The sequence below is a fragment of the Pinus tabuliformis genome, chromosome X, assembly GCF_031772625.1.
Source record: "Pinus tabuliformis cultivar Carrire ecotype Pingquan chromosome X, CPIR1, whole genome shotgun sequence".
Taxonomy (NCBI): domain Eukaryota; kingdom Viridiplantae; phylum Streptophyta; class Pinopsida; order Pinales; family Pinaceae; genus Pinus; species Pinus tabuliformis.
In genome coordinates this window covers 360875368-361163725 of record NC_142308.1, presented here as the reverse complement: position 1 = coordinate 361163725, position 288358 = coordinate 360875368, and the positions used below count along the sequence as shown (strand labels likewise).

The 288358-nt window shown below is 38.7% G+C and overlaps 1 protein-coding gene across 1 annotated transcript; it reads left to right on the top strand.

Annotated features, from left to right (window-relative positions):
* Window positions 1–48919: 48919 nt before the first annotated feature.
* Window positions 48920–286611, top strand: LOC149139996 (folylpolyglutamate synthase-like). The gene is made up of 14 exons (XM_089447929.1): window positions 48920–49120; window positions 49366–49388; window positions 51785–51924; window positions 80406–80471; window positions 81812–81921; window positions 136122–136182; window positions 161348–161422; window positions 161789–161845; window positions 161998–162058; window positions 210066–210112; window positions 210282–210359; window positions 285677–285841; window positions 285960–286316; window positions 286459–286611. The coding sequence occupies exons 1-14, from the start codon at window positions 49086–49088 to the stop codon at window positions 286579–286581; spliced, it is 1398 nt and encodes a 465-aa protein (XP_089304055.1). The 5' UTR covers window positions 48920–49085; the 3' UTR covers window positions 286582–286611.
* The last annotated feature ends 1747 nt before the right edge of the window (window positions 286612–288358 follow it).

The window sequence follows — 288358 nt, the reverse complement described above, 5'->3', positions numbered from 1 at the left end:
TATGGGATACCAAAGCTCCTAATCATGTTAGGCATTGATGATTTGGATGGAAGTCTCATTTGGATCTTGGTTTAGAAGGTAGACTCATGGTAGAGAGGAAACACTTTGTTGGTAAACTTTGCTACAATTCCATTAATTTAATCAAATAATAGGATGATACCATGTGTTGATCTAAAATCCTCACTCTGGAGAATCCATTGCAAAAGTTGGTTATAAAGTGAAGCTCGACATTGTCTTTCATAGTGAGAAACCTTGTTGGTGGTATTGTGTGTGGAAATTGCATGCAATGCTAAAAACAAATATTTTGATGATGTTGCCATCTATGGAATTTGATATTCCTTTAGGTTTCTTTCATGGCATAAGCTAAGTGCATCTTCCTCTATACAATATAGGTGTGGTTCTCTATTTAAATGCCTCCCACTATTTTCATATGATGTGCTATTGGTCATGAATCCAACTTCAAAGATGAGCTTTCCACCTTGTGGACTTTGTTGCACTTTGCCAATTCTCATAAGGTTATTAAATTGCAGGTTTGGGGTGTCTCCAAGGTGGTTACAGATTATGATCATAACAAATTCAAAGTGTAGCGTGTTTGTCTTCAGTCTCTATTGAAGTAGATCTACGACTCTATTCTTGAATTTCAATGCACATTATTTTCCCATATCTACAGGGATATAAACTCCAAGGTTGATGAACTTTCCAAAGAAGCCTTGAATTCCCTTAATGGACCATTCATATGTCATGAATACTTCAATGGCCATGTTCTCGAGGACATGTCTCTCCATTTCTAGTTTATATTTTGTCCTTCAGTTTTTAATGCCTCTTATGAATTTGTATTTGTGATGGTATGAATTTATATTTTTGCAAGTATGTAGATGAAGAATCTATTTTTTGTAGTAAATCTACCTCTAAGTCAAAAGATTTTATATATTACTTTGTTTGTATGTTTCTTAAAACAAGCTTCCTATCTTTCTTAACTCTAGACTAAGCTCTTTTGTCTAGTTCTCTTTGGCATAAATATGTATATTATACAATTGGAGTATACCTAGGGGGGATAATATGGGGTACAAAGGGAGGTACCCAAGGGAATAATGTAATAATGGGATGGGCCATAGTAATAAATAAGGTGGTTAACCCATATCATGTAAGGGACCACAAGTAGTTAGCAATAATGTAATAAGCTTGTGGTATTAGATAGATGGTATTGAGGGAACCAGGGTAATGACCCATGGTATTGTATGTATGAGGCATATATAGAGGCTAGAGACTCCCCATTGAGAGATGTCAAGGATTATTGTATGAACAGGCATATGGCTTGTGGATTGTTCTCCTTCCTTCCTGTAAAAAAAAAATCTTTGCTAGGTTTTGTGCTTGTCTGTCTATTCACGGTCAAAGAGATCACAAATGGATTTTGCAACATTTTCCAAGTAATTGTCCTTGGATAACATTTAGAATGTCCCTGCCACCATTTCCATCTTTCTTGGTCCAAGTAAAGGTCTCCCACACGTAGTTTAGTTTCATCATCTATGATGTGATTCAGAGTGAAATATGTTCAATTTGTGCTACCCATATGCCGGATTAGAGCCATCAAATTTTTACATCTTCATCAAATTCTGATCTAGGCACTGGAATTTCATATTCGCACTGCAGTTGTCCCGCCGTCACAAAAATTTATGAAAAAAGAGTTGATTTTAAATCAACGATATCTGCCTCATTCGTACTCTGATTCGATCAATTTTTTGTTTTGAAATTGGGTATTTTTTCACAAAGAACTCAGATCTACAATTAGATTCTGCAAATATTGCCCCAAAACATACATATCAGATCAGATCTATAACAAGTGGTATCAGAGCACTTTCTTGGGCAAAGTGGAGAATTTTTATTTTTATTTTTCAGGAACTTTTTGGGGCGGCGAGTTTGCAGATCAAATTTGTACATTCTAGTGCAAAATTTGCAGAATCTCATTACAGATCTGGGTTCTTTGCAAAAAAATACCCAATTTGAAGAAAAAAAATCGGCCGAATCGGAGTCCGGATGAGGGAGATATCGCTGATTTAAAAATCAGTTGTGTTGCAGACATTTTTCGGGGCGGCGAGTTTGCATATCAGATCTGTACATTCTGGTGCAAAATTTTCATAATCTAATTACAAATCTGGGTTCTTTGCAAAAAAATACCCAATTTCAAAGAAAAAAATCAATTGAATCAGAGTTCGCATGAGGGAGATATTGTTGATTTAAAATTAGATATTTTTCATAAATTTTTGTGATGGCGGGACAGTTGCAACACGAATTTGAAATTCCAGTACCTAGATCAGGATTTCTATCACATGGGAAGATGCAAAATGGTTGTTCCATTTCCGAAAATAGGTCATAATAGGGATTCTGAGCAATATTGACTAAATTGTGACAATTTCAAATTTTCACCAAGTAAGTGAATTTTTTTTCTTAAACCCTCTTCATGGCGGTTCTATATTTTAGAGGAAAAGATAATGGTCATACTATTGAAGAATACATAAAAGAAAAAAAAGTCGTTATGGGAAAAACATTGGAGATTTTTGGTAGTGGCTAATTTTACAGATGAGGTGGCCACATGGTGGGAATTACTTAACAAAAAGAAGTGTTCCAAACTGCCTGATGAAGAATTTGAAAAATTCCTTTTAGACAGATGGTCTCATGCTAAGAAACAAGATAATGAGAAACATGTGGGGTTATTTTCTAGTGGTATCTGTTTATTACAGGTTCATGGATATATTCACAAGAAGAAGATCATTGTGTCTATAAATCCTAGTTGCAAGCAAAATCTTATAAATGTCAATTTGGCAAAAAAATTGCAAGTTCCACCAAAACAAATGAAGCACACACATGTTAATAATGAGGAGGTGCAAGTTTATAAAGATTTGAAGATTTCTATGGACAAGTATGTATTGCATTCTGATTTTTATGCTTCAGATATGGCTAATGTGGATGTTGTTTTGGGATACCCTTGGATGGAATCGGTGGGTACTATCAATATTAATGTGCAGAAGAAATTCCTGAAGCTCTGGTATAAAAAGAAGAAAATTACATTACAGGATATTTCAATCAATAAACAGGTAGAGTCCAAGGAGGCTGAAGCAGAAGATGTTCCAGGGACTAACACATCAAATGATGAGCCCTTAATGGTCAACAACTAAACACAAACATCAAACTAGGTACCAGAAAGACAGGGAGAATCCAAGTAGGCTGAAACAGAAAATATTACAGGTACTGATACATCAAATGAGGACTCAGTGGTTGAAGTAATATTGGAATATAAGAAACAACAGCAAGCACCACAACATGTACCAGCTACCAATCAGGCTCCATTAGGTGGTGAATTAAAGAAAAAGACATCGTTGGTTAAAACTTCAGCATATCACCACCCACATCACCCCGCAAGAAAACAACCAACAAGATGGAAACAAATTAGCCACAAGGACAACAACCCCTGCATGACAGATAGAGAGGGGCGACGATCCACCTACTACACATCAACACAGAAGAGCCGCCAGAGTCAACTTCCATCTCAAGCGAGCAAGGCACCAGCTAGATCGAGGGTTCACCTTTCTCTGGGATGGCTAGATGCACATGCATGGTACCAGTGGACTACTCTTTTGAGTAGATCTTATTATTTATGTTCTTCTTATGTTTCGGGGACGAAACATGTTTAAGGGGGGTGGAATGTAGTATACCTAAGGGGGATAATATGGGGTACAAAGGGAGGTACCCAAGGGAATAATGTAATAATGGGATGGGCCATAGTAATAAATAAGGTGGTTAACCCGTATCATGTAAGGGACCACAAGTAGTTAACAATAATGTAATAAGCCCATGGTATTAGATAGATGGTATTGAGGGAACCATGGTAATGACCCATGGTATTGTATGTATGCGGCCTATATAGAGGCTAGAGACTCCCCATTGAGAGATGTCAATGATTATTATATGAACAGACATATGGCTTGTGGAGTGTTCTTCTTCCTTAAGGAGTGAATGTATGGTGTTGCCTTACCTTAAGGGTTTGATTAATAAAGTGAAGCATTTCTATCTATATTCATATCTTGTTATTTTTTGGGTTTATTTCTATTATCATATATTTTCAGATCAGATCCATAACAACTTCAATGGCCATGTACTCGAGGACATGTCTCTCCATTTATAGTTTATATTTTGTCCTTCAGTTTTTAATGCCTCTTATGAATTTTTGTGATTTTATGAATTTATATTTTTGCTAGTATGTAGATGAAGAATCTATTTTATTTATTAAATCTACCTCTATGTCAAAAGATTGTATATATTACTTTGTTTGTATGTTTCTTAAAGCAAGCTTCCTATCTTTCTTAACTCTAGACTGAGCTCTTTCGTCTAGTCGTCTTTGGCATAAATATGTATATTATACAATTGGAGTATAAAGTTTTTTTCTTCTTAAATAAATACTTTTTTTTACTAAAACTCAAAGAACTTTCCTTGTTCTCTTATTTGGCATGAGCTACCATTGCTCCTTGAACTTCTATCGACCATCTTCTATAAAAAAATAAAAAACAAAAGAATCATCACTTATAGAAATTATGAGATACTTTTTAAAAATAAGATTTCAAGGCATATAATATAACAATATGCACTAGGTCCAGACGTGAAGTTCTTTGATATTATTTGTAGTTGTTGTTGGTCATGAGTTTGAATCTCTTCGATTCCCTTGGGTGAGACCCCATAATCAGGGCAATAGGTTACCTAGTTTACCATCCATGAAATGTGCGAAAGTACGTTGGGGTTTCCCATGCTTTCCTTCCAAGTAATATATATGTGTGTGTGTGTGTGTGTGTATTTATTTATTTATTTATCTATTTATTTATTCCTCTTTTCCTGGGAATATTTATAGTGGGGAACTGTCCCTTGATTCTTGGCTTGTTATGATTTAAAGATATTTTTGCTACTAGACAACACTTGCAACTAGTTTGTTGAGACAAACTCTATAAGATATAGTGATGACTTTGTCTCCAAAACCATATCATAATCATCTCTGTGTTAGTAATTAAAAAGGTAGTCATCTCACTTGATGCGGGAAGGAAAAGAGGCACCTTCCAACTGCACCCTTGAGCCTGCTAGCCTGCGGTTATAGCCAAAAATTTCCTTTGACGAGCCTGCGGTCGAAAACCAAAACTTTAGAACACATGCGATCTTTAGACCCTGTATTTTCATACCTAAGAGAACCTCTTTCCTCAAACTAGCTTAAGACCTGTGCAAACCAACTTCAATGAAGAAGAGAAGAATGATGATGCTTAGCGATTTCCAAATGAGCTTGAGGTCACTTGTATTTATAGGATTCTAAGGGTAACCAATTTCCTATTAGGGCCAACCTGTCCAAATGTGCATATGGGAGCTTTTCTTCATAAGTACACTTTCCCTTGTCCAAATTGAGCGCCTCAATAGTTAAAATTGGTCCTCTCAAAAAGAGGAATCTAGTCCCATGGTTAAAATTTGTCACTCAACTGCCAAATTAACAAGATTTGTGTGTGGTGATCGAGCAAAAAGTTATATGTGGGTCTAGTTTGAAAATTGGATGAAATGTGGCCTACATGATTTGAATTTGTTACAGGTGAATCCAGTGTGAAAGATTATGAAATGAGGTCCACAAAGGGTCTGAGGGTTGAAGCCTTCAGTGAGGGAGTGGTAGATTCCTTTCGGTGTTAGTCGTAGAACTTGCTCAAGGAGTAGTAGATTCCTTCCAATAGTAGTTGGAGAAACAATAGGAGGTGGTAGCTTCCAACGGGTAGGAACCTGCGCACTGGTAGAATTTTGCACTAGTGCAAGCTGTAAAAGAAAATTTTATTTATAATAATAATAATAAGACAGAGACAACATCAACAGTGGTTTTCTCAGTTGGGTTTTCCACCTAATATCTGATGTTCCTATGTGATGATGTGTATGTTGAACTTGTTGTTGTTTTTCACTACTATGGTTATCATGCCTTTATGATTATATGTTTCTTATGGTTTACTGCTTATGCTCTAATCTAATGTCATAATGTACTACTAGTTAAATGATGATCCAATTAACATTGCAAAGAAAAGTATAAACTGGGTAAAACTTGAATCAACATGAAATATTGATTTATCCCCCTCTCAGTATTTCTAACATATTCTCCAAAAGGGCCATTGGGTGAAAGGCTCCTTCTCTTTAAAAGAAGCTTACAAAATTAGAAGGACGACCAACCATCCACAAGTGGAAGAAGTTATGAAATCTTAAACTCTGGCCTAAAGTGATAATCTTTATTTGGTTTCTCATGCAATTTTTTTTTTTAACTTGAGACAATCTTCAAAAAAGAGGATTTCAAGGCCCAACTAAATGTTATTTATGTGGTGACAAGGAAAAAAATGTAGAGCTTCTCCTAACTAATTGTAACTTTATTGAGACATCGGATAAAATAACTATAATTTTTAGATAATCGGATCTTAATAATCGCAATATAATTACTACTCTAGATTGATGGAGGTTGGGACCTTTTCAAAGTTCCATAGTCAATAGGGTTTGGTAGTTTTTCCCTGGGTTTATAGTATGGGAGGTATGGGAGGATATAGATAGAATAATTTTTAAAGACCAAGCAAAGAAGATGGACAAAATTTGTAACTCCATTTTGGTCAAGCCAAGACTAGGAGTGCAACTCCAAAGAATCACAAATTTTGGCAATGATGAGAAGCAATAAATCTATTTCCTCCCTAATATCCCACCCCTGACCAAAGTATTCTAGTTTTGATTAATGGAAACCACTGCTAGAGGGCTGTGTGAAGCTAAATTTTGATGGAGCCTCTAAAGGCAATTGTTATGAATATAATACATAAAAATAATATAAATAATTAATAATCATAACAATAATTAAATAAATAATAATTAGTTACTGAAAAGACATGTCTTAAGGATATGTTTGTTCATGAAATGGAACTTGCCTAGGTATATAAGGAGGCTCTCTTTTGTAATCAATATCTCATATCTCTTGTGCATTCCAACATTTCTATATAAATATTGCTCGTTCTATAATGGATACTTACATATTCCAAGTGTTATAGAGTATTTAACTTATGAGTATGAACTTTGTTCATACAATGGCATCAAAGATTTGTTGGTTACATTTGTGTCAGAGCCATATTCTTTAACCCCAGTCATTGGCCAAACTTTTACTGCATACTCGAAAATTTTAGAGTTTCTCCAGTGCCAATATTCTAACGAAGCAACAAAAAAAATATTTGGCCTTTGGCCAATTAAAAATAAATAAATAATAAAAATTGGTATTTCTCCAATTCAAAGTTTACGGGAAAAAAAAGAGAGAATATATAAAATATAAAAGAAAAAAAATATATATATATAAATTATTAAAAAAATCAAAATATATATAAAAAAATAAAAAATAAAAAATAAAAATAAAATATATATATATATATACACTGTGGTGGTCAGCGACTGTATGCAACCGCAGCCACCCAACCCTTGAAAAACCCCCATTGTCACTATTTGCTCTTATCACGTCGCGGCTGGGTTTCTTCCCCAGTAGATTATAGTTAAGTTTGTATGTGTTATTGCAATTGAATATACACAACAAAACAAAATTCTTCTTCCCCAGTAGATTATAGTTAAGTCTGTATGTGTTATTGCAATTGAATATACACAACAAAACAAAATTCTCTACATTTTTCAAACAATGAAACTACATTCGCTTGAGTTGGGAAAATTTTGAAATTTTTTCTCTAACTATTGCACTACAAATTTTAAAATTGAACATTTAATTTTCACTATGGCTATAGCCGATTTCTCCCCTACTTCTATACCTTCGGCCATTTCTAAAAGTCAACTCGGAATCTTTGTAGTTACAATTCAATCAAAATCCATACTATCACATCGGTAAGGTTATTAATCAAAACGTCGTGATTATTCATTAAGTCATAGGTTGAACTAATTAATTGGGCCAATGTAATGATCCATACCTTACTAATCAAAATGTTACAATTATTCATTAAGCCATAAGATGAATTAATTAAGTGGGGTAGTGTAATAATTGCTGAAGGATTCCATACTTGGGGTTCATAACCCTATTCGTTAGCTATACATACTCTAATCCATATCTCAACGTTTAATTTTGATGTTCACATCATATAGTAAATTAAAAAGCCGCACATTCTCAAAAAAAATCTCCAACTTGGATACAGTTAGGTCTATTCATCACACATTTTAATTTTTGAAGAAGTTGAGGCAAGGATACCAAGGGTTGAAGTCTGACACATAAGTGGATAACAAAAATTATTTATATAGTAATCAAGTTTGGTATTAAGTAGAGACACCAATTAGTTTCCTAGGTTTGTTCTTATAAAATATCAACATTCTTTTATAAAGTTTACAAAAAAATAAATTATAAAAGAAGTTTGAAGTTTTATTTTTTTTTAAAGTTACTTTTAAACCCTAAGCTCATCTCAACAAACACAAAATAGAGTCAATCATTGAAAATAAAATAATGGAGTTTATAACAGTAGAGAAAGAAAGATTCTCTTGTAAAGGTGACATGATCTCATGTTATGGATTATGTACATTAAAGGGGAATATTCAAGAAAAATATATTAATATCATTATCAATGAGAACCGTGAGGAAAATTACATTAATGTCAATTTAGCAAATCAAATATTAGTACCAGGATCAGGTATAAATGAGAATAAAGAGGTCTCTTATTTTGAAGAAGAATAGAATATTAAAAAATTGCAAATAATAATTGATTAATATGAATATGTATCTCAATTTAGTGTAGCAACTATGTTTAATGAAGGGATTGACATAGTTTTTGGGTTACCATAGTTTAAAAAATTGGGTACATTCATGTTAAACATGCAGATTTTTTTGTTGTTGTTGTTTCCTTATATGAAGAAGATGATCACATTTCAGGACATGATAATGAAGTCAGACTTGGTAATGTTGTCATCAGAAAACTTTAAGGATATTTTGGAACTAATGCTTCAAGAGAATCAAAAAACAAAGAAGCAGAAAGAGCTTGAAGAAGTCATATGCAATAAAAACGAAGAAAATTCTCATTTGAAAGATCATAGTAGAAAATTGCTTGCACAAGTCAGAAAGTGTAAAGATACAAAGCACAAATCATAACAAGAAAGGAAAGCTTCGAAAAGAAACTCAATGAGAGTCTATCATAGAAAGAAAAAAAGAAAATTTGCACTTAAAAAATCTTAATAAAAAATAATAGAACAAATCAGAAATTTAAAAGATGAAAACATTGAATGCTAAAACACTGAAAATAAGGTTGACAAATTGGAAATTGAAGAACTCTTATGTCTCAAAAATCATAATCGAAGTCTACTCACTCAAATTAAGAAATTTAAGATGATAAAAAATCATTAGAAAATAAATTAGAATAACTTATTATGAAAAAAGTATTGAAATATTCAAACGTAACAGCGCAAGTTGAAGAAAAATAAATGAGTATTGATCCAGTCAATATCACAACACAAAAAGAAATATCAGTTGAAGTGAAAACATATTTAGATGTTGCAGTTTAAAAGATGAAAATTCCAAGTGAATATTATGTAACCAACTCAAGAACATCAGTACCTGAAGTAAATTAGGAAATTTCCACACACACAATAAGGGAAAATCAAATCACAAGAACTCCTTATCGACATCTAAATCACAAGGGAAAACATTTCAATCTGTATGCTTGTTTGTATCACTTAGAATAGAAGCAACAAAATTATGTTCCGAAGAATATTGATGTCTCCAAAATCCATTCTCACAATAATAATTTATACCACCTATCAAATATTTGCAAAGTTCCATAAAAGATAGATTAAGGATGGCTACTTCTTAGTTTGACAATTTTGTTTATTACTCAAAGGATCATATCATCTTGTATCATCAAAGATGACAACTCAAAGAACTCTAAAAGATACAAATAAATTACAAGACAAAGAAATAGATGGCATGCCTTGTCAGCAATAAGCTTTGAGGACAAAGCTTTTCTAAAGAGGAAGGCAATGTTATGAATATAATATATAAAAATAATATAAATAATAATAATAATAGTAATTAATTAAGTAATAATTAGTTACTGAAGATACATGTCTTAAGGACATGACCGTTCATGAAGGGGAACCTACTTAAGTATATAAGTGAGCCCTCATTTGTAACCAATATCATATCATATCTCTTGTACATTCAAACATTTCTATATAAATATTACTTGTCCCACAATGGATACTTACATATTCCAAGTCTTCTAGAGTATTTAACTAGTGAGTATAAACTTTGTCCATTACAATAATCTTGGCTCATCTACCTTTGGAGGGGTTTTCAAAGATGAGAAAGGACATATAGTTCATTTTTTTGCGGGGAACCCAAGGAAGGACACTAATAATGTAGTGGAACTCTCAGCTCTTGAATATGGTTTGATAATAGCCAATCGTTGAAATTTTCAAAAATCAGTAATTGAAGGAGACTCTAAAATTATTATATCGGTGTTAAATAAACTTCAAAATGGATCTTGTCTAGCAAAAATTTCAAACAACTAAAGATTAACAACATGAATAAATAGAATCAGAAATATCTTAGCTTTAATCTCATTCATATTCATATCACATATATTAAGGAAAGGAAATATGCTCACTGATAGACTAGCCAATGAAGAACTAAATTATAAAAATGAGGTGTTGGATCAGGAATGGTCAGAACTTGAAGCAAGAACTGTCAAAAATGTAAGTGAAGAAATTGCAAGAAAACATGAGACTCCCAACAAAGGGTGCTTAAACGATGGGGTAGATTCCACTAATTCAAATGAGGGTGGAACATATAATGACAAGGGGCAGGGCTTCCACCAAATGGCATACTTCATGGATGGTAGTACAATTGCAATTAGGACATCATATGCTCTTAGCATGGGAGAGGATAGAGGTAAGGTTACCAAATGTGTGGGAATCTGGGGAAGGACAACCCACTCTGTACTCAGGCTCAAGGTGTCGATGAACAATAATCATGTATGAATTAGGGTGGAGTATGATGATACTTGTTAGAAATCAGAGGGGGTGAATCAATAATTTACAATTTTTATTTCTTAATTATGCATTCAGTTGTAAACCATTTAGCAACACATGAGAATACAACATTCACATAACATTTAAACGCAATCCTTTTAACGTGGAAACACTTATGGGAGAAAGACCACAAAATCTTGATTTGTATTATGATGTGAATCAAAAGCACCAACTCTTATTACATCAAGTATTTGTGAATACCTACTCACAGGAGGCCGCAACACCCTCAAAGCAGCAAGCACCAACTTTCCTAAAGGCATCAACATCTAATAAGTGTAGGCACCCACCTGCTACATCCAAGAGTTATATCTTTCATGGGATTTCAAACTCAAAACTTTGGCCAACCACTGCAACTTGGAAATGTATGATATGACACTTTGTCTCTATGTTGCTCCATTTGCTTTACCCAACTCTCTTAGTCTCAGCGAGCATCAAGTTTATTGATCTCACGCTATTGTGCTTTCCCTTTAACTCACACTCTTCAACAACATCACATTGCACTACAAAATCTCAACACACTCTATTCCACTAATACATAAACTCGACCTCCACAACACTTCTCCACAGTCGCACTTGTTGTTATTTTCCAAACACACACACACAACATGCACCCCCACATAATCTCAACATTCACAATTCATTATACAACCACACAAAGAGGAAACTCAATAGGTCTTTATGCAGCATGAGGAGGAGAAGCATTGAATTTCCCATGGCTCGAGGTGAAAATTGCAACAAGCTAACAAAGCACCAAAATTTCTCATACACAACTCATTTTGTTGAGGACTAAGTTGTTGTCCATTCATAGGACTTTAAAAAGTATTCATTATCAGCCTTCACCTCTCAAGGAATGTCTCCATTAACTCCTTTATGGCACAAATGGTACTTAGGTATGGATCACTCTGTTTCGGACCAGAATTCCATCTTCACTTGCATACCTCAAAGATTTCTACATTAATTTCTTCATTATTAAACGCAATCTTCCATTTACTCCCTACAACCTTTTTAATGATGGGAACACTGCCTACCATGAAGCGTCCATAAATGAGGCCACAAGAAACACTGCTTCATTTAAAGCCTTATACTAGTATGCATTACACCTTTTATTTATTCTACTCATTGACTGCAATTCAAAAAGCATACACAAACTTGTAACTGATTCAAGTCCTTAAGCCCTTTAGCCCTCCTGTGTATGTGAACAGGTGCACAAATTGGAGGAAAGTAGATGGAGGCACTTAGCTTTACCCTTGGACAAAGCTCAGGCTCTTAAGGCTTAGTGTCATATGTCTCAGAGGCTACACATGTCAAACTGTCACGTCATGTGCTAACATCATCAAACCATGTCATCTTCCACTAATGCACCATGTCATCTCTATTAGCCAACAGGGTCATGCCACATGTCTCTATGCCATGTCATTAATACAGAAGAAAGGGGGTACCAAGGCTTGTTTGGGGATCCGGGGAATTTACCTTATATGCCTTTAGTATCTTCCCGAACTAGCATTGGCCCGAATGGGCCAACTGAATGGTTCCCATGCCTGTTTGGGCGTTTGGGACTCAAATGGCCTGAACTAGACTGAATGGCCCGAAATGGCTCTCTACCTTAACTAACTGCTAGAATTTAAAAGTCATTTTCTCATGAATCCTTAGGAGATTTTCTAAGTGCCATATACCATTGGAAAGGTTTGTGTATGACCTATCCATCTGAGCAATTTACAGGAGTATTTGAATTGATCCATTGCACCAAAAATCCCTTCAAATATAGGTCATTAGCCACTACAATTCTGCAAACATCAAACACACATCAATGATTGTTTGACATAAATGACTCCTCATGTGCCTCTCCAACAAGCTCCCCCTGAGCTTAATACTTATTTATGTCAATGACTCCTTTGAAATTAATAACAACACTCTTTGACATTGATGACAACACTTTTTCCAACAATATCCCCCTTTGGAATTGATGGTAACATTTCCAAACATTTTTGAGACAACGATGTCCACAACATATAGCAACGCTCCTCCTGAAACCTATCAAGCTATTCACCCCTTGATAACACTCCACTTACAATGTTTGGGGTATTTTCCTTTCAACATTTTCTACTCCCCCTTCGACATTAAAGGTAAATGGGTACGCATGATGCCATCTCCCCCTTAAGACGATCAAGACTATATTAATCTATTCGGAACACGTGGTGTAATTAGGATCCTAATTGGGGTTCCACTATTGTGGGCCAATTTTTACATAATCTGAAACAAATCAAACAAGCATCCATCACTTGTTCGGTTAAAACAAGGATAGAGGAACAGAGGGAACTCATGTTGATTGAATAACAGCTACATAATATTTCAAGCACCTACTCTGAAGGTCATGAATCTTCGACCTCTAAGGAAAACTTGCTTCACCTTGAGACACTAAAAGCATCCATTCTGGTTGAACAAGAAGCTACTTGGAGACTGAAGAGCAGAGCCATTTGGCTAGAAGCGAGTGATGATAACACAAAGTTTTTCCACATTACTACAAAGGTCGTAAGAACAACAACACCATTTGGGGCCTACAAGATCAGGATGGACAACTACATACCTCTTTTGTAACTCTTGCGAGTAGGGGTAGGGATCATTTCCAACACCTCTTCAAGGAGCCTTCAGGAATCCCTATTGCTGAGGTGGTACGCACTACTCTACTTTTCCCCCATTTACCCTCTATGATGACAATGAGAAGATGATGGCACCAATCATGAAGGATGAACTTCTATCGGTCCTCAAGAAGCCTCAAAAAGACAAAATTCATGGATCGAATGCTTGGTCGATGGAGTTTTTTCTTAGACTTTTTGAAATACTTTGTTGTGACCTCTTGAGAGTTGTGGAGGACTCTCGAACACATGGAAACATACATCAGGCTTTCAACTCCACATTTATATCCCTGATACCTAAGAATGACAACTCTTCCACTTTCAAGGAGTTCCGACCTATTTCACTTTGTAACTGCATTTACAAGGTCATTTCTAAGATTACCGCCAACAGATTAAAGCCTATTCTCTCCAGGAACATCTCTCCAAAACAATTTGCCTTTTTGTGGGGTTGCTCAGGAAGGACTCCATAACATTAAATTGAAGAAACTAAAAGGGGCATTATTAAATATTGATATATCCAAGGCATTTGACCGTGTCAGTTGGACATACATCAAACTTCTTCTTACACAGTTGGGTTTCTCTTTGGACGTCACTCGATGGATTATGAGTTGTATATCTATAGTTTCCTTTGTTGTACTAATCAATGGATCTGTCTCCCCTTTCTTCGAAGTGGAAAGCGATCTTCGAGAGTGTTTCCCACTTTATCCTTTACTTTTCCTTCTCATGGCCAAAGGTTTGAGTAGATCACTTGTTGATTTGAAACATAGAGGGATTCTTTTTGGCATTGAGGTGTCTAGAGGTTGCACCATTACTCACCTCTTTTTCGTGGACGATATCCTTATATTTTGCAATGGGTCACAAAGGGATGGTTCTTTTGTTATGGAGGCCCTCAAACTCTTTGGTGATGCCACATGTATGATTATAAACCATCTTAAATCCACACTAACCACATACTTTTTAAGTCCTTATGATCTTAGTTTCTATTAGAATATTTTTGTTTTCACATTCTCTCCCATGGACTAGGGTCTCAAGTATCTGGGCTTCCTGCTGAAACCAAATGACTACCTCATTTCTGATTGGGAATGGATACTTTTGAGAGTGGAAAAAAAATAAAACATTGGAGTTTTAGGTGGCTCTCTTGTGTTGGTCGACTTGTCCTTGTAAAATTTATCCTTGAATCTATTATGTTTTAGTAGCTTTCTCTCTTGTGGGTTCCTAAGGGAACCCTTGGTTGTCTTAAAAAACTATGCTACAACCTCCTATGGGTTGGTTGATCTAGAGCACAGGATTTTCCTTGGGTTGCATGGGACCGTATTTCCCTACCAAAGGCTTGGGGAGGCTGGGGCATAAAAAACTTTACTCTTTTTGTTGAAGCTCTGTCAACTAAAGTGGGCTAGAGAACCATCACAACTAACCAAATCTGGTCCATGGTTATCTACAATAAATACACTTACCCTTTGTCCCTTCAATGCTGGATTTGATCACCTGACGATCCCCCCAATTGTTCTACTGTTTGGAAGGCAATTATCAACTCTTTTACCCTTATATCTGATGGACTGGCTTAGGAGGTCGATAGGGGTAATTGAATTTGTTTCAGACTAGACCCATGGGTGGGAAGTAAAGATCACCATAGACTACCAAAGGTCATCATTGTTTTCCTGAGGTGTTAGGGGTTTTATTTCCTCGGCCAGATCAGGGCCCCCGATCAGGACACACTTCTACCATACGCTTGGATTTCTGGAGCTCAGTTATAGTTAGTTGGGGATCATTTATAGACTTGGTAGAACTACATCATCTCTTTAACAAGTTCTCACATTCGTCTTACTGAAGCCCCAGATGAATTGATCTGACAATACTCCTCAGATGGTATATACACACCTCGTCAGGGTTATCTTCAACTGATCGCAAACAAGGTCCTAGAACATAGTGAATCACGGTGGACCAGTATCTGGAAAATTCGTTGTCCAACAAAGAAAAAACTCTTTATATGGTGTGTTCTTATGAACAAATCTCTTACTTGGGACATCCTACAACGTAGATCTAGGATCGGGCCTGTTTTTTGTATATTATGCAGAGAACAGGGTGAGAATATCCTTCATCCTTTTAAACATTGCAACTACAACAAAGTTGTTTGGTTGATTTTTACCAGTTATCTTGGGTCCCAATACGATTGTCTGATTGGTGATACCATCAAGGAGACCTAGCTACTTTAGTCACAGAACTCGAACACTTGAGATAAATTATGTCTCCCCCTACTTGGATGTTGGGGTATATGACTGGTTCGGAATCAGGCTACTTTTCAGGACAAATAACTTCCACCAAAGATCATTGCTACGAGATCACACGCTCTCTTGGCATCTCTTCACAAATAGTTTATCACCCATAGGCACAAGATTATAAGAGAGCTAAATATGGATAAAATTTTACATAGGGCTTTATTCGACAGTGCATCACAAGGTGAAGCACGAAACTGTGGTGGAGGGGCGTCTCTATATCTAAATGATCTCCACTACTACAAGATTATGAATCGCATTCAAGGATCGAATAATTTTTCAGAATTGTTGGCCCTTAAAATACTTACCATTATCATTATCGACCTTGGACTGGGCTCCATCAACAATTTTGGGGATTCACTTATTACCATACATTGGATGAATGGGACACAACAATGCCACATCCCCCAGTTACGACCCCTTATCAATGAGATACACAGGTTGACATCTACTATTGCTCATATATCTATTACACATGTTCATAGGAACACAATCTTATGGCAGACTTACTCTCCAAGGAGGGGCTCCGACTAGATAGGGGAAAATTATTGATTCAGGAGTATCAAAACGGGACCTTTTTTGGCTTTCATCACCAACCTTTTATGGAGGCACAGATATAGTATGGGGAGAGGCTGACCTCTACTCTATTTACTATTTTTTGCATACTTTATTTTTGATACATATATTTTGCCATCATAGACTGTTATATTTGTTTTTCGTAAACAACAACAAATATTGAATATGTTATGCACGAATTATCTTAGAATGTATTTTATATGCTTATGACAGAATATCAAATCAACAATGAATATGCATATGATGATGTAAGGCTATATTTCCAATCTTAGCTAGATCAATATGATCTATACGCCAAATACACATATACATCTATAGAATGTGATTTTGTTATATTAATAAAATTACGCTTTTTTTCCCTTGGAAAAAAAACAAAGAAAAATAAAAATATCCCCCTTAAGCCATGCCTAATAAAAAATAAATGGGAACATACTCCCTACATGTGACATATATAAGGCTTCGGCGTACATAATTCATATAGGAAACCTTCAATTTCATTGTTGTTCTCCTGCATCTTACTCTTTAAATTAAGCAACAACAAAGTAACTACTAGTCCTTACTCTTGTTGAGTCGTTTGTGTTGAAAATTTGGTAGCTGCAATCAGTATTTTCATTAGCAAATCAAAAGGAGAAATTATGATTTCCTATGTTGATTAAGTCGCACTCAATTGCACAAGTCAACCCCACTTGTGAATCAGTTTGACCCCAAGGTCAAAACCCTCCTCCAAGCACACATATAAATAGAATTTTGTTGACCTAATTTGGAACCATCATCACACTCATCAATTTGATGTGAAACAAGGAGACTTGTCCACACGTGTAGAAAATAAAAGATGAAGAACATTTCTGCATTGACCAACTTTCTTATCTTTTGTTTGACAAGTGTTGACTTGGGATTGTTTGCTTTTGTTTGACTAAGAATTTGATTAAATTTGGAGGCCAAGTTTGAGTGTGATTCTTTGACTCCGTTTAACTAACATTCATCTTTGTTTCTGGGTCATTGACCAAAGGTTGACCACTGGTCAACTCTGAGATATTGATTGTGGATCGTTGACTATAATTTGACCAAATTTTGGCCTCTTCTGTTCAACTACCTCAGGCTAAAATTCAGCTCCTCTATTGCAGACTTGTCTTGGACTAGCATTGACTATTTTTCTCTCTCTTTGTACTTGTTTTGAGTTGGAATACTTGAAGTCAGAAAATTGGAATCATGTTTGGAATATTCTGATGTACATTTGATGAACTGAATTCTCACCTATAAGGAAATATTTGTTGGGTTTTTCCTTGGTCGCTGACCTAAATTTTGGTGTCTCTTATCTCTTGTCTCATTGTTTATTGTGATCTTTGTTTCTCTATTATAGAAGTGAATGCTTGAATTTTTTCATGTATAACTGCTTGATGATTGGAATGCTCTGAAGAAGTAATATTATATCATTGGAAGTAGTTGTCAATTTGAAAAAGTGTACTAGTATTGATTTCACTAGAAAGTAAACATGGTATCAGAGCTTTGGTAAAGGGAAAGAGAATTTAAATCACCTTGAAGAGCACCTTTAAGAACATTAAATATATTTGAGATTCTACATATTCTGATTTGATTGGTCATATTTATCATGAATTCCTTCATTAAGACCAAGAAAAGCTATAAGGAGCTACAAATTTCAGGGCATGGAAGACTAGAATTGACCTAGTGCTTGCAAGGCATAAGGTCTTGGGTATTGTATTGGGAAAGGTCGCTGAACTAGTTGATCAAGCAGGAAATGACAAGTTTCAAGAAGATGACATATTGTCTAGGAGCATAATTGTGGAATATGTTAGGGATCATCTAATTACCTATATTGTTGATTACAAATCTTCCAAGGAGATGTATGATACCCTCATTGGATTGTACACCATCAACAAAATCAATCAATCTGTAAGTATAAGGGGTCAACTTTGTGAGTAAAGATGAAAAAGAATGCTATTGTGGCATCATACTTCATTAGAATATCTCATATAAGAGATTAACTCAAAGCTATTGATGAAGAAGCATCCGACAAAGAATTGGTAGTTGTGGAAATGGGTGGGTTGCCTGAATCTTGGGACTATTTTGCAATGAGCATTAATGGTAGAGAAAATTGACCTTCCTTTGATAATTTATAGGCTACTTGCACTCAAGAATAATCAAGCTTCCTTTCCAGAGGAAATATTGCAAATCCCGGTGAAGACTCTCGAGCTTTTGAACCTCACTTAAAGAAAAACAAAGGTAGGATAAATTTTGGAAGATTTCAAAGAAGTACAAGTATAAGACCTAATTCAAGACCTGCTCCAAGACTTTCTCCACAAATAATACATCTCCTTCCTCTCAAGATAGAAGAGACATGACAAATGTTTAATGATTTCATTGGCAAGCATATGGTCATTATCAAAACAGGTGTCCTCAAAAGCGTGATTATCAAAGGAATGATGATCGAAAGAGGAAAGGGAAGCACCATGCTTCTGCATTTAATCTTAATGAACCCTCACATAACATGAGGTATGGAAAGAGAGATTATGATGATGAATACTCATTTGATTAGGCTTTTATAGGTTCCATTGCAGGTCATGATGAAATATGGTTGGTGGATAGTGGTGCCTCTAGGCGCATGAGTAGAAGTTGTGAACATCTCTCTGAATTGGTTAAAAATAAGATAGTTGAAAGAGTTGATATTAGAGACAATGGGAAATATGAAGTCAAATGCATTGGCTCATCATCCTTCTAACTAGAAATAGGGGGTAATGCATAGTATTTTAATGTTTCTAGTTTGAAGAAGAATTTTTTGTCCATTTCATCTCTTGAAGACAAAGGTTATAGAATTTCTTTCGTTGATGGACAAGTTCTAGTATGGAAGAAGGATTCCTCCTTTGAATCTACCAAAGTCATTAATGTATGAATTGGAGGCCTATATCGTCTCCTTAGGCAATCTATTCAAATATTGATACACAACACATTTGATCTTTATGAATTATGGCATTGAAGGTATGCTCATGTTCATTATAAAGCTTTGTCTAGAATGAAGGATTTTGTTAAAGGTGTACCTAAAATCGAAATTGACATCATGGAGTTTGCAAAGGATTTGCCCTTGGTAAAGATTTTAAAGGAAGATGTACTAGTAGTCATAGTAAATCCAAAGGAATATTGGATCTTATGGATTCTGATGTTTGTGGGCCTATGTCTAACAAATCCCTAGGTGTTCATTTGTATTATGTCACTTTCATTGATGATTACTCTCGTAAAACATGGATTTATTTATTGAAATACAAGGATGAAGTATTTGAGAATTTTTGGGAATTCAAGGCACATGTTGAAAATGCAGGAAGAAGGATCAAGACTTTAAGATCTAACAATGGAGGAGAGTATGTATCCAAGGAATTAATTTCTTTCTGTAGGGATGTTAGAATTAAGAGGGAGTTGATAGTTCCCTACTATCCCCAACAAAATGGAATTTCCGAAAGGAAGAATAGGACTATTATGGAAGCTACCAAGTGTTGAATTTTGTAAATATGGCCAGTGTTTATAATGTATATTCTCGTCATTTATATATTTATTAAAGCATGTCCTTCATGCTCAAAAATAAATTATATTACTTGTATTTGACAAAGAAAAATACAAGGTGTGTTCTTCATGACCTTGGAAAAAGAAAATTTTGAATTTTAAATATTTGTTTTCGTCTCCACAAGTTGTCCAAGTCGCCCCTCCAGCAGTCAAGTCGGCCCAGACTTCATTGGCACCCATTCAACCCATTTGTTCACTATATAAGAAAGGCATTCAACCTCTCCTCAACTAGAATTAAGATATTCTTTATATATTTATCTGAGACAATCGTATATGAGGCAAAAGAAGAAGTCAAGGAGTAAAACGAAGATCAAAGACAAGTTGAATCTCTTGGAAAAGGATGAGTTTCTTTGTGACTTATCTCAGCGTTAGAAGTTCAAACTTCTTTCATCTATATATGTGTGTGTAGGACGAGAATCTTTGGTTAATCTTTGAAGAAAGGGGTTGAGGTTTCTATGACTCATCATTGTGGAAAGGGGCCAATATTTTGTGGTTTATCTATGTAGTAGGCTAAATTTCTGTGGCATTCACTCTATGGAAAGAGGACTGAATTCTCTCTATTGTAGGCAAATAAAGGAGGGTTGACTTGGAAACTTGATGGTCGAAATTGCTGGTTAGTTTTTCCATGGACTTGACTTTCATGTCTCTCTTGTTGAATTAATTTTATAAGGAAAGGATTGTTGGGTTTCCCCCATGTGGGTTTTCCCAGGGTAAACTCTTATGTTATTGTGTGGTTGTCTCTTTATGATCCTTATGGCATTTTTTTTACAGTTGAGCTCCTCTTATTAATTACTTTATGAGGAAAATATTATTGAAAAATATTAAAGTTATAAACATCATAAGAGGAAATTATCATCTTAGAAGATGCCCAAAAATATCAACATGGTATCAAAGCTTTGGGTAATAGAGAAGCCCAGGTCTTGAAGAGAAATGGAGCCCTTATCCAAGGACTTGTTATGAAGTGCCCTAATTTTCTCTACTATGACTAAATTTATGTTATTGGTAAAGGGATCAAAGTATTTTTGCATTGAACTTGTCATGCCTTAAATAGGCCTCAGATATCTATCACAAAATTATGAAGAGGCTGAAAATTATCTCAAAAGTTGATTTTAGAGGTCCAAACATATCAGACTATTTATGAGTATATCAAGTCTGAAATTATTTGTATTTATATTAGGTCGAATGACCTTTGTATTCTTTCAATCTCCAAGATATGCCTCAGACCTCAATCTCATAAAACCGTGAGGGTCAGTATGTCAAATGCCTCAGCCCTTGAAAAAGGTATAAACCTTTTGAGGAAACCCTGATAAAGTACCTCAAAGAGATCGAATAATTAGTTCATAGTAATCATATCATCCTAATAAATTACCCTCTTATGATCAAAGTCTCGAGAGGAAGTCTTGAGCATAGGTCTTGTGGTTCTATCATCAAAGAATCTCTAGTTCATATTCACAGTAATTGACATCTATTGTCTAAATTAAAAAGGTCAAGCAACTTCATAGGAGAAGCCAAATTCTTATAGGTACTTTGTTATATAAAATAAGATTATGAGACGTACATACATTGTGAAAGCCTGATTGATCTCTCCAAAGTTTGTTGTCACCAAAGGCTAACGTTAATGGAAATTTTTTGCTTTTGGAACTATTTATAGTAAGGGACAATGCCAGATTGTGTAAAGTTAGTCACCAATGGCTTTCAGATAAACCTTGAAGAGGACAATGAAGAGAATAAATAAAACATTGTAAGTCATATCCTCTAGTTGCCTTGAATGGAACATGTCATCTTGTGGAAGCATTTTGTCAAGTAAGAAAAAGGTGATTTGCATTATAGAAATCTGATTAAGCTCTTGAAACTCTGATAAAGTTTGAGCTACTTGATCCTATGATTTGATGACTTTTTATGACTCCAGAAGTTTAATAATCCTTCATCGTCTAAAGGACTACTGAAGAGTCTATGAGTATTATGAGATTTCGATGTAAAAGAAGTTGATTCTTTCTTTAGGATTGAAGAAGAAAGTCCCTCAAAGACTTCGTATGATAGATACATTAAGAGTAAAAAAATGATCAACTCCATAGCCTTGAACATTTTCGTATTGACTTGAAAATGAATGCAAGGATGAGTTTGTAAGCTCTAAGACACTTTTAAGGGATTATGAAATTCTAGGGTATGAAAGATTAGGCACTCCAAGCTTTTAGATAACTAGGGTCAGTAAACCCTAATAAGCATAAAGGATTTGGGTTTATGGACTTTTAACAATATAGGCTTTGAAGTTACATACCCTAGCTAGACATTCATAAACCTTAAAGACTTGGAGAAGAAAGACTAGGGTTTATCGACAAAACCATAGGATAAAATGTTTTCTCTCAAATAAGAAACCCTAAAAAGGAATGCCATCATGATGATGATGTGGATGAAGCCAGTAAAAAATTGTTGATAAATGCAAGAGGACTAAAGACCAAGAGGCAATTGATATCTTTTCAAAAAAATAAGTATTTTATATCTCTCTTGTTTGATTATTATAATTTAATATTAGTTAGTCTCTTGTTCTTTTCTTGATTATAATTGTTTTCCAATGGTCTCTTGTGAGGATTACAGGTACATAGTAGAAGTTGACAAGGATTTGACAACGGTTGGAAGAAGTGGAATATCGAAGCAAAGCAAGAAGACTTTCCCTTATTCATGACTTGTGTTGAGAGATATAGTGCTAGATGATATGAACTTAGAGGGAGAATCTTGAACTATGCTTTGATCATGATGTATACAAGGTCTCCCAGTAAGAGGGAGATAATCATGACAAGACATTTGTCCCTATTGAGAGAAGGAGCAATTGTCTCAGTATGAGAGGGAGAATTCAGTTTGGGTATGTGGAAAGGATTTTTGATCTAGTGAAAAGAACATAGAAATTTATGGTTGAGCCAAAATGTGTTGCTAAACATGTGGCATCATGGTACAATTGGTCATAGATGTTTTTGAGAAGTACAATTGTTGACTTAGTTTGGGAAAATAGTGTTGAAGAAGAAAGAATTTGTTTTTTCCATTTGGGCTTCGTTATAATTTTCTTGGATAAGCATGAAGCAACCTCTTGTTTCACATTGTATGGCAGAAAACATGTGTATTGTAGCTAGATTAGAAAGTTTAGAAATTTTATGACTTCTAAGGCTAGTTGCTGGATTATTTTTCAGGCGTTGGTGGTGACCATGTTGATAGATTGTAGCGTGTATCACTTCATTCGAGTCATGGTGTTGAAGGGAGATGTGAAGTTTCAGTACATCTTCATGATAAGTCAATAACTGATATTCTTACTGGAATTTTATGTAATTCAAGGACAAAATTGGGTTTGTGGAGATTACCTCCCTCATTAAGAGGGAGAGCTTATGAGAATTTGTGGACATTCTCCTTGTGTCTTCATGACCTTGGTTGGAGAATGGTCTGATATTCTCCTTATGTCATCTTGACCTTGGTTGAATAAGTTCTCCTTATGCTATTATGACCTTGGCTGGAGAATTATTCGATAGATTAGATATCACCATGGACTGACATTCTTCTTGTGTCATGTACTGTGACTGAATTAGGGAGTTTATCCCTGTGTCAAGTACATATACCTTGGTTGAAGAATGGTTCGATGGACTAAATTTCTTCCTGTGTCACTTCGACCTTGGTTGGAGAATGAATTCTCACTATGTCATTTTGACCTTGGTTTGAAGAATGGTTGGGCAAAGGACATTCTCACTGTGTTAGTTAGACCTTGGTTGGAGAATAGTCTTAGAGGCTGCTGGGATCTCTTTCTAGAGTGAGAAGGAGCCTCCTAGCATCGTGCTTTGATATCTTTCTAGAGTGAGTTTGTTTTTAGCATCATTCCAAGTTTCAACAAATGGGGACACTGATTGAGAAATAGCCAAAGAGGAAGTAGAAAATCCCACCCCCAACATGCTCTTCTCTTTGTCAAGAGTGAGCTTGTTTCTTACCAAACAATGCATATGTGACATACATCAAGGGTATTGACTGAGTTATGGAAATGTGGTTGATGTTGGTGACTATAATATTGATGATGATTCTTATCGTAATCATGATGATCCTTCCTTATAGAATTGTCAACTTGAGAACCTCTTGATAGTGATTATGAATACCTCCCTAGTTAAGAGGGAGTGTTTAATTTTGTAACTATGGTCGATCTTCATAATGTGTATTCTCGTGATTTATATATTTATTAAAGCATATTTTTCATGCTAAAAAAGATATCATATTATTTTGTATTTGACAAAGAAAAATACAAGGCATGTTCTTCAAGACCTTGCCAAAAGAAAATTTTAAATTTTGAATATTTGTTTTTGTCTCCACAAGTTGTCCAAGTCGGCCCTCTAAATTCAAGTTAGCCTAGACCTCAGTGGCACCCATTTAACCCATTTTTTCACTACACAAAAAGGAATTCTACCTCTCCTCAAGTGGAATTTGGATATTTTGTCCATATTCATCAGCGGCAATCATATTTGAGGCAAAAGAAGAAGTCAAGGAGTAGAACGAAGATCAAAGACAAGTTGAATCTCTTAGAAAAGTTTGACTTTCTCTGTCACTTATCTTTGTGCTAGAAGGTCGAACTTTTGTGGTGTATATTTATGCATGAAGGTCGAGACTTAGTGGTTAATCTTTGTAGAAAGGACCTGAGGTTTCCATGACTCATCATTGTGGAATGGAGTCAAGCTTTTGCGGTTCATCTCTATGGTATTAGGTCGAAGTTTTGTGGCATTCATGTTGTGGAAAGAGGACCAAATTCTATCTGTTGTAGGCAGATAAAGGAGGGATGACTAGGGCACTTGATGGTCAACCTTATTGGTTAGTTTGCCCATAGTATTGATTTTGATGTCCGACTTGTTGAATTAATTCTAGAAGGAAATGATTGTTGGTTTTTTCCCCCATGTGGGTTTTCCCAGGGTAGACTCTTGTGTTATTTTGTGGTTGTCTCTTTATGATCCTTATGGCATTTGGATTTTACTATTGAGCTCCTCTGTATAATTAATTTACGATGAAAATATCATTGAAAAATATTAAACTAATAAACATCATCAGAAGAGATTATAAGCTTAGAGAACGCCCTAAAAAATCAACACCAAGGTCATGCTTCATGATCAACAATTGTCGATGTTTCTTTAGGGACAAGCTTTGAAGACAATTGTATGTGTTCAAAATAGACATCCACACCAAATCTTGGACTACAAAACTGTTAAATAAGTCTTCACATGTGAGAGACCAAATGTCGAACATTTAAGAATCTTTGGTTATCTTGTTTATGACCATGTGCCCAAGGAGAAAAGGACGCACTTGCAACCTTCCAGGAAGAAGGGAACTTTTGTTGGCTACAATGAAAATTCAAAAGGCCTTCAGGGTCTATGTACCAAGACAATGATCTATTGAAACTTGGAGGGATATTATTTTTGATGAATATGTGTCTTTTTGGAAGTCCAAGGGATCACACTTGGACTTTTATGATGAGATTCAAGTGGCTCTTAAGAATGTGGAATAGAAATACAAAGAACCTGGACCTGTAAAATGAGATCCTCATGAAGAGTCTAATGATCCACATGAATTTTTTGACTCACCAAGGGTCACTATACCAGAGACTAGAAAGAGACTTGCTTGGCTTGAAAGAAATTTGAAGGAAGCTAAAGGACATGGAGCACCTCATGGGACCTTAAGGGAAAGAAAGAGGTCAAAGAAGTATTCAAGTTATGTAGCAATGATGTGTAAGATCATTAAGTATGAGCCATCCACCTAAGAAAAAGTAGTTGAGCATCAAGTTTGGAAAGATGTTATGTTTGAAGAATAATAGTCTATATTGAAGAATGACGTTTAGAAAATCATGCCAAGGCTTAAAGGAAAATTTGTTGTGTCTTCCAAATGGATTTATAAAATGAAGCATGCAACTAATGGAAGTATTGAAAGTACAAGGCAAGATTTGTGGCCCTATGATTCTCCCAGAAAGGGGGAGAGAATTATGAAGACACATTTTCTCTCGTTTCCAAGTATGCTTCTATTAGATCTATCATTGCTCTTGCTTCTATTGCAAGTTGGAAATTGCATCAAATGGATGTTAAGACTCCCTTTCTGAATGGAGTATTAAAGAGGGAGTTTATATTGAGCAACCTCAAGGCTTTGAGGTTCATGATAGAGACAAACATGTTCGCAAATTGAAGAAAGCCTTGTATGGGCTTAAGCAGGCTCCTCGTGCATGGTACCCTCACAATGATAGCTATTTGTTGAGCCTTTGTTTCAAAAAGAGTGATGTTGATCCAAATTTGTAATTCAAAGTTGTTGAAGGTGAGCTCTTGATTTTTCTATTGTATGTAGATGATTTGTTTCTAACAGGGTATGAAGTTCTCATTGTCCAGTGTAAGGGGGAGCTAACTTATGAATTTGAGATGAAGGATATTGGTCTTATGCATTACTATTTGGGAATGGAAATTTGGCAAAAGCCTGATGAAATATTTGTTGGACAAGACAATTACACTATTAAGATCCTTAAAAAATTTAGCATGATGGAATGCAAGTCTCTAAGATAGACTTACATTCAGGGTACCATCAAATTCGGGGGAGGGATCAAGATATCCCTAGGAAAACCTTCAGGTGTCACTATGGCCATTTTGAGTTCTTGGTTATGCCCTTTGGGTTGACCAACGCACCTGCTACTTTCCAGCCCGACATGAACCATGTGTTTCGCAAGTAATTATGCAAGTTCATGTTGGTGTTCTTTGACGACATATTGATTTACAACAGGACATGGGAGGAGCACCTACAACATATAGAGGAGGTGCTTCATATTTTGGAGGGGAAACAATTTTATGCAAAGTTGTCCAAGTGTGAGTTTGGGATGACTGAGATGCTCTACTTGGGGCACATTATTGGAGAGGATGGAGTGTGGGTGCATGAGGAGAAGACTAGAGCCATCCAGGACTATCCAATTCCCCAAAATGTGACTAATTTGAGGGGTTTTATGGGAATTTTCACATATTACAAGAAGTTTGTAAAGGGCTTATCACAACTAGCGGCACCCTTCACAGATCTGACTAAGAAAGGGGAATTCACATTGATAGATAGAGCACACACAACATTTTATCACTTGAAGGGGGTGATGAGAAGTTGTTCGATGTTGGCTTTGCCTGATTTTACACAACCATTCACCTTGGAGTCTAAAGCTTTAGGTGAGGGCATTTGTGTAGTGTTGTCATAAGGAGGCCACCCGATAGCTTTTGAGAGTTGGAAGCTCCTTAGTCATGAGAGGTTGTATTCTATCTATGACAAGGAGATGTTGGCCATTGTGCATGCATTGGCCAAATTCTAACAGTACTTTGTGGGAAACAGGTTCAGAGTGAAGATTGATGATAACAGTCTTCGTCACTTTTTGGAGCAGAAGGGCCTCAATGAGAGGCAAAAAAATTGGGTTAGCAAGATTTATGCCTACTATTTTGACATCGAGTATGTCAAGGGCAAGCCTAACGTAGTGTCATATGCCCTATCTAGGAGGCCCTTGATGCTTTAACTCATGAGAATTTGCCATGATTAAAAGGCACAACTTTTGGTGGAGTACTCTGAGTATCGACAGGCATGTGAGATGTTGGATGGTACTCATGGGGATGAGCACTATCGAGTGATGGATGATTTCATTTACTACAAGGGGCGCATATATCTGGTACTTGGTTCACAATTGAGGGAGAAAATTCTCCATGCAACACATGATTCACCATTGTGAAGACATCAGGAGTTCTTGAAGACTTACCGAATAGTTAGGGAGCATTTCACTTGGACGGGCCTCAAGGGGGGTGTGTTGAGTCATGTGAAGGAGTGTGAGGTCTGCTATAGGAACATGGGGTAGTTGACTCATCTCGATAGGTTATTGCAGTCACTTCCCATTCTTGAGGGGAAGTGGGAGAGCTTCTTGATGGACTTCATCACTAGACTCCCTATGGTGTAGGGTCGTGATTGTATATATGTGGTGGTGGACTGGTTGACGAAGTATTCCCACTTCTTTGTTATCCCCACCAAGTACATTGTTTCGCATGTTGTGTAGCTATTCTTCGGGGATATTTTCAGGTTGCATGGTCTCCTTAAGACCATAGTCAGTAACAAAGACAATCACTTCATGGGGGCATTTCGACAGGAGCTCTTCAAGTTGGTGGGCACAGAGCTCATTCCTAGTACCAGTTACCACCATAAGACAAATAGGCAGACCGAGATAGTTAATAAGTGGCTGGAGCGATATTTGTGGAACTATAAGATAGGGCAACAACAAGCTTGGGCGAGATGGTTGCATCTTAAGGAGTATTGCTACAATACTACCTATCCTATTTTTATTGGTATGTCACCCTTCCAAGCCTTGTATAGATATGATGCTTTATGTTTTGCTGACCTTGTTTTTGGAGACAGTCAGGCCCCAAATGCAAAATATTGGATACAGGAGAGCCAAAACATCCTTCAAGCTCTCAAAGATAATTTGCGGACATCCCAAAATCAACAAAAAAATGTATGCAGATAGGCATAGGGTTGAGAGACATTTTGAGGTGGGAGACTTGGTTTTCTTACGTATTCAACCATATAAGCAGTTGAAACTGAAGCAGAAGGGGGTTGAGAAGTTACAACCAAATTTTTATGGGTCCTACAAAGTGATCAGGAGGATTAGTGAGGTGGCATATAAGCTAGAGCTTCCACCTAGAAGCAAGATACACAATGTCTTCTATGTCTCATGCCTCAAGAAGGTATTGGGATGACATCTGATAGTAAATACTAAGCTACCCTCGTTGGATGAGTATGGACATTTGGTTCTTGAGCCTAAGGCTATTCTGGAGACTACGGAGAGGAGATTGAGGAATAGAGTTAGCAGGAAATTTCTGATCAGGTGGAAGAACCTGCCCAATGAGGATACAACTTGGGAGGGCGAGAAAATACTTCAACACCCATCTTTATACTTGCTTGAGGGAAAGCAACATTTTGGCGGGGAGGACTGTGATATTCCCACTTAGAAAATATTGCTAAGTGAAAATACAATTTTGCTTAATTTTGACATTTTTGGTTTTCAACTTAGGGAAACTGGGTTGGAGGACCCCACTTGCAATTTTTGGCTAATGAAGGCTCCAACATAGGGGAAGAAAGGGAAATCGAACTCTTAATGGATGGTGGGGGCCACCCCAAAAGGGAAATATGCAACCCTTAGACAATTCACGCTTTTGGAGGGAGAAGGTCAAGAGGGGGTTGATGCATGGGACCCAGATGGAGAAAAGGAAGCTCAAGGATAAATACGAGAAACATGCATCATTTTGGGTATTTTGAACCTTTGAAAAACAAACTTACCTAACACACTTGATTTGTTGAGCGAATTATGAAAGTGTTGTTCAACGCACGAGATTTCCAAGGGGAAATCTCAACTCTTCCTTCGGTGGACTACGAGTGCCACGCTTGGGGAGCCATTTTTGCATTGTGTAGTTTTTCCAGAGGTATATCTACAAGGGAATTCGAGGTATTCTTGAGCAGTTTGGGTGCAGAGAGGGACTACGCATTCCTAGGGAGAGTGAGCTACATATAAAAATCATTTCCTGGAATTTAGGAACAAATTTTGTTGGAGATTAGTAACGATTTTGTAGGGGTTTGTCTGGTGGTTGGAGGGGCTACACTACAATCCAAGGTTTCTTCATCTGGGCTAGCGCAGAAGTGACTGGACTGGGCCTGCATAATCCCTTTGTGAGGGCTCATTTTGGGAGTTTGGAGTTAAATTGGCTTGGAGCCATAGGGAGAATTTTGGGAGGAGGTTACCTAGTATTTTGGAGGACTTGGTTAGTAGAATTTCTTGGGGGTTCGAATTAGCTAGTTGGTTGAGGAGCATGCTAAAATTGGGGTGAATTTTGAATATTAGAACCAGACCTAAACCTTTTTGGGTCTTTGTGGGTTTCTTCAAGAGAGGCCTAGTCTAATTTCTCATAATTTTTTTAGCACTCTAGAGGGGCCAAACAACATCTTATTTCCAGTCAATAGTTGCAAATTTCCAGCATCGATGCAAAAATAGAAGGGGAAGTACTTCCTAGTAGTTGGGAAACACAATTTCTCACCTTAGATTGTCAAGCTTGCTTTAGCAAGTGTAGGTGCACACATTCCATTTAGATTTGTACTTTACTCTTACATATGTAATAAAAAGGCTCATATCTACAGAATTTTTGGTTGAATTTGTGGGTCACTTATTGCATGTTGGATTTAATGTGTTGCATGTGAAATTTTTGCTTTGTTTATCACTATATTTCCTAGTAGGAATATTACACATAGTAGGCCTAGGAGTTTGACAATATGTGTGGTTTGTGTGTGGATGTATATGGCTCCCTTCTCATGTCCTGGAACCTCTTTCTCCTTCATATTTTCCTCCTCCACCACCTTGAGGCCTGTTACAGATCCATTTGGGTACGTCACTCCCATCATCCAGATCAGTGTTTTAGGGCTCATCAAACCCTAATTTCAGTTGCCACATGCCCTAAACAATTCACCCTTTTGAATACCTCCTTCCCAGATAGTTTCATGACTTGAAAACATCTTAAAATGACCTCTAGAGGGACCAGCGCAGGTAGGCCCATGTAAGGGTGCGCTGCAGAGCAGTTGAGTCCATGCCAGGGTGCTCTGCAAAGCACTTAGACCCTCTTTCACCTGCACTAGGCGAGATTGAGCGAAATTCACATAGGGTTTGGGGATATTCTTATCCTTTGGAGTCATCTAGAAGTTTCCCTCACTTATCAACTCCTATGAGCTTGAAAATGGACAAGGAATGAGTTAAGATGCATCCTATCCTCTCATCCCTTCCTCCATGGAACTAATTCTAAGTATGGAAAGCCATTCAATATCCCTATTTATCCTCCTATAAATTGAACACTCATCTAAGTGATCAGGGGTTGGACTATGTTGAATTGTAAGGAGATAATGTTGCTATGAGAATTGGCTTTGAGACAAGTATTGTTATGCTACAAGTTTGTCATGCTTTTGATGTGATGTGGATGGGATCCAAGCTGGAGGAGTGACTTCAAATCAGACATGATGGTTGTAATCCCTTCTTCTATTCAATAAAGTATTTGAACCTTTTTCCCATATGCTTATCTTGTTATATGATGCTTATATGTGTGAATGTATATGATTCCATTTACTTGTATTCAATAGATCTTTTGCTTTGATCAGTTCTTTTTCTTCTGTCGATGTTTGCAGGTACTTCTCAAGTGTGTTAAGTACGGGAAGGAGCGACAGGATCGATATAAAGGAGACAAGAGGAAAGTGGAACTACAAGTAGGTCTTCTCACCTTCTTTGTCTTATCTATTACTTATAGGAAAAGGCTAAAGTGCTTTAAACCGTTCTAGATATGGCTACTTATCTAGGGAATTAGTATTTATTTGTAGATACCAAATTCTCCAAAAAAAATTAGCGACCATACTGGGGACTACCATCATTCCAAGTAGATTATCCACATCCTAGGACACTCTAGCAGACCTTACTTCCTTTCATTGATTGTATTTCAGCCTTGTTGAAGTGTTATTTGGTCAAAAATTGAGGTTAGATGACTCTTGAGTGGCCTCTCAAGAATCAACGCAGGCTTGGTCAGGGGTCAGTGCTCTGCAGTGCAGTTAGGCCCTCTTTGACCTGCGTTGATCCACCTTAGGGAAAATTTTCACCTTTGGATTGGGTTTTTTCTCCAAATTTCCTTTTGTTTATGCTTGCTGAAAGATCAATGATTGTAGTATGTCTCTGAAATCAACTTGTATTTCCTCTTTCCAGCCCTACTTTGACTTAGTTGATTAATGTTTCTTAGATGATTTCTTTGTCATTATCGATTCATCGTCAAAGTTAGATTATAGTCTATTAATCTTTGTTCGAAAGAAAGTGTCGTAAAATTTCTTCTTTTCCTTCGAAACTAAACTGTCGTAAAGTCTTAGTTCTTATTAAAAGATTGATTGATTGTATGTGCATTAGTTTCCTTTTTGTTCATCACAACATTAAGGGATTCGAAAAGAAAAACTTGCATTGTTCATATTGTATTTTCAAAATTTTGTGGAAAAAACCTGTGAGCTGTTAAGAAACCAACGTTTCAGACTAACTTAGTGAGTCCATCATCAGGGCAATGTGATTTTTCTTTTGAGAAGAAAGAGCGTGAAATCATGGAGCTATTAATGGTTAAATGAGAAATTATTTGATGTCTTCTTTTATTGTCGACTTATTAAATGACTAAATAGTTGTTCATATTGTAGTTTGTGAATGCTTGAAAGGAATAACTAGGGAAATTGCATTAGATGTGCTCTTTTCTCTTTGTCAAAGATCTGATTACTCTATCCCTACTAGCTAAGGTTTTCATTGTTCAATTGAATGGAAATAATGCTTATCATATTAGTTGCATTTTAGGAATTGAAAACATTCATCACGTGGTGAACCTTGAAAGGAAAATTCTTAATAAGATCAACTTAAAATTTATCTGAATTTACCTAATGGAGTATTGTCACCTAACGAAAAACATTTAGTGGTTCTAGGCTAGAGACGTGTTCTGGCGTCGTAAAACAAAGCAGCTATCACTAACTTGTCTACAATACATCCTGAGTGTGATACCTCATTCCACGTACGTCAGTATATTGTAGCTCATCCACGTACCTTCGAGTATATAGGGCGGTTTTACATTACATAAAGTATATGGGAATGCTCTCACTGTACGATTTTTCATTAGACAACACTTATACGGATTAGGCCTCCACGTACTTTCGGGTATATATGGGAGGACAACACTAGGTTGCTATCCATCCTTAGGTAACCGAGTCGGCCGCCTTGTACACTGTGATACATCGAACACAACATTCGGGAAGATTTCTTGCCCGTACTTCTTGGTTTTCTGAGAGGTATTCTGCAGTTCACAATTGCTTGGTAAACCTTTTGCCTAGATTATCCTTCTTTTGTTTTGTTATGTTACTTTGATTAAAATAAAGTTAATTGACCGTGGATAACATCCTCCACGCTCACTCCTTAGTTGATCTTAAGTTGAAACATATGGCGACAAATCCGGAGTCCACCGATCAAGGAATTCCTTTTGATGGGAATCCTAGTCCTTTTCCTCTTTTCGAAAATATTGGTGCTCCTTATATGGCTACATTATCCCTACCGGGATTTACCATTGGCTTACCAGTATGGTTGTTTTCAACCTCCTCGGTTCAAAATGTCGTGATTTCTCCGCAATTGAGTGCACCTTCATCTGGACAAAATCAACCTCCAGATGATCCTAAAGTTGACCCTTTGCCTTCTTCCTCAGTTTTTTATTCCTCCCCTTCTTCCTCTTCGCCTGGTGAAAGTATTGGTACTAGTAACCAGGTGGCTAAGAAGAAGAAGAAAGGGAAGAAGAAGAAGAAGAAGCAATTTCAGCAGAGGGGCAACCAAGAAACCATTGCTTTGAATGCAACATTTGATGAGAAACCGTCTGTCAAGCCTCACAAAGTTCGATATCCATGCAAACTTTGTGCGGGAAACCATATTCTTCGAAATTATCCTGATATTCCTCAGATCTTATAAGAATGGTCTTCTCGTTCACGTCATCCTATGTCATCAACTTCTGGAGATCATGCTGGTGACACACCATCAACTAGTGGTAGTAAAGTTAATGGAAAGAAGGGCAAAGTAAGTTTTCCTGTAGGTTATGTGAAGGGAATCACCCCATTCACCTTTGTCCCTATCTGGATGAAGCCCAAAAAGTGTTGGATAACCATCCTGCTTCACCGCAACGACTTCCACCTGGTTACAGGAGACTCTCCCTTAATCCTTCATTAGTTGATGAAGTGACTGACCCAAATCAATTGTCGGTCAAATCCACTCTCTCTGAATGTGAATCCCACGAGTCTATACCTAACCGATCACAGGTCGAGGAAACAATTGGCCCGATTTCACCTTCAGTTAATCGTACCTTTCCTGTAGAGAGTAAGTATGATACCACTCAAGTTCTTTTTATTTCTTCAGATTCCAATGAGCTTTGGGGAAATCCTCCTGTTCCATCAAGACAGGAGGAAAATCCTCCTGTTCTCGTAACTCAAGGGGATAATCCTCCCGTTCTTACGGTACCCCTCCAAGTAGTCTAGTAACTTCCTTTGATTGGAATCGACCGGTAGGATGTCATCTTCCTTCTTATGTGCCTTTCCATATCATAGTATAGGTTTGTAATATGATTGTATCTGGCACTATTATAGATGAAGGTGCATCTGTGAGTATCCTTTCCTCAACTGCTTGGAAAGTGCTCAATTTGTCGCCACTTGTGCCTGTTACCCAGAATTTGTTGGCTTTTAACAGAGGAACCAGTCAACCATTAGGGGTCCTTCCTCAATTTCCTATTACTTTGGAAGGAAAAATCGTTTATCTGAATGTGATGATAGTCCCAGGCCCTTTAGATTACAACTTACTTCTTGGGTGCAACTATGTTTATGACATGGGAGCTATTGTTTCAACACTCTTTCGAGTGATTTTTTTTCCGCATGAAGGCAGAATTGTCACTGTTGACCAACTTTCATTTCTCGGTCCAAATATGGCTTCCAGTCAATCATCTTCCCTTAACGGTTCTTTTGTATCAATGGTATCATCCCCACCACGGGTTAATTATGTGGCAACTCGTTCCATGCCTACATCAATGGACGATCAATTCTGTGATGTTGTACATTATGTATTGGGGGCATTGGAACCAGATTTCTCCTTCCAGAGCATTGTTCTCCCATCTGATGAGAACCTCTTAGAAGTCATGACCTCTTATGGGCCGTGATCAAAGAGTATGAGCAAGTAATATGAGGATAGTTCCTTGTCTTGTGTCAACCTTGTTAAAAAATGAAACCAAGGAATTTGAGCATAGTTCCTTGTCTTGTGTCAAGCTCGTTAAAAAATGAAACAAGGAATATGAGGATAGTTCTATTAGTGTGTCAACCTCATTAAAAGATGAAACAAGTCCCAGAGCATAGTTCCTTGTCTTGTGTCAAGCTTGTTAAAAAATGAAATAGGGAATATGAGGATAGTTACTGGTCTTGTGTCAACCTCGTTAAAAAATGAAACAAAGGGTACGAGCATAGTTCCTTGTCTTGTGTCAAGCTCGTTTAAAAATGAAACAAGGAATATGAGGATAGTTCCTAGTATTGTGTCAACCTCGTTAAAAAATGAAACAAGGAATATAAGGATAGTTCCTTGTCTTGTGTCAACCTCGTTAAAAAATGAAACAAAAGGATACGAGGATAGTTCCTGGTCTAATGTCAACCTCGTTAAAAAATGAAACAAAGGGCATGAGGATAGTTCCTAGTCTTGTGTCAAGCTCATTAAAAAATGAAACAAGGAATCTGAGCAGAGTTCCTTGTCTTGTGTCAAGCTCATTAAAAAATGAAACAAGGTCCCCTGGAGCAAAGTTCCAAGTCGAGTCTTTGAGTAGATCTCGTAAAATCCCAGTCGAGTCTTTCACTTGATCTCGTAAATGAACCTTCATTCCATCCACCTGATAGCCACGAGTAGTCTACTTAGGTGAATGTAATGAAGCTTGGGGGGCATGCACCTAGAATCGAGTCATCATGCTAGGGGCATGTAAACCAATCTCAAGCATAGTTTTTCATGATTCAAGCTTGTGTAAAAATGAAACTGAATTCAAGCATAGTTCTTCGTTTCAAGCTTGTGTAAAAATGAAACTGAATTCAAGCATAGTTCTTCGTTTCAAGCTTGTCTAAAAATGAAACTGAATCCAAGCATAGTTTTCGTTTCAAGCTTGTGTAAAAATGAACCCATTTCCATTTTAACCCTCGCGATTTCCATTCTATCAGCCTTTTCCGTCAAATGAGCCTTGTGTTTTCTCCTTCCATCGTTAGTATCTGCTTGTTCAATCATACACTTTCACTTGGTTGTTTTACCATTTTTTAGGAATAGTTGCAATGAGTGGTCTTATTAGCCAGCCTCTTCACATAAACCAACATGTTTTGAGAAGTTCCAACATCACCAGAACCAGTTGCTACCCTAGACACCACTCGTTCCTCAAAGTGGAGTCCTCTTTAAGCTCTTTTTAGACTCTCGAAATATGAAAAGATTGCCAAGCGCTTGTCCTTTTCAACTCATTAACGGATTGGAAATGACATCTACTCAGTAAGTTTAACCCTCTTTCGGGTTGAGATAGATTATTTATGAAAAAGGAATACATTGATCGAACATGATCAATAGGTTCTCTCTCGTATTGTTTTACGCTTTTTCGGACTTGAGAGACAAATCCACGAAAAAGAACTTTTGGAGTTTTCTTTTTGTCCCTTTTCAAACTCTCCAAACATTAAAAGAACCGAGTTATCTTTGTCGTTAAACTCGTTAAAACATCAAATAGTGACAAACTTGTCCATCTAGACAAGACCGAGTTTCACCTTTGCTAGACTCATTAAAACATCACATAACGACGGATTCACTCGAAGGTTGGAATTATACAACAAGCATATGTTATCCTCCTCAAGCTTGATAAAAATAAAGAGGTATTGGTCTGCAATGACTGGGGAAAATGGGAAAAAGGGGAAAACCACTTTATGGTAGGAGGCCACTCTTGAACATAAAACTTTCACTTCATCACCGTGACTGCTTGGGTTGGGTTATCAGCTTGATGGTTATCATATCGTTGGTCTATCATACCATCCATCACTTTGTTTTGGGTCAATGCTACTAATTCATTTTAGTGTCGCCGACATGTTCAACAGAAGTCATCCAGTGAAAATTCATCCTTTGCAGTACCATAAACCTTCATTTTCATGACCTCCATTCCTGAACCTTGTGTCATTAGTCAAATTCCGTCTCCAAAATCATTACACTCGTTTCGTTTCGTTGATGTGGGATACATCAAGGCCCTCCTACGATGAGTCGCTTCTTGTCAACATCAACACATTATCCAAGAAGTTGACTTAGAAACACCCTTCCAGTACCTTGAGGCTTGCATACATCAATGGCAGGTTTCTCACTTCTGGCGATAGGTTGACATCAATGACATTCGGCCGAAAGACTTTGTATGGTGTTTGACATCAAATCATCCATTCACACCATGCAGAATGCACTGCAGTACCTTGAGGATCATTATTATTATCGGTGATTTCTCTCGTGTCTATTAACGACTTACATCACTGGCTGGGAATTAGACGATGTCTTCCCATGTTCGACTTCAGATCACATATTCACATGGTTAGACTCGTACTTGAGCGAACTATTGAATGAGATAGAAGACCCTGGATCTAGTTTCATCCATCCGGGCTGCGATTTCAGGAGTACTAAATCATATGTACAATGGCTTTACATTGATAGTCATTCCGATCATGGGTCTATATCTGTAGACGACTATCTATGTACATGTAATGAAAGTTTATATGCTAAGCATGGGTATGCCTTCCCTGAGAAATTCATGTAAAAATCAAAATATCATGATATATGTATTGTAATTGATGTAGGTCGCCTTCCACTTCGAAACCTCCTCATCACATTGTAAAGCATTTCATTTGACATTTGCATTTTTCAACTTCATGCTTTAGGGGGCAGCTGTTACAGATCCATTTGGGCACATCACTCCCATCATCCAGATCAGTGTTTTAGGGCTCACCAAACCCTAATTTTAGTTGCTACATGCCCTAAACAAGTCACCCTTTTGAATGCCTCCTTCCCAGATAGTTTCATGACTCGAAGACATCCTAAAATGACCTATAGAGGGACCAACACAGGTAGGCCCATGTAAGGGTGCGCTACAAAGCAGTTGAGTCGATGCTAGGGTGCTCTGCAAATCACTTAGGCCCTCTTTCACCTGGGAGAGATTGAGCGAAATTCACATAGGGTTTGGGGAATATTATTATCCCTTGGAGTCATCTAGAAATTTCCCTCACTTATCAACTCTTATGAGCTCGAAAATGGATGAGGAATGAGTTAAGATGCATCCTATCCTCTCATCCCTTCCTCCATGGAACTAATTCTAAGTATGGAAGGCCATTCAATACCCCCATTTATGACATAACATCCTTCATCCTCCTATAAATTGAACACTCATCTAAGTGATGAGGGGTTGGACTATGTTGAATTGTAAGGAGATAACGTTGCTATGAGAATTGGCTTTGAGACAAGTATTGTTACGCTACAAGTTTGTCATGCTTTTGATATGATGTGGATGGGATCCAAGCTGGAGGAGTGACTTCGAATCAAACATGATGGTTGTAATTCCTTCTTCTATTCAATAAAGTATTTGAACCTTTTTCCCATATGTTTATCTTGTTATATGATGCTTATATGTGTGGATGTATCTGATTCCATTTACTTGTATGCAATAGATCTTTTGCTTTGATCGGTTCTTTGTCTTCTGTCAATGTTTACAGGTACTTCTCAAGTGTGTTACGTACAGGAAGGAGCGACAGGATCGATACAAAGGAGACAAGAGGAAAGTGGAACTACAAGTAGGTCGTCTCATCTTCTTTGTCTTATCTCTTGCTTATAGGAAAAGGCTAAAGTGCTTTAAATTGTTGTTCTAGATATGGCTACTTATCTATGGAATTAGTATTTATCCGTAGATACCAAATTCTCTGAAACAAGGTCCTCCCAACATATTTTGTAATTTTAGAGCCATAATTTGCCTCATCATCTCCATCATTTGTTGGTTCGATCTTGCCAAATCCTCTAGTAGTGGGTCACGCCCACCTTGCCTATGTTGCTCTTCACCATTGTCCCCCATGTAGTCTCAACCATTCTCAAACTATGTATCAAAAAAATGCTTAGACTTGTCCTCTTTACGATGACCCCTTCCTCTACCTCTACATCTGCCTCTAGGACGATAAACAACTCCACCAAATGACTCTGTCATGACATGCTCTCGAGCCCATATCTGGCCAACAACATGCTCTAATACCACTGTAATATTCTAACTAAAGAAATACAATGAAATATCAAAATATGAACTAGCTACAACAAAACAAATAAGCATGCAATCTGGGATTTCTAAGTAAGCATGCAAAACCCAGGTGAGAATGAAGGAAACTCCACACTAAAATAGGCCCAATGGTTGTAGGCTCTAGCCAAAATTTTTGTTGTTGTTGTTGTTGGGGATGAACTAATGTTTGGGGCCTCAAATCTACTCCAAAAATTCTAAAAAATTAGGATAATGCTTCCCAACCTCAGACCAACAAAAGCCATAAATATTTTGGGTTAATTCCAACTTCTCATCCACTTCCCAGCTCTGCATCCCACTGAAAAATCTACAGTTGGACCACCCAAAATCCTCCACCAAAATAATTGAGAAACCTTTGAGAAAATAGCACTGAAACAACTGCTTTAGCAAAATGACCCCATAAAACCCATGCGTAGTCCCTAGAGAGAAGATTTTGACCCTCACAAATGCAATCACTTCCAGCTCTAAAACTCCTCAAATAAATTTGTCCTCCTCCAAACAAAATTCCGACAAATTCTTGAGGCAAATCTCCCTGACAATTTCCACCTCCAAGCAACTTTATTTTTTCTACTGCGTCCTCCTGTAAAAATATCTACCACCTGTTGAAGAGATGAAATGGCTCACAGAATTTAGGAAAATAAATCCCCAACTAGTTCCAAATTTCTCTCCTAGGGTGACACTCTTGGTTCACCAAAAGAGAGTTGGGATTTTTCGCTTGGAAATCCCTGTGCTAAGCAGCACTGGTTGACTTGGCTCAGCAACTCAAGCAAACCCTCCAAGATCAGAAATAAAATGCCAAAATAGAATGATCAAAATGAATCTCTAGCCTTCCTTTTATAATTGTTGCTCAACCTTTCTTGTGGGCTCCACTAATTCGACCCCCTTGTTTTCCCTTCTTCATGCGGTTCTATTTTCTCGAAGGGAGTTTGATTTCCCTTTTTGGTGACCACCACAACCTATCTTCACTTTAATTTTTTTCTTCTTTTCCCAAGTCCAACCTTTTCCTTTTCTCCAAAATTTATTTAATACCTCCCCAACTTATTTCTCATAAGTTTTATTTATCTGATATTATATTAGCCGCCAAAATTGCAAAATTATGAATTTCGTTGACAAAATTTTTAATTGGGGACATGACATAGCGAAACATATATTGAAATATTTGCATTGCACCATTGACTATGGTATGAGCCTATATGTTTCTAATGGAAAATGGCAACTGCGTGGTTTTACTGATGTTAAAAGAACCTATGGATTTTGTTTTAGCTTGGGCTCTGATATGATTTCATGGTCTAGTAAGAAGCAAACTTTTGTTGCTCTTAGTACAACTGAAGTTGAGTATATTGTTGTCTGTTTATCCTGTTGTGAAGATGTGTGGCTTCAAAATTTGTTTGCTTGTTTGTTTGATCTGGTGCTGGAATTGACCATTGTATATTGTGATAATCAATGTTGTGTAAAGCACTTTGAGAACCTGGTTTTTCATGGCAGATTGAAGCACATTGAGATCAAGTACCATTACATCTGGAATATTGTCTAGAGAGGAGTTGTGAGGCTCGAGTATGTGCCTACTAATCAACATGTTGTTGATGTTTTGACGAAACCATTGTCTCAGATGAAGTTTGCTTATTTCATAGAACAACTTGGAGTTGTTGAGAATACCTCTTTGGGTGAGAGGGTGCATTGATTGGATAGAATCATGCGATTAACAATATTCCTTGGGCTTAGCTAAGAGACCATATTGTTGGGAAGATTGTCTTGGATACTCCCTTGGGTCGTTGATTGAGAAACCAATATGGTTGGGGAGTTTGGTTTTTGGTTTTGAGGCTTAAAGCGATCCATTAAGTCACCGTGTTTGACTGAGAGACCAATGGATTGGTCCTGGAAACTTATTTTTGAGTCCCCTCCCTCAAGTCATTGTATTTTACTGAGAGACTATATAGCTGGGGATTGAGATAGGGATCCCTCCCTTGGGTCATGGACAGAGAGACGTTGTTTATGGTCAGGGAGATGGACCCTGTGTACTCTCTTGTTTAATCACGATTCTCCAATAATGTAACATCATACTATCTATTTGTTTTGGTTTGGTTTCATCGTGGTTAGTGATATGAAAGAAAAGAAAACGTATTAGTCCTAATAGAGTTGGTATGTGTAGAAGTAAGGTTTCCTCAATGTGTGATGGAGACATACAATACTCAACATTGATGGAGACATACAATACTCAACCTTCCAAAACAACAATTCTAATTAAAATGTGTTTGTATTCATTTTGACAAGATCCATGTTGATTCCAGATTGTTTGTTATTTAAGCTTTGTATAAAGCCTTAAAAGAAATAAGGATTGGGCATGGTTGTACATGAAGCCTCTTACTAGATATAATCCAGTTAATAACTAGAGTTGGTTGAGGCTACAACAATCAATCCTCAACTTAATATAATTATTAGACAACAATTTGACATTTCCTCAATCCATACATTTTACCTGATGTCTAATACTTCGATGTCTATTGGTAAGCAATTCCAATTTAGATTATAAGCTATTCTACTAAGTCTTGGGAATTATTATATGAGAGTAAACCAATTGTTCAATTCTTCACCAAATATATTGAAGAGGTTGATCAGTATTTTAATCTCCACATGCTCCATTGCCAAAATAAGGCAAAGAAGAATTTCCTTTCTATACATATTTATAAAGCATTGTTACGTTCCTTCAAGATATTCCCTAAGATCTCAGAAGGGGTGAAAAGGGAAGTTTGTTCTAGATGCAGAGATAATAATAACTATTTGGTGCTCTCAAGGAGTTTTATTAAGTTTCTTTATGAACTGAACCCCTTGCCATTAATGTCAAAGGGGGAGGTAAGGAGAAATGATGGAGAAATAAGGAGGATCAAACTAGTGTTGCCACCAATGCCAAAGGGGGAGATTGTTGGAAAAGTCATCATTGATGGCAAAAGGTGTTGAAGGTTTATGTGAAAGTTATTTAGTATTAGAACAATGGCTAGATACCATAGTCACTGTCATATGAATATGAGTTTGATATGAGTATGTTGATGTTATGTGTTGTTGCTAGTGTGTCTTGAGATACATGGCTAAGTTTGTATTGTTGCTATTGCTCCTATGTATTGGCTGAGTGAGGTTCCTTGTCTGATAATGTAAAGTTGTGAGAAAATATGTTGCTTTTCAAATTATTGGAGTGTTTGGTTGCTGCTAAGGTTGTTGATTTATTGGCAGTATTAGAGATGGATAGAGTATGTTGATGATGCATTGCTTAATTATCAGAAGTTATTTGTATAATGCTGTTGAGTTGATTATGCTTATATTATGAGTATGATGATGTTGATAGAGTGTGTTGCTGAGCACCACGATATGTTGTGGAGGTCAACTTTGTAGAAGTGCTCGAAGATGTTGTGATGTAAATGGTTGCAAATATTAATGATTTATTTTTATTTTTTTTCCCCTCATTTAGAGAATGGATGCAGATTAAAGCTCAACAATATGCATTTGCAGTTTTTTGTAGCCCAGATTTATAGACAATAGTTGGTGTCCACAACCAAGATTATTAGTTGGGAACCCACATTCGTGTCTTGTAGCATGAAAAAGGAAAACTTTGGGCCATGGTTTATGTAATCATTGGATTTGGTTGATGTTAATCTTCTAATATTATTTGGAGGATCATTAACTTTGTTTCGATATTCAAAATCTGGAAGAATGTGAAACGAATATGTGAAATACAAAGAGAATGCATTAGAATACAAACAAGCAACTAGTTATATAAACATAGATTTTGGAATGCATAGTAGTGAGTTGATTGAGTTGTTGTGAGATCTAGTTCTTGGATTGTTTGGTAAAGAGAGGAAGAGGAAGAGGAAGAGGAGAAAATGTGAAGCAGAATTGAGGAAGAGGAAGAGGAAGAGGAGCAAATGTGAAGCAGAATTGAGGAAGAGGAAACATAGTACAAAACAAAGACAGAGATGGAGGTATTTGTAATTAAAGACCAAGTAAGCTAACATATTAAAACTTTCATGTATCAGGGATTGGTGTCTCCTTTCGAGTACTAGCCTGAAAAAGAACACGTTGGAGCTCATAGTGGAAGTGGGTGCTTACAACAAGTTGTACTTGCAGAAGAAAAGCAAGGTTGAAGCCTCTTATGGGTAGGATCCTACAAAAATTAATGTACAAAATGGGAGTGGGTACTTCCAACGAGTTGTATCTTTCAAAATAGATGAGAGGTTGAATCCTCCTATAGGTGGGTGCCTACAAAAGCTAATGGGAAAAGGGAGTGGGTGCTTGCATTTACATCACAACAACAAAATTCACGGTTTTTCCCTTTATGGATTTCCACTTATATCTGGTGTCTACATGCGCTGCGCTTATGTGTTGTTTCTCATGTTGTGGTTTAATGTTTTTTATATGTTAGATTTGTTATTCATATGATGTACTACTACTTCTCTAATAGTTCATATAACTACTGAAAATAAACATAAAAATTAATAATTGATGACCATGAATGCACTATACTGATTTACCCCCCCATCAGTAAATTCAAGTTTCCAACAAGGAGATAAGATGAGTGGAGATGAATGAGCACAAATAGAACTGATGCTCAGTTTGCTAACCACCCATTGCACATTGTAAATAAGCTGAGACGAGACTATTTAGTTGGAGTGTAAAATGGAGTAGGGAAAGCACGAAATGGAACATGTCATTCATGTAGACTTCCAACTATGATTGGGAGCTCAAGAAAGTCTATGGAAAGATAAACCACACAAGTTGGTTTGGAGTCATTTCGTTGGAACAAAATTTTGCGTTTTTCCATAATAAAATTTGGTGATTTTGGGTCATGGTTTCAAATTGGTGATTCTCTCAACCAAAGTGAATTTTGGTGATTTTTGTGAATTGAACCAAAATTTGGTGATTTTTCATTGTATGTAGAGTGGTTCATGCCAGAGGGTTGTTACAACCTATAATTTGGTAATTTCACTGTTGCAATAAATTTATAAAGCTAGAGGGCAATTTCATATAAAAATTGTCCATCTTGTATATTACGTGTTGTGTAATGGACATTGTGGTTTCATGGTTGATGACTGTAGGTTTAAGTGTTATTAATGGAGATGTTAAAGTGACATACATTATATTGGTTCTACAGTGATCTTATGATAATTCCATTAAATAACATTAAGTTAGAGCAACTTCAAAACCTTCTGTATTGTGAGGCATAGTTCGGGTGAAGTATCACCATGCTAGTATTAGTTGGTTACAAAACACGCTAGTGCCGCACACCTAAGGGACACAATGTACCCAAAGTGCCACATTACTGTGTGTTTACCCTAGGGTAACGACAGAAGTGTTTCAGACTTGATCCTATTGACCACAACAAATATGTGTGGGAAAACTTTCCACCCAACGATAAACCTTGAAACTTTAGTTCTTAAGGTAATTATCACGTGACATCATATTATGAAACATATCTTTTATAAGAATAAAGCATTGCATCTACATAAATAAAAGAATTTGTTAACATTACATCATATGGAAATGTCTTCCGTGCCCTTAAGACACCATTATTATATGTATAAAAATCACATCAACATATAATATTTATCTTAATTAACAACTAGCCATGATTTAAAGGAAATAATCATCAAATCTCCCATCTAGATATGCATTGGTGTATGCTGAATTACTTGGTCCAGGCTAACTCATAACATAGCCTAATCAAACAGATAGGGAAAGTCCCAATGCATAGTTTTACATCCTCCTAGGTAGCTAACCCTAGGCTATACTAGTACCATTAAACCTTGACTTGTTTAATTTATCATTTCTTGAGCCAACAAAACCTGTGGTTTAGTATAGAGAATGGTTCAAATTGAAGGGACCCCTCCTCAAATACTTGCAATCCATAAAATTTTAGCACATGGGATGGATTAGGTACATAATTCTTAAGTACAAAAACATGAAATACAATGTGCGTCTTTCTTATATGGGATGGAAACTCAATCTTATAAGAACTTGGTCCAATCCTCTTGAGGATCTTGAATGATTCAACAAACCTAGGAGATAAGTTTGTTTCTTTACCAAATATAAAGGAACTCTTAGAGGGTTTGACACTAACAAAATCTTTGTCTTGTGTCTTGTAACTTCTATAAATTCTCTTAGCATCTGCATAACTTTTTGGTTGGTCTCTAACTTCCTTAAACCTCTTGAAGGTAACCATTTTTTCTTACATTTGTTGAAGCATGTCAAGTCCAAAAATGACCCAATCCTCTAAATAGTCCCAACTTAAAGGTGTACAATAAGGCATTCCATATAGGACTTCATACGTGGTTCCCTGCATGGAACTATGGTAGCTATTGTTGTATGAAAATTCTACTAAGTGAAGATATTTATCCCACTAGTTTGGTTGGTACATAACATTTATTCTCAACATATCCTCCAATATTTGGTTAACTCTCTTTGTTTGTCCATCAATTTTTGGATCATAAGAAATACAAAAGTTAAGTTGAGTACCAATGGAATTTAGGAGGTTTTGCTGAAAACCTATAAGTGAGCCATGAATCTCTTTATGATATGGTTTTTCAAGGAAATCCATGTAATTAGGAAAATTTGAGCAATGCCTGGTGCATCAAAGGTGCTCTTAATTGGAAAGAAGTGGGCACTTTTCGTTATCTTGTCAATGATTACCATGATGCAATCATGTCTCTAGGAGGTCATATGTAAGCCCACAAAAATATCCTCCGAAATAACTTCCCATTTAGTTTTTGATATGCCATGGGGCTATAGTAGACCTACACGGTGGTGGTGCTCTACCTTAACCTATTGACATTCTAAATAGAAAGATACAAAATATTTTATATCTTTTTTCACCCTTGCCACAAAAAATAACCTTTTGAGGTCAACATGCTTTTTCTTTACTCTTTGTTGTGTAGAATAAGGTGCTCTATAGGATTCCTTCATTATAATTCTCTTAAGATCTTCATTCTCTCCAACATATATCCTACCCATAACCCATAACAACCCATAATTCTCTATTGTATACCCATTCCATTCATATTTCACTAGTATTCCCTCTAGCAAGGTCAATTTTAAATGTTGATATTGCCATTCTTTTGTAAGGTAGCTTAATATTTTTTCTATTAAGTTAGTTGTCACTAATAGTACTAGATAAATTATGGATCTTAATGCATTTGAAACCTTATTTTCCTTTCTTTTAATGAAGGACACCCTAAAATCATATACACTAAATGACTCACTCCATTGTCATTGTTAGGCATTAAGGCCCTTTTGGGTGAAAATGTGCTCAAGGCCTTTGTGATTAGATTTTAATTCAAACTGACATCCCATTAGATAATGCCTCCACAACTTCAGAGCCATCACAAATACAACTAGTTCAAGATCATGAGTGGCATAATTAATTTAATGGTCTCTAAGTTTATGTGAAGCACAAGCAATAACTCTTCCATCTTGCGTAAAAAAAACACCTAGACATTGCCCTAATGTGTCCACACATAGATAAAAATCCTTATCCATGTTAAGCACTCTTAATAATGGGGCAGTTGTCAATCATCATTTTTGTTCAAGAAATGCTTCTGCAAATTCATTTGTTGATTCAAATTAGACACCTTTCTTTTGTAGGATTGTGATGGGATAAACAATTCGACATAATCCTTCCATAAGTTTTTTTTTTTTTTTTTTTATAGCAAATTGCTAGTCCCATAAAGTTGAGTACTTCTTTAGCATTTTGAGGAGTGGGCCACTCAATTAGAGTGTTGATTGTACTATGATTAACTGCAATACCTTCACCATTAATGTGATGCCTTAAATATTGGATTTATTTATGGAATAAGAACCATTTAGAAAATTTTCCATACAACTTGTGTTCTCTATGACATTGAAACACTAGCCTTAGATGCTATTGATGTTTTTGCTCAATTCACTAGTAACCCAGGATGTCATCTAAGAATAATTGAACAAAACAATTCAAATATTTACAAACATACTATTCCTTAAGTTCATAAATGTTGTTGGGGAATAGGTCAACCCAAATGGTACTACAATAACTTCATAAAGATTAGGCCTTGTTCTAAACGTCGTCTTTGGTATATTCTCCTCCTTAATTCTTAGTTAGTGGATACCTATTTCTAATGATGGCTTTGTTCATATCACAATAATCAATAGCAAGCAGCAGGATAGTGACAAAGAACAAGGATTGGGAAGCTTTGAAGGTTGAGCATAGTAGAAGAAGTTAGCCTTTAGTTTTAGGTGGGGAGGACTAGTCAACAAATCCTTCCAAGTATATCAAGAAGGTCTCACAATATGAAACAAATTCATAGGATGTTCAAGAGCAAGAGGCTTCTATGAGCAAGTGCAAAAGGAGTGGGATTTCGAGGAAGATTCTAAACCAAGCGATAGGGAAGGCTTCCAGTTAAGAGGGAGTAACCATGGTAGTGGATGTGGTGTGGGACATTGTTTTAGGATCAAAGATAGTTCTAGGTGGTATAAGTATCTCCCTTGCTAAGAGGGAGTGTTGATATTTTTAACTCATGTAGGTACTTTTACACAAGCCTAAGTGTCTCGGTATGCAAGAAGTTGCCTAATAGCCCTTAAACCTTAGGTAATTACTTTAGTGGTTAAAGCATTTTTGTTTATAAAAGAAAAGTAAATTAATCTAATGCTTGATCATGCTCAATCATGGTCAACCATATTTTATAAAATCAATTGTGGTCAACCATGGTTAATGATGGTCAAGCATTTTGCAACGTTGCATTGTGACAAAGATTGTTTGAATATGAAAATCAATCATTGTCTCAACCATGGTCCAATGTCGCATTATGACAAAGATTGTCATAATATGATAATCATGGTTACCATGGTCAACCATGGTCAACCATGTTTTATAAAATCAAACATGGTCAACCATGGTCGAATGTCGCATTGTGACAAAGATTGTCTTGATATGAAAATCAACCATGGTTAAGCACGGTCAACCATGGTTCAAACATCATATTGTGACAAGGATTGCCTCAATATAAAAATCAACCATGGTCAACCATGTTTATTTTAGTGTTTATAATATTCATATTAGGATTTATAATATTAGTCTTTTGGATTTAATATTATTCCCTTGGGTTCATAATATTAGTCTCTTGGATTTAATATTATTCCCTTGGGTTCATAATCCCTTGAGATTTTAGTATTAATCCCTTGGGTTTATAATATCAATCCATTAAGCTTATTATTCCCTTGGGTTTATAATATCAATAATGGTCAACCATGGTTAATAACCATGGTCGAATGTCGCATTGTGACAATAATTGTCAAAATGAAAATCAACCATAGTCCAACATCGTATAATGACAAAGATTGTTTTGATATGAAAATCAATCATGATAAAGCATGGTCAACCACATTAAAAAATAATTATTGTTATTAAAATTATTATTATTTATCAATATTACTACTATTATCAAATAAATATTTTTAAAATTATTATTATTCATTAATATTACTACTATTATCAAATAAATATTTTTATTAAATAATTAATGATAAATATTTTTATTAAATAATTAATTTATATTACATAATTTAAATTAGGTTATAATAATTTACATTTAATATTAAATAATAATTAATAATATATATATATATATATATTTATAATTATATATTCGACGAAATATATAATATTAATTATATATTTTTAATTATATATATATATATATTTTTAATTAAATATTCGACGAAATATTCCAAAATCGCTTTCAAGGCCTGTTCGAGAGATTCGATGCATTTCGAACATATTGTCCTTTCTCATTTAAAATAAAAAGCCTCCACGAGAGATTTTGATTGTGTCTCCTGATCGAGACATTCCTCACATATTGGCTGCTCCTGCTTCTTTGTGGCTTACATCAGACGAAGGTTATACTATATTGACTATATTTGCCAAGGTAGCTGCTGTTCTTCGGATTCTCTCTTCTTGCCATTCACCTCTGCGTCGAATCGGGACCATGGACAAGTCAGGGAGTCCCTCGCATTCTGTCCAGTAAGTTGCGTTTTCTTGAAATTTATTTTACATGTGAACCATATATGTGCTTGGCTATATTTGATTTAGATTCAATACTTAATATCTGTCGTGTTAGTGACTGAATCATAGTGCAGGAAATTGGGGTTCGTAGCAAGAATTAAATCAATGTTTAAGGCTTTATCTCAGAATTTATTTTTATTTTTTTGTGTTTTTCTACATTATTTAAACTAATGGAAAGTCGTGGTTGATGATTTGGTTCCCAGGTACACAGACGAGGAGCCGAACAGTAAGTTTTCGAATTTCTTGCCTTTGCTTTTATTATGGATTCTTTCAAAATTTTTGACATTTAGTTGTTTCTTCACATTTAATTGGACATTTAAATAGATCACATAATGGACACGGTTCTCACTTTCCCTTTCTCTACCTTCCATCTGTTGCAATGAGTTTACATTCTTGTCATGACACTGGAAGACTTCTGTGTCCTTCCAACTAAAGAAGAGATAACGGAAATGAGTGAATAAACAAAAAAAATAAGGCCAGCTTTGTATCAAACAAATAAATAAGGCCAATTTTGTGTTAGGATGCTAACATGGATAGGGTGAGGAGGGCAGAGATCGGGTCGCGGAGAGGAAGATGAACGGAGTCTAACCTGTGGTAGTATCCAACTAGGGGGTGCTATGTCTAGGGAGACGTCGCGTCATATTCAGATTCCTCCGGCACAACTCTGCACAACACGTTCCTATGTATAATGGTCATCCACAGGGCAGGAGCAGATCTACTGTACTGCTGCCATTATCCCGCGTGGGGCTAGGTCCGATATGGCATTTGCATGGCACAGCATTTGTCCTTTTCCATATGCATTTGAGGGGAGGAGGGCGGCCGGATGGGGGGGGGGGTTAGTGTGAAGTCAATTGAGTATCTTCAGGGTGAAAGAAGTCAGTTGAGTATCTTTAGAAGATGGCTTGTTAAGTTATAAAGTCAATACGTTAAATTACTTTATGGCAACATGCATTTTTTAACATTTTTTAGCTTTTTTTTCTTCATCATTTTCTTAACTTTAATACTTTCCGAAGGCATTATTAGTCACCGTCCTTGATATACTTCCCTATTTATGAATACTTTATATAGAAGCCCTTTCTCAATGTTTCTAACGTGTCTTTCATTCTATAGTTTGTTTGATGATGACTGAAGAGTTGAAACACAGGCACAAAACTCTTTTATGCAGTAAAACAAAAAAAGGCCTTAATGAATCATGCCTCTGAAGAGGTTTAAGGTCATAGTTATTTTTTTTTTTTAAACAGAATGGGTAGCTTTTTCATTAGATAAATTGGAAACCGGTCAAGTCCCATACAATCTTGGAGAGCAAGCTCTCAGAAATGTTCATCATTTTAACTTGAAGAAATGTTCATCATATTAACCTGAAGAAGAAGGATCCTATTACTAGGATTCAGGTAGCTCCCTCTCCTTGTTCTTTCATTATCCATACTAAAGATGCCTAGCTCTTTTCATTAGGGTATTCTTGAACATAGATCATGGTTCCTATTTGGACTTTCTGAGCCAGGGCCCATTAGGAGGATAAGGTCTTTCTCACTGTTTCCTTGTTGGGGCAGTAAATGATAGGGAAAGACCCATGCCACCACAAAATATGAGATGAGTGAGACCTCGGGTTTCCTATTGATTCTGGAGTTGTTTGGCTTACTCGAGACCTCTAAGAAGCTTCCATGACAAACCCTAAGATGGAGACCACCATATTGATGGACAAAGCATTTCTAGGAGATCCCATATCTGAACTCTCTTTGCACAGAGTACTACTCTAGGTTTGGTAGAGCACCTCATGTTGCATTCAGAGATTCTTACGCCCGGCCTCCAATGTTAGATGTGATGGTCATCCTCAATTTAGTGTTCCTCCTAGGACTACACATTCAGTCCCCCTTAGGCTGAGGCATTCTCCAAATGTCATTATCAAAAAGTGAGTCAACCTCTTTCTAGTGATTTATGGTTTGCTTGAGAAGCCGCCTTCTCTCTCCCATCATTCAGCCTCAAATTCTAGTTCTAGTTTTCCTTGACATCCTTTATAGTTGTCATGGTTTTGTTTCTGAATATTCTATAATTATTTTAGCTAGCTATTGTTATTTTCTTGCTTTTGATCTAGTAGCAATTGGAGCTGCTTTTGCATTCACACTATGTTCTTACATTGAACGTGCACTTGAGTCCCATTGAGCTACTTATTTTGGTCATTCATTTGGCATTAATAAAATTACGTTGTTACGTTATCTTATATTATGTAATGAAAGTGCACTAATGGAAAAGACCACGACTAAGGCCACCACTAAAAGTTAAATTTTGTCAATGGATGAATAAATAGAAAAATCCAGCCCTGCAAAATTGACTACTTAATCAAAGTTCTCCATTTTGCATTTGAGGGCAAAAATTTATCTCTTTTCTTTCTCTTCAATCTTTATATTTTGATTAATTCTTTAAAACATCATTGTGGGTTGTTCTAGAGTTAATCTGATTGTTCTGAGAAGAAGTTAGTACGCAATCAGATGTCATATAGATGCTAGTGTTTTCTCATATTTTAAAAAATTGAAGTGTATTGAGTTCTATTGTTGTTTTAGCCGTGAAGACCATGAATGAAATTTCACAAGTGATTGCTGATGTATTATAATCAATGCGCTGCAGCTGTAATTGAAACATCAAATACAAGTTCTTCATCCTCATCATATGGAGCAGCTTTGGATGCACTTTCTTCTCTCATCACTCCACGTATACGAGCAAATGAGACTGAAATCAATTTCCCTATTATGTTTGATTATTTGAAGGTAAAATTTGAAATTTAATAACTGTAGGTTTATTTGTTCTTTCGTTGGTTTTGATTTATTTAATGCCAATTTAATTTACAATCTTTCTCAATCTCAATCTTACGACTACTCCTGATTGTTTTGTAACCCACATAAGATTAAAATATACCAGATAAAAGCAGATAATTATATTAATGTCCAATAAATGACCATAAAAGTAGGTCAATGGGACTCTTGAGTACAATGATATTAATAAAGAACAAGAGAATTCAGCTTTGTAGCATTAGCTTGTTGAATAGAAGGCAATATAGGTTTAATGACAATATCATCCGGATGGACATACATGGTCTTGGGTATGACACAGTGTTGATAATATCGCCGAGATATCGGCGATATTCGGAAATATCGCGATATTTTCGGCGAGCCGATATATCGCCGACCAAATATCGCGATATTTTATGGTTTTGAAAATATCGCGCGATTTCCGATATATCGCCGATATTTCGGAAAATATCGCGCGACGACGTAAAATATCGCCCGGTGACAGCGAAATCTTTCCGCGCGGCCTATAAAATTCGATTTTTGGTTTTTTTCATGTCATTTTGTTTTTCTGAGCGCTGGAGAAGGAATGTGGTTGCTGCCAAGGAGGGTTTGAACGAATCCATAGCCATTATTGCCAATTTGCCACCAAGAACGAAGATTTCTCTAAGCTGCAAGTGCCAAGAACAGTGAGACATCTCATTCTTCCCTACAATCATTTTGCTTGGTTTTTGTTTTCCATTTCAAAATGCAAGGGTTTTAAATTTATCACCATAGTGTGCACTGTGTAGGAGAGAGATGCATTGAAACTCTTTGCAAAACATAGTGATTCTCACTGCTCAGAACAAACATATATTCCAAACATTAATTGCTACATCTGTTTCAAAAGATTGCACAAGTCATCAAGGTTTGTCACTATGTTTTCATTGCTGCCATCATAGATCACTGTTAGTGTCAAAATTTCAAATTATTACCACTGTTAAGATTCTTCAATTGGTGATGGAAGGGAAGGCTATCCTATTCCTAGAGAAAAAGAAACAGCTTCACAGTAGATTAGAATGGAATGAAAATACTGGACAGTGGATAATTAAGTAACGAACTAGTTTACCTGTTCTAATTTTTTGATCCATATATGACCAAAATCAGTAAAATCATGACCAAAATAGGTCCAAAAAATAGAACAGTTAGACAATTCCTTCACATGACAATTTTTTTACCTTCTTGTTGAAGTGCATTTTGAATAATAATTGAAGTAAATGGCTGATCTTCATCTCACTAAAACAGATTGAAAATCCATTTCTATTTCACATCAGATTGGAACTATTAACTTAAGAAACTCTCCATGCCACTATTATGGCCATACATCATCATCGAGTTACTTAGAGGATCATTGTTGTCAGGAGAGTCAAGCTCACTGTGATGTGTCACATCTATATCAGGCCTGTATCATTGTCAAGTGACAAGTCATCATCAGGTTCATATCACTGTCAAGGTAATACAAATACAAAAGAGGTCACTGCTAGGAGGTTGAAACCGTTGAATACCGAGGTCTAATAATGCACCTACAGCAGTGGTATAATAATTAATTATTAATTAAGTAACAGTCACCTCATTTCCTCATTTCCTTGGCATATCATTTGCAATTTTGCATTCACCTCATTTCCTTGGCATATCATTTGCAATTTTGCATTGTTAGGCTCTTTCATTGCTTGGCATCTTTGGTTAAAGTGGCAATTATTGCATGATACAAGCTCACTGCCCTCTTAACTTTTAAGTCTGCTCTTTTTTAAATTTTTCATGCCCATTGCAAAATTGCAAATTTGCAAATAATGTAGCAAAAAAAGTTAAAACTGTTTTGTAAAATGATGTGGTTATTAACTTATTTGTAATTTTGTATTACTTATTAAGTTACTAATTCCAATTTTTTTTTGGTGCTCTAGGTTTCCTTTTGAGTTAGCCCACTACAAAATACAAATATGCCAAAAGCCTTGGACCCATTTTGGGAGTATGGGAGCCCTGATGGTGGGACAAATCGTGCATATCTTACATGCAAATTGTGTGGGACCAAGATGACAGGTGGGATTACACGACTGAAATACCATCTTGCTAGACTCAGTGGACATGATGTTGGGGTTTGTACAGTTTCTAGTCCGGAGCTTATACAAAAAGCTCTTGAGGCAATTGAAGAAAAGGACAAAAAGAAGGAAGAGGCGGAAAGAAACAAAGCTGAATGTGCAGGTAGATCTTTCGAGATATCTTCTCCTGATTTTGGTGTTGAGGGTAGTGGGCCTAGTGGCCCTAGTGGGAGGGGCTCCACAACTGGCACACCATCACATGCTACTGCTAGTGTGAGTGCGAGGTCATCATTTTTTGTTCCACGAACAAGAGCTGGAGCACAACCTGGCATAAAATCGCTTGTTAAAAATAAGGAGAAGCAAGAAGCAGATAGAGTCATGGGGAGGTGTATTTTTTGGAGCGACTTACCTCTCAGCATCACAAAAACCGATCCATTTTGGCAGCCAATGTGTGATGCTATTGCTGTTGTGGGCCCAGGGTACAAAAGTGCCACATATGAGGAGTTGCAGGGGCCAATTCTTCAAGCAGAAAAACAAGACATCAACTCTAGATTGGCGGAGTTGAAAAAGACATGGGAAGTCACTGGATGCACAGTGATGTCTGATGGTTGGACAGATAGGAAGGGTAGGACCCTTCTAAATTTCTTGGTACATTGTCCTAAAGGTACCATGTTTATTAAATCGTTGGATGCATCAGAACATATCAAAGATGTAGCAACGATATGTGAGTTGTTAGATGGGTTCATTCCGGAGATTGGTGTGTAGAATGTGGTGCAAGTCATAACAGACAATGCAGCTAATTATGTGTAGAATGTGGTGCAGCGCATTGTCTTGATTTGTTGCTTGAGGATATGGGGAAACTCTCCTTTATCAAGGAGGCAGTTGATATGGCTAGGAGCATCCCCAAGTTTATTTATAACCATGCTTTTGTTCTTAGCCTTATGAGGAGGTTCACTAGAAACAAGGAGTTGCGGCGTCTTGCCATCACACATTTTGCCACAACCTTTATTACTCTTCAGTCTTTGCTTCGATGTCAGTTCGAGTTGAAGCAAATGTTTGTGTCTGATGATTGGTGTAATTGTAGATACAACAGGAGACCTGATGGGAAAGCCATTGCAAAAATCGTGTACTCTGAGACATTTTGGCATGGAGTAGAAGAAGCATGTGCAGTTAGCGAACCTATAGTAAAGGTTCTTAGATTGGTGGATGGAGAGAAGCCTGCAATGCCTTATTTGTATGAGGGCATGGATAGGGCCAAGGAGGCCATTCGTTGCTATTATGCAGACAAGGGTTCTGCTGGCCTTGATAGGTAGATGATGTTATGGGATGTGATCGATAGTCGGTGGATAGGAATGCTTCATCGACCCATTCATGCAGCAACACTCTTCCTCAACCCCGCATTTTCATACAAATGCAACTTTGATTTTGATGGCGAGGTGATGGAAGGGCTCCATTCCTGTATTCAGAGGATGGTACCTGATCCTGAGCTTCGTAGCAAAATCAATCGCGAGATACAGTCTTATCGGGATTGTGTTGGCCTATTTGGCTTTGATGATGCTATTAGGGAAAGGACCCTCTTCATGCCACGTAAGTGACAAGTCATCACTCATTAGAAATTAGAATTTTAAATTTAATTATGTTTTAACTTTTAAGTTTTTGAATTTTTTATTTCATTATTTTGTTGTAGATATTTGGTGGCGAAGCTATGGTGCAAGGGCACCAAATTTGCAAAAATTGGCTATACGAATCTTGAGTCAAACATGTAGCTCTTCAGGGTGTGAGCGCAATTGGAGTGTATTTGAGAAAATACACGCCAAAAAGCGCAACATGTATAACTTTGAACTCAAGCCTTCAGTTGAGCAATTACACTTATTGTAATTTTTAATTTTTAATTTATGACCTTCAAGTGTCAAGAGTCAAGAGTCAAGACTCATTACTTTTTTTGACACTCTTACAGGTTGGAGTTCGCACGCCTCAACGATTTGGTGTATGTGCATTAGAACATCCGACTTCGAGTGAGGCAAATAGAATCACCAATGGATCCAGATGCCATTTCCTTAGACAATATTGATGTATTGTCTCCGTGGAGGGTGGAGTCAGAGGAGCCTATATTGGAGGAGTCACCTTCATGGTTAGAGCCAGTGGCAGATGATCCATTAGAGTAGGGGCAGCAAGAGGCGGACTCGGAGTCAGAGGAGCAGCAGCACTTAGAGGAGGAGGAGGAGGAGGACACTGCGGGAGCATCAGCATCAACACCATCTGCTATAGATATAGGAGAGCATAGCTCCATACCTAGCACTCATTATTTGACATTAGGTGCACAGGTAGGGTCAGGGCCTTCTACTACTAGGGGTAGGCTTGGCAAACAACCCATCATGTTTTCCTGTAAAAGAGGGAGAGGGCAGTAGATAGATAGCTGCTAGTTTTATTTGTTATGCTACAAGTAACTCATGATGATGAGATACTTTTATATATGTGATGTTATTTTGTATTGGTTCTCCACATTTGAGTCCTTGAATGGACAATTATCAAGGATCAATAGGATTTGGTATCGCCTTTGATATATCATTTCTATTTGACATCATATATATAAGTGTTTTCTTCATATTTATGTGCCAATGTGTTTATTTCATGTTGTTATTGATTTATATGTTTAAAAATCTGAAAAAAATGAATATATTATGCATTTTTTATGCTTGCCAATATTTGTCGATATTTTGCCGATATTTTCGCCAATATTGCCGATAAGATATTTTCTGGACCCTTGCCGATATTTTCCCGATACCGATATTATCAACACTGGTATGACATGGATTTGAGTTCAAAGGTTTTTACTTCATGCTTGTGAAAAGTGATGAGTTATAGTGGGTTCTATTTCGTCACACATTGAGTGGTAAGATGCAGCTTGAAGGAGTGGAGATCAACTCTTCTCTTTTAAAGATGTAAAAGGGAAATTAATGTTTTATGAAGTAAAGAAAATGGACCAAATTTATTTGAATAAAATTAACTAAATAATAAGTTGAAAAATTGTTAGCAGTCGTGTTTCTCCAAAATGCAATGTTAATGTGATGAAGCTCTCTAGACTAAGGCCAGTTGGCTCCTAAGATAATTGTTGATCATTTTATGAATATTATTCACATGGAGCATAATATGTTGTAAAAATATATTAGTAGCCAATGATATGAAATAATTGTTAATTTTTCTTAGGGCTATATTGTTCTTTGCTTTAATAATTGCATTTCTTCATTAACACATTACATTCACCCCATATCAGCATAACATTATTCAGTAGCATATGCAATTATGTAGAAAGAACAATACCATCATCATCAATGCAGCGGAACATAAATGAACAATAGAAGAAATACATTCACACATAGAGACACTAGGATTGGTCCAAGATTAATATTCTGGTGCTCAAATACAGTTTCCTTGCCGGAGATAGTCTCGCAAACTGTTCAGAGCTCTCAATTATCGCCTCAGGCTTTATATTCTAATGTAGCAAATAGTATTATATTATTATTATTATTATCCAATTTTAAGGTCACAACCAAGCCAGACACCAAATTGGTGTATGAGACCCCCTTGTTTGTGGGACAAGGGACCCACCTCCATGCAATTTCACTGCTAAGTCTACGGAAGCATACATACTCTACCCCCTCTAGTTTTTGAACCTGTGACCTCTTAGGAGGAAACACATGCTCTTAACCATTAGGCCCACTCACGCTGTATGCGACTCTCCAGCAACAACACTCAGGATTTACCCCCCGATTAGCAATGAGTATTGCGATGCCAAGGGCAAAATTATCTAGGTGGGCGTCTACGTATGCCACAAAAGCCCTTCTCTCAGGGGGTGTTCAAGTTAGCCGTGTATCTGCGAGGTTTCTTTTTTCTACTGAGTCGTGGGTCCAAGCGAGCTGTATCTCCTCAAAAGTTAGTTGTGGCACATTTCGAGCAGGGTCGAGTTTACAGCTAGAGACTTGGCTCCCCCCCACCAAGCTGTTGAGCCAATGAGTTTTGACCGTTTTCTTTACGTGATTAAGTGGAGGATTGGGACTGGTTGCAAAGTCACGTTGGGTTCATACGAGTACCTATATGCTTGTGTGGGGGTCCATTACTTTTTAGTGTACGTGTGGCAAAGTAACTTTTTATTATTATTTAAAGTTTATGTAATATATTTTTGTTTTAGAAATTAGACTAGGTTGAAAATTATTATTTTATTGTGATGGATGTTCCTTGTCTCCTCTATTTAAAGGAAGGACTCCCTCATTTGTAATTATAGTTGGATAGTAGGAGAATTCCTCTCTCGTGGATTTCATGAAAATTTTCTTGGTGCCATTGGGGTTTTGGGTTTATTATTTGATGCATATTCCAAAATAGTAGGCTTTTCTTTCTTGGTTCTGTCTACAACATTTTAAAGGGGTTTAAATTGTAAATGATTTAGGGACACCACAAGGTGCAGTGAGATCAATCGATTGAGGAACAACGGTCACGTGGAAGAGGGTGCCAAAGACACAGGTCTTTATGTACCCTTTGTTGGTGTGAAGTAGTCATTTAGCCTCTTCGTAGGCAAACCCTCAAGGGGGTTCCTTGAGTAAATGCCTGACTTATTTTATGCCATAGTCAATTATCGGGTTGAGGGCAATCCATTGAGGAATCCTCTCTAGTGGGTTCTCTACCTTGCAGTTTATCTTGATTGGTCGAAAACTACTCATTCTTAGATACTAATTTCTCCTCCCAAATCTATTATTTCGACTAATTGCTTTAAGGAGGGTCATTCTTTTTGAAATCCTCTCATCCTTAACATTTCTTTGACTCCATCACTCTTGAATTTGTCTTCACATCCCTCCATTACCACTATTTCTTTTTTATTTCAAAAAACCCAATTCATTCATTGGGGTTACTTGTGATATCATCTTGCTCCCTTATTGTTTATGCCCTAGTGAGCTTGAAGGGAGATACCCTCGAAGTCAAAGGAGAGCCAACCTAAAGAGGCAAGGTAGCTCATTGAGGTGATAGTGGATGACCTATCGAGGTTTAACCCAAATTGTATGGTGTGGGTTTACTTGTGATATCATCTTGCTTCTTATTGTTTATGCCTTAGTGAGCTTGAAGGGAGATACCCTCGAAGTTAGAGGAGAGCTAGCCTAAAGAGGCAAGGTAGCTCGTTGAGGTTTAACTCAAATTGTATGGTGTGGGTTGGAACTTTCATCATTTTAATGTACCATTTGAGTGGTAATAGTTTGAATTGATATCTAATACATTAATTATTTTATCTTGTAGCTTTTAAGGCGCCGAAACATTGTTGATCTCGAGTATAACTATTACATATTACGAATATATTATAAAATTTATAATTTTTATATAAATTTATTTTAAAAATTATAAAAAAATATATTTATATTGTTTGTACTTGTCGTTTCCTTGCTGCATTTGGATGTTGAATTTTTAAAAGATTGGCATATCCAAATCTTGGTAACTTACTTCCAATGCTTTTTAGTTTCCTTCTCTTTTTTTCTTGTCTCTTGGTTTTTTCTCTAAGTTTGCTTCTCATGGACGTTTTTTCTAGTCTTGTTTTTTCCCCTTGTTTTGCATCTTACATAGTTATTTGTGCACTTCATCCTCCATTTTGTTACCATGTTTAAATTCAAAACTTCAAGCTTGTTCCCTTTTGTGCCACACTTGCATCCTCTTATCAATGTCACGTTGTAGCTCTGTAATCAATAACTGTTCTCTGTTCCTTGCATTTTGTTTCCAAGGGAAACCTTACAAGAAACCAAAGGGATGCTTCCCCTCATTTGTGGATGGTATCCTCAGTGAACCCGTTGGGGTAGACTAGTGTGCATAACCTAGGGGAGTTCAAACTGGGCACTTGTTGGCACAAAACTAGCCAAATACCAACAACATTAGTGACAACAAGTTGCGTAACTAGTTGGGCTTCTCTATCCCTTGCATGCATGGTAGGGACTAAACTTTAAAGTTTCCCCTTATGAAGAAAAAATGAAAAAGAACCAAAATATTTTCGTTTTTGTTTTTAACCTCATTCCAATAGGTACCCAATCATAGCATGGGGACATGAAGAAAAATGATAAAATATGAAAGGTGTGGGCATGCCCATTGAGATACAACATAGTTGAAATATAAAGGAGAGTGCGTATGAGATGACCCAACTTAGATACAAGTGAATCGGTTTATGAATACCCAACCATCATCATAGACTTGCTCAACTCTTGAGGAAATGCCACCACTAAACTACTCATCATCTACAAAACACATTGTATAGATCTAGCCATTTGATAAGTACTTAGAAGAGGCATAAGTACAATAGAGAAAAATGAGTGGGCATATGTATCTCAACATAGGGTTAACCATAGCTGGAGGAAGAGAGAGTGGGTTTGTGATGAGCTGACCATCATAGAATTGCTCAACTCCTAAATAAATGCCTCTAGTGAATTGCTGATCATCTAGGGTAATATGATCCCAATATGTACATTTGATAAGGGAGTGTTGTAAAGAGACATGAATAATAGAGGTTAGGGATAAAAGTGAGTAGGCATACACAATTAATTGTATTGTTATTCATAGCTAGAAGAAAAGAGATTGGGATTGTGATGATTCGACTCATTATGAAAGCAGACCCAATAATCTAGTGAAAGAATGCTGCCATCACATTGCTCATCAACTACCCATTTGATAGAAATGTTGTAAGGAACATTTTGAATAGAAGTGACAGGACTCAACCTTGAGATGCTCATCCCCTTGAGGGAAGTGATCACTAAATTGCTTGCTTGCTAGAACTAACTATTTTTGACGTGCTCATTCCATGTAGGGAAGTGATCCCTGCATTGCTTGTCTACTGGAAATAACTATTATTGACTTGCTTATCTTGTAGAAGGAAATGATCGCTTAAGTTCTTGTTTGTTGGTGATAATTGTTAAATATTGTAGCTCGAATAGGTGTTCTAACCTTGAGAGGAGTCACTAAGTCTAGGAACACAAAAAATTAATTATCTTTCAGCCCATGTAAAGTTCCACCTAGGGAAAATGTCTTAATTAAGTCAATTGGTGATTTTTAAATATTTCGTAAGTTAAAACTTAAGAAAAGTGGATAATTAATTGACATTATTTGAGATAAGATCAATTTATCTCTAGAAGCCTCAAGAAAGTTTCTAAGTTGATATTGGTCATTGATTGGATCAATTTAACTTTTAATCTTGGCTATTCATTTGTGATTGAGAGATTATAGAGGGAATTGATGGGCAACATTGGAGATCATTTGAGTTGGGTAAGTTTTCAATGAGACACCAAGAGGGTTTCAATAGCTGTGATTGGGAAGAATTTTTCCGGAGTTTATTCTTCATCCGAGAGACTTCCAACTTTTGAGTTTCATAGGGAGGTTCTCCCCACATTGGGGTTTTTTATGGGGACATTTGTCCAAACGTATTTGTGTGATTGGTTTCTCGTGTATTTTGCTGCAATTTTATTTGGTTAATGGTGCTATTTATGTTTTTATTCATTACTTTTAGCCGATAAATTAATTTTTTGTGTATAAGTAATCATAATAATTCATTGGGTTAATAGCACCTTTTGGGTAGTAGAAGTTTCACATGATATCGAGCACTGAAGCGTTGAGGTTATTGTTTATCTGAGTGTGAGGGTTTTGAAAGAGAGATCAAAGGTTTTCACACATGTCAATTTTCAGATCTCTTTAGACCTGTGGGGGTTTATTGCTTGAGGGTTTCAGAGATGGCTTTAGTTGGTTTGAGGGATCAAGATAGACTTGGTGGTGCATCAAACTTTGGTATCTGGAAAGCCATGATCCTTGTGTTTCTAGAGGAGCATGGATTGAAGGAATATTCAATGTCTGTTGTTGCTGCATCGACAAAACCAATGAAGTTAGTGACCCACTGCAAGGAGGATGCCAAAGCTAGGTGTATTATCTAAGATGGGGTCAAAGATCATATTGTTCCCCATATTGCAGAATTGGATATGTGTAAGAAGATGTGGGATGCCATCTTGAATATGTTCCAGAGTGCAACTGTGAAAAAGAAATTGATCCTTAGAGAGAAGCTACGAAACACTAGACAGAACAAGGGAGAAGGCGTTGTCAGTTATCTCACTAGGGTCAAACAAGTCAAAGATGAGTTAGCAGTTGTTGGAGAGAAAATAGATGATGACGAGCTTGTGAGAACTGCATTGAATGGGTTCTCAAAGTAGTGGGATGTCTTTGTCCAAGTGATTAATGGACGACAAGACCTGCTTGGCTGGGATCGTCTTTGGAGCGATTTCACTTAGGAAGAGCTTAGGTTGAGCCTTGTCAGTGGAGGCAACAGTAAAGGCCAGAAGGGTGAGGATGACGAGAATGTTGCTCTTGCAGGAAAGGGCAAACCCAAGAAAGGCTCAAGCAAAGGGTCTAACTCCAAGGGAGAGAAGAAAAAGAAGGATACGAGTAAAATTAAGTGTTATGGCTATCATCAACAGGGACACTATGTCAGCCAATGTCTAAACAAAAAGAAGGGTGAAAAGAAGAATAAGCGACAGACAACAACTTTAGCGGACATTGATGAACTGTCTTCAAGAATCAAGGATGAGTTCGCTCTCATAACTTGCCTATCTAGCTTGACTACCACAAAAGTCTAGTACATTGATAGTGGTACATCATGTCACATGATAGGGGTTAGAGAGTATTTCTCTAGCTACAAAGCAAAGGAGATAGGCTTCCAGATACAAATGGGAAACAAGTCCAAGTGTACTCCAGTTGGGAGAGGGACAGTCACATTTTAGAGGGAGTCAGGCAAGAATATCCAGATTACAGATGTGTTGCACGTGCCAGGTATGGGAATGAATTTGATTTCAGTTTTTGCTCTTTAGGATAAGGGGTATGATATATACTTTTGAGGATGGAAGGTGAATCTGAAACACCAGGATGGGAAGTTGGCACAAGAAATTGGAGTGAGAAGCAACAAGTTGCATTTAGAAGCTCCAAAGGCATTGGGTAGCAACAATAGTAGCAAAGATATGGGAGAGCTGTGGCATAGGAGGATGGGTCATATCCATCATGGAACACCACGTGAGCTTTCGCAGTTTGAGAGATATGACAGTTTGAAGTTGAAGACCCAATTTGTGGCTCAAAGTCCCAAAGGGAGATGACGTGGTAACACATTATTGGAAGTAGGATGTTTTGTTGAAGGAGTTAGCATTTAACGATTGTTGCCAAAAGAAAACTCATTAACCATGGTCCAATATCTTGAAGGGAAAATTAAATTTAAATATATTGTGGTCCAAAATATTGGAGAGAAATTAAAAGATTATCATGGTCCAAAAATGACGGAAAAATTTTGAATTTTAAGATTTTAATTCCCTCCTTTTGTCTAAGTTGTTGATTTCTGGTAGCATTAGATGTGCTCTAAGTCTCAAATTTTGCAGGGAGGCTTAAACACATGCATTCTCCAATACCCAGAAATCGTTTTGGGAAATTCCACACAGAGACAATTTTATTAAAATAATTAATTATTTTTAATGGGTCCTTAAGTCTAAACTTAGGAAATTAAAATAATTAATGGGTATTAATCTAAACTGTGGGTGAAACTTCTAGAAGAAGGCGGAGATCAAGTCGATATGATCCTAGCCATTGATTAGAATCTAATTTGGGCTGTTGATTGATCAATGAGAGGATTATAAGAGAAGGCTTGATGGGCACTTGGAGAACACATTGAGTGAAGATCAAAAGATCGATTTTTTGAAGCAGAGCAGCTACCGGAAAGAATTTCGAAGTGATCGTTTGTAGTAAGGGGAAGATATAATATCCAGAAGAGGGAAGTTTTCCTGGGCCGAAGAGTATAAGGCAGAGAGGGCAGAACGACGTCCAGAGAGAAGCTGACGCTAGCCCATGCAAAGCCTAGAGGGTGATCGAATTCCTGCTAAGGAAATCAAGTTTTAGAAGCCGGGAGTTGGTGTGTGAGACCAGAAGGCTGAAAATCAAAGTTTTTGGGCAGTAGAGGATCCAGAGAAAGAGCAATGCAGTCCTCAGCAGAGGTGACACAAAGACTGTGTAGGATTGACGCAAATCTATGCAGAAGCTGACACAGAAGGGACGCAGAACCTCCTTGCAGCGAGATCATGGTCAGATTCTTCCAATGACAGGGTGAGATCATCTCACTAATTGTTTTGTCTAGTTTCTCTCTATATCAAATAACCGGTTGGGCTTCAAACGAACTGTACTTAGATTTACTACTGCATAATAATAAAAACCCTTAGAGTTGCTGCATTGATTTTCCCGCATTGGGTTTTTCCAGGGACTTTTGTCCAAAAATAATGGTGTCATTGTGTTGTATCTATTTCCTGTTCAGTTTCTTGTTTCCATATAATTTAATTAAGTGAAGGTTGCAATTGTATTTACTTTGATATTTACAATAGAACACCGAAAATAACTTGCATGGATTAAACAAGTAGGAGAAGTAACATCAGTTTACTGTAGTAGGGATTCCGGGTTTAGGAATTTTCATATGGTATCAGAGGGGCAGGTGAAGCAAGAAGAATCGAGCCAAAAGACCCAACGTTGAAGGAAGAAGGGAATTCGAAATTCCTGCAGAGGCAGCAATTCGAATCCCCAGAGGGTTTGTGCAATTCAGGCCAGGAGGGCTAGATTTTCGTGGTAAATCTCTCTGAGTGAGTTGACAGAGAGTAAGATTTCCAGATCGAAATTTGTCAACGACAAAGCGAGCAGTGCAGTAGGAGCTTCAATGAAGAGGGGTTTTGTTTTTTTTTTGTTTTTTGTTTTTTGTTTTTTTGTTTTTTATTTTTTTATTTATTTTTCTGGTGGGATGTAGTTTTCTGCAGGGAGTTGCTGTAGAAAGACGTCAGAGGGAAGAGAGAGACATGGTTGAGGGAATTCTTCCTCAGAGGACTTCTAGTGAAGGAGTCTGAATTCTCACTAGCTGAGCAACAACAGAGGGGTAGATCTACAAGCTCCAGAAGGGAGTGTGTAGGCCAGTCTAGTGCTGCGGAGAGGAGAGAGGAGGCAATTCAACATTTTTGCTAAGATGGCCACGGATGGGCATAATCCATGGAAGAGCAACAAATTAGATCCAGTTGCTGTAGATTTCTCACATGGATCAGTATCCTTGCTATAGGAGCCCAACATAATCAAAAGCAGGAGGATCACAGTGTCAACAGATGTAGTTAGTCATTCAAATGATAGTTGCATAACTAGTTGCAGCCAATTTCCGGAAGGCAGTTGCAGTGACACAGATAATGTGAATTCCCCAGTTGCAGGATGCAGGTGTAGTTTCAGCCAGGAGATTCCTAGCGCAGAGCTTCGCAGCCCAGTTTTCAGTGCAGGAGGACTGTGTGAGTTGCCAGGAGGGAGTTGAGAGATTTCCCATAAGGAGATCAAGGCTCAGATGGAGTCTAGTTTCAAAGGGAGTAACCTTATGGAGGCTAGTACTTCTGGATCTGGGGAGATCAGACTCATTATTGCAGTAGTTGCAGCAATAGTGCAGAAGCATCAACAGAGCAATAGTAGCCGCAATATGAATATATCATATTTCGCCATGTTGGCAGCCATACCTCCAAGGGTGAGGTGGGGCGATATGGAGTTGTAGACTCAAAGAGCTACAAATTGGGCAGGATGCTTGAGGAGCCCACCTCTTGGATCAATTCCTTGCTATGAGAGCCTAGATCAAAAGTAGCAGGATGGGCCAGTGTCAGTTGGCATGGAGGAGCACCAGAGTGACAATTGTAGTGGCTAGTAGTGCCAGAGACTTAGCAGTGCAGAGCAGAGTTGGCAGCAGTGCAGATGGCACAGAGCAGAGGTCAACAACAGTGCAGAGGCTTTAGAGGATTAGTGTAGAGACTACCAACAGTCAAACTCTAGCAGTGAGATGCATCATACTGAACACTAGTTCAATAATTTGGGATTCTTTTCCGTTGTTGATGCAGTAGCAACAACAGTTGGAGAAGGTTGTAATGCAGATATAGTTGGCAGTGGCAGTGCCAACCAGTGTTGAAAATATCAGTATCGGCAAAATATCGGCGAGGGTCCAAAAAAGAGCTACATGTTTGACTCAAGATTCGTATGGCCAATTTTTGCAAATTTGGTGCCTTTGCACCATAGCTTCGCTACCAAATATCTACAACAAAATAATGAAATAAAAAATTCAAAAACTTAAAACATAATTAAACTTTCAAATATAAGTTACATAATTGAATTTAAAAAAAATAGAATTATAAGTAAGGAAATTCTAAATTGAAAATTCTAATTTCTAATGAGTGATGACTTGTCACTTACGTGGCATGAAGAGGGTCCTTTCCCTAAAAGCATCATCAAAGCCAAATAGGCCAACACAATCCCGATAATACTGTATCTCGCGATTGATTTTGCTATGAAGCTCAGGATCAGGTACCATCCTCTGAATACAGGAATGGAGCCCTTCCATCACCTCGCCATCAAAATCAAAGCCGCATTTGTATGAAAATGCGGGGTTGAGGAAGAGTGCTGCTGCATGAATGGGTCGATGAAGCATCCCTGTCCACTGACTATCAATCACATCCCATAACATCATCTGCCTATTAAGGCCAACAGAACCCTTATCTGCATAATAAGAACGAACGGCCTCCTTGGCCCTATCCATGCCCTCATACAAATAAGCCATTGCAGGCTTCTCCCCATCTACCAATCTGAGAACCTTTACTATAGGTTCACTAACTGAGCATGCTTCTTCTACTCCATGCCAAAACATCTCAGAGTACACCATTTTTGCAATGGCTTTCCCATCCTGTCTCCTGCTGTATCTACAATTACGTCAGTCATCAGACACAAACATTTGCTTCAACTCGAATTGACATTGAAGCAAAGACTGAAGAGTAATAAAGTTTGTGGCAAAATGTGTGATCGCAGGACACTGCAACTCCTTGTTTCTAGTGAAGCTCCTCATGAGGCTAAGAACAAAAGCATGGTTATAAATAAGCTTGGGCATGCTCCTAGACATATCAACCACCTCCTTGATGAAGGAGAGTTTCCCCATATCCTCAAGCAACAAATCGAGACAATGTGCTGCACATGGAGTCCAGAACAATGTGCGATGCCTCTCCATAAGCATCTTGCCGGCAAACACATAATTAGCTGCATTGTCTGTTATGACTTGCACCACATTCTGCACACCAATCTCCTGAATGAACCCATCTAACAACTCACATACCGTTGCTGCATCTTTGATATGTTCTGATGCATCCAATGATTTAATAAACATGGTACCTTTAGGACAAAGTACCAAGAAATTTAGAAGGGTCCTACCCTTCCTATTTGTCCAACCATCAAACATCACTGTGCATCCAGTAACTTCCCATGTCTTTTTCAAATCCGCCAATCTAGAGTTAATGTCCTGCTTTTCTGCTTGAAGAATTGGCCCTCGCAACTCCTCATATGTAGCACTTTTGTACCCTGGGCCCACAACAACAATATCATCACACATTGGCTGCCAAAAGGGATTGGTTTTGGTGATGCTGAGAGGTAAGTTGCTCCAGAAAATACACCTCCCCATGACTATCTGCTTCTTGCTTCTCCTTTTTTTAACAAGCGATTTTATGCCAGGTTGTGCTCCATATCCTGTTCGTGGAACAAAAAATGATGACTTCGCACTAGCAGTAGCAGGTGATGATGTGCCAGCTGTGGAGCCCCTCCCACTACCCTCAACATCAAAATCAGGAGAAGATATCCCGAAAGATCTACCTGCACATTCAACCTTGTTTCTTTCTATCTCTTCCTTCTTTCTGTCTTTTTCATCAATTGCCTCAAGAGCTTTTTGTATAAGCTCCGGACTAGAAACTGTACAAATCCTAACATCATGTCCACTGAGTCTAGCCAGATGGTATTTCAGTCGTGTAAACCCTCCTGTCATCCTGGTCCCACACAATTTGCATGTAAGATATGCACGATTTGTCCCACCATCAGGGTTCCCATACTCCCAAAATGGGTCCAAGGCTTTTGGCATATTTGTATTTTGTAGTGGGCTAACTCAAACCTAGGGCACCAAAAAAAAATTGGAATTAATAACTTAATAAGTAATAACCACATCATTTTACAAAACAGTTTTTTTGCTATATTATTTGCAATTTTGCAATGTGAATTCAATGGAAAACCATAAATGACAATAAGAGGGTGTATTTGAAAGTTTAAAAAAAAATGGAGTTTGCTCTCCAAATATGGAGAAAAGTTAAAAAGCTAAAACCCTTGCATTTGCTCATGCGCATGAAAATCTTTTCAAATGGAAAAAAAAACAAGCAAAATGATTGTAGGCAAATAGGCAAGCAAGAACAATCCTAAAACTAACAAAAAATTCATTAACATAGGGGTTTATTTGAACATACCTGTTAATGGAAGAAATGAAATTGTCTCACTGTTCTTCAAGCTTCGATCAACGAAATCTTCATTGTTGGTGGCGATAATAGCTATGCAACGCTCAAACCCTCATTGGCAGCAAGCACATAGCTCTCCCCTTCCTTCTCCAGCAATCAGAAATGAAAATGATTGAAAAAAAACCAAAATCGGACTTTTATAAGCGACGCAATTTTTTTTTACTGTCTCTAGGCGATTTTTTCAATCGTCGCTCGATATTTTGCCGAAATATCGGCGATATTTCGGAAATATCGCTATATTTTTGGCAATATTATCAACAACAACACGGATGTAGAATTGAGAGGTAGTTGCAATATGGATGCAGTGTTGACAGTGGCAGGGTCAACATCAATACAAATGCAACATTTGCGCAGAAGTTTGTGGACAGGATGTCAAACATCAGCAGCGCAAAAGGAGACGTTACAGAACATGGTGATGCTTCAACAAGTTGCATTGCTGGAGCACATTCTTCGCTAAGAGGGAGTGTTGATTTTTGATAGCATCAGATGTGCTTTAAGTCTCAAAATTTGCAAGGAGGCTTAGACACATGCATTATCCAATACCTAGAAATCGTTTTGGGAAATTCCACTGGGAGACAATTTTATTAAAATAACTACTTATTTTTAATGGGTCCCTAAGTCTAAACTTAGGAAATTAAAATAATTAATGGGTATTAATCTAAATTGTGGGTGAAACTTCTAGAAGAAGGCAGAGATCAAGTCAATATGATCCTAGCCATTGATAAGAATCTAATCTAGACTGTTGATTGATCAACGAGAGGGTTATAAGAGAAGGCTTGATGGGCACTTGGAGAACACATCGAGCGAAGATCAGAAGATCGATTGTCTAAAGCAGAGCAACTGCCATAGAGAATTTCAAATTGATATTTTGCAGTGAGGGGTAGAGATCGTATTTCGAAGAGGGAAGTTTTCGTGGGCTGGAGAGTACAAGGTAGAGAGGGAAGAACAACATCTAGAGAGAGGCTGACACAGAGCTGACGCTGTGGTAGTGCAGAGCTTAGAGGGAGGTTGAATTCTTGCCGAGGAATTGAGTTTCAGAAGCCGGGAGCTGGGGTGTGAGACCGAGAGGCTGAAAATCGAAGTTTCTAGGCAGTAGAGTATCCAGAGGAAGAGCACTGCAGTCCCTAGCAAAGGTGATGCAGAGATTGAGTAGGGTTGACGCAGATCTGCACAGACGTTGACATAGAAGGGACGCAGACCCTCCTTCCAGCGAGATCAGGGTCAGATTCTTCTAGTGATAGGGTGAGATCATCTCACTAATTGTTTTGTCCAGTTTCTTTCTGTATCGGATAGCCAATTGGACTTCCAATGAATTGTACTTAGATTTATCACTGCATAATAATAAAAACCATCAGAGTTGCTGCATCGGTTTTCCCGCATTGGGTTTTTCCGGTGACTTTTGTCCAAAAATAATGGTGTCATTGTGTTATATCTATTTCTTGTTCAGTTTCTTGTTTCCACATATAATTTAATTAAGTGAAGGCTGTAGTTGTATTTACTTCGATATTTACAATAGAACATCGTAAATAACTTGCATGGATTAAACAAGGAGGAGAAGTAACATCAGTTTACTGTAGTAGGGATTTCGGTTTAGGAATTTTCACATAAGTCGCCCCCCCTAAAGGCCTAATCTTCACTATAAATACAGGGGATCGATCTCATTGAAGCCATGAAGTAATTCACATCTCATTCTCTGTAATTTTCAGATTTGAGGAGCATTCTTGAATATTTGAGGGTTTTGTGGGTTTCTCTATTGCGATTCATTGGAGTCTAATCTTTTCTATAAATACAGGGGATTGATCTCATTGAAGCCATGAAGTAATTCACATCTCATTCTCGGTAATTTTCGGATTTGAGGAGCAGTCATGAGTGTTTGAGGGTTTCGTGGGTTTCTTTATTGGGATTCTTTGGGCTGTAAGCCTTTACTGATTGTATGAGGGATTCATTGTTTTTGTGTGTGCTTTTCGTGCAAGTGATTTGAAGTATTTGCTCCATATGTAACCTGTTACCGCTCAATCTAGTAGGGGTCTTAGGAGGGGTTCTTATAGAGCAACTCCTAGGTCAAGTGACAACAATGGAGCAATAACACACTGTCACCTATGCTAAATCTCCATGCTCTTTACGGACTTTCACTGATGGGAGGAGTCCTAGTATGAGGGAAATCACTAAGAATGATATGTCAATGATATGAAGGTAGTGATTTCAAGAGCCTATTCAAAGGAGAGACTTGGATGATAAGGGTTGCTTACTTTAGAAGCAAGATGTGTGGCTCTCCAAGAGGGGCTAAAGGAAAACCTAGACCTAGGGTTGAGGGTATTTCTTGATATAAAGTGCCTTAGACCTAAGAATCCTAAGAGAATAAGGTTTTCTAAGCAATCCTTGTGAAATTGGAGTGACAAGGTTGTGGGACCACAAAGAAACCCTAGCAGACCCAAACGAGGTCAAGGATTTAGGGTGAAACTTCAAACAAAAGGTCTTGACCAAGTGAGGGAGAAGAAAAGGATCAAAGAGATTAGATTTGACTTGATATTTAAATGCAATGATCCTTAATGAAGCTATTAACCAAAGGAAAACTAGGGAGAATGGTAGTTGAGCTAGGGCTTGGCAAAACTTGAGATTCAACTGTTGGAATGATTTGTAAACTGCAGTGGATATTCCACTGAACAGTTCATCACAACAAATCTGATATTAATATATTAAAAATACTGAAATTTTACACTATCATAGTTTATTAAACTTTAAAATCTGTGGATTTAACTGTAATTAGTGCATGCATGTGAATATAAATTATGCAGAAAAGTAGAGAATGAAAAAATAAACTCACACATACATAAGACACAAGATATGCTCTATGGGAAACCCTTTAGGGAGAAAAACCTAGCTGGAAGGTGAGACCGCTTCGCTCTCTTTCTTTGTCTGGAAATATGGCTGCAGGTACAAAGAAGTAATGCCTATGGCCCATGGGATGCTATAGAGTACAAATTCTCTCTGTGTGCTCTACCTCCTATCTCTCTTGGCTATCTTTGCTCAGCTATGGAACAAAATGCTCTCGAAAGAATCAAATGCCTCTTCCTCCTAGTGGCATGGTTATAAAAAACCCGATAGCCTACTAATGGTTAAGTTTGACTACATCAACTCTTAACTAAAGTTACAAAATGGACTCTTCTAGAGTCTTTTACATAACAAACACGTGGGTAGCCCCTTTTCCATGAATAGTGGGGGCTGATGTGACATCCTCCTGAACTATAGGTGTGAAAACAGGAAGGTCAACTTCTAAGTGCCATAACTTTTGCATACAGACTTTAATTGACGCGCTTCTTGCGCCGTTGGAAAGGTCTCTGTGTAGAATAACATGAAAAGGTTTTGCGCTGAACCGGTAATGTTTTACCCCCAAAAATTGTCGTTTGATGCCTCAAAACACTCCCAAAAGGTTTTAGACCCCGTTTTGCCAAACTGGGTCCTGTGAGCTGATTCCTCCACTTTTTCCACTCCAAATGCATCGAGATAGATGAAAAGCAATATAATGATCCAGTGTATATAATATCGCCGAAATATCGCCGAGAAAATATCGTGATATTTTTGGCTCCTGAAAATATCGTGATATTTATGAGATATCGGCAATATATCGGCAAAATATCACGTGACGATGCAAAAAATCGCCTAGCGACAGTCAAAAAATTCTGCGCGGCTATAAAAGTCCGATTTTGTTTTTTTTCAATCATTTTCATTTTTGATTGCTGGAGAAGGAAGGGGAGAGCTATGTGCTTGCTGCCAAGGAGGGTTTGAGCGTTGAATAGCTATTATTGCCACCAACAATGAAGATTTTGTTGATCTAAGCTTGAAGAACAGTGAGACAATTTCATTTCTTCCATTAAAAAGTATGTTCAAATAAACCCCTATGTTAATGAATTTTTTGTTAGTTTTAGGATTGTTCTTGCTTGCCTATTTGCCTACAATCATTTTGCTTGTTTTTTTTCCATTTGAAAAGATTTTCATGCCCATGAGCAAATGCAAGGGTTTTAAGTTTTAACTTTTCTCCATATTTGGAGAGCAAACTCCATTTTTTTTTAAACTTTCAAATACACCACCCTCTTATTTACATTTATGGTTTTCCATTGAATTCACATTGCAAAATTGCAAATAATGTAGAAAAAAACTATTTTGTAAAATGATGTAGTTATTACTTATTAAGTTATTAATTCCAATTTTTTTTTGGTGCCCTAGGTTTGAGTTAGCCCACTACAAAATTCAAATATGCCAAAAGCCTTGGACCCATTTTGGGAGTATGGGAACCCTGATGGTGGGACAAATCGGGCATATCTTACATGCAAATTGTGTGGGACCAGGATGACAGGAGGGGTTACACGACTAAAATACCATCTAGCTAGACTCAGTGGACATGATGTTGGGATATGTACAGTTTCTAGTCTGGAGCTTATACAAAAAAGAAGGAAGAGACAGAAAGAAACAAGGCTGAACGTGCAGGTAGATCTTTCGGGATATCTTCTCCTAATTTTGATGTTCAGGGTGGTGGGGGGAGGGCTCCATAGCTGGCACATCATGACCTGCTACTGCTAGTGCGAGGTCATCATTTTTTGTTCCACAAATAGGACATGGATCACAACCTGGCATAAAATCGCTTGTTAAAAAAAAGGAGAAGCAAGAAGCAGATAGAGTCATGGGGAGGTGTATTTTCTGGAGCGACTTAACTCTGAGCATCACCAAAACCAATCCATTTTGGCAGCCAATGTGTGATGCTATTGCTGTTGTGGGCCCAGGGTACAAAAGTGCTACATATGAGGAGTTGTGAGGGCCAATTTTTCAAGCAGAAAAGCAGGACATCAACTCTAGATTGGTGGAGTTGAAAAGAACATGGGAAGTTACTGGATGCACAGTGATGTCTGATGGTTGGACAGATAGGAAGGGTAGGACCCTTCTAAATTTCTTGGTACATTGTCCTAAAGGTACCATGTTTATTAAATTGTTGGATGCATCAGAACATATCAAAGATGCAGCAATGATATGTGAGTTGTTAGATGGGTTCATTCGGGAGATTGGTGTGCAGAATGTGGTGCAAGTCATAACAGACAATGCAGCTAATTATGTGTCTGCCGGCAAGATGCTTATGGAGAGGCATCACACATTGTTCTGGACTCCGTGTGCAGCACATTGTCTCGATTTGTTGCTTGAGGATATGGGGAAACTCTCCTTCATCAAGGAGGCGGTTGATATGGCTAGGAGCGTCCCCAAGTTTATTTATAACCATGCTTTTGTTCTTAGCCTCATGAGGAGGTTCACTAGAAACAAGGAGTTGCGGCGTCCTGCGATCACACGTTTTGCCACAAACTTTATTACTCTTCAGTCTTTGCTTCGATGTCAGTTCGAGTTGAAGCAAATGTTTGTGTCTGATGACTGGCGTAATTGTAGATACAACAGGAGACAGGACGGGAAAGCCATTGCAAAAATGGTGTACTCTGAGACGTTTTGGCGTGGAGTAGAAGAAGCATGCTCAGTTAGTGAACCTATAGTAAAGATTCTCAGATTGGTAGATGGAGAGAAGCCTGCAATGGCTTATTTGTATGAGGGCATGGATAGGGCCAAGGAGGCCATTCGTTCTTATTATGTAGACAAGGGTTCTGTTGGCCTTGATAGGTAGATGATGTTATGGGATGTGATTGATAGTTGGTGGACAGTTGCTTCATCGACCTATTCATGCAGCAACACTCTTCCTCAACCCCACATTTTCATACAAATGCGGCTGTGATTTTGATGGCGAGGTGATGGAAGGGCTCCATTCCTGTATTCATAGGATGGTACCTGATCCTGAGCTTCGTAGCAAAATCAATCGCAAAATACAGTATTATCAGGATTGTGTTGGCCTATTTGGCTTTGATGATGCTATTAGGGAAAGGACCCTCTTCATTCCATGTAAGTGACAAGTCATCACTCATTAGGAATTAGAATTTTCAATTTAGAATTTCCTTACTTATAATTCTATTTTTTTTAAATTCAATTATGTAACTTTTATTTGAAAGTTTAATTATGTTTTAAGTTTTTGAATTTTTTATTTCATTATTTTGTTGTAGATATTTGGTGGCAAAGCTATGGTGCAAGGGCACCAAATTTTCAAATTCTCTACATTCACAACTGAGTAAATGCGCATATATGGTGGTAAATTGAGTCGATAGGCATTATCACCCACGTTTCCAGTATCTCAAAGGGACCATACCTTAGAGCCTTGATTTTCTTACCAGGCCCCTGCAACCTCTCCTTGTTCAACTGTAGCCATACTCTGTCTCCCACCTTGAATGATTTCTCTGTTCTGTGTTGATCATGCTTGGCCTTATACTTCTCCTGCGACTTCTGCAGTGTTTCCTGTACCTGTATATGGATCTACCTAATCTTCTCTATAAATTTTTCAGCCCTCAAAGCATCTCCTGTAAGATCTTCCCTCACTTCTCCTTGCTGCCCATATGCAATATCCAAAGGTGAAGGTGGCAAATATCCAAAACAAGTCTCAAATGGGGACTTTCTTGTAGAAGTGTGGATTGCTCTATTATAAGAATGTTGTATATATACCAAATTTTCATCCTAGGTCTTCAGATGCTTCTGGTTGTATCCCCTCAGAAGCTGCACCAAAGTCCTGTTGACTACTTCTGTCTGCCCATCTGTCTGTGGATGGAATGCTGTAGATCTCTTCAACTTTGTGTCCATCTTCTCCCACAATGTAGTCCAAAATGCACTAAGAAATCTTGTCCCTGTCTGAAATGATGCTCCTTGGTATCCCAAAGTGCACCCAGACCTGTCCAAAGAACAAGTTTGCTACTTCTTGTCCGCTGATGGTCTTTTTACAGGGCATCAGAACACACATCTTGTTGAACCTGTCAACTACCATGAATAGGTAGTCATGTCCCTTCCTAGTTGTTGGTAAACCTCCCACAAAGTCCATGGAAATGCTTTCCCAAGGACAAGTAGGTACATTTAAGGGATGATATAAACCTTATTTCTTGTTGCTAGGCTTGTTGGTACAACAAAGCATGCATCCTTTTATGAACCTAGCTACTTGCTCTTACATCTTGGGCCAATACACATACCTCTAAAGTTAGCCACGGTCTTCCCTACACCAAAGTGCCCTATAACCTTGGTGGTGTGATCCTCTCTAATCAGCTGCAAACACTCACCTTTAGGAACACATAGCTTATCCAACCTATAGAGTAAGCCATCATGGAGATGGTAGTCAATGGTGTTGTCGCCATCGTGCACATGACTCTGACTCTACAATTGCTGATACACCTCCATGAAGTCCTCATCTTCTGAATATGCCTCTTTGTATGCATAATGGGTGAATGGATCCATGATTCCATGTGCATAAGAGTCCCCAAAGCTGTAATCTTTGATGTGGGTGGCCTTGAAAGCATATCGGCCAACTTGTTTGTGCTGCCCTTCTTATACTTGATCACCAAATGAAACTGTTGTAGAAACCCCATCCACTTGTAATGCCTGGTTTGCTGTAGCTTACTTTGGGCCTGCAAGTATTGTAACGACTAGTGATCTATGTGGATTACTATCTCCTTTCCCATCAGATAGTGCTTCCACTTCTTCACAACTTGCACCATGGCATAGAGCTCCTTATTGTAGGTAGGGTAGTTAAGAACTGCCCCATGAAATACTTCAAAATGGTAGCAAACAAGCCTTCCTCCTTGCATCAAGACAACTCCCATAGCATACCCACTCGCATCTGTCTACACTTAAAAGGGCTGCTGCAAGTTTGGTAATGCCAGAATTGGTGCTTGACTGATCTTCTTCTTTAACTCCTCGAAAGCCTTTTGCTGACCTTTTCCCCACTGGAAAATCTTGCCACTTGTTGTTATGGCGTGGAGCGGTGCTGCTACCACTGAAAATGAGGCTATGAATTTCCTCAGGTACTGTGCTGCCCCAATGAAACTCTTGACCTCAGAAACATTAGTAGGCACCGACCATTTCATGATGGCCTCCATCTTGGAAGGATCTATCTTCAACTCTCCTCCACTGATCACATACCCCAAATACACCAAAGACTGCTGCGCAAACTCACACTTCTTGAGATTTGCTAGCAACTGGTGCTTCTTCAATGTTTCCAACACTTGTGTCAAATGTGAAATATGCTCCTCCCAGGTAACACTATATACTAGTATATCATCCAGATAGAAAATAACAAATGAATCTATAAAAGGGTGCAATATATCATTCATTAATTTCATAAATGTAGTTGGTGCATTACATAGGCCAAATGGCATAACTAACCACTTATACAAACCTTGCCTATTTTTGAAGGAGGTCTTCCATGTATCTTCTTCTTTGACTCAAACCTGGTGATATGCAGACTTCAAGTCCAGCTTGGTGAAATACTTTGCTTGCTGCCACTGATCTAGCAGATTGTTTATCCTGGGCAACGGGTATCTATTCTTGAGCGTGATTTTAGTCAACGCCCTGTAATCTATACACATCTGCCAAGTCCCATCTTTCTTTAGCACAATGATGATGGGTGACCCACATGGTGATATACTCGGTCAAATGACACCCTGTTGCAACAGTTGCTACAAATGTTTCTTCACCTCACTTGCTTCTATAATAGAATGCCTGTACAACCCAATATTTGGCAATGGGGAGTCTGGCAATAGCTGGATCTCATGCTCACTTCTCTCTTAGGTGGTAACCCTTTATGCTGTTGGAACACATCCTTATATGCTTGTAACAACTCCTCCAATTTTTGTTTTTGTTTCTTAGTACACCCCTCCAGGGATGCCTTGCCTCTTATTGACTCCTCTTCAGATTGACTTTCTCTTGAAAACAACAAAACATACTTTTTGTTGGAACTGATCAATTTCTTGGCTTGGTTGGCACTTACCAGTGAAATTTTCGACTTGCCTTTGTGCGCATTGATGATGAATGATTTTCCATCCTTAATGAGCCGGTACTAGTTAGCTCTCCTCATGAATATTGCATCACGCACGTACATGTATGGACTCCCAAACACGACTCCACATATATCAAGGGAACCACATCCAGATCTACTTCATCAATAAAATCAATACTGATAACAATTCTAATTTTGCACTATTTTGTTACCTTCAGCGCTGCATCCTTATTTACCCATCCCAGTGGATATGGGTTTGCATCCTTATTTACCCATCCTATTGACTATGTTTGTTTTCCCATCTGTCTCTGGATGAAATGTTGTAGACCTCTTCAACTTTGTGTCCATCTTCTCCCTCAAGGTAGTCCAAAATGCATTGAAACGTTTAATGTCCCTATCTGAAACAATGCTTCTTGGTATCCCAATGTGCACTCATATATGTCCAAGGAACATGTGTGTTGTTTCTTGCTTGTTGATGATCTTTTTATAGGGCATGAGAAAGCACATCTTGCTAAAGTTGTCAGCTACCATGGATATGTAATCATGTCCCTTCCTAATTGTTGGTAAATCTCTGATAAATTTCATGAAAATTCTTTCCCAAGGATGAGTGGGTACAGGGAAGGGATGGTATAGACTTTGTTTCTTGTTACTAGGCTTGCTAGTACATCAAAGCATACATTTTCTTATGAACCTAGCTACATCTTCTTACATTCTAGACCAGTACACATACCTTTGCAAATTGGCAACTATATTCCCTACACCAAAATGCCCTACAATCTTGGAGGTGTGAGCCTCTGTGATTAGTTGCAGTCACTCACCTTTAGGAATGCATAGCCTATCCAATCTGTAGAGCAACTCATTTTGGAGATGATAGTCAACTGTGCTATCTCCATTGTCTACATGAATTTGGCTCTACAACTATTGAAACACCTCCTTGAAGTCCCCATCCTCTATATACGCCTCTCTGTATGCATCATGGGTGAAAGGCTTTATGTGCATGAGAGTTTCCAAAATTATAATATTTGATGTGGGTGGCTTTGAAAACATGTCAGCCAACTTGTTTGTGTTGCCCTTGTTGTATTTGATCACTACATGAAATTTCCGTAAAAACTCCATCCACTTGTAATATATGGTCTGTTGTAACTTACTCTGGGCCTGTAAGTATTGTAGTGGCTAGTGATCTATGTCGATGACTGTCTCTTTTTCCATCAAATAGTGTTCCCATTTTTAGATAGCTTGTACCAGGGCATAGAGGTCCTTGTCATAGGTAGGGTAGTTGAGAATCGCCCCATGAAACACTTCAGAATGGTAGCATACAAGCCTTCCTCCTTGCATCAAGACCACTCCTGTAGCAGACCCTCGCTTCTATCTCCAATTCAAAGGGCTGCTGCAAGTTTGGTAATGCAATGGGCACAGCTAGATCCTCCATATTTGTAAAGTCTTCATTGAATGTTTAACCAAAGAGTCCATTGAGATTCAGTGATCAGTCCTCATGGCTACAGCTTTTCCACTGGCATCCCTTGTTCATCTTCTTGACAAAGCTGCCGAATTTGCTTCCCAAAAAGGGATATCTAGAACTTACAGGAAACACAGTTATTTGGTTCATTTTACCTACTTACAGAACATTGTAGTAATTACTTTTTAGAATTGCTTGCTTCTTGAATTGCCATTGCAACTTGGCATCAGTGCTAGTTTGTTAACCCTGAAGTCTACCTGGGCAAATCTAAAGGAATATAAGTGATCAATTTGTTCTCAAGGTTACTGTAGTTTACCATGTATAATGTCAAAGTCTTGGTAGACCAACAACCTGATTTATAAGAAGCCAACTATGAGAATAAAACTGAATGTTAGTTGCTTGAAGCTTCTGATGCCATAATTTAGAGTGACATTCGGGATGATCAAGCCAGAACCAAAAATATACAGGATTTGAAAATGAATGGAATCATCTTAAGACTAGCATAATCAACTTTCATGGAAATATTATCATTCAACTTGCTCAATACTTCAATTCCTTAGAATGCCAAAGAGGTCCATGTGTGCATTCCAATATTGAGAATTTTTTCTGCAGTTGGATTCTTTACAGATTATAGCTTGTACGTGTCGAAGAGGAAAAGATGGAGCTTCCAAATGCATAAATGTGCTAGAAATATTCAGCCTATTTTCAGGATCCAATACAGAGAAAACTTGTGGAGGGCTGTCTTCTTCTTTGACACAAAATAAATACAGATTGACAAGAAGCAGTTCATTATTTGGTTATATGACTTTCTAATTTCAGTCTAATTCATTACATATTCATATGTTGCATTATTCCCAGTTGTAACTTGTCACCATTCATGGAACTCCTTAATGCCCCTTAAACACAGCTGAAAATATAGAATTTCACTCATAACGAAAAAACACAGTAAATAAGAGATTTGGACCAAGTTTATCACAGTGTTCTCAACCAAGGTTGATATTAAATTCTTTAATAACTGCATAACATACATTTCCTAATTGAGTGCCCAAACAATGCAAAAGGGGACCCAACTGCTCTCATCAGTTACTGCATTTCCCCCAGTGACTTTTGCTTATGTGTCCTTCCAATGGTTGATTTATCCAACAGAGGGAATTTGGCCTTGATTAACTTGGAAATGTCTCAGGTTTCTGCAGATATGTGTTTCATGATTCTTCAATTGGATCTAGCTTGAACTTGAGTGGTAGAGAGGGGAAGTTGTTGTCCTGCCCACTTGCACTTAAATCCTACTTGTGACGTGTTTGCTCTTGATAAGCCAATTGTTGATATGGGCTGTTCATGAGCTAATTGTTGATTGGGGCTGGCAAGGTACTAGAGATCTCATTCTCACCTGTACATTGGAGGGTGGGAGCATGGCAACATCCAAAAAAAAATATGTTCCAGGATTCACATTATGTGTCCTAGAGTCATTGATTTCCAATATCACTCTCTTCTTATCATATGCATTTTGCAGTCAGGAAACAGACCTTTTCATTTTATCTAATAATGCCATGGATGTAAGTCAGCATCATCCATACTGTAGATCACAGTGGACTAATGTTAATTCATTATTTTCGTTTTTGTAGATACTAGACTTGGAGGAATCTCTGTCCCAACTGAAAGTTATCCATGTTGCTGGAACGAAAGGGAAGGTAATTCTGTTTATCTTTAGTTGTTTCTATTCTATTGAATGGTGCTTCAGAAGTTCAGATGCAAAGAGCAAAGAAGACATTCAAAGTTTAAGTTTGTTTTTGTTTACAATAGGTTTATGTGGTTGTCAGTTTAGCGCTTTCAACTATTCCAATTCTGATTGTAGAAGCATCTAGATAAGTTTCAATGTTGCAAATTTTGTATTTGGGAATATATCACTGAGGGTCTGTATAGAAACTTATTGCAAAATTTATCTCTAGTAAAAAATACGGAAATTGTATGCTTAATTACATAAAACAGATTTGGTAATATAAGACAAGCCTAGTTAAACCACAAACTTGTCCTTGCTTTAGTACTAATTGGATTGCTCGAGTCTTAACATCACACTATCTAAGGTCAATTTTGTTCTAGGACCAAGATTAAATCTCTTGTGCTTATCTTTAACTTGAGGTTATTCTTTGAAAGACAATTTGGATCTATTGGAAGTTACATTCACTAAATTGTTTTTATGCTACATCTTTAAGGTCTTATCATCGACTTGTGATTGTAATCAATAATTTATAAATTTGAAATACTCTTGCGTACATAATAAATGAGATTTGAGATTTAATCCATCCAAGCATAAGTGAATTGTGGTGATTTATGCTTGTTCTCTCGAAGATCTATCTTAAAACATTATGTCACTAAGTTGTTGGAATATTTTGCATTTTTTTTTTTTATGTTATACCTTTTGTGGTATTCAGTTGGTTTGATATTGAAATACATCTTTGCTTTTCTTGTCCAAATCGTACTTCCGATTTACATAGGCTCTCCTATTATTGTATCAAAGGAATAGCCCCCTTGGCCTCTTGAGAGCTGGCCAAAAGTGAAGGGGAAGTTGTCACCCATGAATTGGGATTTTCCAGTTAGATTAGGTGGTAATAGTAATTAAGATATTTTAGCAGTTGAAATTGCTTAGGTTGATTTCAACCAAGATAGAAGCAAATAGATTCTGTCATAAATATGAGAAGCATAAACATATGCAAGAGTCTCTCAATTTGTGATCACAATGATATGACATTTCTAGGTTTTGTTCTAGCTTTTGTGCAATAAGCACATTAGGGGTTCAATTCTATGCAACACTATGATCCAAGATAGAAATGCACAAGCATCATGGACATATAAATGAAGGTTCATAGTAAGCTTTTGTGTTAGTATTATGGCCACGATTATATGTTTTTGTGTGATTCGTTTAGCTATAGTTGATCACTCCCATCATTTATGCTTGTTTCAAGTGATAGGTTTTCAACAATAAGGGCATACAATTTTGGAATTATTACTAATGTGCATATTTTGATTTTAGGGTTCTACATGCACGTTTGTAGAAAGCATATTGCGGAAATGTGGCTTTCGAACTGGCCTTTACACATCCCCCCATATGATTAATATTTTTGAGAGATATCGCCTTGATGGGTTAGTTTTCATATATCATTTATCTATCTTATATTGTTCTCTTATTCAATTTCATAATTAGAAAAACACTTAGTTTGAATGGATTATGGTTTGTCTCCTCTTTAATTATTACGTGTACCATTTGGTGATTACAGTTTGTTGGATACCATCTTGTAATGCACATTTCATAGTTTTAACACTTGCGTTATCATAAAGTTAAAAGTTATGATTCATTTAGTTGATGCTAATGATATCAAAAGCATATTGTTATTATTAAAATTTAAATGTAATGACCATTCAAATAGTTTGTTATAAGATTATAAAAGGCTATAACCTACCTTAAGAAAGGCATGGGCATAGTGATAAGAGGAGATTATTTAGCATTCCACTAATGCAAAATTCAAAAGACTTCTAATTTTCTCACCAAGACAAATTTTGAGGTTATTTGAAGTGAGACATAATAATATATGGTCAAATTACTACCCTTAATGAAATTTTTGTTTGTTCAGTTTTCCAATTATGATTGAAGGTTTTCTAGAGGGCTATACAGGAAATGTGAATTTAATTGGCAAAAAGTAATCTATAATAGTTGTAGCATAGCCTGTGGATGACTATTCATCCTATGCTTTCCCATTGGGTTCTATGTAAATAAACATACACATAAATGGTCGATATTGTTACCCCTCAATTTGACTTTAGATTACCTCATTTTTTCATTAGATATGTTCCAACATATGAGCAATTCTCATGGCTATTTTGAGATGATGTTAGATCCCAGAGTTTCGTGGTTAGTTGTGTGTTAATTTTAGTGTCATTTTGATGATTTGTATTATGTATAAGGATCAACCAAAAGTGTGACCATTTTATCTTATGTATTGTTGTAGACGATACCTAGCTATTTATGTATAAGTATTTTCTTCATCTAGGTGGTTTTTATAGGTCCTTGTGGTTTGTCATGGCCCATCTTTTTGTCCCAATTCAAGATGGTCCTTGCCCTTATCGCTTGTACTAACCATCTCGTAGAGGTAATTTATGGTTGAGGTGGGTGTGCAGGTGTCTTGGAGTGGGTCTATCAAGACACATGACTTAGGGAACCCCTAGGTTTTTTGGCTTTACCTCATATAAAAGTATTGCTAATGTATTGTAAAGGTTATCACACCTCAAAAACATACTTATTTTATTCCTAAGCATGGATCTCCTTGTGTATTTGTCACACCTTGGCCTGGGTGATCTATTTCACTAGTACCGTGGGACTTATGACATGTATTTAGCACTTGAGAGGATTCTACATATTTTTATGCTAATGTATTTCATTAATGCATTGTAAAGTTTATCATACCTCAAAGGAACACTTTTGTATGCCTACACATGGATCTCCTATGTATTTGTCACACTTTGGCCTAGGTGATCTATTTCGCTAGCGTTGTAGGGCTTAGGACATATATTTAGCACTTGAGACAATTCTACATAGTTTTGTGTAGAGACACCATGGAGCGCCCTTCCTCACAATGCCCTAGGCACATCTTCACAATGTCCTAGGTATTATTTTAGAGTGCTTGAGGCATTTGAACACTACTCTTTTGGTATATGTGTTGATTTGTGGTGGCATTGGATGTGCTCTAGCCACAAAACTTGGTGGAGAGGTTGGGGCACATGAGATCTCCAATACCTAGAAAGGGTTTGGGCAGATTCAAAATCGTTCAGGAGATATTAAAATAATTAATATTTTTAATGGAGTCCCTAAGTCTAAACTTAGGGAAATTAAAATATTAATGTGGATTAATATAAAACCGTGTTGGAATGGTCCAAAAGACATGGATCAAGCCAGATCTAATCTTAGCCATTGATTAGGGACTTAATCTTGGCCGTTGAATCGTCAACAAGAAAAGTATAAGAGGAGGCTTGAGGGTCACTTGGAGAGCACACCAGATGATCAGTCATTTTATTCTCTAGAGTAGGGTTTGCTAAGAGAGATAGAATCAGTGATCGGGAGAGCAGCTAAGGGGCATTGAGTGCAGAGGAACAGAGAAGGCAGAGATTGTGCTGGTAGAGCAGCGCAACAGCCAAGGAGGGCGACGCAGAGCCAACAAGGGCTCACGCAGGGCCATGCAGAGGCAGCCAAGTGCTGTGCAGAGCACTAGAGGGGCCAGCGTAGCTGACGTAGGGCCTCCTGGGGCTGACGCAGGTTCAACGTGAGACAGAGAGGGGTTGATGCAGTCCAGATTGGGCAGACGCTGGGGTTGCAGGAGCAGTTTTGTGCTGAGGGGCTGCCGGAAGGGTTTTCCGGGGTTTCAATCAGGAGATTTCTCTCAAATTGTGAGGTATAGCTCCTAAGGAAATTCTCTGCTGGGTAAGCCAGTTACGGTAACCAAATGATACTTTGATATTGCTTAATAAGAAAACCCTCAGAGAGTTGCACCGGTTTTCCCGCATTGGGTTTTTCTGGGGACATTGGTCCAAAAATCATGGTGTCATGTGGTGTGTTTGTTCTTGTTTCTTTTAGTTGTTGTTCTGTAATATGTTGAGCATGCATTGGTGTTTATTTTCAGTATTTACTTTGTAAATAACTTGTTAAAGAAAAATTAACAAGTAGGTACGAATAAATCAGGCAAAGTGCATGAAGGGTTTCTAAATTAAGTAAACTTAGAAACTTCAACATGGTATTAGAGCGCGATTGCAGATTATAGGAGGACTAAGAGACATCAGCCGAGCGGAGCAATCACAATAGAAAACAGCTGTCCCGAGGTGACAAAAGCTGTTTCTAGTAGCACAGAAGCCAAGGAAGTGTGACGCAGAGCCAGCTAGAGCCATGCAGAAGAAGCTGGGAACTGCGCAGAGCCTCAGAGAGGCCAATGTTGCTGACACAGAGGGCCAAAGGGTTGACGTAGGGCATCCCAGGGGTGACGCAGACCCATCCAGGGTGACGCAGAGCCAGCGTGAGGCAAAGAAGGGCTGACAGAGTTCACATAGAGGCAGTTGCTGGGGACTAGAAGGTTGCAGGAATATTGCAGAGTGGAGCTGGTGAGGTACTGTAGTCAGAACAGTACCTGACAGAGCAGGGCTAGAGGAGTTGTTATCGAGGGTTTCTAGTCGAGGAACCTGGATCAATAGTGCAGTTTCACAAGACGATCAGAGTAGGGGGCATCTCGACAAGCGACAAAAGGATTTCCAGGAGGGAAATCAGGACTCAGAGGTAGTCCAGAAGAGAACTTCCAGACGGGAAGTAGAGACTCAGAGGAGTCGAACAGAGAACTTCCAGGAGGGAAGTAGAGGAGCGTCATGGCACTACATGGCGTAAGAGACCAGGATAGATAGGATGGAGCATCGAACTTTGCAGTCTAGAAGGCCAGAATCTTATTAGTGCTTGACAAGAATCGTGTCAAGAACTTCGCCTTGAAGGTTATAGCTATCCCAATCGATCGCAATGATAATGACAAGTATGAGGAGGCGATGGCGAGGGCCAAGTGCATTATCCTTGACGGGGTCAAGGATCATGTGGTACCATATATAGCTGAGAAGGAAACAGCAGTTGAGATGTGTACAGGCTCTCAAGAACTTGTACCAGCATACTTCTGTGCAAAGAAGAATGCTGCTCGAGAACCAGATGAGGTCGAATCAGATGAAGAAGGGTCAAATGATTGACTCCTTCCTCGGAGGACTAAATGAGATCCAAGATCAATTGACTGCTATAGGAGCGACATCGTTTCAGGAGCTTATGGGGAGGACAACCCTGAATGCTGTCTCAGAAGAGTGAGAAGTGTTTGTCCAGAGCATCCTGGGCAGAGGGACTCTCCTACCTTGGGACGAGATGTGGGCAGCTCTTCGCCAGGAAGAGATGAGACGACAGTCAAAGACAAGTAGCAACAACGAAGTGATAAAGGTCAAGCAGGAGGAGTATTATGTGGCCCTAGCATCTGAGGGAAAGTAGGAGAACCGGAAGAAGAAAGATCTCTCCAATATCAATTGCTTCCACTGTGGGGAGATGGGTCACTATGCGACCCAGTGCCCAAGGAAGAAGAGTAAGGGAGAGTCTTCCACGACTAAGGCAACGCCAGCACGGGCAGAGAAGGAAGCTTTGATAGACGATGATTGTGCCATGAGTGCACACACGCCACTTGAGCGGAAGTGGGGAGACATCGAGCTGTAGTCGGGTGGACTACAAACGATGGGGGGCAGGATCCTTGAGGTACCTAGCCTCTTGGATTAGACCATGTTACGGGAGCCTTGACGAGGAGTAGCAGGACTAGCTGAGTGGGTAGAGACGGATGCGGATGGAGCGACAGAGAAAGCTACAGTGCAGGAGTCCGAAGACAACGCAGAGCTAGCAAGCTGCAGCAGTGCGAGAGGCACAGGAGTGTTGCACCAGTGTAGGAAGGCACAAAGAGGTGTGAAACGGTGCGAGATGCAGAGAGGTGTTGCAGTAGCGCAAAGGTCAGAGAGAGGGAGCACTTGTCAGCGGCAGAGGGAGCTTCATCATCAGTGGGTGTTTCTAGCCCAATAGGGAGGTCAATTGGGAGATCAGTTACTTACTTCTCAGTAACTAAGTTGCAGTGCAGCAGTGGGCAGCACGATGCAACACGATGAGAGGAATTGTAGTGCGGATGCAGTGTTGGGATAAAGGACCAGCAGCAGCACGAATGTAGAGGGAGCTGTCCGACAGATGCAACAGTGGCAGTGGCAGAACCATGGGCAGCAATACAAGATACAACAGTGCAGAGGATGGTGGGCAGCAGTGCTAGCATCAACATAGGGACCGATGTCGGATGATCAGAGTAATACTCAGTGACGAGTATTGCTAAAGCACAATCCTCGCTAAAAGGAGTGTTGATTTGTGGTAGTATCGGATGTGCTCTAGCCACAAAACTTGGTGGAGAGGTTGGGGCACATGAGATCTCCAATACCCAGAAAGGGTTTGGGCAGATTCTAAACAGTTGAGGAGATATTAAAATAATTAATATTTTTAATGGAGTCCCTAAGTCTAAACTTAGGGAAATTAAAATATTAATGTGGATTAATATAAAACTCTGTTAGAATGGTCCAAAAGATATGGATCAAGCCAGATCTAATCTTAGACGTTGATTAGGGACTTAGACTTAGAGAAATTAAAATATTAATGTGGATTAATATAAAGCTCTATTAGAATGGTCCAAAAGATATGGATCAAGCCAAATCTAATCTTAGACATTGATTAGGGACTTAATCTTGGCCGTTGAATCGTCAACAGGAAAAGTATAATAGGAGGCTCGAGGGTCACTTGGAGAGCACACCAGATGATCAGTCATTCTATTCCCTAGAGCGCAGGGTTTGCTAAGATAGATAGAATCAGTGATTGGGAGAGCAACTGAGGGGCATTGAGTACAGAGGAACAGAGAAGGCAGAGCAGCGCAGCAGCTAAGGAGGGTGATGCAGAGCTAGCAAGGGCTCACGCAGGGCCATGCAGAGGTAGCCAAGTGCTGCGTAGAGCACCAGAGGGGCCAGCATGGCTAACGCAGAGGCTCCCAGAGCTAACGCAGGGCCTCCTGGGGCTGACACAGGGCCAACGTGAGACAGAGAGGGGCTGACTTAGTCCAAATTGGGCAGACACTGGGGTTGCAGGAGCAGTTTTGTGCTGAGGAGCTGCCAGAAGGGTTTTCCAGGGTTTCAAAATAGGAGATTTCTCTCAAACTGTGAGGTATAGCTGCTAAGGAAATTCTCTGTTGGGTAGGCCAGTTACGGTACCCATATTGTACTCTAATATTTCTTAATAAGAAAACCCTCAGATAGCTGCACTGGTTTTCTCGCATTGGGTTTTTCCGGGGACATTGGTCCAAAAATAATGGTGTCATGTGGTGTGTTTGTTCTTGTTTCTTTTAGTTGCTGATCTGTAATATGTTGAGCATGAACTGGTGTTTATTTTTAGTATTTACTTTGTAAATAACTTGTTAAAGAAAAATTAACAAGTAAGTAGGAATAAATCAGGCAAAGTGTATGAAGGGTTTCTAAATTAAGTAAACGTAGAAACTTCAACAATATGTTCTCGTCATATCATACTACATCATCTTGCATGGGGTGCTCCACGTCATCTCACGTACTTGGAGGCATGTGTCACAGTTCTTGATGAGCTGTCCACTTTGAAGAGCACATTATTGGACCATTGGAGAATCTTTGTGGGATGTATGAGTGGTTTTGGACCATCCTTGACCTGATTTGGTTGTTAACATGGATTTGAGAGTTTGTTGCACCTTGGAGGACTCACATATGATTGTTGGAGGTGATTTTAGGTGAGCCATCCACTTTGGGGGTCCCCAAGTGCCACATGTGTGGCCTAGAGCACCTTATCTTTGAGTCATTTGCTCATTTTTTGGATCTATTTTGCTTCAAGGAGGTGGTTGAGGTGGTTACTATGCATCGTGGAGGGACGTTGGTCTACCCTGATCCTACTTTGCTATTTTTGGGTGGGACGCTTCCCTCTATTGGGGGAAAATGGGATATTGTACATGTGGTACAACTACTAAGATATTTTATGCATCTTTTGAATTTTCCCTCATCGTTACTTAGAGGACAAGCCTCTTTGAGATCTCTTAGGCTAGATGTAAAGGAGAGAAAACCACTGTTGTAATGAGAGAGTTGTTGAAGCCTCCCACCTAAAAGAAGCTCCCTATCACACTATTATTTGTTGTCAATTGGATATCGAGGATACAACATGTTGAATATCTCGCTATTAAAACGATTTCGTGTTAACTCAAGCTATTCTCACTTAGTTGCCATTTGGTGCTTCAAGATTGGTTGTGAATTTTCAAGTCTCATACAACGCTTGCAAATCAATCCATTAAAGGGTAAAGTCTACCACTTGGAAGGAAATTGCTGTAAGGCAACTCGTCCCCTATCTTCCTTTTTTATTTTGGTAAGTGTTATTAATTCCTTGCTTTGTATTTCCTCTAGGAACCCTAACAAGGGTATTGATTTCAAATACTAAGCTATGCTTGATATTTGAAATATTAAACTATTGTTGATATTTCAAATATTAAACTATAGTTGAATCATTGGCTCTAGTCTCCTAATTTTAATCCATAAGGAAAATACACCATTTAGAAGAGTTGTTTCTTGTTGACCCCATATGGCTTTTTTGTACAAGGCACTTCTCTTCTCCCATCAACCTATGAAATGTAAAAAGCCTAATATTTATATATATATATATATATATATATATTATTTATTTATTTACGAAATCTAAAGGAAAATATTAAAACTCTCAACTTTAGATTTGTCTCTAGTCTAGTGCATAATTTATTGAACATCTCATTTCCTAGATTAGCATCAATTGAGGTTAGATAATAAATTGATTATCTTAGATGTTAAGATTTGAGAAAGCACAAGACAAGACAAAAATATGGTGGAAAAGGATTAAGCCATTCTCAACACATTGTATTAATCTCATGATTGGAATTTATAATACATGAATTTGACCATTGCAGATCTAGCTCTCATTCACAACTCATTAGTGGATCCTGACAACACCTCGTCAAAGATAAGGGTTTACAACTCGTGACAATTGTGGTGTTGGACTTTGTGTTTGTCTAGGGACTCACAGTCTAACATTCCCCCCTCAATCACAAGTCTGAATAATTGTACTAATAACTTGTATCATCTTCATTCTGAAGCTATTGAACTAAGCTTCGATGAAGATATGCCTGAAAAGCAACAAATATCTAGAAGTGAATAATTGACATGGCTAAACATTCCCAATGAATAAGTGAAATGATTGTTGATTTTTTGTTGAGAGACATATTTCTATGCTAGAGTTCCCAAATGTTGATTGACTGATAAGATAAGATAATGTTATTAATGTCCAACGAATGACCATAAATAGGTCAATGAGACTGAAGGATACTACTAGTACAAGTACAATGCGGAAGTGCAAACCCAACTCCTAGAAAATGCCAAAGCTAAATCTGGGATAAAATGAAGTAAAGAAGGATACAATAATATGCAATATTCCCATTTAGCAAGGTTGCTAAGTGAAATATCAATTTTGACCATTTTTATTAATTTTTGGGATAACAACTTAGCTAAAGTGGGTTGAGGGGCCCCACTTTCAATTTTGAGGTGAAAGAAGGCTCCAACATGGGAAAAAGCGGAAAGTCGATTTGATAGTGGATGGTGGGGGCCACCGCAAAGAGGAATATGCTCTACTTGGCTAGTAAGCTTTCGTGGAGGGAAGAGAGAGATGGAAATCGATGGATGGAGCCCACATGGGGGAATTGGAGGCCCAACGACTTAAATAGGAGCACTCATCATTTGCTCATCCTTGATCATTTGACATTCACGCTTGAGTAGCATGCTTGAAATGAGAGCCAAGTTTGCATGAGCTGTTGAGCACGTGTTTTTTAAGCGAGAATCTCACCCTACCTTTGGTGGACTTCAAGTGCCAGCCCAAGGAGGTGACCTACATCACATTTGATTTGATTTGGGAGCTTGCCAAGCGTATTTGTGGAGTTGGTTCAGCAGGTGGGATGCTGGAAGGGGAATACGTAGCCTTTGGAGGAGCTGATTGTGGAGTCGGGGATTTTAGGGACAACCTAGGGCCATCATTTGCTGAAGATTTGGAGTGTTTAAGGGGCTTCATTTGGTGTGAGTCTGCTACGCCAAACAATCATCACTAGGGACTACGTGGGCTTGCGCAGTGGTACCTTCGTACCACACGTGGGTGCTTGGGAAAAGGAGGAACCGAGGGCTGAGGCTATGGGGTAATTCATGGAGGGAATTTGCAGAGTATTGTTGCCATTTTGGGGACCATCAACAATGATATTTTCAAGTAGGTTGATATACCCAGTAGCTAGAGGAGTGGGAGGAAATTGGGCCGAATTTCGGAGGTCAACATTCGGCCAAACCCTTTTTGGGTTGTTGGTGGGTTGTTAGCGTAGAGACCGGGGTTAATTTCCCATAATTTTCAGAGCACTGGAAGAGGATCTAGCAACCATTTCTTGCAGCCAGTAGTGCAGTTTTCTGGGGCTAGCGCAGAGCTTTTGTGGGGGACAATTTCCTTGTGGTTGAGCAGCTGATTTCATCACCTGGATCTTGTTAGCTTGCCTTGGGCGAGTCCAGGTGCATACATTCCGATTTCATATTGTACCCTTACTTATCATAATAAAACAACGAAGTTCTGCGTAGATTTTGGAGTTTTTTTGGGTGTTTAATATTGTGCGTGTTTTGCTATGCATGCTTGGTTTATCACTGTTAATTTTCCTTTGGGATATTACAAGTGGTATTAGAGCTCATAGTCTTGGCTCAGCCCGTGGGAGAAACTATTAGTCTATGACACTAGAGGATAAGCAGAATGTCACTTGCAGAAGACAAAGTTATAGAAGCAGAGAAAGGAAACTACAAATTACTCCTGATCCAGTAACAATTGAACCAGAGGTTGAGAGGCTAGACATGGCGGATAATGAGGGAGATAAGATGAGTAAAGAAGAGGAGTTTGCTCAACATATTTTGAAGGCCATCAACAATTTGTCTAGGGGCATTGATGAATTGAGGCGACTTAATTGTAGCAACAACAAGGGCAAGGGGATTTAGGGAGAAATTCATTTGGGTGAAGGCTCAGGTACTTCGCACCACCATGCAGCAAATCCACCCAATGTACCTCTTGTTTCTAGCACACCACCCAGGTCAACCATCCCCACATTTCTAGCATCAGGTGCTGGAGGGCCGCAAGGGCAGGAGGAGATGCCCATGGGGGACTATTTTGTGGAGTATCAGTCCTATGGGCCTGATTTCAGAGAGGCCATCACCTTTAGGGACTTCTGTTAGCTTAAGGGCAACAATAGGAGCAGGGGACAAAGTGGAGGAGGCTACTCACATGGCACCGATTTACAATGCATGATGGGGAGGTTATTCCTCCCAACTTTTGATGGATCGCCTAAGAGCTCAGCTAGGGCATGGGTTGAGAAGTTGGATGTCTATTTCCAGCTCAACCAAATGACAGAGGGGGAGGCAATCAAAATTTCCACACTGCACTTAGAGGGGGAAGCCCATGATTGGTGGTTCCATGGGTTGACCACGATGGGACATGCAGGAGTTACAACCTATGAGGATTTCACTCAGAGGGTATTAGAGCGTTTTGTGAGGAGACACCACTCAATCAGACTGGGAGTTTGAGGCCTATATCTCGGAGTTTCTAAGATTGTTAGTGATGGTACCAGATTTATCGGAGGCCAGGAGGGTCTTCATGTTTTTGGAGGGGCTAGCAGAGCCATTGAGGGGCTTGGTGAGGTCCAACAGACCCACCACTTTGTAGGACGTAGTTGGTAGAGCCCGGGACTTGCAAGATGCTCTGCCCAGGGCTAGAGCGCAGATGCCCACTAGGCCTGTATTCCAACAGAGGGGAAGAGACACCAGACCCCCACCACAACGAGACATTCAGGGGTGTGGGCAGTTGGATGATGAGGCTAGGAGAGACCTCTGATGGAGGAAGTTGTGCTTCACCTGCCAAGAGCTGTGGGCACTGGGACATTGGTGTACCAAGGGCAAGGCCCACTTCATAGAGGTATTTTCTGATAGTGAGCCGGAGGATGATGTGGAGCAGGAGGTAGATGTTGGAGATGATGGTCCACCTATTGCTGAACGAGGAGGCAAAGGTCCACCAACCCTACTGGGGGGAACTCCTTTCATGCCGACAACGGGGGTAATCGCTTCACTTCAGGGAGTGCCAAAGTACCTCACTTTGAGGATCAGGGGCATGGTGCAGGGGCAACGTGTTTCAATACTAGTAGATAGTGGGGCTACCCACAATTTCGTAGATGCCCAGATGGTGGAGAGGAGGGGCATATGCACAAAGTCCTTTGAGGGGTTCTCGATTTTGGTACCGGGAGACCGTACCATGTAGTGCACTAGATACGTTCCTGGGATGACAGTAGTGATGGGGAACTACTCTATGACGGACCACTTCTTTGTGGTTGATGTCCTGACACCAACGTGGTGCTTGGTGTGCAGTGGTTGTACTCACTTGGGCGTGTTACTATTGACTGGCAGATGCTGGAGATGGAGTTTACAGGGCTTGACGGGAAGATAGCCTTATTGAGAGGCATGCACTCATACCCTCACAGATAGTGTCAGCGCATAGGATGGAGGCCGATTTGAGATATGGTGATATAGAGTGGCAGTAAAGTTGAGGATATCTGATGTAGGGGGTAAGCCCCAACCACCACACCCAGAGGTACAAGCTATTCTAGATAGGTACCTAGTAGTGTTTGGGGACATTCTGCCTGGACGACCACCTGACAGGGGTTTGAGCACATTATCGAGCTCAAACCAGGAGTGCAGGCATGATCACGACTCCATACTAACATTCCAAGGCCTATCAGGATGAGATCGAGAGGGCTATTCATGAGTTGTTGGCATTGGGACACATTAGGCCCAACTCTAGCCCCTTTGCTTCATCAATTGTCCTGGTGAAGAAGAAGGACAACACGTTGAGGATGTGCATCGACTATAGAGCCCTCAACAAGAAGACGTTGAAGAACCAATACCCCATTCCCCACATAGATGAGCTTATGGATGAGCTTAGAGAAGCCAAGTACTTCTCTAAGATAGATCTACGTTTGGGGTACCATCAGATTTGGGTGAGGGATCAGGATATCCCCAAGACAACGTTCCAATGTCACTATGGCCACTTTGAGTTTTTGGTTATGCCCTTTGGGCTGACCAACGTCGTAACCACCTTTCATTCTTGCATAAACCACGTGTTCCCCACGCAATTACGCTAATTTTTATTGGTGTTCTTTGATGACATATTGATCTATAGCAGGACATGGGAGGAGCACCTGCAACATCTCGAGGAGGTTTTTGAAGTCTGCAATTATTTCATTTTTAATTACCTCTTTCCCTCTCCTTTATCTTTTTGTGACCATATTTGTAGCAATCTTAACATACTCAAGGTTATTTCAGCTTATAAAAGGTACTAATCATCCATGTTTTAGAATCTATGTTTCTTTATGAATTAAAATGTAAACATCTCTACAATTCCAGAACCTTGATCATTTCGCAGCTAATGTTGAATTCTGTAGCCATATCCATGACTAGACAGGCTATAATGCATCAACAAAGGGATGAAGGGTATCTGAAGATGACAAATGTCCACCACATGGACGACCACCTATTGGCATGACTTGGCAGGCTACAGAGATCAGGAGATCTAAGAGTCAAACTCAAAGTCAAATTCTGAGTATGATGGTGCAGTGGTCAAGCGAAGATAAGTAGGAGATCACGACGACATCAGATGAGCGTGAAAAAGACCTGTTCAATCACGAGGATATGATTTGAGAAGAATTCGTCATGATTTGCTCTTCCAATAGAAAATCACGAGGAGATAAAATTCTAATTTAAATCTATTTCCTAGATGGCAGAACAGTTTCATTTCTTATTGGCATAGAACTCTTGAATTAGTTTTAATGAAAATTATATAAAAGCCATAAGGAAAAACCCAAAAGACATTTCGGAAGTTAAGTAAGCTGTGATTCATTTCCAGTATTTGTGAAACTTTGTTTTAAATTGATACAATCCTCTGTTTTCAATGCATGACCAAGCAATCGTTTGATCAATAGCAGACTTACACTCACGGGAGGGCCCCCTAGTGAGTTGTAAGGATATTTAATTTTGTTTCCATTTGTTCATAGTGTGTTAATTTTAGGTATGTTCTAAGCTTAGAGAAATTTAATTCAATTTTCATAGTTAGCTCAATATCTTTTCCAGATTAGCAATCACATCAGCATTAAAGTAAACTGTAGATAGAACATAAACATAAATCGCAGAAGACAAGCCAAGACAAGAGGACACAAGATGTGGCGCTAGCGAGGGACAAACCCCAATGTGGGGAAACCCTTGATCAATTTTTCTTATATGTTCTTCAATAGTTCAGCAGAGAGAGAGAGATAATACATTTACAACAGAAGTCAACACTTTGACTTATCTAGATAAGAGCATAGATCATCTCTAAGAAGATGATACATGAGATCAATTGAAGACATGCTACTTCAACTGATTCTCCAAGGTGACTCCTTCACCTATCATTTTGCTGCATTCTGTCATCATGCTGCACCCATCATCACAATACTGTGCCTCATGACCATGCTGTACACATCATACTGCTGCACACATCATACTGCTGCACCTATGCTGCACTGCTGTCCCATGTGCCATTCTTGCACCATGCTTTTGCTGCTGTCCCATTGTAGCCTTTGCTGCCATGTCATAGTTGCTGTTCCAATTGTGCCTTTGCTGCCATGTTTTAGTTGCTATCCCAATTGTGCCTTTGCTACCCTGTCTTAGTTTCTGTCCCAATTGTGTCTTTGCTGCCATGTCTTAGCTGCTGTCCCAATTGTGCCTTTGCTGCACCATGCTAGCTGTCCATTGCTGCTCCTCTGAGTTCTTGTTGTTCCACTGTTTGCTGCACCAAGCACCATGCCTAGCTGTCCCATTTATCTCAACATATCTTGCTGTCCCATTTACTATGTAGCTGTCCCTTGCCACTGCTGCCTACATATATTGTTGTAGTTGCTGTCCCTAACATTCATGCTATACCTTGCTGTTGTCCCCTTACTGCTGTCCCCTTTGCCTTACCATGCCTTGCTGCTGTCCCATGTGTCTTAGCAACAACATGTAGCCCAGCTGTCCCATTTACTAGCACTGCTGGCCTGGGCATGTTTGAGCCCTCAAACTCTACTCAAACAGTCCTCCCTTTCAGCCGTATTAGGCCTGTGTCTAGGGCACCTCATGCCTACGGCTAGGGCATCATTGGTATGTTTAGGACAACGTCTATCTTCATCTTAACAGTGGCTAGGATACCTTTGAGATAGCGTACGTTAGGGCTGCCTTAGGATAACATTAGGGCTGCCTTCTTGGACTGTGTTAGGGCTGCCTTTAGGGCAGCCTTTAGGTCTGCGTTAGGGTAGCCTTTTGACAACATCTAGGGCTTCCGTTGACAACTATAGAAACCTGCGTAGAGCCTTCCTTTTGATTGCGTCTAGGGCTAGGGCATCTCCTCTAGGGTGGCTCCCTTAGTCTTCTTTCCTCCAATGTCTAGGGCTTCCACTCCTAGATTTCTCTTCCACTAAAACCCAAGACAAGTGGAGAGAAATCAAGATAGAAGTGTGTGTGAAATGACTCTCAAATCATCTCCTTTTATATTAAAACGTTGAGCACATGTGGGGTTTATTCGGTTGCTGGCCAACCTTGTCGAATTGTCTTATAATACAAATAAATTCATAACTCCATGAATACTTATCGGAATCGGATGATCTTTAGATCAATCCTACACCTCTCGATGAGAGGGATCCAAGAAAAATATTAGCTGCCATAAATAAGATGACCCACATGGAGTTTGGCCCTAGTTGTCATTTTTAACCCTCCCTCTGAACTAGGGAGAACTCCATCCGCTGATCCATATGTCCCACTGTACTATCTTTGCCATCAGTGCCCTACACTGCTTTGCTCTGCTCTGCTAAACCATGAAGAAGAAGAATTAATTGAGAATGTCTCATACCATTCTCTACTGACCCGAAGTCAGTTTTATTGATCCCATATCAATATCACAAGAGAGTGTTTCAAACCACTCATACTGATCCCAGATTAGTTTCATTGATCCCAGATCACTGGAGGTCACCCTAGCATAGGGAGTACGGTAGATACAACGATGCGTCCATCGATAGTACTACTATGGTCCCTAACCCCATTTCCCTGCTCATTGGCCAGATGAGAGGTACTTCCCATGAGTCCCAGACTGCATGGGTAGGATGCCTCGACAGGAGAACCACTCATCCTGTCCTTAAGTCGCCATGGGGTATCACAAGGGAAGGCTGAACCATTCACCCTGTACACAGCGTGCCATTAGGGGAGGGTGAGTCGACCTATGGTCGTTTGTTGCTCCAAGAAGTACCCCAAGCCTCCCAGAGCTCCCAGAGCTCAATGCATGCATCATGCAGGACCCTCATAAGAAGGTCTCTCAATGACTCCAAGTCATTTGGGAAAGTCACAAATTTGACATTTCCCCGGGGCTTAGACAGAATGTCTGCGACCTGTACATCAGTCTCAATGCGATGGAGCCTCCTCACTCATCGACGTACCATATCCCAGATAAGGTAGTATCTGATGTCTATATGCTAGAGCAATTATAGAATACGGGATTCCTCAACAATCGAATCCCCCCTGGTTGACACAGAGGATTACGGTGGTATCCATCATGTGTACAAACAGCTCGCTAAAGAGCTTCCACAACCAGGCAGCTTCACACGAGATCATACTTGTAGCTATGTATTTGGTCTCAGCGGTGCTTATAGCAACCGACTTTTGCTTCTTGCTCATCCAGGGTATCGAAGCAGAATCCAAAGAGAACCAGCACTCAGAAGTGCTCTTGCGATCCTCCACACTGCCTGCCCAGTCAGCATTCAAATAATCATGCAACTTCATATTTCCGGCAGTGTATCTCAATCCATGAGAGATTGTGCCCCGAAGATATCTCAAAAGATTCTTGGCACCAATCCAGTGTGGCTCAACCATATATGAGCTCATCATACTAACTGCAAATCATATGTCTGGACGAAAGTTCACCAAGAACATCAACGCGAATGAGTTTATGAAATTCAGAGGCATTTCCCAAATCTGGTCCGGCATCACTACCATATAACTTCTGAAAGTTAAGATCCTCGAGGTAGTCACGGGCTTGCAGTTTACCATTCCACATCCGGAATCCAACTCCCTCTTACTTCTGCAAATGAGAGGGTCTGCATCTGTCAGAAATAGGTCGTCCTCAGAAGGTGCCGGTATGAGAGGTCTATCATCCACAACCTTCAAGCAATGGTTTGGATTGGCTTTACTCCTAGTGAATCTCATCTTCATCAGACATCTATCAATCCTCTCATACTAAGCCTAGGGTGTTTTGCTTCAAGCCATAAAGGGCTATCTTCCACCTGCACACATGAGATTCCCGATCATGTATCTCAAACCCCTCGGGTTGTTCCAAACCTGTGGACCTGTTACATGAGAGGAATGGTCCCCTTGTAAGATTTTCTTTCGGTACATCTTGGACATGTACCTTCATGCCCTTCTTGAATTCAAGCATTCCTCCCTATCACCATCTGACTCACATCAGGTAGGACCACATAATAAGTAGACCTCCAGTGCTATAGATGAGATGTGACAACCGACATGGTCCCCAATGGACCATCCTGCAACTTGATACAAATTTCCAACCCTGAACCCATGAGTAAAAGCATCTTAGAAAATTCTATTTTCAAACAAGTACCTTTCCATCGATGAATGCCACCCTGAAATCTTTGATTTCCATTGCCGAAATGGACACCAGGTTCTTCTTGCGATCAGGTACGTAGAGAGATTCTCGTAAATGAATTGAGTTACCCTCATCCAATTGAGGGGTAACATTCCCAACACTCTTTCTAGGATAGGTGGCATCGACTCCAAGTATAATACCAAGATTGTTTCCATCTCTACCAAATTAGAGAGAGCACCCTTCTATCTGATGAAGTGCCTTGAAGCACTATAATCAATAAGCCAGATTCCCACAGAATTTGAAGTAGAGGGCCAATACAAGACAACGCTTCTTTATCTTATCAGAAACAACATTTGATTCTTCATACCTGGGGTTCCTTGCTTCTCTGAAGAGTCGACCATTTCCTTGATGACCTATGTTAGTGTCAGTCTTTCCAGCCTTCCTCCAGTGATCAAATATGCTCTTACAAAGTGGTCTCGGAGTGTCAAGGTCAAATTTTGTCATTTCAAAGAGTTTTCAAGCAAAATTTGGTCACTAGGCATTAGGTCTAGGGTTTGCTTTCACTCCTTCTAAAGTTGTCCAAATGTCGGTCCATGTCATCATTCAGCTGAGTTTATCATCATTCATAGGGTTGTCATTATCATGTCAGTGTCTAATGAGTCATTTTACACCTTGTTCATGCTTCAGTTGCGCCTAGGTAAGGTCATTTCCCTCTCCTAGGGTTTTGAAGGCAATTTCTCTTGGACGGTCAAATCATCGGCAAAACTTGTATCCTGATGTTCATACACCTTCCCCTATCCTTAAAGTACCTTATTAAATGCTTCCCATCCCTTAGATCCCCCAAATTCCTCATTTTTGCACAAACCCTAGTTTCTAGCTACAACCTGGCAATTTTCTAGGTTGGGCCTGTGTTTTGCCCTTTTGGACCCCTTCCCCTCACTCGATCTCCACGATTCCACTTTCCCTTGCTTCCTAACATCCCTCCCTACTTCCAAAAATTTCCCCAAGAATTTAGAAGCCCCCTATTCCCTTCATTTCGCTTCATTTCGACAAAATCTCTTGTTCCACACATCGGGATAAGTTTCACTCAAAAGTTGTTTTAGAGAAATCAAAGATGAATGTTGGGAAACTGAGAGAGGTTTTTGTCCACAACATGCCAAAGAAGAAAAACCTCCTTCACTTTTTGCACAGGTGTCATGGTTTGAGAGAAATGTCAAGAATACCGTTGTCTCAGGAGAATCAAAGACACCTCTGAAGTGACCTTGGGAAAATCAAGTTTTCTCCTAGCTTGGTTGGCCAAATGATTTGCTTGATGGGTAAAATGATAACTAGACACAAAGAGCTTTCTAATGAGCTATCATGAGCTCAATTTGGGGTTGAGGAAGGCATTCAAAAGTTGACTGCAACAGCACTCTTCCTTAAGGCAGCCTCATTTGGCACTTTTTGACCAGTCTTGGGAGATTTGATTTTTGACAGGGCAAATGAACTCCAAATTGAAAAATTTCAGTTGGGTTGGAAAGTAGACTCAAAGACCTTTCCAACGCGCTATCCTGCACCCGATTCTGACACTGGGAAGGCCTCCAAAAGCCTCCTGCAAAAGCGCGCGACCTGTTGGGTGCGCGCGACCTGTCAGGGGGGTCTTACCAGTTGAGAAAATACACTGGCGCGACCTGTTGGGCGCGCGCGACCTGTTGGGAATTCATCCACAAAAAATTGCTTATAAACTGCAAATTGACCCCAAATCTCTTCAAGGTTGCAGGTAGGCCTCTAATCATCAAGGTTTATTGCTTGCTACCAAGGCCAACAAAGATAAGGACCTGCTCCGGAACATGAAAAACCACTATTGGGCCCGAATGCATGTATGCAAGGCGAAAATGAAGGTGATCCAAGGGCGGTTGGCCAAGGCACTAAAACGGCGGAAAAGGCCCGATCCCCTCCACATCTTGGCTGAGGCTTCCTTGAAGGAGCATGATATTAAATGACCTCACTACAGCACAAATTTCAAAAAATTTTGAGCATTTTCGGTCACTTATGAATTTTTGGGCAAAAAACAGGTTTTTCTCCCTGACAAGTCGCGCGCCGCGCGCGAACTATTCGATGGGCAACTTCATTTTGGGAAAACTCAGCATTTCTGGATTTGTCATGCAAAGATACACCTGCTCAGCAATTACCAAGAGATTTCATCATGTTTTGAGCCTCCAGAAGGTCAAAAAACATGCAAAAATTGACTTTCTGCCACCTTTTTGACAAACAGGGAGCAGTCTTGGGAGATTGCAATTTTGGAGGGGCAAATGGCCACCAAATTCAGAAATTCCAGTTGGGTTGGAAAGTAGACATCTAGACCTTTCCAACAAGCCCACTTTTGCCTCATTTGGACACCTGGAAGTGCCTCAAACGGAGCTCCAAAGAAGCGCGACCTATCAGGATTAGGGCGCGACCTATCAGGCAATTTTCATAATTTTTCACCTACAGCTCAGGAATTCGCCCAGATTTGGCCAGTTTTGACTTGGGATGGGATTCTTCACCCTCTTTGATGTAATTAATGTATTTTCATATTGATATGACACTTATTTACCTATTCTAGAAGATTCATTCATGAAATAGCAAACATTTAATGAATGAATTGGTTTCCTAGCTTATAGAGGCAAGTTGTTTTGACTGCCTAGATTTTAGTGCTCAGTTTAGAATTGGTTGAAACAGCTCCTAGAAGGATGAGTTCGACCCCTAGAGGCAAGGAAAGGTGTTAGCTTGCCTATATTATGTATTTTCTTAGTCATTTTCAGGGGTTGGAGAGGTTGGACTCTTGAGGGCGAAAGCTCTATTGTATTATTCATTGTATCTCTGCGATTTTGGCAAAGGAAGAAAGACCAGGGTTTTGCAGTCCTTTTTGGGATTCCTGTGGTTACATGTATTGATGGTGTGCTTCTCTTTGTACTTGTAAGTGTGTTATGTGAAATCATCCTCTTTCTTTTTCTTCTGAAATTAGGCAAATGAAGTGTTAAAGTAGAATTCATGATTTCCATGCTCTGCTTTTAAATTTGCTTAATATCAATGTTTTCATCTGTTTAAGGAGAACTCAAGGTGATTGCTTGCTCTCCTTAGCTCCTCACCGGTCATTCCTACCCATTCACTTAATTTAAAGGCATCAATACAGTCTCCTACCTTGCCCCAAAGAACCCCCTGCAAAAACTGTGTCCAATCCCCGCACCCAAAATTGCCTTTCCCCAATTTTCCACCAAAATCCAAAAATCCCAAAACAAACTTTTTTTATTAGTTTACTAGCCTAAAATCAGTGTTTCCTTATTGGTTATCTCGCCCGTTGAAGATCTTTACCGAGATAGATCGGAGAGAGCCCTCTCCTGCCCCGTAGGGCTAGCTACGAGGCTAAGTGGTTTAATGTTGCCTTGAAGTTTGCCTTTCTCAGCCTGAGGTGAAATTTCAAGCGCTAACAACCGGCATTACCTGTCATTCCTCTGATCATTGAAGATGTCCCGGGAATGATTGTTATCATCATCAAGTGATGTGTCCCTGCCATTTGGACACTACTTCGCATAATGGCCGAACTTATTACAAACAAGGCATCTTTCTTTCCTTCCACCCTTAGATCCGTACTTCCTAATGAAGTGATCTTTAGGTAGGCCATCAGAAGCTTCTGCTGCACCATTATGATAATATTCTTTGCTTCGACTTCATCCTTGGTGAATTTGAAGAGGGATGAGGAATGCACTGATCCTATTGTCCTTTCCCAACTGTCTTCGGTGATTGCTCTTTCACTCTTGCTTGGGCTTTGTCTTCACCTCAACTTTGATACCATGTTAATTTTAGGTATGTTCTATGCTTAGAGCAATTTAATTCAGTTTTCACAGTTAGCTTAATAACCTTTCCAGATTAGCAATCACATCAGCATTAAAGTAAACTACAAATAGAACATAAACATAAATCGCAGAAGACAAGGCAAGACAAGAGGACACAAGATGTGGCGCTAGCCAGGGACAAACCCAAATGTGGGGAAACCCTTAATCAATTCTTCTTCTATGTTCTTCAATAGTTCAGCACACAGAGAGAGAGATATAGTACATTTACAACAAAAGTCAACACTTTGACTTATCCAGATAAAAGCATAGATCGTCTCTAAGAAGATGTTACATGAGATCAGTTGAAGACATGCTGCTTCAACTGATTCTCCAAGGTGACTCCTTCACCTATCATTTTGCTGCATCCTGTCATCATATTGCATCTCATGGTGCTGCACCATGCTGCACCCATCATCACAATGCTGGACCTCATGACCATGCTGTACACATCATATTGCTGCACCTATGCTGCACTACTGTCCCATGTGCCATTGTTGCACCATGTTGCCACAATTGTCCCATGTGCCATACTGCACCTTGCTACTGTCCATTGAGTTTGCAGCACCATGCTTTTGTTGCTGTCCCATTGTAGCCTTTGCTGCCATGTCATAGTTGCTGTCCCAATTGTGCCTTTGCTGCCATGTCTTAGTTGCTATCCCAATTGTGCCTTTGCTGCCATGTCTTAGTTGTTGTCCCAATTATGCCTTTGCTGCCATGTCTTAGCTGCTGTCCCAATTGTGCCTTTGCTGCTCCATGCTAGTCGTCCATTGCTGCTCCTATGAGTGCTTGCTGTCCCACTGTTTGCTGCACCAAGCACCATGCCTAGCTGTCCCATTTATCTCAGCATATCTTACTGTCCCATTTGCCATGCAGGTGTCCCTTGCCATTGATGCCTAGATATATTGTTGTAGCTGCTGTCCCTAACAGTCATGCTATACCTTGCTACTGTCCCCTTACTGTTGTCCCCTTTGCCTTGCCATACCTTGCTGCTGTCCCATGTGTCTTAGCAGCAACATGTAGCCCAACTGTCCCATTTACTAGCACTGTTGACCTGGGCATGTTTGAGCCCTCAATCTCTCCTCAAATAGTCCTCCCTTTCAACCGCATTAGCCCTGTGTCTAGGGCACCTTATGCCTACGCCTAGGGCATCATTGGTATGTTTAGGAGAACGCTTATCTTCATCTTAACAACGGCTAGGATGCCCTTGAGATAGCTTAGGTTAGGTCTGCCTTAGGATAGCATTAGCGCTGCCTTCTTGGACTACGTTAGGGTTGTCTTTAGGTCTGTGTTAGTGCAGCCTTTAGGACTGCATTAGGGCAGCCTTTAGGTCTGCGTTAAGGAAGCCTTTTGACAACCTCTAGGGCTTCCATTGACAACTATAGAAACCTGCGTAGAGCCTTCTTTTTGACTGCATCTAGGACTAGGGCATCTCCTCTAGGGCGGCTCCCTTAGTCTTCTTTCCTCCAACGTCTAGAGCTTCCACTCCTAGATTTCTCTTCCACTAAAACCCAAGACAAGTGGAGAGAAATCAAGATAGAAGTGTGTGTGAAATGACTCTCATGTCATCTCCTTTTATACTAAAATGTTGAGCACATGTGGGGTTTATTTGGTTGCTGGCCGACCTTGTCGAATTGTCTTATAACACAAATAAATTCATAACTCCATGAATACTTATCGGAATCGGATGATCTTTAGATCAATCCTACACCTCTCGATGAGAGGGATCCAAGAAAAATATCAGCGGCCATAAATAAGGTGACCCACATGGAGTTTGGCTGTAGTTGCCAATTTTAACATAGTGTGATAGTTTCTTGTAGTTACTTTTCCCCTTGAGTAGTTTCATTACAATTATGTTTTGATCATTTGTTATTTTCGTTTCAGAGTGCTCATAAAGGAAAATTACCAAAAAGATTTTGATTTTCATATGCATTTCCTTTTAAGTTTCATTACTTAGTTAATTTCGTAGATGGTGAAAGAAATGTCTTTTAGAGTTAATTGCGCACATTAGTAATCATTTGGAGTTACAAGTTCTCATTTGATTTTTGCTTCTGCAAGTAGTTTCATTAGCATTCCTTTCTGCAATTGTAGTTAATTTCTTTTCTTTCTGCAATAAGGAATTCTTTATGCAATTTCCTTTTGTGCAATTAGTATAGAGGTTCTTTTCTGCAAAGTAGTGTTTTCAATTATGCAAGTAGCATTAAAATCTTTTTCCTGCAATCTAGTGTTAGCATTTCCTTTTATGCAAATAGAAATAGGTTTTGAATTTTGCAATTAAAAATAGATTTTCAATTCTGCAAGAAATAGATTTCAATTCAGTCAAGTAATTGGGTTTTGATGTAACTTTGAATAGAAAGAACTTGTGCGTGATTACTCTCTAAATCTCATTTAAACATTTTTCCATACTTAGAATAATTTCATACTTAGAATAATTCAATCCATAGATAGAATTCCTATCATATATGGTGCACATACATCTCATAAGTACATGAACCTTGGTTGACAATTAATGAAGGAATGTCAATTAAATTACCCAACAATTTGGCGCCGTTGACTGGGAGGTGTATATAGTATTCCATTTTTGGTTTGCATATCATTTTAGGTGCATTCAATATTGTAGATGCATAATTAAAGCATGGTAAAAATCATTTATGCATAGAGAAAGAGATTCTAGGGGTAGATTTGTGAGTAGAGGTAGAAGTTCAATTCCAACATCAACACTCACCCCCGCTAGACCTCGTAGTGCCACATCATCCACTCATACTTGCATTCCATCATTTGCAGGTAGAGATAGACTTCCTGAGGTGCATAGATCTGAAATCCAACCAAAAGATTCACCAACTTCTACCGAAGTTGTAGTTGAAGAACCTACATCTTGTAATGTTCCTTTTTCTGGTGTTCCTCACGACATGGTTACGATGGACTTTTAGGGCTGGGGCAGATAGGTCACAAGTACAGGTTCACTTCATTAGCGGGCCCAGGGGCTTTTGGAGGTGATTCATGGGGTTTTGAGGAGCTTTTATGAGGTCTGATGACATTTGCTTGGTATATTCCATCATTCGCACAATTTGTTTTTCGTTTTGTTGCATTTCAACAACTTTCAAAAAATTGAGTTATTAATGGGCCTGACTCAATTAATTATGCTTAAGGTGGCATTTTGGGAGGAATACTTGGTAGAACACCTTAGTGTAATATCTCTTTGGAACCAGAAAGAGAAGATCTATAGGATGGAATGGATAGAAGTCATTTTCGGAGGCTTGAGGAGGCATGGTAGCCAATTTACCATTTTCCCACATTAAAAAGAATATTTTAATTAAGGGAAATGTGCTCAATGATTAAAATAATAATAAAATTGGGGCTTCTAGAGGGGTCCATAAGATCTATAAAAAGAGGAGGAGGAGGCCATTTAGAGGACATCTTGGATTTGATATTTCTTCTTGTATGAGAGGTTGGGGAACCTAGTTATCTACTTCCTTGGTAGCCCTAGGACGGAAACCCTCGGGTGATTTAGTGAGATTGGGTGAGCACCCGTCTTCGCTTGGTGAATTCATCCAGAATTCACAGGAGAGCTTAATAGTGGCAATTCAGTTCAGTTTTGGTGGAGGGCTCATGCAACATTGGAGCAGATCCTTGAGGCTAGTTCTATCTCAGCTATATCAACTATTTTGTTATTTCAGCATGTAAAACGCCAATTATACATTATAATAAAAGATGAGATTATTTTTGCTCACCATATGGTTGAATTGCATGCATTCTATTGTTCTATTTTACATGGCAATATTTTGTAAATTAAATTGTAATTTTCTGGAGAAACTTTGGTTGAATTAGTTTTCTGCAAAATTTGCGAAACATCCCGTTTGGGATATTACACATCCCCAACAGAAGGAGTAATTTTCCTCTCTTCGACATGAGAGCAACTTCTAGGACAAGAACTAGAGGTTCCTAGTTAAGAAGAAGAAGAAACTTATTATAATATACCATCAGTAGAGGAACCGAAAGAAGAGCTAGACAATCCTATTATAGAGCCTTATATTAACTTTGATGAATCTACAATGGCAGGGGAAGGAGAAGGAGAAGCACACAATGTAAATGATGAACTTAGGATTGAAGGTGGAAGAGGTAGAGGAGGAAATAGAGGAGGAGGTGGAGGAGGAGGTGGTAGGGGAGAACCAAATCCTTATGGATTTCCCATTTTTAATGAAGATACCACAACCACAATGAAAAACATCTCACCCTCCGTCCTTCCTAATTTCCACGGCTTGGGAAATGAGGACCCTAAAACATTTCCTTTTGAATTTGAAGTTTTATGTAGATTTTATGACTACTTGATCCTCGAAAATTGAAATTATTTCCAACTACTCTTAAAGATGAAGCACTTAAATGGTTCATGGGATTAGGAACACATACTATTAGATGATGGGAAGAAATGAAAAATGTGTTCTTAGAAAAATATAAGGATTATTTTATGCCCCATAACCTTAAAGATGAAGTCTTTAAGATGATGCAGAAAAATGATGAAAGCCTTGAAGACCTTTATGAAATATTTGCTTACAATATTAAAAAGGCTAAGATGCATAATTTAGATGATAAAACATGAAAAGCTCTTTTGCTAAAATCCATCAGAGACGAATGGATTGACCTTCTCGATTTAATGGGCAAGGGAGATGTTTCACAACTTTCATTTGGAGAAATCTGTGATTTGTGTAAGCATATTTCAAGGGGTAAGGCCAGAACTAGTAAAAATAAAAGAGATTCTTTGATTTCCAGAATTAGTAAATTTGCAACTGGAACAATAAGCTGAAATAGGCAATTTGCTTGACAATTTCAAAATTGATATCGTTGGGAGTCTTAGTGAACAACTAGATACCAGTGTTCCATGGGGACGCATCCCCCACCGTCGAGTGTGCGCACCCCTCACACCCCACGCACCCGGGACAGGGAGACGTTTGGGGAAACGTTTCCCCACGCCCCCCTTTTGGGGAGATGTGGGGAGACGTAGGGGGGACGTTTCCCCAATGTGGGGGACATGACTCCTCAAAAGGGGGACGCCTGGGTGTCCCCCCACAAAATGCGCTATGCGTCCCCCTTAAATTTCCTTGTAAACAATGATTTATGACAGGGGAAACCTAGCATTTGACGATATTTCCCTACTAATGCTATGCAATTCATGATAATGTTAAACTCTTAAAGTAAAAATGACATTCTCCTCTATCTTTTATTTTCATCCTTTTACTTAAATTTTTAAAATTACCATGAAATGGCTCAGGATGTTTGAGAGTGGTTCTGACCTCCTTGGATTTCATATGGAGTAAGTAGAATTTTAGATTTCACTTGAAATCCAGCACACTTAACAATTTTTCAGGAATTTGGGATTAGATGGATTGCAATGTTTTCATTGCATTTTGTCATGTACAAGGGTATGGAATTAGTATTTAATCGAGAGCACCAAGCCCTCTGTGTACTTTAGAGTGACTTTTAGAGTCATCACTCCAATGTTTTTGAGTTTTAATTATATCAATTTACTATTCCAGTCTTCAGATTTCATATCTATTATATTCTATTTTTCTTAGTACTAATTAGATTCTAGAATGATGAATGATGAATTTTAATTTTAAATCAATTTAGAATCTAGAATGATGAATGATGAATTTAATTTTTAAATCAATGTAGATTCTAGAATGGTGAATAATGAATGATGAATATGGATCAGAGTATTTCATTATTGAATCTCGTGGTCTATGGATGAATCATGTATGTATTAGTAAGGATTATTAGTATGGATCAATGTATTTCATTATTTAATTCAATTATGTATGTATCATTGTATTTATGCTTTCATTATTGAATATGAATTTGATATATATATATATATATATATAAAAAAGAAAAAAAATTATATACCTCGACGTCCCCCCGTCCCCCCTAAATATCCCTAAAGTTTGAGGGTACTCCCACACGTTTACCTTGTGTGTCTCATGCACCCGCGTGTCCCTGTCTCAGAGTCTTGGTGGAACATTGCTAGATACCCTTAAGATAAAAAACAAGCGAAAAGTCGAGAATGCTGCATTATCGATTTTCTGTCCCAGATGTAGGAAGAAGCATGCCTTGAGAGAATGTCCCCTTGATAGTATAGAAATTTGTGTCATATGTGCTGAAAATCATAATACAAAGGAATGCCCCTCAATACTTGGTCTTAAAGTTGTTTTTCAAGATGAGGTTGGAACAAGCCAAGTTGAATCACTCTGTTTTATCGCTAAAAGACCATGGCAAAATCAACAATCAAATATGACTCAAAAATCATATGCACAAGCACAAAACAATTGGACTGCACCCATGCCTTGGCAACCTTGGCCCCCACAATCTCAAAATCCATCTTGGGCACAAGGTTGGAAAATCCTTATGGAAAATATCCTCAATACCCTCAATTCCAACAACCTTATCCTTCTTTTCCACCACAATATTATCCTCCTCAACCAACCCAATCCCCTCAATTTCAAAATCCAAATCAACAACTTTCATTACCATTTCCTCAAAAACCCAATCAACTACTTGCTCAACCGCTTCCGAATCCAAACAATAAGAATCAACAAGCTATTTATAATGTTGAAGGACAAAATTTTCAAGCTTGTATGATTACCCCATTAGGTCTAAATGATGTTCAACTTAGATCTAGTAGGGTTTTGCAAAAGAAGTCACCAACAATCACCATCCAAAAATCTAAAGAGGATGAAGTTCATGAAAAAGATGCAAATCTTGATCAAGAAAATATTCCTCTAAAGGAAGATGTTCCTATACAATCAAAGGATGAGCAAATAAAGCAAGCTCCTACAGTTCCTCTAGTAGAACAACCTTCTATTTCTTTGCAGGATCCACCTTTTCCTGAAAGGCTCAAAATTGATAAAGGAATAGAAAGGAAAATTGTTTTACTAGACTACGATATGCTAGATGAACTTAAGAATATTTGCATCAAAATTCCTTTACTCCAAGCTATAAAGGAAATACCAATATTTGCAAAAACTATTAAGGAGCTATGCATTAGAAAACCAGGAAGAAAAATAAAAGATGTTAAAAAAATCCAATTGGTAGGAAAAATTGCTGATATCATGATGGGGAAACCTATTGTTCAAAAATATCTAGATCTTGGTAGTCCCATTGTGAAAATTCATATCAATGGTATTGAAATTCCAAACACTTTGATTGATCTAGGAACAACCATCAATATTATGAGTAAACAGACAATGGAACAACTTAAGCTTCCTAATCTTCAATATACCCCTACATTATTACAATTAGTAGATAGATCTGTTATCAAACTAGATGGAGTATTAGAAGATGTGTCTGTTTCTTTAGATTCTTGGGAATATACTATATATTTCATGATTTTAACTCCCAAGAATAATTGAGGTGGCCATCCATTGATCCTTGGTAGACCTTGGTTAGCTACATCTGATGCACTCATAAGTTGTAGATCTGGTGATGTGTATATCTTTAATTGGAATTCCACTAAGAAATTTACATTGTATCCCCCTGCAAAAACAATAACTGAAGTAGAAAGTGAAGGCTGGATAGATGATGATAATGAATACTTTGATGATATGCAACCAGTTTATACTCTTTCACAATTAGATGAAGAGGATCAATTGATAAATTTAATGAATAATAATGATTCTTCTTCATACTATGAGCAAGATCAAAGTTTTCAAGAGCAATGCAATATTGAATATCTATCATCTCACCAAATAGCTTTACATTCTATGGAAAATTTTGGCAATTCTCAAGTAGAAAATTTTCCAGATAAAACATTGAATATTAATAATAATTTGGAAGAATTTCAAAAGAGGAAATTGATACAGATGCTACAAAAACACTCTTCTGCTTATGCATGGGAGTATACTGATATGAAAGGAATTGATCCTAAAACTTGTATGCATCATATTTATATTTAGGAAAATGCCAAACCAATTAGACAACCTCAGAGAAGGATGAATCCTAATATGAGAGAAATTGTTAAGGAGGAATTACAAAAGTTAATGTGAATTTCATCTATCCAATATCAGATAGTCAATGGGTGTCACCTTTAGTCATTGTTCCAAAGAAAAATGGAAAATGGAGAGTGTGTATTGACTATAGGGAATTAAACAAAGCTACTTTGAAAGATCATTTTCCACTACACTTAATAGATCAAGTATTGGATACCTACCTTGGCAGGGAAGAAGTATTTTCATTTTTAGATGGTTTTAGTGGATATAACCAAATCCAGCTATCACCAGAAGATCAAGATAAAACTACTTTCACATGGCCATGGGGAACATATGCCTATAGGGTACTTTCCTTTGGATTATGTAATGTACCTGCCACATTTCAAAGAGCAGTTTTAGGTATCTTTTCTAATCTAATTCATGATTTTGTGGGAGTATACATGGATGAATTTACTGTGTATGTAATACTTTTGAGGAAGCTAGTGAAAATTTGGAAAAAGTTCTTATTAGATGTAAAGAGGCAAACCTTTCATTCAGCCATGAGAAATGTTTTATGATGTTCAATGAAGGGATTGTTTTAGACAACATATTTCAAGTAATGGAATTAAAGTGTATACATCTAAAGTAGAAATAATTTCCAAAATTTCAATTTATGTTTGTCAAAGAGATATTAGAAGTTTTCTTGGATTTACTAGATATTATAGAAGATTCACAGAAAATTTCACAAAAATAACCTCTCCAGTTTTCAAACTCACAAAAGATTGTGATTTTTTTTGGAATTTTGTCTGTCAACAAGCATTTGAGACATTGAAACAAAAGATTACTGAAGCACCAATTCTAAGAGGACCTAATTGGTCTCTTCCTTTCCACATTTCTATTGATGCTTCAGATACAGCTCTAGGCGTTGTATTGGGACAAAAAACTCCTTATGCTATCTATTATACAAGCAAAAATTTGACTCCAATAGAGTTAATTACACTATTACAAAAAAAAAAGGTTTTTAGATGTTGTACATGCCATTAATAAGTTTCGTCATTATATCACTGGTTATGAAACTTTCATTCATACAAATCATTCTGCCATTAGATATCTAATGAAAAAACCAATTACTAATGGTAGAATTACAAGATGGTTGTTATTGTTACAAGAATTCAACATTACTATTCTTGATAGACTAGGAAAAGAAAATACAGTTGCTGATTTTCTTTCTAGAATGCAGAATAATAATGATGATGTTCTTGTAAAAGATAATTTTCCTGATGAATATCTTTTTGCAGTATCTACTAAAACACCTTGGTTTGTAGATATTACTAATTATTTGGCTACAAGAAAGTTACCTCCACAACTATCAATCAGAGAAAAGCAAAAAGTGATCAAAACTAGTGCACCTTATTCTTGGATAGATGGAGAATTGTACAAAACTAGACCTGATTTGATCATCCGAAGATGTGTTCGAGAAGATGAAGTACTTGGAATCTTGAAAGCTTGTCATGATGAGCCATGTGAAAGACACTTTGCTGACAAAATAACTTCCTACAAGATTCTTCTTTTGGGATATTATTGGCCATCTATTTTCAAGGATGCTAAAGAATATTTCAAAAGATGTGATAGTTGTCAAAGAATGGGGAAGCCTATTCCATCAGATGAGATGCCTCTATAACCACAGGTACTTGTAGAGCCTTTTGAAAAATGGGCTCTAGATTTTGTTGGACCAATAAATCCTCCATCTAAACAGAAAAGGTACATACTTGTTTGCATAAATTATGTTACAAAATGGGTAGAAGTTAAACCTCTTTTATTTGCAACTGAAAATGTTGTAGTTACATTTCTTTTTGAGGATATTTTTACTCGTTTTGGTGTTCCAAGAGAAATTGTAACAAATCAAGGTACTCAATTCACATCCAAGTTGGTGCAAAAGATCATGGAGCAATATAAGATCAAGCATCGAAAGTCTACTCCATATCATCCACAAGCCAATGGACAAGTGGAATCCACCAACAAAGTACTAAATCGATTTTAACCAAGACTTTGCATATTCATAGGAAAGATTGGACATAAAAGCTTCCAGAAGCACTATGGGCATATCGAACCACATAGAGAAACACACCTGAACACACTCCTTATGAGCTTGTCTATGGGAAGCAAGTTTTGCTTCCAATTGAATTCCAAGTGGAGACCTTCAAAACTATTGCTAAATTGGGCCTTGATCTATTAGAAGCTCAAAAATAGAGACTAGCACAATTGAATGAGCTAGATGAGATCCGACAAGATGCTATCCAAAGAACCAACATAGTTCAACAACAAAAATCGAAATGGCATGACAAATTTTTCAAAGCTAAAAATTCAAGCAAGGCGACTGGGCTCTTCTTTTTGATTCCAAATTCAAAGATTTTCAAGGGAAATTTCAAACTCACTAGTTTGGTCCTTATGAGATTGATACTATTTTTGATAATGGAGCAGTCAAAATCAAAACTATTGATGATGAACATGTTACTTTCCTTGGTAATGGTCATAGATTAATATTGTATCATAAACCACTAACAAAGGAAGAGTTTGTCAAATATTTGCAAGAAAATTCTAAATTTAAGTTGGTCAAGAAAGGAGATTCTTCTCCAAATTCTCCAACTCACTTGTAATTCTTTTTATCATCTAAAAATAATGATAATAATAAAATAATATATATGTATATATAATAAAAATAAAAATTTTGTATAAGTATGAAAACCAACAATGTTGGCATACTTATACAAAAAATCTTAATTGAAAACCAAGACTTCTTGGCGGTTTAGATTTTCATAATTCCCTTGTCTTTTCCCTATTTCTTTTTATCCTTCTTTTTCTAATAAATTTCAGGTGGTAAGCAATACTTCTGAAGACCAATTTTCTTCACTGATTACCAAAGCAACAACAACAATAAAGAATCTTTCCTCTGATCAGAGCAACAAAATTTCAAAATAAGCAACAACAGAATTTATGTCATTTTGCAGTTGATCTTCAATTCTGCAGCTAAGTTTGAATTCTACATCTACATCAACATCAGAAAATCCACAGCAAAGGAATATCAAAGGAACTCACAAGCAAAGGTATGTAGGATGTTGAATTATTTTTCATATAAGAACATTAGGTTTTAATTCATGGGATGATTTTATTAAAGAAAAACTTGAATTATTAGAAAACCTTATAAGACTGCCCAAAAATCATAACTATTACACCCCACCATCATCATTACTCATTCGGTCACATCAATTCTACTAAAAAATCGCATACATCTCACCGATCCTATGAAATCGGATCTAAGAATCATGGGAGATCATGTGAAAAAGTGCAGTCCTATCACAAAAAAATCTTCCATAAGCACCTTACTCCACTATCATTTTACTCAACCTCATCCCATTTCACTCCATTCCGAAACCCTCACCATTCAACTATGCTCATTTTGTATCAACCTTCCATCATCCTTGTGGAAAGGAAACAATCAAAGACTGAGACTTCTCTCTACCATGGGTATCATCGTTTGATCTGAACCAAACAAAATCAAGTTTCTTCAAGCATACTCGAGAGTTAGAGATCAATTGCAGTAGGTAGGGTGGCTTAAGTTCTTTGAAAAGTTCGACGTGCATTCGATAGAGGTCACTAGAGCTTGCTCAGGCTTTTGATGGGGTCGAGGCAGAAATTGGAGACATCAAGCTTATCTTGACAGAGTCTATCATGGCAAAAGCTACAAAATTGCCTAGAAACGAAGAAAGTTGGTTCAAGAATAGGAAAATCAAGGAGAATGACTGGATAAACTTCCTCAGAGAACCAGGTATGGATATATCCATCTTTAAAAAGGGAATTCCAGTTACAACACTAAAAGGGAAATGGAGAAATTTATTGTTGGTTATCCAGAAATTTTTAACTTGTGAAGGAAGGTTCAGAACCATGTTTTTCTATCATGCTCGACTCTTGATGCATTTTATTGATGGAAATGAAATCAATCTGCCCTACTTTTTGCTCCATAGTCTTAGAAAGATGGCATCTAGTATACAGAGAGTCTAAATCTATTGATAATGCCCTCTACCATCATGAACTGATCAAAATTCTCATAGAAGCATATTTAGAAGCTAAGGGAGACAATTGGCAATATTTCCTAGTTCGAAACCATTTTGTAGAAATCCAAGAAGAAGAAACAAGTAGGAGAGTTAAAAGAAGTCGATTAAGGTTAGCATCAAACCCTAACCCTGAAGAGAAAATTGAAGAAGAAAGTCTAGAACAGAATGAAACAGAGGCACCAGAGGACTCGTTTGAAGATGATACCCCGCTCTCTCAGTACTTTGAAAAATGTAAGCAGAAAAATGAAAAAAAAAGTCTTAGAAGAAAGAAAGCCAGCCTAGATCCTAAACCACTTAAGAACATGGAGAACTAGAGAAAAAGAAGCAGGAACAATTCGACAAAAAGAGGAAAAGTCAATGCATTTCAGACTCTGAAGTAAAGCTAAGATGAAGCAGAAGAATTTCAAAACTCTTAAATACACAGTCTCCAAAAATGATCGACCTTGAAGAAGAAGGATACAGGACACCACCTCATGCAATGAGCCCAACAAGGAAAACTCCAGACATTGATCCAGTTCAACAAGAAATTTATGACTATGTGGAATCCATCGAACAAAGAGCGCATGTAATGACCCATGTTTAATATAGAGGGCACAAGAGTATTAGCATTCATACAATGCATGCATATGATAGCTACATATGCATGTATTGCATGTATTGCACTATTATATATATATATGTATTCTAAATTAACAATAAATGTTGAAAATCGACACTGCTTCAGATAGAAGTTACACCTCACCTATCACCAAGTATATTGCCTAAATGTGTCTTAATTAAGGAGAAAATACCCTAAATAATTTCAATAATATAAATTTAAAAGTATAAAGTAATTTGGTTATAAAGAAATAAATGTAAAATTTAACGTTAATTATAAATAAAGTTATTAAAATATGAAATTTAAATCAAAATAAAATAAATAAAGGTATATATTTATATATCCCATAATATTAATAAATTATATTAAAATAATTATTAAAATATGAAATTTAAATCAAAATAAAATAAATATTATAAACTATGGGCATTTGAAGAAAACTAATAAGAAAAAATCCTAAAAGTAAACTAATACACGTCAATATCCCTGTAACTTTGAGCGAATGGAGTTACATGTTACAAAGCGGGAAAGGTGTCACCAAGGAGGAAGCGGTGATCGTCAAGGAATAATATACATAGATGGAAGAAGAGCGTAAAAGGGGGGGAAGAAATATACGGAGGAAGCAGAATGATAAATCTGTTGGAGGTGAGCTAGAGGCTGGATTTTGGCACTGAAAATTGGAAAGTCTTCCACTGTTCTTGGAGTTTTGGGCACGGGGGCTAGTGGACTTCCATTTCGAAGTTCTCTGGATCTGGGAACCGCAAAGGTTGATCCCAGATAGGCAGGGAGGAATAAGTTGGTTTGGTAATGGAATCAGAAAACTTGGAGCACTGTGATCAACACCAGACGGGAGAATCAGGTACGCAGATGCATTTAATTTGGTACGCAAAGAAGAATCAGGTACGCATATGCATTTAATTTAATTTGGTATGCAAAGAAGAATCAGGTACGCTGATGCATTTAATTTGGAGCGCTGTGATCAACACCAGACGGGAGAATCAGGTACGCAAAGAATTAGGTACGCAGATGCATTTAATTTGGTACGCAAAGAAGAATCAGGTACGCAGATGCATTTAATTTGGTACGCAAAGAATCAGGTACGTAGATGCATTTAATTTGATAGAATTTTGCAGAAGAAATCTATCAATCTAATAAAATTTAATATATGAGTCTTTACATTTGATCGAATTGAAATATCAATCTTTACATTTGGTATCAGAACCCTTAATCCTGCGACCTCTGGTGTATGGTTTCTGTATGAATCCGCTGTGTCGTTTTGTATTAATATATTTATAAACTTTCAAGAAATATCTCTCTGTAGTGATCTGGGTTAATACACTATAAAATCATAAACTGCGTTTAGCGGGGAATTGTGGAAACGACAAGTGACCGCAGACCCATTTGTACACACCGATAGATAGCGTATCCTTAGAACAAGCGATGTCTATCTCTTTTGTTGTGAAATTGCGCTGACAATATGATAAAATAAACTTCGTATCGATGTACTGGAAATACTATGAATAATCAGAGACTTCAGAAATCAATGGGCATTTTCTCTGCCCTGAATGATTTCTTTTCCCATGTGATTTCTTTTTACGACAGGAGGTGGTTGGTATAAGCCGAAACTGAAGAGGGAAGAGCCGTTTCAGGGCAATTTACTCTTTACCATATTCAGAAATGAGTAACAGTTTGTCCATAGATATGACTTGGAGCATTTGTATTTGATCAGGGCATTATCGACCAGCCTTAGATTCTAGTATTGGTCGTGAGGAATAAGCTCCAGATACTTGGATCAGTCAGCCAAAAGCCCTTACCGCTGAAATAATGAATTAAAAAAAAAAATCAGTGTCCAAAAGTCGAGTCACATCATACAGGGACTATGACTTTAAGAGTGATAATCATTGCTATAAATTTAGGAAGCTCCACAGGTCAGCTCTTTTAAACTATATATATAGGAATGTGATGCTATGATACTACATAAGTCTGCAAATACATAAGTTTGCAAAGCATATTTTAAAACAAAATGACTGCTTTTGTACCTTTGATTGACTCGGTCAAGGATATACCTGAAGTAGGAATCTTGGATTCTTTTCTTGGATGCATAAGCATTAAGTCAAGCCTTTGAAATATACTAAGGCCATGAGCTTGAGGGGTCTCGGCTCCTTTTGTAACTTCACTATGAGGCACCCAACAAGGTCTTAGAAGGGCTTTAAATCAATTCGAATTCTTTATCAGAAGGGCTACTCCTGTGAGATCATAAGTTCAGTCACCCACAGACGTATACGGTGCTTGGATCCCATAGGTGGTACAGAATTCAGATTGCTTGAAAAACTCCTTAAATGATGGGACCCTTTGTTGACTTTGTCAAGAGTTTGATTACCCATTCAAGTACATCGAATTCTGAGGTAGATTAGTGGATTTGGTAATCTCAGACCTCATATTATGTGCCCAGAACTATGCTCTTCTAAATGATATTTGAAACAGGGTCTTGTATGATCTTCAAAAGGGATTTCACTCTTTATCCACGTAACTGTGGGCTGGTAACTATGATTAGACTTGCAGAAGTGCTCAGAACTGTAAGCACCTGGCTTTTCTTTGAAACGCAGCAGATTCGTAAACCCTTCCTAATTTCATACGGTCTGATCTTTTGAGGAGGAAGGAGGCCATGATCGATGTCTATAGATCTGTGAAGTGAATTATAGTATCATGGCACAATGGAAGAAAAATAAATGGGCAGAGTAGAGAGATATAGAGTTCAGAACGCATTACTGTCAACACACTGCAATGTAACTTTACAAAGAATTCAGCTATCAAATATCAGTTTAAGCCTTCAGGGTATGTATAAATCACTGAATATGAAATACTAAAAAAAAAAAAACAAAAAAAACAGGAGAATTTTAAGATGCACCAAACTGCATTGATCAAAAATCAAGAGAGCCATGATCATACAACACGCTGAATAAAATAGGAAGCAAAATATTTCAATAAGATGGTACAAAATACATTATTGACAGCCAACAACAAACTGTACCACTGTGTTCAATGAAGGAACCTTTGATATTAGAGGACTCTGTTCTATTTGAATCTTAAAATGCTCATATGAATGCAATACAGGGATCTAAAATGTGGGTATAACCATATATGTATACTGCATGCATTCAGCAGAGATAATGAGACTGATTTTAATTTAATAGACCGATTTCTTACTAGATGCGTACGGATCTTGAGGGTTTGATTCTTAGCCTACCCAAATTTCAACTCCTCTCACAATTTGATATATATATTAAAAAAAATAAAAAAATTTGGTTTCACAGTAAAGAATTCTTGTGGGTGCATAGTTACCAAACAGGATGACAAAGTCGGAAAAGCTACAATTTTTATTCTTCTACAGGAAAAGAACCAGAAATTTTGGAATCAGGGAAGCCCGCGCAAGAGGAAAGCCCAATTGGCAGAAATCGCTAGAATTGGTATTTTACACAAAACAAATCAGAAAATCTGGGATTCTCTCCGTTTAAGAAAGGGTATTTCCTCGGCAGGTTAGAAATGATCTGAGTGACAAGTGTGGAAACGATTATTTCCATGTGTCTGGGCAAGGGTGGTCCGAGTGATTATTTCCATGAGTCTGGGCAAGTGTGAGACGCGTATTCAATTTTAATTTATATATATATATTTTATATATTAAGAAAAATATATAAATTAAATATCTACGAAATATTGTTCCGCTCTTGTCAAATTAAAAAACGTGCAAATAATTTTATAACCAAATCTATTTGCGTCAAAGAATTAACCTCCGAGATAATAAATTATAGCGACTTTAACAGTTCTTTTCAAACCATGACATTATACGAAGAACTAAACTGGTTAAAGGTTAAAAAAATAAAAAAAATTCACCAAGGGGATTAAAAATCAACCGCCATAAAATTTTGATGAGAGAATGCAGAAAATGAATGGAAAATCCAAAAAAAAAACCCATCCCCAGGAGGTTTCATGGATGCAACAAGAAAATTTGAGGAGAATTCCAAGGAGCTAATGGACGCCATACATGCACAACTCATTGAATATAAAAAGATGATGATGTAGAACCCCAGGGCCCTCTAGAAAGAGTTGAACGTTCAATAAAATAACATGAAAATAACGGAACGCCCAAGCAATGGCTGTCCAACATAAAAGCCTTGCGGGATATATGCCAAAAGGAAAAGAATTGATTTATTTGCAGCCACAGCCATATCTGTTTGACTCCATTTGCGCAATCTTTGCGTCCATTCAATGGAAGAGGAATCCAGGTCATTGTAGAAATAACTTTAACAATGTTCTCGATTGCATTCCAAGATTATCCTAATTTATATCGATTTTACCAAACAGCATCGTTTTTATGTCATGGGTTTGTCTCTTTGTCAATCTGTAGACAGTTTTGATGCCCTAGAAGGTGACAAACCTATAGCTCTAGAATTGGGGAAGGGTATAGAAAAGTAAATAAATGTGTAAAATTGTGGAAAACCTTACATTTTAAACGTGGAACAAGCTTTAGTTCAATTTACTGTGACAATCTCCTTCCTTACTCCAATATCAAAATATTAGTGGGGATGGCCAATGAAGAGAGATTGAGAGCGTGGTTTGAAAGTGTAGATGTCCAGGGAACAGGCCAAATCAATGCTTTCGACCTGAAGAAAGCTCTAGCTGCTGGCAATCTCCACTTCTTAGATTCGATTGCCCAACAGATGATAAGACATAAATGGAATCATAAGCTTTACAAAATTTGTGGCTCTTAACAAGTTTCTCTCAAATGTACGTATCATTTTCAGCTTTCGTTGCCCTTTAAGAACTTCATCAGTAAATGTTTAACCACTTACAAGTTTTTGAAAATAAAATTTGTTGCAAAGGAAATGTATCATTTATGCCAGTCCTGTTTTAAAGGGGTTTTCTTACAAGAGTTCTATTCTAATAGCCTGCTGTTCACAGTTCATTGGCAATGCTTACGGTAAACCTATAGTAAATCTGTAAACGAGAGCAACTTGAGATAAATACACTTTTTCAAAAAAAAAAAAACACAATTTGTTGTCATAATCTTGGCTAACTTATATTCAAGTCTATTACAAGAAGTATAGGATCAACTAATGCAATATGTACTTAAAGAGTAGAAGGCCTCCTTTGATATAGGTGTGGGGAGAGCAATCCTAATCGATCATTTCCTAGAATAAAAGAAAGGAAATTACCAGCCATTTTGAATTAGTCCCGGAATCATTAAGTTATACAACAAGGGAATTCGTGAACTCTGCACACTCCTGTATCTTCACACTTCAGAATTTTACCCTTGTTTATTCTCTAATGTGTACTGTCTATATTGTAGAACAAGAAGAATTTTACAGGATCCTTAGGATGCTCTTTTACTCAGATTTCATAGCTAATTCTGAAGCACTGAGATCACTTTCAGACTAAGCAATTTGGCTTGTAAGCTTTATTATAGTTTCTTATAGTCACCTGGGAGACTCAGGGTTCAAGGTAAACAGAGCACTTTTCGTTCAAGTAAAAGCCTGACCTGTCACTGAAAAACTAACATCCTTATTGCCAAAGTTCTTAACATAGAGCTCTTGAAACATCAGTGTGCCCAAATACGGGTAGTTATTAAAAAAAAAAAAAATCCAGTTTGCGTTTTTGTTCCACATTAAAACTAATCTGTAAATTTTAAGACCCAGAAATTTTGAGGAATGAAAGATATTAGAACACAATCTGAACATTGTACTGTACAGTCTAAAATAAACATGTTTGTATTGGAGGAGAAAGGGATTGGCTGTCATGTACACACCCTGTGAATTGTCTTTGTTAAAGAAAAATTTCGCATTTCTTGAGTTAAAGCTATGAATATTTCCATTTGACACATCAGGACTATACCATCCATACCTCTCCATTTGAATTCTGTGTTATTAGGTCATGTACCTTCTATAGACAGACATATAATTGAATAAGCATAATACCTCCTATCAATACCATCATGGAATAGGTGACCACTATTCAATATAGAGAAATCTTCAATGACATTTCTTCAATTTTTCAATGGTAAAAACCGTTTGTGACAGAACAGTCATGCAATTTACAGGCTCCTCCTAATATTCTTCTTAACATCTAAGCGTTTTTGTCAATGTAAAATATTACTGACTGCTAGTATAGATTCTGAAACAATAAATTTTGATCTGTTTGCTTCGAAAGACAGATTCAATAAATTTTCAGTCTGCTTAGAAATCACTCTGATTCAGAATATTCTCCTTGGCAGCTTCCATCTTTGCCTAATTACCGATACCCCTACATAAATAGGCAGCATCAAAAAAAAAATCTGTCTTCTGAGGTAGAGTGACACCCCTTTTTAAAATTACGAATTCTCTTTGTTCTTATTCTCATTAATAGAGAACATGAACGTACCTTACCCAACCAGAATGCAAATGTACTCCATTTTTAATATAATATTGATGGATAGTTCCTCTTCAACTAAAAACTCTTACCACTATAGTTACCTTTGGATACCAGTCAATTCCTCACTTCTGTTAATGGAAATCTAGATATTCCACTCTTATAGTAAATTTCCATTGGAATAGGCACTTGTGCAAGATCTTTATTCTCATCATGTTAATAAACATATAACTGTACTATATTATGGATCTACTACTATTTCTAGTTTTTCTATTATTTACCACTCCAGATATGCAAATACGATCAGAAAAGTTGAGAAGAAGCGTATTAAGATGATAGCCTAGTTCTTTCTTATGTAAGCAATGACTTAACCCAGGATAATGATTATGATATAAAATTTTACTCTCGAAAAGAAGCAAAAGAAAATTATAAATTGTCGGTTGATGTCCTACTACTGCTGCCTCCTTGATGTCCTTTCCAAGGTTTTCAATGATGAAGTTTTCCTTCACATCGTGTACTCAGAGTCATCTCAATGTTATTATTCGTTCACTACATCAACATCATTGGACTTTCGCAACTAACAGCTATACTTATGTTTAGCGTTAAACATATAGGAATGAAAGCCGTAAATTTCATGCACGATCAATACACGAAAGAATGATTTCCAATTATTATGCTTAACGTTGCTGGTGCATGGATACTTATATATATCATGACTTATGTTAAGGATGTGATATTTATAATTATAATTTTATTTTTATTTTACATATCAACATGAATGATGAGATGGAAATAAAATAATGAATACACTTGACTACTAGATGTGAAAATGAACTTACAAATATATTGGCTAGATATAGCCAAGTATGTCATATGAACTCAAAAATCAATATCATAGATGAGAGTTTATTAAAATGCATAGAAAATCGTTATCTGAATACAATTGATTTTGAATATATTGATGCATATGTTATAATTTGTGGGCAAGTGTTTACATTGCAGATAGTATCATTACCAAACCGAATACGTGATGACAAAACTCCAAGAACAATTGAAGCTCAAGAGATTCCATGATAGGGTATTAACCCTAATTCTACTAGGAGGGGTGGAGGTGTTGCCCACCGTTTATCCTCCAAAACCTGGAGTCATGGGAGGCCTGTGCGAGTCACGCTCCCCTAGACGTGTGATGATGACTGCTGGATGCCTACTGGGAAATCAAGTCAATATAGTCGACGCTTCCATCCTTCGAGTTATGAATGGTTAGGTCAGTATAATTGACGCCATGGCATACTCCAGTAGAGGACGGATAGGATGGGAGCGGAAGAGATTAGGAAGGATGGGATGATTTTAGAATAGCTTGGGAACCTGATTGGGGCATGGAATGATCATTAAAATTATAAAAACACCAATTTTATAATGTCGTTACATTAAATAAGAAATTTAACCTCGATATGCAACCCTAACAAGAATGTACTAATCACTAAAATAAGTATCGATATACGGTTCAAAAAAAAAAACCTCTAACTTCGGGACGAAGTTTTCTGAAGGAGGAATGTATGTAATGACCCATGTTTAATATATAGGGCACAAGAGTAACATGATAGCTACATATGCATGTATTGCATGTATTGCACTATTATATATATATATGTATTCTAAATTAACAATAGATGTTGAAAATCGACACTGCTTCAGATAGAAGTTACACCTCACCCATCACCAAGTATATTGCCTAAATGTGTCTTAATTAAGGAGAAAATAACCTAAATAATTTCAATAATATAAATTTAAAAGTATAAAGTAATTTGGTTATAAAGAAATAAATGTAAAATTTAACGTTAATTATAAATAAAGGTATATATTTATATATCCCATAATATTAATAAATTATATTAAAATAATTATTAAAATATGAAATTTAAATCAAAATAAAATAAATAAAGGTATATATTTATATATCCCATAATATTAATAAATTATATTAAAATAATTATTAAAATATGAAATTTAAATCAAAATAAAATAAATATTATAAACTATGGGCATTTGAAGAAAACTAATAAGAAAAAAATCCTAAAAGTAAACTAATACACGTCAATATCCCTGTAACTTTGAGTGAATGGAGTTACACGTTACAAAGCGGGAAAGGTGTCACCAAGGAGGAAGCGATGACCGCCAAGGAATAATATACATAGATGGAAGAAGAGCGTAAAAGGGGGGGGAAGAAATATACGGAGGAAGTAGAATGATAAATCTGTTGGAGGTGAGCCAGAGGCTGGATTTTGGCACTGAAAATTGGAAAGTCTTCCACTGTTCTTGGAGTTTTGGGCACGAGGGCCAGTGGACTTCCATTTTGAAGTTCTCTGGATCTGGGAACTGCAGAGGTTGATCCCAGATAGGCAGGGAGGAATAAGTTGGTTTGGTAATGGAATCAGAAAACTTGGAGCACTGTGATCAACACCAGACGGGAGAATCAGGTACGCAGATGCATTTAATTTGATAGAATTTATTTGATAGAATTTTGCAGAAGAAATCTGTCAATCTAATAAAATTTAATATATGAGTCTTTGCATTTGATTGAATTGAAATATCAGTCTTTACAGCGCAATAGAAGGTAAGCTCTGTTGAAGTAAATGTAACTAGGTTCGGTCTTCATAAATGTACTTTTGATATTTGTACTTATTCAAGAAAAGAAATATTATTTTTATAATATATGTCAATGAGTTTATTGCTCATTGAAATAGGTCTAGCACATGTTAAGTGCTATATGTAAGTCAAGGAGTCAAAAGAAAATGATTGAAGACCTTAAGGGCATGTTACACCATGTATGTTTATGTATTAGAGTCAAGAGAATACCTCCAAGCAAAGTCAACAAGTCTCCTCCATGCAACGACACCTACAAAAGAAGCAATCCAAATTATAAAAGGCAAGTCGGCCTACAAACAGTAAGTTGGCCTTCAAGTCAGCCTAAAGGAGGGACAATCCTCTATATATAGAGGTTGTCCACTCCTCCAAAGACAACGCACTCATATCTCTGAAATCTGCGAAGAAAAGAGGCAAGTAAAGGGTAACGAAGGACGAAGAAGAGGTCTCCTAGTGTAGCGAAGAAAAGGGATACATAACCGAGCCTAAGAGGATTGTTCTAGGGCTAGTTACAACCACACGTGCGAGGAAAGGAAGGCTGTCTCTGCGGTTATGACAACAACAACAAACAATCTACTATCTCTCATTGTTTGGGGTTAAATCTAGGCCTACAAGGCCTCCTACTCAAGCATAGAAGAAGGGTACTCAAGTGAAGGAGAGAAGGGTATACAACAACAAGTAAACCTCCCACACGTGTGAGAATCTAGGGCTGTTGTACAGTCACTTCAGTCTACACATACATCTCAAGAAGGATCTCATTTGAAGGAAGGTGTCTACATAAGTGAAGGATATCTCTAAGTATAGAAGAGAAGCATCTCATCTAGAGCAAGTGCTACAAGGTTTACCAATAGTTGAAAGAAGAATGAAGTGTCAGAAGGAGGAGGACGAAGTGTCGGGGAATGAAGCGCTGGAAGAAGGAAGTGTCAGGGAACAAAGTACAGAAAGGAGAAAGGACTTTACTTGTGCTTGGAGGACATTCTAGTCAGGGGTCTAGGGTTTGGGATTGATCAATAAGAGAAACTCACTAAAGGGTTTTCCTCTCAAGAGAAGAGAGGTTTTGGCCTTGGCAGAGAGACGAAATCTTGTGTTCTTGTTCTTATGTTTTTGGTAGCAGTTTGATGAAGTACACACACATGCATTAATAATAATAAGAAGAAGATTAAGCTAACAAGAAAAAATAAAGGGACTCCACAAATTGTTATCAAGTTAAGAAGAATCACGCTACACCTAATTGCCCTTGATTCTTCAACATGGTTTCAAAGCTAAGGTGATACAGCAAGGAAAGGGCATCTCAAGAACACTTTTCAAGGAAGGACATCTACAAGAGCTGAAGCATCAAGCCAAGAAGTCTCAATCACATCAAAGGACAAGAAGGTGAACCATCTAGCATTCATCAAGGAAGACTACAAAGCAAGAAGAAGAGCCTTACACAAAGGCACCTACAAGAAGAGAAAATCAAAGCAGGACCTACATCAAGCTACAGGTCTTCAAGCAACTCTCATCATCAAGTCAAATCCACTTGGAGAAAGCAACTTGAAGAACATCAAGATCTAAGGAAGGCAAGCCATCAAGTATTCAAGGAGAAAGCAAGTCTACTACATTTCAAAATCTATCAAGTATATGTCCCCTTCTAAATATACATCAATGTCTTTTTGCAAGGAAAGCAATAAATTGGTAGGTACCAATAACTTTCTTGCATGGAAGAAGAGGACTGATTTACTTCTCAAGGAGAATGAACTCCTAGAACACATCAAAGGGAATGTTACTATTCCTGCTAAGGAACAAACTCAAGCCTTAGCCAAGTACAATAAGGATGAGACAAGAGCTCAAAGGATTCTAATAGAATCCATCAAAGACTCTCTCATTCCTTATGTCTCCAAACTTGAAACATCAAAAGAAATCTATGATAAACTAGTAGAGCTATTCTCAGTAAGCACAACTGGAGAAGTGATATCTCTTCAAAATGAGTTGTACAAGATGAAGATATCAAAGGAAGGAATAACTCCCTACTTCATGAAGATCTCTGAGATGAGGGATCAACTTCAAGAGCTAGGGGAAGTCATGTCTGACAGAGAAATGACAACCGTAGTACTCAATGCTCTACCTGAGGATTGGGGCAACTTCACATCAAGCATATATGCCAAGAAGGAAGCCACCCCACTAAGTGAAATGTGGTCTCTATGCAAGATAGAGGAAACAAGACTTAAAGCAAAGGAAGATGTGGGATCAAAGGAGCAAGCATTTGCTACCATGGCCAAGAGAAAGGGAAAATTTGGCAAATTTGGTCCACAAAGAACAAATAACAAAGATATGTCCAAAATCCAATGCTATGGATGCCAAGAATATGGACACTACAAAAGGAATTATCCTAAACTAAAGAAGGACAACAACAACAAAAGAAAGAGGGAAGAAGCTCACATGACTCAAGAGGTGACAGAAGAATAAATGAAGCAAAAGAAGGAAGATCCTCTAGATCTCTACTATGACTAAGTCAAACTCTTTACTTAAAGTCTTCTTTCAAAGTTTTGAGTAGGATAGGAGCATGTAGGAATAGAATAAAATTGCATGGCTAGAAACATCTTCTAGAATCTAGAAGCATGAAGTACATAGAGTTCTAGATACTCATGTAGAAAGAGCATTTATAAATGAGAACAAAATGCATGGTTAGAAATATCTTATAGAATATAGGAGCATGGTAGATATAGCTCAAGATATTCATGTAGAAGGAGCATACCTAGAATAGGACCTCATCCACTATGAAAGAAAATTGATCATGATTGAGAATCTTAGAAGACCTCCATCATCAAAATGAAAGAAACATTTGTAGGGTAAGGGTCTTCAAGATCCTTTGATGGAATCTTTAAAAGAAGATTCATTAACAAAATAAGATGTCTCATTGGGAATCCCATTCATGGGATTCAAGAAAAGGATGATATGCAGGCAAGCTAAGATGAAGCAAGAAGGGCCACACCAAGGACAACCAAATGAAGCTAAGATGATCAAAGGAAAATCAAGATGAGGTATGTATGCATCAAAATTTAGTCATGCTATCATTTGTATATTATTGAGTCATGTGAATAGTTCTATAGCATGATCAAGTAGGACATGCCTCGAAGGCTTGTACTATAATGCAATGAAGGTCAACAAAAGAAAATATTCACATAAGGAGTATAAGATTGCTAACTAAGAAGCAAGTAAAGAAGAAATGCTGACTAGTCCTAGAAGCAAGCAATGAAGAAATGCTCTCACAAGGAGCAAAAAGTGGTTGACCAATCTATCCAAGAAGAAGCAAATGAAGAAAGAGATCAAGCATGTGAAGAACACCATGATTAACAAGAATCACTATCTGACAAGATACTTTGAAGACATCTCCCGAAAGAGGGCAGGACAACTCTGACTAAGAAAGGAAAAGATTAAAGGACCCTTGACACCTATGAAGGCCTTGGATATATGAAAGGTGCAGATAACTGATTATACTCTACGAAGATGTCATGATGAAGCCATCCAATAGAAACACCATTTAATGTTTAAGCAATATCAAGATGAAGTCATGAAGGGCTATTAGATCAAAGAATGGGAACAAGCAAGTACAATGAATCATCCATGTGAAGAGTAGTCCAAAGCATGGACAAGATGACAAGAGAACCTGATATATGACAAAAAGGCCACTTTCCACAAAGGAAGCAATGACATGACAAAGAAGGAAGGAAAGTGATCGATGGATGGTGCCCTACCAAGAAGAAATTCAAACAAAGACTTCATGACATCAAAGGAAGGAAGGAGATCAAGTAGCTAGAGGACCCATGAAGAAGAAGTCGCTGATAAATGGACAAGTCCCTAGCTAAGAGGGAGTTATAACAAGTCCCTATTACAAAGGAACTTGGACAAGTACCTTGTCAGAGGATACTTGGGCATGTCTTCCTTAATTGAGAGGAAGTGATAGAAACAACATTCTTGTCTTCGCTTGGGACGAAAGAATGGGGGGATTAGGTAATTATTTGGCATCCGATACTCTTTGAGGATGTGTAGGGCATCCAAGACAAGAGTAGGCAAGAGGACTGATATTCTTTGAGGGCTGGGAACCCAAGATAAGAATAGTCCTAGAAGGTCATACTCAGTTAACACCCGGCTGGGTATGTACCTTGAGAGACAATGACTAAGGTGTCTATAAGTCATTGATCTCGCCAACATTGTGCTCTGATCTATTGAGAGATAGAGCTATTAGTCAAGGCATTGTTGTGGAAACAATGTTGGTTACTACGATGCTATAACATATGGATTGCCAATCCAATTTCTCTTATGTGAATTCTTCAAGATTGAAACATAGCCAAATTCCTTGTAATGTTGTATGAATACCTCCCTAGTTAAGAGGGAGTGTTGAAGGAAATGTAACTAGGTTCGATCTTCATAAATGTACTTTTGATATTTGTACTTATTCAAGAAAAGAAATATTATTTTTATAATATATCTCAATGAGTTTCTTGCTCATTGAAATAGGTCTAGCACATGTTAAGTGTTATAGGTGATTCAAGGAGTCAAAAAAAAATGATTGAAGACCTTAAGGGCTTGTTACACCATGTATGTTTATGTATTAGAGTCAAGAGAATACCTCCAAGCAAGGTCAACAAGTATCCTCCATGCAACGACACCTACAAAAGAAGCAATCTGAATTATAAAAGGCAAGTCGACCTACAAACAATAAGTCAGCCTTCAAGTTGGCCTAAAGGAGGGACAATCCTCTATATATAGAGGCTGTCCACTCCTCCAAAGACAACGCACTCATATCTCTGAAATCTACGAAGAAAAGAGGCAAGTAAAGGGTAACGAAGGATGAAGAAGAGGTCTCCTAGTGCAACGAAGAAAAGGGATACATAACTGAGCCTAAGAGGACTGTTCTAGGGCTAGTTACAACCACACATGTGAGGAAAGAAAGGTTGTCTTTGCGGTTAAGACATTAGCAACAAACAGTCTACTATCTCTCATTGTTTGGGGAAAAATCTAGGCCTACAAGGCCTCCTAGTCAAGCATAGAAGAAGGGTACTCAAGCGAAGGAGAGAAGGGTATACAAAAAAAGTAAACCTCCCACATATGCGAGAATCTAGGGATGTTGTACAGTCACTTCAGTCTACACATACATCTCAAGAAGGATCTCATTTGAAGGAAGGTGTCTATATAAGTGAAGGATATTTCTAAGTATAGAAGAAAAACATCTCATCTAGAGTAAGTGCTACAAGGTTTACCAAGAGTTGAAAGAAGAACGAAGTGCTAAAAGGAGGAGGACGAAGTGTCGGAAGAAGGAAGTGACAGGGAACAAAGTACAAAAAGGAGAAAGGACTTGAATTGTGCTTGGAGGACATTCTAGTCAGGGGTCTAAGGTTTGGCATTGATCAATAAGAAGCTTCAATAAGAGAAACTTACTAAAGGGTTTTCATCTCAAGAGGAGAGGTTTTGGCCGTGGCAGAGAGCTAACATCCTGTGTTCTTGTTCTTATGTTTTTGGTAGCAGTTTGATGAAGTACACACACATTCATTAATAATAAGAAGAAGAAGATTAAGCTAACAAGAAAAAATAAAAGGACTCCACAAATTGTTATCAAGTCAAGAAGAATCACACTACACCTAATTGCCCTTGATTTTTCAATAAGCTCATATCAGAATCAAGAAAATGCATTCAATGAAACTCCTTTGTCAGACCATAGACTTGAGGATACTCTGAAACGGGACATATATGAGCTAGAAGTTCTTAGTAAACATCTCACATAGGAAAGGGAAGCAACAAAGGTACAAAATGAGATATTAAGAACTCAAAATGATACCATACTTTTACATCTTTGCCATTGGTATAAGAAAAATAAGTAACTCAAAGGAAACAATAAGTTACTTAATAATAAGACCAGGGGTTTGCAGAGTAATATTCTGGTGAAGAGACCCAAGTGCTGCCTTCAGCATTAGAAAGAGAAAGGAAAGCACTAGTACTTCTTTGTGAACTTAGTCTTCTTGACTTGTGCAAGTAATTTTTCAACATGGTCTTTGAGGTGAGAAATTTCTTCGTCCTTTTCCATTACTTCCTTGTAATTCATAGCAACAAGATCTTTATATTCTTGTTGTAATGCTTTCTTGTTTTGTCGAAATTTGGCTATTTTGTCTTTCTCTTGATCTTCCGACTGTAATTCCTTGGTACACTGGATTACATCTTTTTGTAGGGATGATGATGGGATTTTAACTTGCAATTTGGCTTCCACTGTCTTCATTTCCTTATTAAGATATTCATTTCGTCGCTCAAATATTGCCATTAATTGTTCTATATCGCTTGATAACGATTGTTTTTTTTGCATCACTTAGATATTCGACTAAGGTAAAAGTTTTGTAACATATTGTGCAAACCACATTTTGATTTTTGAATGACTCTTGACAATTAGAATATCCCTCTGAACAAAAAGGACATTTTGGAATGAAATCGTTGTTCTTTGTGGAAATCATCTTTTTATTTTTTATCTTTATTTGCTTCAGTGATTGACTTTATTCTCTGTAAAATGATACTTTGGACTATGAAGGTTACGTATCCCTTTGTAACAAGTTGGTATACAAGTGTGAAAATACCCTTTTCTTCAATATGCCTTTACACTTCCTTTTCTCTTTATATGAACCCAAGTTTTAAAATTCTCAAACAACTTTCATTATACCTTGTATCTCTTTTTTTAATTAAAGTTTCACACTTTAATTAACTTAATTAAAAAAAATACCCTTTTATATATTTTTATCTTTTATTTTAATAATATTTCCTTTTTTTAACTTTTGAATACTCCTTTATCTAAAGCTATATATATTCCCTTTTAAATAATTAGTGTATATAGTTTTAATAAGTAAGGCCGGGTCTTAAAACCTTGCCTCCCATGCTTTTTTTTAATACCTTTAATATATAAAAACTCACCAAGGTTAACTACTTTTCTTATTCGAACGTTCGTTTCTAATTTGTAAACATAAAGCGTTGCTTGATTGGTTGCGACCCTTCCGAACTTGTTTTCAACAGTCTTGGCTATGAAGTTTGGATTTTATGAATACAACAATGTGTTCCAGGCAATATTTACTACTGAGGTAATCGTATGGATGGTGCTGACTTCAATTGGTGTAAACTGGCTCACATAAATTATTTCTTTCGATGATTGCCTTGATCAATCTAACAATGGTGGCTACTGTTAGGCCCCTATACTACTAGTGTAACCCCTTATTGTTATTAGTACAACCCACTTATTATGTTGATGTACCCATGTAGTGCCCATATTGTTACTATTGTGCCACATAGAAGCCCACTATTGTTATTATTGCGCCTTTACATTATTATTGTTATGTCGGCTCTGATTATGTTATGACCCCTTAGACTCCTATATATAGAAAGGAGGTCTTTTCATTTGTATCATCCAAGAATTGTTCATTTATGTAATGTAAAGGAGGTTGCCCCCTCGAAGAGGCTGAATTCTAAGGTGTTGATCTATCTTTTCTATCTTCTCTTGAGCTGGTTTCATAACATTTGGTATCAGAGCTTTGGATTCTAGGGTTTCGTTGCTCCAAACAGGTCATCGTGGCATTTTCGCTATAACTTTTATTCTGCGACGTTTCAGAAGTTGCTAAAAAAACCCATTTGAGAAGAAATCACGCTGAACCCTGGGTCCGAATTTCAGAGCTTTTCGCGCGATATTTGCGGAGATATGATCTGAGGAAATTGGTCTTTTTGCAGACTCCTGAATTACATTCAAAACAGGTGACCTGGGGAAAATAGTCATAACATTCTCTCTGAGCATTGGATTGAAATTTCGTAAGAAGGTACAAAAAGAGGACGGACTGTAGTTTCTTGTATGCATTTTTCAGATCCATAGGTCAAAAAATTGACACGTGGCACTTCATACAAGTTCACTCTTCTGGAAAGGTCTATAATCAGGTCATCTTGGGAGATTGTGCATAACTCTTTTTTGGGGAATCCAATTTGGATCAGACTGGTGGCATTGGAAAGAGGACACAGAGGGCTATTACAGGTAGCAATTTCAGAACTTAAATATCCACAAGTACAGAGTTATAGTCGTTTCAAGTTAGAGGTCCTAAAATCAAGAAAAAACAAGATGAGGAAGTTTGATGGCAAGGATCCGGTAAATTGGATACTTCAGATGGAGCAATATTTTGATCTACATGGTGTACCAGTATTACAAAAGGTATGTATTGCATCTTCATATTTAGAACCGGATCAATTTTTATGTTATAAAGAGCTTTGTTCTCGTAAAAAACTTGTTACGTGGTCAATTCTCACAGAGGAAATGATAGCACATTATGAAGATACAAAGAGCAACACCTTCTTTAGAGCAACATCACAACAATTGGAAAGAGTAAAAGGGCTTTGTGACATATTTGAAAGTAAAATTATGGCAACAAGGAAGTCCACCCCTCACAACTATAAAGATGGACGTGTTGTTCCTCCTAGTCTTCCGCAACCTACAAGGGTTACACCACAACAATTGGAAGAAAAAAGAGAAAAAGGGCTTTGTTACAATTGTGATAGCAAATGCACTAAAGGTCATAAGTGTGCTGAGAAGAAATTATTTTACATAGAGTATGAAGAGGAGGAAGAAAAGGATCAAGAAACATCAAAAGAAGAGGATATATGCCAGGACCCGACCCCAGAGAAAGAAGAAATGAATCAGAACATATCTTGTAAACTATTGGCAAGAATGACTACTCCTCAAACTCTCAAGATAGAAGGAAATATCAAGAAGAAAAAGGTGCAAGAAGTGAAAGATCACATCAAGAAAGAAGAAATGAATCCAACCATATCTTGTAATTCACTGGTCGGAATTACCACTCCTCAAACTAGCGAGACAGAAGGACATATCAAGAATAAAAATGTTCAAGAAGTGAAAGATCACATCGAGCGTAAAGAAATGAATCCGACCATATCTTGTAAAGGATTGGAAGAAATTACCATTCCTCAAAATCTAAAGATAGAAGGACATATCAAGAAGAAAAAGGTCCAAGCAGTGAAAGATCACATCGAGCATCAACAAGAAGTTCTCCAACTTTTAAAGGATAGCGCCATTTCGGTGCAAAATCAAATGAAACAACAGGTAGATCAACATCATAGTGAAAAATGTTTTGATGTAGGCGATTGGGTATTTTTACTGCTACATCTAAAGCAAGCTATTTATGAGAAGGAAATGTTGGCAATACTACATGCACTTAAAAAATGGTGACCTTACCGAATGGGAAGACTCTTCAAGGATGAGGATGTGGAAGCATTGTTTTGTGCTATTTCTATTATCCAACCAGATTGGATAAACGAAGCAAGGGATGAATGGAAGAAGGACAAAGAAGTATGGCCACTTATTCAAAACTTGCAAAAGATCCCAATTCAAACAATATTGCCAGATATTGAAAAGGAAGGAAAAATCATATTGGAACCTGGAGCAATCACAGAAACAAGAACCCGACAGCTACGAAATCAATCAATTTCAGAGTATCTCATCAAGTGGAAGAACTTACCTGCTGAAGATTCCACATGGGAGGACAAGAATTTTATATAGAAGCATCAAAAACTACTCAAGCGTTGAGGACAACGCTTTTTGAAGGAGAGGGGCATGTTAGGCCCCTATACTACTAGTGTAACCCCTTATTGTTATTAGTACAACCCACTTATTATGTTGATGTACCCATGTAGTGCCCATATTGTTACTATTGTGCCACATAGAAGCCCACTATTGTTATTATTGTGCCCTTACATTATTATTGTTATGTCGGCTCTGATTATGTTATGACCCCTTAGACTCCTATATATAGAAAGGAGGTCTTTTCATTTGTATCATCCAAGAATTGTTCATTTATGTAATGTAAAGGAGGTTTCCCCCTCGAAGAGGCTGAATTCTAAGGCGTTGATCTATCTTTTCTATCTTCTCTTGAGCTGGTTTCATAACAGCTGCAAAGGTTGTGTATGATAAGTAATTGATGGAACTCTTAATTGTTTTAATTTTAAATGGGTGAAATAGCAATTGACAACTATATGGACACTTAGCAGTTTTTTAATTTTTAAAATGAAAATTGTACCAATATACAAATTAACCAACGGTGGCGGCGATTGGTGGAGGCTCCGAAGGTATGGTTGACAAAGATTTTAAGAAGGTTGTGGAATGCAATGGCAGGAATATGAAGCGACAATGGGGGCGTTGCAATGGTAGCAACAGTGGGGCCATTGCAGTGGTGGCGTACAACTAGTGGCAAAGGCCGTTGTGACGATGGTGGTATCTTAGGCATGGACTGCAACGACGGTGGTATGTTAGGCGTGGACTGCGACGATAATGGTATGTCAAGCGTGGATTGCGATGAAAGTGGCAGTGCAATAGAAGCGCAAGTAATTTTATTTTTTGTCTTTTTTTGTCTATTTTTGTTAACTATTTTTTTCTTCTATAATATATGTTTTTTTTTCTTTCTTTTCTTAATTTATTCTCTTATATATATATATTTTAATGGCCAAAGAGAACCTCCAAAAGATTGTAGCGAAATGCTTCAATGACAACAAAGTGGACGAATTTTGATGACCAAGGACCTGGATCGAAGAATGCAATGTTGTGCAACAGTTAAGCGACCAAAGGATCAAACACCTTTGAAACCAATGTAATGAACAAAGTCCGTATACTCAGAGGAATGCTCTGATACCAATGTTACGAACAAAGTCCGTATACACAACAAACTACTTCGGAAGATCTAAAATATATAAATATCCATGATAGGATAGTAATATATTAAAGAAGAATATTTGAATACAAGTGAGATGATTACAAATGAGGGTGAGGGCCTGCTTCTATACCCTAGGCAGGCACCTCTTCACCAATGGGTCATGTTCTTAGGGACATACCTCTTCATTTAACTAATTACTAGTTAATTAATCATTATTTATTATTATTATTATTGTTTACATTATTTGTATTATTTTATATATATATTATTCATAACAGTATGTAACCATACATAACGAAGCTTTGTTGAGAGAAAATCTTCTGTGCATTGTCTATGTGGTGTGATGATGTTTTATGTTTGTTTTGATGCTCTAAATGTTTAAAAGAATCTAATCAATTGTGAAAAAGAGTGAAACATTGATTTACCCCTCTCTCAGTATTTCTAACATAATTTTCTTGTAATGGGCTTTTGGGAATCACTTTATTTGACATGTCTCTCTTTAGAGATAAGCTACTGCCATTGTAGCTAGTTTTTATTGCTTCTTTGCATATTGGAGTGTTTTCTCTGTTTCATTCATAAATGGTGTTTGGATTTCATTGTATTAATGTGCTCTATGTGATATCTCTTTGTTATTCGACGTGTATTGCTATCTTCATTTCATTCTCATCATAATTTGGATCACAACCCTAGGCACTCTTAGATGATGTCATCAAGATTTGCATTGGTTCTTTCATAGCAATAGCTGGACATAGGGATACACTTTCTCCCTTTTCCACTTCTTTATTTCTTATTATAATGAGGATGTTGAGCCAGGACCTTATGCCTCTTTAAGGACTATCTCTTTGCTTTACCTAGATCCTATTAACGTCCCTTTTGCTGTCATTTGTATCTCTTCTTTTTAACATTTTAGCATCTAGTAGTTATCTAGAAACCCCCATAGTTTATTGATTACTATTTATAATCCTTCTTCCTATTGTCATTTTCTTGGTCGTTTGTGGATGTTAATAAATTATTGTCTTATCTTGTCAATCTTTGCAATTACACGCATGCAACTGATATCATTATGACACCATGTAAGAAATTAGGGTGCATACATTGATAGAGGCAATGGTGGAGAGAAAAACAATGAGCAGTATTTGTTGTGAATGTTGTAGCCATGCATCTCTCACACCCAATATCATGCATCACATTCCATATTTATGCCACTGCTAAGTGGTTATGGAGGTTTATCCACCACTGTAAATGTTATATTGGTTACATATCACTAACATATAATGTGAACCCTTATACACATGAATGTTAATACTCCCACGTAACCAAGTTGTTTTGTTTTGTTGATTATGTAGGGATGCAAGGAGGTCTTTTTGAGAATCTTAAAATTAGTTATTGGAAAACCTTAGGATCTTATTAGAAAGGCTATCCGTAAACAAACATCCATGAATTCTCTCCTAATTGTTAATGTTCAAGGTTAATAATGGACTTACAGGCATTGATATTTGATTAGATAGAGCATCATTCAATACCCATGTTTCAGAAAATTAATGTAATAAGTAAATGATTTGTTTTCTTGATTTAACACCCGCTTCATTAAAAGCTGTAAAACTTAGTTTATGGAATTGTAAATGTTTATATAAGATGCAGAAATCTTGTAATCTGACTTGAGCCTTTTGCAATATTCATGTAGTGTGGAAATATCAGAAGAAAAGTTTCTGAAATACTTTTGGTGGTGTTGGAACCGTTTGAAGGTAATTTTTTGTGGTCTATCTATTATAAAAAAGTATTTCTTTCCTTTAAATTTTTATGGAGTGTCCCATTGATCTATAATCTATAGTATTATGGCATTAAATTTAATTGTTATCTCCGGTCATTTTTCTAGAGTTGTAATGGGAACAATTTCGCAATGGAAAATCACGTTAACTAATATTCCCATTTCCTAAAAGTAATTTCTATTTTTTCCTCTTGTTTTTTAATACTGAAAAAAATAATACTAAAGAGTTCTTAATACTTGAAACATGAGAAGTGAGAGAAAGGCTTATGGAGTTAGCATGGATGTGAACAGGGTGAAGCTCCAACAACATGTTATGATTGAGGTACGAAATTGTCTTTGTAGTGGGCAATGTTGCCTTTAGTGATGATTAGAGAAACCTCCTATGGTAATCTTTATTTTATGGTTATGGATATGATCATAGTATACTACTAAGGGAAAATGCGTAGTGTGTTAGCTCACACGTCTCCACCCTTTCACCATATAAATGGAACACAAGGCTATACCTAAATGCCTTGAAACTTTGATGGAGAAGCACCATGAACAATTTAAGTAGTAGCACAAAGGGAGTGCACCAAGGTGAAGTTACATCAATTTAGGGAGAATGTGTAGAAGAAAGTGAAGGAGAGTTAGTGCATGTGAGATAGAACCTATAAGTGCAACGATATATTCTAACAAACGATATATTCTAACAAACATAGTAAAAATAGCACTAGTTTTGAAGGAAGCACATAGGAAATGCATGTGAGACAAGTTGAGAAGACACATGGTGAAAGGAAGCACACTTGAAGATGGCTTAGAAGTTGCAAGTCTAGAGGAAAAAAAATGTGTGGAAGCAATGTGGACTAGGTTTCAAGGATAACATAGACAAACAACATGTTAGTAACCATGCCGGAAAATGCAAGGTAGACATTTTGTATCTAAACAAAACATTATTACTTATGCAAGTAAATTTACTTTTGTGGTATTTTGTATGTAAGCATATAGATTTGTATACAAGCACATAGATTTGTAATAAGGCCTCAAATAGATATTGGTGTTACAAAAATATCTAGCATTGACAAAAGTGGAAAGTCCCGAGCACTAGGTGTTCGCTTCATGTAACTTAGGAGGCTACCCATTGTCACCTCGGTAGCTCTTCCTCTCTCTTTTGGTCGGCTCTTCTCCAAATCAAAGGGGCCTTTCCTAAACGTAGGATAATCACGCCTATGGAGTGGGGGCTGAGGTGAAAATGAAAAGTAAGGTTCAATAAAACAATGTGGTTGTAGTATAGTGTGTGGAAGTGGAAATTGGAAAGAAAGGAAAGAAAGGAGGGGAAATGAGGGAATGAAATGATGAGGGTTTGTTGACACAAAAACTAGCAAGCCCAGTGCAAATCCTTACTAGGCGGGCCAAACCTTATGGCAACAACAGACAAAGTTGCCACTATCACCTCAAAAAACTTTCTCCTACTCTTTATTTGAAATTTTAATCTATTGCAACGACTAGAAATTATTCTTCTAACTGGTTATTTCTTAAGCAGTTTATTTGCTACAACAAATAATGGATAAAATTGCAACTGTAATTTTCACCATAAAAAGTTTGTGAAAAATAAAATGTTGGAAACTGAGAAATATAGAGCACATACAAAAAATATGACAATTATTTTTGGACAATTGTCCTTGGAAAAACCCAATGTGGGAAAACTGGTGTAGCATATGAAGGTCTTATTATTATTATGCAACAAAATTTTGAGTACAATTTTGGATGCTTAATCTAGCAATACAATTTGAGAGAAATATTAGCAAAATATTTTTGAGGCCAATACCTCATCAACGCAACTGATTCTGCTTCGAAATCTAGCCAAACTGGGCGACACAAGATGCCCCTGCGTGAGCAACAACGCAGTGCTTACGTAGACTCTAACTACACTGCCTCAGAAACACACTGAATCCTGTAGCTCTGCTTGTCTCAGACCTAGGAAGTGGCTCACTTGGCCTCCTGGAATTAATCCCGGACCTCAGCAGCTAGATTGAATCCCTCTTTGGCTGAATCTGACTCTCCTCTTAAGCCCACCTGCACAGTCCTTGTGTAGCTTCCTGAGGAAAACTCGTCCCTCTCGCAATTGGCTCTTTTGGATCTGGAATCCTCCGAAAATATGCTACTGATCTCCCTCTTTCTCCTGCTTCCTTTTGGCTCAAATTCTTCCAGTTGAATGCTGCTCTCTAGAAAATCGATCTACCAAGGAAACTCGTTCTTCCTGTGTGTTCTTCTCCAACCCCATCGACCACTTATAATCTCCAGTTGGATCACCAACGACCACGATTAAGTCCTTATCAATGGCTGGAATCATTCCTAAGTCAATCCATGTGAGTTTTTAGAGAATTCTCACCTTTCTCAATTAATTCCCATTAATTAATCGATTCCCAAAGTTAGACTTAGGCATTTTTAATTATCAATCAATTAATTTAATTGAGCAATCTCTAAGTGGAATTTCCAAAAACAATTTTTGGGTTTTGGAGATCTCATGTGTTTTAGCCTCTCCACAAAGTTTGATACTAGAACACCATTCGATGCTATAGAAACTAACACTCCCTCTTAGCGAGGAAGGTGTTCTCTCCCATAACATCTTCCATATTGTCATGTCTCCAATTTTGATTTTCCGCATTAGAGACAATTTTGGAAAGAGGGGGCCACAAGAAAGAGAAATTTGACCCAAAGAGGGAACTCACACTCTTGGAGGCCTAAAAGGCGTAAGGAAGGTAATGACAGAGAGAAAAGAGCCACGCTAAGGCAAAAAAAAGTCAAAAATATTACCGCGGCTAGGCTTAGAGGCAGACACTGAGCCTATAGGCCCAAAAACAAATTTACAAACCCTCGCAAAAAGGTGAATTAGCTTCAAATCTTCAAATTTGTCCAATTTCCTTTGATGTTGGCCCTGCAAAAAATTCTAGAAACTAGATCTCACCCTTAAGGGCCTAGTTCTAGCTCCAACCCAACAAATCTTCTTGAATCTCACTTGCACAAATGAAATTACAAGTACCTAGAACCCCAATATATACAAAAATTCAAAATTCCAAACCTCAGCTGCAAAACATGGGTTAGAAAAAATTCTTCTACAAAATTTATTTTATAAAAAATAATTTACAATCTATATACGAATATACAATGCTTGAAGTATTTTTTTGAATAATAATTTTTATGATAATGACAATAGATTGATGTATTTCGAGAGATAGATGTTAACCACAACCTTAGCGAAGTAAGAAAACCACGTAAATTTCCTAAAGCCCAAACAAGGTCAGCATGTGCCCATAGTCTGTGAACTTGGAGCCCAAGGGTCGGGGAACTTGCAAACTCTATATATTTCTTAAGAGAAAAATCTTAGATCATGCAATGAATTGGATCACTTAAGATAAGCCCAAAACTTGCCAATAGAATGTTACTATCATCTACAAATGAAATAATGATTCATATAAATATTGAAGCACAATATAGGAAAGCACATACCCAGCGTGGACCATAGATCAATGAGACAAACACCATGAATTGAACCCCAAAGTCTTTTATTATGAATTTCAAACATTCCCAGCAGAACAATGGCTTCACACCAGCATTACAAAATTACATTTAGACTAGAGTCACAATCATTGTGACTTGAGAAGCAAATGGCTTCTAATTTATAGATAAATCCACCAAGTGGAAAATAATGGCTAGTTGATTTTATCTTCCTCAAAATAATCTCGACCGTCGATAAATACTTGATAAAGTTTTTTTTTTTTTTGTAAGTCGAAGTTTTTTCATTACTCAAAAGGCACATATAAGATGTCAAAATGCATGTGGCCTCACCCCGACCAGGTTTGTTGAACAATGTTATTATTATGCTACAGACAAAAAGCAAAATACCCAACTGAGAGATCCACAACCTTATAGGCCTTACATACCAAAAAACAAAAAGAACTAGAAAGACACCGATTACCATAATCAGTCATCAGAGGTGATTGAAGCAGGATTCTCTGTCCCCATTCCTAGAGGAGGAAGTGGACAATATAGGCAGTTGACATGTTACTGAAAGTGAGCAAGCCAAGATTACAACTTTTCAAGCTTCTCTGTTAGCAGATTTTGGCCACGCCATACAACCACAATTCGTTCACGGACATGGCATTGAAAGTAGTACTTGATTAGGTTTTAATCTATGTGATTGAAAATATTTATTTTTGAGGAATTTCCAAATTTCTCATTAAATCCATTTTTTATTAATCCAAAAATAATTATTTTGGATTAATTCCTAAAACAATTGACGTTGACTTAACCACCAAGGTCCAAGGGCTTAATTTTTCTCAAAAAATGTATTTTTGCCTTGGTGGGGGACCTCGAAAAATTGACTTCTTCATGACCCATGAATTTTTTGGTCATTTTCCATTGGAGAAATTAATTTCTCAAGAAATAATTTTTTGACTCTAAATTAATTAATTTTCTGGCTTAGGATTTAATTTTATTTTTGCCAGAAAAATTAATTAGTTGACACTTGAGGGGATTAATTATTTTTCCACCCTCAAATACAACCATGGTGTCTCATTGCGAGGGACCATGCACTAAACTATTTTTTACATAAGATAATTACATTTAAACTCTCAAAGGCAGAATACCCGTTTGTTATAAACCCTCATAATATTTATCCAATTCTGCGACACAAATGATCTAGTAGACAAAGTGATCTATAATAAAATAATTTAGTCAAATAGCTTAAATTATTCTCAAATCACTTTTACAATAAACTCGACTAAGAACTCTAGGACTCACCTAGGACTTCGATAATAAATTCCAACCTAGCTTTTGGGTTTAAGCTGGAGGGAAAAACTTTGCCGATTATTCATGTTTAGAAACATACATAATACTGTGAGACGAAAAACCTCCTAGGATTAAATTCGTCGCCAATATCATAGGCTTACCTAGGTTGTTACATAATTAATGGTCATACTAGCATCATTTACATTACAATTTGCAGAAATTGGGTTTACAGTGACATAATAAACAAATGGCTGATGATTATGATCTTTGAAAAATTAGCACAACTGCTTCCTTGGAATTTTGAAACAATGGGTGCAAGAGGGAGGAGTCTCGGTATGAGAGGAGTCACCAGGATGAATAGATCAATGATGGGATGAGGAGTGATTCCTAAAGCCTATTCACAAGAGATGCTCAAGTAATTGGCTTGCTTGCTTTGAAAGGAAGGTGATTGGCTCTCTAAGAAGGGCTATGAGGATACCTAGACCTAGGGTTGGAGGATATGCCTTGACAAGGGGCTTCCTAGGCTCAAGGATCCTTGTGAAGAAATGGATTCTATGTAATCCTTGTGCAATTTGAGTTGTAGAGTTGTGGGACCACAAAGAACCCAAGTGGACCCAAACTAGGTCAAGGGTATGGAGTTGATCATCCAAGGAGAGGCTTGACCTAATTAGAGAAGATAATAGGATCAATAGACTAATTTTCCTTTGAGATTTGAATGCAATGATCCTAGTGAGGACACTAACCCAAATCAACCTAGGGAGAGAGATGGTCTTATAGCTAGGGCTTGCTATATCTTGGGATTCCACTGTCGGATTGTGCTCAAACTTGGAGGACCCCTTGAGAAGACCCCAACGCAATTGTGGACCAATTTTCAAGGTGTTTGGATGGAAACAAATGATTTTTCTTGATGCCCTAAGTGACCCTCTAGGGTTAGGCCTAGAATTGGGAAGAGTGAAGAAAAGAAAGATAAATTAGACCACCAAGAGGATGCGAGGATCAGTGCCTTGCTTAGGGGGTTTAATGGAGTCAAGATACACCTAGATCGAGGAATTTCGTGAGCTAAGGAGCCCTAATTAACCATCACTAGCCTATTCAAGGGCAACAACTAGGTAATTAGAGATTTATACTGAAAAATTGCCGAATAGATGAAGTTTTGAGGTATTTCAACCTAAGAGGTGCCTATAGGAACATTCACCCAACCCTCAAATAGAAACACATGTATTAAATCACTTATTCAAGGTCCCAGAAGAATTTTGCATTACATCAACTCATACAAGAATAATGATAACAATATACATGCATTTGACAAGTAAGGGAACAAGAATAGCATTAAAAGTTCACTTATATGAGAAAGAGAGTATATCCATTCATCAACTTTACATTAGAAAGAAGCTCCAAAGACAATAGCGAAGATCCAAACATCATAGTGCATCTAGAAACTCCAAAAAATTCATCCCAACAAAAAAGTGCGAAAATCTCTCAAGAGATACTAATCTAATCCAAGTGATGATGAGAGGAATGAATGAGCCTCTCATCAATTTATATAATGCCTAAGGGAGTTCGAATAGCCTAATTGGCCTAATTGAGCCCTGTTACCACTCAAACTAGCAGGGGATCCTATAGAGCAACTACTAGGTCAAGGGAAACAATGGAGCGATGACCCACTATCAACTCAGCTAAAGCTCCCTGCTCTTTACATACTTTCACTGATGGGAGGAGACCCAGTATAAAGGGGAATCACTAGATGAATGGAACAATAGGAGCGCAAGGAGTGATTCCTAATGCCTATTCACAAGAGAGACTCAATTATATGGCTTTCTTGCTCGGGAAGCAAGGTGATATGCTCTCTAGGAAGGGCTAAGAGGATTCTCGAGGCTAGGGTTTGGGAATATATCTTGTAAAGATGATTCCTAGGCCTAGAAATCCTTATGGAGAATTGGTCTTTGTGTGATCTTTGTGGAATTGGTGTTAATAGGTTTTGGGACCATACAGGACCAAGCAGACCCAAAATTAGGTCAATAGTATGGAGTTGATCACCCAATGAGGGGCTTGACCTAATTAGGGAGGAGAAGAGGATCAAAGGATAAATTTTCTTTGAGATTTGAATTCAATGATCCTAATGAGGACACTAGCCAAGGGAAAACTAGGGCAAGAAATGGTCCTTGAGCTAGGGCTTGCTATATCTCGAGATCCCACTGTCGGATTTGCTTCAAATTTGGAGGGCCTCTAGAGCAAACCTTAGCGCAGTTGTGGACCAAAAATCGAAGTGTTTGGATGGCTAGATTGTGAGATAATTGATGCCCTAGGTGACCTATGTAGGCTAGGCCTAGAAAAAGAGGGAGGTGAAAAGAATAAGCGTTGAAAATGATCACCAATGGAGGATTAGTGCCTTGTCCTTTGGGAGAGATGGAGTCAAGGAGAATTTATAGTTTGGAATAGATTCACTTGGTTAAGGAGGCCTTGAAAACAACTTTGCATGGCATTAAGGCATGAGAGAAGCAACTTCAAGGTCTTTACACGTCGATTTGCAATATTTGATGACTTATCAAGATAAATTTTGACACATTATTTCTAGGAACTTCACTCATTCATACATGGCCCATGACATGATGCAATGCTATAAGAGATAAAATTTCAATAGTTCAGCCGAGAGAGAGAGTACATAGATCAAATTCACTTGCTCAATACATAGTCAAAACAACCCTGTCAAAATCAACAATCAACAACAGTCAATTGTAGCCCTAACCAGAAAGTCAATGTTGGTCAAAACAGCACGAAAACATCCTCCAAGCAACTCGATCAACAACAATCCAATTTGGCCTTCAAGGAGAGTTAAAGTCAGCCCAAAACATTTTGGTCAAACCCAGTCAAAGAAGAGAGAAACACTGCTATAATTTTATGTGTTCAAATCTGAAGTCAATGCAGAAGTCAACGCTGGCCAAACTGGCCAAAACATCTTGATTTCTGTGCCCAACAACTTGACCTAGAAAAATCTGAATTCTTCCCTAAAAACCGAAGTCAAAGATGGTCAAATCAACCTTGGTCAACACTGAATTGTTGCTCATAAATTTTCGGCCTGTTTTATCCCTGAAAATTTTGGCCTCCTACCATGTGTGAAGAAGAGAGAGACGTTGTTGAAGCAGTAAGGACCAATCAAGGTAAGAGAGAGAGATGAAATGATGTGATGAGTGATGTCCAAATGAGGAGAGCGGTCACTCCTATTTATACTATTCGTTGAGGGTGAGGAGACACATCCATTCGGCTTCTAGCTTACATTTGGCTGAGGCCAACCTTGACAATTTGTGCATGAGAGAGAATAAATTCAAAATTCCACTTCTGCTTGTCAGAATGAGATGATCTTTATATCAAAATTGGACCTCTTGAAAAGAGGAATCCAATGCAATAATTATCTCCATCATATGAGCTTTCCTAAGGTGGAATTTGGCCCTAGTTGCCAATTTTAACACTCCCTCTCAATTAGGAAGAATTCCACCTACCAATCCATTTGTCATCATCATGCCATCTTGTCATCATGTACCATCTTTGTCATCACTGCTATGCTCTGGACTGCTTTGCTTTGTTGAACCATGAAGTAGTAATGAAGAAGTGATTGAGAGTGAGTCATAAGAGCTTACCGCTCTCCACTGACAAAAGTCAGTCCTTGATCCCAGATCAAGTTGTTGAACACTATGCATCCTAGTCATAGGGAGTACAACAGTACATGATGTGTCCATTAGTAGTGCTATGGTCCTTAACCATCTTTTCCCAACTATTGGCCAGATGAGAGGTACTTCCCATGAGTTTAGGACTCCATGGGTAGGATGTGTGCTGGGGTATTGGCAGGAGAAGGTGATTGACCCATCCTGCTCATATGCCATAGGAGAAGGTGAACCACTCATCCTATGCATATGCCAATCGTAGGGGAAGGTGAACCACTCACTTTACACACATGTCAACCATCATGGGGTATCACAGGGGAAGGTGAACCACACACCCTATATCTAAAACACCACTAGGGGAAGGTGAACCACACACTTTGTATCTAGAACACCATTAGGGGAAGGTGAACCACTCACCCTATGGTCACTCATAGCTCCAAGAAGTACCCCAAGCCCCTAGGAACTCTCAGAGCTCAGTGTCCAACTCATACGGGACCCTCATAGGAGGGTCATTCCACGACTCCAAGTCTCTCTCGGAAGGTTAAGAATTTGACCTTCCCCATGAGTTGGAAGGTCAAATTCTGTCCTCATGAGTTGGAGCCTTATTGCTCTCCGTTGTACCATATCCCTGATAAAGTGGTACCTGATATCAATGTGCTTGGAGCAGTCGTGGAACACGGGATTGTCTGATAGGCGAATCCCACTCTGGTTGTCGCATAAGATCACAATGGTATCTAACATGTGCTGAAATAGGTCACTAAAGAGCTTCCTCAACCAAACAACTCTACAACAGGCCATACTCTTAACAATGTATTTGGCCTCAATGTGCTTAAAATAACTGATTTCTGCTTCTTGCTCATCCAAGATATTGAAGTAGACCCCAAAAAGAGAAGCAGCACCTAGATGTGCTCTTACGATCCACCACATTGCCGGCCCAGTCAACATCTGAATATCCATGAAGCCTCAAGTTCCCAGCAATGTATCTTAGTGCATAGTGGATTGTGCGTTGGAGAGATCTCAAGAGATTCTTAGCAACAATCCAATGAATGTGATTTGGGTCGACCATAAATTGACTCAACGTGTTCACAACGAAGCATATGTCAGGACGAGTGTTTACCAAGAACATCAGTGTCTTACAAGTTGACGCTACTCGGAAGGGTTTGCTAATCCGGGCCTAGCAGTACTTCCTCATAGCTTCTTGGAGTTGAGTTCCATCGGAGTAGATATGGACTTGCAGTCCACCATCCCACATCTCTCAAGCAACTTCACAATGTATTTTCCTTGAGAAAGGAAAATCTCACCTGACTTTTGCCAGACCTCTAGTCCTAGGAAGTAGTGCATCAGTCCTATGTCCATCTCGAACTCAGAAGCCAACTCCCTCTTGCAATTATGAATGAGAGGGTCATCACCTGTCAGAAAGAGATCATCCACATAAAGGACCAAAATGAGAGGCTTGTCCTTTTCAACCTTGAAGTATAGGTTTGGGTTAGCATCACTTCTTGTAAATCCCAACTTCATAAGATAGCTATCAATCCTCTCATACCAAGCTCTGGGGGCTTGCTTCAACCCATAGAGGGCTTTCTTCAACCTGCATACATGTGTCTTTCGATCTTGAACTTCGAACCCCTCGGGTTATTCTATGTTGACTTCCTCCATAAGTGAGCCATGCAAGAAGGCTGTTTTGACATCCATTTGGTGTAGGCTCCATCCTTGCGAGGTAGCAAGGGCTATGATTGAACAAATGGTCGTATATCAGGAAACCAGAGCAAATATATCATCCTCATCTACTTCTTCCTTTTGAGAGGAGCCTCGAGCAATGAATCTGGCCTTGAACTTTTCAGCGCTCCCATCAACTCCATGTTTGATCTTGTAGAGCCATTTTGAAGTGACCACTGACTTGTCCTTGGGTCTAGGAACCACATACCAGACATCATTCTTCATGATCGACTCATACTCCTCATTCATCGCATCCTTCCAAATTTGGTGTTTCACAGCTTCTTCGAATGTGCAAGGCTCAAATTGTACAATGGTACTCATAGTAGTGAAGTACCCTTGGTACCTGTTCGACTTCTTGCTTTCAGGAAATGTCCCCCTTGGTGCAATATGTTTCTCAGCATCTTCAAGAGTATCTTTGAGCCACAAAGGTCTTTTTCTTGAATTAGAGGGCTCACTTGGAGGTGGATCAATGGAATCCATCGGACCTTCCACATCGGGCATCAGGTCATCAGACGGAGGTTCATCCTGCTTTTCTGCATCATCATCATTATTGTCATTCCTAATAGGAGGATCTCAGACTTTCCTAAGGGCAAAATCTTCATCAAAAGTGACATCATGACTTATTTCCAGTTCCCTTTGACCAGGCACATAGATTTTATATGCTCTTGAAGTTTTACTGTAGCCCACAAATGTTCCTTTCTTCCCAGATGTATCTAGCTTGTTTCTTTTCTCTTTCGGCACATGAAAATATACAGGACAACCAAAAATTCTAAAATGAGAAACATTAGGTTTCTTACCGATGAATACTTCTTCAGGTGTCTTTAAGTCCAATGCTTGATGTGGGCATCTGTTTTGAACATACAAAACGATGTTGGCAGCTTCTCCCCATAAGAACTTCTGTAGACCTTCGTCATGAAGCATGGCATGTGTGGCTTCTATGATAGTTTGATTCTTCCTTTCGGCAACTCCATTTTGCTCAGGAGAGTATGTTGTAGTTGTCTCCCTCTCAATCCCAACTTCTCTACAATAGTCAACGAATTCATTTGACTCATATTCGGTCCCATTATCAGTCCTCAATATTTCGATCATTTTCTCTATTTGATTCTCGACCAAGGCTATGAGAGAGCGGAACCATTTGAACACTTTGTCCTTCTTCGTTAAGAAATAGATCCATGTTTTGCAAGAGAAGTCATCCACAAAAATTGCATAGTACAAATATCCACCCAAAGATGTCACGAGAAACATACCTGATAGATCAAAATGGACTAATTGAAGAATATCAGTATTTTGACTTTGACTTGAAGGGAATGGTCCCCTTGTATGTTTTCCAGCTGCACAACCCTGACACACACCTTCATGATTTAAGTTGAATTCGGACATACCTATGACCATCTTCCTTACATCAGGTAAGGCTTTGTAACGAAGGTGCACAAATCTTCGGTGCCATAATTCAGATTGAAGAGAGGTATTGCAAGTCATTGCTCCCAACGAACTTCCTCCAACCTGATAAAGACCTTCAACCCTGAATCCATGAGTTAATGCATCTCTCGGGTTCCTTTGCCAAACACGAACCTTCCCATCAATGTATGTCACCTTGAAACCTTTATCTCCCATCGCAGAAATAGAGACCAGGTTCTTTTTTAGATTAGGTACATACAACACTTCTTGTAAATGAAGGGTTTGACCTTTATTTAAGTGAAGAGTAACAATTCCTTCCTTTCACGGGATAAGTGGCATTATCACCAAGTATAATCTTCATATTTGTCTTCTTTTCAATCAAGTTTGATAGAGCCTCTTTGTACCCAATGAAGTGCCTTGAGGCACCACTATCAATCAATATCTGGAGGAGAGGCAGTGTTGAGGGCAGAAATAAGATAAAATTCCTTTTGTTTTACAACATTAACTTCTTGAGTGCATCTAGCCAGTAACTCATCAAATCCCAGAATCCTGTCATTGTTTAGGATGGTAGTGTTAAGCACGTCCCATTCTCTTGTAAGGCCTCCAAGTGCAATAAGAGTGAGCTCCTTGTCACAAATGACTTCTCCAATAGATAGGAGATCATTCTTGATTATGGTAATCTTCATGGAGTAGGATTGAATGGATTCTCCTCTATCCATCTTGATGTCTTTCAACTTGTTCTTGAGAATGAGAACTTGATTTGCATTATTTACTTTTGACATCCCAACCAACTTGTCATACATCTCCTTAGATGTTTCCAAATCTGAAATATAGGCAACCAAAGGCTTGTGAATAGAATCAACAATAATTTTCTTAGCTTTAACCTCACCTTTCTTGTGCTTTGTTTGTGCAGTTGCGGATGCATTTGAAGGAGGCCACTACTCTTCCTTTGACATGATCCATGACATCATTTTCTTCCAAAGTTAAATCTAGAGACATCTTCCATGCATCATAGTCGGATTTGTCCTTAAGCTCGTCCTCGGATTTGAAGTAAGATGTAGTCATCATTGGGGCTAGTTCCAAGTTCTTGTTCAACAACTTCCCTTAATGATTGCTTTTCCTCACTCTTGCTTGGGCTTTGTCTTCACTTGAGCTTTGATACCATGTTAATTTTAGATAACAATGGTATGTTTAGCACAATTTACTTCAATGTTCCATAGTAGCCCAATGACAATTTCCAATTATATCCAGTAGCAATCACATTGACAGTAAATGCAGATAGAACATAAAAAGATGTACAGAAGACAAGCCAAGGCAAGAGGACACAAGATATGGTAGATGCCAAGGAAAAACCCCAATGTGGGGAAAACCCTTTGATCAAATATTCTTATTATTATTCAATAGTTCAACAGAGAACCTGTGGAGCTCCCAAGTGGGTGTGGGGGCACAAGGATGTCCTCATGGGTCTCCAAATGGATCAAATATGCCTGTAGACCATCTGTAAGGGTTGGAGTAATGACATAAGCCCTCCATCTATAGCAGGAGGCATCCTGGAACATCTGCCAAGTGTATGGTGCAATTGTGGGGCCGACACCAATGTTGCACGAAGCGGGAGCGAAGCGGAAGAGTTTTTTGGAAGCGGGGACGCCGAAGCGTCATTTTCCAAAAATCTAGGAAGCGAAGCGTCCGCGGAAGCGTCTGCTATATATATATATTTTTTATATTTTTTTGCATTTATACTCAAAACAAACATCCCAAATACCAAATTAATTGTAGAAGACATGAAAACATGCATATTTTTGCATAAATCAAGATAGATATAACATCCATTGTACATTAATGATCTAGAATCTAGATTCTTCTCCTCTTGTCTAGCCTTTGCCTCTACCTCGATTGTCTAGGGATATTAGTCAACATTGCCCAATTTTGATCAAACTACCTAATTCAAGACTTAAAATATGGTAGAAAAAGCTTAACATGCTTGATCGATGATTTTGACTTGATTGAAAGGTAATTTTTTGCTAAGGGCATGCCGCGTGACAAAGGAGTTCAACAATTAACACCACCAACACCAGGGTACATATAGGGCTTGGTGCTCTTGATTAAATGCTAATCGCATACCTTCATACTTGATATAATCTAATGAAATGCCACAATCCCATTGATCCTGAATACCTGAAAACTGTTAAGTCTGCTGAATTTTGAATAGGATATGAAATTCTATTTTCTCCATATGAAGTCCAATGAGGCTGGAACCACTCTCAAACATTCTGAGTCATTTCATGGTAATGTTAAAAATTTAAGTAAAAGGATGAAAATGAAAAATAAAGGAGAATGTCACTTTTACTTTAAGAATTTAACATTACCATGAGGGAGCATCTGCTATATTTATATTTTTTTTTGCTTGTCACCCTAACCCAAGGTGGACCCACCCCCAACAAGCAAACTCACCTAAAATTTAAAAAAAAATTGAAAAGAAAACGATTTTCTAAATGCTTTTCCGGAAGCTTTTCTGGAAGCGTACGGAAGCGTCTGGGAAGCGTCTGGGAAGCGTTTGGGAAGCGCCTGGGAAGCGTCTGGGAAGCGCCGTACGAAGCGCGCTTCGGCGCTTCGGAAGTGCTAGCGCTTCCAAATTTCCAGGAAGCGTCTAAAAATTTCGGAAGCGCGCTTCCGGCCAAGCTTCCTAGGCGCTTCCGTACGGGACGCGCTTCGGGGCTTGGAACCGGGGGGGGGGGGCGCTTCGTGCAACACTGGCCGACACAGTATGGTGAACCAAGTGCATCATCCTCATCCGAAAGGTGGAACACGAGCAATCGATGAGTCCTGTTGAGGATCCATGAAGTAATATCTACTATGGTGGAGGTCCATGGCTCTCACCACTTACCCAACAAGTGCCAATGTGACCCTTTAGAGGGCTAGGACCTTGTATAGGGAGACCAAGCCCCAAATGCCAACCCACCTGCAATCCTGCATAAGATCCAATGTGTCTCTTTTTCCCTCCAATACAACAAGTCATTAGAATAATCAAGTAATAAAGCTTACATGCCATGGGATTAATGGGGCACTTCATCTTGGCATGCCCTTCCATAGTGGGCTTTGGCATGTACAAGTGTCTCCAAGCTCAATAGGGGGTTAACTAAGGACCCTATTAGGTGGTTTCAACCTCTAAAGTGGGTGACATGTCCATGGTACATCACTCAAGTGGTAGGTGCTAGATGATATAATAATGGAACAAAGAGGGGATCAGGGGAAACATCCAGACCACATGTCATGGTGCAAGGGTAGTTATAATGAGGGAAGCCCACACCTGGGTATATGAGTGTAGGAGGGAGCAAATCATGGTACATGAGTTACTCCGACCCTTGTTTTTCCACCCTTATTCATATCCCTTTTTTCCTTTGATTGATTTTTCTTCATAACTGCTCGGGGCTCCAAGGGATGAGAGCATGATGTGTAATATATAGCAATGGATACCCCCTTAAGGTGGGGTAGTTCATCGCCCACCAGGGGTTGGGACAATCATGGGTTCCTTAATGATGGAGGGGGCCCATAGGAACCAGGGTGATGGCTATGAATAAGGGGAAAGGCTCATGTTTAGCTTTTGCCCATGTGCTAAATTTGTATGTCGCAGCCATATTTTGCATTTTGTGGTACATTTCTTGTTGAGATTGGCCAAATTATGCTTTTCATTTTCTTTTTAGCTGCCCGGGGCATCGTTCCAAGCCTAACCCAAGGTGTGGACAAGGGGAGGGAGAGGCTAACCCTATGTGGACCCAGATGGGAAAAGAGATGAATGGGGCTAAAATGAGAGGAGGGGAGTAATGTAGGAGGTATCGGGAAGCAGGACCACATAACCAAAATCAAGATTTCCCATGTAGTGCCATTACCAAAGCCAATGGTCAGTGAAGGGGACCCCACAGGACTAGGATACAAGGGTAATCACAAAATCAGGTAGTGGAGACAAGAATACAGACCTAACCCACTCTTTCCACCGAATCCCCCCACCAATCCATGCCCAAAAGTGCCCATGAAAAGTAAACAAAATTACTCAACCAAACCAATGAAAAGTCATACCTTTTGGGACGGGAGGCCTACCTTCAAACATACATTCATAACAAATGGGCAAGGGACCACATCGCTGGCTTAGGTGGTGGAGAAAATGGTGCATTGAGCTATATGGGGGCTGTAAGGGGCTGCTGGCTACCGACTGAGGAACATCTAGGAGAAATTTTTTCTCCTATATACACTACTCACTGATGGTGGGTAACATCTGGCTTGAACTAGGACATGATGTCTCGGGAAGTGCGCGAAGCTACTTGAACGAGAGGTCATGAGAACACCAACAATCTCTTGGTACTATAGACTTGTTACCTGCACATATCAAAGACCAAGCACACGAGGCAACATGTTTTTGTGGTGTCTTATGATCACCCATGCTTAGTATTAGGCTGTAAAATTCAACAATAAATTAAAGTGCAAATTTAATCTAAATGCAACTTATCTATCATGAGAATATCATATGATAGTCCTAATGAGAAAATAATTATGCAATGCATCCTACCCTAACATGCATATAGTACAATGTTAATACTAAGTGAAATCATAAAGCCAGTGCAACCAACATATCATCATATCAATATACATATGTCTACCAATATAATTACTCATGTAGCAAATCCCAAAGTGAATGTTGACACAATCACAGAGAGGATGAAGCGGGTGGGAGGTGGGAAAATATGATCTCCATTCGAGGTAACAGGAAGCCCTAGGAAAATAAGTCAATCTAGAAGTGTGAGGCTTTCCCTCTAAGTACACAATAGTGGAATGAATGATCACTCTCAAGAACTCCCTATCACAATCATTGCTCATAATATTATGCTTTGTGGATGCCACAAAGTCATGATGGGAGGGGAACAGAGGGTGAGGGAAGGAAGGAGTGAAATGAATAGGTTGCTCAAGGTAATGGTCACATTGGAGAGGGGAGGTCATGGAGTGATCATAATCCCAAGGGTGGGTCCAAGGAGATAAAGTATATTCAATGAGGGGCTCTTTCTTGACACTATACTTAGAAGGGAGAAAGGGCTCATGGTCATTTGAGATCATATGACACAGGGTAAGGGAATCACTTGTGGATGACTCAAAATGATGAACAAGAAGGAAAGTGTTAGTTTTTGGTAGCATCGAAAGTGCTCTACCTTGAAAATTGTTGGAGAGGCTAAGGCACATGAGTTTTAAAGAACCCATAAACTGTGTGGTGAAATTCTAGCCGGATTGTATTTTATTAAAATAATTAATATTTTTAATGGGGTTCCTAAGTCTAAACTTAGGAAAATTGAAATATTAATGGGTATTAATCAAAATATGGGTGAGAATGATCTAGAAGGCGGATCAAGTCAAGTTTTAATCTTAACCGTTGATTAGAGACTTAATCTCGGCCGTTGAAGTCTCAACAAGAAAAGTATAAGAAGGAGGCTTGGAGTTCAGTTAGAAAGACACAGAGAGTTGATCAGTGAGTTCGATTTTCCTAGGGTAGGGTTTACTAAGGAATTCGAACTAGTGATCAAGCAGTGACGATCAAAGGCAGTACTAGAAGGAAGAGATTTCCAGTTCCAGTGAATGTACGCTAGAGAAGACAGTGAACAGTAATAGAGCAAGTGCTGAGCTAGGGAGGGACAACGCAACAGCTGGAGGAGATTGACGCAAAGGGACAACGCGGAAACTGGAAAAGGTTGACGCATAAGTGCTGGGTGATAAGCAGAGGTCAGTACCAAGAATCACTTGGGTGATTGGCAGGAGAAATATCGATTTCTTAGCAGGAAGCAACAACAACCCAGGTTGACGCAGTCAAAGGGAGTCTCCACGTAAAAGTCACATAGAGGCTGTGTAGGCTCACGCAGAGACTGCATAGTGGGTCATCCAGGAGCTGGGGATAGGATAAAATCTCCAGAATCAGCTTGAGAAAATTCTCAATTATCTTCTCTGAGTGGATTGCCATTTTCTCTGGGGCATCCAGATTATATTCAGATATTTACTGCCAATAATAGAAACCCTCAGATCTGCTGCACTGATTTTCCCACATTGGGTTTTTCCGGGGACGATTGTCCAAAAACAAGTGTGTCAATGTGATTGTTCATATGTTGATGTTTCTCTTGCCTTTTAATTTTCAGTTCTTAATTTGTGAAGTCTGTAGCTGAATTTATTTTGATATTTACTGAAGCATTGGTGAATAACTTATTGTAAATAAGTAGGAGAAATAAATCAATTACTGCAACAAATTTTTACATGGTATCGAAGCAAGGTCCAAGCAAAATGGAAGCAAAGAAAAAGAGCATGGAGGATAGTAGGGATCATAATATATCCGAATTAGCTTCTAGGTTGGAAGAGGAATTTGCTTGCATATCGAGTTCTGCATTAGCCGAGGATTGGTACATCGATAGCGGGGCTTCAACTCATATGATTGGAGAGCGAGATTATTTCTGGAGCTATTAGGTGGAACAAATGAACTCCCAGATCACAATGGGTAGTACGATGAAATGCACCCCAATAGGAAAGGGAACTGTTACATTCCAGACAGCAGCAGGAGATGGTCTTCGGGCCCCAAACGTACTGCATGTGCCACGTATGGGAATGAATTTGATTTATGTATCTCAATTACAAGATAAGGGATATGATGTGTACTTCATCGGTAATAGAGTATATGTTAGGCATCCTAAGTGGAAAAAGAGGGCCCAGATTGGAACTCGAAGCAACAGGTTATACACGTTGCAACTCGAGTCTCCTATGGCACTGATAAGTAGTAATGTCAGTGGAGAAAAAGAATTAAATGAACTATGGCATAGAAGGATGGGACACTTACATCATGGGGCATTAAGGATGCTCAAGGAAACTGTTACGGGGTTCCAGTGCTTACTACCAAGCATGAAGATACATGCAGGGGCTACGTACTAGGCAAGTACGCCAAAGCAGGTTATTCCAGAAGCAACAATAGAGCTAAGAGTGTATTAGGCTTAATACACTCAGACATCTGCGGTCCAATGTCTACAAGAGCCATCAATGGTGCTGAGTATTTTGTCACCTTCATAGATGACCATTCCAAGAAAACTTGGATCTATTTTTTGAGAACCAAGGATGAGGTCTTTGATCAGTTTAAGAAGTGTAAGGCTCTAGTAGAAAGCTTGACAAGAAGGAAGATCAAGATATTGCGCTTAGACAATGGCAGAGAATACACAGATAAGGACTTCACAGGTTTTTGTGCAAGAGAAGGGATCCGAAGAGAATAGACATCACCTTATAATCCAAAGCAGGATGGAGTCACAGAAAGGAAGAACAAAACTATTGTTGGAGCAGCAGAGGCGATGTTATATGATCAGAATCTACCCAAATTTTTATGGGTAGAAACACGCAACACGATTGTATACATTCAAAACAGGGTTCCTCACAGGGCTTTAGGAAAGAAGACACTAGAGGGTGTTTTCACGGAAAAGAAGCCAGAAGTTAGTCATCTTTGGATATTTGGAAGCATGGCTTGTTGCCATATTCTAGAGGAGAAGCGGAGCAAGTTAGAGCAGACTGCCAAAGTTGGGTATCTCGTGGGTTACAACGAGACTTCAAAGGCGTATCGAATCTACATCCCGAGTAGTAGGAAGATTGTAATATGGCGGGATGCGAAGTTCATGGAAGATAGAGCCTTTAGGAAATCTCGAGAGATGCTATTTGAAGAGCAGGCTAAGGAGGCTCATCTGCTCTAGCAACTGGGATCATATCTGGCAGGAAGACAGGTATCTAGTTCAAGCACGGTAACCAGTAGTAACATCTCCTCAAGAGAAGAGGAGCCAGGAATGTCACAGTAGGTACAACAACAGGAAGAGGAACAGATGGAACCTCCCACCATCAGTGGAAGGACTAGCCAAGAAGTACGACATACTCTGAGGACGTAGAGGAATTTGTTGGAGCTCCTAGAGCCGAGAAAAGACAACGTAGAAAACCTAACAGGTACGAAGCATTGGTAGCTCATGTCGAAGAACCTTCTAGTTTTCAAGAAGCCGTATAGCACCAGGTATGGGTGGATGCCATGGTAGAAGAGTACAGTTCCATCATGACAAATGATATCTGGGAAATTGTACCAAGACCAGAGAACATATTAGTTGTGGGTTTGAGATGTATCTACAAGATCAAGTATGCTACAGATGGTCACGTAGACAAATACAAGGCTAGGTTCGTCGCAAAAGGATATGCTCAGAAGGAAGGAATAGACTATGAGGAAACCTTTGCCCCAGTATCTCGGTATATCTCTATCAGATCCATTATATCCCTTGCAACACAGATGGGATGGGAGATTCACCAAATGGATGTCAAGACAACGTTCTTGAATGGGGTGATAGAAGAAGAGGTATATATCGAACAACCAGAAGGTTTCGAAACACATGAAAAGAGAACTCATGTGTGTAGGTTGAAGAAAGCCTTGTATGGGCTGAAACAAGCACCCAAAGCTTGGTATGGTCGAATTGACAACTACTTACAGCAGTAGGGATTCATCAAGAGTGATGCCGATCCCAATATTTATTTTTTGTTGGTAGAACGTGAGCCGCTAATTCTAGTATTGTATGTGGATGATCTATTTTTGACAGGATCATCCAGACTCAGAGGATTGCAAGAAGAACCTGTAAACATAATTTGACATGAAGGATTTGGGGCTAATGCACTATTTTATGGGATTGGAAGCTTGGCAACAAGATGGTGAGATCTTCCTTGGCCAAGGCAGATATGCATCAAAATTTTTGAAAAGATTCAAAATGCAGGATTGTCAACCTATGGCTATGCCTATGATTGCCAATTGGAAGAAAATAGATGCTTCCGGAGACAAGGAAGTGGACCCCACCTTATACAAACAACTCATTGGGTCACTTGTGTATCTAGTCAACACCAAGCCAGACATATGTTATGTTGTCAACACCCTTAGTCAGTTCATGTTGGAACCAAAAAGGATGCATTGGGCAAAAGCAAAGCACATTCTCAAGTATGTGCGGGGAACAATCAATTTTGGATTAAGATACACCAAGGGCGATGATATCGAATTGAGTGGATTCACTAATGCAGATTGGGCAGGAAGTTCAGTAGACAGGAAAAGTACCATTGGTATTGCTTCGGTATTGGATCTGGGATGACCTCCTAGTGTAGTAAGAAGTAGAAATCTGTAGCACTGAGCTTTGCTGAAGCTGAGTATATGGTAGCTAGCAAAGCAACATGTGAAGCTATATGGCTCAAGAAACTGCTTGTAAATCTATTTAGGAAAAGGATGGAAGCGACAAAGATCTTCTGTGATAATCAAAGTTGTATCAAGCTCTCTGAAAATCCAATGTTTCATGATTGCTCCAAACACATTGATATTCGGTGTCACTTTATCAAGGACTGTGTTCAGCATGGGGCGGTATAGTTGGAGTATACTCCCACAGGAAATTAGGTAGCAGATGTACTCACCAAGGCTCTAGGAAGAACAAAATTTGTTCAATTTCGGGAACAAATGGGTATGTTGGAAAATCCCTTTCAATATCGTGATGCAACATTTGAGAGGGAGATGTAGTACAAATGCAGCAATGGCAGTGTCATGGGTAGCAGTACAGTTGCAACAACAACATAGTGTTGGTGGCAACAACAGTGCAGAGAGGAGGTGATTCAGAAGTAGAGCAACATGCAGTTGGATATTGTTGCTAGAGCACCTTCTCGCTAAGAGGGAGTTTTAGTTAATGGTAGCATCGGAAGTGCTCTAGCCTTGAAAATTGGTGGAGAGGCTAAGGCACATGAGTTCTAAAGAACCAGAAACCGTTTGGTGAAATTCCACCCGGATTGTAATTTTATTAAAATAATTAATATTTTTAATGGGGTTCCTAAGTCTAAACTTAGGAAAATTAAAATATTAATGGTTATTAATCAAAATATGGGTGAGAATGATCTAGAAGGCAGATCAAGTCAAGTTTTAATCTCAACCATTGATTAGGGACTTAATCTCAGCCGTTGAAGTCTCAACGAGAAAAGTATAAGGAGGCTTGGGGTTCAGTTATAAAGACATAGAGAGTTGATCAGTCAATTCAATTTTCCTAGGACAAGGTTTGCTAAGGAATTCGAACTAGTTATCAAACAGTGAGGATCAGAGGCAGTAATGGAAGGAAGAGATTTCCAATTCCAATGAATATACGTTAGAGAAGACAATGAAGAGTAATAGAGCCAGTGCTAAGCCAAGGAGGGACAACGCAACAACTAGAGGAGATTGACACAGAGGGACAACGCAGAAATTGGAAAAGGTTGACGCAAAAGTGTTGGGGGATAAGCAGAGATCGGTGCCAAGAATCACTGTGGGTGATTGGTAGGAGAAATCTCGATTTCTTAGCAGCAGAAGCAACAATAACCTAGGTTGACGTAGTCAGAGGGAGTCTCCATGCAGATGTCATGCAGAGGCTGCGTAGGCTCATGCAGAGACTGCGCAGTGGGTCATCCAGGAGCTGGGGACAGGATAAAATCTCCAAAATCAGTGTGAGAAAATTCTCAGTTATCTTCTCTGAGTGGATTGCCATTTTCTCTGGGGCATCTAGATTGTATTTAGATATTTACTGCCAATAATAGAAACCCTCAAATCTGCTGCACCGGTTTTCCCACATTGGGTTTTTCCGGGGATGATTGTCCAAAAACAAGTGTGTCAATGTGATTGTTCATATGCTGATGTTTCTCTTGCCTTCTAATTTTCAATTCTTAATTTGTGAAGTCTGCAACTGAATTTATTTTGATATTTACTGAAGCATTGGCGAATAACTTATTGTAAATAAGTAGGAGAAATAAATCAATTACTGCAACAAATTTTCATAGAAAGGCGACGGGGAAGATGAGGTATTGTATTCAATGGGGCTCCTTTCCTGAAAATCATATTTTAAAGGCTCAAGTGATTTGGATATACTCCCAGAATCACAAGGGAGGGAGGTAGGAGCAAGGGCCTCATCATTAGTATCAAAGATAGGGTTTTCCCAAAAAGGAGAATCAATTATTTCCAACTTCCCTCTTTCATGCAAGGGAAAATAATGATCCTCCTTCCCAAGGGTATCGATGGATATGTCATCATAAATAAAGGGAAGACTAATCCCAACCTCATCCTCCCTGTCAGTATCATAAATGGGAGCACAATCGAATTAAGGACCAACAATTTCCCATTTCTCCTTTTCAATATGAAAATAATCTCCAATATCAACTTCCAAGGGGCTAATGGGATTACCTTCCCCAAGGTTCTCAAAAGAAGAGTCATCAGGAGTAGTATCCTTGAGAAAGGTAAGGTCAACCTCAACTTGACTTTCCATAGACTCATCCTCCCCAACACATGTGTTCTCAAAATCATCGTTTTCATCATGTGGACCCAAGGAGGACTTGTCTTCCCGCTCATCACTTATATTTTCAAGGTTTTGATGATGCTTGATGAAGGCTTCCTCTTGAATGCTTAATGCGGGAAACGAGAAATCTGCTGCTAGTGTAGCTTTACGGAAGCCCGAAAATAGACTTCCCAATTTCCCAACTAGGGAGACACTCGTAGTTCTTCGAAGAAGTGGGTGGAATTTCGCTTGAAACTCCTTGTGCTCAACAACACTTGGCTCCGGTGCTAAACAACCCCAAGAGAACTCAACTCAGAAGTTAAAATGACAAAAGATCCCATAATGAAGGCCTCCCTCCCTTACTTATATTCGTTGGCCCTCTCTTCCGTTGGTGGTCCCCACTCTTCGCTAAGTCGCACTCCTTTTTCTCTCTTCTTCTCACAAGTGCGAATTTTCCTCTTGAATTTGTGGGACCCACTTTCCTACACCTCCTTGCTCGAGAATTGCCTCACATTGATAAGATTTCATTTAATGCCTGAATTGCAATATTGTGTTATGCTTGGCACCACCCCAAGAATCTTCGCTGACCCCCTCAGATGGAAAAATCAATATCGGGGATATTACATTGGACTTGTTCTCTTGTGGATGATTTGGATGTTGTTGATGCATTTTGATATTTGGACCTGATTTTGCTAATCTTTGGAGCTATTCTTTGGTCAAATGGATGGAAATCTTGCATGTTATCTTGTAAGTGCACCTAATTGTTGAAAATTATATCTCTATGTCTAATTTATGGAATAATTGATTCTAGCTAAATTGTGCCCTAATTTGTTGAAGATTAATTGAATGCTATCTAGATGAATGTTGCATGCATTAATCATACATAACATGTAATGAAGTGTCTTAGTGGTGAACTCCTAAAAGCTCTCCCATGAAAATCCATTTCTCCATTGCCTAGGTAAGTGCTTGAAATCTTGTTGCTAGGGCATCAAGTTTTTGCCTCCTTAGAAACATATTGGCTAATCTATCTCGTCCTAGACACCATTCTCCTAAGTAACAAGGGACTAGTCTACTTACTTGGTGATCACATATTTTTCTTATCCACATTTTGTCTCTTCTAAATTTCAGTTCCTTTAAGGCTAAGGTGGTGAACTAGGGCTTAGTGCGAATCCCTAGGAAAGGAAAGTTTCAGGGATTGGATGGCCTAAACATCAAGGGTATAGTATTTGCCATGAAATCTATTTATTTGGTGGGCATCCACTTCAGTCTTGTTCATAAACTTTCTTGCCCTAGTCGTTTGCCCTAAGAGGTAAACCCCAGTTTTGTTTTATTTCAACTTGGGGTTTTTTTGGAAGGTTTTATGAGCCTTGACGTTGCTAATTTACATTTTTGGAAACCTTCTCTCCTATCCTTGATCTGTGGATGCTCCAACACTCAACAAATTACTCAAACCCTAGGTCATGTGCTTGTAGCCCTAGGTCTCTACATAGAAAGCTAATTGCCTTGTATTGGAAGCCTAGAGCCTTTGTTGTGTCTTTCTTGTAGAAAGTATAGCCAAGTCACCTAACACTTCCTACCTAGAATATTGTACATAGATGACCTTAGTCTCACACTGAGAGTCCTCCCATCAGTGAAAATTCGTAAAGAGAAGGGGGTTTTGGTTGTGGTGACAGTGGACCACTACCCCATAGTTGTCCCTTGGTTATGCCTTGTAGGGTTTCCCTCTCCAAAGCCTGCTAGATTTTGTGGCAACAAAGGTTACAATGGTGGTGAAATATGCTGAAAAAATCCACATGTACCCTTGCTGACAAGAGGGATAATATGCCCCTGTCACATATGTAGGAAGAGAGGGCCAACAAGAGACCTTAGCTGATTGATATACATTTTGATCCAATATAAGACACCTTTGACAAAAATAAGTTAAGGATGCATTTTTCCATGCCGTATTCTAGATTAATTATTTTACAATGAAAAGAAATGGCAGCATTTTTTAAGCCTTTGAAATAGAGTAGCTTGAACTGGATATGAATGATTATTTTGTGATTGTTCTTAATTATAATAATATTAAGATCTTTGAGTAGAAAATGCTTCCTTATTTGGCATGTAGTTAATTTTTTAAAATTTTGGTTGTGCTTCCTTTATAACATTGGCTGGAATGGAGTTTAAATTTTAATGCTAGCTCCCATAGAGTGTCTTTATCTTCGACTATTTCTTCGGTATAGCTAACTATTTTAGTTATTTGTTCTTCATGCAGGAAAACCATTTAGAGTATGTACATTTTTTCCGATTCCTCACACTCTTGGCCTTCAAGATATTTACAGAAGAGAAGGTGGGTAATTGCACTTGTTTGCTAGACTTTCCATTTTTTTACCAATGCTTTCAGAGTTTTTTGTTATTTAGGGCTTATGCCATAATTTTGCTAGTTTGCTGCGTAAAAACAATAATTGAGGTACTCAAAATTTGGCTTCCTAAATGTGAACTTTTTTAAGATATATGGCCACTGAGTTGATATGAATCATGAAATGTGTAACAGAGGTAATAATAAGAATTTGCAGTTTGCTATGGTTTAGAAGCTGACTTGAGCATTCAGATTCTAAATGTCATGCTTCACATTTTCTGTTTGGGAAAGAATATAACCATTTAAGATTGAATATCCTGAGCATAATTTAAATGGACATATTTTCCATTCTCTCAGGTTGATGTTGCAATTTTGGAAGTAGGGTTGGGAGGGAAGTTTGATGCAACAAATGTGGTAATTTTTAACTTTTCTGTTTTCTTTCATTCTTGTCTTCCTAGGATGGTCTCTTATTCAAAATGGAGTAATATATCGTGTTATTGTTTTGAGTGAAACTGCGCAGCTTGGTTGGTTGAGTTAGCTTTAATTGGATATAAATTTCTGTTCAGGTTAAATCACCAGTTGTCTGTGGAATATCTTCATTAGGATATGATCATATGGATATTCTAGGTATTGTTCCATGCCCATCCTTTTGTGTTTAGGTTATTATAGTATGGAAAGGATATTGATGGTATTGTGCATATGGACCTTGAAGAACTAACAGTTGAGAAACATTGTCTCATTTCTGTGTTCCACATATGTATTATGGGGGCACCGGAACAGTCCACCAAACCACTATTTCTGCTTACCACTGTGGTTTCTTCAACACTACTGTCACTGACAGTCATGTGTCTGGGAGAAAAGTCGCATAAATATCACATAAAAACAAAAATCTATACAGCCATCACTGGGGCCCCAAACTTTTAGAGCCTCACCGTATTAAGGTACCAAAGCCACTATTATCTTAATTCATTGTCAGCAAGTCACTGATTTGATTCTAATGGAAAGGTCATGCCGTTCTGGGTTCCAACCTCTAGCTACATATGAAGGTCAAAATAAAATTCAATTGAGTGTCATCAACATACATGGAAGAAGGTTTTGTATTATTCTGGAGTTTAAATTCCCATCCGATATAAAGTAAAGAGAACATTTGATTCTTTGAAAATGAATATAAATTAGTATTACCTAGTAAGTTTGTATCCCTGGCACATATAAAAGAAACATATCAAGTATTATTTTAAGTTTCAATGAAGGAAATTATTATAGGCTAGTTGACCTTAGGTAATTATCTAGAAAGATATATGGATACTTGAAGTTTCTAAAAGTATTTAGTTCCATGAAAAGTGAAAAAGGGTAAAAGATGGATTTTAATAAAAATAAGGAAGGCTTCATTGTAAAGGTCATCCAAACCCTGGCTTGGTGTTATTAAAAATTGAAGGGACTACTCAAGGAAAAGGTGTTAGCATTGCTATTTGTCTGAGTAACAAGGGAAATTACATCAATGTTGATGTGGCCAATCAATTATCAATCCATGAGTTGAGTATCACCAAAAAGCTGAAATTCAAGAATGACAAACAATATGAAATAAATGATCTAGTATTGGGAGTTAATGATTATATTTTCTTATCCCAAACCAACATTACATCTATGTTTGAAAAAGACATTAACATAATTCTGATTTTATCCTAGATAAAAACATTAGGGTATGTCATCTTAAACATGAAGAATAAACTTTGACATTCTGCTATAAGAAGAAGAAGATAACATTCTACGACTTTACAATGAGGTCATATATAAAAGTTCTTTCATCAGAAGACCTAAAAGATGTATCAAATACAATCATTCTAGACAAAAGTCAATACAAAAGATACAAGATTGCTAGATAACATTTGCAAGGTTGTCATTGATAAATATGAAGAAATTTCTTCTCTCAAGAGTTATAGTTGAAGCTTGATCGCACAAATTTACAATGATAGTGCAAAAACATAAAGAAAACCAAGATTGCATAGATAATGAGAAATCAAAATATTTCTTGTAAAGAGTTACAAGCTAGTCAAGTCAGTGCTCTTTATAAATGTGGGATAGATCAAAAAGACTCACTACAATGAAGTAAAGTATAAAAGCATAAAATTACCTAAGGTCCAAATGAGTTTATTAATTCTCGTTGCTGCGAAATCTAGCGGACCTGGTGCAAAGGCTCACCGGTGGGGGGCTAGACCTTATGGCAACAACGAGGAAGGGGTGCCACTATCACCTCAACAACCTTCCTTCTACTCTCTAGTGCGATTTAAACCACAAGAGAGGCTTCCCTAAATCACCTATAATGATATTCTAATACTAGGGCTCAAGGTGATAAGTTTTTGAAGGTCTAAAGATGGATAGAGAGCTTGGCAAGGCCAAAGATAACCTAGGTTTCCAATGCTAAGGTTCAAGCACCCTAAAGTTAGATCACTAAATGGGCTGCTATAAGTTAGTGTTTGGATGATTTTCAATAATATGGTATTCAATGTCATATCGCAGCCTAAGAAAAGACCTCAAAATGATTTTCAACAAGAATGGAATAAGGACTTCAAATAGAGATTAGGGCTTAACAAGAGTAAACTGTTTTAAGGCTATTAGATATGCATAAACAACAAGGTAATAGGGTGATATTGTTAGATTTTACCTGAACCCAACACCCAATATTTGGTCACACTCCCTCTTAGCGAGGAAGGTACTTCCATAACTCGGGTCCATCTCCACACTCATCACATCCACTATAGCAGCTCCCTCTGACACAAAAGCTTGTCCTGCTACCTGATATGGAACTTGAGCTGAGAAACATTCTCCTAGAAGCTTCCCATTCCTAAGCATCCTGCATGGCAATCTTAGTCCTCTTCTACACACTGCTTGGCCCTATTGCTTGTTGCCCAAACTTGCTGCCTACTACTGGAAACTACTGTACACTTCGCAAGCCTCTGCTCGCTCCCTGTGAGTCTCATGTGCTGCCCAGAGCCTCTTGCTTCTTGCCCGAACACTTCAATGTTGAATTTTCCTTAGGCCCTAGATCTGGTCTATGACTAGATCTTAGCACACAAATGCACTAGGAACCCCAACACAAAAGAACTTTGCACAACGGAAACATAACAACTGTGAAATCAATTAAGTGTATAGATTTGATGAGCCCAACACTTGATCTTTATTATTCCATTAATAAAAGAATCATTAGGGCTTCCGTACTAGGGATCATGGCTCTTCATAAAACCTTGATACAACTGGTATACATAGTATTCAAAACTAGGGCTTGAGATTTGATCCATCAGATCTACAATCTGCCCAACAAAACACGACGACAAGTCTAGACTTACTTGTTGAAGGCAGTCCTTCGTCTTCAGTCCTTTTGGTCCTCGTCCACTTCTCTTTTGGCTGTCCTTTGCCTTCAAATTCACACAAAGATCAACTCCATTTACCTTTGTCACTTAGTTTCTCATAGTGGGGCTTGTCCTTCGGTTCACTGTATAATATCAACCTTCTACTCTTGCTGCTGGGTCCTTATTTCTCCAACAGACTTGTTTGTTATACAAATATCACTTGTTGACCATACTACGGCCGCCACACTGACCTCAGTTCATCCCTTTCTCAGTCTTTGTTACTACAACTAACTACCAAACTGCCACTGGCCTACTCGCATTCTATCCAGTGAATTTTGGCACTTTGGCCACCGTTTGTTTGAGCCTCAGACTCTCCTCTGTCCTCCTCATACCCTCGACCTCCACATCAATCCTTACAACCCTTGTTATGCTTGATATCTACCTTAACTAAGCCTCCAAATCTCAGTCTAATCTATTACAGACCTCAACTACCCACTCTAGCATGAAATCTACCCCTTGGCTAACCTAAATTGACCTTTGGCCTACTTGATTTGATCCTCGACCCCTTCTATCCTGGCAGCAGTTAGCCATACCGAGTCTTCTAACCACCCTATGACCTTCTTTAACCCATTTCAGATTGCTAACACTTGCCTCGACCTTTAGCTCTAGGCCTCAACCCTCCAAGTTTGCCTTTCACAACACTGCAGTCCTCTTAACTATGCATGTGAACTTGTTTGGCTATCCAACAAGCATTAACACAACTCCTTTACAACCAGAGAAATCCACAAACAACTTTCTCCTTAACTTGATTAGGTCTCCAACCTCCTCGACCTTCGTTCAACAGACTTCGGCCGCTCTCTTTAGCTCTCCATCTTCTTAAGGGTCTGTAGCCTCTCTATAGGCCAATCTCACTCCACTCAAGAAGTCCTTCTGAAGTGTGTGTACAATGTTCCTCCCCTTAGGCTCTCTACTATATTTTTCTCTTGGGGTTTCTTAGGAAATCTCTAGATCTTTAGGGTTTCAGTCTCTTAACTCCTTAAAACAAACAATTGATTTCTTAGGTCCCAAACGCACTACTTTTGGTCCAAAAACCCAAATTTCGGTAAATTGCCCAACCATCTACTTTTGGTGGGTTTCCTTCTCTCGGAAATACCTTCCAAGCTACCCTAAATTCCAACATTCAACATTTTAAAAGCAACAATTTCTTTTTGTTCGACGACCCTCTACTTGACCTTGTGCTGATTGGTCCTTGTTACCGCTCAAACTAGCAGGGGGTCCTAGAGGGGCACTTGCTTGGTCAAGAGCAACAATGAAGCTAAATCCCACTGTCACCACAGCTAAAGCTTCCTACTCTTTATGGACTTTCACCGATGAGAGGAGACCTGATATATAGAGAATCACTTATGAAGGATAGATCAACTAAGATGGATGTGAAGTGATCTCGGGGACCCTTTCCTAGGAGAGAATCAAGAGTGGGACTTGCTTGCTTTTTAAGCAAGGTACCAGGTTCTCTAGGATAGGGGAATAGGGATTTGAGGGCTTGGCTTAGGGAATGTGACCTGTAAAGGAGCTTCCTAAACCCTAAAATCCTTGTGGAACTTGGTTTCCCAAGTGGTTTTTGAAGAGTTGGCTTTGATAAGATATGGGCCACACGGGACCAAAATGACCCATGTTAGGTCAAGAGGAGGGAGTTTAGCAACCAACGATGATTTTGACCTAAACCAAGAAAAGAAGGGGATCGAAGAAATGATTTTCACTTAAAGGTACAAAATGATCCCTATGAGGAACTAGCCTAGGGAAACTTAGGGAAAAAACCAATCTCAAGGCTAGGGCTTTGGATATCTCACAACCCCACTGTCGGAATTCCCTCAAATTTGGAGGAGGCATAGGAGACACACTAGCGCAGTAGAGGCCAAGAGATCGAAGTTTTTCTATGGGTGGTTTGTCGGGAAAATGATGCCCTAGGAGCCCTAATGTGGCTAGACCTAGAATTAAGAAAGAGAGGTGAAGAAAAATGATTTTTCAAGTGATCACCTTATGGTAGACCAATGCCTAATCCTTTGGGGAGTTTGGAGTCAAGAAGAATGTGAGAATGGACTTCGTTTCTAGGTCAAGGAGTTTTCAAGGACAACTTCGCTTGTCATTAGGGCAAAGCAGAGAGACTTTAAAAGCTTTTACACTTCGTTTTGCAAGGTAAGATGGCTTGTCAAGATAAATTCAATCATAGAATTATCCCTAGGAGAATTCGTTCAACATACATGGCCCATACATAGAGAGATGCTACATAGAAACATAATTCCACAATTTCACAGTAAATGCATGCAACAATTAGCCCTAGTATAGCATAAATACCATCATCAATGCATGTGACAAAGTAAAAGAAGAAATAACATTAAATTTGTACTTACATGTAAGAGTATATATCCAACCATCAATAAACTTGCCAATCAAGAAGCTCCAAGATAAGAAAGGATAATCCAAACATCAAAATTCGTTCGTGCTCCAAAATTTCGTCCACCAAGAAGGAATAGCGAAAATATCTAGAGAGATACAACTCCAAACCAAGTGATGATGCTAAAATGAATCATCATCACTTCTATTTATACACTTCTAATGAGTTCGATTTAGCTACTTGAGCCTACATTAGCCCCTAAAATAAAAACAATGTGCAAATAACTAACTTTTGGTGACAAGCCCACCAAAATAGTTCATAAACAAAATAACAAGCGTATCAAGAGGTCGAATGATCAAAATGCATGTCGTTGGGCCTTCTAAGAAGCCTGATGAAGTCCATAAGTACCATAATGGTGGATAAGACTTCCAAAAGTAATGGACTAAGGGTTGGCCTCTTGTTCTTGACATAATAAACCTGTGGTGCTCCCAATGAGTGTGAGTGCATACAAGTGACCTCATGAGTCTCCAAGTAAATCAAAGATGCCTGTAGACCATCTGTGAGGGCTTAGATGATGGTGTAAGTGATGCCACATTAGCATACAAGTCCCAGGTCATCTGCCAAGTGCATGGTACCACTGTGGGGTTGGTTGGGCAGAGGTGAACCGAGTGCATCTTCCTTGTCCTATAGGTGAATCTCGAGCAATCTATGAACATCTCTAGGGATCCATGGAGTGCTGTCTACTGTTGTGGACGCCTATGCATCTCAACACACACCCTAGATGTGCCAATGTAGCCCTCTGGAGGGTTATGACCCCGTATAGTGAGACCAAACCCAAAATGGAGGCCACTTGCAATCTTGCATTAGATCCAATGCGTCCCCTAGCCTTCCAGTACAACAAGTCATCAAGGAAATCGAGTAAAAGAGCTTACAAACGATGGACAACAGGTGGGGACTTCATAATGGCATGTGCTTCCGTAGTGGGCTTTGGCATGTGCTAATGTCTCCAAACTCCAAATGGGGTTTACCAAGTATCCTATTAGGTGGTTTCTACTTCTAAAGGGAATAGTATGTCCAAGGTACATCCTTTAAAGGGTGGTGGCATTGATAGAGAGATGAATGGAATAGGGGATGAAAGGGGTAGCCTTGGCCCACATGCTAGGGTACAAGGGTAGCTAATAAAAGGGAAACCCTCACAGGAGGGAGAAATCATGGTACATGAGGTGCTCCGACCTTGATTTTTCCACCCTTCTTTATATGCCTTTTGCCTTTTATGATTTTCTTTAATTGACTGCTTGGGGCTCAAGGGATAAGAGCATGATGTGTGAGATATAGCAGTGGATACCCCCTTTAAGGTAGGGCGGTTCATTGCCCACTAGGGGTTGGGACAATCATGGGTTCCTAAATGATAAAGGAGGCTCATCTAGGGCTTGTAGGAACCAGGGTGATGGCCATGATGATGGGGTAGAGCTCATGTATTGGATTTTGCCCATGTGCTAAATGTGTTTGTCCCGACCATCTTTTGCATTTTGTGGTACATTTTCTTGTTGAATATGGCCAATTATGCTTTTACTTTTCTTTTCTGCTGCATCAACCTTCGGGGCATCATTCAGGCCTGACCCAAGGTGTGGGCAAGGGGAAGGGGAAGGCTAACTCTATGTGGACCCAGTGGAGGAATGTGGACCTAGGTGGGAGAAATGATGAATGGGGTTATAATGAGTGGAAGGGGAGTAATATATATGGATGAGGGAGCGGGACCACACAACCAAAATTAGGGTTTCCCATGTAGTACCATCCCTAAAGCCGAAGGACCAGTAAAAGAGATCCCAACAGACTAGGGTCCAAGGTTGACATCCAAAAGAGGTCTAGGGGACAAGAGTACAAACCTAGTCTACTCTTTCTGCCGAATCCCCCCATTAATCCATGCTTAGAAGTGCCCATGACAAGCAAACTATAATACTCAATTACTAAATGACAAGGCATACCTTTAGGTTTGGGAGGCCCACCTTCAAACATACGATTATAACAGATGGGTGAGGGACCACATGGCTAGCTTAGGTGGTGGAGAATGGCACAACGAGCTAGTTGGTGGATGGAAGGGGTTGCTGACTGTCGGCTAAGGACCATCTTGGAGAATTTTTTTCTCCCAAGGGTATCACTCACAAAATGGTGGGTAATAGTCCTCATCTTGTGATTGTCGGCAGCTTCAGCCCCTCGGCGCGGCTTCTGCAACCCCTTCAACAACTTCAAGATCTGACTGTTATCCTTTACATCAGATCCATTTCTAACTCAATCTACACTCGACTCTAGCAATACTTGCTTTTAGAGGCAACTTCTGCACTTAAAACTAAATGCAGGTCTAATCTCCAGGCCTCCTCCAGCATGTACGCAACTCTCTCTCAGTTGTGCAGAGTTGCCGCCTTCAATTCTAATACAGAGGATGAGTCTGCTTTGTTCTTCCTAAGTGAGGAACTGCTACTGCTGCTGCATATCTCCACACTGGACCCATGTTAAATTTCCTCAAAACCTAGCACTTGTCAATAAATCTCAAACAAACCCTTAAACAATTTATTAATTTATGCACAACCAGGTTCTTAAGGAAAATAATGCACAATGGAAACACACAAAAATCATCATCACATTGGACAGACATTATACCTCGAAAAATCCATAAGGGTGAAAAACCAACAAACTTGTTCTATTAAGAACTTGGGCTCCCGTACCAGGGATAATGGCCCATTAGAGGAAAGATACAAACAATTGAGCAACCTAAATGCGACTCCCTCACTATCCCTTGCTCCCTTCCTTAGGCCCTTGCTCAACCTGACACATTGGAGTATCACACTCCTCCTGAGGCTAGTGCCATTGTATTGTGTCTTCATCACTCCCTCAAATCTCCTTGTATAACTTATTAATGACTAAAACCCTACCCCTAAATCTCAATGGTCAAGATTAAATCTTGCCACCTCAAGATCAATGGTTGTGATTTTATCTCTCACTGAGATCACTTAAGTGACTCAACTTTATAATAAAGTCACTTTTAATCATTAAATACAAAAGGTACTTTATAAAATCACTTTAAAAAGTTTATCATTTAGAGAGGCAATCTTCCACATGCTAAGACACCAAGCCATTGTGGAAGTCCTACCAAATAACATAATCCAATAGACATCAATCCTTCTAGAGTATGTTAGGCTATTTGTTGAGAAGTGTAGTTTGGGAGGTACTCCCACAACCCCTGGGGTATTGGGTTTTTGAGGAGTTGACCCACGAAAACAATGTTTTGTGGGCAATGTAACCAAGTGATGGGCTTTGGAACCAAAGCTGTGGGCTAAAGACCCAAGAGAAATTCATTGTTTATTCTATTTGTTGCACGAGGGGCACCTTTAATGGGCTAAAGGCACCTAAAGCTACAATGGAGAGGGCTTATGTCAATGAAAATAATTTTATTCCTTATGTTAATTGTGTTTAAGCATGTAGGCTCAGGTTGGCTTGGGCTAAGGATGTGACCCTTTGTGGTAAAGTCACTCCACTAAGAACACTATAAGTAGGAATGAAGTTGAGCTCATTTGACATCCATTTCAACTCATCTTATGTGAAGACAATAGCCTAAGAAGACCATAGATCCTTAAGGAGCCAAGTAGGAGTTGAGAGAAGAAAGACAAATCTACTCTTTCTTGTGTTCTAGTGCAGGCCAAGCTTTGGAGGGTTGGTCAAGTTGGTTTTTGGTATGGTTATGGCCATATGAACTATGGAATATCTCTGTGTAAAGGTCAAGCTGATTTTTGTGCCATTAAGGAGGGATGCGACCATTGTTACTACTGAACAAAGAGGTTGTGAGGCCCGTGGTGAAGCTGGAATGAGGGTTGAGATCCCTCAAGTCATGCGCAAGAGTTTAAGGGATGAGTACGTAAGGTAACTTCAAATATTTATAGTTTGAGGTGGCCGTAGGAAAGAGTAGACCCTAAGGTGGCCGCATGAGCCTTTAATAGGCCCGAGAATCCTCAAATATACAATGTACAAGGCTGAGACTTCAGGACTAAGCATAAGTCGTGAATAGGTATGTGGCATTGTTTTCATGTAGATGATTGCAAAGTTTATTTTGTGGAAGTTTATCCTTGAATGAGGGATAGGACAATATGTTCCAAGGACTGATATGTTGGAAAATATAACTAGGTTCAATCTTCATTAAATGTATTTGAGTCATCATGTAATGTACTTGTTAAGAGAATAAAGAAAATTATTATTACTATTATGACTTATTAAAGCATCGGTTTCATGCTTGGGTCATCATATTTTAGGTCAAAGTCCCCATTGAGGACTTCTAGGATTTATTCTGAGTCAATAGTGTCATTGTACTTTTAAAGAGACCCTTCTTGGGCTTTTGAATCATGTAAAAAGTTTAAGTATTGAGTCAAATATGAATTATGTTGCCTCTACATCAAGTCAACCTTAAGATAATCAAGTCGGCCTTAAAGAGGGCTATTCGACCTCACAAAAGGACTATAAATGAAGCATTTCGAATTCCATTTGACACACACACAACAAGCTATTGATTTGGGGCAGCATCAGATGTGCTCTAGGACTCAAATTTTGTAGGGAGGCTTGGGCACATGTATTCCAAAGAACCTAGAAAGCGTTTTGAGAATTTCCACCCATAAACAATTTTATTAAAATAATTAATATTTTTTATTGGGACCCTAAGTCTAAACTTAGAAAATTAAAAATATTAATGGGTATTAATCTAATTGTGGGTGTAACTACTAGAAGAAGACAAGGATCAAGCTAAAATGATCTTAGCCATTGATTAGCTTTTAATCTAGGCTGTTGAATGTCAATGAGAAGATTATTTAAGGAAGCTTGAGGGTCATTTAAAAAACACACTGAGAGATCAAGAGATCAAATTTTTGAAGTGAGAAGTTCTCAGGAGGAAGTTCTGATTGAGGAGATTTCGTGCAGTTGAGGGGCAGGGATAAAATCCAGAGAGAGAGAGAGATTTTCTTAGCTGGAGAATCATCAACAGAGAGAGGCAGAGAGTGATCCAACAACTCTCATGCAGAGGTTGACGCAGGGCCACAAAGGGCCATGCAGAGGATGAGAGAGAGTCCGAGATTTTGCTAGGCAGAGTCAGTTTCAGAAGTCGGGAGCTGGGGTATGAGATCGGGAGGCTGAGAGCAGAGACTTCAGGCAACAAATCGATGAGTACGCTGGGTGATGTAGTGCCTAGAGGAGTTGACGCAGGGACTGCGTGAGGACTGCACAGAGGTAGCGTAGGGCCTGCTAGAAGCACCTCATCCAGTGATCAGATCAATCGAGAATTTTTTCAGCGATTGTGTGAGGTAATCTCACAAATTATTTTGCCAGTATTTCTCTCTGTAATTGAATAACCTGTGAGGTATTCAGAGATGTATTCAAAATTTGCTACTTCTTAATAAAAAGAAACCCTTAGAGTTGTTGCACTGGTTTTCCCATCTCGGGATTTTCCGAGGACATTTGTCCAAAATAGCGGTGTTTATTGTGTTGTATTTTCTTTCTTGCTCAGTGTCTTGTTTCCGCATAATATTTAATTAAGTGAACGCTGCAGTGTATGTGTTACAATATTTGCCGTAGGAAACTGCAAGAAATTTGTTTGAAGGAATTTAACAAATAGGAGTAATATCATCAGTTGTTGCGGTAAGGATTCTAGTTGTGGAATTTTCACATGGTATGAGAGCTGCAGGTGAAGCAAGAAGAGAAGAGCCGGTAGATCCAATGTTGAGCAAAAGAGGGAGTTTGAAAAGTTGCAGGAGGCAACAATTCAAAACCCTAGAGGGTTTGCGCAGTTCTTAGCCAAGGGCTGAAATTTCGAGGCAGTCTCTCTCCGAGAGAGTCAACGGAGAGAAGGGCTTCCAGCTCGAATTTTTGCCGGGGTAGAGGGAGCAACGCTGAAGTCTCAGCGTGTGGAGAAGCTGGTGGGACGTAGATTTTTCTGTAGGTAGTTTGTTGGGCAGAAAATCGTCAGAAGAGAGAGGAGAAGCACAGTTGAGGGAATTTCTTCCTCAAAGAATTCCTAGCCAAGGAATTCAAATTCTCTAGAGCTGAGCAATAGCAAGGGGCAACAATTTTACTAGCTCCAACAGGGACTGTGTAGGCTAGCCCAGCAATAGCGCAGAAGAGAGGAGATTATAGACATTTTTGGCAGAAATGGCAACCAGTGGCTTGAGGGATTAGGACAGGTTGGATGGAGCATCCAACTATGTCATATGGAAGGAAAGAATGTCATTCCTTCTAGATGAGCATGCCCTCAAGACATACGTCGACAACGTGGTGGCTACCCCTGCAGATGCAGATCCATTGAAGAAGTACCGATTAGAAAGATGATCCTTGATGGGTAAAGGATCACGTAGTGTGTCATGTCGCTAGCAGAGGGACTGTTAAGGAGATGTGGGATGCCTTGGCAACGCTATATCAAGGATCTTCTAAGCAACGAAAGATGTACTTGGAGTAGAAGCTGAGATCTGCTTAGATGCAGAATGTGGAGTGTGTGGATCCATTCCTCACAAAGATGAAGGCAACTTATGATGAGTTGTTTGCTGCGTGGCATACACCTTAGGATTCAGAGTTGGTTGAACTGGCCCTCAATTCTATCTTGGATGAGTGGAAAGTCTTTGTCTAGAGCATGCTGGGCAAAGCAGCATTGCCGAATTGGGATGAGATGTGGGCAATGCTAAAGCAAGAGGAGTTGAGGAGAGACTTAGTCAAGGTGAAGCTTGACGGAAGAAACAACAACAGTGGGTCGAAGCCCAAGGAGGAGGAAGATAGTGTAGCCCTTGCATCGAAGGGACAACAGGAGCAACAAAGGCATCTTGAAGATCAAGTGTTTCAGGTGTGGTGAGATGGGTTACTACGCTACGCAGTGTCCTCTCAAGAAGAAGGACAAGGATGAGAAACATGATCCGAAGGCTGCGCCTGCGAAGATCGAAGAGGAGTTCGCCATGACGGCCGAAATACCTCTAGGAGCGAGGTGGGATGATTTGGAGCTGTAGTTCGAAAGAATACAGATGGGCAAGATCCTTGAGGAGTCCACCTCTTCGATCAATACCTTGTTACTGGAGCCCAGTTTTATGGTAGTAGGATGGACTAGTGTCGGATGGTGCCAAGGAGTGTCGAGGAGACATTGTAGTGGCTAGGAGCACTAGAGACTGAACATTGGAGAGCAGAGTTGGAAGTAGTGCAGATGGCACGAAGCAGAGGTTAGTAGCAGCGCAGTAGATTCAGAGGGTCAGTGCAGAGACTAGCAACAGTCAGGCTCCAACACTCACGTGGTATCATATTGAACATAGTTAGTTTAGTAAATTTGGATGTTTTTCCGTTGCTGATAGAGTAGCAACAACAGTTTGCAATGCAGTAGAGTTGGCAGTGGTAGTGCTAGGAGCAACACAGATGCAACACTTGAGAGGGAGTTGTAGTTCGGATGTAGTGTTGATAGTGGCAGTGTCAACAACAGTACAGTTGCAGCAACAATGCAGTAGTTGGTGGACAACATGTTAGACATCAGCAACGCAGAGGACGATGCTTCAGAGTCAGAGCAATATGCAACAACGTATATTGCTAGAGCACATTCCTCGCTAAGAGGGATTGTTGATTTGTGGTAGCATCGAATGTGCTTTAGGCCTTAAATTTTATAGGGAGGCTTGGGCACATGTATTCCAAAGAACCTAGAAAGTGTTTTGGGAAATTCCACCTAGATACAATTTTATTAAAATAATTAATATTTTTTAATGGGACGCTAAACCTAAACTTAGGAAATTAAAAATATTAATGGGTAATAATCTAATTGTGGGTGTAATTTCTAGAAGATGACAAGGATCAAGCTAAAATGATCTTAGCCATTGTTTAGCTTTTAATCTGGGCCGTTCAACGAGAAGATTATTGAAGGAAGCTTGAGGGTCATTTGGAAAACACACCGAAAGATCAAGAGATTGAATTTCTGAAGTGAGAAGTTCTTAGGAGGAAGTTTTGATCGAGGAGATTTGTTGTAGTTGACGGGTAGGGATAGCATCTGGAGAGAGAGAGAGATTTTCTTAGTCGGAGAATCATCAGTAGAGAGAGGCAGAGAGTGATCCAACAGCTCTCACACAGAGGCTGATGCAGGGCCACGCAGAAGCAACGTGGAGGGTGAGAGAGAGTTTGAGATTTTGCTGGGCAGAGTCAGTTTCAGAAGCCGGGAGCCAGGCTGTGAGACCGCGAGGCTGAGAGCAGAGACTTCGGGCAGCAAATCGATCAGTAGGTTGGGTGATATTGTGCCTAGAGAAGTTGGCATAGGGACAGCGTGAGGATTGCATAGAGGCAGCGTAGGGCCTGCCAGAAGCACCTCATCCAGTGACCGGATTAGCTGAGATTTTTCTCAGTGATTGTGTTAGGTATTCTCACAAACCTTTTCGCCAGTATTTCTCTCTGTAACTGAATAACTTGTGAGGTATTCAGAGATGTATTCAGAATTTGCTACTGCTTAGTAATAATAAACCCTCAATGCTGCTACATCGGTTTTACCACATTGGGTTTTTCTGGGGACATTTGTCCAAAAATAGCGGTGTCTATTGTGTTGTATTTTCTTTCTTGCTCAGTCTCTTATTTTTGCATAAATTTAATTAAGTGAAGGCTGCAGTGTATGTATTACGATATTTGCCGTAGGAAACTGCAAGTAATTTGTTTAAAGGAATTTAACAAATAGGAGTAATATCATCAGTTGTTGCAGTAAGGATTCCGGTTGTGGAATTTTCACACAAGCAAGTTCGATATCTCTTGAAGTTGGGAAAAAGTGCGAAAAAGAGGAAGGAAGGCAAAAGTGATGCGAGTATGGTCTAGGTGAAGGAAAATCAAAGTTTTGGTGCATCTATCTCTCTCTCTTGTGCCCTGGTTTGGTAGATCGAAGTTCTCTAGTTGATGCCGTAGCCAATTGCTGCATGTTGTTGTTGCCATAGGTCGAAGTTGCTAGTGCTAGGTACTGCTACCTCAAGAAGCTGTGTTGGGCCAAGATCAAAATTTCTAAGTAATGATCGAAGTCTTTCAGTGAAGATCGAAGTCTCTAAGGCAAGGTCGAAGTTGTTGGGTCGAAGAAAGTGCTGCTACTGCTATTGCTACTGTCAGGTCTAGTAGGATCACCTGAAAAGGAAGAAGAAGGATGACTTGGTGTGAAGGAATGTTTGTGTCAAGGTCTAGAGTCTTGGAATATCTCAGGAAAACTATTGAAGGAAGAATTACTGACTGGGTTTTCCTCTAGAGAGGGTTTTTTCCCTTGGCTGTGAGCTTATATCTGGTGTCCATTGATTTTTGTGCTATTGCTTGATGAACTAAAAGAAAGAAGATATAAAGGAACCTGATAAGAAATCAACAATATCACAAGTAATTATCAAGTATAAGAAAATCTTTCTGCATTTTTGATTTTCTAAAATGATATACAGTGGTTAAGGGCTACCATATACTGTTAGAAGTCAAGGTTGTTAGGGATGCGTTGGAAAGTGAATTCATGGAGTGAGTAGACCTTGTTGTGAAGCCTAGTGGTTAGTGAATTTGAAGTGGAAAATCATTGTGTGAAGGAAGATATGAGGATCTGAATTGTGCAAGTAAATCTAGAGCAACAAAGGACCTTGTGAGTAGCTGTGCACGAAGCTATTGGAGGAGTAGTATCTCTGTGAGATAGGTGGCGAAGGACCTGCCAGGTGTTCAGTGACCTTGAGAACTGAAAGGGATGTTGTGTAAAGTGTTTCTTCAACAAGTAAGTGTGTTAATTTTGTCATTGTTCTTTGGCAGATTAAGAGTCAAATGTTGTTGACCTCAAGCCCTAGTTTTCCATGTATCAGGGCTTTGTAAGGGCCATGATCCCTAGCACAGGAGCCCTATGTTTGATTTGTTAAAGCTGTAATAAAATCATGTTTTGGGTTTGCAAAAACAATGTGTACTTTGTTGATTCACTGCTGTACATTTTTCGTTGTGTAAAATGCTTGTAGTTGTGGTATTTCAGTGTGTTTGGGATCATGTTTTAGACATAGGCCTAATTGTTGAGTGCCAAGGAAAAATAACCACTATCCCTTATGCTAGATATTGCTTGTATTTGATTTATAAAGACTAACTATAAATTATATGCCAACTGTTACCCATCAAAAGGTGGGTAACGCCATAGGAGAAATCTTTTCTCCTTATGTTGCATAGCCAGCCAACCAACAACACTACATTGCTTAGTATATGATGACATGCCACATTCCTCTGCCGTTTGCACTAGTCAAACACCTCTCAAAATCTGACATTCCTCTTAAAGGAAGGTGGGTCACCACTTGGCAGGTACTTTAAACATTTTGCAATCATGTGCTTTTACTTAATGGAAGGATCTTTTCAACTATATGCCTAGTCTAAATGGAACCTCTATCTTAACTGTTTTGAGACCAGTCTTTAGAGTAGGTTGTGGGATGGAAGACAAATATCTAATTCAACAATGATTACTTGAAACCGTTTAAGTATGCCAATGACCAATGTTAAGAGGTGCTCACCAATGAAACTTAAGATGCCAAATGCTTAAGATAGACAACAAAGATGTCAAAGCCTCTTAAGGTTATGATTTTTAACTAGAGCAATTATACAATGATTTCTCAACAATGTTTCAATTAGATGCCGAACACAAAGATGCCAATTAGATCTTAAGGCTCAAATAACTTAAACCATTAATGAGATTAGAGGATTTAAAGCCTAGATGTTTTAGTGATTTTAGTGTCAAGTTAACAATTTCTCAAATCTAACACAAAACAAGCAATTGTTAGAACTTAACAACACAAACCACCATTAGCCAATTTAACCATGAAAGTGCTACTTATGATGAAGTATAAGACAACAATAAGTATGTCATTTCATATCAAGGAATTAAAAAACATATAAAACTGAAAATGGCCAATGAGCTGCCTAATGACTTGCCAATTGATATAACCATTTTGCCAATATAAATTGATGAACTTTTAGCCCTCTTAATATGTTATATTCAGACAATTTCAGATCTGATTATGTCTTTTATGCAGAGATATCAGCAAGCAAAAGACTAGATCTGAGCTAGATATTCAATACCCAAGTAGGCAAAACATTAGCAAAATTTTACCATGAAATTATTGGAGTATTTAGACCACTTAGATACGATTTTAGGACTTTTAATTCACTGTTATAAAATGAATGTGACAGCTGAAGCAAAACAGTGATAAAGTGAGGGTTTAGAGAGCAAACCCTAGGCCCAAATCTTTGTAGCACACTTGCCAAAATGCCAAATTTCTCCAATGATTATGCCATCCGAAAACACAAATTTTGAGCCAATTTTCTCTGCAAAACACACCAAGTATTTAGTCCAAAAAATTCAAAGATGAGCGGGGAGCAAATTAGGGCCAAGGAGGGCTAGCACTAGGCCCAATAGGCTAGCGGTGGGCTAGAGAAGGCCTAGCGGCTAGGGATTGAGGCTAAGGAAGGGCTGAAAGGGGTCAAAAAGAGGGCCAAAAGGGAAAGTGAAGGATTGGAAGGAAGGCTGAGAGTAGGAGAGGACTTGAAAACCCACGACAAGCCCCTTAGGGTAGCTGTCTAGGGTCAAGGAGGGGGGGCGAGGCCTTCTAGGTCCATGACAAGGCCAAAAAAGGCCTTAAACCCTCAACACAAGGCCAAGGGAGGAGGCCGAGGCCCTTTAGGTCATCAGCCTGCCTCTGGGGGCTAAACATGATGACGTTGGGGCCACAAAGGCTGATGCAGGGCTAGGAGAGGATGACACTAGCCCTGGAGAGGGTAGATCTGGGCTTGAGAGCCCTAGAACTTTGAAACCCTTGCTCCAAAAATTTAGTTTGCTTTAGATCTGCAATTTGCTTCAGAACTTTTTCAGTAGCTGGCCTTGCAAAAATTTTAGACTCTAGATCTTACCTTGAAGGGCCTAGATGTAGCTCTAATCCAACTCTTCTCCCTTGATCTAACCTACACAAATGGATTTACAACTATGCAAAACCCGAATATATACAAAAAATCTCAAAACCCCAAAACCCCAGCTAGAAAAAATAATTTACAAAATATATTATACAAATTTATTTACAAATGTACAAATATACGATGCCTTTAAGAGGAATTTTGTGAAATAATTTTTTTAAGAGACCTTTTTGATAAATGGCTAAGTGTACTTTGGACGATAAATGCAAGCTACAACATTAGAGAAGTTAGATAAACCATATAAAAATTTGAAGTCCAAACAAGGTTAGTCTACGTCCATAGTTTGTGAACTTGGAGGTCAAGGATGGGGGAACCTGCAAACACTATATATTTTTTTCAAAAAAGCTTGTTAGATATATGGCGAATTAGATCACTTAAGATAGACCCAAATTCTACCAATAGAATGTTCTTATCACCATCTAATGAATAAACAAACTTGCAAAATTTTAAGCACAATATAGGAATGCCCGTACCCTACATGTACCACAAATTAGTAGACAGTAAAGTTATAAACACCATGAATTGCACTTCAAATTCTTTATTATGATTCAAAAAACGATCCCAACGGGACAATAGCGTTACATCAAATTTTCTATAGAATTTTCTTAGCTAAACATCAGATGACTTGAGACACAAATGACTCTCAATTTGTAGATAAATTCTCAAAGTGGAAAATAACGGTTAGCTGGCTTGATCCCCGCCAAAATAATCTCGACCGTTGATAAATATTTGATGATTTTTAATCTCTGTCGTTGAAATAATTATTTTTGAGGAATTTTTGAATTTCTCATTAAACCCATTTTTTATTAGCTCAAAAGTAATTATTTTGAGCTAATTTCCTCAAAACATTGGCTTTGACTTGACCACGAAGGTCCAAGGGTCCATTTTTTCTTGAAATTTCCAATATTCCTTGGTGGAGGACCTCCAAAAATTAATTTATTTTAAGACCCACGATTTTTTCCACTTTGAGAATTTAATTTCTTTAGCATTTTAATTTTTTGACTCTAATTAATTAATTTTATGGCTTAGGAATAATTCTATTTTTGCCAGAAAAATTAATCAATTGACACTTGAGGGGATTAATTAATTTTCCACCCTCTAATATTATAGTCATGGTGTCTAAGTATGAGGGACTATGCACTAAAACATTTTTTACATAAGATTTTATATAATTCAATCTTCAAAGGGAGACTACCCGTTCGTTATAGACCCTCAATTAATTATCCAATTCTGCGACACAATATGATCTATTAGACCAAGTGATTTGTAATAAAATAATTTAGGCAATTAGCTAAAATTATTCTCAAATCACTTTTACAGAAGACTCGATTAAAACACTAGGACTCACTTAAGACTTTGATGATAAATTCCACCCTAGCTTTTGGGTGAAGTTGGAGGGAAAAACTCTGCCGCTCATCCGTGTTTAGAAACACCGCTGAATCAGTGAGACAAAAAGACCTCCTAGGATGAAATTCGTCACCAAAATAATAGGCTTACCTAGGTTGTTACATAGATACGCAGTCTTACTAGCATCATTTTCATTAAAAAATTGCAGAATGGGTTTACAAAGACACAATAGCTGATGGCTGATGATCTCGACCTTTGAAAAAAAATATGGTACATCTGCTTCCTTGGAACTTTGACAAAATGTGTGCAACAAGTCCAAGGTAACAAAATAGTGGAAGAATATGAAATAAGGTTTATGGAGCTGTGAAATATGTTTCTTATCTAGATACTGACGAATGCCAAGCTGAGCGATTCGTCTATGGATTAAACCCTCGAATCAGGGCCATGGTTAGAATGTGGAAGCCATTGTCAGTAGTAGAAGCAGTTGAATGTGTCCACTATGCAGAGGAGCATTTAGGGATCAAAAGGGATATCAGGCCGACGAGACCCCCATAGCTAGGATTTCCTGGTAAGACTCCTTGGAACCTCTTCAGGAGGAGTAGCTCGATACTGCCTCCTTATGGCAATAGATTTACCCCAAGAGGAGTAGGAGCAAGAGAACCCATGACAATTAATACTATAACTGTTGAATCGTCAAACTCAAGTCAGTGGAAATCTTGAGGAACTACTAATAGAGGAAGAAACGCAAGAGGAAGTAGCACAAGAAGATGGAGCTCCTTTTCTAGAAAGTCACAATCGGACTCAAGGGATCGTCCCAGGTTAATTATTAGGGATGTGGAGGACCTCATTTTCAATGTGATTGTCCAAAGGCTTCAAATGTAATGCAACAAGAAAGAAATGGGCCATCATCAAATACCAAAGGCAAGCATATAATTCATGCAATAGTCAACAACAACCAGACAGAACATCAGTTCACTGTAGTGGAATCTTTAGGTACTATTAACGACATACAACTCAAAATATTATTTGATACTGGTGCTACTAATAGTTTCATTTCGTCATATGGATTAAATAAATGTGGGTTGGCAGCCCGCAAGCAAAAATGATTTTAGACAGGTGGAAATGGCTTAAGGAGAACTTCAATCTGTAGATTTAAGTGTTGAGGAATGTAAAGTTGATCTAGGGGTTTGTTCGACTAAGTTAAAAGTATGTGTCATAGCCTTAGGAAGTTATAACCTCATCATAGGCATGGATTGGTTAGAAGATCATCAAGCTTGGGTAGACTGTTATGGGAAAAGAATTCTCTGCATAAATGATGAAAGGGAGACAATCCAAATCCAAGGTATTAAGAGAATGTATCTTTACGTTTCATCTCAGCAATGCAAATGAAGCGTTGCTTAAGAAAAGGATGTCGTGTATATGCAGTTCAAGAAGCAAGCAAGGAAAAAGGACCGTCCTTAGAGCAATATCCGGTGTTGTCTAATTTTTTAGATGTTTTTCAAAGGAACTACCAGGATTACCTCCTGAAAGGGAGCTTGATCTCACAATAGAATTAAAGCCTGGTACAAAACCAATCTCTAAAACACCCTACAAAATGATGGCTTTGGAACCTCAAGATTTACAAATTCAACTAAAGGAACTATTAGATATAGGGCACATCCGACCTAGTATTTCACCATGGGGTGCAATTGTAATTTTTGTCAAGAAAAAATATGGTACCTTACAACTACGCCTAGACTATCAAGACTTAAATTGAGCTACAGTAAAGAATAGGTATCCAATGCCTCGAATTGATGACCTCTTCAACTAAATGAAAGGAGCTTCGGTCTTTCCAAAAATAGATCTATAGTCAGGTTATCATCAATTAAGCATTAAGGAAAGCGATATCTATAAAACTACATTCTGAACACGCTTTGGGCATTACGATTTCACTGTGGTACCATTTGGGTTGACCAATGCACCAACAATATTCATGAACCTTATGAATAGTGTTTTCCGCAAATATGTCGACCAATTTGTACAAGTCTTCTTAGATGATATTCTCATCTACCCCAAGAATAAAAAGGAGCACAAAGAACATTTATGGATAATATTATCTTGTCTTAGGGAACACCAGTTATATGGAAACTTATCTGAGTGTTCCTTCTTTCAGAAGAAGATTCATTACCTAGGTCACATTATATGTAGTGAAGGGATCTCAGTAGATCCTGAAAAGGTAAAAGAAATCATGGAGTGGCCAATATCGAAGAATGCGTGTGAAATAAGAAGTTTTATGGGTTTAGCTGGATATTATCGAAGATTTGTAGAAGGATTCTAAAAAATTGCAAAGCCTATCACAACCCTCCAGTTTAAAGGAGTTAGGTATGAATGGACTGAGGAATGTCACATAGCATTTTCTGAACTTAAAAGGTTGTTGACTGGTGCGCCAATCTTTCGAGTACCTGATATGGATAAATACTTTACCATATGTACATATGCATCCAAGCAAGGATTAGGTGCAGTATTAATGCAAGATAGGGGAGTAATAGCGTATGCCTCAAGGAAGTTAAAACCTCATGAAGAACTCTACGCCACGCATGATTTAGAATTGGCCGTTGTAGTACTAGCTTTAAAGATATGGAGACACTATCTTGTAGGGACAAGCTTCGTGCTTAAAAGCGACCACCAAAGTTTACAATATTTGTTTACCCAAAGGGACTTGAATGCCAGACAAAGATGATGGAGTGAATTCCTAAGTGAGTATGGCTTGGGCATACATCAAAGGGAAAGAGAATGTAGTGGTAGATGCTCTAAGTAGAAGACCAAGGATCTTTTCCCTCATACCTATCAAGGTAGGCTTGAGGAAGCGAGTGTTAGAACATCTATTGGAAGACAATTGGTATTTAAAAGTGAGATCCGAACTTGATAGTGAAAGCCCAAAAGGACCTAAGTTTTGAGGGATATGAACTGGTGGATGATGGACTTTTGTGATTTCATGGAAGGATGTACATCCCTGATAGTGGGGATTGTTGAATTTCCATGACCTTGGGTCTGGGTTAGAGTCTTAAAATCACTGACGCTACCAAACCAAGAATCTCAACCATAAACTACTTCGCACAGTGGAAATATAAAGCAGTAAATTACATATGCACAATATACACAGTTTTCAAAAAAATTGTACAATATTTTACAATCCCAATCTTCGCTATATTAAACGAAATTTGAATAATACAACAGTCTATGGTATACAAGAAACAATGACAAACTTTGTTGAAGCTTTTATGTCGTATCTCGTCCCGCCGGTCTTTCACTTCCGTACTGCTCAAGCTTTTATGTCGTATCTCGTCCCGCCGGTCTTTCGCTTCCGTACTGCTCACTAGTAGTTCCTTAGTCCATCAAGGCCACTACACATCGAAACTCTAAGAGGGCTCTCTCCTATCACTACTGCAAGTCATGTCTGCTACAATGAACATGGGCTCATCAAACTGCTCTCTGGGTAGGCCTAATTCCCGAGCTTCAATCTGCCAATCTAGCAGTCACTTTAGTCCATCAAAGTGCTGCACATAAGGCTGCAATACTTCACCCAATCTTGCACCAACAACGTCCTTCTTGTCTGTTGCTCTAGGGCTACTTTGGGTAGCCAACTCGCTACCCTCCAACCAGCTCTATGACACCCAATCTTGTCACTACTGAATCTTCTCCTAGCATGATGCTTTGCCACCTCGGAAGGTCATACACTTGGCTTCAACAGGCTGCTCAAAACATGAATTAAACATGGTCAATTACCTTGACCCAATACACTTGTCAAAATTGCTATTGTCTCCATGCTACACTGCTGCTCTCAGGTTAGGGCATCACTTACAAAGTTACAGTCCTATTCTTCCATACAACTCAACAACCAAGCCTCCAAAAGACAATAATTTACCAAGAGAATAACCCTCCACACCTATGCTGCTCCTTTTGCCTTGTTTAACCCCAAACAAAGCACTAAGAAGTAGCCTTGCTGCTGGCTATGGCCTGCGGCCTAGCACAACAACTGCTGTAGAATTCGACCCCCTCCAAAACTCCACCAAACAACCTCCAAACAACTCCATTTTTCCCTCCAATTCTGTGGCCTTCTCTGCCCTGCAAAAGAACCCAAGAACAACCCAATTCACGCCTCAAAACAACCCTTTCTCACCACCCTGTCACGTACAACAACCAGAGAATATCACGCTGCCTGTTGGACCTCCTCACGCTATCCCTTTGACTCTCTTCTTACTGCGACTAGACGTTCTTTTCTCCGTCGAAATTTCAGAGGATGTATTTCTTTCTTGGATGCCTAAATGACTCCATATCACTTCATACTTATACACATATGAAGGCTCAACGTCTCATTTGAAGTGACACATCCATTGACTCTCTTTTACATCAAGTTAGCCTACTTGACAAACAATAATTAATTTGTCAACTTCAAAAATGAATATCTCTCTAACGACATCTCTTATTCAGAAGATTTTCATTGCGTTTGAATCGTCTTTCCAAGCACTATCATCCTCATCCATCACATGTCGTAAATCCATCATCATTTTGTCCCAAATCTCGATGGGTACCAAAACCCCACACTTGGGTTCCAAGCCCATAAGCTACCCTTGTGGTTCTTTGCCCTCTAAACTGTGAACCCTGGGGCTTGGAGTACCTCCCAAGCTACACAAATCAACACCTCTGAAACACCATCCTTAAGGAAGCTCACATCGCATTATATTGTGCACATCCAGGTTTAAAGAAAATGTATGCTGATACAAAGAAAATCTTCTTTTGGGTAAGTATGAAGCACGATATTGTCCAATTCGTTGCAAAATGTCGTGAATGTCAGCGAGTGAAGGTTGACCATTGTCACTCAGCAGGTCTCTTGCAACCTCACGACATTCCTATGACCAAATGGGAGGTGATTTCTATGGATTTTATCGTCGGGCTACCTCGTCTCAAAGGCATAATGCCATTCTATTTGTGGTGGATAAATTAACGAAAGGCGTCCATTTTATTCCTGTAAGAGATACCTATGAAGTTGCTAATACAACTCAAGTATTTATAAATGAAATCATTAGATTTCATGGAATTCCTAAGAAAATCATATTAGATATGGATTCTCGATTCACTTTAAGGTTTTGGAATTGTATGCAGTCATCTTTAGGAACTCAACTAAATTTAAGTACAGCTTATCATGCTAAGACTGATGGACAAACAGAAAGGGAGAACCAAGTAGTAGAAGATATGCTAAGAATGTATGTTATGGATCAACAAACACACTGGGAAAAGTACTTGGCCTTCATTGAATTTTCATACAATAATAGTGACCACAGTTCAATCAAAATGCCTCCATTTGAAGCATTATATGACAGACCTTGAAGAACACCGCTAAGTTGCGACAGGTTAGAGGATCGGCTAATAGTGGGACTATTGAAAATTGTAATTAGGTTTGGTCTTCATAATGACATGTAATTGTGATTTTATGTAAGAGATGTAAAGAAGAAAAATAAATTTATTGTAATGCTTGCATCATGGGTTTTATGAGCAAGAAATTTTATTTTTAGTTAAGGCTCCCATTTGAGAGCCCTTAGGGATATTGTCATCTAGTCATAAAAGCCTAAAGAGTCATGGCCATGCAATGAAGGCATGTTACACATTGTAAAGAGTGATGTTTGTCTTTGTAAGTATCCTTCCAAGACCTTGTCACTACCCCTCACTCAAGTCGGCTTACAATGTAAAGATAATTCGAGAGAGATCATCTCGGCCTACTCTAGAGATCATGTCGACCTAATCGACATGGACAAACAAGTATGCATAGTAGTGCTTGACCTCATTTGGAAGAGATTAATCAAGGGAAGTAAGTCTTTAATACAAGTGCGAAGATCATACTAGAAGGAGCCTCAAAATCAACGAAGCAAGAAGGGTAGTGAAGTTCGTTGTGGATTGTTTTGGGCTAGTTTACCCTCACACGTACGAAGGTAGCATATCCGAAGTTGTCAAGAGGAGGCCAAAGATTGCAGTCATACATGTTGTTCTTGTTTGGGTGAAAATCTTCGTTGAAGGAAGTCGAGTAAGATAGAGAAAGAGTCTCTCTCTTGAAGAGACTATTCGAGGAACAAATCTAATCTAGGGTTTCTGTCATCAAGAAGAGGGACTGCAGACCCAGAGGAAGAGGCCGAAATTCTAAAGGGAGCCGAGAAGAAGAAGAAGAAAAGCAACGTTCAAGAGGAGGCTAGTGACTTGGTCTTGGGAGGGCTCTAGTGTCAAGGGTCTTGGTCTCGGTATTTGTCAATTGAAGGTTCTATAAGAAGAATTTCGTTTGGGTTTTCCTCAAAAAGAGTGAGAGGTTTTGGCCCTGGCTGACAAGCCTATATACTGTGTCTCTTGTCTTTATTGTTAATAACTCAAGAAAAGAAGACCATAATCAAGAAGCAAAAATATTATCACAAGCAGTTATCGTAACTAGAGAAATCACCTATCTATTGATGCCCTAGATTTCTCAACATGGTATCAGAGCTAAGGTACTAAAGTCAAGAAGGGGCATCTAATCAAGCAGCCACACAAGGATCAAGAAAGAGATCAAAGCAAGGCAAAGAATACCAAAGCGAAAGTTCAAGATCTACATCATAACGAAACCCTAGATCAAAGAAGTCCACTTCAGCAAGAGTATTGGAATGATCATCAAGGAGGAAGTAGAGAGAAAGTCGAAACCCTAGAAGCATTTCTAAACTGCACTCATTCACCACCAAAGAAGTCAAAGTATCTTGAAATCTAGAAGGATAAAGGCATTGTCATAAAAAAGGTTCCAAGGCAGTCTCCCCCTCATTGGAGCAATGACCTCCTTATCCTTTAAGAAGGTCATCCGAAAAGCATTAAGACATCTTCATCAATCATCATCAACAAAGGGATCAAGCTGAAGATTCTATCTTCACTTGACAAGTAATTATCTTTTCTTCTATAAACTAATAAAATGACTTCATATTGCAAGGAGATCTATAAGCTGGTTGGGTCATCGATCTTCCTTGCATGGAAAAGGAGGATAGACATAGTCCTCGAAGTAAATGAAGTCATTGATCATGTCCATGGAAAGGTCTCCAAATCGTCCGAAGATCAAGCACTATCTGAATACATGGAAAGGGATCTAAGAGCTCAAGAGATTCTTATGAAATCTGTCAAATATCCCCTCATTCCCTATATAACAGAGCTGGAGACATCAAAAGGGACATATGATAAGCTGGTAGAACTATTTTATGCAAATGTGATAAGAAAGATCATATCTCTTAGATTTGATCTATACAAATTGAAGGTACCAAAGGATGAAGGGATATCTACTTGTCTCTCAAAAGCATCTCAAATAAGAATTCAATTGCAAGATCTTGGAGAGATGATATCTGATAAAGAAATGATCTCCGTTGTTTTAAATGCATTAACTGATAATCCAGGTAACCTCGTATCTAATACTCATAAGGAAAAAGAAGCTATCCCATTCAAAAACTTGTGGCTTCTATGCAAGAATGAAGAAGATAGGTTGAAGGGAGAAAGTGATGAAGAACCAAGTAAAAGGGGTCAAACATTTACTAAAAGAAAAGGAAAGTTTGGTAAATTTGGTCCTCGAAAGAGAAAAGAAGAACATGGTTAAGGTTCAGTGCTATGGATGTCAAGAATATGGGCACTATGGAAGAGATTGTCCTAAACTTAAAAGCGACAATAACAAGAGAAACAAGGAAGAAGCCCATATTACCGAAGAAGTGGAAGAACCTGAGACAAAGAAGCCTAAGAAGGATGAAGTGAAAGATCTCTACTATCACTGAGATAATCTCCTTCAAGTACTATTCAGTTGTGTAAATTATATCTATCAAGATAGGAAGCATTGTGAAGAAGATAAGATGCATTATATTAGAAAATGGCATCATGATAGAAGCATTAGAAGTAAGAGCTCGTGACATAGGTAAAATGAAGGATGTCTGGAACAAAATCTATGGCTGTCAACTATGTAGGATATAGCTTTTGGAAACCTCATTAAAAGCTTGAAGTAATACTTATGGAAATGGAAGAAGTCATCTAGGACAAGACCCATCATACATTAGTCAAAAGGTAACATCTACAGGATAGGATATGCAAGATCCTCGAGATTCCCTAACAAAATCTTCATTGTAAGTTTCACTGATCATGAGGAGAAGAAAGTGTTTCATCAAGAATTCCAAACCTGTGTCTACTGCTCTTGTTTTGTAAGCCTTTGGAGGCTTGTGGTGGTATTTTGAAGTTGTCATGTTAATAAGGGTTGTCACTACTGTTATTTGTAAAAGGGGTTTTGTACTCTGATTATGTATCTCTACTGAACATTTGAAGACGATCTAATAGAAGAGCATTTTAAGATGGGTTTTCCCCCATAGTGGGGTTTTTCCCTGGTCTTGGACCAAATCTTGTGTCTTATTGTTCATTGATTCTCTTCTATGGTTTATGATATTAGAAATTAAATTTTAAATATGCTAAATTTAACATGGTATCAGGGTTGTGGTGAAGATGCTCAAGAACATTAAGCTTAAGCCAATTATGTGCTGAAAGACCTTATTTGCTTCTCAAAATACAACAATAGATCAATTCAGATGGCTACATCCTTCTTAAAGGACAATGAAAAATTGACAGGGGCTTCAAATTATGCTGCTTGGAAACTTAGACTGGACACCAACTTGGATGGAGAAGATGTTCTAGAGTATGTCCAAGGAGGTGTACCCCAACCTCCTGAAAATGCCCCAGCTGCTGCTAAAGCAAGATACAAGAAAGGTGATATCAAAGCCCGCAAAATTATCATTTGTTTGAAAGACCATCTTCTTACTTGTGTCCCCAAACTGAAGACATCTAAGGAAATGTATGACAAGATTGTTGGCATGTTTGAAGTCCAAAATCTGAATCACGTCCTTGGCCTAAAGAAACAAATCAAAGATATCAAATTGAATAAGGGAGAATCTATTTAGTCTTATTTTATAAGGATTACTAAACTCAAGGACCAAATTTTGTCTGCTGGCGAACCCCTATCTGATAGGGGATTGCTACACACATCCCTTGATGGACTACCTGTAGCTTGTGAAGTATTCATTACTACTATCAGCAATAACAGTGTCTCGCTAACTTTTGATGAATTGATTGGAAGATGCAAGGAAGAAGAATCAAGGATGATTTCAAGCGGTAGAATTTAGAGACATGAAGAAGGAGAACCATCTGCCTTCGCCGCACAAGCACAGAAGAAGAAAGGAAAGAGAAAATCTTCTAAGCCAAAGTCCAAACCCAAGTTTTTCAAGAAGAGCATGAGGAATGTTGAATGCTTTAACTGTCACAAGCATGGGCACTATGCTCGAGATTATACAAAAAGAAGATCCTCTTATAATCAAAAGTATAGCAACAACTACAATAATCAGTCTACTGATCGAAAAAGGAGGAATTATGGAGGAAGAAGATATGAAGGAAGAAGCAATGCTCGCAGTGACCGTGATCAAGAGCTTCGTCCTCAAAAGACATACAAAAATACATGAGAAGTCAGTATCAAGAAAGAGACCATTGTACCATATCATCTTGAACAGAATGGTGTGGCAAAAAGAATGAATAGAGCTATCATGGAGGTTACTTGTGCCATGCTACATGATCAGAATGTGCTAGAGTCGCTATGGGGAGAAGCTGCCAACACTGCTGCATATGTACAGAACAAGACTCCTAATCAAGCATTACATGACAAGACTCCTGGAGAAGTATTCACAGGCAAGAAACCTGATGTCAGTTATTTAAGGATCTTTAGATGTCCTATTTATTTTTGTGTACCAAAAGAAAAGAGGAACACGCTTAAGGCTTTAGGTAAGAAATGTATGTTTGTGGGCTAATGGGAAGATTCTAAAGCATTTAGAATTTATATACATGGTCAAAGAACAATAGAATTCAGCATAGATGTAACATTTGATGAAGATGCAACTCTTGAAAAAGTAAGAATCAGTCCTCCTTCTATCTCTTCTAGAGAAACAAATGACGATGTGGATCCCTCTACCCGTAAGTACCTAGATGAACTGGTTGAGCCTATGGATTCATTAGATCCTCCTCCATATAGGAAAAGGCCTCTATAGCTTTGTGATATTCTATAGGATGCTAAAAAACATACTTCTCCTAGGGACACTTTTAGAGAAAGCAAGAAGCCCATGTAATAACCTCACTGAGAAATTCTGACTAGACAATGAAAAGCCCTAATGTGAAATTTTAACTAGACAATAACTGGAATATAAAAAATTTAAATTGCAAAAGAATACCTGGAATCGATTGAAGGTGTTTTGGATTGTGGTTGTTCTCGCTGCTGCAATTACCAAACTACCCTTTACCTCCTAGCCTATCTGGGGTCTGCCTGTACGATCCCCAGATCCAAAAGACAAATCTTTTGGCCCTTGTGCCCAAAACTCCAAGAATAATAAAGCTCAATGTCTATGACTCTGTTAGAAATTCCTGTCTCTTTGTAAAACTCACCCAAAAATCCTCCCCTGTTATGGTCTTCTCCACTCCCTTATATGCTCATCTCCACCGCCTCCCTGCCTCCTTGTTGTCGGCCTCCTTCCTCCACCGTTTCCCATTTCTTCTCACTGTCACCCCTAATTTTCTTGACCCTTCTTTTCCTTTTGGATAGAGGTGTTGGAATTTCTAAGTCTAACTGTTAGAAATCCTTCATGTACTTTCTGATTTATTTCTGCCTACTTGTTCGTTTTAATTAACAAGTTATTTACCATGTAAATACTGAAAATAAATACAAGTACATGCTCAACACATTACAGATCATCAACTGAAGGAAAAACAAGCACACAAGTGACACCATTGTTTTTGGACTAATGTCCCCGGAAAAACCCAATGTGGGAAAACCAGTGCAACTATCTGAGGGTTTTATTATTAAGCAGTTTTAGAATACAATCTGGGTGCCAAACCAGCTCACCCAACAGAGAATGATCTCGATAGTAGTACCTCTCAGTCGGAGACAGATATTCTGGCTAAAACCCCGGATGAACAATCCTACAGCTCTTAGCTCCAATCTGCCCCACGAAATCTCCAGCCTCTGCCTCTAAGGACTGTGTCAACCTTTCTAGCCCAGCGTCAGTCCAACTCGCCCTGCGTCAGCGTTTGGAGGCACTGCATCAGCCTCTAGAGCCTCTGCGTCACCATGCTGGGTCTCTCTAGCACTGTGTAACTCCTGGTTGCCTTTGGGTGGACCTTGATTGGCTCTGCGTGGCCTTTAGCTGGCTCTGCGTCTCTCTCTCCCGGCTTCTATGCTGATGCTCCCAGTACCCTCTATTCACTGCCCCTCAGCTGCAACTCTGATCACTCCTTTGATTTCCTTAGCAAGCCCTGCTCCAGAAAATCGAATTCTTGATCAACTCGGTGTGTTCTCCAAGTGATCCTCAAGCCTCCTCTTATACTTTTCTCGTTGACAATTCAAAAACCGAGATGAAGTCCCTAATCAATGGCTAAGATTAACTCTGGCTTGATCCATGACTTTTGGACCCTTCTAACACAATTTTATATTAATTCACATTAATATTTTAGTTTCCCTAAGTTTAGAATTTTATATTAATTCACATTTCTATGTATTGGAGATCTCATGTGCTTTAACCTCTCTACCAATTTTCGTGGCTAGAGCACATCCGATGCTACCCAAATCAACAAGAGATGGTGGTTCCTTTATTTAGTTTAGGTTTTAATAATATTTTATTAAATTTAATTTCCAATTTAATTAAATAGATTAATTTATAGGTTTAACACAAATTGATTTATTTTAATATATTTTAAAATAATTTTATTTACTTCAATTAAATATAAATAAATAAATTAAATATATATTTCATTATATTTATCATATATATATATAGATATATTCTTAATTTAAAGGATTAATCATATATATAGGTATATAAGGGTGGTACACATATCAAGGCCCCACTTGATATATTTATTATATTTCGGTGAGATAGGAATTTATTTCGATAATCAATTCATTAACCTAAACTTAGACATTTTCCAGATTAGTTATTATGTATACTAGTGCAATACATGTGGTTTATGCATATGTAGCTATCATATGCATGTTTCACATGCTTTGCTAATATTCCTATGTTCCCTATAATTTGATGGGTCATTACATTATACCTGTCCTTCAGAAAAACTTCCTCCCGGAGTTCGGTTTTATGTAGTATATTAGTAGTTATTTAGCGATTAGTATAATTATGTAGGATTTGTGTTTTTAACATTTATAGTTTTACAATATTAATAGTCATATTCTGCCTTAGCTGAGCTCCCAAGCTATTCTATAATCATCCTATCCTTCCTAATCTCTTCCGCTCCCATCCTATCCATCCTTTACTGGAATATGCCATGGCGTCAATTATACTAACTTAACTATTCATAGACCTTAAGGATGACAATGTCGACTATATCAACTTGATTTTCCAGTAGGCATTGAAAATAATCATCACACTTCCAGGGGAGCGTGACTCACACAATCCTCCCATGACTCTAGGTTTTGGAGGATAAATGGTGGGAAATACTTCCACCCCTCCTAGTAGGACCAGGGTCAACACCCTATCATGGAATCTCATTGAGCTTTAATTGTTCTTGGAGTTTTGTCATCACGTGGTTAGTTTGGTAACGATGTTATTTGCAATGTAAACACTTGTCCACACATTATAACATATGCATCAATATATTAAAAATAAATTGTATTTAAATAACATTTTCTGTATATTTCACATATGTTGCTATCTATGATATTGATATTTGCATTCACATAACATTCTCGGCCATGTTCAGCCCATATATTTGTAAGTTAACTTTTATCATAAAATGTAGTCATTCTTTTATTTCCATTACATCCATAACATAATTCATAATTTAGATTTCATAGCAAGGTTAATCAAATACTAAACTTCATATTGGTACCCATATTTTAGCAATGTTAATTAAATAACATATTTCATATTGGTATCCACGTACCAGCAGAGTTAAGCAAATAACATATACCATGTAACAACAAAATAGAATTCATTTTTACATGTGATAGTTCAAAATAATATTCTTAAGTATCCAACTCAAATAAAGTAAACATATACAAAATAAGGTTTTAAGTTCTTCAAAATCAACATAAGTTGGGGTATCTCCAACATATGGTCTTTGTATCTTCCCAAGTAGTCAATTTAGAACTATACTTATTCCACTGGACCTTAACTTGGTCTACTAGACGGTTCCTGAGTTGTTGAAGCCTACGTTAAAGTATATATAATGGTTCCACCGAAATAGTTCCCTCGTCCGATACTTGAAGTTCCTTCCTTTGAAGGTTATGAGATTTGTCAGCTATATAATGTCTTACTACGCATACATGCAAAATATTATGAACTTTATGCAAGTAGGGTGGCAGTGTAAGACGATAGGCGATAGGCCCAACTTTTTCCAGAACTTTGAATGGCCCAATAAATCGGGGTGACAACTTTGTTCCTTTTCCAAACCGAATGGTGCTTTTGTTTGGTCTGATGTGAATGAAAACCTGATCCCCTACTTCATAATTCCTATATGTTATGTGAGCATCAACATAACTCTTTTGTCTATCCTGTGCCTCCTTTAGTCATTGCCTAATTTATTTTACCTGTTCCTTCATCTCTTGAATTAATTATGGCCCCACTATCACCCGATTTTCTAAGCTGTGCCAACTTAACGATGTTCTGCAAGGTCTGCTATACAATGATTCAAATTGATGCATCCTGATTGAATGATGGTAACTGTTATTGTATGCAAATTAAACTAAGAGCAAGTACTTTTCTCAGTGTATTTGCTAGTCCATAACATACATTCATAACATATCTTCTAGTACTTGGTTCACCCTTTTTGTTTGTCCATTGGTCTCAGGATGATAAGCTCTACTTAAATTTAATTGAGTTCCTAACGCTCACTGCATACAAGTCCATAATCTTGAAGTAATTCGTGAATCTCTATCTAATATGATCTTCTTAGGTATTCCATGAAATCTGATAATTTCATTTATAAATACTCAAGCTATGTCAACAACTTCGTAAGTCTCTCTTACGAGAATAAAAAAGAATGACATTATGCCTTTGTGGAGTAAGAGATAGACCGATGATAAAAGCCATAGAAATTACCTCCCATTTGGTCATAGGAATGTCCTGAGGTTGTAGGAGACTTGCTTAATGGCAATGGTCAACTTTCACATTCGAGACATTTTGCAACGAATTGGAAAATATTGTGTTTAATGCTTGCCCAAAAGAAGATTTTCTTTATATCAACATTTATTTTTTACACCAGGATGTGCACAATGCAATGCTCTGTGGGCTTTCTTAAGGATGGTGTTTCGAAGATCTCCACTATCAAGAATGTACATCCTTACATGAAATCGCAAAATTCCATCATCTTCTAGTTCATATCCCTCAAACTTAGGTTCTTTTGGATTTTTACTATCAAGTCCGGATGTTACTTTTAAATACCGTCTCTCAAGAGATGTTCTAGTACTCGCTTCCTCAAGTTTACCGTGATAGGTATGAGGGAAAATATCTCTGGTCTTCTACTTAAAGCATCTGCCACTACATTCTCTTTTCCTTTAATGCATGAAATTCCAAAGTCATACTCCCTTAAGAATTCACCTCATCATCTTTGCCTAACATTCAAGTCTCTATGGGTAAACAAATATTGTAAACTTTGGTGGTCGCTTTTGAGCATAAAACTTCTCCCTACCAGGTAGTGTCTCCATATCTTTAAAGCTAGCATTAAAACAACTAACTCTAAACTGGGCGTGGCATAGAGTTCTTCATGAGGTTTTAACTTTCTTGAGACATACACTATTACTCCACTGTCTTGCATTAATACTGCACCTAATCTTTGCTTGAATGCCTCAGTACATATGGTAAAGTCTTTATCCATATCAGGTAGTCACAAGATTGGTGCACTGGTCAACAACCTTTTAAGTTCAGAGAATGCTCCGTGATATTCTTTAGTCCATTCATACCTAACTCCTTTACGCTGGAGGGTTGTGGTAGGTTTTGCAATTGTTGAGAACCCTTCTACAAACCTTTGATAGTATCCAGCTAAACCCATAAAACTTCGCACTTCATGTGCATTCTTCAATACCGACCATTCCATGATTGCTTTTACTTTCTGAGGATCTACTGAGATCCCTTCACCAGATATAATATGACCTAGATAATGAATCTTCTTCTAAAAGAAGGAACACTTGGATAACTTTCCATATATCTGATGTTCTCTGAGGCGAGATAATACTATCCGAAAATGTCTTTCATGCTCCTTCTCATTTTTGGAGTAGATGAAAATATCTTCTAATAAGACTTGTACAAAGGGGTCGAGATATTTTCGGAAACCACTATTCATAAGATTCATGAATACTATTGGTGCATTGGTCAACCCAAATGGTACCACTGTGAACTCATAATGCCCAAAGCATGTTCAAAATGCAGTCTTAGAGATATCACTTTGCTTAATTCTTAATTGATGATATCCTAGTCATAGATCGATTTTTGAAAGGATAGAAGCTCCTTTTATTTGGTCGAAGAGGTCATTAATTCGACGCATTGGATATCGATTCTTTATTGTAGCTCGATTTTAGTCTTGATAGTCTATGCATAGTTGTAAGGAACCATCCTTCTTCTTGACCAAAATTACAGGTGCACCCTAAGGTGAGGTACTAGGTCGGATGTGTCCTATATCCAGTAGTTTTTTCAGCTAGATTTGTAACTCTTGAAGTTCTGGAGCCGTCATTCTGTAAGGTGTTTTAGAGATTGGTTTTGTACCAGGTTTCGATTCTATTGTAAGATCAAGCTCCCTTTCAGGTGGTAATCCCGGTAGTTCCTTTGGAAAAACATTTGGAAATTCAGATAACACCAGATATTGCTCTAAGGATGGTCCTTTCTCCTTGCTTACTTCTTGAACTGCATATACCTGACATCCTTTTCTTAAGCAACACTTCATTTGCATTGCTGAGATGAAGCATAAAGATACCTTACTCTTAATACCTTGGATTTGGATCATCTCTCCTTTGTCATTTATGCATAGAATTCTTTTCCCGTAACAATCTACCCATGTTTGATGAGCTTTTAACCAATCCATCCCTATGACGAGATCATAAGTTCATGGGGCTGTGACATACTTTTAATTTAGTCGAAAAGACCCCTAGATAACCTTTGCATTCCTCCACACTTAAGTCTATGGATTGAAGTTCTCTTGAAGCCATTTCCACCTGTCTGAAATCGTTTTGCTTGCAGGCTGCCAACCCACATTTATTTAATGCATATGATGAAATGAAACTATTAGTAGTACCAATATCAAATAATATTTTGAGTTTTATGCCGTTAATAGTACTTGAAGATTCCACTACAGTGCACTGAGGTTCTTCTTTGTTGTTGTTGACTACTGCATGGATTCTATGATTGCCTTGGGTATTTGATGATGGCTCTCTTCTTGCTTTATGCATTATACTTGATGAGGTTTCCGAACAATCACGTTGCAAATGCGTCCTCCACAACTCCAACAGTTAATTTGGGATGATCCCCTTGAGTCAGATTGTGAGTTTTTAGAAAAAGAGCTTTGTCCTCTTGTGCTACTTCCTCTCATGCTTCTTCCTCTATTAATAGTTCCTCGAGATTTCCACTGACTTGTGTTTGACGATTCAACAACTATAGTATTAATTGCCATGGGAGCTCTTGCTTCTACTCCTCTTGGGGTAAATCTATTACCATAAGGAGTTGGTCTTGAACTACTCCTCCTGAAGTTCTGGGGAGTCTTCCCTGGAAATCCTAGCTGTGGGGGTTCTGTCAGTCTAACATCCCTTTTTATCCCTTGATGCTCCTCTAATGCTTGTTTCCAAGATGGCTTCCAATGAACGCATTATAATGGTTAATTCCGGTGCTGAAGAAGTCAGTGTTGATGATGGTATCGGTGGTGGTGATGGTGATGGCGACGATGATGATGACTGTGGTGGCAATAGCGATGGTGATGCTTCCTGACGACGTCATCGTTGATATGTCTTTACCATCGTAACTTTTTTCCGGAATCATAATAAGGTTATGAAAATCTGTGGTACATTTTAGATTTAATAAATATAATTTCGTAAATTCAAGCTCACATACGGATATAGTTTTGTGCAATATTACTTGCAGGTAGGTCTTACTGATACTAAGGTCAAGGAGGGTGGTATCCCTACTTCCTTGACCTAATGCATGGTGATCTATCCTGATGTGTAATAATGTTTATCAAAATGCATGGGAATTTATAGGTCAAATATATATATACACACTTTATTTTATTTATTTTTATATGGTAGCCGTTATTATTAACAAATAATTAGAGATATAATATATAATAGCAAATTTAAAATTTTGGAGACTTGTTCCTAAATAAAGACACTTATCACTTAATACTTCTTATCTCTCTCTTTATATATACAACTAATTTGAATATATATATATATATATATATATATATATATATATATTCAAATTCAAGTTTAACAATAATTTCTTATAAAAAACAAAATACAAAATGCAAAGTGAATAATATAATATAATTAATAACATAATTAATAAAAGTGCATAACATAATATATTAAATATCATGAAATAATATAATCACACAAAATATCATAAAATCTTACCATAATCTTAGCATTGTAGCGATCGATAATTATTATAATATCATATAATGTCAACAAAGACTAAAGGAATAAATCTCTCTGTCTTTGATAGAATTCTATGGTTTCAAGAGCCTTTGTAAATATACTTGTTATTGAAGTAAAATCAAATATAGAAATAAAATTTCAATACCAAAATTAAAGTATAAATTTTATCTATCTCTATGTCTATGTCTATTTACCAATCATTATTAAAAAAAGTGATAATTATTAAAAACCATAACATAATATGTATACAAGTAACTTATTTTGTATTATATATATAACCCACCATCGCGTGAATAACATAACCTACGTTACACGTCCCATGAGAAAGTTACACTTAGTAATTTACTCAATGTTATATGATGTGTAACTAATGCTTTAACATCTATAAAATACCTCTTAAAATTTTACATCAACTCTCATGTAAAATATTCAAACAAACCATTGTATATATTGTAAATTAAATAATGGAGGCTAGATTTTTTTTTTGTTTTGAAGAAAGCGATTTCATTTGTATCGTTCAACACATCGTCCCACTCTAAAGGAGGGAAACCACGACTCTAAGTTCAAATTTAGGGTATAACATTAAACTTACCTAACATATGTTATAATGTGTATACCATAAAACGTTAAAGTCGACCTATCAAAGTGGCTGTCTATATATTTATATTATTATTTTATTGCTTTATGTGGGATCCACTCATTGCCCTATATTGGTTTCTTTATGAATCAATTGCTAGCCAAAATCCAAAGTTGTTTTTGAACTTACATCCTATGTTTGAATGAAGTTGAACGAAAGCCAAAAATTTACCACCGCCATGATCAAACGCCCCAAGTTCACTAACATGATATCAGATTTCAAAGTCCTATGGGACGTGGAGATTCTAGAGTTTGACACAAAAACTGGACACCTATCTTTACAACAAGTCGAGTACTAACTCTTTCTTTCGCCGGTGAATATATTGGCCACTGTTTATGTTTTTTTTCTTTTTCTTTCTTCTTTAAATTTAATCATCTGCTGGGAGGAGAAGAGTGTTGCTAGATGCCCGTAGGGTGGTCAAGCATCTTATTTACTGAAAAATTTATCCAATGAATTGTCGAGGAGAGACTGCCCATTTCCTAATTTCTCATACCTACTAGAAACCTATCTTGGCCTGGACATGTATCTCAAAATTTTATCCACAACTTCATGTGTATGTGTGTTCAACACAGGACAGGATAGGTACCCAACATGTGCCTTATCGCTTAATACCTGTGTCCACAAACCTACCTGTCGGCCTCACACACAAATTCAAGACTCGCAAACCCTAACCCACAAATCATGTTTCTCCTTGACATACTTTTGGAAGATGATTTTGTTAGAATCTGCTATTTACCTTGGTGCCCACATTTTTCATGAATTCTTTCTTATCAACCTTGTTTTCAAGAAGAAACCTCGAGTACTCTGTGCCTACTGTCACAACATGGACCATCAGATAGAGCAATGTCCATATTTGGGAAAGAAGTGGGAGGAGAAGAGAGTGCACATTGTGACAACAGAACTGCACATAGATGATTGATGCACATGTACATGTGGTCGTGAGGAGGCAGCAAAGGCTAAATTGGATGTGGAAGCTATTTTGATAGGGAAGATAAAGAAAGCTATGCCAGGCCTATGATTGGCACCAGTATGTAGAGATAGTTATGCGCGATGCGATGGAGACCCTTAAGACTACACCTGAGTATGAAAACGGTGTTTATCTATCTTACAAAGTACATGGGCAAACTCTTGGAAGCTGGGTGCCACAGATTGCGTACCCCCTGAGGGTAGATTGAAACCATGAAGTGGCCCATTCTCAATTTCCTATCACTGAATTTCGTACCTTAATTTAATGACTATCACTGAACATCCCAATTCTACTGTAGACATAGTGATGAGTTACTGTAACAAGGAGGAGACAATACGAGCTTGGAAGATGATAGAGAAGATTAAAGAGAGGCCCTAAGATCCGCAGAGTTTAAACTTCCGCTCTGATACCAAAATGTAATACCCTAACTGACAATTCTGACCAGACAATGTAAAGCCCTAATGTGAAATTTTAACCAGACAATAATTGGAATTTAAAAATTTAAATTGCAGAAGAATACTTGGAATCAGTTGAAGGTTTTTTGGATTGTTGTTGTTCCTGCTACTACAGTTACCAAACCGCCCTTTACCTCACAGCGTATCTGGGGTCTACATGTATGGTCCCTAGATCCAGAAGACAAATCTTCTGGCCCGCGTGCCCAAAACTCCAAGAACAATCAAGCTCAATGTCTGTGACTCTATTAGAAATTCTTGTCTCTTTGTAAAACTCACCCAAAAATCCTCCCCTGTTATGGTCTTCTCCACTCCTTTATATGCTCAACTCCATCACCTTCCTACGTCCTTGCTATCGACCTCCTTCCTCCACCGTTTCCCATTTCTTCTTGCTTCACCCCCAATTTTTTCAACCCTTCTTTTCGTTTTGGATAAAGGCGGTGGTTCATTTATTTAGTTTAGGTTTTAATAATATTTTATTAAATTTAATTTCCAATTTAATTAAATAGATTTAACACAAATTGATTTATTTTAATATTTAAATAAATAATTTTATTTACTTTAATTAAATATAAATTAAATAAATTAAATATGTATTTCATTATATATATATATATATTTTTTAATTTAAAGGATTAATCATATATATAGGTATATAAAGGTGGTAAACATATCAAGGCCCCATTCAATATATTTTTTACATTCCGGTGAGATAGGAATTTATTTCGATAATCAATGCATTAACCTAAACTTAGACATTTTCCATATTAGCCAGTATGTATACTAGTGCAATACATGCAGTGCATGCATATGTAGCTATCATATGCATGCCTTGTATGCTTGCTAATATTCCTATGTTCACTGTAATTTGATGGGGCATTACAACCTAGTCGATATCAAAACTATGTTGTTTCTATGAATTCTATCATACAGAGTGAACCTTGATCATTTGAGGAAGCATAAAGGCACCATGTATGGAAGGATTCCATGACAGAACAATATGTATCCATTATGAAAAATGATGTATGGGAAGCTGTTCCTAGAGCTCAGGGCAAATCAGTTGTGACTTCAAAGTGGCTGTTCAAAATAAAAAATGGCATGGATGGCAGTATTGCAAAATATAAAGCAAGGTTTGTGGCTCGAGGATTGTCTCAGAAAGTGGGAATTGATTATGAAGACATCTTTGCTCCTTTTTCTCGCTATACCACCATTCGCTCTATTATTGCTTTAACTGCTGGTCAAGGGTGGACCCTCCATCAGATGGATGTCAAGACAATTTTTCTCCATGGTGCTCTCCAAGAGGAACTATATGTTAAACGACCTTAAAGCTTTGAGGTACATGACAGAAGAACCCATGTATGCAAATTGAAGAAAGCACTTTATGGCTTAAAGCATGTAATGTCCCTTTCAAATTAAATTGTTACAAGTTTATTTATTCTACAATTTTGACAATTTTGGAGGCCATGGGACCCATGTGATTTTTGGAAAAGACTTAGGAAGGGAAAAGGGGCTGAAATGATTTATTGGCATAGCATGGGGGCCACCCACATGAGGAAATACGCACCACCTTAGAGGGAAGTTCGAATGACTAAGGAGGCAAAGTCGAAATTTCTAGTTGGAGGGGTTCCACATGGGAAAAGAGGCCCACGAATTATAAATAGAGGAGGCTCAGCCTCATTTGGCATCTTTTGACATATTGAACTCAACCTTAGTTGCTCGAGCTGCTTAGCCGGGTCACCCATTGTTTAGCACGAGTTCTCCAAGTGGAGAACTCACCCTCTCTTCGGTGGACCACGAGTGCCACCCTAGTGAGGTTTCTTTCTATCATTCTGGGAGATTGCAAGTGGATATTCAGAGCCCCCAACTCAGCCATCATTCAGTCAGTGCGTACTCCAGAAGGACGCAGTAGTGGAATACGCAGTAGATAATTCAGTGGCCTTCCGGGGAGCAATTGCCGGAGGAGTTTTGGAGAAGGAAGTACAGGGGAAGACTAGCCTTTAGGAGGATTTTGGGAGCTGGAGATTTTTGTTTGGGAGTAGCGTGATTTTCACCATTTAGGAACTCATCACTGGGCACACGTGGGAATTCATGGGTCAGTTGTGGAGCGAGAATTTGCCGGGAGAGATAAGGGGAAGTTCGGGGAAGATTATCTCGGCCCTTTTGGTGTGTTTTGGAGGCTTATTCTAGAGTTACAAATAGGCTATACATTTCAGCAATTGGAGGAGGGCGTGGCTCTTGGGAGGCCGAATATCTGGGGTCAAAGCCAGGCCAAACCCTTTCTGGGTTTTGGTGGGTTTTGGTTGAGGAGCTTGGTGCTAAATTTGCATATTTATTTGGGCAAATATGAGGGGTCAAACAGGGGTCCCAACTCAGCTAGCAACTAGAGGAGCTAGGGGGAATTTGGGCCAAAATTCCGAGGTCAACATTTGGCCAATTCCTTCGTGGGTTATTCTGGGTATTTGGTGGAAAGGTTAGGGTAAATTTACTGGAATTTCCTGAGCACTTGAGGTGGGGTTTTCAACAACATCTTTGCAGCAGACAACACAGTTTCACAAGGGCAGTGAAGGGCATCATTGCAACAATTATTTGTGCCATTTGGGCTTGACATATTACCACCTGGGCTTGATCACACTTGCCATTGAGGCAAGCCAGGTGTACCACTTCCACATTATTGTACTTTTCTCCCAGGTTATAATATTATGGCTCATCTGTTGGTTATTCTTGGACTTTTTATGGGTGTGCACTGAATGTTTCAATTTTATGGTGTTGTTTTCATTATTTGCTTTGCATAGCACTAATTTTCCTAGTTTGGAACATTACAAAGCAGGCCCCCAGGGCTTGGTATTCTGGCATTGGCAACTAAGTAAGGTTGGGATTCATGAGTAGTGCCGATCCAAACATCTACTTCAAAATTGTACAAGGTATGCCTTTGATTATGGTATTATATGTTGACGATCTGTTTTGACAGATAATGAATTTTTGATGATTCAGTGTAAGAGGGAGCTTGCCTCTGAATTTGAAATGAAAGACCTTGAGATGATGCACTTCTTTTTGGGCTTGGAGGTTTGGAAAATACCTGGAGAAATTCTTTTCTCCCAAGGGAAGTATGTTGTAAAGCTATTGGAAAGATTTGGAATGGTAGAGTACAAATCCATGGGCACTCCCATGGAGATGAACTTCAATAAACTCTGTGGTGATGAAGCTGGACCTGATTTATCTGATCCATTTGAGTATCGTTAGTTGATTGGAGCGTTGATGTAATCACTGGGTTGCTGCTAAGCATGTGCTTAGACATTTGCATGGGACAATTAATTTCGGTCTTTGATATACTGCTGGCAACATAAAGTTGCATGGTTACATTGATGCTGATTGGGCAGACAACATTGTGGATAGAAAAAGCACTTCAGGATGTTGTTTAAGTTTGGGATCTGCCATGATCTCTTGGATGAGCAGGAAACAAAAATCAATTGCTCTCAGTTCTGCAAAAGCTGAGTATATTGCTGCTAGCTTAGCTAGTTGTGAAGTTGTCTGGTTAAGAAAACTCTTTGGAGAGTTATTTGAGCAAGTCCTGGATACTACAATGATATTCTGTGATAATATGAGTGGGATCCGATTGTCTGAGAATCCTCTATTTCATGAAAGATCCAAGCACATTGGAATGAGATATCATTTCATTCGAGACCTGGTACAAAGAGTAGTGAGACTCCACCATATTCAGACTGATGAGCAGATTGTTGATACACTTACCAAAGCACTGCCGAAGAAGAAATTTCTAGTCTTCATAGATATGCTTGGATTATGGGATGTACCTCTTCCGGGTTCGGAACTCGGTTGATCAAGAACACTAAGATGCATGCTCTTCCCCCCTGGTTGAGCTCCCAGGGATGAGGAATTGAGCTAGTGAGCTCTTAGGGATGAGGGTCCTCCAATCAGGAGTATGCCTCAGTCATGCACCCTGTTTCCCATCCATTTGGCCAATGGGTGCTGGCTACCTGAGATTGGATGGTGATCCTTACCAGTCATGGTAAGTTGTATCTTGCTCAAGTTCAAAGATGCTTGTGTTCTTGAACAACATAGATGCTGGTGTTGTTGAAGAGACCAGATGGGAAGCTGGTGTTGTTGAGGGGCATGCATTCGTACCCATTGCAGGCAATGTCAGCACATCAGACGGAGGCTGACCTACAACATGGAGATATAGAGTGGGTAGTGGAGCTAAGGATCTCCGAGGCAGGGACTCAGGCACGACCATCGCACCAAACATTCAGGCGATATTGGATAGGCCCCTAGTAGTCTTTGGAGAGATCCCTCCAGGCTGACCACTAGACAGGGGATTTGAGCAAACGATTGAGTTAGAGGAGGGAGTACATGCGATCATCTCCACACCTTATAGACATCCCAAGGCTTATCGAGATGAGATTGACAGGGCCATACATGAGTTACTGGCTTTGGGGCACATCAAGCTCAGTTCTAGTCCCTTTGCTTCTTCAGTGGTGCTGGTGAAGAAGAAGGGTGGGACCCTTCGCATGTGCATTGATTACAGGGCCCTGAATAAGAAGACGTTGAAGAACTGGTACCTGATTCCGCACATAGATGAGTTGATGGATGAGCTTAGAGGAGCTAAATACTTCTCTAAGATAGATCTGAGCTCGGGATACCATCAGATTTGGTTGCGAGAGTAGGACATCCTGAAGACGTCTTTCCGGTGCCACTATGGGCACTTTGAGTTCTTGGTGATGTGCTTCAAGTTAACCAACACCACAACTACCTTCCAGTCTTGCATGAACCATGTGTTCCACAAGAAACTTCGCAGATTTGTGCTGGTATTCTTTGATGACATCCTGATTTACAACAAGACTTGGGAGGAGCACTTGAGGCACTTGGAGGAGGTGCTACATATTCTTGAGGAGCAACAATTGTATGCCAAGGTGTCCAAATGCGAGTTTGGACTGACAGAGATGTTGTACCTTGGCCATGTGATCGGTGAGGATGGGGTGCGTGTACACTAGGAGAAGATCAGGGCCATTCTGGATTGGCCTACGCCACAGAGTGTGACAGAGCTGCGGGGATTTTTGGGCATTTGCACCTACTACAGGAAGTTCGTGAGGGGATTTTCATAGCTGGCAGTACCCCTCACAGATTTGACCAAGAAAGGGGCTCTTGAGTGGATTGATGTGGCACAAGCGGCCTTTGAGTGCCTTAAGAGGTTTATGAGCAGTTGCCTGGTGTTAGCCTTACTTGATTTTACACAACCCTTTGTCTTGGAGTGTGATGCGTCCAGAGAGGGCATTGGGGTTGTTTTGATGTAGGGAGGCCACCCTATAGCTTTTGAGATTCAGAAGCTCCTTAGTCCTGAGAGGCTGTATTGCTGACAAGGAGATGCTGGGCATTATGCACACATTGACCAAGTTCCAACAATGCTTGGTTTGAAATAGATTCAGAGTGAAGATTGACCATATCAGTTTTCGATTCTTTTTGGAGCAGAAGGAGCTGAATGAGTGGCAACAAAAGTGGGTCGACAAGATCCAAGCCTATGACTTTGATATAGAGTATGTCAAGGGCAAGCAGAACGTGGTAGTTGATGCTCTATCCAAGAGGCCTGCAACACTCTCCGTTATGAGTATTTGCCAGGATTGGAGAGCGTAGTTGCTAGTAGAGTACTCCAAGGACAGGTAGGCTTGTGAGATCTTGGATGGTACTTTTGAGGATGACAAGAACAGAGCGATGGATGAGGTGATCTATTACAAGGGGAGGATATACTTGGTGTCAGGCATGCACTTGAGGGAGAGGATCATCTAGGCAGCACATGACTCCCCTTTAGCACGACATCAGGGATTTGGGAAGACATACCGTGCTATCCAAGAGTGCTTTACTTGGAGGGGTCTCAAGGGAGATGTTTTGAGACATGTGCAGGAGTGTGATGTCTGTCAGAGGAATAAGGGGGAGTTGACACATCCAGCAGGTCTACTTCAACCTCTCCCTATTCCTAAGGGGAAGTGGGAGAGCATATCCATGGACTTCATCACATGGTTACTAGTGGTATAAAAGTGTGATTGTATTTATGTAGTGGTGGACAGGTTGACAAAGTTCACTCACTTTTTCGCCATCCCAGCCAAATATTTAGTATCACAGGTGGCATAGCTCTTCTTCAGAGAGATCTTCAGGTTACATGGTCTTCTGAAGACCATTGTCCGAGATTAGGATAGTCTGTTTATGGGGACATTTTGGCAAGAGATTTTCTGGTTGGTGGGTAATGAGCTCACACTCAGCAAGAGCTATCATCTTTAGGCCAAGATCGTGAACAAATGGTTGGAGGGGTACTTGTAGAACTATGTGATAGGGCAACAATGTACGTGGGTGAAGTGGCTACACCTTGGGGAGTATTGCTACAACACCACCTATCATATGTCTATTGGTATGTCTCCCTTCCGTGCTTTGTATGGTTACGATGCTTTGACTTTTGCTGACATGATTTTTGGAGATAGCAAGGCCCCAAGGGCCAAAGATTGGATTCAAGAGAGCCAAGAGATGCTTACAGCTCTCAAGGATGCTCTCAAGGATAGCTTACAGACTGTCCAAAATCAACAGAAGATATACGTTGACAGGCACAGGGTTGAGAGGCACTTTGAGGTTGGGGACTTGGTTTTCCTAAGACTCCAACCATATAGACAGTCCACTTTGAAGCGGGAGGGAGCTGAGAATCTCAGGCCACGCTTTTATTGGCCCTATAGGGTGACTAGGCGGGTTGGAGAGGTAGCATATGAGCTGGAACTCCCACTAGGGAGTAAGGTGCACAATATGTTCCATGTTTTGTGCCTAAAAAGGCCTTGGGACAATATGTGACAGTTTCAATGGAGTTACCATCCTTCGATGATGAGGGGCATTTGGTTTTGGTACTACAGGTCATCTTGGAGGTGAGGGAGAGGAAGCTCAGAAATAGGACTATTCGGGAGCTTCTTCTGAAATGGAAGGAACTACCTCGGGAGTATGCCACTTGGGAAGGAGAACAGGTACTTCAACATCCATCACTGTAGTTGCTTGAGGACAAGCAACATCTGGGTGGCGAGGACTGTGATGTTCCCACTTAGCAAGTTTTGCTAAGTAATACATTTTTGCACAATTTTGATATTTTGGCATGTATTGACTTAGGAGAACCCCACTTGACATTTTGATGGAAGAAGGCCCCAAACATAGGAGGAGAAGAAAAATTAAGAAGTGGAATGTGGGGGCCACTCCAAGAGGGAATTCACACCCCTTAGCATTTGCCGGAGATTTGAGGTGTTTTGCAGGGCTGAGGTGAAGGGAGTTTAGAAGAGGATTTCTATTGCATTTTGGCAGTGTGCAGAGGGTCATTGGTTGGACCTACGCAAGGGCAGAGCTGAGGGAGTTTGGGGTGAGAGAATTGTCAGGATTTAGAGGCCTTGCCATAGGTATTTTTGGAGTGATTTTGGGCTAGAGAGCAGCACCCTTTTTCGGCAGTATGCACTAACTGGCAGAGAGAGGAGTACGCATATTTAGGGCTTATCGGACCAACCGGAAGTAGCCCAATTCCTCGCTGGCTTTCTGTGGGTTCGAGGTGTAGAGACTCTGGTTAATTTTGCTGAATTCTCTGAGCAGTTTGGAGAGCCAAATCAACAATTCATCTCCAGCAGTTGCAACAGTTCTTGGTTGGGCGCAGTTCTGGTTGCAGAGCCATCTTCAGCACTTGGGTACCTTTATCTCCACCTGGGTTTTTGCCTTGCTTGCTGTAGCAAGCCCAAGTTCATCTATTCTCATACATTTTGTACTCCATCTTACTTAGTTAATAAAATGGCTCACCTTGGCGCAGTTTCTGGTGTTACTTGTTGTTTATGCATGAGTTGAAATTTTGTGTTGCATGCTTGAATTTTCCTTTGTTATCACTGGTATTTCCTGCTAGGAATATTACAGGCAAGCTAAAAATTCATTCTGTAAGGTTCAACACTATAGAATATTTTAAATTATTTTTATAGATATTTTTACAACATTTGAAAGTCCATTGCGTTGGGCATCAAAGACAAAGACTTGAAAGTCAGTAATGGCAACCTATGTATTTTGAACAGTAGTCCTTGAAAGTTGGTGTAGATCTCTAGGTGGTAGATGACATTATTCAAATTGCAATTTTACAGCCAAACAACACAGGATGAAGGCTTTAACAAACATTTTGAGCACCTTAGATGGAGAATTGAAGAATAATACAAGAGCACTTAGATGATGTATGTGCCTAACAACAATAATGTATGACACATTTGTAACAGGACAGTTATGGCTTGGTTAGAAATCTTTTATAGGTAAATGTGAATGCTATAACCAGTGCAAGTGACCACATTGTAAGAGTTGAGGGAACTATTGAGACCTATGCTGCAGAACTTACAGGGAAAAAATTTGAACCAATTCCTCTAGATGTGTAAACTTACATGGAAAATGACAAATTGGTTCCTCCCTTACGAACCACTTTCCGTACATTCTGAAATGAATTCTAAACCAAGCTTTGGAAAAAAATTCACAGAATTTTGAAGAATCAAATCTGGATCAGCGAATCATTGGTTCCTGTATGATGGTGAATCTGGTAATTCTGACAGCCTCATATACAAGGCTGTTATTTGGACTTCAAAGAGTGAATCATTTATGGGGTTTAATAGAGCCATGGGATTCCTCCTAAATTTTCATTTGTGTATTATCATTTTTAATTTATTTGATAATTTTATTCTGATTTTGAAGACAATGTGCTCTTTTTTGAAAAATATTTCTTATATTAAATATAAATATTTACGAAGAACAGAAACATGGAAGAGCATACACAAGGGGCAGAGGAGGAAAAAAACATGAAAATTTCTTCCTAATGTCACTGTGTCACTAAACCTGAAATCGAATTAGAATAAGCTAAAGCATCTCGATTTTTGGCATCACTAATTAAGAGATAGCCCTCAAAATGGAGCTGGTTACATACCTATTCCTGCCAAATCCTACAGGTTAAAGAAGAAGATCTATACTCATTGGAAAAAATGCATTTAACACCTTAGTTTCCCAATAGAGAACAAAACAGTAACTCTGAGGCAATTCCACAATACCATAAAGACTGAAACTGAAAGAACTAACTGTTTGGAGTTATTCAAGAGGGCTTCGCTCCAAGGGAGAGCCCCTTAAAAATTTAAAAATAGAAGAAACCTGCTCAAACTTAGGTTAAGGTGATATCTTAAACATAGCAAGTAGGTATTTGTATTCTAAATATTTCAGATGTATTGAAAATACGCTATACTTGAGCCTCTGACAATATGAATGGTAAAATGGCTATAATTGGCTTGATGCAAATATAAGCTTGTATAGTGAATTGTTTGCAATTCATTGAACATTGTGTTCATTCCAATCAAGAAAACAGTGCGACAACATGAATACTTGGAGTTGACAACTATATTTAGTTTTAGAGTGCAATCAAGATGCAAATGCAACCTACTGGTTGATGAAAATTGAGTAAAAATTGGTAGTCCACCTTATGGTAATGGTGAAGAATGTGCTGATGATTATCCCTCTAATTGATTGAAGATTTCATGGGGGGTTTATATGCAGATACTATGAATAGTTGTTTGATTATGTTTTGCATCTTTTCCACTTCAGAATTTCTCTCGCATGGTCCTGACTCCTCAGAAGCAGTAGACAATATGATAAATTATAGATGCCAGATATTTAATCTTTGTCAAACAATTTGTGTACCTGTTCAAGCTGATTTCCTAGTGATAGAAATCCAGGAAATTTACGATATAGGGTCAAAACATGTTTAGTCCTTTGTATTTATCTATAAACAGGGAATTCCCTCACAGAAATTGCACGAGAGAAAGCTGGAATTATGAAGGTATGTTGTTTCATCCAAGAACTAAAGATCTTGATACTCTAAACCATCAATATTTCCCAATCTATTTCTTAGTACTGTCTCTATTCTCTTAGCTTAAAACACTGAATTCTATTCTTATTTTTCAAACACAGTCTCACATTTATTTGGATGCCTTGTGAGACTTATGAAGCCTCAAGTTCCAGCAATCACAGTAGCTCAACCTGAAGAAGCAATGGAAGTTCTGAAAGATACAGCATCCCAGTTATCGGTAAATTGCTGAAGATCTTTGAATATCCAGTTTTTTGTGTTTACAAGCAATGTAACTTCAACTTTTGCAAATTAGTAATGGTTCCTTTTGTTTATTGGCTTTTCTGATTTTGAATACATGTGATATGAGCTGAGTTAGAACAAGATGAGGAGAAATAAAAAAATACTCCTAACTGCAGAATGATGAGAGGAATACCTTAACAGTGAACACTATTAACATTAAATAACTCAGATTACTATCTCTATGAATACATGAGTGGTAAGGGCTCTTAAATAGGGATATACACATTCTGTGATGAGAGATATATTACATGTCAACTACCACCATTCAAATGGGAGTTACAAATCACTAGAAGAGAAACTGCATTAAATACAATCTACAAAGACTAAAATAAAAAATTTATTAAGTACGATATTGGTACAAACATCAACAACTTAATATTAACTCATTCTTTGCTGTTGAAGAAAGTGTAACTAGGTTCGGTCTTCAGAAATGTAATTTTGATATTTGTATTTATAAAAGAAAAGAAATATTATTTTTGTTATTTATATCAATGAGTTTCTTGCTCATTGAATAGGTCTAGCACATGTCAAAGTGCTATAGGTAAGTCAAAGAGTCAAAAGAAATGTCGAAGACCCTTAAGGGCATGTTACACCATGTATTAGAGTCAAAAGAAAACCTCCAAGCAAAGTCACAAGTCCTCTCCATGCAATGACATCACCAAAGAAGCTAATCTGAAGTGGAAAAGTCAAGTTGGCCTAAAGGAGGGACAGACCTCTATATATAGAGGCTGTCCACTCCTCTAACAATATCATCAATCATCTCTGAAATCAGCGAGAAAGGAAGCCGAGGAAAGGGTGAAGGAAGATGAGGAAAGGAGCCTCTAGGACAGCAAAGGGGGAGGAAGAAACACCGAGCCTTACAGGTCTGTTCTAGGGCTTATTACAGTCACACGTGTGAAGGAAAGAGCCTCTTCCTGTGGTCATTACAGCACTACTATCACAGTCACATAATTTTGTTGGTTGGGCAATCAAAGTAGGCCTATAAGGCCTCTCACTCAAGCAAAGAAGGAGCTCTCTCAAGCAAAGAAGGAAAGAACGAAAGTGTCAAAAGAAGGAGGACGAAGTGCAGGGAGACGAAGTGCCGGAAGAAGGAAGGACTTGACTTGTGCTTGGAGGATATTCTTGTGAAGGGTCTAGGGTTTGGCATTGATCAATAGAAGCTTCAATAAGAGAAATTTAAGAAAGGGTTTTCCTCTCTAAGAGAAAGAGGTTTTGCCCTGGTAGAGAGCCAATATCTTGTGTCCTTATTTCTTGTGTTTTGGTAGCAGTTTGATGAAGCAAACACACATACACTAATAAAAAGAAGAAGATCAAGCTAACAAGAAATATTGAAAAAGTACTTCACAAATTGTTATCAAGTCTAGAAGAATCCTATCTTATCTAATTGCCCTAGATTCTTCAACATGGTATCAGAGCTAAGGTGACACATCAAGGAAAGGGCATCTCAAGAACACTCATAAGGTGACACATCAAGGAAGGACATCTCAAGAACATCTACAAGGTTGAAGCATCAAGCCAAGAAGTCTCAAATACATCAAGGACAAGAAGGTCTACCATCTACTATCCATCAAGGAAGACTACAAAGCAAGAAGAGAAGCCTTTCATATAAAGGCACCTACAAGAAGATCCAATCAAAGAAGGACCTACATCAAGCTACACCATCTTCAAGGGAAAAAGCACTACAAGTCAAGTCCTTCTCTCCAAGCAAATCTCATCATCAAGCAAGTCTATTTGAAGGAAGCAATTTGAAGATCATCAAGATCCAAGAAGGCAAGCCATCTAGTCTTCAAGAAGAAAGCAAGACTACTACATCACAAACTCTATCAAGTAAGTATATATATGTCCCCTCTTGAACATACCTCAATGTCTTTTTTGCAAGGAAAGCAACAAATTGGTTGGGACCACTAACTTCCTTGCATGGAAGAAGAGGATTGATTTACTTCTCAAGGAGAATGAACTTCTAGACCTCATTAAAGGGAATATCACTATCCCTTCTAAGGAACAAACTCAAGCCTCAGCAAAGTATAATGAGGATGAGACAAGAGCTCAAAGGATTCTAGTAGAATCTATCAAGGACTCCCTCATTCCTTATGTCTCCAAATTTGAAACATCAAAAGAAATCTATGATAAACTAATAGAGCTATTCTCGGTAAGCACAGCTAGAGAAGTGGTATCTTCACATAATGATTTGTTCAAGATGAAGATATCAAAGGAAGGAATAGCTCCCTACTTCATGAAGATCTTTGAGAGGAGAGAACAACTTCAAGAACTAGGAGAAGTCATGTTCGACAAAGAAATGACAACTGTAGTACTCAATGCTCTACCTGAGGATTGGGGCAACTTCACATCAAGCATATATGCCAAGAAGGAAGCTACTCCACTAAGTGAACTTTGGTCTCTATGAAAAATTGAGGAGACTAGACTCAAAGCCAAGGATGATGTGGGATCAAAAGAGCAAGCATTTGCTACCATGGCCAAGAGAAAGGGAAATTTGGCAAATTTGGTCCATGAAGAACAAGCAATAGAGATATGACCAAAGTCCAATGCTTTGGTTGTCAAGAATATGGACACTACAAAAGGGATTGTCCCAAGATTAAGAGGGACAATAACAAGAGAAAAAGAGAAGAAACTCACATAACTCAAGAAGTGAAAGAAGAAGACAAGAAGTAGAATAAGGAAGATCCTCCAGATCTCTACTATGACTAAGTCAATTTTCTTACATATGTCTTCTTTCAAAGTTTTGAGTAGTATAGGAGCATATAGAAATAGGATAGAATGCATGGTTTAAACTTTAAACTTTAAAGATAACCTATAGAATATAGGAGCATGATGTAGATATAGCTCAAGCTATTCATGTAGAAGGAGTATACCTATTAAAGGACCTCATCCACGATAAAAGAAAAATGATCATGACTAAATCTTAGAAAGTCTCAATGATAAAAAAGAAGCATTTGCAGGATAAGGGTCTTTAAGATCCACTGACAAAATCTTCAAAAGAAGGCTCATAAATAAGAGCAAATGTCTCAATAGGAGTTTCGTTCATGGGATCCAAAGAAAGGATGATATGCATGCGAGAAAAGATGAAGCAAGAAAATTGAGGCAATCTCAATCAAGAAGGACCAACAAAAGAAGTTGAGATGATCAAAAGCAGAATCAAGATGAGGTATGTATGCATCAAAGTTTAGTCATGTCATCATATGTATTATTGAGTCATGGGAATAGTTCTAAAACATGATCAAGTATAAAAGGATCTCTTTCAGCAATGACATGCTCGAAAGCATGTACTACAATCCAATGAAGGTCAACATGAAGAAGTGCCCTCATAAGGAGCATGAGGTGGTTGAATAAACATAGATGAAGAAACAAATGAAGAAAGAGATCAAACATGTAAGAACACCATGGTCACAAAGAATCATTATTTGGCAAGATCCATTAAAGACATCTCCCGAAAGAAGGCATGACAACTCTGACAAAGAAATAGATCAAAGGACCCTTGACACTTGTTGACCACTCCGTGTCAACTACCCATAGCAGTACACCCCCTTTTCGCAAAAGGGATAGCGCTTGATCGATATGTCTATGCCATTCGACCATCATCATCAGCCTAATCATGTTATTTTGTAAACCCAGTCTACATGTGTAAATTGTAAATAATCTTAGCAGATCTGTGTCATGTAATTACCTAGGTAAACCCAATTTTCTAGTGATGATCTACATTCCAGAAGGTTTTTTGTCTCACCGATCCATGATCAGCAAAGTTTTCCTTGAGCCTACCCCCAAAGCTGGAATGGATTTTGTCACTAGAATCTTAGGGGAGTCCTAGTGTGTTAGGTCGAGTCTATGTAAAAGTGATTTGGAAATAATCCTAACTATTTGGTTAGGTTATTTTATTACAAATTGCTTGATCTGCTAGATTATATTTGTGTTGCAGAACTAGGTGGTCTATGTCAAATGGTTTTTCCCCCTTGAGATGTAAAAATCAGTGTCTTGAGGGTTAGAAAATGTTTTATCCCCTCATAAGTCCTAGGTCCTAGGTGATTTTTTCAAAGTCTAAGTTCGAGGGTCCAAATAAAAATAAATAAATAAATAAATAATAAATAATAAATAATAAATAATAAAATAATAATAATTCAAAGTTTTGAGGAAATAAATGCAAAATTTTAGTTTTTTAATATATTAAAATGCATTTAATTTAAATTTAAAAAAAAATATGAAATTTCCTCAACATTTAAAATTTCAACGGATGAGATTAAAAGAAATTTTGATCCTTATCGACGGTTGAGATCACTTTGACATGGCTCATTCGAACTAGCTGTTGGGAAATTTACCTTTAAATATGGTGTCAAGGGTCATTTGAGATCATTAGATCTGTGAGTCTTGTGCTAAAGAAAGCTCTCTTGTAGTTTTTTTTATGTTCAATAAAGAAAGCCTTTGGGGTTGAAATCTTGCTGGTGTTACTTTTCTGAAAATGTTGTAAGATGTTTTATTTTTCTGCATAAATTTAATTTCAGCCATTGATGATAGCTTGATGAAGAGTGATTTTAAACACAGGTATCTTGTTTAGTCACTAGGGTTTGAATGGTAGTTAAATTTCTGAATATGATGGCAGGTATCTCCATTAGATCTGGATTTTAGTATCGTTTTCTCCCTCTTTGTTAATGGTTGAAGTAGGCTGTTTAGGAAAATCTCGATTTCGAAGATCAACGGGCGTTTGGGGAAGTTCTTGGCTGAACCAGCCAACTCCTGAGAAGCACTTTCTGAAGAGCCTAGCTAGTTTTGATCCTGGGCTTATCATTTGAATTTTTCTTGTGAATGCATGAAGGGTTTTCTGAAGCACCTCATGTTAAATTTAAAATTCTGAAAATATTTCTGTGGCATATTGACAAATCTGGCTATTTAGAGCCTTTAAACTGTGAATATTGTAATTATTTAGCTGGTTTTAGGTTTTTTTTTAGTTTTGTTTCTTGCATATTTTGTTTTTGGGTGTTTGTTTTGTCATTACAGGTTACAGATCTGAAGGTGAGATTCAATATTGAAGCTAGATCTAGGCCCTAGAGGGTAAGATCCGGCCTCAACATCATTTTTGCAGGGATACTATTCAAAGGATTTTCAAATTTTCTGAAGAAATTCGAGGGTTTGTCCAAGCTATCTGTCCGCTGGGGTTTCATTTTCGCAGAAAAATTTTTGAATTTTTTTTTTAAGGTGAGAGCCGTCCAGACCCTCACCTGTGTGCTACAAGCCTTTCCTTCAACCTCATCTATCCATTCACGTAAATCTGCAAAAGAGACCACCTACCTTCCCTTTTCTCCTATGCTGCCCTAAGTTCCTCACGCAGCTGCCTATTCTTCTCTGCCCGTCTATGCATTTCTCTTCTCTCTAACGTTTTCTTCCTACGTTGTTGTGGCTTCTACCATCACTGGCATCCTCATGTAAGCCCCATCTCTCCCCGCTATTTCTCTTTCCATTTTCCACTTCCTAACTTGCTGTCCGTTGAACCTATCTATCGTCCCTCCTCATCAACGTGCTCTATCATTGCTCCAAACGTTCAACTCGCCCCACAGTCACTTTCTGCTCCATTCTAGACCTGCACGTATCCCTCACACAGCTGTGTCCACCCTTATGCCCACAGCATACCCTCCTCCCGCTGCTCTATCACTTCACTACGTCCTCCATCCGCTGCTCCATCCACGTAGCCTTCAACCTGCGAAACAACCTCCCAACGCTGCCATCGAAGCACCCTTCCGCAGCTCCATTGTTCCTCCTTCCATACGCTGGCAACCTTTCTTCCTCCGTCCAGCTCCTTCAAGCCAGAGCTCCTCATGCTGCTACCCTCGTCAATCTGTTGGTGCCATTCTGCCGTCAAACGTCCAAGCCTGCACAGTAAAAAATCAAAGTATTTCGATTTTCTTCTTTCTTCATTGTCAGATACGATTAGGATTTAGGCTTAAATTTAGATTTTTTGGTTTTATCGTATAGTTTAGATTTTTATTTGATTTTCATTTAGATTTAAATTTTATTTATTTAGATTTTAGATTTTATAAATTTTCATTTTTTATAGATGTTAGATCAGGTATTAATTTTTATTTTTGATTAGCTTATAGTCTTTAGTTATAGTTTAGTTTAGTTTTATAATAAATCATCAAATAATAAAAAATAAAAATATAAAAAAGGGCATAAAAATCTTAGTTCAATATTTTTTTAGGATTTAGTTTTTTCAGAATTTAATATAATTTTTTTTTCTTTTAGGATTTTTTTAATTAATTCTTTAAGGTGAGATTGTAATTTTTTTTTTAGTTTTAGGCTTTAGTTTAGATTAGATTTTAATTTTAGTTTTATTATATTTTAATTTTAAATTTAGAACTTTATATCACAAAAAAATAACAAAAACTTAAAAAAATATAAAAATCATAAAAAGTTTTTTAGGTTTTGGTTTGGTCTTATTTTAGAATTTAGTTTTTATTTTATGATTTTGATATTCACTCAAGGATTTGTCACTTTTGGTGTATCTTTTCCACTAAGGCTAAAAGATTTTAAATGTGGGATTAATGTTTGTCATTTTTATATAGTTAAATGCGCTTAAATTTTATCTGAAGATTAGCTATATGAAAGTGGTGAATCATTTTATGGAATTAGTAAGCATTTAAATTTCGTGATTGCTTCAAATATTTAATCTTTTGAAATTTATTTGCTAAAATATTGTGCATCTTGCATTTGGTGAAATTTATCAGTGTTTGGATTATTTGATGATAAATGATTGTTAGTCGTGGAATTACAAATTTCATATTTCTGCAGTAGTTGATAAACAATTATTTGATCATTAACTAAGGCACTGGTCTTAAAGCATTTAAAGGTTTAATCTAATTTCAAATATCAATCAAGTGCTTATTTCCCCCCGCTGTGTCTCCCAAGCTAGCTGATTCTCATTTGGTTTTCCTTTATCCCATAGGGTCTACCCCCTTAGCCAAGGGAGACGGCTTAAACGGAGAGATCGAAGATCAGGGTGACAGTCCCCAGTCTGAGTGTTGTCGCGGTGCTTAGACACTCTGTGCGACAACATTTTTTGGCGCCGTTGCCGGGGATAGAGTTTTTTCTGTCCTTGGTTTCCTCGATATTCCTCTCGTCCTTTCCTGTCCTTAGCTCCTTCCTTTCGAGTTTTTCCGTGTTTCACCTTCTGTCGAGGTGTCGACTCCACTTCATCTATCTTCTGCAAAAGCATATACTAGAAGACATCCAAGCGGTTTGTTTAATCCTGCTCCTGATCCTGAAAGGGCTCTCAGAGTACGATTACACAAACTCTCTTCTCGTACACTTCTTGTTAACCTCTGACAAGAAGCCCTCTCTGATATCCGCTTGCTCTTTACTAGCCCAGTCAAGCACGACATCATGGACATATTCGCCCCGTGTAACTTTGCTAACATTCAGGGTTATCCCAATGATATTCCTAAGCATGGGATGGATAAATTGCCTATCTTTTAGGGAGATAATGCAATTAGTGCTAATTCGCATATGAAAGCTTTTAGTTTGTGGATGGGTAAGTACGCAAGGTCTACTGATTTTAATCATGAAGATGTTAGAATGACCCTTTTTGTTCTGACCTTGGAGGGCGATGCTTTAGAATGGTTTACAGAAAAGCCTCGGGATTCATTTGATTCCTTGCAATCGATCGTTAATGCCTTTAAGGAAAAATATGGAGATAAGAGAGAAGGAAGACACCTCGTGAAAACTATTAGCATAATCAAAAAGAGAGAGAATGAAACGACTGAAGAATTTAATAAAAGGTTTAATGATATTATTAAAGAATTACCTCAAGATTATAAACCTACCGATAAATCTCTTCGAGATTTTTATATTGATGCCTTTAGCCTTGAGCCATCCTATGAGTTAAGACGCGCTAAACTTCTTGATTATAGGGATTGCCAAGCCTTACTAGTAGAACTTGAAAAAGACAAGGCAACATCTGGGAAGTCTAAGATCCCAGGTTTCGATAGGGCTGCTACGAAACTAAAAGAACCTAAAGGAGAAGCGGTTCAAAAACCTGATAGTGAGCTTGTTCAGAAATTGCTCCAAAAGATCAAAAGCATGGAAATTAATCAAGCGAAATTAACATCTAACCATGCTAAGGAGATAACTGCTTTGCTGAATAGGTTGGTCCAAATGGAAAGAGCTCAAACGGAAAATTTCCAGCCTAGAAATAATAATAATAATCGAAATAATAATTGGCAAAAGAAGGGTCAATCTAGTGAGCAGAGACCTCCTAATCTACTTACTAATTTGGTCGATGACGCTCTGCCTTACTGTCGGGCTTGTGATGCTCTTCATGAGGATGCTACTTGCCCCATCATTAGAAGAATTTTGGATAATGGAATGTTTGGGGTAGGCAATCAAATAAATGTAGTGGGTAAAGAGTTTCCTTTGTCCATGAATGACTTGATGGAGATTATGAAAAATAGTCGAGATGTTATGCATCCCTCGTCAGCTTTTGGTATAAATAATCTTGAAAATGAAAATGATATTTTGGCTAAGTTATATGGCGAAAAACCCTCTCTAGAGCAAGTCATGGAAATTGCTAGAGACAAAGGTTTGACTTATTAGAGAAGGGATAAAGATCAGAGCAGGAATCCCATTCCCCCTCGAACCTTTAACCCAAGTTTAAACTCTGGATTAGATGTCGATTTGGGAAGTTCGTTTAACAATGCAAAAATTTGGGTTCCTATCTCCGAGATTGTGAAAATCCCTGCCCAAAGAGATAAGTTACTAAAAGCTATTCAAGGTCCTCAAGCAAATATTTCTCAACAGAGGACCTTGGAAGTTGATTATCATGATGCTCCCATATATTTGCAGAGTTTAGACTTGGATAACAAAGATCATCGGCCTTTCTTTATCACCTTGATGGTTAATGGATATAAATTGAATAATTGCATGCTCGATTATGGTGTGTCAGCTTGTGTCATGACTAAGAGGGTCATTGAACAACTTAAATTAAGAGTTTCCATACCCTATTACAATATATGCACCATGGATTCTAAAAAGATTGAAGTTCATGGTCTAATCAAGGATTTTTAGGTTCATTTATCAGTTTACCCGGGCATCATGATTCTTATGGACATCGTTGTTGTTGATGTGCCTGATGCTTGGGGTATGCTTTTATCCAGAAAATGGGCCTCTGATCTAGGAGGGAGTATTCAAATGAATTGGTCATATGCTATGATTCCTTCTCCTAGAGGTGATGGTTTTGTGAGACTTAATAGAGAGCCCGAGAGAAAATTCCATGTTGAAGATCCTAAGAGACCTCATAACGATATAATTAAAGAACAATTCGACATTGGGAATTATGCTATCATGTCTAATTTCATAGTTCCTCATGATAAGGTTGGTAAAAAGATTAGGGATCTCAATGATAAAGTTTGGTACATGTATTTTGATGGTGCATCATCTAGGCATGGCAAAGGTGCAGTAATAGTGTTAAAATCTTCCCTTGGTCATATATTCAAGTTTGCCTATCGATTGGAATTTGAAGGAACCAACAATGTCGTTGAATATGAAGCTTTATTGTTGGGTCTTGAGTTGGCAAAATATTTAAGGATTAAGTTGCTTAGCATTAAGGGGGATTCTGACTTAATTATCATGCAGCTTAAGAATAAATTCACATATAAAAATCAAAGGTTAAGGAATTATCGGAATGCTGTATGGGATGCTATGGAACACTTTGATGCTCTGGACCTTGAAGCTATCCCAAGAGAACATAATAGTTTGGTTGATGAACTTGCTGTCGCCGCTGCTACCTTGCAATTATCTGATGAGCTAATTGAGGATAAGATTAAAATGGAAGTTATATTTAGACCTTCTGTTCCAAATAACTGAGAGCATTGGCAAGTCTTTAATGATGAGAAGCAAGTGATTCCTTTTCTTTATAGTTTGGATGAGTTTGAAAATTTTCGGATAGATTCCAATGAGGATGGATCTGATGATCATGAAGATATCATAAATCCTACTCCTAGGAATGTGGTTGCTTTAGAACAACTCTTTGATCGGCATGATGCCACAAAGTTGAAGGAGGAAAATAAAATGGATTTAGGCGAATATATTGAAGCAAACATTGGCACTCCTATGAACCCAAAGATTATTAATTAGTAAGGGTACTAATGTTGAAGAGAGAAAAAAGTTAACCAATTTACTTTGTGAATATCGAGATGTTTTAGCATTTTCTTATGATGAATTGAAAGGCTATAGGGAGGATGTCATGGAACACACTATCCCTTTGAAAGATGAAAATGCTAAACCCTTTCGCCAAAAGCTTAGGCAGATTAATCCTAAGTTAGCCCCTTTGGTTCAAAGGGAGCTTTCGAAGATGCTTGCAGCAGGAATTATCGCTCAAATGAGGCATTCAAGATGGTGATTGTTAGAAAAAAGAACGGTACGATAAGGCTTTGTGTCGACTTTCAAAACCTTAATCTAGGATGTAAGAAAGATAATTACCCTTTGCCAAACATGGAGACTCTGTTGCAAAGAGTAACCGGTTCTGGAATGATGTCATTGCTAGATGGTTTTTCTGGATATAATCAGGAATGGGTTAAGAAGGAAGATCGTCACAAAACCACATTCACCACACCATGGGGTACTTTCGAATATATTAGAATGCCGTTTGGATTAACCAATGCTGGGGCGACGTTTCAAAGGGCTATGGATTATGCCTTCAAGGGTTTAATTGGGAAATTTATCAGATGATCTTATTGTTTTTTCTAAGGATGGTTTCAGTCATATAAATCATCTTAGGCAAGTTATTGATAGATGTAGAGAGTACGGGATTTCTTTGAACCTGGCTAAGTCTATTTTTGGAGTAACCAAAGGGAAATTACTTGGTCACATCATTTCTAAAGATGGAATTAAGATTGATCCTGAAAGAGTGGAGGCAATCCAAAAGATTCCTCTTCCGCATAATCTTAAATCCCTTCAGTCCTTTCTTGGAAAAACAAATTTTCTTAGAAGATTTATTCCAAATTACGCAGAAGTAGCTAAGCCTATTCAAAGTATTCTAAAGAAAGATGTAAGATTTGTTTGGCAAGAAGACGGCAAGAGGGCTTTTCAGGAAATCAAAAGCGCTATTGCAAAAGCCCCTGTTTTAATTAGTCCCGATTACTCTAAGGATTTCATGATTTTCTCTTTCGCTTCTGAAGATACCATTGCTGGCGTCTTATTACAGAAAAATAAAGATGGTCATGAGCAGCCTATTTCTTTCATGAGTAGAGCGCTTCAAAATTCTGAATTAAAATACAATACCATGGAAAAGCAAGCCTATGCCTTAGTCAAATCTCTTAAGCATTTCAAGACTTATGTGGGTTATTCCAAAATCATTGCTTTTGTCCCACATTTTGCTGTTAAAGATATATTAACTCAAACCGATTGCTTAGGGACTCGTGCTAGGTGGGTTACTAAAATACAAGAATACGGTTTAGAGCAGTGTTGATAATATCGGTATCGGGAAAATATCTTATCGGCAATATCGGCGAAAATATCGGCAAAATATCGGCGAAAATATCGGCAAGCATAAAAAATGCATAATATATTCATTTTTTTCAGATTTCTAAACATATAAAGCAATAACAACATGAACTAAACACATTGGCACATAAATATGAAGAAGGCATTGATATATATGATGTCAAATAGAAATGATACATCAAACTTCAAAGGCGATACCAAATCCTGCTGATCCCTGATAATTGTCCAATCAAGGACTCAAACAAAATAACATCACATATCCTGCTGATCCCTGATAGTGATAATTGTCTAATCAAGGACTCAAACAAAACAACATCACATATATAAAACTTTAAAAGTAATTTCATCATCATGAGTTATAAACTTATATGTAGCAAAAGTTGCAAAACAAATAAAACTAGCAGCTATCTATCTGAGACCATTGGCCTCTCCCTAGCAGCTTTCTTTCTGTCTTGTTCAGCAATTGCTTCACGAGCTTTTTGTATAACCTTTGCACTAGAAACCATACAAGGCATCACATCTGCATCATATGCAGAGAGTTTAGCCAGATGGTATTTCAATCGTGTAATCCCTCCTGACATCTTGGTCCCACACAAGTTGCATGATATATATGCCTGATTTGCCCCACCAACAGCCTCCCCATACTCCCAAAATGGGTCCAAGGCTTTTGGCATATTTGACATTTGTAGTGAACTAATTCAAACCTAGGGCACAAAAAAAACAAAAAATTGGCATTAAATGAGTATAACTATACAGTGCCCAGCAAACACTCAAGAAACTATTTTAATTTTTAAAGCAACATCTTCATGTTCAGAATTTAAACAACAAAAGCAAGCATAAAAAATGCATAATATATTCATTTTATTTCAGATTTTTAAACATATAAAGCAATAACAACATGAAATAAACACATTGGCACATAAATATGAAGAAAACACTGATATATATGATGTCAAATAGAAATGATATATCAAAGGCGATACCAAATCGTGCTAATCCCTGATAATTGTCCATTCAAGGACTCAAATGTGGAGAACCAATACAAAATAACATCACATATAATAATAAAAGTATCTCATCATCATGAGTTACATTTAGCATAACAAATAAAACTAGCAACTATCTATCTACTGCCCTCTCCCCCTTTTACGGGAAAACATGATGGGCTGTTTGCCAGGCCTGCCCCTAGTAGTAGAAGGCCCTGACACTGCCTCTGCACCTAATGTCAAATAATGAGTGATAGGCATGGAGCTATGCTCTCCTATATCTATAGCAGATGGTGTTGATGCTGATGCTCCCGCAGTGTTCTCCTCCTCCTGCTCCTCCTCTAAGTGCTGCTGCTCCTCTGACTCCGAGTCCTCCTCTTGCTGCCCCTGCTCTAATGGATCATCTGCCACTGGCTCTAACCATGAAGGTGACTCCTCCAATATGGGCTCCTGAGACTCCACCCTCCACGGAGACAATACATCAATATTGTCTAAGGAAATGGCATCTGGATCCACTGGTGATTCTATTTGCCTCACTCGAAGTCGGATGTTGTAATGCACATACACCAAATCGTTGAGGCGTGCGAACTCCAACCTGTAAGAGTGTCAAAAAAAGTAACGAGTCTTGACTCTTGACACTTGAAGGTCATAAATTAAAAATTAAAAATTACAATAAGTGTAATTGCTCAACTGAAGGCTTGAGTTCAAAGTTATACCTGTTGCGCTTTTTGGCGTGTATTTTCTCAAATACACTCCAATTGCGCTCACACCTTGAAGAGCTACATGTTTGACTCAAGATTCGTATAGCCAATTTTTGCAAATTTGGTGCCCTTGCACCATAGCTTCGCCACCAAAGATCTACAACAAAATAATGAAATAAAAAATTCAAAAACTTAAAAGTTAAAAGTTAAAAGTTAAAACTTAAAACATAATTAAATTCAAATTTCTAATTTCTAATGAGTGATGACTTGTCACTTACGTGGCATGAAGAGGTCCCTTTCCTTAATGGCATCATCAAAGCCAAATAGGCCAACACAATCCTGATAACACTGTACCTCGCGCTTGATTTTGCTACGAAGCTCAGAATCAGGTACCATCCTCTGAATACAGGAATGGAGCCCTTCCATCACCTCGCCATCAAAACCAAAGTTGCATTTGTATGCAAATGCAGGGTTGAGGAAGAGTGCTGCTGCATGAATGGGTCGATGAAGCATCCTTGTCCACCGACTATCGATCACATCCCATAACATCATCTGCCTATTAAGGCCAGCAGAACCCTTGTCTGCATAATAGGAACGAATGGCCTCCTTGGCCCTATCCATGCCCTCATACAAATAAGGCATCGCAGGCTTCTCTCCATCCACCAATCTAAGAACCTTTACTATAGGTTCGCTAACTGCACATGCTTCTTGTACTCCACGCCAAGATGTCTCAGAGTACACCATTTTTGCAATGGCTCTCCCATCAGGTCTCCTGCTGTATCTACAATTACGCCAATCATCAGACACAAACATTTGCTTCAACTCGAACTGACATCGAAGCAAAGACTGAAGAGTAATAAAGGTTGTGGCAAAACGCGTGATGGCAGGACGCCGCAACTCCTTGTTTCTAGTGAACCTCCTCATAAGGCTAAGAACAAAAGCATGGTTATAAATAAACTTGGGGATGCTCCTAGCCATATCAACTGCCTCCTTGATGAAGGAGAGTTTCCCCATATCCTCAAGCAACAAATCAAGACAATGCGCTGCACATGGAGTCCAGAACAATGTGGGATGCCTCTCCATAAGCATTCTGCCGGCAGACACATAATTAGCTGCATTGTCTGTTATGACTTGCACCACATTCTGCACACCAATCTCCCGAATGAACCCATCTAACAACTCACATATCGTTGCTGCATCTTTGATATGTTCTGATGCATCCAACGATTTAATAAACATGGTACCTTTAGGACAATGTACCAAGAAATTTAGAAGGGTCCTACCCTTCCTATCTGTCCAACCATCAGACATCATTGTGCATCCAGTGACTTCCCATGTCTTTTTCAACTCCGCCAATCTAGAGTTGATGTCCTGTTTTTCTGCTTGAAGAATTGGCCCCCGCAACTCCTCATATGTGGCACTTTTGTACCCTGGGCCCACAACAGCAATAGCATCACACATTGGTTGCCAAAATGGATTGGTTTTTGTGATGCTGAGAGGTAAGTCGCTCCAAAAAATACACCTCCCCATGACTCTATCTGCTTCTTGCTTCTCCTTTTTTTCAACAAGCGATTTTATGCCAGGTTGTGCTCCAGCTCCTGTTCGTGGAACAAAAAATGGTGACCTCGCATTCACACTAGCAGTAGCGCTAGCATGTGATGGTGTGCCAGTTGTGGAGCCCCTCCCACTAGGGCCAGTAGGGCCACTACCCTCAACATCAAAATCAGGGGAAGATATCCCGAAAGATCTACCTGCCCGTTCAGCTTTGTTTCTTTCCGCCTCTTCCTTCTTTCTGTCCTTTTCTTCAATTGCCTCAAGAGCTTTTCGTATAAGCTCCGGACTAGAAACTGTACAAATGCCAACATCATGTCCAGTGAGTCTAGCAAGATGGTATTTCAGTCGTGTAACCCCACCTGTCATCTTGGTCCCACACAATTTGCATGCAAGATATGCACGATTTGTCCCACCATCAGGGATCCCATACTCCCAAAATGGGTCCAAGTTTTTTGGCATATTTGTATTTTGTAGTGGGCTAACTCAAAAGGAAACCTACAACACCAAAAAAAATTTGGAATTAGTAACTTAATAAGTTATTAAGTAATATATAACCCTTGTTTTTTTAATATATAAAATTCTTAAGAAAATGACAGTTAAAAGTTAAAACTTAATTTGTTTAACTGTCAGTCCTTGCTGCCCAGACTTGTCAAGGTCTTGTTCAACACTGCTTAATTCAGTTATACGTTAAATCACAGCAAGGATAGCTTGCTGTAATTATGTTTTTAGTAGAGAAACTGTATATCTTTCTTGATTTCAGTGCATTTAAAAAACTAAAAACATTAAAAATACACAAAATAAAAATAAAAAATAAAAACATTTAAAATTAGTCTAGACTCTAAATGGCATAAAGATTCACAACTATGACACTGTGATGAAAATCGCAGGTATAAGGCCTCAGATAATATGAGGGGTAACAGAACCCATTCACACCAATAAGCTGTCACCTTGTGTATGGAAATAGATATTAGAAAGTACTGCCCCATACAAACGAGTTACTACACAATTTCCCATAGTCACTAAATTATCATACCACCCTACATTATTTATTAAAGACAACGATTACAGTCTTTTGGGGAAGCGTTCGTGGATTCCTGACGGTTATATAGTGGTAGCGGTGATTAAAACGAAAACTGGTAGTATTAAACGCATATGGTAGCGGATTGCAGAGACTGTAGGGCCACAGACAGCGTGGTATGAAGTTATGAATATGAACTATATGCAACAGAGCATAAATGATAAAACACAGTTGTAAACCAGCGTTTGTATATACAGTAAACGCAGCGGCACTGAAGACGATGTCGGATTCAATGATTCATACCTTTTAAGTTTTCTTGGCAGCCAAACGGTAAACCCTCCTTCGCAGCACCGACCGGTTCCGTCTCACTCTCCAGCTCGCACGAAAACAAAATGACGGGCATCGAAAACTCAAAAACCATTTTATAAGTCGATACAACCTAACCGGCGATATTTACCCTCGTCTCGCGATATTTACTAAAATATCGCCGAAATTTCGGAATTCTCGCGCGAAATTCAAAACATGAAAATATCGCGATTTTTCGGGGGCGATATTTCGGCTCGCCGAAAATATCGCGATATTTGCGAATATCGCCAATATTTCGGCAATATTATCAACACTGGTTTAGAGATTAGACCCACTAAGTTAGTCAAAGGCCAAGGCTTGGCTCAAATGATGACCGAAGGTAATGAAAAGGCTCTTGGTTTGATTTGTCTTAACGATCTATCTTCGCCTGAGTTGCAAAGATTAGGAGAGCATGAGTGGTACAAGGACATTATTTATTACTTGTTAAATCTTACATGTCCTAACCATTTAGTCGCTCATAAGAGAAGGGCTCTTAGATTAAAAGCCACTAAGTATTGCCTCATGAAGGATGGCCTTGGATGGAGAAATCCTGAGGGCATAGTACTTAGATGTGTTGATGAAATTGAGTCCAAGAAATTAGTTTCTGAGTTTCATTCAAGATTTTGTGGTGGTCATTACGCTGCTAGAACTACTGCCCACAAAATTTTGAGAGCTAGTTATTATTGGCCTTCAATTTTTTCTGATGTGCATAAGTTTGTTAGAAGTTGTCAAGCTTGTCAACTGTTCACTGGGAAACAGAAGCTTGCTGCCCTGCCCTTACAACCTGTCGTTGTGGAGGCACCTTTTCAGCATTGGGGTCTGGACTTCATCGGGAAGTTTCATGAAAATTCTAGCAATGGCTACTCATGGATTTTGACTGCTACTGATTATTTCACTAAATGGGTTGAAGCCATACCTGCTACGAATGCCACTGAAAAGGTCATTGTGGATTTCATTGAAAATAATATCATTACTAGTTTTGGTGTCCTGACTAAGATCAATACCGATAATGCCAAGGCTTTTAGATCTTCAGATTTTCGTCTTTTTGTTTCAAATATGGCATTTTCTTATCTCATTCATCAAATTACTATCCTCAGGGTAAGGGTCTTGTTGAGTCAAGTAATAAAAATCTCATAACCATTATCAAGAAGATAGTAGGAGATAATAAAAGATCTTGGGATAGAAAAATCAAGTATGCTTTATGGGCAGATAGGATTACTAAAAAGAAAGCTACTGGTAAAAGTCCCTTTGAATTAGTTTATGGCTTGGATGTAACCTTACCTGTACACTTGAAATTGCTAGCTTATTAGCTCCAACATTTTTCCACTAATAAAGATGTGGTTCAAAATAGAATAGATCAGATTGTGGAGTTAGATGAAGCTCGTTGAACAACTTTTGATAATCTATGCAAAAATCAATCTTACATCAAGAAAAGCTTTGATAAATCATCTCGATCTAGATCTTTCCAGGTTGGAGACATGGTGCTTCTTTGGGATCGCAAGAATGAAAAACCAGGAAAACATAAGAAGTTCGACAATTTGTGGCTGGGACCGTACATCATCCGAGACATTGCCGGACCAAACTCATTCCACTTGAGCAGGTTGGATGGCAAACCACTTGATTTATCTGCAAATGGCCAAATGCTCAAGCTGTTCTTCAAAGATGACATCTGATGCCATAGGACATCATCTGTATTTTATTTCTAACCTTACTTCTTGTCATTTCAGCATTTTATTTCTGTTTTAGGATTAGATTTACTTTTCATGTTACTAGATAGTTAATAAATGAAGAGCTTATATCTTTCATGTGCTTAATGTTATATGATGATTTTTGGATGGATGCTACTTATGTTTTGTTGTGTGTTGCGTGGATGCAAATTTTGGATTCTCACATTCCTACAGTGCAGCAACGTGTCCCCAAGTAGAGCCATATGTTGACCACTACGTGTCAACTACCCATGGCAGTACACCCCCTTTTTTGCAAAAGGGATAGCGCTTGATCGATATGTCCATGCCATTCGACTATCATCATCAGCTTGACCATGTTATTTTGTAAACCCAATCTGCATGTGTAAATTGTAAATAATCTTAGCAAATCTGAGTCATGTAATTACCTAGGTAAACCTAATTTTCTAGTGATGATCTACATTCCGGAAGGTTTTTTGTCTCACCGATGCATGATCGACAGAGTTTTCTTCAGCCTAACCCCAAATCCGGAGTGGATTTTGTCATTAGAATCTTAGGGGAGTCCTGGTGTGTTAGGTCGAGTCTATGTAAAGGTGATTTGGGAATAATCCTAACTATTTGGTTAGGTTATTTTATTACAAATTGCTTGATTTGCTAGATTATATTTGTGTCACAGAACTGGGTGGTCTATGAGGGTCTATGTCAAATGGTTTTTCCCCCTTGAGATGTAAAAAATGTAAAAATCAGTGTCTTGAGGGTTAGAAAATGTTTTATCCCCTCGTAAGTCCTAGGTCCTAGGTGATTTTTTCAAAGGCTAAGTTCGAGGGTCCAAATAAATAATAATAATAATAATAATAATAATAAGTCAAAGTTTTGAGGAAATAAATGCAAAATTTTAATTTTTTAATATATTAAAATGCATTTAATTTAAAAAAATATGAAATTTCCTCAACATTTAAAATTTCGATGGATGAGATTAAAAGAGATTTTGATCCTCATCGACGGTCGAGATCACTTTGACATGGATCATTCGAACTAGCCGTTGGGAAATTTACCTTTAAATAGGGTGTCAGGGGTCATTTGAGATCATTCAATCTGTGAGTCTTGTGCTAAAGAAAGCTCTCTTGTAGTCGTTTTTTTATGTGCAATAAAGAAAGACTTTGGGTTTGAAATCTCGCTGGTGTTATTTTTCTGAAAATGCTGTAAGATGTTATATTTTTCTGCATAAATTTAATTTTAGCCATTGATGATAGCTTGATGAAGAGTAACTTTAAACACATGTATCTTGTTTAGTCACTAGGGTTTCAATGGTAGTTAAATTTCTGAATATGATGGTAGGTATCTCCATTAGATCTGGATTTTAGTATCATTTTCTCCCTCTTGTTAATGGTTGAAGTAAGCTGTGTAGGAAAATCTTGATTTCGAAGATCAACGAGCGTTTGGGGAAGTTCTTGGTTGAACCAGCCAACTCCTGAGAAGCAATTTCTGAAGAGCCCAACTAGTTTTGATCTTGGGCCTCTCAGTTGAATTTTTTTGTGAATGCATGAAGGGTTTTCTGAAGCACCTCATGTTAAATTTCAAATTTTGAAAATATTTCTGTGGCATATTGACAAATCTGGCTATTTAGAGCCTTTAAATTGTGAATATTGTAATTATTTAGCTGGTTTTAGGGTTTTTTTAGTTTTGTTTCTTGCATATTTTGTTTCTGGGTGTTTGTTTTGTCATTACAGGTTGCAGATATGAAGGTGAGATTCAATCTTGAAGCCAGATCTAGGCCTTGGAGGGTAAGATTTGGCCTCAACATCATTTTTGCAGGGATACTCTTCAAAGGATTTTCAAATTTTCTGAAGAAATTCGAGGGTTTGTCCAAGCTATCTGTCTGCTGGGGTTTCATTTTCGCAGAAAAATTTTGAATTTTTTTTTTAAGGTGAGAGCTGTCCAGACCCTCACCTATGCACTGCAAGCCTTTCCTTCAGCCTTAGCTATCCATTCACATAAACCTGCAAAAGAGACCACCTACCTTCCCTTTTCTCCTATGCTGCCCTAAATTCCTCACGCAGCTGCCTATTCTTCTCTGCCCGTCCACGCATTTCTCTTCTCTCTAATGTTTTCTTCCTACGCTGCTGTGGCTTCTACCCTCACTGGCATCCTCACGTAAGCCTCATCTTTCCCCGCTATTTCTCTTTCCATCTGCCACTTCATAACTTGCTGTCCGTTGAACCTATTTGCCATCCCTCCTCATCAACGTGCTGCTGCCATTGCTCCAAATGTTCAGCTCGCCCCACGCAGTCACTTTCTGCTACATTCTGGACGTGCACGTATCCCTCACGCAGCTGTGTCCACCCTTATGCCCACAGCATACCCCTCCTCCCGCTGCTCTATCACTTCACTGCGTCCTCCATCCGCTGCTCCATCCACGTAGCCTTCAACCTGCAAAAAAACCTCCCAACGTTGCCATCGAAGCACCCTTCCGCAACTCCATCGTTCCTCGTTCCATACGTTGGCAGACTTTCTTCCTTCGTCCAAGTCCTTCAAGCCAGCGCTCCTCATGCTGCTACCCTCGTCAATCTGTTGGTGCCATTCTGCCATCAAACGTCCGAGCCTGCGCAGTAAAAACTCAAAGTATTTCGATTTTATTCTTTCTTCATTGTCAAATACAATTAGGATTTAGGCTTAAATTTAGATTTTTTGGTTTTATCGTATATTTTAGATTTTTATTTGATTTTCATTTAGATTTAAATTTTATTTATTTAGATTTTAGATTTTATAAATTTTCATTTTTTATATATATTAGATCAGGTATTAATTTTTATTTTTGATTAGCTTATAGTCTTTAGTTATAGTTTAGTTTAGTTTTATAGTAAATCATCAAATAATAAAAAATAAAAATACAAGAAAGGGCATAAAAATCTTAGTTCAATATTTTTTTAGGATTTAGTTATTTTAGAATTTAATATAATTTTTTTTTAGCACTTTTTTTTTAATTAATTCTTTAAAGTTAGATTGTAATTTTTTTTTTAGTTTTAGGCTTTAGTTTAGATTAGATTTTAATTTTAGTTTTGTTATATTTTAATTTTAAATTTAGAACTTTATATCACAAAAAAATAACAAAAAGTTAAAAAATTATAAAAATCATAAAAAAAGTTTTAGGTTTTGGTTTGGTCTTATTTTAGAATTTAGTTTTTATTTTATGATTTTGATTTTAATCATTAAAATAAAAAAATTTGAAATATTTTGTCACATTTAGTCTTGGCATATTCACTCAAGGATTTGTCACTTTTGGTGTATCTTTTCCGCTAAGGCTAAAAGATTTTAATTGTGGGATTAATGTTTGTCATTTTTATATAGTTAAATGCGCTTAAATTTTATCTAAAGATTAGCTATATGAAAGTGGTGAATCATTTTATGGAATTAGTAAGCATTTAAATTTTGTGATTGTTTCAAATATTTAATCTTTTGAAATTTATTTGCTAAAATATTGTGCATCTTGCATCTGGTGAAATTTATCAGTGCTTGGATCAGTGTTGCGGGGGAGCGCCCCCCCCTTCGAACCCGCTCCCGAAGCGCGCTCCCAAAATCGCTCCTGTAAAAAAATTTACGCTCCCTGGTCTGTTAGGGAGCGATTCAGGGAGCGATCGCTCCCGCGCTCCCGGAGCGTTTTTTAATGCCCGGGAGCGATCGGGGAGCGATCGCTCCCAGATCGCTCCCGGGCATTAAAAAACGCTCCGGGAGCGATTTGAGACGGGCCGGGAGCGGTTCAGCGGAAAAAAAATCCGCCGGACCCGAAATTTCCAAAAATTTTAGAATTTTTATTTATTTTATAAGCCCAATGGGCCAAAAAAATTTCATTTGAACTTCATTGAGCAAGAGATTGAGAGCTGGAGCAAGAGCAAAGGAGCAAGGAGCAAGAGCTGAGGAGCAAGGAGCCAGAGCTGAGGAGCGAGGAGCAAGTGCCAAGGAGCGAGGAGCAAGCCTGCAGAGGTAAGTAACTTAATCATTTAGTTAGTTTAGCTGGTTAGGTAGTTAATTTGGTTAGTTTAATTTAGCTGTTTGAGTTTAAAGATCATGTATTTAAATTAAATTAATAAATTAAATGAATTAATCCCAATAAACTAAATTAATTTGCAGATTCAAGACTCAAACCCTACAAACATCAAACACCATGGACCTGGGGATATTTATTGGCATTTTCCTCTTCCTGGTCCCTTTTATGGTTGTTATGGTGGTGGAGAGTAGGAAACGGAGGGGGCCTGAAACTGAAGAGGTGGATGAAGAAGCCGGAGGAAGTCAAATGGGTGAAAACCCCAGTGAGGAGGAGGTGGAGGGTGAACATGACCCTCAAAAAACTAAACAAGACCAAACTCCATTGTGGAAATATGTTCACAGGGCTGAAACAGGGAGAGGGGGTGGAACCACTAAATTTCATTGCCCCCATTGCAACACTGATTACACAGGCTCATACACCCGTGCTAGAAGACACCTCTGCGGGAAAAGGCCATGGGATGGAGAGAAACAAATAGGAATCAAAACTTGTGCAGCGGTGTCAACAGCAGATAGAGCCAAATACATAAAGGAAGAGGAGGACGCCCAATACAGAACAAAAAGATCAAGGGGTTTCTTTGAACCAATCTCACCATCACAAAGAACTCCTTCAGCATTCTCCCAAGGCAGTGGATATGGACATGGAGGCACAGGGTCATCATCTTTAAGGCGTAGAACCATATCAAATTTCCTTGATGAGGGGTGTAGGAATGATATGGATTCAAAAGTTTACAGGTTCCTCTATGCATGTGGGATACCATTCAATGTTCTACGCTCACCTTATTGGCACGAAATGGTTTCTGCCATAAATGATGCCCCTAAAGGATACAAGAGCCCTGGGTATGACAAGGCAAGAACTGTTGGCCTTGATCATGAAAAAGCAAAAATATCACATTCTTTGAATAAAATGACAAGTTCTTGGACTGACAATGGGGTGTCCATTGTATTTGATGGATGGACAAATGTAAAAGGCAAGCCATTGATAAGTGTTCTTGCTGTGTCCCGAAGTGGTCCCATCTTTCTAGCTGCACATGATTACTCAGACAAGTTCAAGACCGCTATCAACATTGCAGAAGCATTGCTTGAAACAATTGAGCGTATTGGCCCATACAATGTCATCCAAGTCATCACTGATAATGCTCCTAATTGTAAGGCAGCGGGAGCAATTATTGAGGATAAATACCCGAACATATTTTGGTCTGGATGTTTGGTTCACACATTGAACCTTCTGTTGCATGATATTGTCAAAAACAAAAATGAACAATACCAATGGATTGGTGATTTGTACAAGAAAGGAAAAAAAATGATAAAATTTATTACAAATCATAGCAATACCCATGGCCTTTTCCGCAGTCACTCGAGATTGGAGTTGCTGAAGATTGCGAGGACTAGATTTGGTTGCTATTACCTCACCTTCAGGCGCCTTTTGAAGGTAAGAGAGGCATTAGCTAGCATGGTATCAAGTCCACATTGGCAGGTGTTAAAGGAAAGGGCTACAAATGTAGCTGACATGGCAGGTTTTGAAACGGTGGAGGAGGCCGCTCTTGATGGGCAGTTTTGGACAACTGTGAGACAGGTATTGGATTTCACCAAGCCAATTTATAACATGATTCGGTTTGCAGATACAGACAAACCAGTGATTGGCGAGGTGTATGAGCAAATGGATACCATGTTGGGGGAAATAAAAGACATTGTTCATAATAAAGATCCCAACTTGTACAAACTGATTCATGATTGTGTGTGTGAACGGTGGAATAGGCTTAACCTTCCACTACATTGCTTGGCGTATATTCTTACGCCAAAATACTACTCAGAATCTTGGTTGGGCAAACCTGCAGCAGGGGGTGGTGTTAGGACCAAACCCCATTTAGATCAAGAGGTAACTAGAGGATATCTGGAAGCATTAGAAAAGTTGGTGCCTGACAGGGAGGAATGTGCAGCTGTGCGCCTTGAAATAGGCAGATACTTCAGTGGCAGTGGTTTGTATGGTAACTTCCATGCAATGGACGACAAAGATAAATTTGATTCTCTCACATGGTGGGAAACATATGGCGGCCACGGACTTTTGCCAAAACTGGCAAAAAAAGTTCTTTCACAGGTTGTAAATTCTTCTTCTGCAGAGAGGTGTTGGAGCACCTACAGTTATATACATAATGTGAAAAGAAACAAACTCAACGAAAACCGAGCAGAAAGCTTGGTTTATGTGCACTACAACTTGAGGTTGTTGAGCCATTACTGTGATCGGGCTAATGAAAATCCCACATATAAAATTTGGGACAATCACCCTGAGGACGACAATTTGGAGGATGGCATTGTACATATTGAAGAACTAGAAGAGGAGCTTGTACGGGATGAAAATGAAGCAGCTGCAGCAGCCATGCCACCTCCACCATCCAGTAGCAGTTCTCGGGGCCCGAGTCTTGTTCCATTGCTGTCGCCACCTCCATCGACACCCTCGCGTGGAGGCTCTAGTTCTGGTCGTCGGTCTGTGCGGGAGACTCCTAGAAGACCACCACGACCTGCTTATACTCCTGGAGACTCTCGTGGCAAGGGCCACTTGTAGATTTACAGTTTACTTGTCTTTTTTAGTTTCTATTAGACTTTAGTTTTCATAACTGTTGTGTTTTGAGTCCTTGACTCTTGACTCTTTACTCTTTCATATCATTATGACATTATGATATTTTTTGTAAACATTATATCACTGTGACAATGAAAATTTGAAGTTTGAAGTTGGGCCTTGGCAATTATAACTCATTGGTAATGATTGTGAATTATGAATATGATGCTTTGTGAAAGACTAAAGTTGTTTCATTTCATCTCATTATTCATGTTTCATTTTATAAATTTTTAACATTTCATATCATGTTAACAGTTAGAAGTTAGGACTTAGAAATATCTTCGATATTACTTCTTGTAATGGTTAAACTTGGCTTACAAGTACAACTTGTTACTTTGGTGATCAATGATGATAAATGTTATTGAATTTTCAATTCTGAAAGCTTGAAGTTGAAACTTTAATATTGAATTTGATGAATCATGATTTATAAGACTCATGGACATGGTTGATGACGATTATAATTTCTAGATGATTGATGTGATATGGTTCAATGATCAATTTATGTTTTTTTATGTTTTTTATGTCTATTTCATCATTCTACATGTTTTTGTTGACATATATGTATCAAAAATTAAAAAATATAAAAAATATATATATTTTTAAAAAATCGCTCCCCGATTCGCTCCCAAACCGGGAGCTTCTGAAAATGGTCGCTCCCGCTCCCGCTTCCGCTCCCGCTCCCCGCTCCCGCTCCCGCTCCCCGCTCCCGCTCCCGCTCCCGCTCCCGCTCCCAAGTAACATTGGCTTGGATTATTTGATGATAAACGATTGTTAGTCGTGGAATTACAAATTTCATATTTCTGCAATAGTTGATAAACAATTATTTGATTATTAACTAAGGCACTGGTCTTAAAGAATTTAAAGATTTAATCTAATTTCAAATATCAATCAAGTGCTTGTTCCCCCCCGCTGTGTCTCCTAAGCCAGCTGATTCTTAGTTGGTTTTCTTTTATCCCATAGGGTCTACCCCCCTTAGCCAAGGGAGACGGCTTAAACGGAGAGATCGGGGATCAAGGTGACAGCCCTCGGTCTGAGCGTTGTCGCGGTGCTTAGACACTGTGCGACAACAACACCCATGAAGGTGTTGGAGATATTAAGATGCAGATAACTAATTCAAGTCTACAAAGATGTCATGATGGAAGGCCATCCAGAAAAGCACTATTTGATGAAGTAATATCGGGATGAAGTCATCAAGGGCTACTAAATCGAAATATGGGAACAAGCAAGTACAACTAAGCATCCATATGATAAATATTCAAAAGTATAGTCAAATGATAAAGGAGTAGCCAGATGACGAAAGATCTTGACATACACCAAGAAGGCCACTTTCCATGAAGAAAGAAATGACATGACAATCTAGGAAGGAACTTGATCGATGGCTTGTGCCCTACCAAGAAGAAGTTCAAACAAAGGCTTCATGACATCAAAGGAAGAAGGAGATCCAACAACTGAAGAACCCACGAAGAAGAAGTTGTTGATGTATGGACAAGTCCCTAGCTATGAGGGAGTTTCTAACAAGTTCCTAATTACAAAGGAGCTTGGTCAAGTTTTTGGTCAGAGGAAACTTGGGCATATCTTCCCCAATTAAGAGGAAGAGATAGACACAACATTCTTGTCTTCACTTTGGAAGAAAGAATGGAGGATTGGGTAATCATCTGGCATCCGATGCTCTTTGAGGATGTGTAGGGCATCCAAGATAAGAGTAGGCAAGAGGACCGATATTCTTTGAGGGCTGGGAACCCAAGACAAGAATAATCCTAGAAGGTCATACTCAGTGAACACCCGGGTGGGTATGTACCTTGAGAGGCAATGATAAAGGTGTCTATATATCATTGGTCTCACCAACATTGTGCTCTGATCTTATGAGAGATAGAGCTGTTAGTTAAGGCCTTGGTATAAACAATGTTGGTTACTATGATGCTATAACAGATGGATTGCCAATTCGGTTTCTCTTATGTGAATTCTTCAAGATTGAAAAATAGCCAAAGACCTTGTACTAATGTATGAATACCTCCCTAGTTAAGAGGGAGTGTTGAAGAAAGTGTAACTAGGTTCGGTCTTTATAAATGTAATTTTGATATTTGTATTTATAAAAGAAAATAAATATTATTTTTGTTATTTATATCAATGAGTTTCTTGCTTATTGAATAGGTCTAGCACATGTCAAAGTGCTATAGGTAAGTCAAAGAGTCAAAAGAAATGTTGAAGACCCTTAAGGGCATGTTACACCATGTATTAGAGTCAAAAGAATACCTCCAAGCAAAGTCACAAGTCCTCTCCATACAACGACATCACCAAAGAAGTTAATCCGAAGTGGAAAAGTCAAGTCGGCCTCAAGTCTTCAAGTTGGCCTCAAGTCGGCCTAAAGGAGGGACAAACCTCTATATATAGAGGCTGTCCACTTCTCTAATGATATCATCAATCATCTCTAAAATCAGTGAGAAAGGAAGCTGGGGAAAGGGTGAAGGAAGATGAGGAAAAGGAGCCTTTAGGACAATGAAGGAGGAAGAAACACTGAGCCTTAGAGGTCTTTTCTAGGGTTTATTATAGTCACATGTGCGAAGGAAAGAGCCTCATCCTACAGTCATTACTACACTACTATCACAGTCACATAATTTCATTGGTTGGGCAATCAAAGTAGGCCTATAGGGCCTCCCACTCAAGTGAAGAAGGAGCTCTCTCAAGCGAATAAGGAAGAGGTCAATATAACAAGAAATCCCCTCACACGTGCGAAGAAATGGGGTTGCACTACTGTCATAACAAGTTTTCAACTACATCTCAAGAAAGAGCTCGATTAGGCAAGAGAGAAAGGTCTCCTCTTATGTGAAAGAGTTCACTAAGGATCATGGAGAAATATCTCTTCTAGAGCTAGCATAACAAGGACTATCACCAGTTGCCGGAAGAAGAACGAAAGTGTCAAAAGAAGGAGGACAAAGTACAGGGAGACGAACTGCCAGAAGAAGGAAGGACTTGACTTGTGCTTGGAGGATATTCTTGTCAAGGGTCTAGGGTTTGGCATTGGTCAATAGAAGCTTCAATAAGATAAATTTAGGAAATGGTTTTCTTCTCTAAGAGAGAGGGGTTTTTCCCTGGCAGAGAGCCAATATTGTGTTCTTGTTTCTTGTGTTTTGGTAGCAGTTTGATGAAGTAAACACACGTACACTAATAAAAAGAAGATCAAGCTAACAAGAAATATTAAAAGAATACTTCACAAGTTGTTATCAAGTCTAGAGGAATCCTATCTTATTTGGTTGCCCTAGATTTAGAATTTATTTCTCAAAAAATTTAATTTACAAACCTTGTATATTGGTAAATATTTTGTAAATACTTTTTTTTTGTAAATTATTTCTAACCCTTGTTTGCAACAATTGGGGTTATTTTAAATTTTGTATACATATTGGGGTTTTGGGAAATTTTATTTCATTTGTGTAGGGGAATCCCCAAGCCATCTCAAATTTTGTGAGGGTTTCTCTTCCCCAAGTGAGACGTCTAGCCTTCTTGAAGGAAATCGTTGGGGTTTTGAGGCGGATCTAGGCCTTGGAAGGTAAAATCCAACCTCTAGCTTTTATATGGGCTCAACGCACAAGCAGGAAGGGAAGCCGCTAGCCCTTAGAGGGGAATTTGTGGCGTTTTGTGGCAATTTTTGAAGATTTGGGTCAAATGTTTTGATTTTGTAGGAGTCCATTGTTTTTTTGGCTTCCTAGGCCTAGCGTTAGCCCTTCTAGTCCTAGCATAACCCTCTTCCACCCCTGTCGCAACCTCCTCGACCTTCCTTGGTGACTCGCAGGCCTAGCGTGGCGTCCCAAGCCTTGTCATTGCTTTATTTTCACATGCTGTTAGCCCTTAAGGGCTGCTAACCCATACCACAGGCCTTCCCATGGCCCTAACCCTCCTTCACTACCCTTTTTCCCTAGGTGCCGCAGACCCTGCTAGCCCTTGACGACAGGCCTATTGGCCTCTTTCTCTTTCCTAGGTGTCGTAGGCCTACAAGGCCTTTCCCTTGGCCGCTACCCCATCCTAGGCCTAGCGTTGGCCTCTAGCCTTCATTGTTGCTGTTATCTAGCCCTCTTTGCCTCATTTCAGTCATCATTGGGATTATCATCGAGTTTTCGTCACTAATACTTTGTGGTTGCAAAGATATTCAAAAAGATTTTGAGCTAATAATTGTGGTTGCAGGAGGTCAATTCATTGGAGGAGTTTTGGGCAAGCAAGCTAGTCATTTTCAAGGCTTAAAGGCCTATTGGTTTGCCTCCTCAAATCCTCATTTTCATCTTTGTTTTACTAGCAGCCTCTGATCATTTGCTTATGGTGTTATAAAACTCATCTAAGTGGCATCAAACTAATTAATAAGTCACCTAAATACATTAACAAGTTATTGCATCAATTAGGTAATCACTGTTTAGCATATTTCATATTTTTTTGATGACTGCCACACTGTTTAGAAAGCATCATAAACCAAGATTTTTGCATCTCACTTAGATTGTAGGACTTGCATAACATATAGGATAGCAAAGCATCTCCAAGCAACAACTGTTCATTCGGTCATTTGATACTTAATCGATACAAAGCAAGTAGTTGACTCCATAAGGCACTGGTCTCACACAATAATCTAATCTAATCTCTAAAACTTGCTAAATCAACCATGTGGCTAGGCCATTCAGTTGTGTCTCCCAGATTTGTTGGTTACCAACAAATCTCGCATTTTCACATTCCATAGGGACTACTCCCCATAGCCTGCTATTGTGAGACAACTAAAATGGAGAGGGCATGGATCAAAGTGACAACCCATGCCCTGAGTCGTTGTCTTATCATGCCTTTACAATTTGAGTGACAATAGGCTATGGGCTAGTGGAGGCCCATCCTCTCTCCTTGGCACTGAATACAACTCTTCATGTGGATGATTTGATTGTTGCAAATTTGTGTCTTGTATTTTCAGATTTGGTCAAAGACTCTCTTGTAGTTGTTACTTGAAGAGATCTAGCCCTTGGAAGTGGCATGTTGTAAAAGACTTCTTCTGTTTCTTTTGGAAGTCTTCTGAAAGGGCTTTCTCGTTTCTCTTGCAGCCAATCACTAATAAAAGGATTAATTTTCTTGTGAGGGGGCTTGGGATTTTTCTCATGGTATCCCTTATCCCCATTTGGAGCGAGGATCTTTGTTTGTGGGTGGACTAATCTCTTAGTTTAAGTTTCTTTGCTAATCTCATTTGCTAAGCTCACTTATGCATAATTAGTTTTCTAACATAGCACTCATAACCATTTTAGTTTTAGCATAAATTTGGGATTGGTTTAAGTTTGCTATTTCAATTTCTTGATTACTTGCATTGGGCAATCTATTACGACACATGCAAATTTTCTTTTGATACAAGAAAGTATTTTATACATTTGCAGGCTTAAACTAGTTTAATTTATCCATTTATTTTGGTTTCACAAGTCTCTTGAGCATATTGCTTTATCATTGTCAAATCAATTTATGTGGCATCTTGGTTATTATTGAGCATTTTTGTGTCATTTCATTGAAGCAATTTGGCATTGGTTTTATTTATCGCAAAGCAATTTGGAACTTCTGGAGCTACATTGGGTTAATTGTTTCACTTTCACTTCCATTTGACGATATTGGTATTGTTTACTTATGCATTTTCTGTTATACTCAAGCACCAATACCTCTTTTTTGGAAGTAACAACATTCACTTAGGCATTTTAGTACTAATTTGCATCTCTAAAATTAACCTCCAACTTAAGTTGGTTGTATAGACATTAGGGACCCTCCACCCCTATTGACTCCTCACTGTGAGATCTGAATTTCGGGCGAGGGCGAGGTCTGGGACTGAAGTTGAATTGAAACTTGCTTTAGAATACTACTAATAAAATAAACCAAGAGCACCTTCACATCATATTTTTACTTCACTTGCAATACATTCTCATGCATAAGCTATCTTGAGTTTATTGAATCTTATTTGCAGGCATTATCCTTCTTTCAAGTAGCATTTTCTTTATTTTGCAAGTATTGTGGATCTTTTCATTTGCAATCTTTACTTTACTTGCAATTTTGCTATCTCATGTACTTGTTACTTTGGTGGTTATTTTGCTCATGATTATTTAATGTCATTATCTTATGTTACTTGAGCACTCTCTTTACAAGTACTTTTTCCTTTATTGCAAGTGATGTTTACATGCTTATCTTGGTCTAACATTTTCTTTGTAGGATTATTTATCATTGTAACTTGAATTTCATTTTGGTCAAGCACTTGTCATTTACTTTGAAGCACTGGTCTATACTTTGAATATATCATTTAATATCACTCATATATTTATGTGTTTGTTTACATCTTGGAATTGAGTCATCTTTGATAAGTATCTCCTTCTAACTTCAGTCTCTCAGAATCTCACATTTCCTTTACTAACCTTCTTTAGGGACCACCCCCCTTAGCTTAACTAGGAGTGATCTTTGACGGAGAGAGTTGGAATTAGGTGACAACCCCTTCTCCTAGTTTGCCACTAAGATCACACCTTGTGGGGTTGTGGATTTTTCACACATTAACCTAGGTGTGCAAGCAAGGTGGCAACATTCTTTGGCACCGTTGTTGGAGACAAGTCCTCTTGTACCTAGAATATGGCTAACTTTCAGTTCTTGCATTTTGGATTTTTAGAGTTAGATTCATGTTCAAGTAGCGACTCCACTTGTTTCATTTTTTGCAAAAAATTCTGCTATAAGCTTTCTTCTCATAGACTTCTTGCTAATCTTGGACAAGAGCCTCTCTCTGGTATCCATTTCCCCTTTTAGGGTCAAGTGAGCATGACATCATGAATGATTTTCTCGCCCCTTGTGATTATACTAACATTCCAGGCTATCCGAATTTTATTGTGGATGAAGCCATTGAAGAGTTGCCTATTTTTCTAGGTAACAATGTTGTTAAACTCACCTTAGGAGTTTCAACCTTTGTGTGAGGAAGTGGCACCATAATATTAACCATGAGGACGTTCAAATGAAACTTTTCATCTTCTCATTAGATGAGGATGCTCTGGATTGGTTCTCAGAGTTACCTGCTAATAGTTTCAATTCTCTAGAACCAATCATTAATGCCTTTGAAGAAAAATATGGAGATAAAAGAAAGATCAAAGCGAAAGCTCAAGCAAATGAAAATGAGAGTGATCTCATCAATGAGTTGACTCAAATGATTAAGGGTATGCAACTCAAACAAGCTCAACTCATTAAGGTCATGGAAGTCAATCATTCTAATGAAATGACCTCTATTCAAAATCATTTGATTACAATCGAAGCAAACCACACTCAAGTAATTAAGAACCTGGAACTCAATCAAACAAGATTAATAGCAGATCATGCAAAGGAAATGAGTACCATGGAGGTTAATCATTCTAGTCAAATGGACGCTCTTCAAAACAGGTTTCTTTCCATGGAAGAAAAACTAGTACAGTTAATGAACACCATGGATTCGAATCATGCCAAGGAAATAAGTGTTATGAAGGCTAATCAAATCACTTATTAGAATAGGTTGGAGGAAATGGAAAGATTACAGGTACAAAAATTCCAGCTTAGGTCAGATGATGAATGGGAGAAGAACAAAGAAACAAATCATAAGCCTCCCAATCCACTGAAGCAAGCTTCATCTTATTATGAGGAGGTCATTTATTCCATTGAAAAATGGCTAATTGAAGGCGACCTAGATAGAAAGAAAAATGAGGAGAATCAGGTTAATACTTGTGAGATTGATCCATCAGATGTAGAATGATGAAAGGCAGGTCACAAAAGTCTTGGATACTTTAAATTTTCCATCTGAGCATTTTCAAGATTGGGCAGAAAGGTCTACTTCTAAGTCACATGACATGAGGACACGAGACACGAAGGACACGTAAATATGAGTATTCGACATGAGACGTAGCGACCCTGAAAACAAGACACGAGGGACACGTTATATATATATATATATATATTAAAAAATACTGAAATATAGTGCTTGATCCATATAGATATGAATCATGATGATATCTATTTAGTATTTAGTATACACTATTTACTATTTAGTAATTTACTAGTTAGTTTATTAATTTACTACATCAATGATGTTCACAGTTGAATGTTCATTGTTCATGTTATAATTTTTGTTATTAACTTCATACACGTTTGATCATGTTCAAACTTCACATAAGGTAGTTTATGAACTATAAATTTATATGTGTTCAAACTTCATTATTGACCAGAGTGTTAATGAGCACATGATGGGGCGCTGCATTTTTATTTCAACACACGATCTATACGTGGTCACTTGTGTATAATTAAGTTAAGTTCTGTAGGCTATAACACAATTTACAAGAAATTTAAGTGCTCCAAACTCTCAACAAAGCATGTGAACGCTCGTCTCCTACATCTCCAGGTCCAGGTCGATGTGAAGTTGTGAGCATTGTGCTCGAATCTGATGGAATTCCTCACACTGCACAACAAATTGGATTCCAACGACGAGCAAACTCAACTTCGGTGGCGAACAATGACAAAAAAACCCAAAAATAAACCATGTTGCAGGTTTTAAATGTCACTTTTCATGGGACACATGTCCTAAGAACCAAAAACGTTAGGGCACGTTTTCGACATGTCCAAAACACGTGTCTCGATTGGAGGACATGAAGAAAAACGTTTTCGACATGTTTTAGGGCGGTTTTCGTGTCCGACACGTGAAATACGGGACACGAGACCCTGAGGGACGTGTCCTGTGACTTAGATCTACTTTGATTGCATCAACATCAACATTACGGTCTATTATGAAGAAAAGAAAAAATTAGAAAAGATTTGGTAAATTTGATGGCCATATACAACATAGTGTTGGGATGGATCAAAGTCCTAAGATATTTAGAATTGGACAGGGAAAATAAAAAAAGTAACCCATGCATCTTCCTGAAAGTAAGCAGGTCCTCAACATGGACTTCATTGAGGACATTTGATGCCATGGGCCATCTTTGTATTGTATTTCTAACCCTACTCCTTGTCATTTTTTAGATTTCATTTTCCGCTATTAGATTAGTTTCTATTTCATGTTATTAGAGTAGTTTTATTTTAGCATGTTAGATTAATGTTTTATTTTAGCACTTGATTTCATAGGATGATTTTTGGAACAGACACCACTGATATATGCTTTTGGTGGATGCAGATTCCAAGTTCTTGCATGCTGTCAGGTCCTATCTAGCACGCATCCCCATGTGGAGCATCAATTGATTTTTTTTTTTAAGAGTCCATGCCCAAGGATATGTCAGAGCATTCCCACACTTATAGAGTTCCATAGTTGATCATGGCTTCTAAGCCCCTTTTCTTCTCTCTTTCTTCATTCAGTCCTCAAATTTCGTAACCCTATGGGGATATTATATAAATGTCACTAGCATGATGAATAAAGCTATGTAACAGACCTAGGATGTTGAGACACGATCAACAAGCGAGTACACCTTGGAGTGTTTTTTTTTCTTGGTTAATTATTCCCGCTTTTCAGTAGCAAAAATTTTCTAGGTTTTTTCACTTACCACATACCCCAAAGCCAACATGATGGCTTGAAGATCGTGCCATAAGTCCATCTTAGTGTCTAGGGTCAATGTATATTACCACACTAGGTCATTGTTGTAATTTCGCAGAATTTGACTTGGTCTAAGTAGGATTTTTTAATAATTAAAAATTTCCTTTAAAATATGATTTTTTAAAATTATTTTCTATGTAATGATTTAAATAATTGGTCCTAGGAAATTTCTGGGGCGTGTGACTACTCGAAATTCATCCTCAGAGGACCAACATTATCCTAAGACCCACTTTGAGGGTCAAAATACGACTTATAGTCCATCAAAAGCCAATTTTTGCTGATATTAGTGGAAAAAATGGGAAAAAACTATAAAATTCAATAATTGGAAAAAAATTATAAAATTTTTCAAAGTCAAAGAAAGTAAAAAAAGTGACATAACAATTCCAATGAAGGTCAAAGATGATGTGGCAACTATGTGGGGCCCACCACATGAACCACAACTCAAGTCAAAACAAGTCAAAGGTTCCACGTTCAGTGCATGAGGCACAATGGAATATTTGAGTTTCTGAAGTTAATTTAATTTAAGCATTGTGGAATTAAAGTGAATTGGCATACAAAATAAAAGAAACCAATAAAAAATGGTTTAGGGGACAATGTGAATGACATGGTAGCCACATTGGAAAGTTAGTGGACCAAGTCAATAGTCAACAAATGGAGCCCGAGTTGTCCATTTAGCTGAAAGAATTTCTCCTTAGAGTGCTCACTAATGTGCTTTCTGATTTAGTGGGCGTTAATTTCTGGAACAGACACCACTGATATACGCTTTTGGTGGACGCAGATTCCAAGAATCGAATGTGCTTTTAGATTTAGTGGGTGTTAATTTGGAAGCTCAATGAAAAATTCCAACCATGGGATGAGATTCCTCTTTCCGAGAGGACTAATTTTGGCTATTGAAGTGCTCAATTTGGGCAAGAGAAAGTGTTTTTTGAAGAAAATCCCACATGTGCATATTTGATTAGATCAGCCCTAAAGCAAATTGGACACTCTTGGAAGTTGATTAATATAAGTGACCTCAACCTTATTTGGACATTATCATGAATCATTCTTCTATTCTCTTCTTTGGTTTTGGCTCGCACAAGTCTAAGGTAGTTTCATGGAGATTGGCTCGCACAGGTCCGAAATTGCAGGGTCCGAGCTTGCATGTGTGTTCTAGGGTTTTGGTTCCCAACCACAAGCATGCAACAGGGAAATTTCAGTTTGTAACCGCAGGCATGTAGGTCTATGCGTGCAGTTGAAGGGTTTCAGCCGCACGCACGACACTCTCTCTGTGCGGTTGGGACCTAAGATTTGGTTATATTAGTTCACCACAGATTTCATCAGTTAACCGCAAAGTTCGGTAGTTGACCACAGGCTTCTGAATTAGGGTTTTGATTATTAGCATTGTTTGGTTCATCTCATGGATGTTGTTTAGCTGATTTTGCTGGATAGGATTATGATTGAAAATATGGATCATTGTACTCTCTTTTGTTGAATCATTCAATGACAATCTAATAAGAAGAAGAATTTGAAAGGGTTTTCCCCTTATGGGTTTTGCCTTGCTCTCTGATCAATTCTAGCATTTCCATGTGTGAATGCTTTTCTTCTATTGTTACTTTATGTTCTGCTTCATAGATAATGATATTGTTCTTTCTATATAATTGCATATGCCGTTGAATAATGATGTAAATCTGAATAATGTTATGATGTTATGGGGTGAATTTAATATGGAAATAATGAAATGCAATTATCATGGCAAAGAACAATATAGCCCTATGAAAATTTAACATGGTATCAGAGGTGGGTTGAAGAAAAGTCATTGAAGATGACCCCTATGAAGACACCTTTGATGGAAGCACAAGAAGATGGAGGAGACCTAAAAGGATACTAGGCTTTGAAGGAAACCTTATGGAATATAGTTATTAGGGTTTGATGTATATTATGAGGTTAGGGTTTGGTAGAATCCCTGGATTATGACAGGTTTGAGATATGCAACTTAGAAACCCCAGCGTGATCAATGTGAAGATGTTCTAGCATTTATGACAAATTGTTATGAAACCAGCTCACGAAAAGATAGAAAAGAGAGATCCACGCCTTAGAATTCAGGCTCTTCGAGGGGGCAACCTCCTTTACATTACATAAATGAACAATTCTTGGATGATTCAAATGACAAAACATCTTTTCTATATATAGGAGTCTATGGAGTCACAATATAATCGAGCCGACCTAACAATAATAATATAAAGCCACAAAAATAACAATAGAGGGATTCTATGGGCACATTAATAACAATATGGGGGTAATGGGGGCACAACAATATAAATAAGGGGTATAACTACAATAGTAATGGGGTAATAACTAGTATTATAGGGACCCAACATGCCCCTCTCCTTCAAAAAAGTGTTGTCCTCAACGCTTGAGTAGTTCAGGATACTTCTGCATAAAATTCTCATCCTCCCATGTGGAATCTTCAGCGGATAAGTTCTTCCACTTGATAAGGTACTCTGAAATTGATCGATTTCGTAGCTGTCGAGTTCTTGTTTCTATAACTGCTTTCGGTTCCAATATAATTTTTCCTTCCTCGTCAAGTTCTGGCAATATTATTTGAACTGGGAGTTTGTCGCCTATAACCTTCTTTAAGCATGAAACATGGAAAACTGGGTGCAATCGAGAAGCTGCAGGAAGCTCCAATTTGTATGCCATAGTACCAATCTTTTGCAACACCTTGTACGGACCATAATACTTTGGTGATAATTTATTATCCTTCTTAACTTGCTTGAGGGACATTTGCTTATATGGTTGTAGCCGTAGGAATACCCAATCACCTACATCAAAACTTCTTTCACTGCGATGTTGATCTGCCTGTTGTTGCATTCTATTCTGTGCCAACACGAGGTTATCCTTTAAGAGTTGGAGGACTTGTTGTTGATGTTCGATGTGATGTTCCACTGTCTGAACCTTAGAATTTTCTCTTAAATATGATGTGATGGATGGTGGTTGATACCCATAAAGTGCCATAAATGGGGTCATTTTTGTTGTTGTATGAAAGGAAGTGTTATACCACCATTCAGCCAGAGGCAACCATTTGACCCATTGTGTCTGTTTATCAGATACAAAGCAACGGAGATATCCTTCCAAACATTTGTTTACTATCTCAGTTTGCCCATCAGATTGAAGATGATAAGATGAGCTATGAGCTAACTGAGTACCAAGACAAGAAAATAATTGTGTCCAAAAATTTCCAGTGAAAATGGGATCTCTGTCACTTACAATAATCTTTGGGTTTCCATGTAGCTTTTGAATTGTTTCCATAAATGCAGTAGAAACTGTACTGGCTTTAAATGGATGTGATAATGCACAAAAGTGTGCATACTTGGTAAGTCTGTCAACTACCACCATGATGACACTCTTTCCCTCAGACTTGGGTAAACTTGTGATAAAATCCATTGATACCTCCTCCCAACGTTGGCTTGGAATGGATAAAGGTTGTAATAGATTCGGTGTCTTAATTGTTTCAACTTTATTTTGTTGGCAAACCAAACATTCTGCCACAAACTTTTGAATATCTGATTTAAGGCCATCCCAAAAAAATTCCTTCTTAACCCTGTGGTAAGTTTTTAAAAATCCTGAGTGCCCTCCTAAGGGAGAAGTGTGCAATTCCATAAGAATCTTTTGTTTTAGCTGGGAATTCTTACAGAGGTATAAGCGATCTTTGTACCATAACGAATCATTTTTCCAGCTAAATGTATCAGACGTACTGGAATCTTGTTGTAGCTTTTGAATAAGTGCCCACACTTCTTTGTCATTCTTCCATTCCTCCCTTGCTTCATTTATCCAATCTGGTTGGATGATAGAAATAGCGCACAACAATGCTTCCACATCCTCATCCTTCCTTGAGAGTGCATTTGCCACCACATTTTGCTTCCCTTTTTTGTAGATGATTTCAAAGTCATAACCCAACATCTTTGTGACCCACTTTTGTTGCTCTTCAGAGGATAATCTTTGTTCTAAAAAGTATTTAAGGCTATCATGATCTGTTTTTACTTTGAAGTGTCTTCCCATTAGGTAGGGTCGCCATTTCTTAAGTGCATGGAGTATTGCCAACATTTCCTTCTCATAAATAGCTTTTCTTAGAAACTTTCCCTTGATTGGACGACTTTCAAAAGCAATGGGTCTTTCATCTTGCATTAGAACAACACCAATTCCATTTCCTGAAGCATCACATTCCACAATAAAGGTTTTTGTGAAGTCCGGTGTAGCTAAGACCGGTGCTTGGCACATTGCCTCTTTAAGATGTTCAAAGGCCTTTGTTGCTTCCGGAGTCCATGAAAATGCATCTTGTTGAAATTTGGTACCGGAGGACAGGTGGTTCCCTTAGGCTTTGATCTTTGGCCTAGGGAAAAGTGTCCAAAAGAATTTAATTTTTCTCCTAAAGTGACTTTATAATTTTATAAAGTTAAATCTAATTTAAAAGTGACTTTAAGTGATAAAGTTACTAAGTCTAATTTTAAAGTGACTTTTATAAAGTCAATGAAAAATTAGAAAGGAAACGTGACTTTGAAAATAAATGACTGAGTGGGTCTTTATTAAAGTGGGGTGAATTAAAAAATAGAAAGTGAGATTTAAATGAGCATTTAATCTCAACCATTGATCTAAATCTCTTTCAGCCATTGGATTTAGAGATCACCCAAAAGTCACTTGGATCACCCAAAAGTCACTTGGAGTTATATTAAAGGAGGAAAAGGAGGAAAAGGTCATTCATTATTTCATGAGCAGATTGGGAGAAGGAGAGCAAGAGAGCAAGAGAGATTTTTGAGCAGGGAGGAGAAGGAGACAGCAGCTTGGCACACATTCCAAGGCAGCAGTTGAGCATATTTGTACAGCTGATTCAGCACATAGTGAAAGGCAGATTTTTGCACAAAAATCGAAGAGCAGTTTGCTGATTTTTCTGCACACAAAACGGAGGCCGTACAACATTTATTGCTGTCTTGTTTGCTGTAATTTCCAGATTGCTGTGAGGCACGGGAAAGGAGATAAGTTGTAAATTTGTTTGCTGAATAATTCTCACTGTAAAAAGGGAATTTTCAGAAATAAAGAAGAGCTCTCAAACTGGTTTTCCCCAAGAGTTGTAGGGTGTTTTTCCAGGGTCAAGTTGACCAAAAATATCAGTGTTTTAATGTGTTTTCATGGCTGTTTTTGATTGCTGATTTTTAATTCTGCAATTTCCAGCATTTTGAAAAATTTCCAGAATTTGTGTTTTCAGCAATATTTATTTTTTTCAGTCTGTTAAATGTATGGTTATGGGAATGGACATTTAACTACATGGGAGAAATAAGGAGAAACTGAAAACCGGGGTGGGAAAACAGAAATTTTTATGGTATCAGAGCTTGAGTGCTGAAGGGCAGTTTGGGACAGCGAAAGGAAAAATTACAGTTGCTGATTTTTCACTCAAAAAATTCCAGCAAGCTGTTTTTTTCATAAACAGCAGTTTTATCTTTACTACAACAGTGCTATTCTTTCAGTTTTAGGACAGCAGGATGTCATTGGGATTGAGGGTGGAGGATAGGTTGGATGGGCATACAAATTACAGCGTTTGGAAGGAGAGAATGCAGAGTATCTTTGAGGAGGCAGAAGTCTGGGATATCATGGTGCATACCGCACAGAACCCTGTTGTTGTGCCCACTGATGTTAGTCAGTTGGCTGAGTATAAAAAGAAGAACAATAAGGGTAAGAGGCTGATTCTAGACGGAATCAAAGACCATTGCATTCCTCATGTGAGAGGAAAGAGCAATGCCCATGAGATGTGGACAGCATTGTCCAATCTCTACCAGAGTACCAATGAGAACCGGAAGATGGTCCTGAAGGAGAAGCTGAAGAACATTAAGATGGGTAATGATAGTGCAGCTGGATATCTCACAAAGATTACCAATGTGAGAGATGAGTTGGCAGCGATTGGAGAGGCGATTCCATCCATTGAGTTGGTGCGTATTGCAGTGAATGGCCTCCCCTGTTCATGGTTGAACTTTGCTGATGGGGTTTGTGCATGTGAGACCCTTCCCACATGGGAGAGGTTTTGGGATGATTGCATTCAGACAGAGATTAGGAAATGACAGTTTGGGGCAGCCAAGCCAGTTGATCAGGATGAGGACGTAGCACTGGTGGCAGGAGGCAAGAAAGGCAAAGGGAAGAAGCAGGCTTCCACAAGCGGTGGTGGGGGCAAAGGCAAAGGTAAAGGTAAACAGGGGAACACACAGAAGGACTATTCGAAGGTGAAGTGTTGGAATTGTCAAAAGATGGGACACTATGCAGTTGTGTGTCCGGAGAAGAAGAAGAAGGGGAAGAACCAGGACGTGGCAGCTTCAGCAGAGATTGAGGACTTTGCTGGTCGTTTTGACCGAGAGTTTGCGTTCACTACGTGTGAGTCCTCTAGTGCAGGATCACCTGCCACACAGGTTCAGAGGGAGCATGCTTTTCCCTCGATTAGCGGAGCATCTACAGGTATTTGGTATGTGGACAGTGGGGCTTCACGTCACATGACAGGAGTCCGTGAGTACTTCTCAGAGCTTTCAGAGAGTGGCACTGATATTGAGGTAGTACTCGGTGATGACAGAGTTGTTAGAGCAGTCGGGGTGGGGACAGTGACATTTCAGAGGGAGTCCAAACCTCCCTTGAAGGTGTCAGAGGTTCTTTATGTGCCAGGGATGAGGAAGAACCTCATATCCGTCTCAGCTTTGGAGGACAGAGGATATGAGGTACTGTTCAGGGGAGGACAGGTGTTGATGTATCCCAGGGGCACTCCAGCTGGTTCAGCTAGAGTGATAGGTGTACGCCATGCAAAGGTGTACAAGTTTGCATTTCAGCCCCTTTTGGCATTGAGCAGTAGTACCGACAGCAGAGCTAGCAGTTCTAAGCTGTGTGAGATTGGGCACCGCAGGATGGGACATATGTATCATGGAGCCTTGTTGACATTGCGGGAGATCACTACAGGTGTGCTAGATTTCAGTACTGATCACTTTGATACTTGCAGAGGTTGTGCGATGGGCAAGTTTGCCAAATCCCCTTTTCCCGCAGTGACAGCAGAGCGACGGGGATACTTGATTTGATTCATTCCGATGTGAGCGGTCAGATGTCTCATGTTTCCTTGAGTGGATATGAGTACTATGTTTTATTCATTGATGATCACTCCAGGAGGACCTGGATTTATTTTTTGAAGACCAAGAGTGAGCTCTTCAAGCGGTTTCAGGAGTTCAGAGCTCTTGTGGAGACTCAGACAGGTCGAAAGATCAAGTCCTTGAGGTCAGACAATGGAGGAGAGTACACCCTTGGAGAGTTTGTTGACTATTGTGCGGAGGCAGGCATTAGGAGGGAGTTCACTGTTCCTTACAACCCCCAGCAGAACGAGGTTGCAGACAGGAAGAACAGATCCATCATAGGGGCTGCCAAAGCCATGTTACATGATCAGGGGTTGCCATTGTTCTTGTGGGCAGAGGCCTGCAACACAACTGTTTACTTGCAGAACAGGAGTCCGCATCGTGCCTTGGGGCACATGACTCCGGAGGAGGCTTTCTCTGGGAAGAAGCCTGATATTGGTCATCTTCATATCTTTGGATGCATAACATACTCCTATATACCCAAGGAGAAGAGGACCAAACTAGAGCCCACCGCAAAGAAGGGTATCTTTGTGGGCTACAGTGAGATCTCAAAGGCCTTTCGGATTTACATTCCTGCACAGAGGAGAGTTGTTGTCAGATGGGATGTGAAGTTCGAGGAGGACAGGGCCTTTAAGAGGTCACGGGAGTTAGAGTATCTGGATCAGCCAGACCCTCAGCAGCAGTTGAGTTAGTCGCAGGGATCCAGTGGGCAGGGATTAGGAGGATCCGGAGGTACATCTATGAGGATGTCAGGTCCATCAGTGAGCAGTGGCTCGCCGAGCCAGAGAGGTGGTGCTCCGGGTAGCATGCAGAGCAGTTCACAGAGCAGTTCACTAGAGAGTCCACTGATGGACAGTTCACACGGTACCTCAGCTTCTACAGGTTCAGGTGCAGGCAGAACAGCAGACAGACAGTCAGGAGTTCAGGCTACTGATGATGATGAGGAGGAGGAGTTTCATTCTCCGGTGGGAGAAGTGCGCTCAGGGAAGAGGAAGCCCAAGTGGCTTTAGGACACCTTGAGAGATGCCACATCTGTTGCTGAGCCGAAGAGGCCGGTCAGAGAGAGCAGACCACCTGAGAGGTTTTGTAGCTATATGGCGATGGTTACCAGCATCCTTGACTCTGAGCCTTCTAGCTATGAGGAGGCAGCTAGCCAGCAGGTCTGGAGAGAGGCCATGCAGGAGGAGTATTCTTCTATCATGAAGAATGATGTTTGGGAGGTGGTGCCGAGGCCTGAGGGAAAATCCGTGGTTACTTCCAGATGGCTTTACAAGGTAAAGCATGCTGCAGATGGCAGCATTGAGAAATTCAAAGCGAGGTTTGTGGCTAGAGGGTTCTCCCAGGTAGAGGGAGTTGATTATGAGGAGACCTTCGCTCCCGTGGCTCGATATACTTCGATCCGCTCCATTATATCGATAGCAGCAGAGATGGGTTGGAAGATCCACCAGATGGATGTGAAGACCACATTTCTCAATGGCTTCATACAGGAGGAGGTGTACATTGAGCAGCCACAGGGCTTTGAGGTGCATGGGAAGGAGTCCCATGTGTGCAGACTGAAGAAGGCCCTTTATGGCCTGAAGCAAGCTCCCAGAGCTTGGTACTCCAAGATAGATACATATTTGCAGGGGATGGGTTTCACAAAGAGTGAGGCAGATCCGAACCTTTACTTTATTGTGATTGGTGAGGAGCCTCTCATTCTGGTGCTGTATGTGGATGACTTGATCATTACAGGTGCAGAGAGACTCATAGCGCACTGTAAGAGAGATCTTGCGGCGGAGTTTGAGATGAAGGACATCGGCTTGATGCATTACTTTTTTGGTTTGGAGGTGTGGCAGGAGGAGGGGCATTTCTTCCTGGGGCAGGGGAAGTATATTGTGGACATCCTTAGCAGATTCCACATGGAGGATTGTAGACCCATGTCGACACCGATAATCACCAACTGGAAGAAGCTTCATGCTTCGGATTCCGAGTTGGTGGATCCCACATTGTACAGGCAACTGATTGGTTCCTTGATGTATTTGGTCAACACTAGACCAGATATCTGTTTTGCAGTCAACACGATGAGTCAGTTTATGTGTGAGCCTAGGAAGGTTCACTGGGTGGCTGCAAAACACATTTTGCGGTACTTGCAGGGGACAGTGGATTATGGTCTGGACTACATGCAGGGAGATGGAGTGAGATTGGCAGGATACACTGATTCTGATTGGGCAGGTTGTGCTTCTGATAGGAAGAGCACTTCAAGGTGCTGTTTTGGGTTGGGTTCAGCAGTAGTGTCATGGTTCAGCCGGAAGCAGCAGTCAGTAGCACTGAGTTCAGCGGAAGCAGAGTATATGGCAGCCAATCTAGCTAGTTGTGAGGCTATCTGGCTTCGCAAGATGTTGTTTGGCTTATTTGGTCAGCCGTTGAGACCTTCAGTGATTTACTGTGATAATCAGAGTTGCATTAAACTCACGGAGAATCCAGTATTTCATGACAGGTCAAAGCATATCGGGATCAGATATCATTTCATCAGAGACTATGTTCAGAAGGGAGTTGTGAAGCTTGAGTATATTTCCACTGATAAGCAGGTTGCAGATATCCTTACCAAAGCCTTACCACGGGGCAAGCATGTCTACTTCAGGGACAAGATGGGTGTGGTGAGGAACACCTTCCTCGGTAAGAGGGAGTGTTGAAATTTGGTACCGGAGGACAGGTGGTTCCCTTAGGCTTTGATCTTTGGCCTAGGGAAGTGTCCAAAAGAATTTAATTTTTCTCCTAAAGTGACTTTATAATTTTATAAAGTTAAATATAATTTAAAAGTGACTTTAAGTGATAAAGTTACTAAGTCTAATTTTAAAGTGACTTTTATAAAGTCAATGAAAAATTAGAAAGGAAAAGTGACTTTGGAAATAAATGACTAAGTGGGTCTTTATTAAAGTGGGGTGAATTAAAAAATAGAAAGTGAGATTTAAATGAGCATTTAATCTCAACCATTGATCTAAATCTATTTCAGCCATTGGATTTAGAGATCACCCAAAAGTCACTTGGAGTTATATTAAAGGAGGAAAAAGAGGAAAATGTCATTCATTCTTTCATGAGCAGATTGGGAGAAGGAGAGCAAGAGAGCAAGAGAGATTTCTGAGCAGGGAGGAGAAGGAGACAGCAGCTTGGCACACATTCCAAGGCAACAGTTGAGCAGATTTGTACAGCTGATTTAGCACATAGTGAAAGGCAGATTTTTGCACAAAAATCGAGGTGCAGTTTGCTGATTTTTCTGCACACAAAACGGAGGCCGTACAACATTTATTGCTGTCCTGTTTACTGTAATTTCCAGATTGCTGTGAGGCACGGGAAAGGAGATAAGTTGTAAATTTGTTTGCTGATTTTTTGCTGAATAATTCTCACTGTAAAAAGACAATTTTCTAAAATAAAGAAGAGCTCTCAAACTGGTTTTCCCCAAGAGTTGTAGGGGGTTTTTCCAGGGTCAAGTTGACCAAAAATATCAGTGTTTTAATGTGTTTTAATGGCTGTTTTTGATTGCTGATTTTTAATTCTGCAATTTTCAGTATTCTGAAAAATTTCCAGAATTTGTGTTTTCAGCAATATTTATTTTTTTCAGTCTGTTAAATGTATGGTTATGGGAATGGGCATTTAACTACATGGGAGAAATAAGGAGAAACTGAAAACCGGGGTGGGAAAACAGAAATTTTTACACATCTTTCTTCAATAATGTCGTTAGAGGTGCTGCTATTCTCCCATAATTCTTAACAAACTTGCGATAATACCCTGTCAACCCAAGAAATCTGCGCAAATGCTTTATGGATGTGGGGATTTTCCATTCCTTAATGGCTTTAATTTTGGTAGGGTCTACCTTAACTACTTCATGAGATACAATATGAGCCAAATATTCCACCTCCTGGACTCCAAAGAAACATTTGGATCTTTTGGCATATAATTGTTTCTCTTCCAATAGTTGTAGCACCTTGTCAACATGTTCAACATGATCCTTCCAAGACTTGCTGTAGATAAGTATATCATCAAAAAATACTAACACAAATTTTCTAAGGAATGGTTTGAAAATTGAATTCATCAAACCTTGAAATGTTGAAGGTGCATTGGTAAGGCCAAAAGGCATGACCAAAAATTCATAATGACCCTCATGAGTTCTAAATGCCGTTTTCGGAATGTCTTCAATCTTCATTTTGATTTGATGATATCCTGAACGAAGATCCAACTTGGTGAAGTAAATTGATCCATGCAATTCATCCAGTAATTCATCAATGACAGGAATGGGGAACTTATCTTTAATAGTGAGCTTGTTGAGCTCCCTATAATTCGGACACATGCGCCATGATCCATCCTTCTTGTGCACCAATACTACTGGAGCAGAGAAAGAACTTTGACTCGGTTGAATTATACCAACCTCTAGCATTTCTGCAACCATACGTTCAATTTCACTTTTTTGGACATAGGGATATCTGTACGGCCTGATGTTTGGAGGAACACTTCCTGGAATCAGATGAATAGCATGATCATGATCACGCATAGGTGGGAGACCTTTGGGAGTCTCAAATACCTTGGAATGATTGTCCAAGACTTTTTGGAGATCTGGAGAAATAGATGATTCTAATGTGGAAACATCTAGCGAACATAATTGTGCAATTACACCCCTTTGCTCCTTTTTTAGAAGCTTTGTCATACCATTAGAGCTGATTATCTTTCCTGGTTTCCCTGCAATACCCCTTAATTCAACTTCCTTTCCTTCCACAGAAAATTTGATGAAAAGTTCTTGAAAATTAAAAGCTATTGTACCCAAGGATTGTAGCCATTGGACTCCTAGTACAACATCAGCACCTCCCATTGGAATGGAAAGCATTGGGCTAGTCAATACATATTCTCCCATGGATAGCTTGATATTATGGCACTTTCCAGAGCAATTTATTGTTCCTCCATTTGCAATCATCACTTGACACTCTGGTGCTGGATATAGGAAGCAATTCAATTCTTTTGCTACCCTACAATGAATAAAATTGTGGGTGCTTCCTGAATCAATCAACACTATCACCTTTTTCTTCTTGATTTGTCCTTCTATCTTGATGGTTTGAGGAGTGGTAATTCCCGCCAATGCATTACAAGATATGGTTGGATTTATTTGTTCTTCATCTAGGCTTTGTTCCTGGAGTATATCTTCTTCTTTTGACCTTTCTTGCTCCTTTTCTTCTTCCTCTTCACAATCTATGTAGAATAATTTCTTCTCAGCACACTTATGACCTTTAGTGTATTTGCTATCACAACTATAACAAAGCCCTTTTGCTCTTTTTTCTTCCCATTGTTGTGGTGTCAACCTTATAGGTTGTGGAAGACTAGGGGCAACAACACTTCCGTCTTTATAGTTGTGAGTGGTATGCTTCCTGGTTGCCATAATTTTGCTTTCCATTTTTCTTGCTAACCTGAATGCCTTCTCTAATGAATCAGGTTCCCAAAGTCGAACATCATGTTGGATATTATCCTTTAAAGACCTTATGAACACATCAATCCTATGCTGTTCTGGAATATCTTTTACCCTTATGTTCAATTTTTGGAACTCCTCAATGTGCTCCATTATTGAACCCTTTTGTTTGAGACTTATCAATTGGCTAAAAAAAGTGTTGCTTTTTGTATCCTCATAATGTGCTATCAATTCTTCCGTAAAAATTGCCCAAGTGATAAATTGTTTACGAGAGCAAAGCCATTGATACCATACAAATTGATTTGGTTCCAAATATAAAGTTGCCATACGTACCTTTTGTGTGTTTTGCACATTATTGAGATCGAAGAACTGCTCCATCTGTAATATCCATGTGGCGGGATCCTTGCCATCAAACTTCCTCATATCGATTTTTGGAATATGGTGGGTCTTCGATCCAACATTAGAATCTATGGAATCATGATTAACATTACTTTTGTTCACATCATGAGTTTCCTTTACAACCTTTTCACCATTAGTAAGTATCTCTTGTAGAAAATTTGTCAAATCTGTCTTCAAATCTGCCATGTCTGTCTTCAAATCTGTCTTCAAATTTGCCATGTCTTTCTTCAAATCTGTCTTCAAATCTATCTTCAAATCGTCCATCTTAGCTTCCATGCCCTTTATCTTAGATTCCACGCCATTTATCTTAGCATTTGTTAGCTTTTGTGAGCGTGACATTTGTTGCACTTGTTCTTGTAATTTTGATATATCATGTAGCATTTCTTCCTCTTCTTCATGAGTCATGCTAGAGCTTTCAGGTTCCTTACTAGGTGTTTGCATTTTCTTTCCTCGGGGCATCAGTTACCAATAATAATGCTTTACTAGGCCCTTTGAATTCCTTCAAACCAAGCTTATGCAAAAATAAAAAATAAAAACTACACACCTTTTTTTACTTTGTAGAAGCCTGATATTGAATCTGATGTATCTCTGTAATTTCGAATCATCCAGTTCTGAAATTGTGACCTGTAGTAGCCTTCTGTGTCCTCTTTCCAATGCCACTAGTCTGAACCAAATTTGATTCTCCAAGAAAGAGTTATGCACAATCTCCCGCAGTGACCTGATTATAGACTAGTTCAGTAGAGCGAACTTGTATGAAGTGCCACGTGTCACTGTTTCAACCTTTGACTCTGAAAAATATATAAAAGAAAACTACAGTCCGTCCTCTTTCTGTACCTTCTTACGAAATTTCAATCCGATGCTCAAAAAGAAAGTTATGACGATTTTCCCCAGGTCACCTGTTTTGAGTGTAATTCAGGAGTCTGCAAAAAGACCAACTTCCTAAGATCATATCTCCGCAAATATCGCGCGAAAAGCTCTGAAATTCGGACCCAAGGTTCAACGCGATTTCTTCTCAAATGGGTTTTTTTTGCGACTTCTGAAACATCACAGAAAGAAAGTTATAGCGAAAATGCCACGATGACCTGTTTGGAGCAGCGAAACCCTAGAATCCAAAGCTCTGTTACCAAATGTTATGAAACCAGCTCATGAAAAGATAGAAAAGAGATATCCACGCCTTAGAATTCAGTCTCTTCGAGGGGGCAACCTCCTTTACATTACATAAATGAACAATTCTTGGATGATTCAAATGACAAAACTTCCTTTCTATATATAGGAGTCTATGGAGTCACAATATAATCCAGCCGACCTAACAATAATAATATAAAGCCACAAAAATAACAATAGAGGGATTCTATGGGCACATTAATAACAATATGGGGGTAATGGGGGCACAACAATATAAATAAGGGGTATAACTACAATAGTAATGGGGTAATCACTAGTATTATAGGGACCCAACACAAATTTGATGTAGCCCTTGATGGGTTAGTCTCAATTAGGCCTGGTTGTTGGTGAAGTTGGTTGAAATATATATTGAAGGCAACAACTATTATATGGACAATGGATAGTCACGACTCTTGAAGGATGGTTCAAGAGGGAGATGATCTGTCATATCCCCTTTTTTATTTTCCTCTACAGTACAATCAGGGTGGATTTCCAGGGCACGGGATGGCGAGGTCATGGGAGTATGATTATGTCATCAGGGGTCTCGGGGGAGTTTTGAGCAATTTTATGGGATTCGATGGCATTTGCTTGGCATATTCCCTCATCCGCACAACTTGCCCTTCATTTCGTTGCATTCTGACAACTTTCATAAACCAGGGTAATTAATGGGCTTGACTTAATTAATTGCACTTGAGGTGGCAATTTGGGAGGAATATTTGATGGAATATCTCAATATAATAGCTCGTTGGAACCAGGACTAGAAGATCTACAGGATGGGATGGTAAGAAGTGACTTTCAATGGCTTGAGGTGGGATGGTCGCCGATTTACCATTTTCCCAAATTAAAAAGGTATTTTATTTAAAATAAAAGGAGGGAAAAAGTATCAAGTGATTAAAATAATAATAAAATAAAGGCTTCTAGAGGGGTTCATCAGATCTATAAAGAGGAAGAGATCATTTGGAGACATCTTGGAGTTGAGTCTTTTTTCTCGTGGAGAGGTTTGGAGAATCAAGGGTTCCAGTGTCAGCAGTAGCCCCAGGACGAAAACCCTCGGGTAATTAATTGAAGGTGGGTGAGCACCCAACTCTTCCCTTGGTGAATCCATCTAGAATTCATAGGAGAGCTTACTAGTTGCATTTCAGTTCAGTTTTGGAGGGCTAGTGCAACATTCGAGCATATTCTTGAGGCTAGTTTTTCATCTCAGTTGTATTGGTTGTATGTAACCCCATTTTATCTATTATAATAAAACATAGATTATTTCTGTCCATCATATTATTGAGTTGCAACACTTTATTTGTTATATTTTACATGGAAATCTCATGTTGGATGAATGAAATTTCTTTGTGAAGATTTTTGTCTAAAAATTTGCAAAATTTCTTGTTTGGGATATTACAGTGGTATCAGAGTTGGTGTTCTTGCCAGCCTGAGGGTTTTTCCGGTGAATTCCAGAACCAAATTCAGTGCTGATAATTTGGCGCTCATACTGTATTTGCTGGGACACTATTGTGATTTGTTTGAGGGTTGGATTCTTGTCATCTTTCCAAGGTTATCATTTGGAGATTATTTCCTTGGTAGGACGATTGAACCTATATTGGAGGTGGAATCTCCTCTTACTTCTAAAGGGCCGAATCATTCTTATTTCAAGCAAATCACTGCAGCAGGAGACTGAGTCATTTCAGAGACAGAGGATGAGTTGTCAAGCACAAGAAGGGTTGGGTTTTTTTTTGCGGACTAAATTGGACAGTCAAGAAGAAGGGTTGTATTATTGTTGAAGCCACGCTAAAACTGAGTAATCTGCAGACGAGACACTCTGCTTTTTTATTGGAGATCCAAATTTGAGTTAGTAGCACGAGCTGTCGAATTCGCTAATTCACAGTAATCAAGTTGCTTTAGAAATTGGAAGTTGAATTTGCTAGGGCTGACTCTTGCGGGACTGTTCATTCACTGGATCGAATAGCCGTAAGACTGAGACATGTTCAAAGCTTAAATCAAGTTCATCAAGCCGATGAAAGTAGAACCAGGCCAAACAAACCGATCGATTCCAGGTCAGATTATTTCTACCACGTCAAGCGATAAATCAGCCAAGTGCAGCACAATTGTTGAATTGAGCAAACCAATTAAGTTGAGACAGCCGCATTCTCCAGCGGCTAGTGACTGCACGTGGATCGTAATTGATGAGGAGGGCCCGAGCTAATATTATGTGAGGATCCACGCGCAAGGGGCGACATCCAAGTTGATTGGGTTGCCAACAATGTCGTGGAATTTTCTTATGGGAAAGGAGCACCAATGGTGGGCCTGAGATATTAGCAGCATTCCATTGAACAAACAGTTGTTGTAGAGAAAATATCATGTAACCTTTTAACGATTCGGTCTGCGAAGGAATGCCGCATTGGAGGCATGTGTTGAGCAACATTGATAAACTAGACACCTGTATGTTGAATCTTCCAGCAATTCAACATAAGTTTGATGGGAATTTGAAGTAGTATGTGTGTGGTTTTGTGTAGTGTTATGTGCTCGGCTTAGAATTGTGCGTATTTCTTGACCAAACTATTGGCCGAGTTCAAATGTTGTTCGAAAAGGATTGTTCACCTCTCAACTCATTGGGCTAAGTTCGCTGTATATTAATAGCCGTAACCGGGTTTGCTGTTGTGGAGTTTGTGGACTGGATTTGAAGTCGCCAACTTTGGGACGTGCATGAGTGGGATCATGCACTTTTCAGGGTGGATTTACGGCTTATTAGTCGACATTGTGTGCAAGTACCTGTATAGAGTGCGAGTAGATGTGATTTGATTGGCGCAGGCAATTAGAGCCATCATGGCACACAACAACAATTAGTGTAAAGGGGTCGATTGGGAGTGTAAGAAGATGTGCGCATCATTGACAGAAGGCGAGTTATGCCTGTGCATTGGATCAGTATGTCTACTGAAGATTATTACAATGAACATTTAGTTGATCGACTTGATATGGTGATCTTTATACTGGACTCTGACAGAACACGCGTGGAATGAGATAGAGGCAGTTGTAGTTGATTAGAGACAGAGCGTGACTTACGCATGGACAAAGTACGTGGATTGAAGACTGGGTGTTTCTGAGTTGAAACATAGTGCTTGTGGAAGTAAGCGTATATTCACCCAAGGCCGATTTGTCTACTGTCGGAGATACCAAATTTCTGAACTGTGCGTTGTGGTTCTGATCAGCGTGCAATATATCTGAAGTTGCGAGTTATGCCTGTGCATTGGATCAGTATGTCTACTGAAGATTATTATAGTGAACGTTTAGTTGATCGACTTGATATGGTGATCTTTATACTGGACTCTGACAGAACACGCGTGGAATGAGATAGAGGCAGTTGTAGTTGATTAGAGACAGAGTGTGACTTACGCATGGACAAAGTACGTGGATTGAAGACTGGGTGTTTCTGAGTTGAAACATAGTGCTTGTGGAAGTAAGCGTATATTCACCCAAGGCCGATTTGTCTATTGTTGGAGATACCAAATTTCTGAACTGTGCGTTGTGCTTCTGATCAGCGTGCAATATATCTGAAGTTGCATTGCTGGTAGTGAATGATATTACCTTTTTTGTGGGGACTGATATAGATGCTCTCTATCCAAAGAGCCTACTGAAGGAGACATTCCAGATTTGAGATCAAGTTCCTTGAGCTATTAGTCGTGGGTACATCCAGAGAAGGGATGAGTTTACATCTAATGTCATGGGCTTGAAAGTGTTGTTGAAAGAGGAGTAATATATATACCAGGTTCTTTATCTTTACTCACTATATACATTGGAGGTTGATTAGTGATACTTCCCGTGTATGCTCAAATTTCTGGTTTTCTATTGCGATTTCAGTTTGATTATGAAGGACTGTTTTTATGGCATGAGATAATCATTGTGTATATGGAGCGGGGTTTGAGATATTGTTGATGAGTTAGAGTGTTTGGGGTACTATTAGGCTTGCATTAGAAGTCTAAAATTTAATTATTGTCCAATCATTCAACAACATGACTTAACCATTGTACATTGCCATGTACTTCATATAATGTCTAGAAGAGTGTCTATGTCCAATACCTTGACATCTATTGAATTCTAGTTGGGGTAGAGGGAAAGGTATATTTCGATCACATTATTGCAATGTCAGTCAAAATAGCTTAATATACTCATCAATCTTTAGATAAAACTCGGATCAAACTTTCATGAACTCCCTTAATAAACTAGCAACAACAATCAACAAATCCCTTTCCAAGAGGATGCTTTGTATGCTACAACAAGAACAACCGGAGAAAGAACATGATTTGGGACACAAAATTCTGGCACTTGGAACAAATTTGAGATTCATGGGGTTTACAGTAAAAGCCCTTCTAAAACTAGAGGAACTTGCTTCACTCCTTTCTGAGGTGCATCAGTCAGATGGTAAAAACTTAATTTGGGCTCTCAAACCATCCATGCTTGCCTTAATACAACACAAGTATCTGGAGCACCCTTGTGTAGAAGTCAAACTTCCAATTGCCTCTTGTCTTAGTAGTATCGTGATGCTGACTGCACTTATACCTCCTTACTGTGATGACATAATGAGGAGATTCTTCAGACTGATAGTGGAGACATTTTAGGATTTGGATAACAATGAGGGTCCTACCTTTGGGAAGAGGCTAGAGATTTTAGAAATCATGGCCTTGATTAAATCTTATGACCTCATGTTCGAGCTGGAGTGTGGCGACTTGATCTTGCAGATGTTTCAATGCTTCTTCAGCATTAGGAAACATCATGCTAACATAGTCATAACACACATACAATCCATTTTGTCCTCATGTATGGGAGGCCATGATGCCATCTATAGGAGGTTGCAGTCTATATTGTTGGCCATTTGGAGGAGAGAACAATTGGTTTCACCTGTTGCTCACGAACTAGCTGAAAGGCTGGTTGTGTAGAACATTGGTTTGTTCAGGAGACGATTGACCCAAAAGAAGTTGCTGAGGATTGGTGGTGACCAACCATGCAGCAAGAATAAGCTGAGGAGGAAGGGTCTTTGCTTCATCTGCAAGGAACCTTAGGAACTTGACCACTCATGTTTGAGAGATGTAGAGGAGATTGCAGGGGTAGAGCAAGAGGAGATTCCTTTTGACTTTTAGGATGATGACTCTTCCTTGGATGAGTCCATGGGGTCATACGAGGATGATGCCTATGGGGAGCATGAGCAGTCATGTGGAGTTGTTGATAGCAAGCCAACTTTATATTTCGGTGTGTATGGTGAGCATTCGATGGAACCTATGGGAGACATTCAAGATGATGAGTCACCAGTGACGATTTAACATGAGCAGTGTAAGGTGGAGCATGAGTTAGTTGAGGAGGATGATATTCATAGTGTGCATGATGAGTCTTTTGTAGAGAGCTAGTTGGAGGTTCATGTTGAGCCCATGATGGAGAAGGATGAGCAACCATCCTTGGGGCCAACAATTGATGAGAAGAAAGCAGATGTACTGATAGCCAACAGGGTGGCAGTATTTGTAGACTTTTGTCGTCAGGAGGTGCTAGAGCCAGACAGGATAGTTTTGCAGGAGACTAGTAGACTGGGTGAGCATGGAGTTTTTGGTCAAATGAGGGAGCATCTTTTGGAGGTGGTGGTGCATCCACCTTTTGGCCTACCCATTAGTGAGGTGCGGATAGGTGCAGTGGCAGCCAGTAGAGCTGCAATATTTCTAGGCAACAACTGTCTCCTATAGTGCATAGACAGGGCTTGCAACACAACTTTCCTACTTTTTCCCATTATAGAGAGGTGTAGGATTTATTAGACAAATCTTTTTGATTGATCGGGCAGAGCAACATGAGTTGAGCGTGAACTAGCATCAACAGAGTAGACTTGTTCCGTACACAGGTGTCCATGCTTTGGATTTGAGGGAGATCATGAGTTGGTATCCTATTAATGAGGTATCATTCTTAGTTAGGAGTACAATACATAAGGAGCCCTTAGATGCGACGGTAACTGCATGTTTTAGTGGGCAGTGGGATGTGGACCAACAATTCAACAATATTCCAACAACACTAGCCCAATATCAACATAGTGGGATTGACTTTGGCCTATGCCAGAGGTTGGATTGGAGAGAGTTGATGAGTTGGTGTTCTATTGGTGGATTAATATTTATGGTCAGAGACAGAGCACAACCTGATCCTTGGGGTATGGATGAGGATGATTAACTATTGTGGTTTTGGGATCCAGGTGGATCCATGGATGGTAGATTGAGTCAGCGGGTTGCTTGGGATCCAAGTATTGGGGGATCCATTCATATTTGGATTACATGGATGCATGATGTGATCCATTGGTTCATATGGGATCCTGGTAGCAGTTTGCAGATACCTCTATAGTGGATAAGTGTGGATTGCTTTAGGGAAAGCAATCTTGGGGTAGGAGGATTTGTCAAATCCCCATTTTTATTTTCCTCTACAATACAGTCAAGGTGGATTTCTAGGGCACGCAATGGCCAGGTCATGGGAGTAAGATTATGTCATCAGGGGTCTTGGGGGAGTTTTGAGGATTTTCTATGGGATTCGATGGCATTTGCTTGACATATTCCATCATCCGCACAACTTGCCTTTCGTTCTGTTGCTTTCAGAAAACTTTCATAAAACAGGGTTATTAATGGGCTTGACTTAATTAATTGCACTTGAGGTGGCATTTCGGGAGGATATTTGATGGAATACCTCAATATAATAGCTCGTTGGAACCGGGACGAGAAGACCCACATAATGGGATGGTAAGAAGTGACTTTTAGTGTCTTGAGGTGGGATGGTGGCCAATCTACCATTTTCCCAAATTAAAAAGGTATTTTATCTAAAATAAAAGGAGGGGAAAAGTATCAAGTGATTAAAATAATAATAAAATAAAGGCTTCTAGAGGGGTTCATCAGATCTATAAAAGAGGAGGAGATCATTTGGAGACATCTTGGAGTTGAGTCTTTTTCTTGTGGAGAGGTTTGGAGAACCAAGAGTTCCCAGTCAACGTTAGCCCCAGGACGAAAACCCTAGGGTGATTTAGTGAGAGTGGGCCAGTGCCCAACTTTTCCCTTGCTGAATCCATCTAGGTTTCACATGAGAGCTTAGTAGTTGCATTTAAATTCAGTTTTGGAGGGCAAGTGCAACACTAGGGCAGATTCTTGAGGCCAACTTTTCATCTCAGTGATATTAGTTGTATGTACATGTAACCCCATTTTATCTATTATAATAAAGCTAAGATTATTTCTGCCCATCATATTATTTAGTTGCAACACTTTATTTGTTCTATTTTACATGGCAATCTTATGTTGGATGATGAAATTTCTTTGTGAAGAATTTTGTTGAAAATTTTGCAAAATTTCCCTTTCGGGATATTACATGATCACCTCTCATTGAAGATAAGTACTCTTTTCAATTTATGTTACTCCTTTGTGTCTTTACTCTCTTTTAGATTTATTGATGGGATCATTGATTATACTTCGTGCATGTATATTTTAGTATCTGGATACTTTTAACCTCTTGATAAGATGTGATAAATGAATCCTTCTTGAGGATCATTTGAGGTGCAGGAAAGATGATTAGTGCATGAAGAGAAGAGCTAGTAATGGAAAAAGAAAAGAGGCACATGTGAAAAGTCGAAAATGTGCTCCAGCCACCAATGTCATATAAGAAGGTGCACAAGTATTTGAATACCACAAGGTATGTATGGTGTATTGTTTCAATGTTATGTTTCAGCTGCAATATTGGATGGAAAGGTAATATCACCTTCAAATGGATCTTGCATACATATGAAAGTATGTTTGATTTTGTAGATTTTCCTGGAGATTCATAGCTCATGTAATGTACTAAAACACAAGACACGAATCTACTCTACTCTTTAAACAACGGAAACCAAGAATCGATGAAAACAATAATTGACAAGAGGAAGATAATCAAAGACACATAACACAATTGTTTCTCTGGGGAAAGCCACTGCTCAAAACCTCGATTATCTATTGCATTAATCATAAATCTGAGTGATAATACAAAGCTTGTTCTCACAAGAACAATTCCACACAAGTATGTCAAGTCTCTGTGTCACCAGCCTGCACTGACCAACACTGAGCCAATTTTTGCTGCTTGTTGAGCCCCTATTTCCTTGCACAATTCCTGTGAGAATCAACCCATATTTAATGTGGGAAATCCTTCCTCAAAACTGTGCAATCCAAACTAGGTCCTCTTCTTGATTGCATGCATGATCTGTACAACTCAGATCACTCTACAATTGATAGTACACTGTCCCTGCACTCTAGTCTCAACTGGGTCTTTCTCTGAACTGACATGCATGATTTTCTCATGAGGGAATCTTCAGTTAGCTGGAGTAGCACCTGAGGATGCATCAGTGCACCAACTCACTACTAGACCTCTAGTAGTTCCACAAACAGTTAGAACTAGTTTAACTGTCTATAACTCAATCAAACTGAGTTATGTAATTACAACTCAAATAAACTCATCCTGGACCCCTAAAATTTAGGGAGAACATATACATGACTACAGAAAAATTTCCAACTCGAAATTCCTAAACTAATTAAGTCAATTAAACTTAATTAACTATTTACAAGTTGCTATGAAAATAGAATTCAATTTTAATTCACAGTTTAATTCAAGGACAAATTAAATTGGAATTTCTTGTTGCCATTTCTCAACACTCCCTCTCAACAAGAAAGGGATTATCAGCTACCCTGATCCTGTCTCTGTGAAACTCGAATTTACATCTTGGCAATGCCGTTGTCAAAATGTTAGCATCTTTCTCCTCCATGGGAATGTATTCCAACAACATAATCTGCCTCAATACACAATCTCTGAGATGATGATATTGAATATTAATATGCTTGGACCGATCATGAAAAATTGGATTTTCAGAGAGTGATACAACTCTGATTATCACAGTGAATCACAGTTGGATCCATCTACTGGCCAAACAAACCAACCAGAATCTTCCTCATCCAAATGGCCTCACATGTTGCTTGACTGGGAGCCATGTACTCTGCTTCTGCTGAATTGAGTGCAACCGATCTCTGTTTCCTGTTGTACCAAGAAACAACTGTTGACCCAATAATGAAGATCCCTCCTGATGTGCTCTTCCTGTCGGATGGACTCCCTACCCAATCTACATCGGTGAAGCCTTGAAGCTTCACTCCCTCTATCCGTCTGTATCGTAATCCATACTGAGTAGTTCCCTTGAGGTATCTCAATGCATGCTTTGCCACCTTCCAATACAACTTGGTAGTCCTAAGCATTGCTTGACTAAGTTGGTTAACTGCATAGCACATATCAGTTGTGTGTTCACCAAGTACAAGAGTGAATCCACAAGCTGCCTATAAGTAGTAGCTTTCGCTACTTCCCTTGAAGTAACATCCTCTTTCTTCCATTTACTTGCTAGAGGAGCCTCCATGGGTTTGTTGCTCTAAATAAAAAACCTCCTGAGTATCTCGATGGTATACTTGCCTTGAGACACAAACAATTCCCCATCACCCTACCATATTTCCATGCCCATAAATTAATGCATGAGCCCCATGTCCTTCATCTCGAACTATCTTGCAAGGTCCTCCTTGGATGACTTGATCAGCTGATCATCACTTATCAAAATGAAATCGTCGACATATAACACAATGATGATCAATTTACCTTCCACCACCATGTGGTACAGGTTTGCATCAGCGTCACTCTTGCTGAAGCCCAACCTGATGAAGTAGCTATCGATCCTCGTGTATGAAGCATGTGGTGTGTGCTTCAGCCCATACAACGCCCTGTTGAGCCAATACACATGCGACTCATGGTCAAAGGTCTCAAAACCTTCAGGCTGCTCTATGTACACCTCTTCCTCAATCGTGCCATTAGGGAAGGCTGTCTTTACATCCATCTGATGTATCTTCCAACCCATCTGTGCTAATAGTGCCAATATAGATCTGATTGATGAGTACCTTGCAATAGAAGCAAAGGTCTCATCATAGTCAATCCCTTCTACCTATGAAAGCCACATGCCACAAACTTGGCCTCATGCTTCTCCACGCTACCATCTGCAGCTTGCTTTACCTTGTAAAGCCATCGGGACCTCATTGCTGACTTGTCCTCCGGTCTTGGGACCACATCCCAAACACTGTTACAAACTATGGAGTCATACTCCTCCACCATGGCATCAACCCAAACCGACTACTGCACTGCTTCCTCAAAGGAAGATGGCTTTGTCTCAACACATCCACTCATAAGAGCCATGTATCCAGTGTACCTCTCAGGTGACCTCCTCTGCTTGCATTGAGATGTGGGTGCTCCCACATTCTCCCGTGCATCATGCAATAACTTGTCAGCCTCTCTGGTGCGGTTTCTCCCATCTATGGAAGACTCTGCATGAGTGGATGTCTCCAATCCCGGATCCTTTGAATGTGGCTGCTCCACATCATTCTGAGACTCCTCAACCTTAGGAGCTAAAAGCTCCTCAACTCCATGTAGCTCAAGCTCCCTCTCAAGGGAAACTTGCATACCCTTCTCCTCATCGAATCTGGCATCCCTGCGAACCACTGTCATCCTACTGGTCGACAAGTACACTCGATAGTTGTGAGGTGTATCAGTGTACCCCACAAATATCCCCAACTCTGCTGTCGGCTCAAGCTTCTTCTGTGCATCTTTGGTCACATGGCAATATATCGATGACCCAAAAATCTTGAAGTGACCAACATCTGGTCTCTTACCGGAATAAGCCTCCTTTGGTGTCTTCATCCCAAGAATTTGATGTGAGCTACACTTTTGCAAATAAACCGTTGTGTTGCATGACTCAGCCCACAAGTGTAGTGGTAGGCCCTAATCATGCAACATCGCTCGTGTTGCCCCTACAATGCTTCTGTTCTTCCTCTCGGCCACCCCATTCTGCTGTGGGCTATGGGGTGCTGTCAACTCCCGTTTAATCCCTTCTGTTGCACAAAATTTTTTTGAACTCATTTGAGACATGCTCACCACCGTTATCACTCCTTAGAGCTTTAACCTTCTTGCCAGACTCTTTCTCAACCAATGATTTAAATTCACAAAACTTTGTGAAAGTTTGATCCTTCTGCATGAAAAATATCCAACATTTTCGAGAAAAGTCATTAACAAATATAACATAATACTTGTGTTTGGCTGTGGATGTTGTCGAGAACGATCCACACACATCTGAATGGACTCGCTCTAGAATCGCCTCTACTTGGCTGTCTCTGTCGTGAAAGGAAGCCTTGGTGTATTTTCCCAAAGTACACCCCTTGCATCTATCAACTTGCTCTAGCATACCTTTGCGATAGATAATAAATTCTTCAACCCAGGCACATACATAACATCCCTTAAGGTGAGAGGAGCACCTTGCTCCCTCTGAAAAGTAATCGTGCCCAATCTAGTAGCACTATACCTCCTGTCGTCACCCATCTCGATATGCATCTGTAGATCCTTCTCCTCCAGGTCACTGAACAAATCCTCTTCACTAGTCATGTGGAATGAGGCTCCATTGTCAAGGTACCATACACTACCCATCATTGATGACACAATGCATTGAATGAGAGTAAAGTCCAGTTCGAATTGAGAGGCCAAAGCCCGACCCGCCGCTCCTCCTGAGGACTTCTTGGACTTCTTGAGCGGACAATTTGTAGCAAAATGGCCCAGCTCGTGACAATGAAAGCACTTAACTTTCGTCATGTCTTTCTTCTTACCTCCATGGCAAGAATCTGATTTGGAATGGGATGCCTTCCCTTTCCCTTTCCTTGCCTTACTCGCTAAGGCACAATTTTCCTCATCATCAATCTTTGATATGGAACCATCTTTGGTGTTCCTTGTGATTTCCTCCTGCATCAAATCTGACTATAGTCGTTCCAAATCTGGCAGTTTTTCCCTTCGATTCACAGAGCCCTGATTGCTATTCCAACCCTTAGGAAGGTGTAGGAGAGCTAGGCTTACCATATCATCCTCAACAAAGGTTATTCCAACACTTCCAAGCTCATCAGACAGTGAGTGAACTTGGTCAAGTATTTTGGAATCCTCTCGCCTTTCTCCATCTTGATTTTTCAAAGTTTGTCTTTTAGTGCCAACTTCCTATGGTCACTGCTGTTCTGGAAGAGGTCTGTCAATACTTTCCACATAGCATACGATGTTTCCTTCCCATGGAGACTCGAGACAATGTGGTCTCGAACTCCCTGAAGGATTATTCGCATCACCTTCACCACACACTTCTTCCATTTGACCAAACGTTGTGCATCCGATGCTGCTGGCTTAGGAATGTCTTGATCAACGAATTCCTTCAAGCCATTATCCTCCAGCACAACCTCCATTATGTCCTTCCAATCTATATAATTCGAGCTGCCTTCCAAGGCATACTCGAGCCGCAAACTGTAGAACATCATCTGCCGATCCTGAAGTATGTATTGCAAATTCGAATTTCACCTGTAACCAAAAACTCAAAACTTTGAAATATCCTCTAGTATACTGTCTTCAACTCTGATACCATGTAGATTTTCCTGTAGATTCACATCTCATGTAATGTACTAAAACACAAGAAAAGAATCTACTCTACTCTTTAAACAACGGAAACCAAGAATCGATGAAAACAATAATCGATAAGAGGAAGATAATCAAAGACACATAACACAATTGTTTCTCTCGGGAAAGCCACTGCTAAAAACCCTGATTATCTATTGCATTAATCAGAATTCTAAGTGATAATACAAAGCTTGTTCTGACAAGAAAAATTCCGCACAAGTATGATCAACTCTCTGCCTCACTAGCTCGCACTGAACAACACTTAGCCAATTTCTATTGCCTGCTGAGCCCTTATTTCCTTGTGCAATTCCTGTGAGAATCAACCCATATTTAATGTGGGAAATCCTTCCTCAAAACTGCGCAATCCAAACTAGGTCCTCTTCCTGATTGCATGCATGATCTGTACAACTCAGATCACTCTACAATTGATAGTACATTGTCCCTGAACTCTAGTCTCAATTGGGTCTTTCTCTGAACTGACATGCATGAGTTTCTCATGAGGGAATCTTCAGTTAGCTGGAGTAGCACCTTAGGATGCACCAGTTCACCAACTAACTACTAGATCCCTACTAGTTCCACAAACAGTTAACTAATTTAACTATCTATAACCTAGTCAAACTGAGTTATCTAATTACAACTCAAATAAACTCATCCCGGACTCATAAAATTTAGGGAGAACATATACATGACTACAGAAAGACTTCCAACTCGAAATTCCTAAGCTAATTAAGTCAATTAAAATTAATTAAATATTTACAACAAGTTTATGAGAATATAATTCGTTTTTAATTCACAGTTTAATTCAAGGACAAATTAAACTGGAATTTCTTGTTGCCATTTCTCAACAGAATTATGGTACATGTGATATATTGGTACACTCGGTATTGGACAAGTATCTTACATTCTATTTAAGTCATGGTAAAGCTACATAGAAATATTGATTCTTGATATATTGTTATACTTGATATTTGTTAAAGCATCTCACATCTTGGACATGATGGATTTCATAAGAAGGCTAGCTCATTGTTTTTCGTATATGGTAGTTTGATTGGATTGTTAATGTTTGTGATAAGCATGATAACCATGATGATAGAAGTATAACAATAAGATTGTGTTGTAGCTGCTACAACAACTCCTCCAAAATTTCAGACCCTTCAAAATATCGGAGCCCCTATACCATTCCTATAGATGTCGCCGGTTCTCAGAGTTTGTTTGGAAGCCATGAACCCCCTTCATCCCACAAAACTAACTCCTGAAAAGGTTTCAAAAGCCTGAGTCTTTGCCTCATAAGCCAAAATTGCGATCTTGCAACCTAACTAAATTCATGATCAAGTCTAGTCACTAAGTGGCAGTGAAAACTTGCGACTTGTTCCCTTATGCGACCTTTGCGACTAGGTGACCTCTCTAAGTCGTGAAGTCGCATGGTCACAAGGGAAAAATTCAGTATATCGTGTGAGCTATGTGACTTTACGACCCACGTGACCCACCAAGTTGCCAAGTCGCAAGGTCGCAAAAGCCTCACAGTCACGTAAATGCGACCTAGCGACCCACATGCAATGCTGCACGAAGCGGGAGCGTTTTTTGGAAGCGGGGACGCGGAAGCGTCATTTTCCAAAAATCTAGGAAGAGAAGTGTCCGCGAAAGCATCTGCTATATATATATATATTTTTTTTTTTTTTTTACATTTTTTTGCATTTATACTCAAAACAAACATCCCAAATAGCAAATTAATTGTAGAAGACATGAAAACATGCATATATATGCATAAATCAAGATAGATATGACATCCATGATTCCATTGTAGTTACTAGTATGTACAACAATCATTTATATTCTAGCTATTACAAACATACATCAAATTTTTAAGCATATTATAAAACATAAAACATTTAAGCATATTATAAAACATAAAACATAGAGCATATTATGATTTATCTAGCAAGTGAGCAACTGTCAACATTTGTCATGTCCAAATTTCAAATAATAATGTTTACAAAATATGTCACTTGGTCACCGCCAAGACAAAAAAGGTTCAAAATTCAAATTCACAAGCCTACAAGTCTAATGAGTAATCTATGACAAAAAGTAATAGATTGTGAATATATCTACTAATCTGTCCTCCTTCCACCACGAAGAGAACGTGTCGGCGGGCGGGGGCCTCCACGTGGTGGCAATGAAGAAGATGGTGCCGGTGGAAGTTGGGGCACTGTAATTGATGAAGAAGAACCCCCTGCTGTTGGTGTTGAACCATGGAACCTAGGAACCAAGGGACCAAATGGGGGTGGGGGTGGCATATCAACACAATCATCATCATCCTGGAATCGCTCAAAAAATTCATGCAAAAAAAAAAAACACTAGTTAACAAAAAAATTACAAACATGAATTAGAGAAATGCTTTACAAGGAAAAATTGGAAAATTCATACCACAATGGACATACCTGGATAAGAGCATCCTCTAATTGCTCTAATCACAACACTCCATCCTCCAAATTGGGCTCCTCTAGATTCTTGTCCCAAATCAACAGGTCTTTATTAGACTTTGCATCTTCACAGTAATGGGACAACAATCACAAGTTGTAATGAACATAAACCAAGCTCTCTACCCGGTCTAAACTCAACCTGTTCCTTTTAACACTGTGGATGAAACAATAAGAGCTCCAACACCTCTCTGCAGAAGAAGTGTTTACCACCTGTGATAGCACCCGCAATGCCAAAGCTTGTAGAAGTGGAGTACCCCCTCCATGCATGTTGCACCACTCAAGAGAAGAAAAAGTCTCGATCTTTAATTGCATGCATGCTCCCAAATGGACCAGTGTTAAGCGTATAGTTGCTCACCTGTCTCCGTACCAATGCAGCCTCCTCCTCATCAGGGATTAATTTACTCAATGCAGCCATATATTTTCTGTGAACCTCTTGATCTTGGTGTGGTTTTCTCTTGCTTCCCCCCCTAGGTGTTGGTGTTGAAAGCCATGATGGATGATAGTATTTAGGTGTCAAAACATATGCTAATGCATGCAATGGAACATTTAGAATTTCCCATTGGTTTTGCACCTCTACACGAATATAATTGTACAAGGTGGTATCTCTAGGCTCAACAATGTCTTTAATCTGCCCCAACATGCTATCCATTTGCTCATACACCTCCCCAATTACTGGTCGATCTGAATCTGCAAACTTGATCGTGTAATAAATTGGTTTGGTGAATTGCAAAACATATTTAACCTGTGACCAAAAGTAACTGTCAAGAACAGTGTCCTCGACTGCATTAGCACCATCTATGTCAGTGTTAATTTCATCCCATGTTTCAGCACACACCAGATTAGTTAAAGCTGGTCTTACCTTCACTAGCCGCCTAAAGGTGAGGTAATAACTAGCAAATCTCGTCTTTGCAATTTTAAGCAACTGCAACTTGGAGTAAGTGCCATAGAAGTAGTTTCCCCTTGTATGCCCGGTTATGAATTTAATGAGCTGCTTCCCTCTCCTGTAAAGCTCAATAATCCACCCACATTTTTTGTGCTTCACAATATCATGCATCAAAAGGTTCAATGTGTGAACTAGGCACCCAGACCAAAAGATGTGTGGATGAGTACGCTCAATAATTTTTCCTGCTGCCTTACAATTTGCTGCATTATCTGTGATCACTTGAACCACATTATTCGGACCAACATCTTTGATTGATTTCAATAGGAGATCTGCAATGTTTTGTGCAGATGTAGTGATGGAGGAGGAGGCATGACATGTAATAAATACTGCACCACTAGAAGAAACACCAAGAACATTTATCAAATGTTGGTTTCTAATATTTGTCCACCCATCTGATACAATGGATACCCCAGAATCTACCCACTCATTTGTAAAACGTGTCAAAGCTCTTTGAACCTTAGCTTTTTCTCTTTCTAATAACACTGTTCTAGCTTTCTCATAGTTGGGGGCCTTGTATCCTTTTGGGGCTTCATTGATGGCCTTTACCATTTCATGCCAATAGGGAGAGCAAAGCACATTGAATGGTACACCGTAAGAACAAAGAAAACGGACAATCTTTCCATCCACATCATCCCTCCCAGCAACATTAAGGAAATCCCCTATTGTTCTTCTACCTCCAGAGCTTGTAGAAGTACCATGAGGAGATGAGCAGCTACCAAATTTAGAGGTTGCACTTGATTCAGAATGAGTTGTTTGTTTCTTGCTTTTTTGTTGTGTAGCCATCTCTATTTGGATGTATTTTCTTCTTTCTTCAGTTGAAATGTTTGGGAAAATTTGTACCCTCACAGGACCCTTTTTTTCATCACTGTCTAGCACCCCACAAAGATGCCTCCTCAGACGGGTATATGAACCACGATATGGTTTTCCTTCATGACAACCATGAGGGCACACAAATTTGTAAGATCCACCACCCTTTCCCCCGTCAAGTTTGGTCACTTAGTTCCACAAAGGTGTTGATGTAGCTTTCCCATCTTGTGTTTCAGTGTCCTCTTCAGGTTCATCCCCTTCCTCTTCAAACCCTTCCTCCTCATCATACATTGGGTCACTCATATTGGGACCACTGTCCTCTTGTGTTCCTTCCCTTCTATTCCTATTCCCCTTTGCCATCATTAAAACCAAGAGTGGAATGATACATAGAAGTCAAAAGAACACCATCTTGGAATATGGATATAGGTGGTGGACAACCTGTAAGTAAAGGAGCAAGTAGAAACAATGGGAAAGAGTAGGAGAGGGAGGAGAAAAATACAAAAAAATTGTCAAAAAAATGAGGGAGTTTGGGGTTTGAACTTACCTCTTTAGCTCTTGTAGATGAAGTCCTCCAAGCTCTTGCTCCAAGCTCCTCCTCCAAGCTCTCCTCTCTTCTCCTCTCCTTTCCTCTCTTCTCTTCTCCTCTCCTCTCTTCTCTTCTCCAACTCTCATAAACTCAAAGTGAGAAAATGAGGAATAAATGAGGGCTTTATTATTTTCATTCCTCACCTTAATCTCACTCTAACCTCACCCTAACCCACCCCCTTTATGCTAAGTTAACATAAATTAAAAAAAAAAAAAAAAAAAATTGTTTTTTTTGCCTTGCGCGCAGCCTCCTTCCCGAAGCGTACGCTTCCTCCTCCGAAGCGCCACGCTTCCTCCTCCGAAGCGCCACGCTTCCTCCTCCGAAGCGCCACGCTTCTGAGGCCCGAAGTGCCGTACGAAGCGCTCTTCAGAGGCTTGGAAGTGGCCAAGCTTCCTAGGCGCTTCCGTACGGGACGCGCTTCGAGGTTTGGAACCGCCCGGGGGGGGGGGGGGGGGCGCTTCGTGCAACATTGCCCACACGAGGTCGCAAGGTCGTAAATGCATCCGAGGCACATAATTGCGACCTCACGACGCATGTGACTCAACAAACCCTTGAGGTCGCTAAGTCGCAAGGTCGTGAGGCCGCAAACGCCTGAAGCCAAGCAAGTGCAACCCCTGCGACCCCCACATGTGCGACCAAAATTATAAATATTGGCCTCGATTGACCATTTGAACAACTCGCTTTGGTTGCACGAAGGATGGGGAAGGTGAGCGACTAGATAGAGTGTGTGACCTTGCTAGGTAGGTGACTCTTCCCCTTCCTCGACAATCATTTCTTTCCGCCATTTGTCCTCCTCTTCTGCCCTGACCTTGCAAATTCCAAACTCAAAGGTTTTTATCCATGTTTCGGTCTCACTTTAATCAAAAACCCTTGCCAAGTTATTTTTGTTTTCATGAACCTCCCTGAGCATGTTTTGTGGCCATCTTCATCCCAAATTAACTTGCTTCCCCTGAGAACCAAGTCACTTGCCCCTAAGAAGCCCCAAGAACCCATCTTAAGCCTCTTTCCACCTCTCATATCACCCAAGGAAGCAGGCGCATGGACGAAAATCGCGATAGGCAAACGAGCATGAGCTCGCGACTTGCGTGACCTTGCGACATTTGTGACCTCCGCGACCCTGCAACCTGCTTGACCCTAATGACCTAATGTCTAGCCTGCTAAGTTGTTAGGTCGCACGCTCAACCACGCGACTTCTTGATCCCTGCGACCTTGCGACCTTCCAAAAGGCCTTCTCCTGGGTTCTGAAAATTATAAGTTTGTACTCGTCACTGGGGTTTTATTTTCATGCCGTCTCTCTCATCGTGGGACTATTTATTTGATATGCCAGGTGACATTGGTTTGGAGTGCATCTTGATCTCCTCCTTCGAAGACAAGATGGAACCCCTGGTGACAAAATCTACCCGCAGGAGCTCTGGAAGCAGTTCATAGGAGGATCACTAGGATGAAGTACTCCCCATCTACAGGGATACCGCTTGCAACTTCAACAAAAGTATCAAGTCCTCTTGGTATGATGTTTACGCAAAGTTTTCCACACAAGACATCCCAGAGGAGTAGGAGGACTTCCCGGTGTATATAAATGTGAAGAGGTCGAAGCGTCACAAAGTGGCATCACATCCTCCAGTCTTCCCATGTGCTGAGACAACTGATTGGATCATACGGAGCATGAACACATATCAATGGGTGGCGAGGGATCACGCTGGCTCTCCAATCGCAACTATTTCCTCCACAAATATTGTTGCATATTACAGGTTGCCCGAGAAGGAGGAGTCCTTGAACACCCGTGGCTCTTTGGCTTTGTGATCCCTACCAAGGAGATTCTCAGGGAATGGTGCCAAGGCCTATCCAAATTCTTGGTTAGAACTGACCAGATATACAGGACATACGAACTAAAGAAGGTTTAGTAGCTGATTGACGCCATGATGAACCGACTGTATGAAATAGCAGATTGTGATGTGTTCCAAGGGACATGGGTCCCCATCATGTATGCTGTCGCTACCCGGGGTACAGTTTTCAAGTGTGCCAACATCCTCGTCTCAACCCTGAGAACGCACATAATCGCAGCTAAGCATCCTGACCTAGACCAGCCACCAGAGTTCTATATGGCCTCATATCTCCATGACGCGGTCTGTGCAAGGTGCCACTTCACCAACTGGAGCTACAACTAGAACATGGCTATAGCAGATCTAGTACACTACCACTACAAGATTTTTTGGAACCTCGGCTATAAGTGTATGCTCGATGTTATCTTTGAATCATTTATTGCCCCATTGTATCAATTGCTTTTCGGGGAAGAACCACCTTGTTTGTCAAAGAGAGCCATGGGAACCATCGTCAAGGTGGCGCATTGGTTCTCAATCCAAGAGCAAACATTTATTAGGGTCTTTGGCTCCTACAAGACCCTCTATGCACTTCTTTGGTTCGGAAGAGAAAAGGTGCTCCTGCAGGAAGTATACTACCAAATGGCACAGGGTTTCTCGAAGACATTGAGCAAGGGGAAGAAGAAACCATGGCCTGCATTCCCTCTTGTTATCGGAGCCTGCATGGTGGAAAACTTCAAGGAAGTGGAGGTAGAGGCTAAAGCTTTAAAGGATGTCATTTTGTGACCTTGAACCATCGTACGTATGATCTCGATAAAGTCATGGCAGCTCATTGCAAAAGGGCTAATTTCAATTGGTCATACCCACATTCCAGGTAGGATCATGAAGATGGATTAGAAATTGGTACAATGCCACTAGGGAGCTCAGTCCCAGCGAGCAACAAGCAAAGGATGATGAGAAGCTTGAACACTCCGAGGAAAATGTGAGCCTACGGGAGAGGTCATCTACTTTGAAAAGAAAGCAGGAGAAGCAAAAGGCCACTGGGAAACTCAAGAAGCAAAAGGAGAAAGAGGTAGAGGATTCCCCGAGTGACTAGGAAGTAGGAGGGGATAATGAAACACTAGAGTAGAGGAATGCAACCCTGGAAAAGAAAAAGCAAGAGCTCAAGAGGAAAAGAGAAGAAGAGCTCAAACAATTGCAAGATTCGAGTGCCAGCACTCCGAAGACTAACTTGAGAAAAGGAAGCGGAAAGAAGAGGAAGAAAGAAAGAAGCAGCTAGAAGAAAAGCAGTTAAAAGAATAGGAAGAGTAGAGGGCCAAGGGTGAAGAAGAGGAGAAGAAACGAGAGCAAGAACTAAAGGAACAGGAGGAGATACGCAGGCAGGCTGAGAAACTTAGGAGGAAGCAAGAGCAAGAAGAGCAGGAGAAGAAGCGGCTAGAGGAAGAGCAGAGGAAGAAGGAAGAAGAAGAAAAGGGCAAAGAAGAGGAGGAAAGAAGGAAGAGAGAATAAGAAGAAGTCGGTAAGGCAACTCCACATGACTTCGGGCAAGTTGAGTCGTCAACATTAGATGTTCCCCCATCTATTCCCCTCACTGGAGGACATCTCCCTCTCAAGGAGCTAGGCATTCAAGAAGAAGAGGAAGAGGAAGTGTTGGATCTCACCAAGCTCACTTTTGATCAGGTTAGCTTCAAGATCATGTAGGAAAGGAGGAAGTGTTATGCTAGAAACCCTACAAAACCCCTGTCGGTGACAATAGCAAAAGAAATTGTTCCTGACACTATAGTTAACCCTGAGATGATCACCTCAGTCAGGACTGCATTTGTGACCATGACTGAACACAATGTTGCCAGGATGAGTAAACAAATCGCGGAACTCCAGAACAAGCTTTATGCATCAGAGCAGAAGGCCGCTAAAGCAGAAGAAGATAGAAAGAAGGTGGAAGAAGAAAATGCGGCCCTCTGCTTGGTACACTCTAGTACAAAGGAGCTATAGGTTACAATCAAGGATGAGGTTGAAACTCTTAGTGAAGCCATGGTGATGGTCTATGAAGAAATGTCGAAACTACACCATACGGTAGCCCCAATCTTGGCCATACAAACCAACACAAAGGAAACGTCTGCCATGCTAAAGGAGGTTGCTACAGTGTTGGATAACATCCATGAGTGGTCCACCAAGTATCCAAGTGCACCGACAGTAGTCTCGAAAAAGGACTGGATCACCACGCAAAATGCCAAAGTCCAGCTCCGCATCAAGATCCAATCAAGAGACAAGCTATCCAAAGATGTGGATAGGGTATTGGCTTCTTACAGGCACCTTTTTAGTGGTTTGGAGTCAATGATCGAGAATCATGGGATTCCATCTATTGAAGAAATCGGGCAGGTGAGGAAGCAGGAAGACATCTCACAGGAAGTCCAGGCGTTTGTTGACACATACAAGCAAGCTGCCCACTCAGACAACCTACTAGTTACAAAGGAAAATATCACACGGTATGTGGTGGAACCGGTGAGGATGTATACAAAGCTGGTGACCCTAGCCAATCAAGTGAACACCAAAAGAAGCACTCTCATCCCAGATGCCCTCAAATGCCTACACAAACATGATGAGGAAAAACCGCAAATAGCTCCCATAGCGGCTCAGTACAAGCTTTGGTGTACTTATCTAGTCGAGCAACTCCACCTAGAGATCCCAGAACCATCTATTGTCAAGTTGTTAGGATAGAATTTGCTTATTTTTGTGTAATTAGCAAATTAGAATAGAATAGGATAGTAATAGAATATGAAGAGTAACGAGGAAGTATAAAGGTCGTGAGGTAGTCCAAGAGTCCCTCTCTTTTTTATAAATACACCCTCATGGCATATTGTAAAAGGGACTTTTAGCTTGGGACTTATTTTGGGACATATTGGTTTGAGAGGACTTGTGCTCTTCTAATATATACAAGGAGTAATAGTTGTTTTCCACTATTCGATTGGATGAGTGTGTTGTGTTGTGATACCATGGATATTATTTGCTTGATGGATCGAAGGTTCCTATAAGTTCTTTGATGCAGTGTGGAAAAAGTCTGGAAAAAATCCCGATTTAATCCTAAAAACGCGATTTTTTGAACTAAACGATTTAATCCCCCGACTTTTTCACAAAGGAAAAAATCTCGATTTTTTCCTTGTACTCTTGATTTAATCGGGAGTCAACCCAAAAAGTCTGCCTCCCTTCCCAGGCCGCGGATAAAGAGGCCGCAAAGGTGAAAAAACTGTAAATTGAAGCTTCCATCCATGCATTTTCAAGTTATTGCATTGTATTGTTTGTCATACTTCTTGCGAGCATAGTAGTCTCATTTGTAATCTGTTAGTTTTGAGGTTATGATATGTTTTTGTTTTCCAAGGAAAAACAAATCTTTATACTTCATATTTCTAGTTAGAAAGCAAAGTACGCATTGGCTAAGCCTCCAAGCTTTCAGTGATCCAGACTCTAATAGCCACTGCTCGGGAGTCAACCCAAAAAGTCTGCCTCCCTTCCCAGGCCGCAGATAAAGAGGCCGCAAAGGTGAAAAACAGTAAATTGAAGCTTCTATCCATGCAGTTCAAGTTATTGCATTGTATTGTTTGTCATACTTCTTGAGAGCATAGTAGTCTCATTTGTAATCTGTTAGTTTTGAGGTTAAGATATGTTTTTGTTTTCCAAGGAAAAACAAATCTTTATACTTCATATTTCTAGTTAGAAAGCAAAGTATGCATTGGCTAAGCCTCCAGGCTTTCAGTGATCCAGACTCTAACAGCCACTGCCCCTTCAAAAGATTACAAAAGTACCAAAAGGACAGGCATACAACAGTCTTCCGTAGAAAGAACCCCACACCATCAAAAACATTGTTACAGTTATTGAATGCTTCCAGAAGAAACAACAAAGAGGAGGTCATGAAGATCAAATAGCAACAACCTGTCCAAAAAAACAAAACCAGTGCCTCAAAAAAGAACCCATTTTTCAGACAGGAACAAAGTACCTGTGAAATCTTGTGACAACAAAGATCCTTCCTGCAATGAGAGCGCGTTTTGAAAGAGAATCTTCTTTAGTGGTGAACTCCCTGTAAATGTGGGCAAAGGTTATGTATCAGAAGTGGATGTTACCTCCAAGAGTTTTTGAATAATAGATGCCAAGGCTAGGTTAGTAATCTGACATCTACTGTTTTCGCAGAAAATAAGCAGCGTGGAGTCACCAAGCGCTAATTTTCACATCTACTGTGATACTCACTGTTAATTTTCATTGGACCGACCACCTGACACCTTATTACCCAAGCAGATTAAAATCTACTGAATAAATGCATGACTTATTTCTTAATACAATTAGCGGAAACAAAAATTAAAAGGGGAAGAGGATCTCAGTCACTGATTACTTGATGACTTTTAGATGACTCATGATATACATTTATTATATTTTTTGTTGATATTTTGACTCGAGAGTTGAGACTCAGACAGGACCCAAAATTCAGGAGTTGATTCACTATTTTGATATGTGATGTAGCATTAGACTTCATATACATATTATATGTTAGCTTTCTTTACATGTTTATGTGGAAATGCATTTATTTGATGTTGTGGATACTTTAGATGTTAAAAAAAATAAAATAAAAATGAATGATTTTGTGTTTTTTAAATTTTTCCGACTTTTTGTCGACTTTTTCAAAAAACTCCTGACTTTGACGAGTTTTTCAACTTTTGGACCCTTGCCGAATAAATCCCGACTTCGACTTTTTCCACATTGCTTTGATGCATGGTCTCCTCATGTGTCTTCCTGTGATATGAATCTTGTTTTGCAACACATGGATGGTATATGATATGCTAACTTTGTGCTTGTATTGATGATCTGTTTTGTTAATATTGGCATGATCTTATCGTTGACTATGCATTTGCTTATGCTTATAGATGCTTAGTTACTGTGAACTACTTTATAGTTGTTGAGCGTATTCTTTATGTAGGCATGCTCTTATTTGAAGTTTTGCTAACAATTACTTTATGTGAGATTCATGTTGTCAAATTATGATCTTGGTATTCATGTTATGAACATTCGTTAGTTATTTCCTTTTGTTTGTTGAAGTCCATGTGTTCAACTGAGTCGGTATCGTATCTCCATTTGAAACAAACTCAAATCACTTGTACGACAACTGGGCCTACATACCAGATGGGATCCCTAAAGCAAACGGTGTAGAATCTAGTTGGGATTCTACAGCAGGGAGATCCCCTTGCTGTTGGCAGAGAATTCTAGCCCGTCAATCATAGTATTAAAAACCGGCCTCGCTAACCGGTTACCAGTCTAACCGGCCGGTTAGCAGGCCCACCGGTTGGAATCGGTGAAAAAACTGGGTTTAATAGGCTGTGTGGCGAAAAATTTGACCTAACTGGTACTAAACCGGTCTAATCGGTCCTAAACTAGCCGGTTACCTGCCATGCCCACCGAGGACCCACAGTGATGCTTTTCCAAGGTATTTTAGGGGTTTTAGAGGGAAATTAAGGGTGCTTTCCCTCCAAAAACGCCCTCTCCAAGCCTTTAAGGAACAAAAACGGTTAAATGATCTTGTTTTCAATGTTCGTGCAATACAACCTTCGACTAAGGAGGAACCAAATGATGAACAAAACACCTGATCTAGATCCCATTGTGTTGGACGATATTGATCCAACATCAGAATGGGTGGAGGAGACTGAAGATCCTGTGTTTGAGGTTGATTTTGATATCGACATGGCTTTAGCGGGGGATGAAGCAGATTTTGTGGCGGCATCAGAACCAAGATCAGTAGCGGTATCAACAGAAGGTAAAGAACCAATGGAAGGCACTAGTCGTGCAGGTCGACAAACTCGTGCTTCCATTAGGTCCACTTCTATTGTTATTGGTGGCATTGCTACTGAGGTTGCAGATCAGGCTGAGGCATCCTCAAACTCTGAACCAGATGATGTCTATGTAGCTCTTGATGATGATCCTGTGGCTAGTAGTGGTGATGAACTTTATGATTGATCATGTGTACACTGTAGACTTGTAGTAGGCCAATGGCCTCATAGCTTGCAACATTGTTTTTGGACTTTATAGGCCATTTAGAGCCTCATTTCTTATGTATTTTGCTATTTTGTCGATGATATGTATTGCACTCGGTGCCATTTCGATATATTCACCTTTACATGGTATATAAATGAGCAAACTTTGCATATTTTGTCTCTATTGGCTTGGAATCATGGTTTTAAATCTTAAAAATAGTTTTGTTTCATTAAAAATTAATTATTTAATGTATTTTTCTAAAACCGGTTCGTTTAGACCAAACCAGTCCTGGTTAGACCGGTTCCGGTCGGTAAACCGGTTCATTAGGTGGACCGGTCGGGTCATTGGTTCCGGTTTTAAAAACACTGCCGTCAATAGATTGATATTCAGATTGACCTTGGTTAGCTTAGTAATTATGACATATGGTAAAATTGGATGCCCTGACTTGATGGTTGATGATAAAGAAGTCATGTAGTGATTATAATCTTTGAAGTATGATGATACACCTGTCGGTTTCCCTAATCATATGACTCTAACTCTTGATGAATATTTGATGTCGTGTTCATATGTGATGATGAAGTAGTTGATGCCAACATGTTATGACCATGATGAATATATGCTTTAGAACTTGATATTGTTTGATTTTATGATCTAACAATTTTGCTGATGCATGATAGCATTATGATAGATAGCAAGTGATGTTTATATACTTATCTTGGTCTAACATTTGCTTTGCAGGATTATTTATCATTGTATCTTGAATTTCATTTTGATCAAGCACTTATCATTTACTTTGAAGCACTGGTTTATACTTTGAATATATCATTTAATATGACTTATATATTTATGTGCTTGTTTACATCTTGGAATTGAGTCATCTTTGATAGGTATCTCCTTCTAACTTTTGTCTCCTAGAACCTCACATTTCCTTTACTAACCTTCTTGAGCGACCACCCCCCTTAGCTTAACTAGGAGAGAACTTTAACGGATAGAGTTGGGATTAGGTGATAGTCGCTTCTCTTAGTTTGCCACCAAGATCACACCTTGTGGGGTTGAAGATTTTTTCCACGATAACCTAGGTGTGCAAGTGAGGTGGCAACACTTCCTACATGTTCCGATATTACGCAAATGATATCAATTGAGAAAGAGCTAGGTGTGATTCTTCTAATTGTGGAAAAATAAGGCAAAAATTTCTTACTAGTTTCAAATATTACGTTTTAACCATATGAATTATGATTAACCAACTATCAGAATTTATAATGGTTTAGGAATCTTAAATATAGAGAGGCTCGCATATGCACAGGCATATATTTGATGAGTATGACCACTCTTCACATCAGAATTACATTTTACTGTACGAGCAAGAAGATTAAATACACCTGACTAAATTACAAGAATAATACAAACAGAATGAGCATAAATAATGTAAAAATTCTAACTTTAAGGTGGTGTGGAGGGTACTCAAAGGCTGTTGTTTGTTTAGTTTCCCCCCTCATGTCATCTTGCAAGATGTAGCTGGAGCTTTCCCCTGGTGTTAATGGACCAGTTCCCATTGCATTTGAGGGTTTCTAAGGATTCTTTCTTATATCGAAGTGATTGAATATTAACAAAAATGGTAATCAGTGATACGTAAGATGGTCAAATGAGAAGGAGGACACCATTTTAGGATCCAAATGTATATTCTCTATCTGTGGCCTTTAAGTCTTTCTATCTTGTCCAGTTAAGCATACCTTATTTATGTAATTCCATCTTATCTAAAACCAGTCAAGTATATCATAAATAAGTTAACTAAGATTTATTTATGTCTAGCTATGGAAGTGCAATTTCATTTTTCTGTTTTGAAATGTTAAACCTCTTTTTATTATGTTCTCACTGTTCAAGCCATTTCTATCTTTACATTCTCGGAAACATTTTTGAGTTAGAGCATAATTTTATGATTTTTTTGTTTGCCTGTTGCAGATTCCTCTCCATGTAGCATTGCCATTGGAGACTAGAATGCTTGGAAGTATGAAGCTAGGCTTGGCTGGTGATCATCAATATATTAATGCAAGCCTAGCAGTTGCCCTCTGTCATTCTTGGCTCAGGAGAACTGGACATTCAGAAGATTTTAATCTGACAGAGAGTGTTTGTTCATGTGTCCTTTTTGGAAATATTGATTGTTATTTTTATGAATTTATGGTTTATTGCAAGGTTTGAAATGAAAGGGCTCTAACTGACATGAGGCATGATGTTCATGCTCCAGGCAATTGAAGAAGGTTACTTGCCAGAGGCTTTCAAAGAAGGGCTTTCAATGGCCAATATTCTAGGTCGTGCACAGGTTATTCCTGATTCATACACGATGCACAATGAACACTGCAATATGAAAGAAGATGGAGATGCTGATTCTGGTCGGTTGGTTTTCTATTTGGATGGAGCACACAGTCCAGAAAGCGTGGAAGTATGTGCAAAGTGGTTTTCACACGCAATAAAAAAAGAGAGGCACTCATTTCCAGAGACAAGAGGTGTGATCAGCGAGACCAAAACTGACTCCAGTGGACTATTGGAAAATTTTTGCCACCAGCATCAGAGTACTGAAAATTTGAAAATGAAGTCAAAACAGGTAAGCTTCTTGCTCATCTTGTTTGCTGATATTTTGTCTTTCTTCCTGTTTATTGGCAATGACAATTCACATTATTATGCCATATGAATGTTAATTTGTAAAATGAGTTTAACATTTAAAATATTTACTTTTTCCTTTCCAGATTTTGCTATTTAACTGTTTGTCTGTGCGAGACCCTCAATTACTCCTCTCCCGGCTAGTCAACACTTGTGGTCTCCATGGTACACTGGTTCTAATCGTAATCCTTTTCATGAGTTTAATTTAGATGTTTGGCTTCATATTTGGATCACTATTGGATCTTAAAACTTTTGTAAGAAGTAGTACTTGTTACCGCTCAAACTCTTGATAGATGGAAAAGTCATAATGGTAAACAAGAGAGCCTAGAGGCACCTACTGAGCATGCCACCCACTGTCACCTCAGTGGCCTTGTGCCACAATTGAGACTAAGGAAAAGAGAAATCCTTGTCCAGGGGGTATCCTTAATCTATCTAGTTTGTTGTAAACATGGGATGTAAATTAACTTAGATTGATTTTATGAATGTGGTGAATCCAACAATCAAATTCCGTAAGTTAGAGAGTGTGATAAATTATGCAAAATGTTTGTATGATCAACAAAAATGTAACACACATGCTTTTTTTATTTCCAAGTGAAATGAACTTGTGTCAAGAAAGCTGGAAACTTGCAAATGAGGGTTGATTCACTTGGTCTTACCATAATAAGCACTCATTTGTAAATCTTGAAATGTAACCTGTAGGTAAATGAATCATTCATGAATAATGTCACAGCCATGTCTTATTGAAGCAAATGTGTATTTATATCAATGTGACATGAACCATAAATAACTTAAGTATGTAGATTCCCAATTTGCCAAGTTGTGTTAAAGATGCATAAAATGTCACTTGAACCATGAAATTATGATATCCACACAATGTTGTTTTCGTATTTGCAAACTTAAGATATACCAGCATTCACATCAATGTATGAGATTTTGGTGTTCAAGTACCTCAATTAGTGTCTCCAATTTCCAGCTGATTAAACTTGTCACAGGTCAACAAATAAAAGATCATTACTATTCGTCAATGATGCATGGTTAAGTTATGAATCCTTTATGTTGAACTGTGAATTTAGAACAAATTCCAGACTTGAAAATCTCACCACCACAGATTTAATATGCTGAGGTAAATCATCTGGCAGTGATATGCAAACATGAAGAAGGAATGCTGGAAATATGTCATATGGTTGTACTTAGGTTGTCAAGTTCCAATAGCATCCATGTGCTTGCAAGATGGGTTTCCATTGAGACTTATATCTCTTAGATACCAATCCAAAATTTAAACCACAATATTATGTAGATACCAGCACTTAAATTTAATGATTCCAAGCCATATTAGATGGATTTTTAAGTCCGTTATGTTGTGTGTGGAGCATGATTGTTCAGAGGTCTTTGTTTCAGCCGGATGTATACCTCAGGAAGTTTGTACACTCCACGTGGGGGGGCCGATCCCCCCCGGCTGGGGGTTCCGGGGGCTCAGGGGCAGCGCCCCCGAAGCTAAAAATAAATGTAAAATTGCCTTGTAAAAGTATAATAATTTCTAGTCAATCTGGGCCGTTCATTAAGCGGATGATCTGACGGTAGAACTTATGTTTAGTTTAGGGTTTTTTGCCCTAGAAGGCAACCCCTCTCTTTGTATGAGGGCATTGTATTGGAGTCTGAGATATAGATGTGTATTCTGTGAGCGAGAAACAGAGAGGTGAGACTGTGAGAGAAAACAGAGGATATTACAGCGTATTTGCTGTAGGTTGTGTCTCTTCATTTTGCTGGATAATAGAAAGGAAGGACTGGCTGTTCGGGTTGGACGTAGCCCAAACTGGGTGAACCACGTATATCTGTGTCTCTCTTGTTTTGTGCGTTTTCTGTGTTTATATTTCTGCAATATTTTATGTGTTCCATTGCTCCGTAATATATAATTTTCTAACAACTGGTATCAGAGCCGAAGGTCTATTTGGCTGATAAAATCGCAGGAAAGAAGGGTTCCTGGTT

Excerpts from the sequence above, each read along its gene's own strand:
- LOC149139996 (XM_089447929.1), top strand. The coding sequence starts at position 49,086 with ATGGACAAGTCAGGGAGTCCCTCGCATTCTGTCCA. Across the intron at positions 81,922-136,121 it reads GAGAGATATCGCCTTGATGG|TGTGGAAATATCAGAAGAAA; the intron begins GTTAGTTTTCAT and ends ATATTCATGTAG. Across the intron at positions 286,317-286,458 it reads TGAAAATGAAGTCAAAACAG|ATTTTGCTATTTAACTGTTT; the intron begins GTAAGCTTCTTG and ends TTTCCTTTCCAG.